This window comes from Papio anubis, chromosome 4 (genome assembly GCF_008728515.1).
Source record: "Papio anubis isolate 15944 chromosome 4, Panubis1.0, whole genome shotgun sequence".
NCBI lineage: Eukaryota > Metazoa > Chordata > Mammalia > Primates > Cercopithecidae > Papio > Papio anubis.
Window position 1 is genome coordinate 172,773,637 of NC_044979.1, and position 284,988 is coordinate 173,058,624.

A 284,988-nucleotide genomic window follows, 5' to 3' on the forward strand; every position below is an offset into this window, starting at 1 on the left:
AAATCACAGTCTAGTCTATTAGAATTCAAGAAGTGGATCCCTTTCCGCTAGACTCGCCCATCATTTCCAAATGGTAAAAAATCAATCTCAGTAGACACTGCAGAGAAACAGAAAAAGAAACACATGTATCCACATTGTATACTTGTTTTTTGTTTTGTTTTGTTTTTGAGACGGAGTCTCGCTCTGTCGCCCAGGCTGGAGTGCAGTGGCACTATCTCAGCTCACTGCAACCTCCGCCTCCCGGGTTCAAGCGATTCTCCTGTCTCAGCCTCCCGAGCAGCTGGGACTACAGGCACGCGCCACCATTCCCAGCTTATTTGTGTATTAGTAGGGATGGGGTTTCACCATGTTGGCCAGGCTGGTCTCGAACTCCTGACCTCGTGATCTGCCTGTCTCGGCCTCCTAAAGTGCTGGGATTACAGGGGTGAGCCACCGCGCCCAGCCTCCAGTTGCTATCCTTTTAAATCTTTTCCATCCCTCACACTTTAGATGATACCTTAACTTTCTGGTCCATTTGAGTTACCAAAAATCAGACCTTGTTAAAGTGTCGATTTCATGTCTCAAGTGGGACCCTAAATCCCTTAGTGTGAGTGGGAAGGTGCAAAGCGTGGTTTTGGCACGCCGACACTTCTGAGCGTCTCTCTTCAAGGCCTGGCTTCTGTGTTGAGACAAGGAAGAGGAGAGAAAATGAGACAAATATGTCTTAACTGGCCACTGCTGAATTTTCTTAGTTGATTCCTGCTTCTCTGGGTAACTGTCTCGTTTAAAATTCCTTTCGCGGGGTACACATGGGGAGTTCGGGTGGAGCCTTCTCCCTGCCACACAGTTCCATGGGAGATCTGTCCCCAACTTGATCTTTTCCATCACCCCCCTGTCAGCACCCAGCAGTACACTCAGACTCTCAGGCAAGATCGCTCAGGACCATTTATCTTCGGCACAGGAAGGATTTGACCCAGGAGAAATACACATCTTTGCCACAAAAAAGGGCTGGACTGAAGACCACCCCATGGCTGCTCCTCTCTCCCCAGCTATCCCTCTTCAATTTTCTTGTTCCCTCTTGCAATACAGACAGAGATAAATCAGCAAGAGTGCTGGAGGAACAGATCTGCAGGCAAATAGAATACCAGACTCCCCTTCCAGTAGGCCCCCTGATACCTAGGAGAGATTGTCCTGTGTCCTTCCCAGCTACATCACTTCACACCAGAAACATTGTCCTCCACAATACTGTCTCCTTTCATTCCTTCCCCCGCCTTCCTGTATAGATTGAGGAGAGGACTGGGGAAGTATTTGGTGGAAGAGGGGGCCAGATCTGCAGCTTTTTCTTAAGCCCTGGGGGAAGTGGCCCTAATTATAGGCATCTTTCATTAGGAGATGGAGTGCCATGCCTGTAGTTTTCCATTGTGAGCCTAGTGCCAATTCTAGGACAACAGCAGAGGTCCCACTAAACATCCTTAAGTGGGTGCTAAGATTCTCTGCCCAGACCCTTCCTTCAGGACTGAAGGACATGTTCCCTGAGCTGCTAGGAGAATTGATCTCAACAGCGTTCAGCTAAGTCTCTCTTCAAAGCTTTCCTTTAATGAAGAAAACTGCCTTGCCTAAGGTCATTCCCCCTTCTTGGGGGCAGTCCACACCTGACGATTAATCCATTTAGGATATACAGGCCTCTCCCTTGTCCCAGTTTAGGACAACTCTGAAGGACCATTCCATATCCAAAACTCCTAGTATTAGTTAAATACTGATGTGTAGCAAATTAGCCCAATCTGTAGTAGTTTTAAGTAACAAACGTCTCATGTCTGCGAGTTGGGAACTCAGGAGCTAAGCTTCCCTGGGTGTTTCTGGCTCAAGGTGTCAGGTTCTTGCAGTCCTCTGAAGACCTGTTGTGGGCTGGAATATCCACTTCCAAGATGGCTCCCTCACGTGACTGAGGTTGGGAGCACTCACTTCCACTCCACAGGTTGCTTGAGAAGCCTCACAATATGGCAGATAGCTTCTCCCAGACCAGTCAATCAAGAGAGAGTGCAATTAGGGAGCTGCAATGCCCTATGTGGCCAAGTATCTGAAGCACATCTACTGTTCTTCTCTCCATTAGAAGACAGTCACTAAATCCAACCTACACTTGGGAAGGGGAATTTAGCTCTACCTTTGGAAGGCAGGGTCAAAGAATTTGAGGACGTATTTTAAACCACTACACTCCGCATTGAATCCAGCTTCCTACGCCCAAACCCTGTGCACCTCTTGATCCTGAGAGCACCTCCCCAGTAAACTTCCTGCACATTAAATCTCCATCTCGTAGTCTGCTTTCTGGCAACCTAACCTCAACAATCCAGTTACGCTAGTTTCTTAATAACCCTCAAGACAATCTTATGATACAGGAATAATTACTATTTCCTCACCTTACAGAAGGGAAGACAGGCACAGAAAGATTAATATACTTGCCCAAGGTCATATAGCAACTAAGTGGAGCCACCAATTCTGACTCCAGAGTTCATATAGGCAATTGCTGATCAATGCGCCACATACATGCATACAACAAACGCCTGGGTGCATAACAATGGGGGGCTCATGATCATAATCAAAAGACTGGACAAAAGACTGCCAATCAAATGGGAAAATCCAGCAGAGGTGCAATGTCATAGTTAAAGGCAATCTTAAAGAAAGGAATTGGGGGTCACTGTATCAACTGATAGTGAAGACAGAGTATTAAAACTACTGCAGAATAGTATAATGCTTTTTTGCTAGGGCTGCCACAATGAAGTACCACAAACTGGTGGCTTCAAACAACAGAAATTTATTCTTTTACACTTCTGGAGCCTGCAAGTTCAAAATCAAGATGTCAGCAGGGTTGTTCTGAGGACGGTGAGGAAAGAATCTGTTCCAGTTCTCTCTCCTTGGCTTTTAGGTGGCCCTCTTATGTCTCCTCACTCTATCTTTAAAAAATATGTCTTCATGGCCGGGCACAGTGGCTCACACCTATAATCCCAGCACTTTGGAAGGTCAAGGCAGGAAGATACCTTGAGCCCAGGAGTCCGAGACCAGCCTGGGCAACATGGCAAAACCCCCCGTCTCTACAAAAATATAAAAATTAGCTGGACATGGTGACACATGCCAGTAGTCCCAGCTACTTGGGAAGCTGAGGTGGGAGGATCGCTTGAGCCTGGGAGGCAGAGGTTGCAGTGAGCCAAGATCATGTTACTGCACTCTGGCCTGGGCGACAGAGCAAGACCCTGTCTCAAAAAATGAAATAAAATAAAATGTGTCTTCACGTTCAGTGATGTTCTTTCTGTATGAGTGTCTGACTCCAAACTTGCCCTTTTTCTAAATACACCAGTCATCTTGTATTAAGGTCCTTTTAACTTGATTACTTCTGTCAAGACCCTACTTCCAAATACAGTCACATTCTGAAATACCAAGGGTGAGGACCTTAATTTGGCAGGGATGCAATTCAACCCAGAACACATTGCAACAAAATATGTACAACAAAAACATGAGACACACAGTGATAAATGGACAGAGACAGCGAGTAGGAGATTTAAACACAACGTGGTCTATCAGAGACTAAGTGGAGACAAGATAAGGACGAGAATTTTTTTTTTTTTTTTTTTTTTTGAGACAATCTTGCTCTGTCACCCAGGCTGGAGTGCAGCTACATAATCTCGACTCACTTCAACCTCCACCTTCCAGGTTCAAGTGATTCTCCTGCCTCAGCCTCCCAAGTAGCTGGGACTACAGGCGCCCACCACCACACTGGGCTAATTTTTATGTTTTTAGTAGAGACAGGGTTTCACCATATTGGCCAGGCTTGTCTTGAATTCCTGACCTAGGACAAGGATTTTTAACAAAATAAGAAGTACAATTTATAAATAAGACAGAATCATGGGGAATTCACATTTCAAGTGCTTGTGGTGCATGTGTAAGCACTATTGCTTATCAATTATACCCATCCTCATAAATGGGATTAGTGCCTTATAAAAGGAATCGAAGGGAGCTAGCTAGTCCTTTTGCCCTTCTGTCCCTTTTGCCAAGAGAGCACTTGCCGTTTGTCCCTTCTGGAGGACTCAGCATTCAAGGCGCCATCTTGGAAGCAGAGTGGAACCAGACACAGAACACACTGGTACCTTGTTCTTAAACTTCCCAGCCCTCGGAACTGTGAGAAATGAACTTCCATTGTTTAGAAATTACCCACTCTGTGGTATTTTGTTATAACAGCATGAATGGACTGAGACAGTTGCATGTATGGCCACTAAGAACATCTCAATTTTGATTATGTACAAGTTTGATTAAGGATGTCCCGGATACCTTAACTACCACAACTTACACCACTTGGCAGTTAAGACACGCTTTCTCAAATAACAAAATGTGAAGCATTCTTTGTAAACAAACAAAAATACAATATTTGTTTTTTATAAACAAATAATATATATGAAATTTATGTATAAATAAACATAAAAATAAAATTTTAAAATAAAATAAAATTTAAATTAAAGATAAATTAGCCAGGTGTGGTGGCTCATGCCTGTAATCCCAGAACTTTGGGAGGCCAAGGAGGGTGGATCACCTGAGGTCAGGAGTTCGAGACCAGCCTAGCCAAAATGGTGAAATCTCATCGCTACTAAAAATACAAAAATTAGCCAGGCATAGTGGTGCAGGCCTGTAATCCCAGCTCCTCAGGAGGCTGAGGCTAGAGGTTCAGTTGAACCTGGGAGGCAGAGGTTGTAGTGAGCCAAGATTACGTCACTACACTCCAGCCTGGGTGACAGAGTGAGATTCCATCTCAAAAAAAAAAAATAATTAGTTAAAATAAAATAAAATTGTAAAATAAAATAGAATTTTCAATACAAATATACATAAAAATTTATATAAAAATTTTTATTTATAAATTTTATCTTATAAAATTAATGTTAATTTTATATTTTATATAAATTTTTATTAAAATATGAGTAAAATACAATATTTGTTTCTTATTTGTCATGAAACAAATAAAAATATAACAGACTAAATATAACAAAGTATGAATGCTTCACACCAAAACCTACGGGATACAGCTAAAAAAAGAATCCTCTGAAAAATTATTGGAAAAAATTTGGAAATTTGGCCAGAGTGAAATGATACACTATCTGGTATTTGCTTCTAAATAACTGTAGGAGGAGGAAGAGGGAGAAGGAGGGGAAGGGGGAGGGGAGAAAGAGGAAGATGAGGAGGGGTGGAGAAGGAGGAGTGGGGAGGGGAGAAAGAGTAGGATGGGGAGGGGCGGAGAAGGAGGGGAGGAAATGGAGGAAGAGGGAATGGGTACGGGAGGAGGAGGAGGAAAGGTTTTATTCACTCGTTCACTCTGCCTTTGTATACGCTTGAGTTCCATAACAGAAGAGAAGATAAATTTACACAGTAGGATAATATTTTTGAAATATTAAGCTGAAGTATTTTCAAAATTCCTTGTCATTCCCAGCAGGTGCCTCTCAACTCTCTCTCCATCAAGTTTATACCCTGAAGCAAAAAATGTGTGTTGAAGAGCACTTTGCCAAAGATCTGAAACATGTTTGGTCTAGAGGAAGGGGAATAGAATGAGAAGAGCAGAAGTAGCTCCTGGGGTGGGGTCCAACCGTATGTCATGCTTGGAGTCAGTGTCCCAGTTGGGGTTAGAGATGCGCAGGTCCATAGAAAACATGATAGGAAATTCAGAGCTCAAGAGAGAGAAGAATCAAAGGATTAAAATAACAAAAATTTAGAGGTATGGGCTGAGTCAGCCAGGGGGGAGTCCCGGCTCTTTCTAGCGGTGCCTCTAGTGTCCTATGGCCTGTGCAGAGATGGGATTTCGAGATACTCCAGCTGGGATATTGGCAGACACCCAAGGGACGTGGCATTTTTGAACCACATGCCTCTCTCCATCCCAAGTAGAATACTTTTGGGGAAAGGTAAGCAGGAGACTGAGGATATGAAAAGAGAATTCTAAAACACTGGCTATCAGCTGGCTTCCAACTGAATAATGAGACTGATTTTCTTTTCCCCTGTCCTCAGCAGAAATGGTTACTGGGGAGCTTAACTGGGTTAATTTATAGAGAAATGAAGACTGGTACTTTTTTGGTCATCTATGTGTTATGCCTGTAAATTTTGAAACAGCTACATATACAAAAATCAATAGGCATTTCGATTTAACAGCAACAACCAGTTAGAAAATAAAATGAAGATAGAGATTGTATTCTCAACAGCAATCAAAATATAAAATATTTGGAGTAATTTGAATGCGATCTATGTTTGAGTTATATGAGAAAAACTATAAGGCTGAATTAAGAAATGTGAAATATGGCAAAATAGAGAGATTTACAGTATTTCTGAATAGAAAATCTATTTTAAAATATCCAGTTGTATACAATTAGTTTTTAGAGCTAATTTATTACTCTCAATATCCTAATATAATTTTTCATGAGGAAATTTAATGAAATGATGTTAAAGTTCTTCTGAAAAAATAAAGAAGTATTTTGAAATGACATCTCTTTAAAGAGCTAATTGTAGGAGAAAGGTTTTTACTAGGCATAAAATATAGTAAAACTGTAAGAATTAAAACAGCATCATCCTGACATAAGAGCAATTGGATAGGCCAGATCGTTCAGAGCAGATCCCAACATATTATGTGTAGGATTGATTGTTTATTTATTTATTTATTTTTTTTTTTGAGATGGAGTCTGGCTCTGTCGCCCAGGCTGGAGTGCAGTGGCCGGATCTCAGCTCACTGCAAGCTCCGCCTTCCGGGTTCACGCCATTCTCCTGCCTCAGCCTCCTGAGTAGCTGGGACTACAGGCACAGCCACCACACCTGGCTAATTTTTTGTATTTTTAGTAGAGATGGGGTTTCACCATGTTAGCCAGGATGGTCTCCATCTCCTGACCTCATGATCCACCCTCCTCGTCCTCCCAAAGTGCTGGGATTACAGGCGTGAGCCACTGTGCCCGGCCTATTTATTTTTTATTGTATATATTCAAATTGTATATAAAATTTCAATATATGATAAAAGAGGCATTGCAAATCTATAAAGAACAGAAGATTACTCAGTAAATGATATTACACTAAATGACTAAATTTATTTATATTACACTAAATGATATTACACTAAATGATATTTAGAAGAAAATTTCATTTAGATTTTACTATCACAGCATATATCAAAAAAAAAAAAAAAGGAAGAGAGAGAGAGAGAAGAAAAGACCTAGTTGGATTAAAGAGTTCGGGAAATAAACAAGTTAAGGCATAGACTTAATGAAAAGTGTGAAAAACTTACAGGAAAGAAGTGTTGCCTGAGACATCACAGTAGATTTGAACAGAAGGCAAACACACCATACTCTTGGATAGGAAAGTGTAACATCATAAAAATGTTAAGTCTCTTCTGCTTAGTTTATACATTTAAATTAACACTAATAAAAATATTAATTTACTTATGGAGCAAGGCAGGTTGATTATAAAATTTATTTGGAATAATAAATAAGGAAGGATAGCCAGAACAAGTCTCAAAAGAGATGAACAGGTCGGGGGCAAGGGGAGGAGGAGGAGCCTACGCTGTGTTGTACAGAGAATGGCACCTGGGACTCATTTTAGCCAGTGGAAGGCGGTGAGAGTTCCGCACCTAAATGTGTTTTTTTTTTTTTTAAACGGAGTTTCACTCTTGTCTCCCAGGCTGGAGTGCAAAGGCGCGATCTCAGCTCACCGCAACCTCCACCTCCTGGGTTCAAGTGATTCTCCTGCCTCAGCCTCCCGAGTAGCTAGGATTATAGGCATGCACCACCATGCTCTGCTAATTTTGTATTTTTAATAGAGATGGGGTTTCTCCATGTTGGCCAGGCTGGTCTCGAACTCCTGACCTCAGGTTATCCCCCTGCCTCAGCCTCCCAAAGTGTTGGGATTATAGGCATGAGCCACTGCACCCCCCAGCCTCTGCACCTAAATCTTAAAAAGGCCTGGCAACAGCCTTGGCACAGTGGCTCATGCCTGTAGTCCCAGCACTATGAGCCAAGGTGGGAGGATCGCTTGCGGTCAGGATTTTGAGACCAGCGTGGGCAACCCAGCGAGACCCTATCTCTACAAAAAAAAATTGTTTTTTTTTTTTAACTAGCTGGTCACAGTGGCATGCACCTGTAATCCCAGCTACTCAGGAGGCTGAGGTGGGAGGATTGCTTGAGCCCAGGAGTTTGAGGCTGCAGTGACCTATAATTACACCACTACATTCCAACCTGGATAACAGAGCAAGACTCCATCTCGAAAGAAAAAAAAAAAAAGGCCTGGCCTGGCAACTTCTGCTTTCACATGCTAGGAGGGCTGAGTATGATGTAAGGAGCCCAGTGACCCTGATGGAAAGACTGTTGAAGGACCACAAAGAGGAGAGGCCCTGAACAATATGGAGAAAGAACGGGTGGGAGAGAGAAAGAGAAAACCTCAGCTCCTCCAGCGTAGCTGGGCGTGGTGGTGCATGCCTGTAATCCTAGCTACTTGGGAGGCTAAGGCAGGAGAATTGCTTGAACCTGAGAGGTGGAGGTTGCGGTGAGTTGAGATCACGCCATCGCATTCAAGGCTGGGTAACGAGAGCGAAACTCTGTCTCCAAAAAAAAAAACAAAAAAAAAAAAACAAAAGGAAAGAACATTTTGGGAGATATATACAACAAATATGACAAGAAAAGTTCACATTTTGACCATAGAGCACGTGTTAGTTTTCTATAGCCATGTAATAAATAACTGTAAATGTAGAGAGGTGAAACAACACCCACTGATTAGCTCACAGCTCTGTGAGTTCAACTGGATTCTCTGCTTAGGGTCAAACAGGGTTGAAATCAAGGTGTCTACCAGGCTGGGCTATTACCTGGAGGCTCTGGGAAGCACCCAGTTGAAAGCTCATTGAGGTGACTGGCAGAATTCAGTTCCTTGTGGTTGTAGGACTCCAGTCATGTGCCCTCCCTGACTGTCAGCAGGGACCACTCTCAGCTTTTAAAGACCTCTCTGATCAGTAGGCAGGGCCTCTCCACCATCAAATCCAGCCATGGTGCGTCAAATCCTTCTCGTGCTTTGAATCTCTTTGACTTCCCTTTCTGCCGTCCTTTCTGCTGCCAGGCAGAGAACATTTTCTGCTTTTAAAAGGCTAATGATGTTAGATTAGGCCCATCTAGAAAATTTCCCTATTTTAAGATTAACCATACCAGGTAACATAATCTTGGGAGTTATACTTCATCATCTCCACAGCTTCCACCCTCACTCAAAGGGAGGGGATTATAGAAAGAAGAAGGCCATTGGGGGTCATTCTTAGAATTTTGACTACCAGAGGGGATACCATTCACATCTATAATAAGAACTAAGACACAGGACATGAATAATAGTTTGCAAAAGACGAAATCAAGTAGTTAGCAGACATATGGGAAAATGTTTCACTTCAGTTGAAATAAAAGAAATTCTAGTAGGAATCTTCTACTTCACAGATTAAATTAGCAAAAAATACTAAATATTGGCAGCTATGTGGTGAAACAGGCATTTCATTCATTGATGATAGCAATGTGAATAGTACAACACATGTAGAAAGAAATTTGGCAATATATACCAAAGCCTTTAAAATGTTCATATTCTTTGGCCCAGTAATTTGACTGCTGGGAATCTATATAAAGATTAATTCTAAATTTGGAAAAAAAAATTTCCCAGCAATCAAATAATCCTAAATTTGAGGGAAAAAAACATTTTTTGAACACTGATATGGTTTGGCTCTGTGTCCCCACCCAAATCTCACCTTGACTTGTAATAATCCCCACGTGTCATGGGAGGGACCTGGTGGGAGGTAACTGAATCATGAGGACAGGTTTTTCCCGTGCTGTTCTCATGATAGTGAATAAGTCTCACAAGATCTGATGCCTTTATAAAGGGGAGGTCCCCTACACAAGATCTCTTGCCTGCCGCCATGTAAGATATGACTTTGTTCTTCATTTGTCTTCTGCCATGATTGTGAGGCCTCCCCAGCCATGCAGAACTGTGAGTCTGCTAAACCTCTTTCCTTTATAAATTACCCAGTCTCGGGTATGTCTTTATTATCAGTGTGAGAACAGACTAATACAAACACCATGGTATTCACGGCAAATTATTAATGATGAAAAAGTGGAAACAATCTAATTGGCAAAATGGACATGGTTGGATACATTACGCTTTCAAATCAACGAGATATTAGGCAGTCACTGAAAACATGGTTAAGCTGAAAGAAAATACAAGGTCTAATAAATGGAGAAACATTCTATGTTTATGGAGTACAAGACTCAAGATGTCATCTCCCCCTCAATGCAATTCCTTTCGACAATCCCAGTTTTTAGTTGAAAAATTTAAACACTTGTATGATAATGCAAAGATCCTATAACAGCCAACACATTTTGAAAAAATAGAGCACAGCGGGAGAATTTACACTGCCTGACTTTAAGACCTAGTATAAAACAACAAGGATCAATGCTTAAAGATAGATAAGCAGATCAATGGAACAGATTAGGGAGTCTAGAAATAAAACCATACACATGTGGTCAACAAAAATCATATATGACTTTCAACAAAGGTGCCAAGGTAATTTCATGGGGACAAGGAAGCCTTTTCAACAACTGGTGCTGGAACAACTGGATATCCATATGGGAAAAAATGAACCTTGCCTGTTACTTGACACCATATACAAACATTAACTAGAAATGGATCATAGACCTAAAAGCTAATACTATAAAGTTTCTTTTTTGTCTTTTTCTTTTTTTTTTTTTTTTTGAGATGGAGTCTCACTCTGTCACCCAGGCTTGGAGTGCAGTGGCACGATCTCGGCTCATTGCAACCTCTGCCTCCTGGGTTCAAGCAATTCTCCTGCCTCAGTCTCCCAAGTTTAATTGGGACTACAGGTGCCTGCCATCATGCCTAGCTAATTTTTATATTTTTAGTAGAGACGGGGCTTTCACCATCTTGGCCAGACTGGTGTTGAACTCCTGACCTCGTGATCCACTCGCCTCGGCCTCCCAAAATGCTGGAATTACGGGCATGCCTGGGCCTGGCCTCTTTTTTTTGAGATGGAATCTCACTCTGTCGTCCAGGCTGTGGGGTGCAGTGGCACGATCTCAGCTCACTGCAACCTCCGCCTCCCAGGTTCAAGCAATTCTCATGCCTCAACCTCCTGAGCAGCTGGGATTACAGACGTGCGCCACCACTAATTTTTTTATTTTTAGTAGAGACAGGGGTTCATCATGTTGGCCAGGCTGGTCTTGAACTTCTGACCTCAAGTGATCCACCCATCTCGGCCTCCCAAAGTGCTGGCATTACAGGCGTGAGCCACTGCGCCCAGCTTAAAAGTTAATACTATAAAGTTTCTGAAAGAATACACATTGGGGCCGGGCACAGTGACTCATGCCTATAATCCTAGTATTTTGCCAGACTGAGGCAGGAACTTTGCTTGAGGCCAGGAGTTCGAGACCAGCCTGGGGAACATAGGGAGACCCCTCCCATCTCTACAAAAACAAAAACAAACAAACAAAAAAATTTGCCAGGTGTAGTGATGCATGCTTGTAGTCCTAGCTACTTGAGAGACTGAGGTAGGAGAATGGCTTGAGCTATGATCATGGTCACGCCCCTACCCTCCTGCCTGGGCAACAGAGTAAGACCCTGTCTCAAAAAACCAAACCAAACCAAAACAAAACAAAAGACTATAGAGACAATTTTTCTAACATTGGGGTAAACAAAAATTCTTAAACATAGACATAAAAATCATAAATTGGAAGAAAAAAGTAGGTAAATGATACATCTGTTCCTCAAAATACACCCCAAGACAAGGAAAAGGCAAGTGATGAACTGGGAGGAAATTGAACAGTGGACAAATCTAACCAAGGGTTTGCACTCAGAATATATCAATCATAAGACACACAGGTCAATCATAAGACAACAATCTAATTAACAAACGGTTAAAAGATTTGAGTAGACACTTCGCAAAAGAAGAAATATGAGTGTAACAACATAAATAGAACAGAAATAGAAATAAGCACAGTTAAAGATGATTGGCATCAGGGGCCTTCAGGGAAATGCAAGTTAAAGTCATACTGAGATAAAGTTTGACAATTCCAGGGTAGGTGAGGACACGGAGCAACTGGGACTCTCATATTTTGTTGGTGGGAATGCAAAATGAAACAACCATTTTGGAAGATAATCTGGCAGTTTCTTATAAAGTTAAACATACACTTACCATAAGGCTCAGCATGCTCACCCCTAAATATTTATCCAAGAAAATAAAAACATATGCCCACACAAAAACTTGGACCTGAATACTCATAAAAGAAACTATTCTATTATTCATAACAGAAACTAGAGAAACCTAAATGTTCATCAAATGATGAGTGGACAGACAAATTGTAATATACCCACACAATAGAACACTGCTGAACAATACCAGTGAACAAAACCACTTCTATACTTCAAAAGAAACAAAAAACCTACTGATACACACAACATAGCTGAATCCCAAAAACATGCTGTACAAAAAGCCAGCCATGGAAGACTACATACCTAAATATTCCATGTATATTAAGTTCCAAGCAGCCAAAACTAAGCAACAGTGACATAAAAACAATCAATGGGCCAGGCACGGTGGTTCATGCCTGTAATCCCAGCACTTTAGGAGGCCGAGGTGGGTGGATCACCTGAGGTCAGGAGTTCGAGACCAGTCTGGTCAACATGATGAAACCCCATCTCTACTAAAAATACAAAAAATTAGCTGGACGTGGTGGCAGACACCTGTAATTCCAGCTACTTGGGAGGCTGAGGCAGGAGAATCGCTTGAACCTGGGGGGCAGAGGTTGCAGTGAGCCGAACTGCACCTGAGGTGAATAGTTCAAGACCAGCCTGACCAACATAGTGAAACCCCATCTCTACTAAAAATACAAAATTAGGCGGGTGTGGTGGCGCATGCCTGTAATCCCAGCCACTTGGAAGGCTGAGGCGACAGAATCACTTGAACCTGGGAGGTGGAGGTCACAGTGAGTCGAGATCATTCCATTGCACTCCAGCCTGGGCAATAAGAGTGAAACTCGATCTCAAAAATAATAAATAAATAAATAAATAAATAAATAAATAAATAAAAATATAAAAATTAGCCAGGCATGGTGGCAGGTGCCAGTAGTCCCAGCTACTCAGGAGGCTGAGGTAGGAGAATCACTTGAATCTGGGAGACGGAGGTTGCAGTGAGCAGAGATCTCGCCACTGCACTCCAGCCTGGGTGACAGAGCAAGACTGCATCTCAAAAACAAACAAACATACAAACAAACAAACAAGAAACCAGAATTATATCTACAATATGAATACAGATGTGAAAAACAGGAAGCAAACAACACACATGCAACATAAGCCTATGTATACATACAGCTCTCTCACACAAGGCCTAGCAGAAAACGAAATGGCCTGGAAGGATTAATAGCATCTAAACTGGAATGATTAGGACTATTAGCTACCTTTTGTCCTGTTTTGTTTTGTTTTGTTTGAGACGGAGTCTTCTCTGTCACTCAGGCTGGAATACAATGGCACAATCTTGGCTCACTACAACCTCCGCCTCCTGGGTTCAAGCGATTCTCCTGCCTCAGCCTCCCAAGTAGCTGGGATTACAGGCGTGTGCCACCACGCCCAACTAATTTTGTATTTTTAGTAGAGATGGGATTTTGCCATGTTGGCCAGGCTGGTCTTGAACTCCTGACCTCAGATGATCCACCTGCCTCAGCCTCCCAAAGTGCTGGGATTACAGACATGAGCCACCGTGCCTGGCCCTTTTGTTCTGTTTTTGCTCTTCTCACAGATATGCATTATTTCAAAAATATTTGCCAGTAAATGAAAGTATTTACTATTCAAGTTAAAAATATTTTCTATTGAATTAAAAAAGAGTGAAAGGAAATTGAATTGACAAGAGCAGTATTAGCATTATTTCAACTGCAAGAGCCAGAAACCAATTTATTTTTCTTTTATTTCGTTATTACTATTTTTTTTTTGAGACAAGGTCTCACTCTGTCACCAGGCTGGAGTGCATTGGCATGAACAGGGCTTAATGCAGCCTCAGCCTCCTGGGCTCAAGTGATCCTCCTGCCTCAGCCTCCCAAGTAGCTGGGACTATAGGAGTACACAATCATGGTTGTCTGATTTTTTGATTATTTGTAGAAACAGGGTCTGCTATGTTGCCCAGGCTATTTTTTTTTTTTTTTTTTTTTTGTGAGGGGGTCTTGCTCTGTCACCCAGGCTGGAGTGCAGTGGCACAATCTTGCCTCACAGGCTCCACCTCCCGGGTTCATGCCATTCTCCTGCCTCAGCCTCCCAAGTAGCTGGAACCACAGGTGCCTGCTACCACGCCCGACTAATTTTTTGTATTTTTAGTAGAGATGGGGTTTCACCGTGTTAGCCAGGATGGTCTTGATCTCCTGACCTTGTGATGTGCCTGCCTCGGCCTCCCAAAGTGCTGGGATTACCGGTATGAGCCACAGCACCCAGTCTGCCCAGGCTAGTCTTTAACTTCTGAGCTCAGGAATTTTCCCACTTCAGCCTCCCAAAGTGCTGGGATAACAAGCATGAGCCACCATGCCCAGCCTAGAAACCAATGTAAATAACCTTAAGCCAAACACAGATGAATTGACTTTCCTAACTCAACCCAGGATGGAGTTGTTTTCAGTTGAGTTATATATACAAGGTCAATTTACCAGTTTCTGGATAGTCTTCTTACCATTTATAGGGGAGACATCTAAGTTGTGTCAATAGGCAAATCAATGAATACTACATCAGTTTCAATATTTAAGAGGCAATAAGAGAAGGAAAGCGTGTTGAAACCACACGTTTTATGTATTACCTTCATTTCATTCTCACAGCCTAGCAATAATTCAACGCCAACGTGTGGCGACACGCGTCCAGTTCCCTGGTTTGTGTGTTTGCTTTCTCCTTGCCTGCCACGGTGTGGAGTGTCGTTTGCGATGGGGTCCTGCCCTGTGCTGACTGTAAACCTCTTGAAGCACGTCAGCAATGCGCCAGCACGTCCTAAGCGTTTGTGGACTGAAGTTATTCCAAATTCTAAAATGTAAATCCACTAAAAGAAAATATAAGAACTGTAGCCTGAACTTGCCAAAAACAAGTCCCCCAAATGTGTGTAATGGCAGGGGTCTCCATCCCTCCTGCCCCCCTTTTTATTTCCCCTACAGATGCGGACTGGTTAGGAACTCGTGATACAGCAGGAGGTGAGCAGCAGGTGGGCCAGCAAAGCTTCATCTGTACTTACAGCCACTCCCCATCGCTGGCGTTACCGCCTGATCTCTGCCTCCTGTCAGATCAGCGGCGGCCGCAGTGTCTCATAAGAATATGAATCCTATTGTAAACCGTACATGTGAGGGATCTGGGTTGCACGCTCCTTATAAGAATCTAATGCCTGATGATCTGTCTCTGCCTCCATCAACCCCAGATGGGACCGTCTAGTTGCAGGAAGACAAGATCAGGCTCCCACTGATTCGACATTATAGTGAGTTGTATAATTATGTCATTATATATTATTACAATGTAATAATAATAGAAATAAAGTGCCCAATAAATGCAATACACTTGAATCATTCCAAACCCATTCCCCTGCCCCGTCCATGGAAAAAAAAAAATGTGTTCCATGAAACCAGTTCCTTGTGCCAAAAAAGGTTGGGGACCACTGTGATGGGGTAAAGCTAATAACTCTGCAAAGAATAGGGCAAGCCTTTGTAAAATACATCAACATTTACTTGATTTCCTGCCACTGCAGGAACGCCTAAGAAGATTTCAGGGAGTGGGGCTAACCGTGGTTGAACCATGACAGTGGCCAGGTCCCTACTCTGGCTCCCGTATCAGCTGCAGGAGCCGCTGTATGTAGCATGTGTGCTGGCCCTGCAGGAAGAAGAGGCAGGCCCATCCAGGCAGCAGACACCATGCTGGAGCACAGTGGACTCCTCAGCAACCAGCTCTTGGTGGCTGCCAGGGACTCATCAGTTTTGGCTGCACCAAATCTCTTTCTTCCACCACTCCCAACTGCCCATTATCCTGGGCTTCTGTTTATTGGGATTTCCTGGAACTCCAGGAGTCCCATGTGGCAAGAAGATGTCAAGTGATGCCACAGGCCCTTAGGGAAGGTCCACATCTTCGCTCCAGATCCAGCCAGGCTCACTCCCTGATCCTGAGTGGGTCAAGATGCGGGCCCTAGGGACGGGTCCTCCAGGTGAGGTATCCTTAGTTCCTGTCAGTTATTGTCCCATTGATTTCTTTTCTTTTCTTTTCTTTTCTTTTCTTTTTTTTTTTTTTGAGATGGAGTCTCACTCTGTCACCCAGGCTGGAGTGTAGTGGTGCAATCTCGGCTCACTGAAGCCTCCGCCTCCTGGATTCAAGCAATCTGCTTCTCCTCTGTGTGTCTTCTCCCTTTTCCTCCTCTTTATTTTATTTTATTTTTATTTTTTTGAGGTGATTTTCACATCTGCTTTTCCTCTGCATGTCTTCTCCCTTTTCCTCCTCTTTCTTTTTTTTGGAGACAGAGTCTTGCACTGTCGCCTGAGTTGGAGTGCAATGGTGCCATCTCGGATCACTGCAACCTCCACCTCCTGGGTTCAAGCGATTCCTGAGTAGCTGGGATTACAGGCGCCCACCAACATGTCCGGCTAATTTTTTTGATTTTTGATAGAGATGGGGTTTTACTATGTTGGCCAGGCTGGTCTCGAACTCCTGACCTCGTGATCCACCCACCTCGGCCTCCCAAAGTGCTAGGATTACAGGTGTGAGCCACTGCACCTGGCCCCCTTTTTTTTCCTCTTATGAGAACACCTGCCATTGGATTTCGGATCCACCCAGATAATCTAGGATGATCTCATCTCAAAATCCTTAATTACACCTGCAGAGAAGTTTTTTCAGATGAGGTCACAAGTACAGGTTCTAAGAGGACATCTCTTTTCGGGAGGCCAACATTCAGCCCGCTATGAGTACATATATCTCATAACTAAGAGGCTCATAGAGCACACGGTCTGTCTCCTCTTTTTAACACATCATCATGGTCTTATTTTGTCATAGGATATTTTCCTCTGCCTTGGGTCTGATTTCTTCACTCATTATCTAGTGATAATTATCTAGTGATAATGAGCGAAGAAATGTCTGAACCAGGATGAATGAATTCTGAATGAGTTGTCGCCATTCTCCAAAGTTTTCCTCCTATGCCCAAATTCCTCCTCTGGATAGCAGTTCATTCCTCTACATACAGAGAGCTATGGAGGTACCCTGAAGGTGCTATGGTTTGAATGTGGCCTCTCCAACATTCAGATGTTGGAAACTTAATCCCCAGTGCAACAGTGTTGGGGAGTGGGGCTTGATGGGCCTGATGCTGCTATAACAAGGGCTTTGGGGCATGGGTCTGCTTGCCTCTGCTCTTCTGCCATGTGAGGAAGTGACTCTTCTCCACTCCAGAGGATGCAGCATTCGAGACCATCTCAGAAGCGGAGACCAGGCCCTAACCTGCCAGTGCCAGGATCTGGGACTTCCCAGCCTCTAGAACTGTGAGAAATTAATTTCTAATATTTATTTATTTATTTATTTATTTATTTATTCACCCAGACTGGAGTACAGTGGCATGATCACAGCTCACTGCAGCCTCGAACTCCTGGGTTCAAGCAATCCTCCTGCCTCAGCCTCCTAAAAAGCTGCGACCACAGGCATGAGCCACCACACCCAGCTAATTTTTGTATTTTCGTAGGTGGGGTTTTGCCACATTGCCCGGGCTGGTCTCAAACTCCTGAGCTGAATCTATCCTTCTGCCTCGGCCTCCCGAAGTGCTAGGATTACAGGCACGAGCCACCGTGCCTGGCCCCAACATGTGTTTTTTAAGGGAACACGATGCAACACAAAGGTGATCATTGAAATGATCACCTTTGCATTTCAAAAGACCCTGCATGTTGCCTGCAGCATGCAGCGTGTGTTAGAGGGTAGCACCTCACCGCACATTCCACTTGGCAAAGGTTTGTAGTAATCTCAGCAATAGACCATGGTGAGCGGGCAATGCCCATGGTGGCAAAGTAGGATGAAAAGATGTGAGACAGTAGAGAACAACGTAGCAGCTAGCCCCAGTGTGACTCGGTCACTGAATGGACCTGTGCTGGGAGACCGAGAGAGGCTCCACTTGTAGATGAGGGGTCAGGGTTCTATGTCCCACCCAAATCCCAATTCCCGTCAGATACACGCACAGAGCCTTCATGAAAAGTATGGTCGGTGCAGGAAAGAGTCCCCGCTTCCTGGTTCCCTGCGCCCTGGAGCCTCACTCCACTCTGGGATACACCCCGGCCATCACGCCCAAATTATCCATTCACTGATCAGCAGTAGATACTTGGTATATTCTGAGCTTCAGGAGGCAAAACCCCTCTATTTACTTTTGGAATTAGTAAACTTCCATTTCATGTTTTTCCCTGAGGGGTGTTTAATGTGAGGTCCTTTTTTCTCTCTCTCCCTACTTTTTTAAGGGAAGAGCATTAGTCTGCGTGCTACACAAAGGATACTTGTTGAATTACGTCAAAGATCTTCATAAGATGAGTAGCAGTTAGGTAAACTGTCTGCTTTCCGGAATTTCACGTTTGCATTGAATCCTCACCTGAAAATTTACATATAATTTTAGGGATCAGGGCAGGGACTCTAGACATTCTGTTAGATGTCTCCCCCTGTATGTCCTCCCCTTCCTCTGTGATAGCAGAAACCTCAACTTTTTTTTTGAGACAGAGTTTCGTTCTGTCTGGAGTGCAGTGGTGCCATCTTGGCTCTCTGCAACCTCTGCCTCCCAGGTTCCAGCGATTCTCCTGTCTCAGCCTCCCGAGCAGCTAGGTTACGGTGCCCGCCACTATGCCCAGCTAATTTTTATATTTCTAATATTTTTAGTAGAGACAGGGTTTCACCATGTTGGCCAGGCTGGTCTTGAGCTTCTGACCTCAGGCGATCCATCCACCTCAGCCTCCCAAAGTGCTGGGATTATAGGCATGAGCCACCGCACCTGAGTCTCTTGAGCGACTGTTATTTTGTAATTTCTGACACTTGCAGCTACCTCCAGTCCCAACTAGGACAAAATCTGGTATCTGGAAGTGGGAAAATGTACATTGCAGAACCTAGGTTGTGGCACTGACTTAGCAATGACATGGCTGGGACTCATATATTGCAGGTAGGAAAAATGATGGTCATTAGGACATGGCAATGGGACATTTGGAGGCATGTTCCCAGGGTTACTTTAGAAGGCATACTACATGCTGACCAAGGCTGAGAGTCAGGACGAAATGGTTGGAAGATCAGAATTTGGGGCACAGCTTCCTCCTGCCACTTCCTGCAAAATCCAAGAGAAAGGTGAACTTGGGGAAAGCCAGCCAGTCTGTCAACCAAATGAAAAACATCGTTTCGGCAAAGGAGCCCTCTCTGCCTGCCATTTGCAAGCAAATTTGACTGATAAGCTGGTAATCTGGGGCCTCGCTGGACTGAAAAACCCAATGGCTTCTGGATCCCAAGTAAAGGTTTTACTGAGGTCTCAATGTTTCACACAGGGCTCTACATTTCCAATTCTCCGCTGGACACAGAGCCAGTCCAGAGGCAAGCATGTCGGGGAAGGTAACTTTTCTTTCAGTTCGTGGATTTCCAGCCCACAAAGAGCCCCTCTAGATTTACGGAGAGCTCTGAACACCACCCCGGGGTGCAGGACTTTGAGCTGGAGGAAGTGCCTGGGGGGGACTCTGAAGTTGTTGCCCTTGGTAAGGGTATGAATATGTACCATGTGTGGGAGGAGAGATGTGTATGGATATCAGGTGGCTACGAGGGCAGGCTGTGGCAGTTTGCTTTTCTCTTCCAACATTCTCCTCCCCTTCTATAGCAGAATCCTGGCATGTCATGAATAAGCTACATGTGTATTCAGATACTGAGGTCCTCAATTTCCAGGGAAGACCAGTAAGCCCTGGAACAGCGTCGAGCCTCTGGCCACAATCAGCTTTGTCTTTTCGCTCCAGTGTACTGTTATAAGAAAATGGTTGGGGCATTGTGAAGTTAAAGCGAGCATTGTCTACACACGATCACCCTCACTCCTAAGACCAGCGAAAAGTACGGGGGATTCCCAAAACCATTCTCAGTTTCTATAATTCACTAGAAAGACTCACAGAACTCTCTGAAAGCTGGTGTACTCATGGTTACTGTTTGTTACAGCGAAAGGATACAGATTAAAATCAGCTGAGGGGGCCGGGCGCGGTGGCTCATGCCTGTAATCCCAGCACGTTAGGAGGCCGAGGCTGGTGGATCACAAGGCCAGGAATTCGAGATCAGCCTGACCAATATGGTGAAACCCCGTCTCTACTAAAAATACAAAATTAGCCAGGCGCGGTGGTGCGCGCCTGTAATCCCAGCTACTCAGGTGGCTGAGGCAGGAGAATCGTTTGAACCCGGGAGGTGGAGGTTGCAGTGAGCTGAGATCGCACCACTGCACTCCAGTCTAGGTGACAGAGCAAGACTCTGCCTCAAAAAAAAAAGAGAGGAAGAACACAGGGCAGAGTCCAGGAAAGAACCCATCGCAGAGCTTGCGTTGTTGTTATCTCCCTGGGAAGCCACGGATAGTGCCACTTTCCTGGCATTAACATGGACAACACATGTGGAGTTTGCCCGCCAGGGAAGCCCACCCAAGCCTAGAGTTTTTATTGGGGTTCCATTGTGTAGTAATGATTGATTTCCCATGTGGTTGATCTCAGCCTCCAGCCCCTCTGGATGTTGAGCTAATATGACGTGACCCCAACCCCCTCCCTAAATCACACTGTTAGACTTCCTGGTGTGGCCAGCACCCAATCTAAACAAAGATACTCCCATCGAGCGTGATTTTCCAAGGGCTGAGAGATTACCTACCAGAAGCTGAAGGCAAAGGCTGGACCTCTCTTTGGGCAAGGTCAAATTCTTTATTAAACAGACACACTGTTCTACAATAATGGAACCTCCCTTTCTAACTAGCACAAAGCAGCCAGAATCAAGAATCCCAACCTCTGCCAGAATCCCAGCCTTTTGTGCATCTGCTTACATCCCATTGTGACCACGTGACTAAATTCTAGTCAATGGGATGTAAGTGGAGGTTGTATTTGCCACTTCTAGGAAGTGTCCTTAAATAGAGGGGCCTTGTTTTCCTCTGCTTTCTATCTTTTTGCTTCCTATATGGGGCTTGAGGAGCCATCTTGGCCCATAGGTGATGCCTGGGGGAGCAACAAGGTGGAAAGAGCCTGGGTTCCTGTTGATTGAGGTACCCTTGATACCTGTACCAGGTTGCCTGGAGAAACTACTTCTATCATGTTTAAGCTGCTGTCATTTTAGGTTTGATATAATCTCAACACTTCGCTCGAAACTTACATTTATATTGGTTACATCCAGATTTGCAAAACTCTGCTCATCAAATTGACGATCTCATCTTTAATCCAGCTCACACTCATGCTGCCAAATTTGGCCTGTCACTGGAACACTAGACGGGGTCCTGGGCGGTTGCTTCTCTGGAACACTGGCCTTTATTCCCAAGCCTTCATCACATTCAGAAGGGACTATTTTTTTCTTTTTCTTAAGAAACTCACAGTCTACATGTTCTAAGTAAATAATCATCACACTTTCTGTGCCTCACCAGTTGGAGATTGGACTGAACGTCTAAACTTTACTAATGTTATATCTAAACTTTCAAGTCAATTTTTGCTGCACCTTTAAAAAAACTGACTAAAAGATATTTTTTAAATCAAAACAAACATTTACAGATCTTTCCAAGACCTGATATTTGAATTTTGTTCACACTTTATCGAAGTGGGCCAGAATTTCCTATGTGCAATGGCTTGGCATCGTGCCTATAGAAAGCAGGATAAGCACTGAATCTCTGCCTTTTATTTTTTGTTTTTAGTGTTTTGCCGTCCTTTGTTCTTCATAAAGACCTTACGGCAGCTTTTACAAATGTCTCTAAAAAATTAATCTTTAAAATATAAAAGATGGACAAAAAACCCTTTGTACACTGTGAAGACAGGGATTCTATCCTTCCTTCATCGAAGAGCAGCAAAATATTGCGACGTGGATATGGTCCAACCTCTGTCATCATCTTTCCTGTTTGTAGTCTTGGGATTGGAGTTTGAAAGAGGATGGAAGAAATGGCACTAGAAACCAAAAGTTGCGTTTCTTTTTTTTTTTTTTTACACAGAATCTTGCTCTGTTACCCAGGCTGGAGTGCAGTGTGCAATCTTGGCTCACTGTAACCTCCACCTCTCAGGTTCCAGCGATTCTCCTGCCTCAGCCTCCCAAGTAGCTGGGACTACAGGCGTGCACCACCACACCTGGCTAATTTTTTGTATTTTTAGTGCACAAGGGGTGTCACTGTGTTAACCAGGAAGGTCTTGATCTCCTGACCTCGTGATCCGCCCTCCTCGGCCTACCAAAGTGCTGGGATTACAGGCGTGAGCCACGGCTCCTGGCCCAAAAGTTCCATTTCTAATTTGTCTATCTTAATGACTTGATTTTCTTATTTTCATAGTAAATAGGAATGTGTCTGCGTGTTGAAGAAATATGAACATTAATTTTCTCTAAACTGCACAGTCAAAAACAATGTTTACAACTTTAATAAATATCAATGACTTGTTTCTTACTTTTCTCCATTAAAACAAAGGAAAGAAAAGATGTACAACACCTGAAGAACAGAAATATCATCAAACCTCAACAGGGTCACCTAACAGTAATTATGAAGCAAGGGACTCTTGCCAGAGATTTGTGTCCTCAGTGAAAAAGGCCTCATGGAATTTTCTTGCTAAAAGGAACCTGAGATTTATTGACACAGGTATCCTCCTTTTCCAGATGAAACACTCAAGGCTTAGGGAAGTCATAGTGTACAGAAGGTCACCCGCTAATTAGCAGCAAAGGCAGACTCAGCACCCAGGTTGTTCTCGCTCCTGGATCAGGGTTCTTTGTGAACATCCCATGTCCTCTTTATGATGGTTACAGATGTTTCATATCATCAAGGTTAAGATGAAAGATCTCAGAAGCTGCAGAAGTGCTTACACAGAAAATCACCAGATCCAGCTAACGCACTCTTTTGTGATTGGAAAGAAACGTAGTCTGGTGAAGCAAAAGATTTCTATCTCCAGAATAATGCAGAAAGCATTTTTACCTACCAAGCCACAACAAACCAGTGAAAGAACATTTAGATTTCCGAAGTCCGTCGTCAGCAATACAAAAGTCACCTAAGGAATAATGCCAGAGGCATATCTTCTCTTGTAGATTGTAAATTCCTTGAAAACAAGAACTGCTCAACTTCCTATCTCCTATGACACCCAGCACACAGTTGATGCTGGAATTTCTTTTTAATGAACGAAACACATAAATCATTGCTTTAAATCCTGGAATTATGCCCTTTTCAAAAGAAGCACTTAATAGACATGTGTCTAATTTCCTGTGCTGTCAGAAATATTATTTAATCACACTGTTAAAAATAAAGAACTCTGGGGCCCATTGAACTACATTCTCCAGGCCATTAGCTGCTCTTTCCACTTTGGGCCTCTCAGCTGTGCGGCCGGAAATGGATGGTGGGGAGAGGAGCTTACACTCTTCTGCAAATATCCTGGAATCTTGGCTATGTCAGGAAGTGTTTGGAGAATGCCTCGGAAGCTGAGAAAGTATTTCCAAAGCAGCATACACACAAAGATATTTGAAACAGAGAACATCCACTCTGAAATAGATGCATGGAGTACATTCACAGAATATCATGTTTTCCTCAGGTTTAAAAGCCACAGCCCAGTACTCTGAACCCAAGAATTAAGGTAACTGTAAAAAATGAGTGCCTCAGATAGTTGTGATGTTTGCAACAGGTCACTTGGTTTTACATCAATCTCATGGTAAAATACGTATAAAGTTGTGATGAAGCTCATAAGCATATTATAATAGTTCCCTGGTAAATGACACCAGCATGTTGCATAAACAACTATATCTTTTAGGCTGGGTGCGGTGGCTCATACCTGCAATCCCAGCACTTTGGGAGGCCGAGGCTGGTGGATAACCTGAGGTAAGGAGTTCAAGACCAGCTTGGCCAACATGGTGAAATCCCGTCTTTACTAAAAATAGAAAAATTAGCCGCGTGTGGTGGTGCGTACCTGTACTCTCAGCTACTCGGGAGGCTGGGGCAGGAGAATCGCTTGGACCCAGGAGGCAGAGGTTGCAGTGAGCCAAGATCACGCCATTGCACTCCAGGCTTGGCAAGAAGAGAGAAACTCCATCTCAAAAACAAGCAAACAAACAAAAAACCCCAACAAAACAAACAGAAAAAACTGTATCTTTTAAAAAAGATAGCCAACGGTTTTCCACTGAAAAATAGGTATTATTAATTAAAATCTAAGAATACAAACCAGCCACGGTAAGAAAACTGTCCTCTCCTCTTTGCCGCCTGTCTATACAATTGAGATGCTGTGCAGTTTTCCCCTCAGCTCGTAACACTGAAACAGCAAGAAACTGTCTAAGGTCAGAATTTCTAGTCATAGGAAACTTCCAGCAATGCCAATGTGGAAACATTTTGTTTCATTTCAGAGAGTTAAGAGAGCAAATCAAGACACGAAATGATCCCCCGTGGAATACGCCCCTGCTACTGAGAGAATAAACTACTGATCTACGCAACGGCATGGATGAATCTCAGAGACGTTTTGCTGACTGAGAGAAGTTCGACACAGAAGACATAGTCAATGACTCCATGTGTATGAAATTTCTAGAAAAGGCAAAACTATAGAGACAGAATGGTTGATCAATGTTGTGGCTGATCAAATCGAGGCACAGAATGATCAATGGTCGCCTGAAGCTGCAGGTAGGAGCAGGAGTGACCTCAAAGGAGCAAGGGGAACTTTTGGAGGTGGATGGAAGTATTGGGAAACTGGACTGTGATGGTTCCTAAGTGCATCTGTTCATGAAAACCTATCACACTGTACCCTCACAACATTTACGGTATGTAAGTTAGACCTCAATAAAACTGTTTGTATTTATTTGATGTATTCTATTATTATTATTATTATTTTGAGACAAAGTCTCACTCCATCACCCAGGCTGGAATGCAACGGTGTGATCTCAGCTCACTGTAACCTCCGCCTCCAGGGTTCAAGCGATTCTCATGCCTCAACCTCCCGAGTAGCTGAGATTTCAGGTATGCACCACCACACTCGGCTAATTTTTTTCTATTTTTCGTAGAGACGGGGTTTCACCATGTTGGTCAGGCTGGTCTTGAACTCCTGACCTCAGGTGATCCGCCCCCCCCTTGGCCTTCCAAAGAGCTGGGATTACAGGTGTGAGCCACTGCGCCCAGTCAATAAAGCCGTTTTTTAAAGAAAGCAATTAAAAGAGGCCGGGCACAGTGGCTTGCGCCTGTAATCCCAGCACTTTGGGAGGCTAAGGCGGGCAGATCACCTGAGGTCAGGAGTTCAAGACCAGCCTGGCCAACATGGTGCGATCCCGTCTCTACGAAAAATACAAAAGTTAGCCGGGCGTGGGTGGTGGCAGGCACCTGTAATCCCAGCTGCTCAGGAGGCTAAGGCTGGAGAATCTCTTGAACCCAGGAGGCGAAGATTGCAGTGAGTGGAGATCGTACCATTGCACTACAGCCTGGGTGACAAGAGCGAAACTCCATCTCAAAAAATAAAACAAACAAACAAACAAAATACAATTAAAAGAAAGGATCCTTTCAAGGCCAGTGCAAAACTGCTTTGCAGAAACAGGTGACCTCCTTTGCAATAGTCATTGTAGCCATCACACTTCCCAAGTGTGGGACACTTTGTCCTGAGTAGGGGTTCTCTGAGGTGCACACCCAGATACTGTTACACCAAACCCGGCTTGGTGGTGTTTCAAACGCTAGAATTTACAATTTCTAAACATAATGATTATGATATTAGTCAACTCATAGTACCAATGTTGAGTCCAAGAACATGAATACACGGAATTGAGCAAAACGAAGCATTTCCCTAATTTCGGGGGATGGCAGGATGACTGGGAGCCAAAGACAGCCTTGTGGGCTTTCGCTGGACTACGCAGCTGTTTGGGGCAGCTCCTGGAACGAGGAAAGGTATTTCGGGTGTAGACTGAAACGCCTTCACTAACAACTGCGGAATGCTGGCTATACACATCACCATCACCGCAGAAATGTGGGGAAATTATTTTAGGAAAATCCATCTTGCTCAGAGGCAAAAGAATAAATCGAACATTCTGTAGTCCACCTCACCAGCGTTTCTATCCACAACAAGGGGTTCTCAAACTTGGGTGTGCCTCAAAATCTCCTGACCTGCTGAGAAGGCAGATTCCCAGGCAGGGCCCCAAGGCCGTAGAATTGAATGCCTGGGACCAGGTGCCGGAGTCTGAATCTTTAACCAGCCCTCAAAGTGATGAGGGTCCTCAAAACACGGTGTAAGGAACACTGACCTCCAGCAATGAAGAAAGTGAAGACACCCAGTTAGTCTGTGCTGTTTGGGCACCTCTGCTGAATTTAGTTCTGCTTCTTTCCACACCTCTCTATCTCATCTGCACATCTCATGTTGTGCCTTGGTCCTTACCTGCCTTAGAGTCTTGCTGTCAGGGACAGGAGTCCCCCCAGCCGTGGTGAACTGGAGACAAACGCTTGTTAAAAGGTTTTCTCTTGCCTGCCCTCCTTCCCCTCCATGGGACAAGACTATAACCAGAGGCTGATTAAGCCTGTGCCTATTGGCTTCTACACTGGTTCTCACTTGATCACTGGAGAGGAAGCTGCAGCAGATTCTTGGTTCTAACACCCTGCTGGGGTTTTAGGTTGATGGCTTATGCCTATAATCCTGAAGCTTTGGGAGGCCGAGGTGGGAGGATGGCTTGAGGCAGGAGCTGGAGACAATGTCTCTACAAAAAAGTTAAAAAAAAATTTAGCTAGGAGTGGTGGCACACGCCTGTAGTCTCAGCTACTCAGGAGGCTGAGATGGGAGGATGGCTTGAGCCCAGGAGTTAGAGGCTGCAGTGAGCCATGATCACATCACAGCACTTCAGCCTTGTCAATAGAGTGAGACCTGTCTCTAAAATCAATCCATCAGTCAAACCGTGTTGAGGGGGAGGGAAGCATAGACTTGGCTGAATTGGACAACCCAGCCTGGGACAGAGCCCTAGTGAGGCCACCTGTTCTGCTGTCCCATAGGAGGGGAGGGATGGCCCCTGCATGAGAGCACCTGCACATGGTGGTCCACTATGCTCTTGGTTCCTGGGCTTCAGGGAGTCTTCGACTTCCCACCCTCCTCTGCAGCAGCCCAGCCTGTGAGTGGTGACCCTTGGCTTTCTCTGGAAGATTCTCCCTACCCACCCAGACCCTTGGGGGAAGCCTTAGGCAGCCAGATCCATAACACGGGACCCCAACCCCTAATGCTCTGACCAGGAGTAGACTTAACCAAAACTGGCCATCAGAGCCCCTTTTCCTGGAAACCTACACTTCTAAGATAGTCCCATCTTGGTATGTGCTGGTTTCTCATACAGAGCAGACAAAACGCTGGGGCTGGAGCGTTGCTGAGTGACCGGCATAGAAAGCTCAGATGAAAGGGAAGCAGGTCGTGAGATGGAGAGGGTGTCCTGGGTGACTGCATTCAGCACCCCTCGGGAGTCAGTCCCCTCCTGAGGCCCAGCTGAGGTCCTGAGCTCAGTTCTGTGAGACGCCCCAGCGTTATTGGAATAAAAAGCCTTTTATTGTAGCGCCTCCCTAACGCAGGAACGATCACGTTTCCCTTGCCGTCTCTGTCCTTGTTTTAACCCATACCCTCTTTCTGTAGACAGGATGTCAAACCATGTTGTCTTCCTTATAGTGCAAAATGGGAATTTTCCCAAAAAACTGATTTGGTTTGAATGAACTGACTATCTTTGGTGACAGTATGAAATTATTATTTATAGGTGCAAAAATAAACCTGTGAACATGTTTTATCTTAAAAAGAGTTCTTGTCTACTAGAGTAACGTTGAAATGTTTACACCTGAAAGGATGTCAGGAATGGCTTCAAAACAATGCCAGAGCCGGGCATGGTGGCTCACGCCTGTAATCCCCGCACTTTGGGAGGCTGAGGCGGGTGGATCACGAGGTCAGGAGTTCGAGACTATCCTGGCCAACATGGTGAAACCCTGTCTCTACTAAAAATACAAAAATTAACTGGGCATGGTGGTGTGCACCTGTAGTCCCAGCTACTCAGGAGGCTGAGGCAGGAGAATGGCTTGAACCTGGGAGGTGGAGGTTGCAGTGAGCTGAGATCGCGCCACTGTACTCCAGCCTGGTGACAGAGCGAGACTCCATCTCAAAAAACAAAACAAAATAAAACAAAAACAAAAACAGAAAACAATGCCAGGGAGGCCGGGCATGGTGGCTCACATCTGTAATCCCAGCACTTTGGGAGGCCGAGGTGGGCAGATCACTTGACTTCAGGAATTCAAGACCAGCCTGACCAACATGGTGAAACCGCTGTCTACCAAAAACACAAAATTAGCCATGCGTGGTGGTGCACACCTGTAATCCCAGTTACTTGGGAGGCTGAGGCAACAGAATTGTTTGAACCTGGGAGGTGGAGGTTGCCGTGAGCTGAGATCACGCCATTGTACTCTAGCCTGGGCAACACAGTGAGACTCCATCTCGAAAACAAACAAACAAGAACAAACAAACAAACAAACAAAACCAATGCCAAAGGACAGGAAGTGGGTGAGGATGTAAATGAAACAAGGTTGACTTTGAGCTGATAATTATTGAATCTGGGTGACCACAGTTCATTGTACCAGTCTGTCTTCATCTGTGTATGTTTCAAATTGTCCATAGTGAGAAGTTTTAAAAAATGCTGATTTAGGGGTATACCTACGAAATAACACAAAACCACCAGCCTTCCAAAGTGAGAAGAAGCTTTTTAAGTGGGAGATCTAAGTGTGGCTCCAAAGGCAGCTACCCTTAGTGGGACTGGGTGTGGTGCTGTGTGTGCTGGTGTGTGAACAAAAGCATATGGGGAAATGTACCTCTTTCCCTTGGATGAAAATAGCAACTTGGGCTTCGTGTTCAATACATCTCTGATGATGCAATCCAAAAAGAAATATGCTAAGCTCTATGGCATTCTTTTAAATTAATAAAAGGCACATTTAACTATGTACTTTGTAGATTGTATTAAAAGTTATTTGGTAGACTTAAGGGTAAGAAGCATTGGCTCCAACTAGAACATTTTCCTAATAGGTTGAAAGCATATGTGTCAAAAGTAAAGCATTTTGGGAGTTCTCCAGCAGCTATAAAAAGCTCAATGTATCTATGCATACCTTCTAATTTAGAGGAGCGAGTGGGAGGTAGGAGGTGGCCGATGCTTGTTGGATATTCAAGAGCATCTGTATTCACTTTTTTATAAATTCATTATGGTTAAAGAGTGGTCTTCTGTAGCGGTGTGGATTTCAAAAGAAATAATAGAAGTTTTCCTTTGAAGTTGTGATTATCCATTGCACCCTTACGCCCGCCCTGTTTTTAAGGAGGCCAAGTTCTGTTTTGTGTATGAGGACCCAAGGGGGCCACTGCTGCTCGGATGCCCCATCACTGTCTAATTCTGTGGTTAATCTCACAGTGTGGACACACTTGGGGGCCCACCTCTGAACCAGGAGTCCCTGACCACTCTGTTCATGTCTGAATGTCCGCCCCTTTTCATTTCCCCCTTCTTTCCATTTACTCCACGATGTCTGCAGTGGAGGTGCTTGCACACTTCCCTTGTGCTTTGCAATACTGCTCTTTCTTTTTTATTATTGTTATATTTTTTTAGAGGGAATCTTCGCTCTGTTGCACAGGCTGGAGTGCAGTGGTGCGATCTTAGCTCACTGCAACCTTCGCCTTCTGGGTTCAAGTGATTCTCCTGCCTCAGCCTCCTGAGTAGCTGAGATTACAGGTGCCCACCACCACACGTGGCTAATTTTTACATTTTAGTATAGAGACGGGGTTTCACTATGTTGGTCAGGCTGGTCCCGAACTCCTGACCTCAAATGATCCACTTGCTTCGATCTCCCAAAGTGCTGGGATTACAGGTGTGAGCCACCGTGCCTGGCCATCTTTTAACTGATCTTTCTACGGTAGCCTTCTGCTTTTATAATATATGTGTATTCAGAGCAACACATCCAACTCTCTTAAGTTATGGGCCCTTTGGGTCCAACAATAAAAGACTAATTCTCTACTTCATGGAAACAAGAGTTCATTGTAAGAACATTTTTCATCAAGACACATTGAGACCAAAAATAAAACCGTATTTCTCCACTCAGGAACCAAGTGCCCCTTGTCATCACATCTCCACATATTCATGAGCTGAATGAGATTAAAGATTTTAAATTACAAGGGTGGTCTTTTAAAATGTTTCTGTTGGCCAGGCACAGTGGCTCACACCTGTAATCCCAACACTTTGGGAGGCTGAGGTAGGAGGATTGCTTGACCCCAAGAGTTCAAGACCAGCCTGGGAAATATAGTGAAACCCTGTCTCTACAAAAATTACACAGAAGTAGCTGGGTGTGGTGGCGCTCAGGTACCTGGGAGGCCGATGTGGGAGGATCCCTTGAGCTGGGGAGATCCAGGCTGCAGTGAGCCATGATGGTACCATTGTATTCCAGCCTGAGTAGTAGAGTAAGATCCTCCCTCAAGAAAACAAGTTTTTGTTAGAATAAAATATTTACACTACACAAAAAATAAAGCAAATAATATTATCGCTAAGTCATGGACCGATTAATAGTTGACATTTTTTTTCCGAGAGAATAATATTAACAAGAAGTAAAACCTAGAGCAGGCGTCTCATTGATACGTTCCAAACCCAAGCTAAATTTTAGTTAAATTGTACACTTCAGATTTTGAAATAATGCATCATTTAAAATATTTTAAAGAAAAATGCAAAGGCCTTTCAAACCACAATTTCTGCTATGGATTGTATCTCTGTAGATGTGCCTGACTTTGAAACAAAGTAGTATAATATCAATCATTAGGCCAGGTACTGTGGCTCATGCCTGTAATCGGAACACTATTTTTTTTTTTTTGAGATGGAGTCTTGTTCTATTGCCCAGGTTGGAGTGCAGTGGCATGATCTCAGCTTACAGCAACCTCCACCTCCCGGGCTCAAGCAATTCTCACGCCTTAGCCTACTGAGTAGCTGAGATTACAGGTGTGCACCACCATGTCCAGCTAATTTTTTGTATTTTTAGTAGAGATGGGCTTTTGCCATTTTGGCCAGGCTGGTCTCAAACTCCTCACCTCAAATGATCTGCCTACCTTGGCTTCCCAGAGTGCTAGGATTATAGGCATGAGCCACCATGGCTGGCCAATGCCAACATTTTGAAAGGCTGAGGCAGGAGCATCATTTGAGGCCAGGAGTTCAAAATTAGACTGGGCAGCAAAGTGAGACCCCATCTCTCAAAAAAAAAAAAAAAATTAGCCTGGTTTGGTGGTGGGCACCTGTAGTCCTAGCTACTCAGGAGGCTGACATGGGAGGATCACCTGAGCCCAGGTGTTGGAGACTGCAGTGAGGTAGGACTGTGTCACTGCACTCCAGCCTGGGAGACAGGGTAAGACCCTGTCTCCTGTTTTTTTTTTTTTTCTTCTCATAGCTTTATTCTATAGGACCCCAAAGAGGAAAAGGTCAAGTTCAATATCACTGTGTGCTTCCACTTGGAAAGGAACAGCACTTATACCAACTGGAAGCAAATTTGCTTTTTTTTTTTATACTTTAAGTTCTAGGGTACATGTGCACAATGTGCAGGTTTGTTACATATGTAACACGTGCCATGTTGGTGTGCTGCACCCATTAACTCGTCATTTACATTAAGTATATCTCCTAATGCTATCCTTCCCCCCTCCCCCCACCCCATGACAGGCCCCAGTGTGTGATGTTCCCCTTCCTGTGTCCAAGTGTTCTCATTGTTCAATTCCCACCTATGAGTGAGAATATGCGGTGTTTGGTTTTCTGTTCTTGCGATAGTTTGCTGAGAATGATGGTTTCCAGCTTCATCCATGTCCCTACAAAGGACATGAACTCATCCTTTTTTACAGCTGTATAGTATTCCATGGTGTATATGTACCACATTTTCTTAATCCAGTCTGTCATTGATGGACATTTGGGTTGGTTCCAAGTCTTTGCTATTGTGAATAGTGCCGCAGTAAACATACGTGTGCATGTGTCTTGATAGCAGCATGATTTATAATCCTTTGGGTATATACACAGTAATGGGATGGCTGGGTCAAATGGTATTTCTAGTTCTAGATCCTTGAGGAATCACCACACTGTCTTCTACAATGGTTGAACTAGTTTACAGTCCCACCAACAGGGTAACAGCATTCCTATTTCTCCACATCCTATCCAGCACCTGTTGTTTCCTGACTTTTTAATGATCACCATTCTAACTGGTGTGAGATGGTATCTCACTGTGGTTTTGATTTGCATTTCTCTGATGGCCAGTGATGATGAGTATTTTTTTTCACTTGTCTGTTGGCTGCACAAATGTCTTCTTTTGAGAGGTGTCTGTTCATATCCTTTGCTCACTTTTTGATGGGGTTGGTTTTTTCTTGTAAATTTGAGTTCTTCGTAGATTCTGGATATTAGCCCTTTGTCAGATGAGTAGATTGCAAAAATTTTCTCCCATTCTGTAGGTTGCCTGTTCACTCTGATGGTAGTTTCTTTTGCTGTGCAGAAGCTCTTTAGTTTAATTAGATCCCATTTGTCAATTCTGGCTTCTGTTGCCATTGCTTTTGGTGTTTTAGTAATGAAGTCCTTGCTCATGCCTATGTCCTAAATGGTATTGCCTAGGTTTTCTTCTAGGGTTTTTATGGTTTTAGGTCTAACGTTTAAGTCTTTAGTCCTTCTTGAATTAATTTTTGTATGAGGTGTAAGGAAGGGATCCAGTTTCAGCTTTCTACATATGGCTAGCCAGTTTTCCCAGCACCATTTATTAAATAGGGAATCCTTTCCCCATTTCTTGTTTTTGTCAGGTTTGTCAAAGATCAGATGGTTGTAGATGTGTGGTATTATTTCTGAGGGCTCTGTTCTGTTCCATTGGTCTATATCTCTGTTTTGGTACCAGTCCCATGCTGTTTTGGTTACTGTAGCCTTGTAGTATAGTTTGAAGTCAGGTAGCATATGCCTCCAGCTTTGTTCTTTTGGCTTAGGATTGTCTCAGCAATGCAGGCTCTTTTTTGGTTCCATATGAACTTTAAAGTAGTTTTTTCCAATTCTGTGAAGAATGTCATTGGTAGCTTGATGGGGATGGCATTGAATCTATAAATTACCTTGGGCAGTATGGCCATTTTCACAATATTGATTCTTCCTATCCATGAGCATGGAATGTTCTTCCATTTGTTTGTGTCCTCTTTTATTTCGTTGAGCAGTGGTTTGTAGTTCTCCTTGAAGAGGTCCTTCACATCCCTTGTAACTTGGATTCCTAGGTATTTTATTCTCTTTGAAGGTAGGACTTTTATTCCCTTTGAGGTAGGACTGTGTCACTGCACTCCAGCCTGCGTGACAGGGCAAGACCCTGTCTCTTAAAAAAAAAAAAAGGCCAGGCGCCGTGGCTCATGCCTATAATCCCAGCACTTTGTGGGGCCAAGGGGGGTGGATCATGAGATCAGGAGATCAAGACCATCCTGGCTAACATGGTGAAACCCATCTCTACTAAAAATACAAAAAAATTAGCCGGGCATGGCGGCGGGTGCCTGTAGTCTCAGCTACTTGGGAGGCTGAGGTGGGAGAATGGCATGAACCCGGGAGGCGGAGCTGGCAGTGAGCCGTGATTGCACCACTTTCGCCAGCCTGAGAAAGACTCTGTCTCAAAAAAAAAAAAAGATTTTACATACTTTTGCACACAACTCTTAGTAAGAAATATATTTTTTAGCAATATAATAAATTCTGAAGAAAAGTTTTACACAAGGAAATATTTAACGTTCTACAAAAATATTCTGATACTTTGTATTCTGTTCTCTTTTGCTTTTTAAACATTTTATCATGACCTACAAAACTGATCTCACAAACCACCCATGCAAAGTGATCTACAGTTTGAAAAACATTGCTTTCTTAACAAATAATGACATTTAATATTTAGTCATAACAAACACCCTTGTAGCCTGCTTAACTTTGAAAAATGCTAAAATTGTGCCATACTTGCCTTATTTTTAATTAATTAATTAATTAATTAATTTACTTAGACAGAGTTTTGCTCTTGTCACCCAGGCTGGAGTGCAGTGGTGCAATCTCGGCTTGCTACAACCTCCACCTCCTGGGTTCAAGCAATTCTCCTGCCTCAGCCTTCCGAGTAACTGGGATTACAGGAGCACGCCATCACGCCCAGCTAATTTTTTTCATTTTTAGTAGAGACAGGGTTTTACCATGTTGGCTAGGCTGGTCTCAAAGTCCTGGCCTCAAGTGATCCATCTGCCTGTGCCTCCCAAAGTGCTGGGATTACAGGTGTGAGCCACCAAGCCCAGCCCATACTTAATTCATTTTTTCGAGATCGTAGTGGAAGGCACCTGTGTACCCCTCTCATGTTAAATGCATCTTCCTATCTCCCAGAGGCAAGAACTATTCTGAATTTGATGATCATGATCCCCAAGTCTATTTTTATATAATTGCTATAAGTGTATGAACCCATAGGGGATATATAACATTGGTTTTAATGTTCACAAATTTAAACATGCTATATTACTCTGCAGCTTATTTTTTCCTGTGTATTATGATGTTTTTAAGATATATTCATATCGGGCTGGGCACGGTGGCTCACGCCTGTAATCCCAGCACTTTGGGAGGCAGGCGGATCACGAGGTCAAGAGATCGAGACCATCCTGACCAACATGGTGAAATCCTGTCTCTACTAAAAATACAAAAAATTAGCCAGGCTTGGTGGTGTGTGCCTGTAGTCCCAGCTATTCAGGAGGCTGGGGCAGGAGAATCACTTGAACCCCGGAGGCGGAGGTTGCAGTGAGCCAAGATCATGCCACTGCACTCCAGCCTGGCAAGATAGATCCATATTGACATGTTGTTCTTTTTATTTTGTTTTGTTTTGTTTGAGACAGGATCTTGCTCTGTAGATTATGCTGTAGTGAAGTAGTGCAATTATAGCTCACTGCAGCCTCGAACTCCTGGGCTCAATCCATCCTCTCACCTCAGCCTCCTGAATAGCTGGGACTATAGGCGTGAACCACTATGCCCGGCTAATTTTTTCTTTTTTCTTTTTTCTTGTAGGAACAGAGTCTCACTATGTTGCCCAGGCTGTTCTCAACCTCCTGGGCACAAACAATCCTCCTGCCTTGGCCTCCCAAAGTGCTAGGATTACAGGTGTGAGCCACCACATCCGGCTGATGTATTGTTCTAGTTCATACTTTTTTTTTTTTTTTTTTTTTTTGAGACAGAGTCTCACTCTGTTGCCCAAGCTGGAGTGCAGTGGCACGATCTCAGCTCACTGCAACCTCCGCTTCCCAGGTTCAAGCAATTCTCCTCCCTCAGCCTCCTGAGTAGCTGGGACTACAGGCAGGTGCCCCCACACCCAGTTAATTTTTGTATTTTTAGTAGAGATGGAGTTTAACCGTGTTGGCCAGGCTGGTCTCAAACTCCTGACTTCAGGTGATTCACCTGTCTCAGCCTCCCAAAGTGCTGGGATTACAGGTGTGAGCCACTGCGCATTTTAACCACTGTAGGGTATTCCACTGTATACATGTTCTGGGCTCTATGATCCATTCTCCTGTTAATGGGTTTTTAAGTTGTTTATCATATTTTATTATTGCCAATAATGTTACAAAAACATTCTTGTGCACCTCTCATTCTGTACTAAAGCTAACATTTCTGTTGAATATGTACAGGAGCTGAGAGGGCTGGATAGTGAGCTTTACCACCTATTGCCACAAATTGTTCTGTAATGGGGCTTCTGCTCCTACTGGCTGTGTATGAAATTTGCTGCTTGTCTACACCTTGAACAGTGACACAGAGGCTGTCCTTCCAGTCGTCGTATCAGCTGTGCCTTCGAGAAGCCGTTGCAATTTTCTGTCAAGCCGGCTGCATCTGCATGGGGTGGTATGTGGGTTCTATCATTGGACCCCAGCGTCACAGGCCCACTCTGTACCTTCTTGGCTCTGAAGTGGGTACCTGGTCACTTCTATGTCATATAGGATTCCTTGTCTGTGGATCAGGCATTCTGTGAACCCCCAGAGAGTGGTGTGTGCAGGAAAGATAAATCCAGAATAGACTCAGCGCATGTGCGGAAGGATCGTTTGGCATGGAAGGGGCTCGGTGTAGACAGGTGCTACCAAGGGATTGGTTGGGCTGGTTGAGGAACACTGTCTTATCGGGGGCTTGACATTGGTCTCTGTTGCTGGCAGTTGGACATTTAGAAGTGGCAGTAGCTCGATCGGCCTTGGTAAGTGGGAGTCCATGCTGTGGCTCCTCCTGTAGCCTCCACCTATGCCAAGGGGCAATCCAGTTCTCCTTGCTGTGGACTGAAAGCTTGCATCCTTAGATTCATGTGTGAACGCCTAATCTCCAATGTGATGGTATTAGGAGGTGAGGCCTTTGGGCAGTGCTTGACTCATGGTGGGGGAGCCCTCGTGAATGGGATTGGTGCCTTTGTAAGAGACAGGAGACAGCTTCCATCCCCTCTCTCTCCTTCTCCATGTGAGGAAACAATAAAACAACTGCATTCTGCAAACCAGGAAGAGAAGCAAATTGGCCAGCATCTTGACCTTGGCCTTCCCAGCTTCCATAACCGTGAGAAGTAAATTACTGTTGTTTAAGCCACCTGGTCCATATTAATTTGAAGACACCCTTCATGCCAGTTCTCTAGCAGTCAGTGAGGAAGGCTGGCTCATGTGAACTTGGCGGTTGAGTGTCCCTTCTATAAGGGATAGTTTCTCCTTCTCCCCGACTCCCCCAGCCCCCCATAGCTTTCTTGAGACACAATTGATATACAATAAGATGTAAATATTTAACGTTTAAAAAATGAGTTTTAACATAACTATATATCTATGAAGCCATCACCATAATCAAGAAGATGAACATCTCCATCACTCCTAAAAATGTCCCTTTGTCCTTTTGTAATCTCTCTCTCCCCAAAAACTTTTTAAGGGACACTTGGAATGTGCTTGTCTCAGTGGAAACTGACTTAGGTAAATAGTTCAGAGAAACCACCTGCTTTTCCATACCCCTGACTTCTATAAATAAGGATCACCATAAGAACAGAATTACCAGAAGGCATATTTTTCTTAAAAACATTTTTGTTGGGGCCAGGGTTGGTGGCTCATGCCTGTAACCCCAGCACTTTGGGAGATTGAGACAGGAGGATCACTTGAGTCCAGACATTTGAGCCCAGCCTGGGCAATGCAGTGAGACCCCATCTCTACAAAATAATTTAAAAATAAGCCGAGTGTGGTGGCATGCACCTATAGTTCCAGCTACTCAGGAGGCTCAGGCAGGAGGATCACTTGAGCCTGGGAGGTGGAGGCTGCAGCGAGCTATGATGGCACCACTGCATTCCAGCCTGTTTCAGAGAAAAAAAAAATTGTGTTTGCATTATAACTCATATACCATAAAATTCACCCCTTTAAAGCATAAATTCCATGTATAGTCACAAAGTTATGCAAGTCGTGCTACTATTTAATTCCAGCAACTTTTTATCATCCCCAGAGAGCAACTTTGTATTCCTTAGCAGTCAGTCCCCAGTCCCTTTTCTCCCCAGCCTCTGGCAACCACAGAGCAGCTTTCTGTCTGCTTGGATTTGCCAGTTCTGAGCATTTTATATAAATGGAATCATACATATGTGGCCTTTTTGACTGACAGGCTTCTTTCACTTAGCATAATGTTTTCAAGTTTCACCCATGTTGTGGCATGTATCAGTACTTCATTCCTTTTTTGTGGCCAAACAATATTCCATTGCATGGATATAGCCATATTTTGTTTATCCACTCATCGGTTGATGGACATTTGAGTGGTTTCCATCTTTTAGTTGTGATAAATAATACTGCTATAAACACTTGTATACAAGTTTTTTGTGTGGACATGTTTTCCACTCTCTTGGATATCAACCTCGGAGCAGAATTACTAACTCATGTTGTAAAATACATGTTTAACTTTTTGAGGAGCTGTCAGACTCAGACTGTTTTTCAAAGCAGTTACACTACTTTATATTCCCATGTTTCAATTTCTCCATGTCCTAGCCAACATTTATTACCTCATTTTTTTTTTTTTTTTTTTTTGTGGTGGAGCAGAAGAACAGGGTCTCACTCTATCGCCCCAGGCTGGAGTGTAATGGTGCCATCTTGGCTCACTGCAACCTTCATCTCCCGGGTTCAAGCAATCTTCCCTTCTCAGCCTCCCAAGTAGCTGGGACTACAGGCACACACTGCCATGCCCAGCTAACTGTTTTGTAATTACCTCACTTTTTAATGATGACCATCCAATGATGTCAAGTGGTATCTAATTGTGTTTTGATTTGCATTTCCCTAATAAGTAATGGTGTTGTATATGTTTTCATATGCTTAGTGACCTTTTGTGTATTTTCTTTGGAGAAATGTTTATCAAAGTCATTTGCCCATTAAAAATTGGGTTATTTACCTTTTTACTATTGAGTTATAAGAATTATTTATACATTGTATATACAGTCCTTCTATCAGATATGTAATTTGCATGTTTTCCCCCTCATTCTGTGGGTTATCTTCTGACTTTCTTGACAATGTATTTGGAAGCACAAAACATCTTAATTTTGATGAAGTTCAATTTATTTTTATTTTTTCTTTTGTTGCTCTTTCTTTTGGTAGCATATCTAACAATCATTATCAAATCCAAGGTCATAAAGTTTACTTCTATATTTTTTTCTAAAAGTTTTTTTTTTGTTTTTTGTTTTTTTTTTTTTTTTTTTTTTTGACGGGGTTTTTTTCTTTGCCCCAGCCGGGGGTGCAGTGGCGCGATCTCGGCTCACTGCAAGCTCTGCCCCCCCGGGTTCACGCCATTCTCCTGCCTCAGCCTCCCAAGTAGCTGGGACTACAGGCGCCCACCACCTCGCCCGGCTAATTTTCTTGTATTTTTAGTAGAGACGGGGTTTCACCGTGTTAGCCAGGATGGTCTCGATCTCCTGACCTCGTGATCCGCCCGTTTTTGAATCATTTTTAGTTAATTTATACATATAGTGTGAGGTAGGACTATAACTTCATTCTTCTGCATATGGATATCCAGAGTCCCAGCACTGTTTGTTGAAAAGACTATTCTTTGTTCTTCTGTGAGATTTTTTAGTTATTCATTCTGAGTCTCTTGCATTTCAATATGTATTTTAGGATCAGCTGATCAATTTCAACCAAAAAGAGAGAGGAAGCTAGAATTTGGATAGAGATTGCATTCAATCTTAGATCAACTTGGGGAGTATTGCTACCTCAATAATATTCAATCTCCCAATCAATGAAACTGGGAAGTATTTCCATTTATAGATGACTTCTTTAATTTCTTTCAATGATATTTTCTGGGTTTCAGTGTACAAGTATAATCCTTCTTTGGTTAAATTTTTTTTCTAGTGCTTTATTTCTTTTGATGCTATAGTAAATAAAACTTTTTTCTTAATTTTAATTCAGAAATTTAATTTTTAATTTAGATTGTTCTTTACTGGTATATAGAAACTCAATTGCTTTTTTGTATATTGATCTTCTATCGTGTAATTTTGCTGAATTCATTTATTAGTTTTGGTGAATTTCTTAGAATTTTGATATGTAAGAAATATTTGATATTTTTGCAAATAAAACTATTTATACTTCTTCCTTTCTGATGCCTTTTATTTCCGTTTGTTGCCCAATTGGTCTGACTACAACCTCCAATACAATGTTGAATAGAATGGCAAGAGGAGCAATTCTTGTGTTGTTCCTTATCTGGGGGAAAGTATTCCATTTTTCACCATTAGGTATGACATTGGCTGTGTTTTTCGTTGATACCCTTATCAGGTTGAGGAAGTTCCCCATTATTCTTAGTTTGCTGATTTTTTTTTTTATTATGAAAGTGTGTTGGATTTTGTCAAATGCTTTTGCTGCATCATTGAGATAATCTTGTGTTTTTTCCTCTTTCTACATTAATATGGTATATTGATTAATTAATTTTCAAGTATTAATTTAACCTTGCATTACTGGGATAAATCTCACTTGGTAATGCTGTATAGTCTTTTTGTACACTGGTAGATTTGGATTTTTAGTATTTTTTTTCTGAAGATTTTCATATCAACATTTATAAAGGAGGCTACATGTGGTGGCTCACACCTACAATCCCAACATTTTTGGAGGCCAAGGCTGGAGAATCACTTGAGCCTAGGAGTTCAAGACCGGTCTAGGCAACATAGTGAGATCCTGTCTCTAAAAATATATGTATAGAGACATATATTTATAAAATAAATCATTTCATAAGAAAATCACTGAAGAGCTAAAAAGTTAGTGGGGAATTTTGGCCAAATTCCTGAGAAAAACGTGAACCAGAGAGGTAAGAGGAGTATTAGTACACCGAAGATATTTTTTAACTCTGGATGTTTATGATGGTACAAATTCGAGCTTTGATTCTCCAGCTTCAAGTGGGAGACAGAAGTCAAGGATCAGGACTCCCTAGGATACCCACATTTGGCTGAAACCCTGAAGTACTCCACTGTCAGCACTTGAGCACAATACCATCACCACTTCCCCTGGCAAAGCATTTGAGATATGACATGAATTTTAGAAGAAGCAAGCTCAAATCTTTTTTCTTTCTTTTTTTTTTTTTGAGACGGAGTCTCACTCTGTCGCCCGGGCTGGAATGCAGTGGCCGGATCTCAGCTCACTGCAAGCTCCGCGTCCTGGGTTTATGCCATTCTCCTGCCTCAGCCTCCCGAGTAGCTGGGACTACCAGCGCCCGCCACCTCGCCCAGCTAGTTTTTTGTATTTTTTTAGCAGAGACGGGGTTTCACCGGGTTAGCCAGGATGGTCTCGATCTCCTGACCTCGTGATCAAATCTTTTCTAAATGAAAGCATTGTCATGCTCTGTATTACAGAAACTGCTCAAGTGATTTTTGAACAGCAATAATCAGCAAGCAGGAATACAAGAAAACACTAGCTAAATACAACAGAAAAAAAAGACTGTAAAAACAGACCTAAAAAACCTACAAATAATGGAATTATCCAACAGATTATTCAACCATGAGTACCATGTTGAAAGAAATAAAGGATAAACCTAAACAAACGTTCAGAGAATTAGAACCTATTAAAAACAACACAGTAAAACTAATTACAACATCTAAACTAAAAATAATATAAATATAATTAAAATTAAAAAGAGGTGCTTGGCAAAGTATCAGACAGTGAAGGAAGGAAGAACTGATGAACTGAAAGACAGATGAGAAGAAATTTGCATTGTGTAATACAAACTTTTTAAATATTTATTTATTTATTTATTTTATTTATTTTTTTTTTTTGAGACGGAGTCTCGCGCTGTGTCACCCAGGCTGGAGTGCAGTGGCGCGATCTCGGCTCACTGCAAGCTCCGCCTCCCAGGTTCACGCCATTCTCCTGCCTCAGCCTCCCAGTAGCTGGGGACTACAGGCGCCCGCCACCACGCCCGGCTAGTTTTTTGTATTTTTAGTAGAGACGGGGTTTCACCGTGTAGGCCAGGATGGTCTCGATCTCCTGACCTCGTGATCCACCCGCCTCGGCCTCCCAAAGTGCTGGGATTACAGGCTTGAGCCACCGCGCCCGGCCTATTTATTTATTTTTTGAGATGGAGTTTCGCTCTTGTTGCCCAGGCTGGAGTGCAGTGGCGTGATCTCGGCTTGCTGCAATCTCCACCTCCTGGTTTCAAGTGAGTCTCCTGCCTCAGCCTCCCAAGTAGCTGGGATTACAGGCGCCCGCCACCACGCCCGGCTAATTTTTTGTATTTTTAGTAGAAACGGGGTTTCAGTGTGTTCGCCAGGATGGTTTCGATCTCCTGACCTTGTGATCCGCCCGCCTCGGCCTCCCAAAGTGCTGGGATTACAGGCGTGAGCCACCGCGCCCGGCTGGCTAAAAGTTCTTTAAAAACCTAAGGGGTCTTGGGAAGGCTGCGTCCTTATGGTAGACAGTGCTAACTGACAACTGCGCCAACATGGGTATGAATATAACAATTTTGCAACATAAAAGCAACATGTAAGTATGCTCTAACCTAAAAAAAAGAAAAAAAATTCTTACTACATCTTAAAGAGTCATGTTAAAGCTTTTTCAAACAGAAAAATATATACCTAAGAAACCAGTAATTATTCGAACAGTTAACTACAAGTTAATTAACTTAGTGGGAAAAAAATGGGTTCAACTGTTGCTCATGTTTGCTTCAAAGAAATGCCATTCAACTAAGAACTTTGCGCATTCATCTTATAACTGAAAGTTCTGATGCCTGGGGGCTGTAACACACATGCTACAGGAAGTCATCAGCTCCAAGCATTGGTGGGATGTGACAGACACTGTACAGGCTATCTGACTCAACGTCCAATCCCAGTCTCTTCCCCTTACTCTGATTATCGTAGAGTGAAACTGAATAGTTCACTTTCCCAGCCTCGATTGCATTTACGGATGGGCATGACACACAGTTCTGGCCAGTGAATGGAAGTAGCAGGCTTCTGGGGGCCTGATTTCTGGAAAAAGTCGAAGAATCTTAAACTCCCATCTTCTCCCTTCCAATCCTCTCTGCAGTTAACGTTAGATATTTTACTGCCACATATGTAAGTAACTCTACAGTATGTTGTTATTATTATCATTTTTGTTAGCCCATGCATTCTAGCAGAAATGCTATTGCTCCCCTGTCACAAGGGGTCGGGGGAATTTGATTAAAATACCTTAAAAAGCTGCTTGGAAGGATGTTAATACAAAAGTGACAATCACTGCTCCAGAGAGTTAATTATCTCTTAAAGAAAAGTTAAATATGCAAGAAAACTACATTTAATTCATACCCACATATTTACCATTCCCAGTGCTTATTTACTTACTTCACATTTTATTTTATTTTTTTGAGACAGAGTCTCACTCTGTTGCCCTAACTGGAGTGCAGTGGCATGATCATGGCTCACCGCAGCCTCGAACTCTCAGGCTCAGGCCATCCTCCCACCTCAGCCTCTCGAGTAGCTGGGACTACTGGTATATGCCACCAGGCACTGCCAGCTAATTTTTTGTTTGTAGTTTTTGTAGAGACAAGTTTTCACTGTTGTCCAGTCTGGTCTTGAACTCCTGGGCTCAAGCAATCCTCCTGTCTTGGTCTCACAAAGAGATGGGATTACAGGCGTGAGCCACTATCCCCGGCTTTATTTTATTTTTTACAAAGAGATGGGGTCTCACTATGTTGTCCAAGCTGGTCTTAAACTCCTGGCCTCAAGCAATCCTCCTGCCTCACCCTCCCAAAAGTACTGAGACTACAGGCGTGAGCCACCACACCCGGCTTTATTTTATTTATTTATTTATTTTATTATTATTATTATTATTATTATTTTTTTGAGACAGAGTCTTGCACTGTTGCCAGACCGGAGAGCAGTGGCACAATCTCGGCTCACTGCAAGCTCCGTCTCCCGGGTTCAAGAGATTCCCCTGCCTCAGCCTCCTGAGTAGCTGGGATTGCAGGCGCCCGCCACTAATTTTTGTATTTTTAAGTAGAGACAGGTTTCACCATGCTGGCCAAGCTGGTCTTGAACTCCTGACCTCAAGTGATCCACCTGCTTCAGTCTCCCAAAGTGCTGGGATTACAGGAGTGAGCTGCCACTGCGCCTAGCCTTTTTTTTTTTTTTTGAGACGGGATCTCACTGTGTTGCTCAGGCTGGAGTACAGTGGCACTATCTCAGCTCATTGCAGCCTTGATCTCCCAGCTTAAGTGATCCTCCCATCTCAGTCTCCTGAGGACTACAGAGGTGCACCATCAGGCCTGGGTAATTTTTAAATATTTTTTGTAAATTCCAGGTCTCGCTATGTTGCACAGGCTGGTCTCCAACGCTTGGGCTTAAGTGATCCTCCCACCTTGGCCTCCCAAAGTGCTGGGATTACAGGCATGAGTCACCTCGCCTGGCTTATATTTTGTTTATCCACTTATTTGCTTCTACCTTTTGGCTCTTGTGAACAATGCTACAATGGACATAGGTATGTAAATATCCCTTCAAGACCTTGCTTGCAAATCTCTGGGGTATATATCCAGAAGTTGAGTTACTGGGTCTCATAGTAATTCTGTTTAATTTTTCCAGGGACTGCCATACTGTTTTCAATAGAGGCTTCACCATTTTACTTTCCTATCAGCTGTGCACAAGCATTCTAATTACTTCACATTCTGCCAACCCTTGTTATTTTTGTGGAGTTTTGGGTTTTATTTTTATTTTTTATAGTAGACATCTTAAGGGGTGTGAAAGTTTTCCTTTAACAGAGTTGAGGCTGAGTGTGGTGGCTCACGCCTGTAACCCCAGCACTTTGGGAGGCTGAGGTGCGTGGATGGCTTAAGACCAGGAGTTCAAGAGTAGCCTGGACAACATGGCGAAACCATGTCTCTACCAAAAATACAAAGATTAACTGGGCGTGGTGGCACATGCCTGTAGTCCCAGCTACTCAGGTGACAGGCGGGAGGGTCACCTGAGCTTGGGAGGTCGAGTCTGCAGTGAGCCATGATTGTGCCACTGCACTACAGTCTGGGTGACAGAGTGAGACTCTGTCACAAATAAATAGTGAGTTGAACCCATTCACATTTAATATAGTTACTGATTTCTGATATTTTATGTTTTGCGTTACATTGTTCTCTTTATTATTTCTTTTACTTTCTTATTTCCTAGTTATTTTTTTGATAGACTGAATTTTCTTTTTTAAAAAAAAAAACTCCCTTCTGATTGTTTGAAAAGTTATACTTATTATTTCTTATTTTTTCTTTTTATTTTTTTAGAGATGGGGTCTTGCTATGTTGCCCAGGTTGGCCTTGAACTCCTGGCCTCAAGAGATCCTACTCCCTTAGCCTCCAGAATAGCTGAGACTACAGGTGCACACCACGGAGCCAGGCTTTTTTCCTATTTGTCTATTGTCAGGTAAAAGCTCACGTTCCTTGAACACCTGCTATGTTCCAGTCCCTACACAGATCTTTTTATATTGATGATCTCATTTAATCCTTATAACAACACTATGGGGTTGCTCCTATTTTTTAAAATAAACTTTATATTTAGAATAATTAATTTTAAATTAGAATTAATTTAGAAATATTTAGAATAAATATTTTTATTTTAGAGTAATGTTTTTAGGACTTAGATTCTAAGAAAAATGAAAGTGCTGTCGGCAATAGAGAGTTTCTGTTTACTCCACACCCAGTTTCCTTTAGTATTCATAGCTTCCATGGATATGCTGCATTTGCCAAAATTAATGAACCAATAGTGACACATTTTATTAGCTAAAATCCATAGTTTATGCACATTTCCCAGGTTTTTGTCAAAATTTTACAATCTGTGTCAACCTACCACACGACATCAGCCTCTTGTCTCCTTAGGTTCTTGTTGGCTATGACGATAGTTTCTTTGTTTTGATGACCTTGGCAGTTTAGAGGAGATGCCCTTTAATTTAATAAGACCTTTTAAACATCTTTCTCCATAAGCATTTAGAATGAATCAGTATCCATAATTTTTCCCTCTGGAATAAGATAAGATCTTAAACATCTCATGCTTTGTAGGAATAATCTAAAATTTCAGTTCCAATTGAGCAATAAAATTCTTTCTACATTTCTCTTTCTCTTTAAAATAGTTGATTAAATGTCTTAATCTTAAGATCTCAGTATAAATTGTATCAGTTTATTTGTATTTCTTACCACTTTTTCATGTTTTGAATTTAATTATCTTTCTTGAATTACTTTTTTCCACCTCCCTCCCCCTGAAGAAAATATTTTCAGAAAGGGTGGATGCGTGATAAACCTTCTGAGTCCTCCATGGTCACCCTTTTCTCATCTGCAACATGGAGATCAAAATACCTATGCCACAGAATTGTTGAAGATTTACAAGTTCATACTTTCAAGCTTTTAGCAGAGTTCACTATACAAGCAATCAATAAATGTTAGCTCTTGTTACTATTACAATGAGCACATATTATTTTGTAATTATAAAGAAACTATGCACAGACACACGCAAGGAAGCAGGAATAGTGGTAAAGAAGGTGATAGTACGGAAAGTGATCTGACAGAATGGAAGAACAGGTGACATAACCACTATTTTCAGCTTGGTAAATGTGGAAAAGGCCTGAGCATCTTTGCCAACCAGCTTAACCTGGGCTATGCTGTCATCCGTGGTCCAGACAGCCACGTGGGTGTTAGAAGCCACACGGCCCATCTGTCTCCTTTGAGGTCACTGGAGTTTATCAGCTGTTGTGTACCCTTAGCATGAGTCAGGAGGGTTCTGGAAAAATGTCTTTCTAGTTGCAAGGACCGGCAATTCAGTTCAAAGATTAATACACACAAAATAACACTTGAGAAGCATATGTCATGTCAAAGGCAGAACGTGTGTTCCAGAGGGAGGAACAAAACAGGAGTGCTCTCTAAACAGACCAGAATTTCTTCAATTGATTCTTTGTTACTCACGAGCAAGGGAGAGAGAACAAATTGTTATGCCTGACACCAGATTTCAGGACTGGAATTTTGTAGTGTGATTCATGTAGCTATATTTAATATTTGCAGAGTCATCCAGTAACCCCTGTCAGAGCCCAGGGAAGCCTTCACCCTGGGGCAACTCCCTTCTCCACCATCCATGCACTGCTTAGGGACCCTTGTAGGACGGTCTTGGTATGACGTATCATTCCTCGCACTCTTGAATGGCAGTCGTGTCTCTATAAACACCAGTGCTGGCCAAACACAGCCAGGTCTTTCATGTCAATTTAGGAATGTGTTGCCCTCATAAAGATAAGGCATTTAGTGCGCTTGACCTTGTTAAAGGTCTGTGACCAGCTCAGAATTTTTAATACCCGGGGAGTAGGGCAGAGGCGCGGTAGGGGATGGACTCTAGTTCTTTCCTGTGCTCAGGGTAGAATCCCGGAATCTGAGTTGCCAAAAAAAAAAAAAAAAAAAGGAAAATAAAAATCGGATCATTAAGGTAGGATATTATGTTTAAATCTTATAATGTACTTGTAAAGGTTGATGGCCTAATATGTAAGTAACAAAAGACATGGCTTCATCAGTTTCTACTTTAAAAGCTTTCACAGGAAAGAGATAAAGAATAATGTGGCTAATAAATGACATGCTGATAAAGTATTAAAAGGAACAGAACGCTTCTGACGGCCTCACACTCTGGAAGGATGGGAAATAAGCAAATGCAAAATACAACAGCTGGGTAGACTCAAAGGAAATAAAAGAGGGGTTTCCCCCACCCCTGTACATTCCCTCAAGTAGGAGCTAAAAAGGAAAATAAAATTGCGCCAAACCATGAGAGGGGAACACTTAAGTATTCTAATATTGTAAATAGACATTCAGGCTGAGTTTTCCATCCAAAAGCTAGGACAGGAAATAAATCCTTAAGCATAAACTAAGAGACTAATAAGGAAATAATATTTTCAGGGCTTTAAACAAATAGTTTTTATTCAATGCAAAAACAACATAATCAAGACATTTTATCACACGTCATATATGACAGCAAATACACTTACCAGGCTTCTTCCAAGAGCAAATGAGATAAAAGTACTTTGAAACCGTAAAATGTTATGCAAATGTGCAGTGATATTAGTGTTATTTGGGAAAATAAAAGCACTGGGTTTCTCCCTTTTCCTGTTTTCCATTCCTTTTAATTTACCTTAAAATACAAGTTTATTTCTGCTCACTTTACCTGAGGAGTTGCCTAGTAGGAAATGCAACACACACGAAATCTGGTTTTTTCTTCCTGTCTTGTTCATTTGTGACAATATTTGTTTTTCCTGGTTGTTGTTTAAAAATTGTTATGGAAAATTTCAAACAGACATCAAGTTAGAGAGAATTTCATTATGAACTTCATGTCCTCATCCCTCAGAGTCTACATGTATTATTAACTTTTTGGCCAATCTTATTCCATCTGTAATCCCACCTACTTCCCAACTCAGATTATTTTGAAGTAAATGCCAGACATCCTGTCATTTCCGTTAGAATTCCTAAAAGATAAAAACTATTCAAAAACGAACACGGGACAGAGGCAGGCGGATTACCTGAGGACAGGAGTTGGAGACCAGTCTGGTCCAACATGGTGAAACCCCGTCTTTAGTAAAAATACAAAAATTAGCCGGGCATGGTGGTGGGCACCTATAATCCCAGCTACTTGGGAGCCTGAGGCAGGAGAATGGCTTGAACCTGGGAGGTGGAGGTTGCAGTGAGCTGAGATCGCTCCATTGTACTCCAGCCTGGGCAACAAGAGTGAAACTCTGTCCCAGGAGAAAAAAAAAAAAAACAACAAAACACAGGCTGGACATGGCGGCTCACACCCTTAATCTCAGCCCTTTGGGAGGCCCTGGAGGAAGGATCGCCTGAGTCCAGGAGTTTGAGACCAGCCTGGCAACATAGAAACACCCAGTCTCTACAAAAGATACAAAAATTAGCCTGACGTTGTGGCTGCGCCTGTAGTCCCAGCTACTGGAGAGACTGAGGCTGGAGGATGGCTTGAGCCCAGGAGATTGGGGCTGCAGTGAGCCATGATCGCAACACTGCTCTCCACCCTGAGTGACAAAGGGAGACCCTGTCAAAAAAAAGAAAAAAAAAAAAAAAGAAAGGATCTTACTATAACAATAATTCTTGAATATCACCAAAATCCAGTCAGTGCTCCATTTCCCCAATTGTCCTATAATTTTTTAAACAAGTTGTTTGAATCAGGATCCAAAAAAGTTCCCATTCATTGTGATTGAGGTGTCTCTTAAGATTTTTTAAGCCTGGAAGTACTGGCACAATCTCCTTCTCTCTCTGTCCCTCCTCCTCCTACTCTTTCTTTCCCACCCCCGCCACCCCCAAACCAGGCAGATCTGACCAGGCAGCAGTGATCATCTGATTGACGCACATTGCACCCTCTGCCTGAAAAGATGCTGTACTTCATTGAGTTCCTTCCTTTTCTGTTCTCTCCAAACGGTAATGGCTCTGAGGATTTGGCAAAGGTTTTAGAATCTAGGAATGAATGAGAAAACTCTTTTAAAGGGCCCCTCCACGCTACTGAGGTCATTTACTTTTTCTTACTCTTTACTAAAACCTGTATCGATCACTGATATAATAGATGTGAAAGATACTCTAGTGGAAAATGTCATGTAAATGTAAAGGACTGCTGATGGTTATGTTTTCATTCAAGAATGTTTTACGGGGGGAGATCTTTGCAAGGGGAAGTACAAGTAAAACTGAATCATGAGCGATTTATGTTATTACCTTCAGGGCAACCATAAATTAAGCCAGATAATTGTTCCTGGGCTCTGAAAACTCTGGGACAAGAAGCCATGGCTATAAGCCAAGAAAAAAAAAGTTGTGTTTTTAAAAATACCCATTTAAAAGAGGAAAAGCAATTACGGAGCAGATCCTGTAAGTAAAGGAAGATGGGGAAATGGCATTCAGTAGGTATCCAACTAGTTATTTGATATGACAGTGGCACAAATGATGCAAAAATATTCTCTTTCTTCCCTCAAAGTTACAGAAACTGGCTCACAGTTTTTTGAGCAGTAAAGAATTTTAGGGCCGGGCGCAGTGGCTCACGCCTGTAATCCCAACACTTTGGGAGGCTCAGGTGGGAGGATCACTTGAGCCCAGGAGCTCAGCCTAGGCAACATAGTGAGGCCCCATCTCTACAAAACATTTTGAAATTAGCTGGTGTGGTGGTGCACGCCTGTAGTCTTAGTGTATTAGTCTGTTCTCACACTGCTGTAAAGGACTGTCCGAGACTGGGTAATTTATAAAGGAAAGAGGTTTAATTGACTCATGGTTCCACATGGCTGGGGAGGCCTCAGGAAACTTACAATCATGGTGGAAGGGGAAGCAAACATGTGCTTCTCCACATGATGACAGGAAGGAGAAGTGCAGAGCAAAAGGGGAAAAACCCCTTATGAAACCATCAGATCTTGTAAGAACTCACTCACCACCATGAGAACAGCAGCATGGGGATAACCACCCCCATGATTCAATTACCTCTCACCAGGTCCCTCCTGTGACACATGGGGATTATGGGAACTACAATTCAAGATGAGATGTAGGTGGGGACACAGCCAAACCATATCACCCAGCTACTCGGGAGGTTGAGGTGGGGGGATCGCATGAGCTGGGGAGGTTGAGGCTGCGGTGGGTCATGATCGCACCACTGTACTCCAACCTAAGCAACAGAGTGAGACCCTGTCTCAAATAAATAAATAAACAAATAAAATACAAAAGTCAGGCCAGGCTCGGTGGCTCATGCCTGTAATCCCAGAACTTTGGGAGATCGGGGCAGGCAGATCACAAGGTCAGGAGATCAAGACCATCCTGGCTAATATGGTGAAACCCCATCTCTACTAAAAATACAAAAAATTAGCCGGTCGTGGTAGCAGGTGCCTGTAGTCCCAGCTACTCGGGAGGCTGAGGCAGGAGAATGGCGTGAACCCAGGAGGCAGAGCTTGTAGTGAGCCAAGATCGTGCCACTGCACTCCAGCCTGGGGACAGAGCGAGACTCTGTCTCAAAAAAAAGAAAAAGAAAAAACAAATTCAAAGAAAGAATTTCAGAGAGAACTCAATCTACCATTCTCCCATCCCCATCTTTTTCTTTCTTTCTCTCCCCTCCCTCCCTCCCTCCCTCCTTTCTCTTTCTTTCTTTCTTTCTCTTTCTTTCTTTTCTTTTCTTTCTTTCCTTCCTTCCTTCCTTCCTTCCTTCCTTCCTTCCTTCCTTCCTTCCTTCCTTCCTTCTTTCTTTCTTTGTTTCTTTCTCTTTTTTGACATTGTCTCTCACTCTGTTGCCTAGGCTGGAGTGCAGTGACCCGATCTCAGCTCATTGCAACCTCTGCCTCCCAGGTTCAAGTGATTCTTCTGCCACAGCCTCCAGAGTAGCTGGGATTACAGGTGCATGCCACCACACCCAGATACTTTTTGTATTTTTAGTAGAGATGGGGTTTCCCCATTATGGCCGGGCTAGTCTAGAATTCCTGGCCTCAGGTGATCCACTCTCCTCAGCCTCCCAAAGTGCTGGGATTACAGGTGTGAGCCACCGCACCCATCCCCCCATCTTTTTCACAGATGAGAAAATGGAGACCTAGAGGGGCTATGAGGCATGCCCAAAGTTGAACAGCCATTTAACTCTGTTGTGGGATTATAAGGTATAGGTCTCCTGATACCGAATCCAAGGTTCTTTCTCTCGCTTTCCTCTTTTTTTCTATCAGGCTTTGAGAGAATTTACAAAGTGTTTGCCATAATTTTATGGAAATAACGCTAGCAACAAAGGTAATTTGCTATCAGCAATAGTCATGAATCTGGAGTTTCAATTAAATTTATTAAACATGTGTTGGGTACCGACCACCAGGTTATAAGAATACTTTGAGGTTTCTTTTGCTTTTAACATTAGACTTTTTCTCAGGTTGTTTGTTTGTTTGTTTGTTTGAGACAGAGTCTCGCTCTGTCACCCAGGCTGAACTGCAGTGATACGATCTCCGCTCCCTGCAACCTCCGCCTCCCAGATTCAAGTGATTCTCCTGCCTCAGCCTCCTGAGTAGCTGGGATTACAGGCGCCCGCCACCACACCCAGGTAATTTTTGTATTTTTGGTAGAGACAGGGTTTCACCATGTTGGCCAAGCTTGTCTTGAACTCTTGACCTCAAGTGATCCACCCGCCTCAGCCTCCCAAAGTGCCGGCATGAGCCACTGCGCCTGGCCACTCAGGTTATTTTAGTGCCGCACAGTTTACTGTCACATATATTGGTATAGGAGGTAGAGATTCCTTTCATCAAACTTACCACTAGCATTGCCACCATTTATTTGCTTTTCTCCTCACCATCCTCCAGCCCATCTCTTCACCTCCCATTCACAGCCAAGGATTGACTGGTTTTGTACAGAAGGTGGCCGTGCCTGCTGGTAGGAAGGTCGAGAGGGACATTCACCAGTGGTGCATGTGGCCGTCTGCCTTTAAACTTAAACTTTCGTTTCTGCTGACTTCAAAATGATAGTTTGAAAGGGAGCTTTCATTAGCAGCTAGATCTAGCTGCCTCTTTTCACAGGTAAGACCACAGGACCCCAGAAGGGCAGAGGGCTTGCTCAAAGTAAATCGAGGTATCAATGGCAGATCCAGACACAGAGCACCGGTCTCTGCAGTGCTCTATCGTTGGATCTTATACACAAGAGAATCAAATCTACTCAGCTGCCTAGGGATTTGTGCAGAAACAACTTCCATTTGTGGTTGCGATAACTGATGCAAGAATTTTCAGTAACAGGATTTCTTGGGTAGAAGTGGGAAAAAAATCCCCACTGGGAACAAATTTAAAATGAAAAGCTGTGAATATGTATGCGTCTCTGAGAAAAGGTGTTTAAGCTGCTTCCTGGAGTGACTTGGGTTACAGAATGAGTTTGTAAGTGCGTGGTGACCCAGTTAATGTAGGAAGTATCAAACTCCAGTCACAAGTGACCTGAGAGAGAAGGAGTCCTCTTTTTAATAAATGTAAACAAATGCTATCTTCATTTTTCCATTTAATTTTTTTTTTTTTTTTTTTGAGACAGGGTCTTGCTCTCTTGCCCAGGCTGGAAGGCAGTAGCACGACTGTGGCTCACTGCAGCCTCGACCTGTTGGGCTCAAGTAGTCCTCTCACCTCAGCTTTTGAGTAGCTGAGACTAAAGGTGCACAACACTATGCCCAGCTAATTTTTGTATTGTTTTGTAGAGACAGAGTCTCACTATATTGCCCAAGTTGATCTTGAACTCCTGGGCTCCAGCATTCTGCTCACCTTGGCCTCCCAAAGTGCCAGATTACAGGCCGGAGCCATCACACCTGGCCTAATTTTATTTATTAAAGTAACATATGGCTGGGTGCAGTGGCTCATGCCTATAATCCCCGCACTTTGGGAAGCCAAGACAGGAGGATCGCTTGAGCCCAGGAGCTCAAGCTCAGCCCTGGCAACATAGCGATACCCCATCTCCATAAAAAATAAAAATTAAAAAATTACCCAAGTATGGTGGCATGCACCTGTAGTCCCAGCTACTTGGGAGGCTGAGGCAGGAGGATTGCTTGAGCCCAGAAGGCAGAGAATGCAGTGAGTAGAGATTGTGCCACTGCACTCTAGCCTGGGTGACAGAGTGAGACCTCAAAAAAAAAAAAAAAAAAAAGAAAGTAACATATGCACATAGGAACAGTTCCAATAGGAACCAGAATCTAATCATGAGGAAATATCTCAGCATGTGAGCCATTCTGAGACAACTAGACTGCTGTCTTCAAAAAACTCAGTGTCACGAAAAGCAAAAAGGCCTGATGGGACAGGGACTATTCTATATTTTAAAAGTCCAAAAAGACAAAACAACCAAATGCAAAGTGTGAAACTTAATTAGATCCTGGATGAAAACAAGATATATAAAAGATATTTTGGGGACTACTGAGGAAAGTCGATTGTGGATTGTATATCAAATGATCATGGGAGATTATTGTGAATTTCTTTAGATGTGATGACGATATTCTGGGCATGGAGGAAAATGTCCTTGTTCTCAAGAGACAGCAGCTAGAATATTTCCGAATGAAGCATTATGATGTTTTCAACTCACTTCAAATGGCCCAGAAAAAAAGGAGGCGAGGTAAATAAATCTTATGTGGAATCCAGGTTAAAGTATATTGGTATTTCTTGTACTATTTAACTGTTACATAGATGTGAACATTTTCAAGCTAATAGGAAAAAAAAGTCTAATGCAAAAAGGCTCTTTACAAAAAATATGGTCTCCTCCACCCCTATCCATTTGTGTTCCCTGGGATAGCTGCTTTTATTTTTTATTTTTATTTTATTTTATTTTTGAGACAGAGTCTCACTCTGTTGCCCAGGCTGGAGTGCAGTGGTACAATCTCAGCTCACTATAATGTCTGCCTCCCGGGTTCAAGCAATTCTCCTGTCTCAGCCTCCTGAGTAGCTGGGATTACAAGCACACACTACCACACTTCACTAATTTTTGTATTTTTTAAGAGATGGGGTTTCGCCATGTTGGCCAGGCTGGTCTTGAACTCCTGACCTCAGGGGATCCACCTGCCTCGCCTCCCAAAGTGCTGGGATTGTAGGCATGAGCCACTGTGCCTGGCCTACATTTAATGTATCTAGTTGCTTGTTCTAGTATTTAACTCCAAATTAAAAAATAAATACAGATATTGCTATTTCTTGAGTCTATAACTTGAGGTAGTTCTAATAGTTTTCTCTGATAGTAGGTGATGTTTTTAGCTCTTTCTACACCCCATGTCTTTTCACCCCATGGTCCCAGAATTCTTCTACCAAATTTTGTGTTGAGATCCATATTCAATATTTTCATTATTATTACTAAATGCTACAGGACCATATATTGATTAACAAAACAGCATATAATGATTACAGTTCCTTTATTGTGACACCTGCTATTTTTTTTTTACTGAACTTAATCATTGCCTTGTTTCTTCAGTTGCTTTGTTTTTATAATCCATTGTTAAGTATTTCCTCACCTGAAGAAAACAGCTTGGTTAAACTTCATCCAAGGTTATTTTTTCCCCTAAAATCTCTACTAGTTCCTTTTTTTTTTTCCTGAGAACAACTGGTGTGGAGCTCTCTAACCACCTGCTGTGGTCTGGACTACATGCTCACCAGGTTCGCTCCATAATTCCTAACTGGGACTTTCCTCCACCCCCACCCTGGGAATTCCCATTGCATGGTTCCTATCTTGGATCCCCTCTGGCTGTTGGGTTCCATGCTTCCTTGCTTCCCTATCTTATGGCTATCAGCGTTGTGTTGAGAAGTTGAATTCCATTTCAATTCCTGACTCTTGGCATCTCACCTACTTTTTCTCTCGAAAAATTCTTGGGATATTTTCTTCTATCTGATGTCCTGAAATCACCATAAAGTTCTTTGATGTTGGCCTTTTTCATTCAGTGAGCCAGTCATTGCTTGGAATTTTTCAGTTAGAGGGACATGTTCTTCAAGTCTGGGAAAATTTATGAAACTATTCAATAGTTTTCTTCTTTCCATCTTCTCTGGTCTATCTTTCTGCGACTCTTGTCAGCCAGATATTGAGTTTCTATATTGAACTTCTGTGTGTGTTACTTTTTTTCTCAATATGATCATATTCCTTTTGCTCTACATTCAGATTGATATATTAAATGTAATCTTTCAGTCCTTTTACTATTTTTAAATTTCTGCTATCATGTGTGTTTATTTGTATTTATAGTCACCATATTTTCAGTTTTCAAGAGTTCCTTCTTTTTCTCTAATCCATGCCATTTTAAGCATTCTATTTTCATTTTATGAATATAATATTTCTCTGGTTTTTCTCATGATTATTTTTTGTTTTTTATTGAAGTTTAATCTCTATATAATAAAGTACACAAAATTTAGGGGTAAGACTTAATGAATTTATATATAAACATATACTAGATCTATTACATGTTATTATATTTGTATATATTTGTTAAATATCATATATATCATATATTTATATAGTTGACATATTTATTTATAATGAATTTTAAATTTTATCAGTATATAAACATTATTTTATTGTATATAATAAATTACATATTACAATAAACTAAATCATATGATGTGACATATTTGTATATATGATTTATATCTTATACATGATTTATGTTTATATTATTTATAAGTTATATGTATTTATAACATACATAATTTAAATACACCTGCATAACCACCAGTCAGATCAAAATAGAAAACATTTCCAGCATATCATTAGACTGCCTTGTGCTCCCTTCTCGATCAATTCCCTTCACAAAATAACCACCATTGCCACTTCTATTGTATTATTCAATTTTTCCTATTAGCTTTATCTAATATCTAATATAAGATATTCTTACGTATTTTTTCAGTAAGAGAGATCACAATGTGACTTAGTAACTTATTTAGTCTACTTTGAATTGGTCCTTTTACCACTTACAAACAATGCAAGAACCTAACAACAGCTTAACTCTTTCACTCCTTCCTTAGCTTTGTGATACTGTTGTCACGTATTATACTCCTGCATGTGTTATAGAACACTTAGGACAGCGTTATTATTGCTAATTTACATGGAAATAGTCCTTTATATTTTCCCACATTACTCTTTTTGGGGTTGTCTGGTGCTTCTTTTAGTGACATACTTCTTTCAGTGGTCATTTTACTTCGATTTCCAGAAGTTCCTATGGTATTTCATTGAGTACACATCAGATGGCAACAAATTCTCCCAGTTTTTGTTTGTCTGAAAATGATTTAATTTCGTCTTCATTTTTGAAGGATATTTTCACTAGGTATCAAATTCTATGTTGTCAGTTTCTTTTTCTTTTAGCACTCTAAAGATGCTCTTCCATGATTTTATGGCTTCCATAGTTTTGTTGAAAAATCAGCTGTCAGTCTAATTGTAGCTTCTTACAGATGTGGTTTTTTCTCTAACAGCTTTTAAGATTTTCTCTTTGTCTTTGGTTTTCAGTAGTCTGGATATAACATTAGTGAATTTTTTTTTTTTTTTAAATTTTGCCTAGATTTTGTGAAGCCTCTTGAATCTGTAGTTTAACATCCTTCATTCTCAGACATCGTCTCTTCAAACACTGCTTCTGCCCCATTTTCTTTCTCCTTTCCATACAGGACTCCAATTTTACATTTGTGAGACCTTTTGCTGTAACTCGTAAGTCTCTTATAGCAAGTTTTCTTGCTTTTTTCTCACTGTCAGTTTGAATAATTTTCTATTGACCTTTCCTCACATTTGCCATTTCTGTCTTTAGCTGTGTCTAGTCTTCTGTTAAATTCTTCCCATAAATTCCTAATTTTTATCATTGTATTTTTCAGTCTATGTTTCTTTTATAGATTTAGATTTATAAGTTGAAGTTTTTATTTAAATTTTCCATTTTTTCAGCCATTTTGTCCACCTTTTCCTCCACTTACTTTCACATAGTATTTAGTTATTTTAAAGTCCTAGTCTGCTTATTCCAATATCTGGATTGTCTGTTGGTCTGCTTCTATTGTCTGTTTATATTTTTATTTATTATTGGCTATATGGTCTTGTATCATTGAAAAGTTAGTTGTCTTTTATTATATATTAGGCATTGTACATAAAAGAACTGTAGAGTCTCCAGATGATATTATTTTCCACCAGAGAGGGCTTCATTTTTTCCCATGTGAAGTATATAGGGTGAAGCACTAATCACTTCAATCTAGTTAGAAATTAAAGTGGATCAGAGCTAGGCTGCATTTTTTTTTTTTTTTTTTTTTTTTAACAGAGTCTCGCTCTGTCACCCAGGCTGGAGTGCAGTGGCGCAATCTCGACTCACTGCAAGCTCCGCCTCCCAGGTTCATGCCATTCTCCTGCCTCAGTCTCCCAAATAGCTGGGACTACACTACAGGTGCCTGCCACCATGCCCGGCTAATTTTTTGTATTTTTAGTAGAGCCTCGGCCTCCCAAAGTGCTGGGATTACAGGCATGAGCCACCACGCCTGGCCCTAGGCTGCAGTTTTAAGAAGGTTCAATTCACCTCTGATTCATCTCTGTATCTCGGGTAATCTTCAGCCTGACTTATAGGATTTCATTGGTCTCTCTCAAATGAAAGCATTAAATTAAATTTTTGTTTTGTGTGTTGGGGACTTGGAGTTGGCACTCAATGAATGTCCTTTCTTCCACACCAAAGTATATAGTTTGAAGAGAAATTATGGAGGACAAAATATTATACTTATTAGTGATAGAAGCCCTGCTGGATAGCAAGGCATTAAGCTTGCTGAATAAGTTAGCTTGTCTGTATTAAATCTGAAATTAGGCAAACTTTCTTACCTAGAACCAGATAATGCTGGATGCGATCAAGTCTCCTTATACCGGAGTACTGTGTAGGCATGAGGGTTCAGCAGAGAATGTTTGGTTCTACAAGCAACCTCCCCCCAAGAAGAAGTAGAGCAGGGTTGAGTTGAGGATGCTCAGTTATCTTCTTAAATTTATCAATCAAATTAGTGGTTGCACCTCCCTCATACTATGGGGAAATTTTAACTGTAGAAAATAGGATTGGGAAAAGATATTCCTCCTCTAACAACATGCACTGGACTGTGTTCTTGATAGGGCCACAAGGCTGAGGCGGAATCACCATCCTCATTTGAGTACATGGTCCCCTTAAGGCATCCCATTCCCTAGTTAGGAATTAAAGAATGCCTAACAATGAGTCATCCAAAGGTTTTCTTATTGCCAGTTCTCCTCACGTTCTCTTACACCACGGGCTGATAAACTGTGACCCATAAGCCACATCTGGCCTGCTCCCTCTTTCTGGAAATAGTTTTATTTGGAATGTAGCCACATCTGCTTGTTTACATATTGTTTATGACTGCTTTCACACTTCAATGGCAGAGTTGAGTACTTAGGACAAGGATTGTACGGCCCTCAAAGCCTAAAATATTTACTGTCTAGTACTTTACAGATAAAGTTTATCAACACTTATATTAGGCCACAGTTGGTTCTGTACCAACCTTTTTCTCTCTCTTTCTGAGGTTTATTTAAAGAAAGAAGGGATAACTGGATAAAAGGCCAGCTACGCTCCTCTCTAGCTCTAACACACCTAACATGTGAGGATCTCTGAATATTTCTCATAGTTGTTTCATTCTGCCTTTTAAACCATAAAGGTTCCAGTCAGAAAAACCAAGGCATGGTGTGGATCTGGGAGTTAGAAGGAAACAAGGCTTCCATGATCGATACCAGCTCTGGTTTCCTGCAAAGGACAAAGTCAAGCAAGGTTACCTGTCAGTTCTCCATGGCAGGTAGTGGCCAACAGGTCTCAGACAATACGATGACCTTGAGTTCATTATTTCTAAGGCTTGGCAGTCTCACTTTGGACAAGTGGGATAAGTGCTTATACACACCTTAAGAATATCTCTAGCCGGGCGCAGTGGCTCATACCTGTAATCCCAGCACTTTAGGAGGCCGAGGCAGGTGGATCACGAGGTCAGGAGATCGAGACCATCCTGGCTAACACAGTGAAACCCCGTCTCTACTAAAAATACAAAAAATTAGCCGGGTGTGGTGGCAGGTGCCTGTAGTCCCAGCTACTTGGGAGGCTGAGGCAGGAGAATGGTGTGAACCTGGGAGGTGGAGCTTGCAGTGAGCTGAGATCGCGCCACTGCACTCTAGCCTGGTGACAGAGCGAGAATCCATCTCAAAATAAATAAATAAATAAAAGTCTCTAGCAGGCATGGTGACTTATGCCTGTAATCCCAGCACTTTGGGAAACTGAGGCGGAAGAATAGCTTCAGTCCCAGGAGTTCAAGTCCAGCCTCAGCAACACAGCAAGACCTTGTCTCTACAAAAAATAAAAAATTAGCTGGGTGTGGTGGCCTGCACCTGAGTTCCCAGCTACTCAGGAGGCTGAGGTGGGAAGATCGACTGGGCCCAGGAAGTAGAGGCTGCAGTGAGCTGTGATCATACTACTGCACTCCAGTCTAGGCAACAGAACAAGACCCTATCTCAATCAATCAATTAATCAAAGAATACCTCTGAAGCTAGGTATGGTGGTGTGCAACTGTAATTCCAGCGACTCAGGAGGCTGAGACGGAAGAATCTCTTGAGCCCAGGAGTTCAAGACCAGCCTGGGCAACATAGTGAGACACATAGTGTTTTGTTTGTTTTCTCAAACAAAACAGCAACAAAATAAGAATAATAAAAAATAAAAAGAATACCTCTGCAATGTGACCAGGGATACCTTCTAGACTGTTGAGCTCACTGGCTTTGATTTATTCAGCTTATTTATTCCTGAACCCATAACCAGGCAACCCTTAGCAGCAAGAACTATGCTGGTTCCATCATGCTACTTCTCCCTCTGTGAAGACCCATTCCTGGTGTTTGTGGATTTGGCTGTATATTGACCTTCTCAAAAGTCTGCTTACTCAAGATCTGAATGCCAGTATGAAAATGAGAATGCTAAGAAAATGAGCTAATGTTGTTACATGTTGCATCCACATTTTATTTGAAAATGATCTGTTCTTATGGAAGTCAGAGATGTCAGCATGAATGAAGTGGTCCCACAGACTTTAGGATAGGAAGAGGGGCGAATTCTCACTAGATCCTGGCTCCAGCAGTTCCCTTGAGTGGGCGTGGTGATAAGGATGATGTTGCCTGAGGTAGACTGAATTATCATTCAATATATTCATTGCCTCTCCCACGGGGCTCAGCCCCGTGAGGCTACTCCCTACAGGAGGATTTTTTGCCCCTTTGATATCAGACTTGCTACAGTGCTAGGAATGTGTGTCACAGACAAGCAGAAGTTGAAAGAGCTATTACAAGCTCTTTTCCCTCCACCTGGAGATTGGCCTGTCTCCAGTGGAGACATTTGCTTCTAGTGAGGTCTTGCAATAAAGAACATGCAAGGCAGAGCCTTAGCTGGCCCATATTATGAGGCAGAGAACAGCCTTCGTTGTGGGAAGCCACTGAGATTTGGGGGTGTTTTTTTACTACTGCATAAGTCAGTGAAAGTCAACTAATACAATGGTAATTTAAATTTCTGCTGATTTGTCTGTGGTGCTCAGAGTACTAGAGATATTACATTTCCCTGGCCAAAAATAAGCAATGTGGTGAAGAAAGTGAGTTAGAGATTGTAACTTGCTTGCCTAGTGTTACCTAATCAATCAGTAGTTAGAATAAGATCTACAGACAATCTGTCCTCAAAACTTACTAACATTTCCTAAGATAAACGTTAAAGACCATATTAGTAATATTCTTAACTCCCTCGTGAGGTCATTAAAGTAAAAACCATTGATTATGTTCCAAAATATGTCCAAATTTTGCTTTTCATAATTTATATAGGTGAGCTATTTGACCAGTTGCTACTACTTGGGGGTAAAAAGAGAAATTTTAAACCCACAAGTACAATACATCTAAATGTATAAAATTTAGCTAAATGTTGCAAATGCAAAGGAAATCCTAAAACACTTATTAAATAAATATAAATGCACGTTATCATCTGTTGTAGGAAAATATACACAGTAATAAAGTAAATGTGACTTGCAGTAATGATAAAACAGCAAACTACTGAAAGATACAACAGAGATATAGTGTAGGAAAAAGTCAGACACAAAAAAGTCAGACACTTAAAAACATGGGTGCAGAGTGTAAATGTCAGGTGAATAATTGGGAGCTCTCTCATGTTTGCAGGCTTCAGTGGACAGAGAGGACCTTGAAATGCAGAGAGGCCAAGCAGGAAGCGTTGCGGCGTCAGGAACAGAAGGCCCTGACAGTGACAGTGACACCCCGAGGAGGCAGGGATGAGCGTGAGCAGCTTCCTGGAGACACCAGTGGCAGAGCCCAGTGGCTGATGGGAATGAGGAAACCGAGTAAAAAGTGAGACAGGTGGCTTGGTGTCATCTGTCTTCTTGTGTGCCGGTCTGACTAGCTGGTGGTGGCCTCTTGGAGAGGTGTATGGAGCAGGACTGGGAGACCACATCCAAGATCTCCAGGGAAGACAACAGCTACGATCTCCACTTTGGGCACAGCCCTACCTACCAGCAGCTCACTTTAGGACAGGTGTCTCCAACCCTGAGGCCACAGATGGGTATCAGATGGTGGCCTGTTAGGAACCCAGCTGCTCAGCAGGAAGTGAGAAGCAGGCAGGAGAGAGAAGCTTCATCTGTATTTACAGCCACTCCCCATCGCTTGCATTACCTTCTGAGCTCTGCCTCCTGTCTGATCAGCGAAGGCATTAGAGTTTCACAGACACGCAAACCTTACTGTGAACTGCACATGTGAGGGATCTAGGTTGTGTGTTCCTTGTGAAAATCTAATGCCTGAGAATCTGTCTGTCTCTCACAGCCCCAGACAGGACCATCTAGTTGCAGGAAAACAAACTTAGGGCTCCCACTGATTCTACCTCATGGAGAGCTGTATAATTATTTCATTATATATTACAATGTAATAATAATAGAAATAAAGTGCACAGTAAATGGAATGTGCTTGAATCATCCTGAAACAATCCCCCACCAACCAACATCTGTGGAAAAATTGTCTTCCACAAAACCGGTCCCCCATGCCAAAAAGGTTGGGGACTGCTAGTTTAGGAAATATCACTTAGCCTCTGGTTAATGTCTTCTTCAGTGAATCCAGCAATTCAATTCAGTTCAAGTAGTACATGTCCGAAATATTTAAGAGTTGACTTAACAAAAAGTAATCTGTTCTTCAGGCTTCCATCTTGCCACCCACATTTGGTCCTCTCTGTCTAAGGCCACATCTCAGGATCCTTGGGCATGTCTCCTCCCCAACCTCCTTGGACCTTTAAATATGGGGATTCCTTAGGATTTATCCTGGGCTCTCTCTCTTCACACCTCTCTTATCCATGGCTCCAAAAGTCATTTCACAGAAAGAAAGGCAGAAATCTATGTCTAATCTTTCTGATGAGCTCATTCAGGCACACACCAGTGTCTACTCAACATGTCTGTTTGGATCAAACTCAGAAGATTCAAAACTGAACTCAAAACAATTCCCTCACTCATTCTACTGCTTTTAGTATTTCTTGGCTCAGGAAATGGCTCTCCTCTACCTGGAAGTCACCCTTGACAATTTCTCCTTTACCCTCCTTCTCCTAATCCCTCTCCCCCTCACACACTGCAGTGCCATCAATCACTAAGTCCTGTGGAAACATAACCCCGGTACTTTGGGAAGTTGAGGCGGGAGGATCACTTGAGCCCAGGAGTTCAAGACCAGCCTGGACAACATAGTGAGACCCTGGGTCTACAAAAACTACAAAAGTTAGCCAGGCACAGTGGCGTGGGCCCCAGTTACTTGGGCGGCTGTGGCAGGAGGATCCCTTCAGTGGAGACAGAGGCTGTAGTGAGCCAAGAGCATGCCACTGCACTCCAGCCTGGTGACAGAGTGAGACCATCTCAAAAAGAAGAAAACAAAAGAAAACACAGAATCTGTCATTATATATTATATTATATTATTTTTTATTTATTTCTCCAATCCATCCAATTCTCTCCCTACTGCCAACACTCCAAGTCAAGTTGTCATTTTTTTTTTACTTCAACTACTATTGTTATTTCCACCTTTTAAAAAGTACTTTTTTTGGGTTGCTATGTTTTGGATATTCGTGCCCCTCACTAATTTGTATGCTGAACCCTAATCACCAACACAGTGGTGCCTAATCACCAATGTGATGAGGCTTTTAGGAGGCGATCCGTCCAGGAGGGTGGAGGCCTCATGAATGGGATGAGTGCTCTTGTGAAAAGCTGGGAAAGAGTGGCCGGGCACGGTGGCTCATGCCTGTAATCCCAGCACTTTGGGAGGCTGAGGCAGGTGGATCACGAGGTCAGGAGATCGAGACCTTCCTGGCTAACACAGTGAAACCCTGTCTCTACTAAAAATACAAAAAATTAGCCAGGCGTGGTGGCAGGTGCCTATAGTCCCAGCTACTTGGGAGGCTGAGGCAGAAGAATGGTGTGAACCTGGGAGACGGAGCTTGCAGGGAGCCGAGATGGCGCCACTGCACTCCAGCCTGGGCGATAGAGTGAGACTCTGTCTCACAAAAAAAAAAAAAAAAAAAAAGAAACGAAGAGCTGGGAGAGAGCTTGCTTTCTCCCTCTCTGCTCTCCACCATGTGAACATACAGGCTGAAGGCAACTTCCTTGCCCTTTCTCCATGTGATGACACAGCAAGAGATGCCATCTATAAACCAGGAAGTGGCCCTCAGCAGATACTGAATCTGCCAGCACTTTGATGTTGAAATTCGCAGCCTCCAGAACTGGGAGAAATGAATTTCTTCTGTTTATAAGCCAGCCAATCTATGGTGTTTCATTATATTAGCACACATGGAGTAAGACAGGAGCCATATTGACATACAAACCCATGACACAAAATTTGGAATGTTCTACAGATAAAAAGTAAGTTAAATCTTTCTCTCATTCTTGTACCTCAACTAATCAGCTCCCCTCCCCAGGAATAGCCACTCTTGCTGAATTCTTACACAGCTTTCATAAAAGCATTTACACATATGTTCCTTTTTATTTTATCATGCAAATGTAGCATGCTCCATGGATTTTTCTTCCATTGCTTTTCAATTCATATAGCTTGGAGTTGTTCCCAGATTCGTATATCAGGTGTACTAGCCTGCCTTATTACAGTTAATGTGTGACATTGTATTTTATGAGTGTACCAAAATTTATTTCATCAGACTTAGGTTGTTTCCAGTCTTCTGCAATTATAAACAGTGCTGTAATGAATATAGCTATACATAAGACTTTACACACATGTGTGACTATGTTTCTGGTGTTTTAGACCTTACAGACATTTTACAGTTTTATGTGGAACATTTTGTCAGCCTTTCTTGCATGGTTTCAAGGGTTTTGTGACATACTTAGAAAAACTTTCTCTACTCAAAACCTATCTAAAAGTTCTTCCATGCTGGGTGTGGTGGCTCATGCCCATAATCCCAGCACTTTGGAAGGCTGGGGCAGCAAGATTGCTTGAGACTAGGAGTTCGAGGCTGCAGAGAGCTATGACTGTGCCACTGCACTCTAGCCTGTGTGACCGAGTGAGATCTTGTTTAAAAAAAAAAGTTCTATAATTTCTCTAATACTTGTAAGATTTAATTTTTCACTTAAATTTTTTTTTTTTTTTTTTTTTTTTTTTTTTGAGACAGAGTCTTGCTGTGTCACCCAGGCTGGAGTGCAGTGGTGCAATCTTGGCTCACTGCAACCTCCATCTCCCGGGTTCAAGCGATTCTCCTGCCTCAGCCTCCCAAGTAGCTAGGATTGCAGGCGCCACCACCACGCCCAGCTAATTTTTGTATTTTTAATAGAGACAGGGTTTTCCCACATTGGCCAGGCTGGTTTCGAACTCCTGACCTCAGGTGATTCACCTGCCTCGGTCTCCCAAAGTGCTGGGGTTACAGGTGTGAGCCACTGAGCCCAGGTGAATTTTTTTATTTGTCAGCAAATTATTTGATAATGATATTGGTATAACAGAATAGCCACCTGGATAAAAATAATGTTGGATTTTACACCAAAATTAATTGCTGACAAATTTTTTTATTTGTCAAATATTTTTATTTGCTAGCAATTAATTTTGGTGTAAAATCCAACATTATTTTTATCCAGGTGGCTATTCTATTGTACCAATATCATTACCACATAACGCATCTTCTTCCCACTATTTGAAATGTCCTCTTGTTAGATACAAATAGTTCCTATGTTTACAATTCTGGACTCAGTCTATTTCATTACATCTGTCTTTTCATGAACAAATATCACAATTATTGTAGCTTTCTAATACGGTTCTTTTTTTTGAAACAAGGTCTTGCTCTGTCACCCAGGCTGGAGTGCAGTGGTACAATCATGACTCTTTGCAGCCTGGATCTCCCAGGCTCAGCAATTCTCATGCCTCAGCCTCCCAAGTAGCGGGGACTACAGGTGCATGCTACCACGCCTGGCTAATTCTTGTATTTTTTATAGAGACGAGGTCTCACTATATTGCTTAGGTTGGTCTTGAACTTCTGGGTTCAAGTGATTTGCCCACCTTGACTTCCCAAAGTGCTGGAGCTACAATTGTGAGTCACTGTGCCCAGTCCTGGCCATTCATATCTATATTTTCCATGAAAATTATCTGTTTTGGCCGGGCGCAGTGGCTCACGCCTGTAATCCCAGCACTTTGGGAACACGAGGTCAGGAGATCGAGACCATCCTGGCTAACATGGTGAAACCCTGTCTCTACTAAAAATACAAAAAAAAATTAGCTGGGCGTGGTGGCAGGTGCCTGTAGTCCCAGCTACTCGGGAGGCTGAGGCAGGAGGACCACTTAAACCCAGGAGGTGGAGGTTGCAGTGAGCCAAAATCACACCACTGCACTCCAGCCTGGCAACAGAGTGAGACTCTGTCTCAAAAAAAACAAAAACAAATAACCCCAAAAAACAAACAAAAAAATAATGCCCACTTTTACCACCAGTGTCCCAATTTGGACAGCAAATTATATGGTCATTCTACTTACAGGTAACTTGATATTTTTAGAGGATGCATAAGGATTCTTTATATTTGAAGATCAGGAACTTTTGTGTGTGAGTTCTTTTTTTTTTTTTGAGATGGAGTCTCGCTCTGTCGCCCAGGCTGGAGTGCAGTGGCTGGATCTCAGCTCACTGCAAGCTCCGCCTCCTGGGCTTACGCCATTCTCCTGCCTCAGCCTCCCGAGTAGCTGGAACTACAGGCACCCGCCACCTCGCCTGGCTAGTTTTTTGTATTTTTTAGTAGAGACGGGGTTTCACCGTATTAGCCAGGATGGTCTCGATCTCCTGACCTCGTGATCTGCCCGCCTCGGCCTCCCAAAGTGCTGGGATTACAGGCTTGAGCCACCGTGCCCAGCGTGTGTGAGTTCTTTTCTGAAAAAGGTACTTCTTTAAAACAGTTTTCTTTAGTTATATCTTTAAATAAATTTTCCTACACTCTCCTCCTCTTATTTCTAGTGAGATGAAGGCTATGTGTGTTGAATCTTCTTTATCTTCCATATTTAAAATATATTCTCTTTAATTTCTTAAAATATTTATTCTCATTTATTTATTTTTGCTTTTCTCCTCCAGATCCTCCGTATGCCTTATTATGTTTTTCACAGTGTTTATTCTCCTTTGTGTTACTTCCTAATTGAACTTTATTTCTAGGATTATTTTCTCAGTTTCTCTCCTGGGCTTTCATTTCTTCGGTTGTCTGGGCATCTTTCCCGAGCACTTGATCTCTATGTGTGCTTTTTTATTGTGGAGAAAATAGTTTTGTTTGGCTTTTGTAATTCAGTTTTATCTGTTCAGAATCAATTTTCATCTACTGTATCACAATTTCCATCTGTTCCATGATAATATTTTTCTATTCAATGTCCATTATTTGTCATTTTTCTTTTTATCATTTATTTCTGCCAATATAATTGTATAGATTATTTTAATTCATTTTTAAAATTATGAGTTTTGCTTAAATAAACTAAATTTATTAGGGATAAGCTCATTTCAGGAGGTTCAGTTGGAGAAGTGAGGATTATGTTCCTGAGTTATTAGACAATATGTGATGTGCCGTAGTGAGCTTTTTCAGCCTGTATTTCTCCCAGTTATCAAAGCTCAGCCCTGCATTGCTGTTCATAATGCAGAGTTGCTCTGTCCACACTCCTCCCCTACAAGATGTCTCCTATAAATACGACTTTTCTGTGTGAGGCTTTATTTGGTAACATATTCCTTGTTCATCAAGAATCTATGCTTACGCTGGGCATGGTGGCTCACGCCTGTAATCCCGGCACTTTTGGAGGCCAAGACGGGCAGATTGCTTGAGCCCAGGAGTTCGAGACCAGCCTTGGCAACATGGTGAAACTCTCTACAAAAATGCAACAATGGCCGGGTGTGGTGACTCACACTTGAAGTCCCAGCATTTTGGGAGGCAGAGGCGGGCAGATAACCTGAGGTCAGGAGTTCGAGATCAGCCTGACCAACATGGAGAAATCCCATCTCTACTAAATTTATAAAATTAGCTGGGTGTGGTGGCACATGACTGTAATCCCAGCTACTCGGGAGAGGCTGAGGCAGGAGGATCACTTGAACTCAGGAGGCAGAGGTTGCGGTGAGCTGAGATGGCACCATTGCACTCCACCCTGGGCAACAAGAGTGAAACTTGGCAGAAAAAAAAAAAAATAGCCAGGCATTGTGGCACATGCCTTTAGTCCCAGCTACTTGGGAGGCTGAGGCAGGAGAATCACTTGAACCCGGGAGGCGGAGGTTGCAGTGAGCCGAGATCGTGCCACTGCACTCTAGCCTGGGCAACAGAGCAAGACAGTGTCTCAAAAAAAAAAAAAAAAAAAAAAAAGAGAGAGAGAGAAAAGAAATACATATTTTACATTGAAATAATAATTTTAAAATAGTTTAAATACAACCTATCAAAATGTGTAGGACAGAGCCAGAATAGTGCTTAGATGGAATTTACTGTCTTAATGAATAAACTAGAAGAAAAGTTCAAAGCTATATCTATTTCCATCTGAAAATGCTAGAAAAATGAGACCAAATTTAACCCAAAGAGCAACAATCTTTATACAAACTCTTTCTTCCTCCTGACTCTCTATCAGGCATTCCAGATCTATCACAAACTGGGAGGGTAAGTGACAGAAAAACTTCAGGCCGTTGATCTGGGATTCCCCTAGATGGGGTTCAGGGACCCCTTCCTTCTTACTCCAGAATTTATCACGTTATAGTTTCTTTGACCTATTTGGTCTTCCCTACTGGTCTTGTATGTTTTCAGGACTGGGGTCCAATCTCAACCATCTTTGTATCCCCAGCACCGATCAGAGTAACTGACACAGTGCAGACACTCAACAGTGCATGTGGTATGAATGAACAGCTATACACTTCACTGCAGGTAACCTGTGACTCAATTGTAGAAAGATTTTACAGGTTGTGGGGTTTGAGGGAATGGTGACTGCATCCATGAAGGCACCATCTAAGACAGCCGGTTTTGGGAAAAGGTGATCTCTGGTGTGACAAGTTGAGACCTCTGGCTTTTTGTTCCATTTGTTTTGTTTCTCACTGTCTTGACACCCTTCTTGGAAAAACCTTTAATGTGCACGAGTGGCACATAATACTTGCTTTTCTCTCTCCAAGGCAAATAATGTCAGTCCCTGGTGATCCAGGGATCAGAAACGAGGCTATGCTCTAATAAGGACATCACCCATATGATGGAAGGATTAACTCCTGGCCATCCTATTTCAACATACCCTGGGATTTTACTGGCTTAAGAATACTGCAAAATGGTGAAGCTGGTGTTCCTTCTATACTTATGTCCCTTTTAAAGAGATGTGTCTTTTTCTTGCTGTTGGAGCTGGTAACTATTAGGGACTCCTGATTAATAGCCCAGACGAGCCAGATGTGGTGGGGCACGCCTGTTATCCCAGCACTTTGGGAGGTAGAAGCAGGTGGATCATCTGAAGCCTGGAGTTCAAGACCAGCCCTGCCAATGTGGTGAAACCCTGTCTCCACAAAAAAATACAAAATGTAACTGGACGTGGTGGTGAGCACCTGTGGTCCCAGCTACTTGGCAGGGTGAGATGGGAGGACAGATTGAGCCCAGGAGGTTGAGGCTGCAGCGAGCCATGATCGTGCCACTGCATTCCAGCCTGGGGGACAAAGCTAAATCCTGTCTGAAATAGTAATAATAATAATTTTAAAAAGCCCAGACAAAGTGAGACATACAGCAAATGTCCTTTGTAATACAGAGTAGAAATCAAACCATAGGAAGCAGCTGAGAGAAGGTTTAATGAGATGGAAGCATGCGAGAGTGCTTTTCAAGTACATAGGGAAGTAAAGAAGAAAACAAATATTTGTTGAGTGCCCACTGGGCTCCTGGTACTCTGAGGCTATTTGCTACACATGTTAATTTCTGAAATGAGAAGGAGGAAGAAGCCTATTTTATGATATTCTAAAAATTAAAGTCTCAGGTCATTAGGTAAAAATTACAGGGACACGGGGTCTATTTTTTCTCCTGATTACCAGTAGTTGATTACAGAAAATTTGAAAAACAAGCACAAAGAAGACAAATTATCACCTGTGATTGTACCCTCCAGAGATAAATGTTACAAACATTTATTTTATTATACGCATTTTTTATTATAAAGTTGAAGTCATGCAAAATATACTAACTTATAACTTTCTTTTTGCCATCTAACCGCTGTAATCGTTTTTCTCATGTTGTGAAATATTCTTCATTTTGTGTTCTATTTCCACAAGTCGATGTGCTACATTTTAAAATTGAGGCTCCACCGCTGGACACTTAGGTTGTTTCCAAGGTTTCACTTAGTGATGTTATTGACAGGAGTCATATGACGGTGGAGGCTGGTCTGGGGAAACATACTGGATGAGCAAGTGAGAGAAGAAAACGTGTTTAGCCTGGGAAAGTCACAGCTTTCTTCAAATGTTTGAAGGCTGTCATTTGAAAGAACAGTGAGACTTGGTCTGTGTGGTCTCAAATGGGAAGATTTAGAAACTGGGTGGAAAGCATGGGAAGAAGATCCATTCACAGAATGCAAAGGCAAATTTCCTATAGTGGAGGTAACCAAAGAAGGTCTCTGCAGCTTTAGGAGGCAGTGAGTTACCGGTTAGTGAAGACACTCAAATATAGGCAAAGAAAAATAATAACTTACAGGAATGTAATGGGTTAAAGGTGTTTACAGCAGAACGACCTGAGTGTTTTGAGAACATGAAAGAAGTTATTTATTTATGTATTTATTTGAGATGGAGTCTTGCTCTGTCGCCCAGACTGGAGTGCAGTGGTGTGATCTCGACTCACCGCAACCTCTGCCTCCCAGGTTCAAGTGATTCTCCTGCCTTAGCCTCCTGAGTCGCTGGAATTACAGGTGCCCACCACCACGTCTGGCTAATTTTTGTATTTTTAGTAGAGACAGGTTTCACCATGTTGGCTAGGCTGGTCTCGAATTCCTGGCCTTAAGTGATACACCCGCCTCGGCCTCCCAAAGTGCTGAGATTACCGGCATGAGCCACTGTACCTGGCCTTTTATTTATTTTTGAAAGGGGAAAGGGTCTTGGGAAAGGCTTCAAAAGTTAAAATTTGAATCGAATCAAATCCTCTTATTATTTACATCGGGGCCCAATATTTACACAATGACTTATAGTTCACAAAGGATTAAAGACTTCCCTTAAAGGATGAGGAAACAAATTCAGAGAGGGTAAGTACACTACCCCAGTTCCTATGGTAAGGAGGCAGTTGAGAATTCCCCACGTTCTGTGTCCCAACAACCACTCTTTTTTCCAGTTGCTATTATTGTTATTATCAAGCTCACCAATCCCTTCTAAAACATCCAGACTTGCAAGACATTGTCTGTGCCCTGCTTCATTACAAGAAAATGAAAATGTCTCAAATGACTAATGTGAACAAAATGTCATTGTTGTCAGGTAAGTTTTCCTGCATGGAAATTCCATGCCCTTTCTTTCCCACAGCAGCCATTGGATGATTAGGGTTTATGATATGTAAGCATTGGGCTCCCCCCAACTCTAGCATCTATGTGTGAGTCTATGATGCCTCTGCTTGCCTTCTGCTCAGGGCGGGCCTCCTTCCCTGGAGGTCTGAGAGCCCTGAATGAATGTGCTTCCCACATTAGCCCTATGTCTCAAGATGCCATCCATTCTGTCAACTCAGGACCCCGGCAAGCTGGGCTTCCACCCTCCACTCTACCTGTGCAGCTGCAAAGTTCATAGTCCATGAATGTGTTCCTGTTTCCAGTGTCTCCCCTGAACCCTGCCCTCCACCCCAGTTCTTCTGGGCTAGACAAGCTAGAAGAAAATGTGGAGGTCCCTTTTTGGCTACAGGAGGGGGCTGTCACCACCCTCAGGAAACCAGCTCCCTTCTGCCCCTGCTGGGATGTCTCTTCCCATCCAACCTTTCTAGCAAAAGCGAATCAGGTTTCTGTGACACGACCCATCCATCCAAAAGGCACCCTCATCCAGCACTCCGCTAATGCCACCGCAGCCATCTGTGGGACTGACAGCCCTCCCACCGAACAGCCCTCCCTATCTTCAGGAAGCCGGTGTCCTTGCTGGGAGCGAGAGGAAGGCCGGATACAGATGGCCACCTCTTTCAACTCCAGAGTGAAGTGTACTCCTCTTGCTTTTAACCATTTCCTGGATTTAATTGCTTGCCTACTCCATCCTGCCCTTGCTGTTTTGCAATTCCCTGGTGACTCTGTTCTTGCAAAAACATTCATTTGGTGATCGGTAGATACCAGGCACTGGGCGAAGCACTGAGAATAAAAATTCCCTGGGGGCTAGGTTTGTACTCCTGGAGGGTTTCCATTTCTCCTAGTGCATGGAAGAAGAAACCTACTGTGAAAATACAGAGATAAGTGCCTTGACAAGCAAATGAGGCTTTCCTGGAGATAGCAGAGGAGATAAGAATGGGTTGTGTTCTGGGAGCATAAAGCGGTGGACCCTGAGCAGAGAAGGCCTGAGAGGTCAGATCATGAAGGGATTCAGCACCAAACTAACATGTAAGAATGTTATCCCCAAAACAAAAACTTAAAGTCTTTTAAGCTTTTCAGTGGGCAGTGATGTGATACCCAACTGTAGAGTCCCATGAAGCCTTGAGGAACAGGGTGAAGGACAAAGGAGTCAGGGAGGCTGGTGGGAGGCTTGGACTGTTCATTTTACTCGTTTCTGTTCTGTTTGGATGTTTCAACCATATACTTGATTTTCTTGTCTTGAAAATAAACAGGCCAGGCACAGTGACTCACACCTGTAATCCCAACACTTTGGGAAGCCGAGGTGGGTGGATCACTTGAGGTCAGGAGTTCAAGACCAGTCTGGCCAACATGGTGAAACCTCATCTCTATTAATAATACAAAACTTAGCTGGAGGTAGTGGTGCATGCCTGTAATCCCAGCTACTTGGGAGGCTGAGGCAGAAGAATTGCTGGAACCTGGGAGACGGAGGTTGCAGTGAGCCGAGATCATGCCACTGTTCCAGCCTGGGAGACAGAGCGAGACTCCATCTCAATCAATCAATCAATCAATAAGAAAACAAATGGTCATGGCCAGGTGTGGTGCCTCATGCCTGTAATTTCAACACTTTGGGAGGCTGAGGTGGGAGGACAGCTTGAGCCTAGGAGTTTGAGACCAGCCTGGGCAACATGGGGAGACCCCCATCTCTACCAAAAATTTAAAAAATTAGCTGGGGGTCATGCATGCCTGTGCTCCCAGCTACCTGAGAGGCTGAAGTGGGAGGATTGCTTAAACCCAGGAGTTAGAGGCTGCAGTGAGTTATGATCATACTACTGCACTCCAGCCTGGGTGACAGAGCAAAACCTTGTCTCAATAAAAAAGAAAGAAAAAGAAAATAAACAGTCATTATACGAAAAATAGGATTAGTGGATCCTTTGGTTTTATTCTTTTTTTTTTTTTCAAGTTCACAGAAGCACTTTTTGAGGCAAAGAGAAGTCTTGCCAAAAGGATTACCAGCTCCAAGAAGTTAAAACTCAACTGTTGATGACACTATTTAGACCGTGTAGATTTTGCTTCTCCTTGGTCAGAAAAGGTTATTCAGGTTGAGAAGGGCAAAGCAAACTGGAAGAGACTTCTACTCTACTGATGCTGCTCTTCAGATCCAGCCTAAGCTAGACAAAGCTTCACTGGTCCATCTACAGGTTGCTGTCCTACTGCTGAGGGACCCAGGCCATGTTACATTTGCAAGAAAAATGAGGCAAGAAAAACAGGTGTAGGTCGCTTGGGGATGAGCAGGCACCCACAGCTTCAACACTTTTCATGGAAGGGGTGATCCTCGTGGGAGGCACAGCTCAAGGCGCACACCCTTCCAGTTCCTGTTGTAGCCATTCAAGGTGGTCATATCCTGGATGCTCATTCAAAGTCAAAGACCTCAAAGTTCTCAGCAATGTGTTCCAGTGTCACAGACTTGGGGATCACCACCAAGTTCCTCTGCATGGAGAACCGGATCAGAACCTGGGCTGCAGTTTTATTGTGCTTGGCTGTGATTGCCTCGATCCTGGGATCCTCAGCAGGGAAGGGTCCTCAGGCTTGGCCCAGGGCCTGCTAGGAGAGCCAAGGGGGCTATGGGCAGTCGCCATGCTGCCTCTGGATTGGCAGTACTGGGTTAACTTCTCCTGAGTTAGGTACGGGTGACCCGCTGGCTTACACTTGAAGCCAGGTTTGTTTAAGATCCTTTTGACCTGGAGATGGTTGAAGTTGGAGATGCCAATAGCTTTAATCAGCTCTTTATCCACTAGCTCTTCCATGGCCGCCCCTGTGTCCACAACGTTGGTGTCACTGGGACCATGTTGCCTGACTCATCCAACAGGAAAAATCCCTTCCCGGGCTTAAAGCCGGTGGGACAGTGAACGAGGTGGAGGTCCAGGCAGTCCAGCTTCCGGGCGCTGAGTGTCTTCTGGCAGGTTTCTCTCCCCAGGCCCTTCCCACGGGTCGTGCACCACAGCTTGCGAATGACGCAGAGCTCCTCAAGTTTACCACCTGCTCCCTGAGCTGCTCCTGCATGCCCACCCCCACCAACGCATTCTCGTTCTGGTACACGGGGGTGCAGTCAATGCAGTGATACCCAATGTCGATCGTCACCCTTACAGCCTCGGTCACCTGGCCTGGAGGGGGCTTCCAGGTGTCTAGCCCCAGGATGGGCATCTTGGCGCCGTCGTTGCCCAGGTTGGCTGACCATGGCCACTGCGCTTCCCAGACCCCCTCCCGAAACCATCTGTCTTCTTCTTTATGCTTTTTATGTTATCTATTTAAAAAGGAAATATAAAAATGGATTTTTGCTTTTAAAAGTTTGGAAGCAAATCAGGAGATGGGAGTGAACAGGTATGTTTGCTGTCCTTCATAAATGGATGTTTTGCTATCTGTCCCTAACCTTATGCTGCAAAGACTGCATTTGGGACATAGAAGTTAATAGACTCAGCCACGCGGAGGTCCTGTCTAGACCTCTGCTAAATGAGAATGGCCAAATCTGTAGTTTCTCAAACTGGGTGTTACCTGAGTGAGCTGGCAACTGTGCAAGGACACTTTGGTTTGAGAAATACTGCTGTAATAGCGTTAGCTAGCTACATGGTAATCACTAACATTAATGTATCTCTTCAGTGGAACTTTCTTTTTCTAGCTTAGCTGACTACAACAATCTTTCCTTTGGTACCGGGGAAATTCCATCCACCTTACGTTGAGGGAAAAAAAAAAAAAAAAACAAACATTTCCCACTTCTATACAAATCACTGAACTGTGTCCCCTAAAGTTCTGTGGTAGGTGGAATAGAATGCAGGAAAATAGAGAAAAAAAAAATAGCAGAAGCTCATCATTCATTTATAAATACAAAACAGGTGAGACGCAGTGGCTCACACCTGTAATCCCAGCACTTCAGGGGGCTAAGATGGGGGCATCACTTAAGGCCAGGAGTTTGAGATCACCCTGGGCAACATATCCAGATCCTGTCTCTACAAAAAAATTTTTTTTAATAAAAAAAATCAGCTGGACATGGTGAGGCATACCTGTAGTCCTAGGTACTTGGGAGCCTGAGGTGGAAGGATTGCTTGAGCCCAGGACGTCGAGGCTTCAGTAAGCCATGATTGTGCTACAGTATTCCAGCTTGGGCAACAGAGTTAAGATCTTGTCTCAAAAAAGTCAAAAACCAAAAACCAACCAAACAACAACAACAAAAAATCACCTCCAATCCTAACCAAACCAAACCAAATCAAACAGTATTTATAATATGCCAGATATGGTGCTTGTGATACAAAGATGAAAATACAGGAGCCTTGCCCTAAAAGCACTTCTAGTTTAGAAACAGACATGGAAATACAATATAACAAAATAGTACTAATGCTATAATAGTTATAAACATATTTTGCATTGAATTGAAACAAAAATAGGAAAAATGTTGAAAATGGTAGCAGTAAGTGTGCAGATCAATAAATACTATAGAAATATTAAAAGATGTTCACTACATACTTAGATTAAAAAGCCAAGAAAATAAGCCAAAACTCTCAAGAACTGTTGAGCTAATGAGCCAATGCGGAAGCTATTATATACATATGAATCAATACATAAAAGTGGATTTCTTTTCAAGTCTTGCCAAAATGTTGCAAAATACGATTTTTTTTTTTTTTTTTTTTTTTTTTTTGAGACGGAGTCTCACTTTGTTGCCCAGGCTGGAGTGCAGTGGCACCATCCATGTTGGTTCACTGCAACTTCTGCCTCCTGGGTTCAAGCAATTCTCTTGCCTCAGCCTCTAGAGTAGCTGGGACTACAGGCACCTACCACGACACCTGGCTAATTTTTGTATTTTTAGTAGAGACAGGGTTTCATCATGTTGGCCAGGCTGGTCTCAAACTCCTGACCTCAAGCAATCAGGCCACCTCGGCCTCCGAAAGTGCTGGGATTACAGGCGTGAACCACGCCCAGCCGCAAAATAAGATTTCAAGATTTTCTGAAACTGTGGAATACACACTTTAATAACTACATATTTACTATTTAAGCTTTATCTTAATGTCACAAGGAAAGAAAATGTTAATGGCAATTCATAAAGTAATATTGGTAAACATGCTTACATGATAAGGAAGGCAATGAATATTGTCTTCTCTCTCTCTCTCTTTTTTAATGGCACCATGAGAACCACATCTTGACATAAACAACTTTGTAACCTTAAGATTCTGGGAGAGAGTCCCTGGTTGCAGGTGCCTGGTTAAGAGAAGGAAGGAGTCCAGGCACCGTGGCTCATGCCTGTAATACCCGCACTTTGGGAGGCCGAGGTGGGTGGATCACCTGAGGTCAGGAGTTTCAGACCAGCCTTGCCAACATGGTGAAACCCCGTTTTTATAAAAATGCAAAACTAGCCAGGCGTAGTGGCACATGCTTGTAACCGCAGCTACTTGGGAGGCTGAGGCAGGAGAATCACTTGAACCTAGGAGGTGGAGGTTGCAATGAGCCTAGATCGCACCACTGCAGTCCAGCCTGGGCAAAAAGAGCAAAACTCTGTCTCAAAAAAAAAAAAAAAAAAGAAGGGGAAGGACAGTGACAGCAAGAAAGGAGTCGGGCTAGCCCTACTTGGGAGATGGCTAGGAGAATGAAGATGGCCACAGATACACTGACTGGGGTGACATACATGTATCAATCTAACAGCAGCCCATGGCCTTCCATTTTTCTTTTTTTTTTCTTCCTGTTTCTTTTTGCAGTACAATCTCAAAAAAGAAAAAATTGAAAAAAAAAAAAAAGGCTGGGCGCGATGGCACATGCCTGTAATCCCAGCAGTTTGGGAGACTGAGGCAGGCAGATCTTGAGGTCAAGAGATCGAGACCATCCTGGCCAACATGGTGAAACCCCATCTCTACTAAAAATACAACAATTAGCCGGGCATGGTGGTGTGCGCCTGTAATCCCAGCTACTCGGGAGGCTGAGGCGGGAGAATCGCTTGAACCTGGGAGGCCGAGGTTGCAGAGAGCCGAGATCGCGCCACTGCACTCCAGCCTGGGCCACAGAGTCAAGAAAAAAAAAAAAAATTAAAATTAAAAAAACTTCACAAACCAAAAACCAAAACCTCCAAACACTTCTCTCTGCCTTCCCAAACAGGCATCAGATAGATATACATAGGCAGGGCACAAATACACAACAAACATATTTTTTAAAAGTCACAAAATGTCCAAATAAATGCAAATAAAAATAAGAAGGTGTGGCAGGGTGTAGGAGAAAGCCATTGTCTCATATTACTTTTAGGAGTGCAAATTGTTGGAATTACTTCTGAGGAATATTTTGGTAACACGAATCAAAAGCTTTTTAAGGACGCATACTTTTATCTGAAGGAAATAACTGGACAGGTGTGTAAAATGGATGTAGGCCATGTTTATGCAACTTTATCTGTAGCAACAACAACAAAAAGGAAAAACTTCCTTAAAAAACAGAGGAGCAGTTAAACAAATTATGGCCTATTCAACTGATGGAATACTAGTAGCTGTTAAAATGATTATCTAAATTTCAGTTGATTAACACTAAAATGTGCTCATAGCATAATCGTAAGTAAAAACGGCACAAAACGTATCTGCAGTGTTGTATGTAGGTGAGTGTGCTCATGTCTCCCTAAGAAAGTCTGGAAGGACATATGCTAATATGAAAATACCAATACTTTTTTTTTTTTCTTTCTGGGTGATATCTATGAGTAATCATTACCTCTTCATTGTTTTCCATATTGTAAAATAGTCTGTAATGACTGTACGTGACTGCTACATTTTGCTTTTGGACCTTAGGTGCAAATAATTAAGAATTAACTCCTTGGCCAAGCGTGGTGGCTCATACCCGTTATGCCAGCACTTTGGGAGGCTGAGGTGGGAGGATGGCTTGAGTCTAGGAATTTGAAACCAGCCTGGGCAACATAGCAAAACCTCATCTCTACAAAAAAATACGAAAAGTTACCCAGGTGTGGTGGCATGTGCTTATAGTCCTGGCTACTCGGGAGGCTGAGGTGGGGAGGATTGCTTGAGCCTGGGAGGTGGAGGCTGCAGTGAACTGTAATCATGCCACTGCACTCCAGCCTGGGCAATGGAGTGAGACCCTATCTCCAAAAACAACAACAACAACAACAACAAAAAAACAAAGAACAAACAATAAAGTTTGTACAAGGGCAGCAAGTGAAGACCTTTACCCAGAAGTCTGTAAGAACAGTAGGGGGATGTCAGATGCCAGGCCATGCCGCTGTCCAGGAACCAAATGCAAATTGTTCACCTTCTCACTTGGCATGAGGGGCAGTGATAGGAATATTGGTTAGTTTGTTTGTCCTTGGAATATTTATTTGGGTTATAACTCTCAGCAAGATTCCAACTACTGGACTTACAGGCTTCGAATAGTGCATCACCAAGAGTGGTCACTAACGAATGTGAAACCAACCAAAAGAAATCACCATCTTGGCATGCATCTGTGTGTTAGTTTCCTTTAGTGCCACTATAAAGTACCAACAACTAGGTGGCTTAAACAACAGAAATGTATTGTCTTGTAGTTCTGGAGGTCAGAAATCCAAAATCAAGGTGTTGGCAGGGTTGGTTTCCTCTCATGGCCGTAAGACAGAATCTGTTCCATGCTTCTTTGTCAGCTTCTGGTAGCCTCAGGTGCGCGGTGGTTTGTAGATGGCCACCTTCTCCTGGTGTCTTCACGTTGTCTTCGTATGTGTTTGTCTCCGTCCAAATTTCTCCTTTTTTTTTGGAGACGGAGTCTTGCTCTGTCGCCCGGGCTGGAGTGCAGTGGCCGGATCTCAGCTCACTGCAAGCTCCGCCTCCCAGGTTCATGCCATTCTCCTGCCTCAGCCTCCAAGTAGCTGGGACTACAGGCGCCCGCCACCTCACCCGGCTAGTTTTTTGTATTTTTTTAGTAGAGACGGAGTTTCACCATGTTAGCCCGGATGGTCTCGATCTCCTGACCTTGTGATCCGCCCATCTCGGCCTCCCAAAGTGCTGGGATTACAGGCTTGAGCCACTGCACCCGGCCCAAATTTCTCCTTTTCATAAGGACAGCAGTCATTTTGGATTAGGGTTCACTCTAGAGACCCAAATCGACATCCTCTGTGAAGACTCTACCTCCACGTAATCTTGAATCATCTTGGTGTGTTGGAAAGAACATGGGCTTTGTAATTATACCTGTGTTTGAATCCTGGCTTCACCACTTACTGGTGAGTGGTGACTGCCTTGAGAAAAGTCATGTAATTATTCAGGACTTGTTTTCTCATCCCTATAGTGGGGATGCAATGTTGCTGTGAGGATTAGAGATACTCTAGAACGTGCTGGATAAGTGGAGGCTGTTACCACCTATAAGCTGAGGGCCTTTGCTTTTCAAGGTGAAAAGTCTATGAATAAATACACCTGTAAGAGAATCTAATGGGGAGATTCTTGGATGACAGGGATTTCATCTGTGAACCAGGTCAGCTGGCATCTGTACCAGAGTCCTTCCGGCCTACATGTGGTCACTTATTTGGAGTCAGCTGTAATTTACAGTTTACGTTTTTAGGCGAAGCCTGTGTAAAACCATTTTATAGCATTCCAACCTGGATATGACATTCACTGACCAATGTTGTCCAAGGCTGTCACACTGGGGAAAAAGGGGGTGCAGATTTCTAGATACGAAGACCAGCGATGCCTTCTATTCCCACACGTTTATAATCTCAAGATTCTGCCCTACTCCGATGATCTTCTGGGTTGATTTGAACTGAAGACAAGGACACATATCTTGAGACACTGTCATATTCTGTTCCGGTTACCTAAGAAGATTAACTACGCAAGTTTCTTCCATTACCAGGAATAAAACTTTGAGTCAAATTTAATTTAGTACTAAAGGTTGCAAATGCTGACGTGCTCTGATAGAAGCGAAAGCTTGGTCAACGGGGTGGGATGGGGTGGGGGCAGGAAGGAGAGACCCGGGAGCAGAGAGGAAGGAGTTGGTTGTATAGGTGGAAGTTTGAGCTTGGGAGGAACCAGGTAGCGACCTCTCCTCTGAATAAGGGGCGCTCTGGGCCACTTCCTCTTTCTTCAAAACAATTAAGTTGACCGTGGACTTTAATCACATTAGCAGGGCAATTTTGAAACAATAATCCGAAAGAACTTTTGCCCGTTACGGCAACTTTTTTTTTATATTATGGAGATCAGTCTGAAAGCAAGCTATTTGCCCGATTACTTTTTGACCAATTTATTTTCGGTTTAGTCAGGTTTCTTTCCAAGTCTGTGCTAATCTGAATGGCTACCTTAGTAATTACTTTTTGACCAATTTATTTTCGGTTTAGTCGGATTTCTTTCAAAGTCTGTGCTAATCTGAATGGTTACCTTAGTATATCAATGTCCTAGTAACTGTAGCAAGGACATTTTTGCTGGAAATCATTTAAAGCAGGTGTCTTTGAGTCATGTAGCATACACAGCGGTATTTACTGCTAGTTTTTTACACCTAATATTGTTTATAAAATTTTATCTGTTGCTACTATATTTGTGAGGTTTATGAAAAAAATTGGTTATGAACACTATCACAAGGAGGCAAAATCAAGCTTAGAAATCAATTAGTGACTCTGCTGTAAAATAGTACACACACACACTTTTTTGAGCTATACATTTATTAAATGCCATTAGAGCTGGTACAAAATACAATTTTTAGCTGGTGGCTCTATGCCGGTTACAACGCAGCCAGCATGGCATACTTGGGTTTTCAAGCCTCAGGAGCTCACCCAGCAATACATAGGCAGGCAGAAAGGGTAGACAGAATAAAAATCAGCGAAAGCCAGGATATTAATAAAGAGTTTTGATGGTTAAGGACAAGTAGGCAAATTAAGACGCTGGAAACCGAGGAGCTGCACAGAAAAGAAAACCAGGGAGCTGGACGACAAGGACACAGTAACAGCACAAGGGGATTTATCTAAGGGGCATTCCGATGGAGCAGGCAGGCTGCGCCCAGAAAGGTGGGGAGGGGTTGGAAGCAGATGGGCAGGGACGGGCGAGCGTGCACAGCCTGAAAAAGTTTTCATGATGGCTCCAGCCTAATTTCCCAACGCTGGTCTCGGGCGCCACAAAACCCGAGCGGCCCGACCGGAGCCGGGTGCCAGCCTCAGGGCCGCCGGGGCCCGGCGCAGCGTCCGGAATTCCTGCGATGTCTGGGGCCCGGCGGCGGCTCCTCCCCGCCCCCACCGCGGCCTCCGCCGGCATTTTCCGGCGAGGAGGCCCGCGAGCCCTTCGAAGAACCGGCTCCACGCGCGGCCGGCCGCGGCCGGCGCGCTTCCCGGGGAGAAAGGCGAGCGCGGCGTCCGGACCGCGGTGAGAGCCCTCCAGGCCCGGGCAAGTGCGGGTGGGCTCCGGCCCCTGCCCGAAGGCCGCGGCGCCCCGACCTCTGCCTCGGCCTCCGCCCCCGCCCGGGGCAGCTCCTCCTCCTCCCTCCCCGGCGCGGGCGTGGGCCGCGGGCGCCAACGGAAGCGCGGGGCGCTGGGCTGCGGGGCGGCGGCGCGCGGGAGGCCGCGCGCGCCCCCGGGCCGCACGGCGCGGGCGGGCGCGGGCGCGGGCGGGCGGGGCGAGGCGGCCGGGAGGCGGCGGGCGCTCGCGCACAGGCCTGGCCGCCGCCTCGCCCCCCCTTCCCCAGTCCCTACCCTCTCTCGGCCTAGCCGTCCCCCTCCTCTCCCCTCCCCCGGGCGAATCACGCGCCCTCCTCTGACACTCGTAGCGGGCCCGAGCTCCGAATTTATCCTTCACGTGACCTGAGGGGGTTGGGTGGTTGGCTGGGGACGGAGGGGGAGACGGAAAGGAGGGAACGGAATCTGCCGTTACCTGAGCAACAGGCCCCGCCCGCCGGATCGGGGCCGGGGGGCGGGAGGAGGACGTCAGCACGTCAGCCGGGGTTTTGCGTTTTGATTGACAGTTGCTATAGCGACCGGGTCGGTCCGTCGCCATTTTGTTGGTTGGTTTTTTTTTAAACCCTTTCGCTTCCCGCCCGAATAATAATAAAAAGCCCCATTGGAGTGAGGCGGGGGTGGCGGCGGCAACCGCGGCGGGGGTATCCGGGGAGACTGCTGCCGTCGCTGCTGCTGATCGCGGCCCAGGTCGGGCTCAGGGAGCGGACACCCCGAGCGGGGGGTGCGGGCGCCGCCGCCGCCGCTTCTGCTGCTGCTGTTCCTGCTGCTGCTGTTGGTGCCGCTGCCGCCGCCGGCGAGCGGGCGGGACCGGTGTGAGTGCGAGTGTGTGCGAGGGAGCGTGTGCGAGGGCGAGTGTGCGCGCGAGTGTGCGGGTGTGTGCGAGTGTCTGTCTGTCTGTCTGTGCGGGGACTCGGGGGCGGGCGGTTCGGGCTCTCCTGGCGGAGGAGCCGCCGCCGCCGCCGCCCGGGCCCCGGCGCTTCTCGCTGCGCAGGTTCGGAGCGCGCGCCATTTTGTGAGATTTACAAAATCCTCCTCGGGAAGAAGCCGCCGGCAGCAGCCGCCGCTCGGCGCCCGGCCTCGCCGCCGCCGCCCTCTGTGCCGGGCCGGGCCGCGCGGCCCCGCCGCCGGGAATCGGGGCCCGGGGACTGCGGTATTTGCCGGGGAGGGGGCTGTCGCCTCCCCGGCCCCGGGCGCCGCTGGAACCGCGAGCCGAGGAGAGACTGAGCAGGCTGCGGCGCGGCCAGGAGCCGGAGCGCCAGGGGCGGAGAGAGGCGGCCGGGGCGGCGCTGGCTGCGGAGGCCGCGGCGGGAGCGGGAGCGCGGCGCGGGAGCCCGAGGCTGAGACTCACCGGAGGAAGCGGCGCGAGCGCCCCGCCATCGTCCCGGTGAGTGTCCCGCCCGGCCGCGGCCCCGCCCGGCCCGGCGCTCGGCTACCCCGGCGGCCCGCAGCCGGGCCCGAGCCGAGGCCGGCCGGGCGGAGGGAGGGACCTGCCATTTTAGGAGGAGGCGCCGCGGGCCCTGGGCCGGCCGCCGGGGGAGGGAGCCTCAGGCCCGGTCCCAAAGGAGCGGCGGGCGCGAGCGGAGGGAAAGTTGCGGAGGGTGGGAGCGGGGGCCGCGGCCTCCCGGGAGCCGGGGCCTGGGGGGCCGTAGACAGCGCCAGACCTTCACTGGCCGCCCGAGCGAAGGGGTGGAGGTTGTCTTCCTCCTCCTCTTCCTCCTCATCTTCTTCCCCCAGCTCCTCCCTCGTCCCTCCTCTCGGTCCCCACCAGTGTGGGATCCGCCGGGGTGCCTCGCAAGGACAATGCACGGGTTAAGAAAATGGGGCCGGCTGGGCGAGGACGGCGGGGCCGGGCCGGGCGCCGGGGAAGGTCGGGAGCCGCTGCCTCGGCGGCCCTGGGGGTCCGCGCCTGAGCGAGGGGCACTCACTGGTCTCCGATGTCGGGCGGGGAGCGCGAGTGTCCCCGGCGGCTCGGGGTGGAGGGATGACCTGCCCGGCAGCCGGGGGAGTTGGTGGCTGAGGAGAGGTGAATTAGAATGGATACCTGTGTATCGCCACAAAACTTCACGAGTCTATTTATAGGCACAAACCCACTCTCGCTTCGGAGCCACTGAAGCTGCTGAGCAGTTCAGCTCTTGGCGAAAGGCTCCTCCCTAATCTGAAATAGTTAAAAATGGTAAAATTAGTGAGTCAGTGACTTCGGTTCCTTGCCTGTGCCTTTAGCCCAACCCTAGGTGACACGAATCCCGTAATCTAGGCGCAGCGCAGGAATGCCAGCACCATTTGGTTCTTGAATTCCGCCCAAATTGTCAGAAAATACGCCTTAGAATATGGTTTTCACAAGTGCCAGGCGCTGATCTCAGGGTTTTCCGTGGAGCGACCAGCTTGCCCAGCCGGTAGGAACTGTTCCCATTTTACAGATGAGGAGACTGAGCCTGGAGAAGGGGCACTGACTGGTCTGAGGTAATACAGCTGGGACTCCAGGAGCCGGGAAGCTGTAGCCAGTCTGGACTTGTGAATCACTAGGGTGTAACTTATTATTATAAATACTGGCAAATTTTGGAGTGATTCGTGTGTAATGACTCAGGGTTCTAACCTAGAGATTGTGTCCCCGTATGGTTTTTAGCATGGAATTAATAACCTTTGTGGCTTGCCGAGGCCGAAAGGTAAGGTAATGGTAATGAGCCCTCTTAATGAAACTTTTCCGTCCTTTTTTTCCCCCCAAGAAAACTATGTAGTCAATTTTTGAGTGAAAGGAATTAAAAAATACTCCTTGGTGTGTTTTGTACTTCAAACTTAATTTTGATTAAAATCATCTTCTGAGTATTGATGAGTCATAAGAAAGTTTTGTGTGAAGTTATTTTTAGTTATTTTATTTTTTGCTTAAGAGCCTCTGTGACCCCTTTATACTTTGTGTCCAAAGTTAATATATTTAGCATTTTGATTTTGAGGTGTTTTAATAATTCAGTGGAATTACCTTTAGTTTTTGTTTTCTTAAATTTCTCATATCTTGATCAGTTACTTTAGGAGAATATGGTTTTCAAGTAGACTTTTAAAAATGTGAGACTAGAACTAAAGTTTCATGTGCCAAGGTTTTAAACTGCAGAAGATCATTTCAAAGCAACTGGTTATGAAAAAAGCTTACTTGATTGTAGTTAAGATTTTTTACGTATACTTCAAGTATCCCAGTACTTTTGGAGGATTTTCCCTGGTATAGCAGTGGTGTTTATGGTAGCTGTCCAAATTTATTTAAGACTTCAAACCATGCTAGAAAGTTAAGGACTCCTGTCAATGTCTACACCTAGTTCTCTTGTAAGACTAGTTGTAAACATTTCATTTTTACCTCAAGACCTCAGAGATCATTAAAGGAGGAAGGATCACCCCTTGTGTTTGCACCACGAAGGCACACTCCTTTTTACCTGGTGGGTGTTGAAGAAAGGTTTGAAGGAATAGACTTGAATGAATGGTAATTATTGGTAGGGATGAGAAATGGACCAGATGACCTAGTGAGATCTTTTGTTATTGTCAGGAATTTGAGATCTAAGTGTAGGATCATCTGTTAAACCTTTTAACGATATTTTGGTGGAACCTATTAGAAACTTAACGCATTGTTGTGTACAAGAGATTTAAAAATAAGTCCAGTTTTTTAGAGGCACTAACATTTAAGATAATGTAAAACATTCCATATTAGTGCAATATCTTGTTAGGGAATGTGGACAGTAAAAACGGCCATTTGTTAAAAGTTTTTTTCCCCTCTAAAATATTGTCTGATGTTTGCTCCTCGGTGTTATTTATGGAGAGTTACTATTATGGAGAGTTACTGTTTATGACTTAAAGATATGGAGGTGGAGAGGCCTAGGTAACTGCAACAAAGTATTTAAGTAATTTACTTTAGGTTTTTAGAGTGCTATGAATGTTTATCTGCAAAAGGAAAATTCAAGATACCTTGTTATAAACATGGTATACAGTGACGTTTGGCATGCATTTTGTTTTGTAACTACACAAAGTGTTAATTTGGATTGAATCTTGGTTTTCACTTGAAAACCTTTTTTTTTTTAAAGAAATAGCTTAGAAATTTAGACTGCCTGGGGTGTTTTCGTGTGTCTGTTTATGGTTGACAGGTATCTAGTTACCAGAAGAAAATGTGGATAGAATTAACTGTACTATAGGCGAGAAGGGAATTGCCTTATATATGCCACTAAACACAAGATTAGAATAAGAGTGGACTTCACTTGTGACTTTCTTGGTATTTGTGATTAGGTGTGTGCCAGTTTGTCTTTGCTTTGGCATTAACTTTCCTCGTATTTCAGAGGGCTTTCACATTTCCTATACACATACAGGAAACAGTTTCACCCCTCTCCAAGAAAAAACTTACCTAAACCCAGCAAAACCCAAAAACTTCCAGAAAGTCTTTATCAAGAACTTAGTTCCTCATCTGCAAAATTGTATTAATCTTATTTTGTAGTAATCATAAGCAGTTATTTAACTGAACTAAGAATCTTTACTTTCTGTTGAGTGTTTTGGTGATTTTACTTCCATATATGTTCGTCTATTTTCTATTTTAAGTAAAGATGTTACTTGAAACTATTAGTTATGTTTCCTGAAACTTGATACTAACAGTTTGCCCTGTGAAAGTGAATTACATGACCAGTATAATAGCATCTTATGTATATATAGTGGTTTCGCCTTTTAAAATACTTTTTACCAGATGGTATCTTGACTGTTGGGCAATTTTCTGATGGCTAGAGAAGTGGTAATTTATAACCCAAAGCTTGTTCAACTTTGGATTAAAAAGTTTGGAGAGTTAAAATTTGTGTTTAATTACTTCGAAAAATCAGCAAATTATGCTCCCAAATGAAGATAGCTTTTTGAAATCTTGCTTTATGTCAGTGCTACAGTGTTAAGCTAGAGTTGTAAAGTTTACCATAGAGTGAAAGTGAAATGTAGACCTCATGTGACTAAAATAATAATTGAAGGTTCATACTGGGTAATTGAAGACAGATTTTATTTCTTAATGTTCTGGCTACAAGCAGCCTTAGTTTGATTTTTTTTTTTTTTGTATATGAAAACAAAATGATTTGGAAATATTGCATTGTATAAGCCAGCTAGGTGTTTAAAAAGTTAAGCTTTTGCTTTGGAATCCTACTACCAGAGTACTAAAACGAGTGAGAATTGTTTATTGGAGATAATACCCTCTATTGAACACCTGAAGTGGTGTGGTTTCTCCTGGGCATATGTTTTGCTAATGCAGAACCATTTTGGTGTCTTGGCAATTGTTTTTTCTAACAGAGCTATGTATCTTTCCTTCTCTTCTAGAAAGAGATATTTAAAAGTTTGTATTACTGTTAAAACTTAAGTTTTGACAAGTTACATACTTTTTTTTTTGGTTTGGGGCAGATGCTCATATCTGATATACAGTGAGTAATAGCTTAAAATGTGTCTTTGTTGTCAGTGAATATCCTTGTTTTATCTCCCCATGTTAGAAAAGTTTGTTTTAATTGATTTTTTGGGGGTGGGGGGAGCCCAGTGAACTGGCTTATCATGGAGTGAAACTGGCTTTCAGCATCAGCTCTATTTTAAATAACATCCCTGTTCATTAAATAACTCCCTAATTTTTCTGAGTGTATAAAATTTCCAATGACAAGATTTGATTTTTTAATTTTTAAAAAAGCGTTCACAAAAAGCTTTTCTGTATTATCTGTATTATTTGATACTATAGAGCCATTTTGGCATCTTGGCAGTTGGTTCTTCTACCAGAGCTATGCGTCTTTTGGGTTTTTCACAAAAGCTTTTGCATGTGCATAAAGTGTTACGGACATGTGTGGTTAAGGCTTGCATCTTGGCATCCATGTATTTGGGTAAAAAGATGCTGGAGGCCAGTCATGGTGGCTCATGCCTGTAATCTCAGCACTTTGGGAGGCCGGGGTGGGCGGATCACTTGAGGCCAGGAGTTCGAGACCAGCCTGGGCAACGTGGTGAAACCCTGTCTCAAAAAAAAAGCCAGGCGTGTTAGTGCGGCCTGTAGTCCAGGAGGCTGAGGTGGGAGGATCACTTGAGCCTGGGAGGTGGGGGTTGCCGTAAGCTGAGATTGTGCCACTGCACTCCAGCCTAGGTGACAGAGCGGGCACTGTCTCAAAAAACAAAACAAAACAAAAAAAACTTGTGACATCTATCTGTCTGCTCGCTATCCAGTTACAGACAGCAGTTGAGGCAGCTTGATACTGTGGAAAGATCCCCTGCCCATGAAACCGTGAACAGAGGCTCCAGAGTCTGGCTGATCTGATTCTCAATAGGTTCTGTTGACTGTGTGACTTTAGGCACAGTGATTTCACCAAACATCAGTTTCCTCATCTGTAAAATGAGGTTGATAGTAATTAGCATAGGAATCTTGTGAAAATTGAGAATTGAGATAATGCATGTACATTTCTTCATGGATTTCTCTCTCCTCCTTTTCGTCTCATCTTTTCATACTCATTCTGTGATTCTGGTATAAATATTTTCTTCTGAGAGGCCTTCCCTAAACCCCAGTCCAGGTAAGCTTCCTTAGCCATGCATTCTTTTTGTGGCCAAGCAGGACCATTTGTTTTTCTTTTGCAACCGTTACTGCAAGTATAATTATTTATATATGTCCTTATATATAATTGTTCATTTAATTTCAGCTTCTCCCTCTCCATTACATTTTAAAGTTCATTTGGACAGGAATAAGTCTTTCCTGATCATGGCTGTAACTCCAGTGCCTGGCACTTAGGGAGTTTAGATTCGTGGAGTGACAGAACGTGGAGCCTGTATGCTGAATACTTTCTGACGACCACTCCTTAGCCCTGTCATCTTGGGCAAAACAGCTTCTCCTCGCTTCAGTATCCTGTATGCCAGATATAGACAGCACTGGCTGCCCTGCCCAGGATTTTGAGAATGTGAAATGAGATACTGTAATGAAGTGCTAAAGTGTAAAATGCCATATAAATATAAAATGGCACAGTAGTAATAATCTCAGTAGTGGGGTTATTCAGTAGGAAGCTCTATTGTGACTTAAAGTATAGAATTTTAGCTTTGCTGAGTTGGTTGGTAGCTAATATTTAATAGTTACGATAAATTTAAGCTTTCTTAAATGTACTAGTTAGAATGTAGATGGGCCTGTTTCTGATTAAATACAGGGGCTTAAACGAGAAGTTTATTTTTCCTTCATAAAACAACAGTATAAATTATCTAAGGCTGATATGGTGACACCATGATATGAGGGAGCTTGGTTCCTTCTGTCTTGTTGCTTTCCTGTGCTTAAGGAGATACCATTTTCTTCATAGTGCAAGGCAGCTTTCCACTACATCCAGAGTCCAGGAATAGGATTTTGGGAAGGCACATTCCATCCCTTTAAAGACAAACCTGGTAGTTGCATACATGACTTTTGTTCATACCCTGTTGGTCATAACTTAGTCATGTGGCCATGTTTAAACACAAAGGAGTGTGGGATATTGGTCTTTGATAGGTGGCTATTTGGCTGAAAATTTGTGTCTCCTGAAGAAGGGGAGAATGGGGGATGATTAAACATTGCCTGTCACACTTTCAGATGTTTTGGGAGAAACTTCCAGAAGTAGACTTTGAAAATACAATGGATTGCACTAGTTAATACGTTTCTGTATTAATCAATTAATCATTAATCATTAATCTTTTAAACTATGTTATGTGAATTCAAATAGGCCATTACGCAAAATATACATAAGTGATCAGATTAGAAAAATGTAGCTATACTTTTAGTAGTGAAGGGATTTTGCGTCTAATAACAATTATTTTACCGATGCTTTATTTTCTGATGGAAACATGGTTCTTGATTGTTGTGCTTGTATCATGTAAACAATATTTGGAATCCGAGCTTTTGTATTTAGTGTTAATAGTCTATTGGACCAACTGTATGTCTTCCTGCTCATACCCTCAGCAAACAGTGCTACAGTAACACTTGTGTGTTGTCAGGATGTCATAAAGTTTTGAGTCACTGAACACTGCAAGAAGGATGATAGCAGAGATACTTAAACATACACTTACTGTCTGTTATCTTCCTCTTTAATTCCTGTGGGTTTGAAAAAGAGAAATATCTAAGATTCCTTTAAACTATACAGTATTATTAGCTCTAGTACAGACTTGGGAAAACTAATAGTTCCCAAACAGTCTTCTGGAGAACTTGTCAAAGTTAAGAGATTTCCAAGCTCAGATGCCTCTCTTTCTGTACGTTTGGAGTGATGCTCTGGAATCTGCTGTTTTCTTTTTTTATTTTTTTTTATTTTTTTATTTTTTGAGACAGAGTGTTGCTCTGTCACCCAGGCTGGAGTGCAGTGGTGCAATCTCCGCTCACTGCTAGCTCCACCTCCTGGGTTCACGCCATTCTCCTGCCTCAGCCTCCAGAGGAGCTGGGACTACAGGTACCCGCCACCAGGCCCGGCTAATTTTTTTGTATTTTTAGTAGAGACGGGGTTTCACCATGTTAGCCAGGATGGTCTCAATTTCCTGACCTCGTGATCCGCCCGCCTTGGCCTCCCAAAGTGCTGGGATTACAGGCGTGAGCCTCTGGGCCCTGCCGAAATCTGCTTTCTTACGGACTCCAGGTGATCCTGATGCAGTAGGAACATTTTGAGAAACACCACTACAGTTCATCTCTCACATATTAGAGAAGGAGATGGGTGCAGAGAAGCTCAGTGCCTCAGAATAAGCAGGCCTGGGACTAGCGTTGTTTTTCCTGACTCTTGGTTCTTTGCTCTTTCTACAGAAGAGGGAATAAAGGACAAGGTGTACAGAGTGCAGTGGGATTTTATAGGGATAGTTATCATCTTAAGTATGTGGCTTTTAATGTGGGAACACATGTCTAGTGAATGGTTGGCCCAGTTGTCCTTTTTGCCCTATAGAAAAATAATGAATATTTTAAGGTGAAGTGAATATTTAAAGGTGAGAAGCTGAGGTTTTAAATAAGGTTTTGTTAGTATCAGCACTATTGTGGGCAGTGCATATACAGCATTAGAATAGATGTATAGGAAGCTACTTACTTGACATGATTAGAAGGAACAAAGGTAGTTCTTGTCCTCAAATTACTACTTTCCTTTTAGGTTGCTTGTAATTTTCACTGTTGGAATTCATTTCATTAGATTAAGGTAAAATCTGGATTCCTTAATTTAAAACTTTAAAATTAGAATATTCCTAGAGGAATTTTTTTTTTTTTTTTTTTTGAGATGGAGTTTCACTCTTGTCACCCAGGCTGGAGTGCAATGGCGCGATTTTGGCTCACTGCAACCTCCGCCTTCCAGGTTCCAGCAATTCTCCTGCCTCAGCCTCCTGAGTAGCTGGAATTACAGGTGCCTGCCCATCATGCCCAACTAATTTTTTGTATTTTTAGTAGAGATGGGGTTTCACTATATTGGCCTGGCTGGTCTCCAACTCCTGATGTTGACCTCCTGAAGTGTTGAGATTGTAGGTGTGAGCCACCATGCCCACTCCCTGGAGGAATATTCTTTACCTCGTATGAGGTTAACACTTTATTTTTATCAGTTATTATTATTAGATCTAGCCTGAAAACCTATAGTCCTAATTTGGAACAGGCATGCCTGTTTTTGCACCCAAAAGTTGCCTATTGGCCTGCCAAGCCTCCCTATTCCTGTACGCCTATAAACCTGAAATTACAGGCCCCACAAGCAGACGAGGAGATGAACTGAAGAACGACAGAACGGTGTGGCGGAGAGAAGGAGTCTGAGTGCTGGGGGGAGTTCCACTGGGTGTGGTCAAAGAGGAGATAAGCCGCTTAGTGCAGGTGTCAGTCCAGAAACCAGAATGATGCCTGCCTGCACTAAGAATGTTTTGGAAAGGAGGCAAGAACACGGTACGTGTGCCTTTTACTGAGAAAAATGAAGGGGATGTTTAGGCCAGGTGCAGTGGCTCATGCCTGTAATCCCAGCACTTTGGGAGTCCGAGGCGGGTGAATCACGAGGTCAGGAGTTCGAGACCAACCTGGCTAACATGGTGAAACCCTATCTCTACTACAGATACAAAAATTAGCCAGGTGCAGTGGTGGGCGCCTGTAGTCCCAGCTACTCGGGAGGCGGAGGCAGGATAATTGTTTGAACCCTGGAGGTGGAGCTTGCAGTGAGCTGAGATCGTGCCATTGCACTCCAGCCTGGGCGACAGAGCGAGACTCCATCTCAAAAAAAAAAAAAAAAAAAGAGTATGTTTAAGAAATGTCTCCTTGTGGTATGGTCATGGGAAGGTTCATGTGAGGATTCTCTGGTGGCCAGAGGTTGGTAGTGTTAGCTGACTTCGATGGCTTCCTATCACTGAGAGTGTTGGTAATGGCACCGTGGGTAAATCTGCCTAGGACCTACTGCGCTTGATTAACTGTTGGACTAGAGGAAGTGTCCCTGTTTTCTTACTGTCTTATTTGTTAGGGCCCCTATTTTAGCAATCTTATCAAACATATAAGGTACAGTTCTGATCATCTGGGATATTCTAGTTTTTAAAGAGATCTACAAGTAGTATATAGTTTAAAAAAACAAGCTCTGTGGAATGATAGCAGATCATTTCCCCCTTCTCATGTTCTGTAATAATAACTGTTCAGTTTTTCCTATCAGAAATGTATGCATGTGTATACACACAATTATATATGTTATACTTGTAATACGTATTGTGTTAGAAAACTATGATCCCATTATTTTTAAGTGTGTAGACATTAGGGGTGTGTGTATGTGTATGTGTATGTGTGTAGGTACACAGTGTCTGTGTACTTAAAACCCAAACCAAATGGGATCATACATACTAAACACACAGTTTTGCACCTTAAGCTTGCTATTTATTTATTTATTTAGTTTTTGAGATAGAGTCTCGCTCTGTCGCTCAGGCTGGAATGCAGTGGCATGATCTTGGCTCATTGCAGGCTCCGCCTCCTGGGTTCACACCATTCTCCTGCCTCAGCCTCCCAAGTAGCTGGGACTACAGGCGCCTGCCACCACGCCTGGCTAATTTTTCATATTTTTAGTAGAGATGGGGTTTCACCATGTTAGGATGGTCTCGATCTCCTGACCTCGTGATCCACCCACCTCAGCCTCCCAAATTGCTGGGATTACAGGTGTGAGCCTCCGCGCCCAGGCAGCAATTTTTTTTTTTTTTACTAGACCTGTCTTAGAAATCTTTCCTTGTTAGCTCACAGAGCTCCCATTTTTTAAATTTGGGACGGGGTCTCACTGTTGCTGAGGCTGAAGTGCAGTGGCATGATCATAGTTCACTGCAGCCTTGACCTCCTGGGTTCAAGCAATCCTCTCACCTTAGCCTCCTGAGTAGCTGAGATTATAGGTATGCACCACCACGCCTAGCTAATTTTTAAATTTTTTGTGGAGACATAGTCTTGCTATGTTGCCTGGGCTGGTCTTGAACTCCTGGCCTCAGTGAACCTCCCGTCTTGTCCTCTCACAGTGCAGGTGTGAGCCACTGTGCCCAACCCCTTTTGTTTTTAATGGTCGGAAAGTATTCTGTTTTATGGATGTCCCTCTGTTTAGTCAGACTGCATTAAAGGACATTTTAGTTCATATTTTTGCTCTTTTAAACAATGCTGGTATGTACTTCCTTGCATATACAGTTGTGTTCTGTGAGTATTGGCCATAGGATGTCTATTTATAAGGAAAGTGGCTGGTTCACCAGGTATATGCATACTTGAATATGTATTGTCATATTATCTTCCAGAAAGTAACAGTAGTTTATGCTTTCACCAGCAGTGTCTGAGACTGTATAGTTTCTAAAATCTCACCAACACTGTTGTTATCTTAGATTTTTGTGAATGTAATAGGTGAATAATGATGTCTAGTTGTTTGGATTTGCATTTCTTTAATTATGACTGAGTTTGAACACCTTAAGTTGTACTATAAGATTTTTATTTTAAATAACAAAATAATTCACTTTTCATCAGATATATGCTATAGTTAAAATATTTTCTGGGGCCAGGTGCGGTGGCTCACGCCTGTAATCCCAGCACTTTGGGAGGCCGGGGGGACGGATCACCTGAGGTCGGGAGTTCGAGACCGCTGTGACCGACATGGAGAAACCCTGTCTCTACTAAAAATACAGAATCAGCCGGGTGTGGTGGCATATGCCTGTAATCCTAGCTACTCGGGAGGCTGAGGCAGGAGAATCACTTGAACCCGGGCGGTGGAAGTGGCGTTAAGCCAGAGATCACGCCATTGCACTCCAGCCTGGGCAACAAGAGCGAAACTCCATCTAAAAAAAAAAAAAAAAGTATTTTCTGGATTCCCTTTATTTCTTTACTCTGTTGATTGAATAACCAATGTTTTGATAAATTGTAAATGCCTATAGAAAAGGGGGCTTTTGTTCTTCAATTGAGTAAATATTTGCACGTCCTCTCTATGAGATATGAGTCGTGGTAGAAACTTTTGATTACAAAAGTGAATAAGATTTGGTTACATCTGCTTTTAATGTTGAGATAGGTGTGTGAATACAGGAAAACTTGAACACAGATAGTAAGACCATGGCTGTTAACAGTTAGAGGGGTTGACATGTGGAGAACTAGAAGAGTACAGGAAGTAAGACAATTATGGGGATTCGAGCGTGCATTGTAGAGGAGATGGGACTGAGTCTTCATCTTGAAGAGTGGATAGGCTTTCTATGGTGGAACCTGGGGACTTGACAGTCTACTGGAGGAAGTCATGTGGGCAACCAGTGGTGGTGGAAAATGATGGTGACTTTGAAGAATGACAGAGTCATATGCCTCGGACATCAGATGAGGGAGAGAGGGAGGGAGAGTGAGTTTGGTATGCTCAGGAAGTGAAGGGGACACTTGTGGACATGAGAGTGGTGTTGAGTCTTAAATATTATGAATAATTTGAATTTGGGACAATTGAAGGTTTTTCAGCAGGGATTAGGACAGATCTGTGGGTTAGGGGGAGGTGACACTGTAAGAAGGAGGCTTTGAAATCACGACCATTCTAGATGTATAGGCATGAGGGAATACGAAGAGGTGAAAAGTAGAAGACAGATGGGAAAACCTTAAAAATATTCTTAATTATACTTTAATTTCCATCAGACCAAAGTGAGTAATTCTGGATTCAAACAGCAGTATGGCCAAGTTTTTGGAGATAGGAAAAAGAGTGTTAAGCTTTGTTGGCAGTATAGTAAAAGGTTCTAGGAATGCAGTGATTGGTTTAGGGGGACATGGAGAATATGGCCTACTGAGGACTTGAAGGAGCTGTTGAGGAACTGAAGATAGAATTATTACTGTAGTTCAGACCTTACATTAGGAACAGGTGGAAATAATTTGCAGCACCATTAAATATGATCTAAAAATTGGGGCAGTGGGAGAAGGCAATGTTTGAAGCCTTGAATCTGTAAGGAAAAAGTTGTATCATAATTCATGGTTTGGAAAAGTAGAAGTACTGAGCATGTGAGCAATTTCATTTTTTCTGAGCGACTTAGTATTTGCCTGAAAAAAATCTCATTATTCTGTTTATTTTTACATGTGTCCTAATTGGAAGATGGTTATTTAAAAAGCATTTATCTTGTAGAGTGATTTAACTATTTCTTGAGCACCTGCTGGTGCCAAATATAGAACCTGGGACCTGGGAATCAGTGCTGAAACAAAGGCCACTCCTGTCCTCGCTGTCACTGATGTTATGTTCTGGCTGGGAGAATCTTTTAAGAGTTCTTGAGTAGGCCTAAGGACTTAGTCTAGAATAGACATCAGTTAAATTTTCCATAAAGCGAACATAGAGTCTATAAAATGGAATAATTTTTGGTGTTGCTTTTTGAAGGTCAAAAAACTTTTGTTTCATTTTAGAGTCCTTTGGACAGTTAATTTTGACTTAAAAGTTTGGATAGAAATAGAACTCTATTTAAGACAAATACTGTCTTTAAGACAAATACTGTCTGTTGAAAAATTTATTCTGATTTGGTTATTTTCCCTTGAAAAGAACAACTGTTATCACAGTGGCGTTTTTTAGTTTATCTTTATTACATCAGATGTTCGTTGTTAAGAGACATTGCTTCTGTGGTATAAAAGATTGTTTTGTAAAAGTTTGTCAAAACAACAATGGTAAGAAAACTAATAGGATCTCATTGAGTATTTTACAGTTTAATTTTTTTTTTTTGTATTTCCTTATTGTTCTGTAGTACAATTTAAAACATCGGTAAAGGCAGGTAAATTTTCCTAGGAATTGGCCTGAAGGCCCACAGTTACTCAGCAATATTAGAGACAGCTATGCAAAGGGAGAAGCCAGGCGTTTTAAGATTCATGGGAGACAGTTTATAGGAAGGCTGTTTGCTGAATAAGACAAAGATACAGACATGCAAAGTAAAGGATGTGGGCCTATAGGGAAGGTCAAAGAATAAGGAAGGTTCACTTGAGTGAGCAGAAATGGAAGAGGGATTTAAGCAAATAGATGAACAAGAATTCTCTCTAAAAAAAAAAAAAAAAAAACCTACAAAATTCTTTAATGGTTTATTATGACTTTTGGGGTAAAGACTACACTAGTCATAGAACCTGTAAGCCCTGCCACCTGAACAATCTGGCTCCGGCTTACTTACTGCCTCTTCTCACCAGTCTCTGGATCATGTGACTGTACTGGCTCCTGGGTTTTGCATGTGCTGCTTCCTTGGCTTGGGATCATCACTTCTATCAGCTCTTCTATCCCTTCTGTCAGCTCTTCGTTTTTAAAATCTCATGTCTCCTTGTAGTCTTCCTTCAAAACTCTTATTACAGCTGATAATTTTTTAGTGCTTGTTTGATTAATGCCCTCCAGAGATCAGGGACAGTAGTGTTTTGCTCTCTCTTGCAATCTCAGGGGTTGGCAGGGTGCTTGGCACATAGTAAACACTATATAAACAGTTGTTGAATGAATCAGTGAACTACATGTTTTGGTCTTTACTAGTTGGTCTCAAGGACCAAAAACCTACAGTAGGAAGATGTTTGTGCACTTGGAGTAAGAGATGAGCAGGAAAGATGGGAGCTTTGAGGACAAAGGAAAAGGTGAAGTTTTTTAAAGATAGGATTAGAAAGCTCTGTGTAGTCAGGAGAAAGAGAATTATTCATGGAATAACTCAACAAATGCGTATGAAATGCCTACTGTGTATTGAGAACTAGATACTGGAAATGTGGAGTGGAAACATTCTGCCTTCTATATTAAAGGAGTGTACAATTGTAGTAGTTTACTGAAATGGGGACAGTCCTTAGTGGTCGTTTGGAGCAGGTGTAAGTTGTGGAGAGGAATCAGCCTGGATCAGGATATTCTTCACTGTTCTAGCCGACACAGTGAAGTTCATTCAGCAGTTATATCTGGAATTGGAATGTAGCTGTGGCATTTGTAGTAGCTTTCAGGTGCATGTTGAATATAAGTGCTATAGCCAGGTGTGGTGGTGCACAGTCCAGCTACTGAGGAGCCTGAGGCAGGAGGATCGCTTGATTCTGGGAGGTTGAGGCTGCAGTGAGCTGAGTTTGTGCCACTGTACTCCAGCCTGAGTGAGTACACCCAGAGTGAGACCCTGACTCAAAAACAAAAACAACAACAAAAATCACTGTAGCCTTGATTTTTTTGTTTAAAGACAGAATAGTTAAGAAAGTTCATTTGGATTCTTTTTGGCTTTAACTTCTACTTCAAGTTTGGACAACAGAACAAGAATGAGGAAAAGTTTGTAGTATGTACAGATTTTCAAAAGAATGAGTTGTTTAGTTAGAAAATTGAAGCTGTTGATCTTGTCAGGTGAATGAGCTTTCTTAAAGCTTATAAGGCATATGTTTGAATATAGTTTTGTAAACTGTATTCAAGTTTTGTAGTCACTTTTTCAGTGACTAGTTTCTGTAGTAAATATTCGGAAAATCTAATCATCACATAATTCTTGCAGGTTTGTGTCTGGCTCCATGCTAGGCTCTCGGGACGTAATAGTGAATCAGATGGATATTCGGGGTTCCTGCCATCATGAAGCTTTCTTTTTCTTTTCTTTTTTTTTCTTTTAATAATTACTTTTTTTTTTTTTTTTTAAAGTAGTGATGGGGATCTCACTTTGTTGCCCAGGCTGGTCCAAATTCCTGGGCTCAAGTGTTCCTCCTGCCTCAGCCTCATGAAGTGTAAGCTACTGTGCCTAGCAGTTGAAGCTTTCAGTTAGTCAGAACTCCCTGGAGTTGAGTGTAAAGGAAATCCTGGCTTGTGGATTGGATGAGCAGTTTTATTGATTTACTTATTTATTTATAACTTCTTGAACTTAGTTTTGGGGGCACCATTTTAGACTACTTTAAACTACTTGTTGCTTTATTTCTGGTAACATAGGGAGTGTGGGATCACACTTATTTTACCAGGGTAAAATAAAAACTTGGATTCAACCTTTTGGCAGATTATTTTTTAAAAAAGGTATTCTTGTAAATCTGAGTTTCTTCTCTTAAAAAGTAAGCTACTATTTAGTGATGGTAACAATAGCTACTATTAATCAGTTACCTGCCGCAGACCAGCCACTGGCCTACTGAATGAATAACTTTATTATTAGTTATTTTAATATACGTAGAAAGTGATTGGTATTATCCCTGTTATATAAGTTGCAAGGAAGTAAACCATAGTAGGTATTATATGCCACCTCCAGATAATAAAAAGCCTGAACAGTTAAGTGCCCGATAGTTGAACATTTAGAGAAAAAGAAGAGTTTCTGTAACCCATTAACTGAAGAAATAGATAAAAGTTCTGGCATGCTGGGATTGATACCTTGTGCTATTGGTTCATTAGTTTTTTTTGGATTATAAACAAAATAATCTAACACCTTTCTGTGTTTGGGAAATTCTTTATCTTAGGAGTCTTTGTGGGAGGGAGAGGGATCTCCACCATTAAGAAAGCTAATTGTTCACTTTCCCTACCACTTTTGCAGTTAGGATGCAATCCTGTGGCCTCCATGACTGACTGTGCTTGACTACCTCAGAGGCCAGTGATTTGCAGAAGCGGGCAGTATGTAGACTCTGTATTCTCTATTCGAGGATGGATGAGGATGGGATAGCAGCTTTATCTTTTCCATAGCCAGCAGTGACTGAGATTGCTGTTGCAACGCTTAATGCCTGGTGTTGGTGTTAGTATAAGTTGCAGTGCCTGAGCCTCGTTTGGTCTTCACTGGACCATATCTGTGGGTTTGAATTTTGGATGTTCTTGACTATGTAGCTTTCCAGCCTGGTCCCCATGGGGTTTTCTGTGAGTTGCCTAATACGCTTTAATAACTTCTTTCAGCTTAAACAAAGCCAGAGCCAGTTTCTTTGTTTGCAACTAAGAATCTTTACTTGGAAGATGCTAATTAAGACAATAGACAATTCCAGGGAACTCTCCTGGGTCAGGTTTACCTGCATGTAGATTAGAATTTACTAATGAGAAGAGTTCACAGCATATATTAAGTGAAATACTTAGAAACCTGTTTATTGATTTAATTATTTGGTTGAATTTGAGTGCGTCTTCTTGGCCGGGATATGTTTTAGGTGTTAAGGATACAAGAGTAACAAGATTGAAAAGGTCCCTGCACTCACAGAGCTTATGTTCCATTTTAAGATGTGGAATAAACAAGCAAATAACATAATTACAAAAAGTGATAAATGCCGTGAAAAAAATAAAGATGGGGTGATGTGATAGGTATGGGGGGGTGTGTGTGTGTAGGAGTTGTATCTTAGTGTAAAACATTTAGTTTAAACTTCAGTGTCAGGAATCATGACCTCTGCTTTTGACTATTCTGAATTTGCCTTCCTACTGTAAACATCTAGAAAACTGGACAAAACACAGGGAACAACTGTTTTCAGATGGCAGATAATAGGCAGCACAGAACTGTGATCCCTGACAGATGGGAACCAAGTGAGATGGGCCCTGTGATAGCCGGTTTTCTGCTTGAAGGCACTTTTCACACCTCAGTGCAGGAAGGGGATCCCAGATAAAGCCATGTGGCTCCACTGAGTTGAGAAAACAAGGATTGGAGTTAGGGGTAACCAAGGGTGGTTGTCATTTGAGGAGCAGAGTTCCAGAGAGGAGGGAGCTATGCTGAGAGAGAGTTCCAGAAAGGAGGGGGCTATGCTGAGAGAGAGAGTTCCAGAAAGGAGGGGGCTACGCTGAGAGAGAGAGTTCCAGGGAGGAGGGGGCTACGCTGAGAGAGAGAGTTCCAGAGAGGAGGGGCTACGCTGAGAGTTCTTACACATCTACTTAGTGGTCCCCTGAAGTGTTTGATTGTACATGTATAAGGTGAAGTTTCACAAAAGAACAATTTCTGGGGGAGCTGTAAGCAGAAGAAATCTCAGAATTTACAGAGGGCTGAGAATTATTTGAGTACCTTATAACCAGAGTGGTTATATTCAATTCATTGAGACCCCGGAAGAGTTATGTCTTAATAGTGGGGCTAACCTAGTCCTAAAGTAGAGACTCCTAACTTTGCCTGAAAAAAGCTTAAAAGCAAGCCTTGAAAGAAGCAAACTAATCTGAAACTAATGTAATTGCCTGTTACGCTCTGTCGCCCAGGCTGGAGTGCAGTGGCGCGGTCTGCAAGCTCTGCCCCCCGAGTTCACGCCATTCTCCTGCCTCAGCTTCCCGAGTAGTTGGGACTACAAGTGCCTGCCACCACGCCAGGCTAATTTTTTGTATTTTTAGTAAAGACGGGGTTTCACCATGTTAGCCAGGATGGTCTCGATCTCCTGATCTTGTGATCCACCCGCCTTGGCCTCCCAAAGTGCTGGGATTACAGGCGTTAGCCACCGTGCCTGGCCTACGTTGCCCAACATTCTTTAAAGGAATATAACAGATCCCAATATTAACCATGTTAAATGTCCAGCATGCAATCAGAGATTACTAAATGTGTAAAGAAGCAGGTTAACGTGACTCATAGGAGATCAAGCAGTTGAAACCTAGAGCTCACATAGATGTTAGGGTTGATAGACAAGGATATTAAAACAGTTATTGTAACTGTATTTCATATGTTCTGAAAGTTTGGCAGAAACGTGGAAGGTATACAAAAGATGCAGATCAAACTTTTAGCAGCAAAAATTATGTGATATGAAAAATATACTGGAGTGCACTAATGGTATTTTAGACATTTAGAAGAAAAGATTAGTGAACTTGAAGACATAGAAGAGAAAATTTAGTCAATAGAAATATTAATGACAGGTAATGGAATTAGCAGACAAGGTTGTTAAAATGGCTGTCATAAAATGCAGGATCAGATTGTGGTTAATGTTGACATCTTGGATGTGAGGTTTGCTTAAGAATAATTGTGACAAGCAGAAGTTGGCTTCATGCATACATCTACATGAAGTTAGAGTAGTTGAAAATCAGCATTTGAGCAGAGCAGGGTAGAAGAACTTTATTATGCAGCAGTATATCTCTTGCTAAATGACAATATCACCACAGAGTTAGTAGCTTAAAACATATACTTCCATTTATTATCTCAGTTTCTGTGGGTCAGATGTCTGAGCACAGTTCAGCTGAGTCCACTGCTTTAGGGTCTTAGAAGGCTGTAAAGATGTTGGCTGAGCCTGTGGTCTCATTTGAGACTTAACCGCAAAAAGATCTCGTCTAAGCTCATATGGTTGTTGGCAGGATTCTGTTCTTTGTACACTGTCAGACTGAGGGCCTCAGTTTCTTGCTGTCAGTCAGCAAACATCTGCCATCAGTTTATTGCCATGTGGTCCTTTCTGACACGCCCACTTAATTTGCAAAGCCAGTGAAGGAGAGTCACCTTGCAAGAGGTGTACATCTTATGTGTCATAACCGTGGATGTGACATCCCATTACCTTTGTTGTATTCTCTTGCTTAAAAACAAGTCACAGGTACTGCCCACACTCAGAGGGAATGGTCTGCACAGGATGTGAACACTAGGAGGTGGGATCATGGGAGCCACCTTAGAGTCTGTCCATCAAAGTTCTCTGAACTTTGCTTTCTCATCGCTTCATGACTTGTTTCACTGGAATTTTAGAGCTATTAGGCTTTATTGCTTTAAGAAAGCACTTTTAGTGTTACCATACCATGTTCTTCTAGTTAATGGAGAAATTAGTCTGAAAGATTTTCCCTCTGTTTCTGCTCTTCTTCTCTAATATTTGCTCTGCAGACCACTCCTCCTTGAGATGGTATGAAGGAAATAAGCCTGGGGAAAATTACCTTCTTGGAGATTGACAGCTCACATTAGCATATTGTAGGAAACCTTTGTACCCGTTAACATAGTTAGGGCAATCTTTATTAAGCTTTCCCTGAGCACTTTATAAAAATACGCATACCACTAGCCAGTAAGGTATTGTTTTCATTTAACCTATGATGAAACAAGCTTAGAGGTGAACTAATTTTCCCATTTTAAATGGGAAGTGGTTGATAGGGTAGGATTCAAATCAGGCCTTAGTTTCCACTCTTAGTTTTTATTCTGTATTGCTCTGTGTTATTATGGTGAGTTGTATAGTTATTTCACTATATATTAATGTTGCAATGTTATACTAATAGAAATAAAGTGCACAATAAATGTAGTGCGCTTGAATCATCCCAAAACCATCTCTCCACTCCCAACCCCCACCCTGCCCTTTGAAAAATTGTCTTCCACGAAACTGGTCCCTGGTGCCAAAAAGGTCAGAGATCTCTGCTGTAGAGCAATACTTGTCAAACTTTCTCATGTTGGGGCCTTCATGGATGAAATTGAAGACACGGTTTTGGGTATCCTGAGGGTTTTAGGGGATCTTGGCACATCTGAAACATCTGTGGTGCTGTGTGCCACACACACCAGTTGGCAAGCTCTGCCCTATAGGTAATCATTTTTTCCTCAATTCTTTTTAGCTGCTGCTTCAATTTACCTTTCTGTTCTGAACAGTGTGCTTATTGTATCAGGATGCTTTTGGATGCAGCTATTGAACCTGACCCATACTGGCTTAAAATAAGAGGACTTAACTCACAATTAGAAGTCCAGGAGATAGGCTCAGGGGCTAATTGATTTGGTAGCACAGTGATGTCTTCAGGGCCCCAGGTTTTCTCATTTCCCTCTTTAGTCACTGGCAGGCGCTATCCTCAGATTATCAGATGGCAGTGTCAGGAGTTGGATTCAGATGCAACAATGTCCATGGGAAGAAGGGAAAATTATTTTTCTTGTAGCTGGATAAGAATGTGGAACCTTGGCCTAGGAACACGCCCTGGATTCAAGAAACACTAGAAAGGGAAATGGGATTACACTTAAACCAGTTAGGCTCACTCCTGGCACTGGGCACACTCTCCTTGAGCTCATGCCTAAATGGAGGTGGATGTGCAAGTGAATTCTGAGCAAAATTAGCTTCTGTTACAAAGAAGGGGAATTTGGAGGCTGGGTAGGCAACCCTGGCCCTGTTTTTGTATTTAACTTAAGATTTAAGACATTATTTGTTGATTTTATTTAAGGTCGATGACTATTTAACTTTAAGCCACCTATCACACTTTTTTCTTCCAGCTACTGATTATAGTTATATAATCTTTTTTGGTAAAATCAATATTCCATGCTTAATTATAACTAGGTTTTGTTCGCCATAAACCAGATTCTGTGCTGTGACTACATTTTCCACCTTGTATAATCTTGTTTTTCTAAGAGTTAACAATTGTATTTTCATTCACTTTGTTTTCTAGTACTTGTAAGTTTTCTTTTTAGTAGACACTCAATGTAGTTTTTGGTACAATCAAAAATATCCTACAGTTGTTTTTTGTTCCCTCTTAAGAACCATCTCATAGAGCCTCAGTCACATTGCTTCTTTATGAAATTCTTGTTCTCTGGACCTAATAGGATCCATTTTGCATATTTTCCAGCATAGTTGGATCTCCTGTTTCCTGACTCTCTGGCCATTATCGTTTCTGTTTTTATCCTTCATTTTGCTGGAGAACATCTTTCAGTAGTTCCTGAGAAAAGGGTACATGGGAGGCTAATTTTTTGAGATATTGTCAGAAAATATCTTTAATCTGCTTTCATTTTTAAAAGTTATGACTGGGTATAGAATTGCAGTTTGAAAGCAATTTTTACTGAGAATTCTGTGTGTGTGGCTTCTTATTCTTCATGTATAGAATTGCAGTTTAAATGTAATTTTTACTGAGAATTCTGTGTGTGTGTCTTCTTATTCTTCATGTATAGAATTGCAGTTTAAATGTAATTTTTACTGAGAATTCTGTGTGTGTGGCTTCTTATTCTTCATGTATAGAATTGCAGTTTAAATGTAATTTTTACTGAGAATTCTGTGTGTGTGGCTTCATGGTATTCTAGCTTCATATAGCAGGTGTAGTTTGTAGTTTGGATTTCATTAAAAAGAAAACACAACACTATGGAAAAGGCAGAAAATATAATGAGCTCCTTGTATCCATCATTCAAATTCATCATGTATTAACTCATGACCTCCTTATCAATGTCTGTGTTTTTATCTCTCCCTCTTCCCTCTGTGACCTCCTCATAAATATCTATGTTTTTATCTGTCCCTCTTCCCTTTGATTTAAAAAAAATTTTTTTTTTTATTTTTGGACTCTTGCCCAGGAGTGCAGTGGTCATGGCATACAGCAGTTTTGACCTCCCTGGGCTCAGGTGATCCTGCCACCTCAGCCTCGCAAATAGCCTCCCTATAGGCACACACCACCTTGCCCGACTAATTTTTCTGTATTTTGTAGACGCGGGAGTCTTGCCATGTTGCCCAGGCTGGTCTCAAAACTCTGGGCTCAATCAGTCCACCCACCTTGGCTTCTCAGAGTGTTGAGATTACAGGCATGAGCCACCAGCCTGACCCTGCCTCTTTTGCATTTTTAAAAGCAAGCCTAGGCGTATAATTTCACTTTTGAGAATTTTAGTGTGTAATCTGTAAAGGATAAGGATGCTGTAGCTAACCAATACCTTTGTCATATCTTTAAAAGGTTAACAGTGCTTCTTCCAATATCCAGTAAGAATTCAGATTGCCTTATTTGCCTCATCAGTATATTTTTTTTTAACAGTTTATTTAAATCAGGATCTAAGCAAGGACCAGAAATTGCCTTGTTTGACAAATCTTTTGAGTTTTGTTTTCTCCTTTTTTTTTTTTTGAGACGGAGTCTTGCTCTGTCGCCCAGGCTGGAGTCCAGTGGCGCGGTCTTGGCTCACTGCAAGCTCCGCCTCCCGAGTTCACGCCATTCTCCTGCCTCAGCCTCCCAAGTAGCTGGGACTATAGGCGCCCGCCACCACGCCTGGCTAATTTTTTTGTATTTTTAGTAGAGACAGGGTTTCACCGTGTTAGCCAGGATGGTCTCGATCTCCTGACCTTGTGATCCACCTGCCTTGGCCTCCCAAAGTGCAGGGATTACAGGCGTGAGTCACCGCGCCTGGCCAAAAAAGTTTGTATTTTATTATTTTTTTGAGATGGAATCTCGTTCACTGTGTTGCCCAGGCTGGAGTACAGTGGCCAAAAAAGAACTTTTAAATTAAAAACAACATTTTTTTAAAAAGAGATTGAGTCTTACTGTGTTGTCCAGGCTGGTCTTGAACTCCTGGGCTCAAGTGGTCCTTCTCCCTCAGCCTCCCAAAGCGTTGAGATTACAGGCATGAGCCACCACTACCTGACCTTACTTTTCTTTCTCTCTCTCTCTCTTTTTTTTTTAAAGTATATACGTATATATATTCTTTAAACAAATATATACTGCATTCTTGATCTCCTGGGGGTTAGGTGATTTTCCCACCTCGGCCTCCTGAGTAGCCGAGACTATAGGTGTACACCACCGTGCCTGACTAATTGTTTAGTATTTTTGGTAGAGGCAGGGTCTCACTATGTTGCCCAGGCTGGTCTTGACCTTCTGGGCTCAAGCAGTCTGCCCACCTCGGCCTCTCAGAGTGCTTGGAATACAGGTGTGCGCTACCGTGCTGGCTTAAAAGAATATTTTTGATTCGAGGTTGGTTGAACTTAAACGGATATATGGAGGACTGTTTTTTGTTTTTCATCATAGAGTTGTCTCAGTTTCCTCTGGATTCCTGTTTTTCTGCTTGTTTTGATTTCTTTCCTTGATGTCGGCAGCTTTCCTCAAATATTTGGCCATCCTCGGGCACGTGGCTTGTATTTAGGAGTAAGGCATGAAGCTGATGGGAGCTCTTTGCGAGGGTGAGGCCTGTTCACTGGAGGCTTAGTAGGCGGAGTGGTAGACCCATGAATATGAGTATTCCTAGGGTTTTACGGCAGTGCTCTTGGCTTTCAGGTTGGGGTTGTGAATCCCATGCTGGTGTTCTGCAGGCAGAACTGTGGACGAAGGAGGGCTGGCACGCACGGTTCTGTCTAAACACTCTTGCTCACTTCTGTGGTATTTACTTATTTATTTTTACTTTTTATTTTATTTTTTATTTTTTTTTTAGAGACAGGATTTTGCTCACTTGCCCAGGATGGAATGCAATGGCACAATCACAGCTCACTGCAGCCTTGAACTCCTGGGGGCTCAAGTGATCCTCCTGCCTCAGCCTCTTTAAGTGCTGGTCTTGAAGGTGTGAGCCACTGTGCTCAGCCTTCACTTTTGTTTTCAGTCCTGTGCCTTGAACCTATTTTCTGTTGTGCTTGATACCTGTCAGTACCAAGTCTTCATATTCACTGGTCCCCAGAGAATATGCCTGTGATGTCTTTGGAGCTAGCATAGTTGCCATCCTGGATGGGGTTTGGGCCGCAGTTTTGGGGTCTTACTACCCTATTTTTATATATTTTTATTGAAAATAACTGAGAAAACTTGCAGATATAGTACAAATAACTTGTTTTCTACACCATTTAAATGTTGTTGGCATGAAGTCCATTATTTGAATACTGTAGTGCATTTTTCCTACAAACAAGGGCATTCTCTTACATAACAGCAATACAGCCATCAAAGCAGCAGTTTAACATGGAGACATTACTGCTGTCTCATCCATATGACTCCATTCTGTTTTTGGCAGTTGCCGCCATAGTGTAGTGTTCTTTATGGGGAAAGAACGCTGCCTAGGATCACTTACACATTTTGTTGTTACTGTTTTTCTTTTTTTTGAGACAGTCTCACTCTGTCATTCAGGCTGGAGTACAGTGGCATGATCTTGGCTCACTGCAGCCTCCACTTCGCATGTTCAAGTGATTCTCCTGCCTCAGCCTCCCAAGGAACTGGGATTAAAGGTACCTGCCACCACACCCGGCTAATTTTTTGTATTTTTAGTAGAGACGGGGTTTCACTGTGTTGCCCAGGCTGGTTTCGAACTCCTGAGCTCAGGCAGTCCACCTGCCTCAGCCTCCCAAAGTGCTGGGATTACAGGCGTGAGCCACCGCGGCTGGCCTGTTGTTACTGTTTTTCAACTGTCCTGATTCAGAACAGTTTCTTACCTGTTCTTTCTTTTGTGATGTTGACATTTTTGAGGAATACGGGCCAGTGATTTTTAGAGTGTTACCCTCAGTGTGCGCCTGGTGTTTCCTCATATTAGATACAGGTTAGATGTCTTACGCAGGAATGATGCTGTTTTGAATTTTGATGAAGTCTAATTATTAAAAGTTTCTTTTATGGAATGTGCTTTTGTTATCAAATTTCAGAACTCTTCATAGTGCCCTGGTTCTTTTGAATGGAGAATGGCATTTGGAAACCTAGGTCTAAATATTAGGTGTGCTTGGTACTGTTAGTGTGTGGACGCTCCTCGGCTCTCAACGGACAGAACCAGAGAATATGTGCATGTCCTGAGCCTCCCATTCCTCAGCTTTCTAGGTTTAGGGGATACATTAGCTGGTTTCCTTGGCATCTCCAACTGTAGACGCTTTTCTGTGGCTTCCTTTAGTCTCCTAAGCCTGCCACTACCGTGCCATCTTCTGTCCATTGTCTAAAAACTTCTTTGTCCATCACTGTCTTGTGTCTTGTTTTATTATTTTTTAACTACTGATTTTAGGTGAGTTTTATCTTCAGTGCACTTTTGTGAGAGAATTGAGGTAAATGTATGGATTATTCAATATGTTGAGTGTTTACTTGCTGAAGCTTTAATGCTCTTTCAAACCAATTTTTGCCTTTTATTATTTTTTGCAGTCATCCTTAACCCCTTGTTTACCTGCTCTGTTCCTGATTGGGCTGTTCTACAGCCTATAATCTTCCACAACTCTCCCTTATATGGAATGAAGACAAATTTATTACAGTTTTCAGATTCTTTTGATAATCTAGCCCTAGTTTATCTTTCCGTTTCCTTTTCTGCAGTTCTGCTCCAGAGCTTACATTTTGCCACTCATGTTAGGCTCCTCTTCAGCTTTCCTAGCAGCCTGCCTTTGGAGCACATTGTGCTTCTCTGATAATGTTTTCTATATGGCACAGAGCCTGTGCCAGGGCATGTAGTAGGTGTTCAGTGCATTAAACAAACATACAGATCCTCTAAACTAATAAAGCCACCCAAACTTGTTTATTGCCTGTTACCATTTTCCAAATACTGTCATTTAACCCTCAGAGCAACTCTGTAAGCCGTTATCGGATACATCTTTCATAAATGATGTTGACTAAATTGCCCAAGTTGAGTAAATTGCCCAAGGTTATATAGTTACAGTTGTTAACACTGAATTTAACAAATGTTTGTGTGCCTGTATGTGACAGGCCGTTTTAGGTTGTAGAGACAGTTGGGGAATAAAGCTGACAAACATATCCCTAATGGAAGCAGTGTTAAAATGCGCAATCCCAGTGAGGTTGGTTTTGGGGCAAGTCTTCTGTAACCTGACATACTCATCTCAGATGTCATCTTCTGTAGTCTTTCCTGACTTCCCTAGAAGGAGGCAGGGGAGAAGTGGAAAGAATAGCTCCATCTTTTGTTCTCATTAGTTCCTTCCTTTCTTACTGCATTATCATATATAGCATTTATAAAATAATTATTTGTATTCGGAGCGTGTCTTGGTCTGTTTGTACTGCTCTAACAAAATACTTTGGACTGTATAATTTATAAAAAATAGAATTTTATTTTTCATAGTTCTGGAGGCTGAGAAGTCTAGCATCAAGGCACCAGCAGATTCAGTGTTTGCCAAAGTCCTGCTTTCTGCTTCATAAATGATGCCTCTTGCCGTGTCCTCACATGATGGAAGGGCAGGGCAGCTTCCTTCAACCTCTTTTACAAGAACACGAATCCTACACTTCCCCAAAGGCCCCACCTCTTAATACTGTTAGGGCCCAATGTAGGAATTTTGTGGGGAACACCAATATTCAGAATGGTCATAGTCTGTGCTGCTGTAACAAAACACCGCAGGTTAGGTAATTTACAAAAAACAAAATAATTTCTCACAGTGCTGGAGGATGGGAAGTCCAAGATCAAAGTGTTGGCAGGATTGGTGTCTGGGGAGGATCCAGTCTCTCTGCTTCCAAGATAGCATTTTGAAAGCTGCACCCTCTTTAGGGGAGAAATGCTGTGTCCTCACAAGGCAGAATGTGAAAGGGCAAAAGAGACCAAACTTTCTCTGTCAAGCCCTTTTATAATGGCATTAACCAATTTGTGAGGGCAAAGCCCATATGACCTAAACATCTTCCAAAATCCTCATCTCCCAGCACTGTTATATTGGGAATGAAGTTTTCAACAATGAATTTTGGGGGACACATTCAGACCATAGCAGGGCCTTTGATAGATTGAGCTGCTTTGGTGGGGAACTGTCTCTTTCTGGTATCCAGGATGCCTGCCACATAATGTGTAATCTCAGTGAGTGCATTGGTAAGGAAGTATCCACAGTGTGCTTTACCGGCAGCAGGTAGCAGTACTCTCTACTACTCAAGACTGCCTCTTTATAAGGGTACAAGCAGTTTCAGAAACTCCACTCTCTATTTAGTTGGGAGGGTGTGCTCTCAGAGTACCTACAGGCAAATTTTTACCGAAATTTCATAAACTGTCTTTTTTCTGGGTGTGTATAGGTCTCTGGTCTGGAAGATGGAGTCTTGACTCCTCCACCACCAATGGTAACCATCTGGTAGGAGTTTTGAAATATTTGTTAAATAAGTATGCTGATATGAGACGTCAGAATTTACAAGCCTCTTTTCAAATCAGGAGATAAATTATTTCAGAAGAGGTAGAATGTTTATTTTGAAACATTTTGCAAACAGGTTTGTTGTAATTCTTTCCTCGTATTTGTTGGCATATAACATGTTGAGGTTATCTGTTGCTGCTTAACAAACCATGGCAAAATTCAGTGGCTTAAAACAATATTCATTTCTTTGCTCACTGTGTTCCAATTTGGGCAGGGCCTGTCTCCATCCCACATGGCATCTGCTGGGACTCGGCAGTCCAAGGTGATGGATTCCCTCCCATGCCTGGTGCCCTGGGTGTCTTCCTCCACGTGGCCTTTCCACCTGGCACACTTGGACTTTCTCACAGCTGTGACTGGTTTCCAGAGGTGCCCAAAGTTGAGGCTGCCAGGCCTTCTTAAGACTTACACCTTGAACTGGCAGTGCCATTTCCGCTTGATTCTGTAGGCCAGAAGCAAGCCACAGGCCAGCCCCGATTCAAGGGGTTGTGAGACGGGGTGGGGATTGTATAAGGTGTGAACACTGGCAAGAGTGGTTTATTGGGCCACCAAGGAACACTACCACATGAACCAAGTAAAGGAAGAAAGATGACTTTTTTATTCTGTTTGTTTTTTATTGTCTAATCTTACTGACCTATTTTGTAATGCAGTGGTGTATTTCTAACTTTTGCTTTAACTCCATTCAAATAGCAGTATAAAAATAATTTAATTTTTCTTTTTTTTTTTTTTTTGAGACGGAGTCTGGCTCTGTTGCCCAGGCTGGAGTGCAGTGGCCGGATCTCAGCTCACTGCAAGCCCCGCCTCCCGGGTTCACGCCATTCTCCTGCCTCAGCCTCCCGAGTAGCTGGGAGTACAGGCGCCCGCCACCTCGCCCGGCTAATTTTTTTTGTATTTTTTAGTAGAGACGGGGTTTCACCGTGTTAGCCAGGATGATCTCGATCTCCTGAACTCGTGATCCGCCCGTCTTGGCCTCCCAAAGTGCTGGGATTACAGGCTTGAGCCACTGCGCCCAGCCTAATTTAATTTTTCAAATTCAGTTGAACTGTATTCATCTTGATATGTATCATAAATACAGATTTGGGAGTGAAGAAAGTAGAACAATGAATACTTTATGGCAGAGGTCTCCAGCCACTGAGCTGTGGACCGGTACTGGTCCATGGCCTGTTAGGAATTGGGCTGCACTCCACGAGGTGAGCTTTGGGCAAGCGATCGTTACTGCCTGAGCTCTGCCTCCTGTCAGATCAGTGGCGGCATTCGATTCTCATTGGAGCGCGAACCCTGTTGTGAACTGCACGTGCGAAGGATCTATATTGCATGCTTTATATGAGAATCTAACTGGTGATCTGAGGTGGAACAGTTTCATTCTGAAACCATTCCTCACCTCCTCCCGTCCGTGGAAAAATTGTCTTCCACAATGCTAGTCCCTGGTGCCAAAAAGATTATGGGATACTCAGCTCCACGTTGCACCTAACGTAGCAAAAGACTAGATAAAAACCCTGAATATATACTTCGTGAAATCAGTGACATAAACCTTCTCCTGGGTTACACGTTACAGTCCACGAACGCTCTCAAGTATTCAAGTATCTCAAGATTTCAGGTATCTCAGTTCGCCTGTGGTTGTCCTTTGTACAGGTGGAAGAAAAGAGGGATCTCAGATTCCCGGTAGTTGCATCCCCACCCCCAAACAGATCTCTCCCTTCTTCATGCCCTGGATGTGATAGTGTTTCAACATTTAAATAGTTCTCTTCTTGATTCTGACTTGAGGGATGGGCATCCTGTGATTAGGTTTGGGTGTGACAGTGGAATTTTGTCAGAAACATTTTGGCTCGTGGGCCAAATACATTGGAGTCCGTCCGAAAGCTCACTAGGAAATGTAGATTCTCAGGTTTAACCCTAGGCTACCTGTATCTGAGTATCTTAGAAGAGGTTTGGATGTTACAGAGTTTGAAGATCGCATTTTTAGGCCCTATATTGTTTATTCTCTGTGAGGATGATGTCGCTGTCCAAGGGTGTAAGGATTATTATTGGGGAGTATATATTCAGGGCAGCTTGAATCTGTGCTCCTGCTCCTCACCTCACTTTTCTTTGGAGGGAGATGGAAAATCTTAGATGTTAATCATGGTTTGTGGCCCTCCAAAAGTTAACCTTACATGACAAAACCTTGTTCCTTAATGTTTAATTTCCCTTGTTAAGGAGAAATTTAATTTCTTGAATTAAATTTAAATTAAATTTCTCTCCTGGGAATGGGATACTCAAAAAAAGGTTGAGAAACATAATCCTATAAGAATTACTCTGGCATAGTAACTGCCCTGCAGTATCTGTGTCCTCTCTGCTGTCCTAGGAAACCTTAGGATGTGATTTTGGCTATATTATTTTAATACTAAGATTTTACTTACATTTAATGGATTAAAAAGAAAAACATTCTAGATGGGTGGAAGCATTTACTCTGTAAAATTTTGCATCCAAGTCAATTGATTTTTATCCTTGTGAATAAAGCCCTGTTAGGATAGACTCTGTTCTGGGATTTGGAAACCTTTTGTCTTCATAATGGCATTATATACTGAAAACTCTTCATGTTTTCCACCTTGTTAACATACGACAAGCCAGGGCTTTTATATGCCACAGAAAACACAGGAGGTGTTCTCTCAGGGACATGTTCTTAAGTCATTCCTGTCTTTCCTCCTGGGAGTGACTCCTGGTCCCATGTATCTGTTTTCTGTGTAGTGCAGGCCAGTAGGTGAAGTGGGTGGACCCCAGGGCCCCTGTGCCCTTGTCCTCTAGGAAGGAGAAGGGGTATGGGAGGCATATTGTTATCTGGGTTTTTTCGTTTGTGGCTTTGGGCTGGGTATAAATGAAAATGCCTCTTTTTTTCTTTTTTTAGGTTGGGGATGGAGGACAGTAGTGGGAGAAATAGGAGTTTCTAATATATTACCTTCTTTAAAGAAAATTTTCAAATTTTGAGTTAGTTTTCTGTCCTTAAAGGTAATGTTAACTTCTTTGTATTTGTCCGTTTTCTGTGTAATTTGTCGAGGCTTAGGAGAGCTAAAGGCATAGTCTAGCCAGAAAACCGAAGTCCTCTGGATATCTCCATTCACTTGAAAATACATTGCTTGGCAATTGACAGATGCTGGGGTAGATTATTTTTTGAGTCAGTGAATGAAATTAATCCAAAGGTTTTTTTTTTTTTTTAATGTAATTCTCTGTTCTATGATTTTATAATCTAGTCTGAAGCGTAATATTGAGGAAAAAGTGAACTGGGAAGTTAAGAGACCTGGCGTCCACTATTCTTACTACCTACCATGTTTTAAAATTTCCGTAGACTTAACTTTCGTTGTTTATAAACTTGAAGAATTGGTAGACGACCCTTTGAGAGCCCTTCAGGGTCCAGAATTTTGTCATCAAGTATGGTGAACACATTAGAATGTCCTCAACTGATGTAGTTGTGAGAAGGAATTAGTTCCAGTTATCATGTAGAGAGTAATGAATTAGGGTAAACAGTTGAGCCACTGTAACAGTTCCAGCAATTTGATGGCTCTGAGAACATGGAATTGTCTTGGGGTGAGTGCCCAGGTTGGTGGCACTGACTGCCTCACATGGTCATTTGGAGTCACACATTTTTTTCCGTCTTGTTCCTCCGCTGTACCCTAGGGCATAGTCCTTGTGTGTTGTCTCTGCACTAGCTCAGAAGGTGCAGAGTAGAAGGTGCAGAGACAGAGTAGAAATGCTCACTCAGTGTCCTAAGGCCCTGAAGTGGCACTTATTTTCACATTCTTTCCCTGCGAACTTAGCCACATGGCCATACGCAGCCACAGGGAAGCCTGGGAGGTGTAAGCTAGTCGAGTCATCATGTGTGGGGCTACTGTTACCATGGAAGATGATGACTGGAGTCTCTGCCACAACTAGTATATATGAAGCTATTTCCTAGTATATTTCTGGGGACCCTTTTTCCTTATTTTTGTTTAGCAAAGAGGTAGGTAATTAATACAAAAAGTAAATTATTTTGGCAAGTTATGCTAAGGGTAGTATATTGAAAGGCAAGTTTTGAAATGAATTAGAAACCTAAAACTAACCAGCCCTGATTGCACCTTTGTCCCCTCTAATGAAAAGTCTGGTGAAGAGTAGTTAGAACTTTGCTACACGCTGGTTTCTTAGGAGCACTTAAGTACACATTTAGTCCCAAGTGACATCTCTTTTCCATAGCAGAAATCTATAGTTCTCTTCAGTAAACTAGTCCAGTAAAAGGAAGCTGCTGCTTGAATATCAGCAGGCTTCTTGGGCTTCAAATTCTTACTCTAAATACCCAAAGTTGGCCATGTTTCAGAATTGCCTGGGGTCCTTGTTCAAAATATAGATTCAGGCCTTATCCTCTGGAGATTCTGATGGTTGTGTTTCTGAATCTGAATTTTTTTTTTTTTTTGAGACAGAGTCTTGCTCTGTCACCCAGGTTGGAGTGCAGTGACCAGATCTCAGCTCACTGCAAACTCCGCCTCCTGGGTTTACGCCATTCTCCTGCCTCAGCCTCCCAAGTACCTGGGACTACAGGCGCCCGCCACCTCGCCCGGCTAGTTTTTTGTATTTTTTAGTAGAGATGGGGTTTCACCATGTAGGCCAGGATGGTCTCGATCTCCTGACCTCGTGATCTGCCCGTCTCGGCCTCCCAAAGTGCTGGGATTACAGGCTTGAGCCACCGCGCCCGACCCTAAATCTGAATTTTTAACAAGCCCCTCAGGGCGACTGTGATGCAGCTATCAGTGGTATGGGATGCAGTACTTTAGCTACCTGTGCCTCAATCACCTTATATGTGAAAGTGCGTAATTAATACCTTCCTGGCTCCTGTACCTCACAGGATTCGGAGAGCATGAGATGAGTTGTATTTTAAATTATTTCATAAATTTAAAATTACCGTAAAATACTGGGCACAGTGGCTCACGCCTGTAATCCCAGCAAACTTTGGGAGGCTGAGGCAGGAAGATTGCTTGAAGTTTGAGAGCAGCCTGGGAACATAGCAAGACCTCATCTCTTTAAAAAAAAAAAAAAAAAATTTTTTATATATATATATATAATATTTATTTATATAATTATATATATATATTTTTAGCCTGCAGTGTACACACACACACACACACACACACAACATAATTAGCCTGGCACCGTGGCAGGCACCTGTAATCCCAGCTACTCTGGAGATGGGAGGATTGCTTGAGTCCAGTCTTGAGTCCAAGACTGCAGTATGGTAGGATTTGCACCTTTGCCTTCCATCCTGGGTAACAGAGTGAGATCCTGTCTCTTAAAAAAAAAATAAAAGTACCGTAAAAATTTTTAGGTGGTATTACAAGTTGTTTGGCAAGATTTTGTGTACAACAGCCCTGAAAGGTAAGTGCTATTGTCTCCATTTAGAAATAAACTGGGAAATAATAGGTAAATCCCTAGGCTTCTTGATTTTGCATAATTGAACAGAGACTCAGAAAAAGTTATCTGCCCAGTGTAACTGCCAATAGCAGAAGAAACAATAATTTATAGATATTTTTGTTTTTACAAAGCTTATAAAATACCACATGACAACTTGATGCCTTGGTTGTCCTGTGTGGAAGACTCTGCTTTGTACTTTGGCGATGTCAAGCTGAATGAGACACATTGTCTGCACATATGGAAGTTACAGTCTAGTAGAGGAGAGAAAACTTAAAAACGAATCATTATAATGTCCTTAAGAATCATTTTCTTTTTATGAATGAATCCTACAACCATAACAGGACAGGTTGTGAATATATTGTAGTTCAGAGGAACGGAGAGGACATGTGAGGCGATCCTTTTGTGAAGAGCACAGCTTGAGACAGGAGGAGAAACTTATTTTTTATTTTTTTACTGCAGAGGGAACAGTGTCAGTTGCTCAGAGGACTCTTCTTTCTCCCCTGGTGCATTTGCTAGGACCTTGTAGCAAGTAAAATGATAGAGAAACATGCCTAGATGAAGGATGTGTCCCGTTCCCTGAAATCAAGGGAAGCAGAGCTAAGATTGGTTATGCAGACCATGGGCTGGGCACTCCCTACAAAGTCACTTTAATCAATCCCAACACTCTTGTGAGTAGAGAGAGGCAGAGCCCTTTAGTGGAAAGAGCATGAGATTTTTTTTTTTTTTTTTTGAGACGGAGTCTCGCTCTGCTGCCCAGGCTGGAGTGCAGTGGCCGGATCTCAGCTCACTGCAAGCTCCGCCTCCCGGGTTCACGCCATTCTCCTGTCTCAGCCTCCCGAGTAGTTGGGACTACAGGCGCCCGCCACCGCGCCCGGCTAGTTTTTTGTATTTTTAGTAGAGACGGGGTTTCACCGTGTTAGCCAGGATGGTCTCGATCTCCTGACCTCGTGATCCGCCCGTCTCGGCCTCCCAAAGTGCTGGGATTACAGGCTTGAGCCACCGCGCCCGGCCGAGATTTTTAAAACTTAGAAATGGTTGGCAGTGGTGGGGCCAAATCTGGATTGTGTGTGGATATTCAAATAAGTGGATTTTCCTTTTTTATAAGACCCGTAAGACTCTTCCTCCTTTTTCAGCGCATTTGGTTTGCCTTGATTTTGACAAGAGTGTGATTGCTGCTACCCCATTATGAAATTGAGGATAGAGATCTGTGGGTTCATTGTCAAGCTGGAGGATGCAGGCAGGAAAAGAGTGCGGGAACCCTGCAGAGTTTGTGGTAGGGGATCTTTACAGGAAATGTAAAGGTTGATTTATTTGGCAAAGATTGTATTAGATGTTAGGGATAAATTAGTGAAAAAAAGACAAATACAGTTTGGACTTTCATGTCATTGACAGTCTTTGTGTGGCATTTTAACATTTACTGTTCTTAATAGAATATGTGACAACTGTCTTGACAAGTACTGTTCAGGATTGGGTAGCTCAGTGTTAGGTTTCACTGAGCATGAGAGGCGTGGAGATTTTACGTTACATGTCTTCTAGTGGTTCTGTCTTTCTAAAGCTTGAAGGTACTCGTGAGAAAGCAGTGAGACTGTCCATGATTCCAAATGAGATGTTGATGTAGATTAAGCACAGTGTTTCATCCAAGTATGCAAATTAAGAATACAAACACAGGTTGGAGCATTTTTCATAGGTGACATTTGTAGAACCTATTTTAAGAACATTTGGAACTTTTTTTTTAACCTCCTTGTATTAGTTCCCTGTGGCTCCTGTAACAAATCACAAATTTAGTGACTTAGAACAGTAAAAATTTATTCTCTTAACAATTCTGGAGGCTAGAAGTCCAAAATCAGAATCATTGAGCCTAAATCAAGGTGTTGGCAGGGCCAGGGCTGTGGTGCTTTAGGAGGCTCAGAGCCACTTGCTAGTGGCTGCCAGTACTTCTTGACTTGTGGATGCCAGCATTACTTGACTTGTGGCCACATCACCTCAGTCTCTCCTGTGATGGTTGTGTTGTCTTCTTTCTGTGTCAGTTTGCCCCTCTCCCTCTCTCTCACAACACTTGTGATGGCATTTAGGGCACACCTTGATAATGAAGGATAGTCCCCTCATCTCAAGATTCTCAACTTAATCACACCTGCAAAGACCTTTTTTCCCCCAAATACAACATTTATAGGTTTCAGGGTGTAGGATGTAGATATCTTTTGGTGGACCATTTTCCAGCTTATCTATAAATTATTTGTAAAAGTAGGAAGGTTGCTTTTGAAGTAGCAACTTTTAGATATATCATAAGTATACTTCCAGCTGTAATAAGAATTAGTGATAGTTTTATAACTTTTAGGGTTAACTTGATGATCCAAATTTGAGATCCAAATTGGGAGACAGCTCCCAAAATTTTACCACCTAATCTGTTTTTTATAACAATGGTTTTGAGCTACTTTTCTCTAAATAATGGAAGTTATTGTTCTTTTAGGGTCAGTGTAAGCTGACAATGGTAACTTTTATCAAGTATTAAAAATGAGTCTGAGTTTAGGGAAATGATATGAATGATTGGAATTTATTTTAGCAATCTAGGAATTTTATTGACTGAGAAGGTGCAGATCGCAGAGAAGTAGCCAGAAATATACTATGATTGTACCCTTTCTAAAGTTGCTTGGTTGAATCAAAGTTGAAAACAGGGGCCAGGCACTGTGGCTCACGCCTGTAATACCAGCACTTTGGGAGGCTAAGGTGGGTGGATCACCTGAGGTCAGAAGTTCATGACCAACCTGGCCAACATGATGAGACCCTGTCTCTACTAAAAATAAAAAATTATCCAGGTGTGGTGCACGCCTGTAGTCCCAGCTGCTTGGGAGGCTGAGGCGGGAGAATTGCTTGAACCTGAGAGGTGGAGGTTGCAGTGAGCTGAGATCGTGCCACTGCACTCCAGCTTGGGCGACAGAACAAGATTCTGTCAAAAAAAAAAAAAAAAAGAGAAGAAAATAGGTTATAATTGGACTATATTTTTCTTATTATGCTATATTAGGTAATTTTGGACTGGTCTAATATAGCTCACTGTGAATAAAATATAAGCATATGTGGTGTTTAAAAAAAATATGTTCACACTTAGGTGCCAGTGGAAGGTTTCATAGTCATGAGCCAATCGTGAACATAAACGTGTGTGTGTATTAATTTTAATACTTGGTTTTTTTCTTGAACTTGCCTGTTTTGTGTTACCTTTTACAAAGTACTTTTTATTTCTCTACACCTTGAGATACATATTTTGAAGCTTTTCAGGTAGTCTTGTTATTTCTAGTTCTTTGTTTGTTTGTTTGTTTGTTTTTTGAGACAGAGTTTGGCTCTTGTTGCCCAGGCTGGAGTGCAATGGCACCATCTCCGCTCACTGCAACCTCCGCCTCCTGGGTTCAAGCAGTTCTCCTTTCTCAGCCTCTCGTGTAGCTGGGATTACAGGTGTGCCCCATCACACCTGGCTAATTTTGTGTTATTAGTAGAGACAGGGTTTCACCATGTTGGCCTGGCTCGGACTCCTGACCTCAGGTGATCCACCCGCCTCAGCCTCCCAAAGTGCTGGGATTACAGATGTGAGTCACCGCGCCCGGCCAATTGTAGTTCTTTTGGTGTGAAATTTGGTTTCTCTTTTGTAATGAAAGATTCTTTGTATCTTTGGTAATTACTGTGTATAAGCTCTTCTTCACATGAACTTTGGAAGGTGTTCTACATTTTGAGGGATATACACATTTACCTATTTTCAGATATTTAGAGTCAATATTGTTCCAACTCCTACTTCACACTGACAATTTCCACTTCCCACTTCCCATTCCCCAGTTGCCAAATGTAATAGCCATAAAGAGCATCAGATTGATTTATCCGCTATCCCTTTGTGCAATTGCTGCCATGTTTTTCTCCTACTTATACAATTTTATTATTTTTGCTTTAAGCTGTATTTTAAACAACTGAAATTTATTTTTGTTTAAAACTCAGTTTTTAAATGTAAGTATCCAAAGGAAAAAATATTTATGAAAACTTGGTTTCCATTTGGTATCGGTTTTCTGTCCTAACACTCTCCAGCTTTTCTTGTGCAGGTCTGCTGGCAAGGACTTCTTTTTTTTTCCTTCTTAAAATTTTTAATCTCTAAATGTCTGTATTCAGTCTTGAGTTTGAAGGTTTTTTCACTGAATATAGAATTCTAGATTGATACTTTTTGTCTTTTAGCACTTTAATGGTGTTCCATTGTCTTCTGGCTTCCATTATTTGTGATGAGATGTAAGTGGTAATTACTCTCTTTATTCCCTTGATACACCAGTCTTTTCTTCTCTGGCTGCTTTCAAGATTTTCTCTTTCTCTGGTTTAAGCTGTTTTACTCTGCTGTGCCTGGGTATGGTTATCATTTGAAAGATTTTAAGCTGTGGTTTCTTCAGATATTTGTCCCTTTTTTTTTTTCTGTAACTTTATTTACATGCATTATACAACTTGATATTGTTCCACAGGGTCTATTCAGTTTTCTTTAGTCTTTTTTCTCTCTCTTCTTTAGATTAGACAATTTTCTTCGCCTTTCCCTTTCCTTTTTTTTGAGACAGAGTCTCACTGTGTTGCCCAGGCTGGAGTGCAGTGGTGCCATCTTGGCTCACTGCAACCTCCACCTCCCAGGTTCAAGCGGATTCTCATGCCTCAGCCTCCCAAGTAGCTGGGATTACAGGTATGCACCACCATGCCTGGCTAATTTTTGTATTTTTAGTAGAGATGGGTTTTCACCATGTTGGCCAGGCTAGTCTCGGACTCTCAACCCTCAGGTGATCCTCCCCCCTCAGCCTCCCAAAATGCTGGGATTACAAGCATGAGCCACTGTGCCTGGCCTAGGTTAGATAAGTTTCTATTGATCTGTCTTCCAAGTTTGCTGATTTTTTTTTTCTACCATCTTCAATATGCTATTAATTTCATCTAGTAAATTTTGCTCTTTGGTTATTATGTTATTCATTTTTAGAGTTTTCTTTTTGTTCTTTTTTTGTAGTTTCTATTTTTCTGCTGAGATCCCCTGTCTGTTCACACATTAAAGACCATGTGTTCCTTTAAGGTTTTGAAAATAATTCTAATTCTTTGAATGTATAAAATAGCTGCTTTAAAATATTTGTTGCTAAATTTAACATCTGTTCTAACATGGGGTTGGTGTTTTACTGACTCCTTTTTCCCCCTTAAATTTGATCACATTTTTCTGTTTCTTTGCTTGCCTTCTAATTATTTTTGTATTAAACAACAACAGCAGAGACAAGGTCTTGTTCTGTCACCCAGGCTGGAGTGCAGTGGCGTAGTCATAGATCACTGCTACCTCACACTGCTGAGCTCAGGTGGTCCTCCCGCCTCAGCCTCCTGAATAACTGGGACTATAGGTGTGCACCACTATGCTCGGCTAATTAAAAAAACAAAAAACATATAAATATAACTGTAAATATATATATATATGTTTTTGTATAAATGGGGTCTCACTATGTTCACCAGGCTGTTGTTGAACTCCTTGCCTCAAGCCATCCTGCCTTAGCCTCCCAAACCATGCCTGGCATGCTTGCCTCCTGACTTTTGATGAATACTGTTTTTTTTCCTCCTAAGAAAGTTGATTTTTGTTCTAAAGTCTGGTTGGTCACCTTGAACTTGTGTAGGCTTGGTTTTATACTTTATTAAGGCAAAATTTATTTACCTTAGGTAACTTCAGGATGGTTCCTTACCCTCTCTAATATGGTGGGCCATGGCTTTCAAACTGGGTTTTCTTGTGACTCTTGTCTGGATTTGGTTTTAGACATTATTGGTACTGATCTGGAGTAGGTTGTATGCTAGAGTGTGGTTCTTAGTCTTGAAGGAGGAAGGGAATGTTGAGGTGTGTATTAGGGTTCTCCAGAGACACAGAACCAATCAGGCGCGTGCGCGCGCGCACACACACACACACACACACAGTATATATATGTATATATCCATAAGTAAATAAATATAAATTGATATAAGGAATTGGCTCACGTGACAATGGAGGCGGAGCAGTCATAAGACTCACATACGCAGAGTAACACTTGGCCAAATGTGTGGGCACCCTGTGGCCTAGGCAGGTTGGCACAAAAAGTTAACTATCACAGGGTGTTAATGAGATTTCTTCTCTGTGGTTGGGCAGGGACCCCAGATACCCCAGACCTGCTCATTGTCTGTCATTTTGTTTCTGGTCTCAGCCTTTAAGTAATCATTCTGTGGCTCAGGTTGTTTCACCTGGACCATGTGCATTCTGGTCCTCATGGCTCTCCTACATCCAGACTTCTGGAGATCCCCTTCTGTGCACCTCCCTTCTCTCTGGCACACAGCTTCAGACACCTGAACTCTAAGCTTTACCTTCACATCTCAGCATGCCCGTCATGCTTTACTGAGCCTCCAGTTCCTTTCTCCATGTTGGGAAATTGTTACGAGACAACCAGGAGACTCATGACCCTTCAGGGGTCACAGTGTTGGGCTACGATTTGTTGATTGTCAGAAAACAGTTGGCTCAAATATTTTCTTCAGTTTTGTGATTGTTTAAAGTGGATATATCAGTACTAGTTATTTTCTTGTACAGAAGCAAGATATGTGAGGATTACTGTTTAATACCCGTTAGGCGTACAGGTTCTTTGCAGGTGCTTGGAGGAATATAAGGATTAATACAGTTAGTTTCCTATTGAGCATGGCTGGGGTGGGATTGTGAAGTGGAATGTATGGATTTAGAATGGTTCAATATAAGCAAGTATCCAGCTTCATGTTTGCAGAATACGGTTTTGCTCTCATGGCATGAACATTCTCAGAAAGTACAGAACCTAAGGATGAAAAAAAAAGCTGAGTGGTGGAGACAGTTTTCTTTTAAATTTTAGCTGCTGTTCTGATTATATTTCATGGAGTAGGTAGATATTTAAATGATTGTTTAGTGATGTCGGCCTTTGGGTAAAGATGAGGCCCACTGAGAGGACTCTAGAGCAGTTGAATCCCGCTTCCCATCTAGGGTTGGAATCATGGCCCAGGCAAACGCTGTGGGTCCCAAGCTCTTCAGGAATGACTGGGGACTGCCATTCATAAAGCAGCTGTCCCACTATTGGATGTCTTTGTTCATTTATCTATTTTCTGCATAGTCTCCTGCATCCTTTTCCTAATTCTTGGCTTTAGTTCTGTTTTCTTGAACTACAGGGAGCGAGTCAAGTCATCCCACCTCTGTGAGACTTGCTTGATTATTTGAAGGCATCTATCCGTGACTCCTTCTTCAGTTTTTCATTGTCTTGGCTGCACAGCCTTAGTACCTCCAGATCCCCACCCACCTATTACTTTCTCGGGAGTTTTGAACTTTCTCACTAACCTTTTTTATGTGGATCTAGGATTGAAAAGAATCGTGAGCTTAGGAAGCCTTATGGATACAAAGACTACATATTCAGGTCTTCCTTGTCAAATATCAGAAAGGTTATTTCTGACAGTCCTCCTTCCCCAAATCTAAATGTTTCCCTCTTTTAGCAATCTTTCCCTCCCTTGTAACTTTAGCATGGTGTATGGTGTGTGTGTAGTCATACATTAGTGTGATTTTTGTCTGTTTCGTACACTGTACTGTGAGGTCCATGAGGTGGAGGCACAGTGGCAGCAAGCCTCACCCTACATCTCCAGTGCTGGGCATCATCCAGTGTCATGGCATCATGTGATTTTTAGAGTACTATTGGTGTGTGTTCAGTTATGTAAACTTGTTTCTCAGTTGTGTCAATAGGCATAAATAAGTTTTCACTGTTGATGTTATTGAAGTGTATCCATATGTATGTATGGTCATTCCTTTTTTTTTCTAAAGGATAATATATGTATTTATTTCTTACAAATTCCAGGGGATGTACCAATGTTAGCCATTTCTTGTCTCTTGTATGGCTACATCCAGTTGTAATTGCTCAGTAAAACACATGAGGTATTTGAAATGCTTCAAATATCAAGAAACACTAACTTATCTCTGGCATACCATACTTTTTAAAGCAGAAGCGTTTTCTGTAATGGTTACTACAGAGTGTTTACTGGTTAACTTTTAGTTAACCAGAAGCATACATTCCATAGCTATTCCAGTTAACTGAGGTTTATATCCATAAGGACATTACCAGACATAGAAAAATTTCTCTCTTCTTCATCTAGAGACCCCATCCACCAACACACCCTTACTACCTTCTAGAAAACATAAAGTGATGGGACAGGGTGCGGTGGCTCAAGCCTGTAATCCCAGTGCTTTGGGAGGCTGAGGCAGGCGGATCACTTGAGACCAGGAGTTCGAGACCAGCATGGTGAACATGGTGAAACCCTGTCTCTAGTAAAAATACAAAAACTAGCCAGGTGTGGTGGCATATGCCTATAATCTCAGCTACTTGGGTGGCTGAGGCGTGAGAATTGCTTGAACCCGGGAGGCAGATGTTATAGTGAGCTGAGATCATGCCACAGCACTCCAGCCTGGACTCCAGAGTGAGACTCTGTCTCCAAAAAAGAAAAAAAAATATTTTGTGTATATATATATCTTTAATAGTGACTTTTACTAGTGAAAATTTTAATGTCCTAATTACTGTTATTTAGAAAAAATTCTTTTTGAGTTGTTTAAAATAATTTTGATTTTTTTTTTTTTTTTTTTTTTAAAATGATGTTTTACAACTCCTGCCTACTGCTACCCCCTTAGCTCTCCAGGCCCTTTGGCCTGACTAGTAAAAGTTTGCTGTTTTTTCTTCCGGACATTTTCCTTTGTATCTTCATTTATATATAAGTGCTCATATTCTTGTTATACACAGGTATATTTACACACATAGGTTGGGTATCCCTGATTCGAAGTGCTTGGGAGTAAAACTGTTTCAGATTTTGAAATATTTGCATATATGTAGTGAGGTATGTTGGGGATGGGACCTCAGACTAAACATGAAATTCATTTATGTTTTATATACCGTAGACGGTGTGAAGGTAATTTTATACAATATTTTCAGTAATTTTGTGCACACAGTAAAGTTTTGACTGAGCTGTGGCTGTAACCCATCATATGAGGTCAGGTGTGGAATTTTTCACTGGTAGCATCATGTCTGTGCTCAGTAGATTTAAAATTTTGTAGCGTTTTGGATTACAGATGCTCAACCTGTACTTCTGTAACAGAGTAGTTTGAATGCTTAATTAAAATGGCAAATCAGTTTGGTTTTATGATTAAACCTTTTCAAAGTTTTTGTTACTTTCAGATACTCGTAAGTAAGGCATATAACCTTTCTAGACCTCACTTTCCACATTTGGTAAAGGATTGATTTGAATTAAATGAAACTGAAAACCTCTTAGCTCTCAATATAACAAATTCTGGGTTAAACTGTATAACTCATCTCTTAGATATCATGAAGAATGTGTTGTTTTTAATATGAAAAAGTATGAAGATAAAAATCACATATGACTTTGGGTAGCAAGAAGAGAGTTTGGGGGAAGTTGCTGAAGCGTACAGTTTTTCCCCCTAAGAGCAGCGAGAGAAGGGCAGCTAATCAGACTGGTGGTGGAATCCGTCTCTATTGCCCAGGCTGGCACTAGGAAGTTTGAGCTGTATCGATCCCTCAAAACTGATGACATCTGAAAGGCAGTTTTACCCCGGCTCCCTGAAGTTTCCCATTACAGCTGTACATTTGTGTTAACGCAGTGAATGCTTCAAAAAAAAAAAAAAGTTATAGAAATCAAAGCTTACATAGGCAAATCTTTGTTAGTGACTTAGTTAAAAAACAGCATTTCATGAATAATAGTTTCCCAAGCTATTTTAACCCTTTTCCCTTTCCTAGAAGAGAAACAAGAAAATCCCACACATTTTGCTCAGTCATGGTATATTTGTAAGCTCTCTTGTCACAAAGTGTCGTGGATTCTTTAAATTTCTTTTAGTTAGCTTCTTTTGTCCAGTAGCTCACTTATTTTGTAGTTTGAAGATGACTGTACTTCTGACACTTTTCTCACATACTCCTGCCTTAATTTTTCGAAAAACTTTCAATTGCAAGAAACTTCAAACATACACAGAAGTGGAGAGAATACTATAATGAGCTCTCATGTCCCTAGTCTCTTGGCTTCAGCAGTTCTCAGTGTTTTGCCCATCAGATTTTCTAACGCTTTTAGTGTAAGTAATGCCACATTTAAAAATACTCTTTTTAGAAAAGAGGCTTAGTATTTAAAGGGAAATAAACCAGAGTAATTCCCAAGATTTATCTGATTAAACTATAGAGTTGATAATTATATAAATTTTTTTTAGCATATAGAACAATCATTGTCTATAGCAGAAGTACTAGCTTTTGTGCCCTTTGCATTGGATTGAGTTATAGAGCTAAACCACAGCAAACTTATTTGTTCACTATTAGGTTGCAAGTATCACTTAACTCTGCTTACTTATCTCATCTTCAATATTTATAAATTTTAACTCACATTTGTTTCAGTAAAGCAACCCAAAGTAGATGTTTTAGGAGATGAATTGGTGTGATGGTTATGATTTTCTTTTACTCCTGTATTGATAGTCAGCTGTAGTTGAGACTGTTAGCCTTCTGGAGGGTGAGGTGAACAGGGCTTTTTCCACTCTCCGGGCTAGAGGCTGACATGCATGCAGTTATCTGCAGTTCAAGGCAGAATGGGGTTAGGGTGGTAATGGTGGCATAAATACTACTGTGCCAGGGTCATGTCTGTAAGTGTGTGGTGGGAAACTTTCTGGGGGAGACAGCACTGGCATTGGGTTTGGACGTGGCATGTACAGGTAGAGGTGGATAAAGAAGACCCATGGAGTAGCCTTAGCAAAAGAGTGGTATTTGGATAGTGGGACTTTGTTGATTGTGGCTGGAGTGTAGATGGGTACTAGGAGACAGAATGAAAAGGTGGAGGTAATAGTAATTTAAAATATAACGGTAAAAAGAAGCAGCTGTGTACTGATCACTTACTGTGTGCAGTGTTTTAAATGGTTTACAGGTAACACATCTTTGATAATACAGCAATTCTGTGGGTGCAGTAAGTCATGGAGCCAGGAGTTCAGCTGGGGCAGGCTGGCTCTGGAGCATCACTGGTGCCTTGAGGCCTCGAATACCAGATTAAGCAGCGCCAAGCACTTTTTTGGGTCTTATTTTTGGATGGTGATGGCTAGCAGGATATTAACTGATTTAAAAAACAAATATATTTGTCCATTGTCGTGAACTTTTTACCTTTGTTGGAGTTTAAAAAATTGAAAGTACTTAGTGGTTACTTATTGTGGCCCCTAGTTAGAGTTCATGATGAAGGGACTTTTTAATGTTAAGATGGAAGCTGAATTTCTTGGACCATTTTTTTCCTCATAAAAGATGTATATATTTATAAAAATTGCAATACACTGAGAAGTGTAAAAAATTAGTGATTAGAATTTTATTAGCCAAAGACATTCATTATGAATAATCTTAAATGCTTTCTTTGAGTGTTTTCTATGTATTTATTTTACTTTTCTAAAACTGCTTTGGGAAAGGCTTTGAGTCTGTTCTAATATAATGGTATAACTTCCCCCTCATGTAGTGAAGCTTTCAGAAGAATTCAAGTGATCAAGAAAAAACAGCAACATCGTATCTGTGTTACCTTTGTGTTGAACATTTTTTATTTATAACATTCAGTTTTCAATGATAAACTTTTGTATATATATTTTGTATTTTCTGTTATGAGGTGGATTTCTTAAAGTAGAGATTGAACATGAAGCAAAATGGCTTACAAAAGGAATGTGAATCTGTGCTACAGACATAAAGACTATTTTGAAGGCTATAGGGACAACCACATTTGCCAGGACTCATGCTTAGACTGTGTACAGCTGTGGAGATCATAAATGGAGAAAGCATGAGATTCGAGCAAGAAAAACGTACTGAGGTTTGTTAATAAGATTTGAGAAGAGAGATGGAAAGTCTTGCTGTTCGGTTGGAGAAGCAGCTGAGGAATAAGTCTTTGTGCATATGAAGAGTGTTTTGTAGGTTGTGTGTAGGTATTTCTGTTTCTTCATAATGTAGCAAAAACAGTGTGAACTTAAGTTGGTGTAAAGGAATTTAGGAGATAATTTATGACTAGGGATTGGAAGCTATTGAAATGGTTTATCATGACAATTCTTTGAAATGGGTAAATTTTCACTATATTTAGGATTTTATTCTACTTATGGAGAGGAGGGGTTAAAATGGTGTTTTACAGGTCTTTCTAGAACTTTATTCCCAAGATTTATTTATTTACTTAGAGACAGTTTCACTTTGTCACCTAGGCTGAAGTGCAGTGGCACGATCATAGGTGGTCACTACAGCCTCAGATTCCTGGGCTTAAGCAGTCTTCCCACCTCAGCCTCCCCAGTAGCCGGGATTACAGGTGAGTGCCACCATGCTCGGCTTATTTTGATGTTAATTCCAGTTTTCTCACCTATTGCATATCTCCTGGACTTACACAGAAAATAGAAGACAGTTGGCTGGGCACTGTGGCTCAAGCCTGTAATCTCAGCACTCTGGGAGGCCGTGGTGGGCAGATCACTTGAGGACAAGAGTTCGGAACCAACCTGACTATCACAGTGAAACTCGGTCTCTACTAAAAATAGAAAAAATTATCTGGGTGTGGTGGCACTCACTTGTAATCCCAGCTACTAGGGGTGCCGAGGCATGAGAATTGCTTGAGCCTGGGAGGAGGAGGTTTTAGCAAGCTGAGATTGTGCGACTGCACTCTAGCCTGGGCGACAGAATGAGATTCTGTCTTTAAATAAATAAAAAAAAAAAGGCCAGGCGTGGTGGCTCACACCTGTAATCCCAGCATTTTGGGAGGCCAAGGTGGGTGGATCACAAGGTCAGGAGTTTGAGACCAGCTGGCCAACATGGTGAAACGCTGTCTCTACTAAAAACCCAAAAAATTAGCCGGGCGTGGTGGTGTGTACGTATAATCCCAGCTATTCAGGAGGTTGAGGCAGGAGAATCACTTGAACCTGGGAGGCGGAGGTTGCAGTGAGCTGAGATCACACCATTGCACTCCAGCCTGAGTGACATAGTGAGACTCTGTCTCCCCTCCCACCCCCCCCAAAGAGAAAAAAAAATGACAGTTATACTACATGTACTACATGAAGGTTTGTAGTTTTGACTGAAAGGACAAACCAAAACAAGAAAACAAATAAAAACCCCACCTATCATACAGGTAGAGTGATAGCATACTCATGTAGAATTGATTTGGCAAGTCTGTGAATGAGGTCCCAGAAATTGTATATTCAGTTTAGTGAGGCCAATGGAATTTGAAGTATAGGTGTAGAAATGTTGACATTAACAAATGTCATATGTATTAGGATTGTGACAATGTGACTGCTGACATGGTAGTGTGCCAGTCATTTTTATAGAATGTCTCTTGGTTGAGAAAATTCCAGGGTAACAGTTTTAAGGTTTAAGATTCTAGGTTTAAGATTTTAATTTCATCCCAAAATACACATTCATTTTAGAAAATTTAGAGAATACAGATAAGAATGACAATTCCTTGCAGTTTTTCTCTTCTGAGATAACTACTATTTACATTTTGTGTATAATCCACCAGTTTTTTCCTGCAGATAACTACTTTTCTCTTTTTGAAAAACAATTACAATCATGTTATCTGCGTATTGCTTTACAGCCCACTTTTTCTACATGAAGCAATATTTTCATTGTTGTATTCTGCTATGCCAGTTTGTTTATTGAACATGTACTGCGATACAGAAATACGAGATCTAGTGGCGCTTTCCACCAAGTCGTAGATAATACCACTGGAGTGAGTATATAACATAAATAATTAACAGAATATAGCAGGAGATAAATGGAAGTTAAGAGGAGAGGCTGGAGTGACTTTAAACTGGATGAAGGCAAATTGAGGTGATCTTGAAGATGGATAGGCAAGAAGGGGCAAATTTTAGGTTAAAGAAATAAACACTAATGCAGAAGGGGCTTAAATGCATTTTATGGAATGTCACATTGAACTGTGAGTTCAGAGGAATAAGATCATATGTTTCTGAATTATAGAGGGGTTAAATCCAGGTTGAAAGTTCTGTGTCTCAGAAAAGTATGTGTAGTAGTTTTATGCAAAATAAATTAGGGCAGGGGATAGGGGTTTTTAAGCACAGTGGTTCCCAAACTTGGCTGGATCCAGGATTCATCTGTAACATCTTGTTAAAACAAAACATATATTCTTAGGTCCTTGTCCAGGCTTCCTGAATCAGGATTTTTGGAAGTAGAATCTGATGTAGTTTAGGGAACTTGCCCTAGAGTTTCTGATATAACGGTCAGGCCTAGGAGGTACTTAATTCTAGGAGGCATTTGTAATACTTAAGGTGAATTAAGGACTTGGTTCAAGTGACTAAAGTGAGCATGGAGAGGAATGGAAAGGCATGAGGCACTTTGAAAATGGATAGGATTTAGTAGGACCATTTAGAGTAGATAAAATCAGCAGCTTCTAATGAAATTACTGAAAGAATGGTGGTGCAGGAATAGAGATGGAAGTTGAAGCGGGTAACCCGTGGTGCAGGAAGGTGATGAGGACTTGTAGGCACAGAGAATGGAGGCAGGGATGTGGCACTGTAGACAGCCACCCAGCAGCTTGTTAGACTGGATATTGAGTAAGAAGTTTGAGCAGAGAAGAGAGTTTGAAGTATTAGTTTGGAGTAAACCTTTGGAAATACTTGTTTTGCAGGGTACGATGTATAAAGAAATGAGTGAAGGGGCCTGGGAATAGAACCAGAGGTCACATCTGAGGTTAAGGCTAAAGGTGAAAGAGACATGGATTATTTGGAGGATGGCTAGTGTTGTGAAATACAAGAACATACATTTAATTTTTTTTTTTTTTGGAGACGGAGTCTCGCTCTGTCGCCCAGGCTGGAGTGCAGTGGCGTGATCTCGGCTCACTGCAAGCTCTGCCTTCCGGGTTCACACCATTCTCCTGCCTCAGTCTCCCGAGGAGCTGGGATTACAGGCGCCCGCCACCACACCTGGCTTATTTTTTGTATTTTTTAGTAGAGACGGGGTTTCACTGTGTTAGCCAGGATGGTCTCAGTCTCCTGACCTCGTGATCCACCCACCTCGGCCTCCCAAAGTGCTGGGATTACAGGTATGAGCCACCGTGCCCGGCCTTAAAAATTTTTAAAGGGGTAGCATTTCTCTGTAAACTCCACAAAAGTGTGGGAGGGAAAGTAAGTAAAACTGAACTCACTTTACTACTTTTAGTAATAGACTCATTGTAAGAAAATGTAAGCTATTCATGACAGTGTGTGTTTTTGATTATGTCTGGGCCTTGTTATTTTTCTGTGTTTCTGGGATGCAAGGATAATTTAAAAGCAATGGTTTGTAAAATGATATATAATTACATACGTATAAAAGTACATATAACCAACTAAGTATATGTATGCATGCACTCATGCAAATCAATTATGTATTAACATTTTATGTGTAAATTGTATATGTGTGTGTATATTGTATTATAGAACATCCTGTATAGAAAAGTTGGTGCTGTCGGAAAGGAGAGAGCAAGGCAGTTTTCTAGTGCATTTCTTGTAAGCTAGTTATGAGAAGGGCTTGCCGGCTGCTGATTCATTCAGCATATTTTTTTCTAAATGTCTTCTGTCTGATAGATACTGCTTTGTTAGGGAATACATAAATGAGATTACCCTAGATGTTCGGGTTAGTGAGGGAAACGTTACAATAGATAGCACTAAGCGCTGTATCTCAGCTTTGATTCCCAGAGCACCTTGAGGGTCATTGGGCCACCTCTTTTAAGTCCCTCTTAAGATCTAGAATTGATTGGAATAATAATAATAGAAAGTTTGAGTACATTTTGTGTAGGTGACATAAAAGAACATCCTTAGGCAAGCGTATCAGTTAAAGGACTTGTCTTCATGGCTCTTGGTGTTTTCTTCATACCACTTTGCTCTTAGTTCCTGTTAGCAGAGGGGAAGAAGCAGACTCCAGTATTAAAATCCATGCTAGTGAAAATTAGAAACAAGCCACATACCCTCAATAGGTGTTTGCTTAAAATGGATTTACATCTTTGCAATGGAGTACTGTGCACCGGGTAAAATGATGATGCAAATATAAATTGTTGATAAAGAGATATATATATATATGTGTGTGTATATATATATATATTTTTTTTTAAAGAGCAGAGATTCCAACACCAAATTTTGGGTGGTGGAATTTTATTAGGTTGGTGCAAAGGTAATATGGTTTTTGCCCTTGGGAGATTGGGCTGATGGAGACACTCATTAACCAAGATTGATAATACAGAAAGGAGAAGTGGATTTTTTCCCTGTTTTCCCTGCTCTTTCCTCCCTTTTTGAGTAGGGGAAATGGTAGATTCAGTTTGATGTGGCCAAAAGCAGTGGCTTAGTAGTCAGTTTGCTTGGATTTGAATATGTCTCTACCATTAGTCGTGTGTGGCTTGAGATGGTTTCACTTTGCCTCTCTGTGCCTTAGTTTTCTCACTTGGACAATGGGAATGATAGTGGTACTTACTTTTTGTAATTATGGAGTTTAGTGGTTTGAAGTAGAATATTTATACCAGTGCCCATTAAAGATAAGTCATCTCATGCAGTGAGACATAACTGGGACTTTCGAGCTCAGTTCCTTGAGGTCTTCTGGGCCTGGAACAAGTCCGCCTTATAAAAATTGGCTTAACTCTACGTGCTACATACTAAAGTAGTTCTTAATGTAGACTTTTAACCAACTGTCTTAGAAATGGGCCTTTGGAACTTAGGTCTACATGTGATAGGGGTACTTTCTAGTGTCTACTTGATGGAGCAGTCACTTTCTAGTAGGGGGAGTTAGGTTCCCGAAAACTTCTGTGGTCTGAGAATTCATTTTTGAGGAACTCAAAACACAAGAGAATAAACAGTTGATAGACTTGAAGGTCATACAAACCTGTGCAGATCATTGTAAATGTTTTCACATTCTAAAGGAAGACAGAGGACAGCAAGCAAAACATAGTATCAGTGGTAGTTTACATATTTTGAATTAGTAACAGGGTACCTGTACTGTTTACTCTTACTGGTGATAACTTACCCCCAGAAACTTTTGTTTCTCCCCTTCAGTTTTAAAAATGATGTGTCAATGCATTATGTATTGTTGCAGGTAATGTGCATATGATGCATTTCCTTTCTGTTTTATTCTATTTGTTGGTATGTCCAAATACTCAGTGCTTGATTTTGTCTTTCAGGCCCAGGTGTGGTCCCAGAGATACCGAGTTGGTAGTTGAGATAGCCAGAATCTGGGGCAAAACTCATTTGATCTGCTCAGTTTTTAGTTCTTAAACCTTCTCCCTAGTTCTTTTCACATAATTGCATGAGAAAGCACATGCTTCTAGCCTGTTTAACACAAATTTCAGCTATTCCACTTCCAAAATGCCATTGGAGTAGTAGTATCCAGCACCCATGTTTATAATCCCACATGTTCTTTGACCTTGACCAAGGTTTTAATGCAAAACTGAATCATCTGCTATTGGTTTTTACCTTTTCAGTTTCTCTCTCTCTCTCTCTCTCTCTCTATATATATATATATATACACATATATTTCTCTCTCTCTCTCTCTGTATATATATATATATTTCTTTTTGAGATAGAATATATATATTCTATTTTGAGAAATATATATATTTCTGTTGCCCAGGCTGGAGTGCAGTGGCATGATCAGGGCTCCCTGCAGCCTTGACTTCCTGGAATCACGTTAGCTTCCCTATTAGCTGGGACTGTAGGCTGCACCACGACACCCAACTAGGTTTTTTATTTTTGGGGGTAGAGATGGGGTTTTGCCATGTTGCCAGGCTGGTCCTGAACTCCTGGGCTCAAGCGATCTACCTGCCTTTGCCTCCCAAAGTTCTGGGATTACAGGCATAAGCTGCTGTGCCTGGCCTAAGTTTTTTTCGATAAAGGGAAAATACAGCAATCTGTTATATGCTGGAATCAAAATTTTTCTACTAGATGAACTTTTGGGGAAATTTAGTATTCTGTTCTAAATTAAATGCCTTTTTCAAGTAATTACTGCTAATGAACTCTCTTGTTTTTTCATGTTTAGGGTGGTCGATGCAGAGTAGTGCATATAAGGGGCTAAAATCAGACTTTGACACATGTGGGTTCTTGCATCTCTGTATTTTCTCACAACTATTTCAGTGATCCTTAATGAGTGGCATCTTGGCATAGTGAACTTTAATGTGGGACCAGAGTTCACAAACTGTTACCTTAGGCCAGTTAATCTTTCTGACCTTTACTTTCCCTGTTGGTGAAATGGAAGTAACACTACCTACTTATAGGGCTGTTAGGAGGTCAAATGTGTCAACGTCTATAAAATGCCTCAGCTGAGTGATTGGCGCATAGATAGTAAGTGTTCCACAAATGTGCATTTCCCTATAGTTTTACTGATCATTTTGGTGCAATATTATATTCTTTATAAAGTCTTGTGTATTTTGGCCTTTTTTTTTTTTTTAAGACTGTGTTTTCTAGGGTTTTGAGGGGAGTGATAAATGTTCTGGGTTTTTAGGATTTCACTTGAAATCCTCCTATATAATTGCTTTTTCTCTGTAATGCCACTTGATCATCTTATTGGAAATAAGAGATTTTTTTTGCTTGTGTGTTAGGCATCAAAACCATGATACTTTTATTTTCCCTTTGGCTCCTTTGGCTATTATAATTCTAGAAAATTATTTCTAAAATTACTATATGGGAAACGTACTTTCTTTTGTCACGTCTTTAATTAGTTAGTGTAAATGAGCAAAAGTTTATAAGGGAATGTTAGTTAACAGTGTATAAATTTTAGATAATGACGTAAGTTTAATTTATGGAATCTAATTTTAGATCTAGTTTTTCTTGATTTCTATTTTGTAGCTTTTTTGTGGTTGCTTATTTTTAATGGGCACCTTCTGAGCTATCTTTTTAGATCCCAGTGTGCACTGTATTTTATCTTCTCGTATGGGCTAAATTTTTTAAATTGTGAAATATGTGAGAATTTGTGTAACATATGTAAAATGAAGTAATAAAAAACAACTTGGTATTTTCTCCCAGCTTAAGAAGTGAGATAGTACTTAACTAGTACTTTTGAAGCTCCTTGTATCATACTGATTTTTTTTTTTTCATTTGCTACTTGTAATACTTCCTACTACTTTAGTTATTTTGAAATTAGATATAATTTTTAGTTTGGTGTCATTACAAAACATTGTCACATTGGAGAACATATTGCACCTGCCATTTAGTTTGTTAGCTCCTGGGTTAATCTGAACTTGCCTCTCATGCTGATGCATTCATTTCAGTCCCAGTCTTACATTCTGGATCTCTGTTGATTAGTGTTTTTTGTTTTTTTGTTTTCTGTTTTTGAGACAGATTTCCCTCTTGTTGCCCAGGCTGGAGTTCTATGGCGCAATCTCCGTTCACTGCAACCTCTGCCTCCTGAGTTCAAGCGATTCTCCTGCCTCAGCCCCCCCGAGTAGCTGGGATTACAGGGTGCCCAGCTAATTTTTTTTTGTATTTTTAGTAGAGATAGGATTTCTCCATGTTGATCAGGCTGGTCTCCAACTCCCGACCTTAGTTGATACGCCCACCTCGGCCTCCCAAAGTGCTGGGATTACAGGCGTTAGCCACTGCACTCGACCTTGTATTTTTTATTTTATTTTTTACAAATCTTAGTGTATCAGTACTTTTAATTAGGTGGCTTGATTCCCCCCCCACCCCTGCCTTAGGAATACAAACACCAAGAGACTAAGCTTAGTACCTACCTGAGTATACCACGTGTTTAACAGCCTGTGGAAATTGTCCTGTCCCTGAAGATACGCTGTAGATTAATTTTATGCAGTGATTTTAAGACAACTAAAAAAGTGCTTTGTGAGTTTAACTTCTAAAATCCGTGTAAGCTCATTTTCTGGATTGTTCATAGACCATCACATTGTCTTTGGCAAACTGAGCTGGAACATACTGTAGAAGATTTGAGAATCATGAGAGGTTCCTGTGGTAAAGACAGATGTTTGTCACTAGCATTTGATTGTTACTCCATAGTTTGAATGGCTCCATTTGTGGGGGAAATGATGAAAAATATACTCTGTATTTTTCTCAAAAAAAAAAAAAAAAAAAAAAAAAAAGAAAATATGGCTGTCGAGATTTTTAAGCTTCTTTAGGAAGAAAATCATATCTGTAGCTTATCTGCAAAGCACATTTGGTGTGTGGAATTATAAAAACTCTGACCTCAAATTAACATTTTTGTTTTTGAAAAGTGACTAGCCTGAAGGAAGGATATATGGAATAATCACTAAAGTCCTTATTTAAAGTAATCCAAGGTCAAGATTTCTGGAGTTTATTGTTACTTAGCATATGATGGTTTGGTTACTATATAAGTCAGCAGCAAATTATGTAACTCAGAGAGATACTTTACGTGGCCTTTCAAATGAGTAAAGATTAATGGATAACGTTTCAAAAAGGTGTCAGAAATTTTGACGTGTATTTCTTACCTTTAGATTTTTAAAATGGTAATGAAATAATCTAATCTCTAACAATTTTTAACAAAGAATACTGATACCTTAATTGATTCTACTTTCTTATAAATAACTTTTGTACCGGTGATACCTACTTCTATTGAAATTGGCGAGGTGTAAGTAGCGTTGTAACATTTTCTAGGTGAAGAATATGATGTTGAGCCTAAAGGATTTGGTTATATAGTTCATAACTAGAGACTGAATTTATATTTTCTTTCCCCATAGTTCAAGTCTTAATTTTAAAGACTGATCATTTTAGGGGAAAAATTATTAGAAAATGATGTCCTTTGAGTAAAGATAATCTTGATTCAATTATTGTTTTTACAAATAAAACTATTCTGATGCAGCAGTCTAGTGTTCATTCGTCCATCTAGTCATACACCCCCACAGTATGCTATCAGCTGGTTGTAGGTCTAGTGTTTAATGTAATACCATAACAGGCATTTGAATTGGAATGGTAGTTCTTCAGGAATAGAATCTGGAATACAGGTAAAGATTTCAGACACAATTCCTAATTTAAAAATAACTCACAGTGTCTCTGAGGTTATTTTCCAGTGAAGTGTTTAGTATTGCTGCTATTTGGAGTACAAAGTTGGAGCTTTTAAAGAACCTGGGAGTTCAAAAGTATAAGAAGAAATAAATGAAAAGCAGAAATATTTTGAGGCAATAAGTATAGACTCAAATCTATATTATGACCACTTGGAATTCTACCAATAAGAGATTTATTTGGGCAAACTATAATGGTTGTTGGAAATTGCAAATCTTAGTGTGAATTATTTTAGTCCAGTTGGTTTCTTTTACTTACCTGAAATGAACTATACTGAGGCAACAGGAGCTTTGTATAGTAATTTAGGAGTGTAAAACAACTTAGGAAAAAGGATTATTAAGCAGGATGATTTGGATGACATCATGTGAAATTTAGGAATTGGAGGCATTGGAATTGAGAGAGTACTAACAAAGGAAAACCGCTTATTTTAGAATTTGTCTGGAGGATGTAGAGTTGAAGAAAGTTTTGGTATTTCTTCTGCAGTGGCCCCAGTGCTCTTGACCAGGAACATCTCTTGGAGTCAGTAGTTTTCATGAGGCTGGCATAGGAGCTTGGCCAATGTATGCAACATTGTTCTATTTAGAATATTCCCTGAATTAATTCCATAGTGTCAAAACATAAATTTTTCACTCAACTCCTTTGTAAGTTAGATTTTAACCTGTACTTGTCTTTACCTCTTCCGCTGATATCAGTTGACAACACTGAGTTTACTTTCATTTTCCTGTAAGTCGTCATGAATTTTTCTGGTCAACCATGAGTTATCAGCAGAAGCAATAAGTAGGATGTACTGTAAAAGAATTACAATAAAATAAGAGAAACCACTTGGAGAGCAAGAGGGCTTGTGGACTTAGGGGAACAGTTATGAGAAATGTCTCAGAATTTAATTTACAAATAACGTTGATAGATTGACATGTTGTCTTTCCCATGAAGTAACTTTCATTACCTCGGCCTTAATAGTAAACTACTATGAAAGTGAATTCACGTCTATCTTGATTTGTGAGCTGATGAAAATTACAAAATGTAGGGTTTTTTCCCCAGATAAATAGTGGAATGTTCAGGTTTGATGCCTGGAAAATAGCTGAAATTTTCGATGGTAGTAGGCACATTTTGAAACTGTTTTTCTTTTCTCTGACAATTGAATATATTTTATATATAGTTGATTTTGATTATTGAAGACTAAGGAAAATTGATTTTAAGTAAGTTTAAATGTTAGAAAATGAATTTTGAAAATTTGAAGTAATTTTATATGTTTTGGGATTGTAGTTATGTTAGATATTCCTCAATTAGGGGTAATTGTCTTGCATCATTATCTCTTATCATAATCTGTTTTTCTTCACACAGTGTTATAGTTTTGCCGCTGGACTCTTCCCTCCCTTCCCCCACCCCATCAGGATGATATGAAACTTGAAAGAAGACGATGCATACAGGTGACTCAAGTTTTGAAATACAGTAAAACTGTGGCTAAGAGAATGTGGGAATCGATGGTGTATTTTGAATGGGAGAGCGTTCTGATAAATAGTGGGGGGAATTGTAGATCAGTAAATGCAAAGGTAGTTGGGCTATTTGTTAAACTTTTGAACTCAGATTGATAATCAGTGATTTACAATGGTGTTATTACAAATACAGCATAGTAATTGCTAGCACTTAGGCTTTTCAAGAACTAATATTTTGGTGGGAATTGGAATAATTCTGTTAATAATGTAAATAACACAGTTACCTTTATGGTTGAATGCATGTCTCCCCCAGAACTCTATTAGAATATGGCAAATCTTTTATGGGAGTAGATGTTAGTAGGATATCATTAAAAAGACTGACAGTTAAATTAAGGATATTATATTCATACGTATGGTTTCTTAAAAAGATATGCTCTGAGATTTTGTTCATTTTTTCCTTGTTCCTGATATCCCTGCCTCCCATTTCCTTCCCTCCCTTCCCCTCTTATCCTTTTGTCATTTGTATTTTTATACAGAAGAAGCAGTGTGAAGGCATTTTTGAAAGAATATTTTTTGATTGCTCTGTAATTAATTGAGGAGATCTTATACATGGGAAGTTGGAGGCTATTCCATGTGTGGCTATGTTCAAATTCCTGAAAATGTAGTGCAGCTAATGTATAAAGTGTTACTAACTTTTGAACTTAAATGTTCTTAAATCAGGCATATTGTAAGGCATTTTGTTGAACTAAGTGTCTTACATTTGAAACTCTGTCAGAGATAGTCTTGTTTGATTATATTTATAAACTAATGTTTGAAAATGTGATTGCTAACTGGAAAAGATAATTATATAAATTTTGAATTGATATCTAACAGATAGTAATTATATCATTGGTGTAGTTTTTGTGATTGGTTTTTATTTTTGGTGATCTGGGTTTTGTCTAGGGGAAAAATCATTTTATGATTTTAAGATTTTTAAAAAAATGTTTCGATGTACGATTTTATATGAAGAAATGTGCTTGAATATATTTATAAATTAAATTAGATTATATAATACTTTACGTTCATGTGGAAGTCACCATTTTAAGACTGATGTTAATTCTTGTTTACGTCAGAGGTGATTGAGCAATCACCTCCATTATGCATCTATCATGCATGCACACAGGCTTGCACATGTTATGTGTGCCTGTACACATTAGAGGTATGCCGGGTACACATTCTGGCCGAGTTGCTCGCTGATTGTTGAAACAACGTGATGCTGAAGCTGAATATCACCATCATAGAACAACAAATAGGCATATTTACAGAAACATTTTTAGAATTTTATGCACATTTTTTTGTTGTCAGATTTTATAAGTTTGACCTTTTGGTGCAGGAACTATTTCTCAGCATTGTCAGCTCCTGGATTGCTCCTTGGGCGCTATACTGCACATTGGCTATACCAAGTAGATGCTCACTTTCGACTGAGGTCAGTAGAGGAACAAAGTATTTTTGGGGTATCTCATAGATTTATCTATGAATATTACTGATTTTGGAGATTTTCTCTCATGAAATTTTGGAGTTGCAAAGTTTCTGTTTATCCTCACAAGACATGGAGGGTTTCCAAATAGCTCTTTTTCTTGAAAGGCTTATGGCCTCAATGGAATGAAATAACTAATGAGTAAATACAGTTTATAGTTATCTAATTAATTTTATGAATGCTAGAACACAAGAAAATTCTACAGATTAGATTTATGATAAAATCCAATCTTTTGTTCAGCCTTGTATTCTTTAAAAATTACCAGCATTTATTGGCTTACAAAGGAAAAAACCCAGGAAAGAAGATCTAGCTGTTAAATAAATATATTAGCTGTTGGTGTATTCCCTTTCTAACAATTTGAAAGTTAATAATTATTTTTGAACATAAAATTAACAGCTTTCAGAATCATCATTAATATAGCAGTTTGGTCTTGTATTACTATGCACACATTTATTCGACTGATAGAATTTCATCACATTAAAACTCATGAGTAGATGTTCACCGAAAGTTGTTTCTAGAGAATGCTTACACACATTTGAAAGCAAGTGGTCTGCTTTCTGCAGGCCTTGTTTTTACCTTTTGGCATTGTTCATGGTACTGGCTTTGTTATGTTGGTTAGATGTGGTGACTTATTCTCACCTTTTCCTTGATGAGGCACAGGTTCAGGGATGCTGGAAAGGACATTGAAGTAGGCATTGGCTGATGGGCCTTTCAGAAGTGAACACTTAAGAGTAGGTTTTCAGAGTAACTGTGAGGTGATGAGTATGTTAATTGACTTGATTGTGGTGATCATTTCATTTTGTATATATGTATCAAAACATCATGTACACCTTAAATATGTAAAATTCTTATTTTCCAGTTATAACTCAGTAAAACTGGTGGGGGAGAGAACAAATAGTTTTACTGAACACTAGGCCAAAGTCAGACTTTGATGTATTTTGTCCATGTGTCTATAGGTGTTCCTGTACTTACTTAATTTGAGGATCTTTTTGCATGTTCTAAAATACAGTTAGAACATGAATGAGGTAAATTTGGATTTTCTTTTGATTTTTGGAAGAACAAATGATTTGTTAACAAACATTTATTTTGTCAGCATTTGCTTTGTACCAGGTACAATTATAGGTGCTCTGCCTACAAAGATCCCTGAGCTTATGGATAACAAATAAATGAGGCAGTGGAGGTTTCTGATAAAGTGTTAAGACTCACCTATTGAATTCAAGGCATGCAGAGAGAAAATAGAGAGCACTGTCTGGGTAATGACATTGACAGTAATGGCTTTACCTGTATGCAGAGGTTACCAAAATCTCTGCATCCTATTCTTCTCTTCTGAGCTCCACACTCTGCTTCCTGGATGCTTCCTGGATGCTTCTCCTGCATATTCCCTCCTCCTCCCCCATTCAGTTCTCTTAGTAATGAGTGACACCGTTCTACCCTAACACAACATCATTTGGGGATCCTAGGAACCACTCTTTGCCCTTTTGAATCACAAGTAACCAAATTCAGTTTATTTAAGGTATAGAATCACTTCTGAGATGAGATTTGAAAAAAGTACTGCCTCAGAGATTACCATGTATATAAATATAAAGACTTTGATATAAAGAAACCTGTGTAAACCAGCATTTCTTCAGTTTATTTGATTAAGGGACCTCCCTTTCCTTTTATTTTTGATTTATACCTATTAACATCTTGTGGAACATGATTTGGGAAAATGTATTGGGAATAGAAGTTGCTACCATTCTTTGTTTTGTTGAAATGAACTTCTTTAACACCTAAAAAATTTTTAAACAATAGTGATATACTAGTCACTTTAAAATGTGGAATAGTTCCAAAGCATACAGAACTATCACTTTTTGAGGATGAATAAACATGGAAATTTATTTTTAAATGTGCTGATTTGTTCATATTGTCTTTGTCATAATTCTTATGCATACACTATATATATATATACACTCATATATATATGAATTTAAGTACTTAAAACCATTTGTGGCAGAGTTTTAATTTTAGATTCTTTTAACTCATTTTAAAATGTGAATTTTGTAGGACAAAATTTTCATATTTCCAGTGATCACAGAAATGTGGTGTATTCATTACAGAACAATTAGATTCCAGTGATCACAGAAATGGGGTGTATCATTATACAAGAGTTAGAAATCAGATCTGTAAATCACAAAACCCCAGCTTTTAAAATCCCATCATATGCAGGATACACTGGGAGAATGAAAGGGCATGTACATTGTAATACTTAGGTAGCTGTTGCCAGTTTGCCTCCCCTTGGAATTGTTCTTCTCGTGGTCGTGTGTGTCTGATCTTTTTCTTTGTCTGTGTCTCCTTCTCTAGCTCATGTGTCAACTCAAGCAGTTTGATTTTTTTCTTACTGGTTCAATAAATTTTTTTTTTAGTAAGTTAAAAAGATAGTGGATTTGCTTTTGCGCTCATGGTTTTACTTCTTGTTTGTTAGATAATACAAAATCACTGAAAACATCACTGAAAGAATTCTGAAATGTATAAATATATATGGATAAGTATAAGGAAACACCCCGTTTTAGTGTCCTCTACAGTGTGACACATTCCCTTCCAGTTTTTTTTCCATGCCATTTTTAAATTAATTGAGATCATTTTGAATATTCAGAATGATGTGGTTGGGTAAGATCCATTTTATACTCGAATCGACTAACATATCATAAATGTTTCTCTACGTCATCAAAAGCTTACGGTAGTGATCTGCTGTTACTTTGAACTTGGAGCAAATCCAGGGTACTCAGAATGCTTTTGAAGATCAATTACTTTAGATATTTATTTTACAGTTTGCTTATTTCCTAGTTAAGTTAGGTATCTCTTATTTTTAGGCATTAAATTGTTTTCTAAAGCACTAATATCTGTGCATAATATTTGGCTGTAAAATTATTTTCTTATAATTGTTTCCTAGGAGTCATAGTGTTTGAAAAACTTTCAGGCTCTTGATACAACTTTTCAGAAAGCTGTTTGGTAATATGTACCACTCTGTACATTACAAGAATGTCTCTTAATTTATTTTTCTCAGCATTGAGTATTACAGTTAAAATAAATCTTCAACAGGCAAAAAGAAGTATCTCTTTATTTTTGAACAAATAAAGTAGTATTTTATACTTGGTGGAGGAGATATAAGTGCTGTAGAAATGAATAAAGTAAAAAGAGACAGCCACTCCCCTTTTCCTAATACTTCAGATTCTTTCTTTCTAGCAAGTGGTTTTTGTTTAATACTTTTATGGCATGTGCACATATTGTTTACCGGTTTTATGTCCAGCTAGTCTGATAGTTCCTGAAGTTCAGGGGGTTAAGGCTTATCCTCTTTGTGTGCCCTGTGACTGTCTGGCAGGATTTCTGGGACACAGGAAGTGCTCAGCAAATGCAAAAAGAATAATTTTTGCCATCCTAATGGCATTTTTAATGCCTAAAAATAAGTATATTCTCGCTTTAATACATTTCTTCAATTGGTTTTAAGAGTTCCTTATTTTCCATTTCTTTTTATGTTTCATAGTTTTATTTATGTTTTTAAGTGGAAGAAATTAATAATGATTATATTATGTATGTGTCATATGAAAGAACATTTGATATTTATAGAAAAAATGGTGGGAAACCTGAGGTAAGCCAACATTGTAAAATTGAATTTTTTACCTTAGTATCTCTATTTAAGACCCAGGTAAAAGCAAATACATTTATATTCACGATTTTGGATTTTCGGTATACTTACTAAGTGTACCTTCAAAGAATGTCTAAGTTCTAGGAAGATGACAACAGAACATAGTTTAAAAATTTTCCCATTTTCCTTTAGATAGAGACAGAGTAACTAGGTCAGCAACACCAAAACGTCACATTCAGCATCTGCAAGACTAGGTGAACAGTATCCCCCTGACTCACATACAAGTAAGTAGGTGAGAGTGAATGTCTGATAACAAGACCTGTGTGGTATCAGCATTTGTGCAGAAGGAGGCATGAGGGTGTCTAATGGGCCTGAGAATAGGAGAACCCCAAGGTAACCAACAGAGGAGACTCACTTTAGTGAGAGACTTGCGGAAAGTATGTTTGAGAACAGCAGCTGTAACTTGAGATAGTTTTGAGTTCCCTGGAGGACACAGTAAGTTCTGAAGTGGGGTTAGAGTCATCTGGTCCCTGTGAACTCTCAAAACTAACCAGTTTAAGCTTCCTTCCCAGTCAAAGCCCTACACCAAGGAAACACTGCTGGGAATAGAATCCACATTAAACAAGATGGAGACAATGAGGGCAAAGGAAAAAATGTCAGATGAAAGTGGGAGAAGATAAAAGTACAGGAGATCTTATTCATGAGTCTATATTTTGGTATCCTTCATGAAGACGGAAGATAACTCTTATTGAAGTCAGAAAAGCTACTCCAGTTTCCCCAAAGTTTTTTATTTTACATAAAAATGAGCAATGGACAGGGATCATAGTCAAATTCCCCAGAGTTTTTATAAGAGAGAAGCATAAGGAGCAGAATATTATTACTGCAGACAATGAAAGCATGCCAGAAAGAAATGTCCACAAAATAAATGAAACTATAACCTGTTTTAAAATAAACCCAGAGAAATTTAGAAAATGATACAAATATTAAAGCACAATGTAAATCTGAATAAGAAAAATTAGAAAAGTGGTGATAACTCAGGAAAGAGAAGTAAAAGATAATTTAAAAAATGAAGCCTAAACAGAGTGAAAAACACAATATGAAATTTCTCAGAAAACTGTTTAACATGAATAACCAGCCAGGTACGGTGGCTCACACCTGTAATCCCAGCACTTTGGAGGCCGAGGTGGGCGGATCACAAGGTCAGGAGATCGAGACCATCCTGGCTAACACGGTGAAACCCCGTCTCTACTTAAACAAAAAACCAGGAGTGGTGGTGGCGGTTGCCCGTAGTCCCAGCCACTCGGGAGACTGAGGCAGGATAATGGCGTGAACCCGGGACTGGAGCTTGCAATGAGCTGAGATAATGCCACTGCACTCTCGCTCTGGGGACAGAGCGAGACTCCATCTCAAACGAAGATGAATAACCAAGGAGAAACGAAGAAAAATGAAGCATTCCAGAGAAAGCAACGGTTATTAAAGACAGGCAAAGAAGTTTCAACATGCAAATAACAGGAGGCTCTGAAGAAGAACTAAAGCAATGAAACTTAACAGATACTAACAATATAACTCATGAAAATGTGTTGAAATTTGCTTTGCAGATTTTTTTTTTTAAGAGATGGGGTCTTGTTGTGTTCCCTAAGCTTGGAATGCAATGTGGCGTAAGCATGGCTCACTGCAGCCTTGAACTCCTGGACTAAAGCTGTCCTCCCACCTTAGCCTCCCAAGTAGCTAGGACTATAGGCACGTGCCACCACGCCTGGCTAACTTATTTATTTTTATTTTTGTAGAGATGTGGTCTTGCTATGTTCCCTAGGCTGATCTTGAACTGCTGAAGACCAGCCTCAAGTGATTCTTCCACCTTAACCTCCCCAAATGCTGGGATTACAGGTGTGAGTCACCATCTCGGCCTTTACTCACTTTTTAGTCTGCTTTTAAATTTTAAACATTCTCCAGCATCAATATTCTTCTATAGTACTGTTTTAAATGACAAATTAGTATTCTATGAATGAGTTAATGTTTAATGGTTCCCCATTTTTGCTAATTAGTTCATGAACAATGTTTAAGTGAATACTATTATGGGATTTTTTTGTTTGTTTTTTATTTATTGCCTTAGGTTCAATTCCTAGAAGTTGGAATTGTTAAGGTGAAGCATATGTACATTTTAAAGCCTTTTGATATGTTATTTTTAAATATCTTTTTAAAGTACAGTTTATGCTTCTACCAGCTACACATCAGAATTTTTCTACACCCTAGGATCCTAGGTATTTTAAAATGTTTGCCAATTCGATAGACAAAACATAACTCAATATTTAAATTTACATTTGCTTGAATATTAGACCAAGTATGTTTTTGGGGGGTTTGTTACTGATGTTTTTTGTGAGTTTCCTTTTACCATTCTTTGTTGATACTACTTTTGGGTTTTAATTTTTTTTTCTTAATTTACCAAAGTTTCTCATTGAACCCTTACTAGATGCCAATAGCTATTCTAAATTATTTACAGGTATTAACTTATTTACTCCTAATGATAACTCTGATACAGGTACTGTGATTGACCCAGACAGAGGTTCGGTAGCCTGCCCCAGGTCACACAGCTAGTAAGGGATGGAGCTGGGGAGCAAATCCAGACCTGTGAGTCCCTACTGTTAATGATCATGCTTTTGATTCTAGGGATACTTATTGTTACTTATGGTGGTACATTTTGCAGTTTGCATTTGCCTTTTGTTCTTGATGTCATTTTATACAAGAGCTTTAATTTTTTGGTATTGGAGAACTAAGTTTTATTTATTAGTGTAATGCCTCAAACGTAACAGATTCTCAAATCTATGTGTTGAACAAATGAGAATGAACCCATCAGCAGTCTGTTGATGGTGATGACCTTTTATGTAGTGTAATATATATATCCTTTTAAAGGGTTTCCCAGGGCTTCATAAATGATGTACTCTTTGGTTTTTATTAGGCACAGTAAGCTTATCTGTATTGGCTCTTCTGGAAAGTTTTTTAGACCTAATCACTGCTTTTAAAAGGAACATGTGTTCTTAAGCAAATAGGAGTTGTGAAGAATGTATTTATTGACAGTGATTTGAATTGTAGATTCAAAGTGAAATGAAATAATTTCACTCTAGGAATAATTTGATGGGGTTTTTTTTTGTAGTTTTAGAAAATTACAGATTTGGCCATTGTTTTAAAAGTTTTGAATAAATTTTGGCTTAGTGTAAGAAGTAAGATTCTTTGACAGGAAAACTAAAACTACAAAACTTGATATGAAAAATTATCATTGCGTAAGATTTGGATAGTGTAGATCAACTCCTCAAAAGGTGAAATCTAAGATTTTACTTTTCTCGAACTCCTGACCTCAGGTTATCCTCCTGCCTCGGGCTCCCAAAGTGCTGGAATTGCAGGTATGGGCCACCATGCCCAGCCAAGATTTTACTTTTCTTTAAGCACTCTTTCTCCCTTTTTCTCTGGTGGTTAATAACAGGCTACTTAACGGTGCCTTCTTAGTTCGGCCTCTGTATTCCTTACTTCATTCTTTTAAAAAAAGTGTAGTGATCCATATTGCTAATGGATATACATTAGAGAGAAACACAAATAAGTTCATTTTAATTTTTACAAACCATGCACAAAATGTACTGCATGGAATCAGGTACTCAAAAAGATACTCAAGATGTAAAGATTTATCTTGTTAACACAAATCCAGGTCTGCTTTGTATAAAGTTACCAAAGCTTAAAAAACATTGTTGAGTGCTTGCTGTTTTTGTAACCTACTGGTTACACCCTGTTCTTTCCTCTTCTACTGCTGGTAGTAGTATTCTTCAGGCCATTTGTATTAGTCTGTTCTTGCACTGCTATAAAGGTATACCTAAGACTGGGTCATTTATGAAGAAAAGAGGTTTAATTGGTACACGGTTCCACAGACTATACGTGAAGCATGGCTAGGGAGGCCTCAGGAAACTTAAGAGTCATGGTAGAGAGTGAAGGGGAGCAGGCGTGTCTTCCAGCAGAGGAAAAGAGAGAAGGGGGAGGTGCTGCACACTTTTAAACAGCCAGATCCCACGAGAACGAACTCACCTAACTCATCATCCTGAGAACAGCACGGGGGAAGTCTGCCCCTATGATCCAGTCACCCCTTAAGAGGCCTCTCCTCCGACATTGAGGATTACAATTTGACATGGGGTTTGGGTGGGGACACATATCTAAAACAATCACCGTGCTTAGCTGATATTGTTAAATTCAGACTTGTTCTTTTATATTAAGCATTAATCAGTCTAGTTTACATGCTTATGTTAATAAAATTTAATCCATTCTGGAAGTAAAAGAGTGAAATGTTAGTTTTCCTTTTCCTCGTTCCCACTTATAGGGGTAACCCCTTTTAATCTTTTCCATTTTAAGATTCTTCTCTTGGTTGCCTCCATGACTGTTAATACATTAATATGTTTGTAGCGGTGTTTTACTATGAAACCAGGTATCTCTCAGTTCTATCTCTTTGCCAGCCAGTTTCTCCCGATTTTCTTTTAAAGTTTTTCTGTTGATTATTATTAAAATTTTTAAAACTAATTTAAACCTCGTTCTTGGCCATCAGTTTTAGACAGTTTCTCTTGATTTCTCAAGATTTGAAATGAGAGCTTTGGAGCCCTTTACATTTCTTTTTACTTCATAGCTGTTAACCCACCAGACAGTTATTTCCAGCTTGTGTATAGGTATATTCACTTACACATCTTGCTGTCACTTAATTGAATTCTTTATTTTTGTGTTAGAATCTTCTGAATATTGAAAACAGAAAACTATACTGAAGATCATAGTGTATTAAGACTGATGGAGAGGGAGATGTGATACTGTGTCACTAAGGTCGTTCCAGTCATAGGAGAAATGTTACCACTGGATTGAGGTCTGGTACATTTTAAAAGATGATTTAATTCTATGATATGTGTTCAACTTGCACTAGGAAAGTTTTTACTTTCACCTTTGTTATTTTCACCAAAGGTTACTTTCACCTTTGTTCATGCACGGCACAAATACCTGTGAACCCTTACCGCCCCACTCAAGAGCCAGAGTCCTCTGTCATCCTTTTGCTTCTCTTCTAAGTGAGAGGACTGAGTGCAGACTTGGTGTTTGTGGGTGAGGCATGTGGACTGACAGGCTTCAGTTTATTTAGCGAGTGTAAGTCCTGGCAGGAAGGTTCTCTTTCTTTCCTTGCTAGGTTGAGGAGACCTCATTAAACAGTATGAACTTGTGGTTTTGGCGTGTCTAGTTCTGATGCAGATGGCTTGGTATCCTCACAGGCATTTCTTTGGCCTTGCCCTTGGGGTGACTGTTCACTTGTGTTTGAGCAGCTGGGACTCAGTAGGTTCCCTGGAGTAGGTATTTCTTTAGAGCCCCTGGGGGAGGCTGATCATGCAGCAGATAGTTGTTTAGTGTCAAGCCAATCTCTCCCCTTCTTTCTACTCTAGTTTTTCTTTACCACCCAGAGTGGCATCTGCCACTTCTGCTCTGGTTCCTGGTCCCAGCTTTCAGCTCTAGATCTTTTTGACATTCCTTAAATTATTGGTATGATCCCAGGTGCCTTTTTCTTGCAGAAAACTGACAAAATCTTTGGTTCACTGATATGTCTCCATCCCATGCTTTATTTTATTTTGTGATCTTTTACTGCTTGTTTCGGTGTTTGATATGGAGGATAAGAACAGTGTGTTTACTCTATCCAGTACTCTAGATTTTCTTGTTAGAAGCACCCTCCTTCCCAGCTTGGGAAAACTGAGCTGCTGGGGTGGCTGTTGGCTCCTTTGCTTGCTGTTAGTTTTAAAGGATTGTTTTCAGTCACACTTGAATTGTAGCTATCCTTGGTTCTCTTTTTACCAATGAATTCTGGTAGTATGTTTTAAGAACTGGGTGGCCTTCCTGGCCTTTATAAACATTTTCTGTAATGCCTAGCTTTAGTGAGCTACGAAGTTGCCCATTGGAGATGAGGCTTTATTGAAAGTCAGCACCTGTACTTCACTCCCTGCCTTTGTGACTTCAGGTTTCAATTGGGTGTTTGGAAGCACTGTTTCTTCTGTCCTTGACCTTGTTCCACATGTTTTACGCATTACCTCCTGTGAGCAGGCACAGAGCCTTTCCTTGTCAGCTGGGCTTCAGCTGCTTTGAGGATGACTACTTATCCCTTGCAGGTGCTTCCCACCAAGGCTCTTGAAAGGGAAGTTTTCATAATGTTCATTTTTTAAAAAGTTAGACCAAATATACCCCCTAAACTTGTTAAGTCTGCTTGTTTTCATATGACATAGAAATTGATACAAAAATACTTTATGTAGTTTGTATAGATGAAGTTGATTAAGAAAGATGACACTTACTCTGCTATTTTGTCTTGGTAAGTACAGTACAAAAAACAGTTTTTAAGCCCTAAAGTTAACTTGCAAGAATCTTTTTGTTTTGACAATATGCTATCTATTGAATAAAATCTTAACAAGTCAACTTTTATATTTTCATGATACCTAAATGAGGGAGCAAAAGTATTTTAGTATATGACAATATACTGTGAGTTAGTTGATTCAGAAGAGTAAACAATAGTCCAGTATTTAAAAATTTATGTCTGTAATCCAGATTTAAATAACAGGTTACCTTCTAGCTTTATAAACAGTCTTAATGAGAAGTGGGGGACAAAAAAGAAGCAGGATTGCCCTTAAGTTGGAGAATAGAAATATCTACTTGGCTTAACGTTTTTATAAAAGATGTCCAGCAAAACTATGGTGGCAGCCTTACTTTAGAGAATGAGGTATTACAAACTTGACCAAGGTAGTCATGCCAGACTTTTGAATATTTTTCTAAATTAGATGGCTTCAAATTAAAAAAAGATTTTATCCACTTGATGTTTTTGCAAAACTAGAAAGCTGTGTTCTATTTCTACCTAAAATATAAAATTGTTAGTATGGTATGATTTGTCATTTGAGATTATCTTGGCTAATACATTACTGGGAATAATAATGGCTATTACACATTGAGAGGATAGAGGCTGTTTCTGTGTCTCAAGCATCATTAACTGCAGATTTAAAAAAGTTAACAGTTACTCTAAATATATGTCTTATAGGGGAGAAAATGTAATCAGCATATTGTACTTTTTTAGCCTGGCCTGCTGGCGCATGCTTGTAATCCCAGCTACTCGGGAGGCTGAGGCAGGAGAATTGCTTGAACCTGGGAGGCTGTGGTTGCAGTGAGCCGAGATCGCGCCCTTGCACTCCAGCCTGGGCAACAAGAGCACAACTCCGTCTCCACCAAAAAAAAAAAAAAAAAGTTAATGTTTAATTGTATACTTAGAAAACTTTCTTTACTAGGAATTCTGAATATATATATTTATGTAATGAAGATTTTAGTTTAGTAAGTTAACTATTTTAAAACATGTTTAATGTTTAATTTCTGATTCTAAAAGTAGTACTTTTTGATACTTTCCTAAACTCCGTAATTTAAGTAACTTTAAAAAGAATTGATGCTAAGCTAAACATTTAAATTGAGGATTATCCCAGAGCATCTGTCACTAGGCAGATGATGTTTCCTTGTGTCTCTAGTCCCCAAAGGAAAGTCAGAGTGCCAAGTTTTTAATATTTGTCCCCTTAAGAAGGGGGAAAGTTTTGTGATATGAAAAATGTTTAAGAGGTGGTCCGGGAAACAGTCCCTCTTGACATGAAAAATGCCCAGTTTGTTGCTGTAGAGTGCAAGACAGGCTGAGTTAGGCTTGCTTTATCACTATGGAGGGAATAAGAACCTAGGAGAACAAACCAAAATATTAAAGATTCCTGGGTAAGAGTATGAATGAAATTGGCTTTAAAATCTTTCCCTTTTACCTCTCTCTTACCTTTATCCTTCGGAATTAAAGGAGGCTAATACGGGTTCCAAGTAGTTCAAAAACGTACCGAAAGTTGTCAAAAGTTTAAAGGGCTGAGATTGAGTCTTTCAGGGAATGGATTAAATACTTTGGGTTAGAGAGTGATTTTCAAATGTCTTAAGCCTTGGCTCGTAGTGTATTGATGGTAGTATGGTGTGAATGATCCTGAGCTAATCTCATGAAAGCTTACATTTAAGTAAATTTTCATATGGACAAGAAACCAAGAGACACTGATGTGTGACTAAAATACTGATTATTCATGGATACTGCGAGAGCTTTGCTTTTTATCTGTGGGATCTTTATCTTACGCATTATGTTTCTAAAAATGTAGTTTCTTTGTTTATAGGATGGGGGGCATTAATATTAGATGATTTTTAAGTTTCCTTCTAGCTTTAGAGTTATTGATCCTTTTCCTGACTTTTAGAACCTGACTTTTCCAGTCTTGGTTTCATTGAACTTTAACAGGTTCCAGAATTCCTGTGTAGAGAGAACATGGGAAAAAATTAAGGGACTGGTGTGGGTAATGGGTGCTTAGAGATGATGGAAAAGTGGCTTCAGGAGAAGAGAAATTGTAGTGTTAGGGATAGGACCAGCGTGCTCTTCTCTTGGAATCTGATGCTTGAAATCTACTCTGTCTTAATGAACTGTACTTTACAAATGCTAGAAGTCTTTCTGGAGACGTTTATAGATACTCTATGGAAAAATATTTAAAAATCACAAACTTTTTCATGATGTAGAATGAATCTGTACTCAATTTAGGAGGAGATAATTGCTAGGCTAGGTGGGACAAGTTGATCTATTTTAAAATAAAATTGTATCTTTTATAAGGCACAAATGGGAACTGTGTCTCCTTGACATGTTTCAAAGCATTTCTCTGAATATGTGAGATTAAAGAAACTCTCAACCACCCAGAATTGTCAGAACACTGATGTTCTTTAAACCTATCTTTGTAGCTGTTAGTATGTACTGACACAGTTGAAGTTTTTAATGTTTTATTCATTATTAGACATTTTGCATGTGAATATAATGTATTTTATTTATGGTTACATCTTAACTGAACTTGGTTCCCAGATATGAGTATTATTTACTTGGTCTCAGTCTTCATATTTTAAGCTCTATAGGTTAATACTTAATTTTTATTTTAAAATTATTTTTGAAGCTATATATTAAAGTTTGTCATAATAAACGGAAGTGTTTTCCTCCACCTGGGAATACTTGAGACTTCAGTGAGCCACGCTTTCTCTTATGCCCACCTCTTTAGTCTTTCCATTATAGAATAAAAATGCTTTGTGGGATTTCTCTAAAATGTAATGTTTGAGAATCTATTTTAATGTATAGAAATATATTTACATAATGCTTTTGAGTAGGTGGGGAAAAAAGTTGAAATGTTGATGGCAGCATCTGTTAGAAAAACTCATATGTCTATATAGTAAAAAGTTAAAATTACAACAAATGCACTACTTTAACGGTGTTCTGCATGTTATTCCATGGGATCGCCTTTGGAGTAAAGTAGAATATGTTTCTAGTCCTTTATAGTTGCTGTTAATTTTGTTCTAAACCTGAAAGTGTTAACAGCAAGTTGAAAATGTGACAAAGCTCAATTTCATTTCTTGTTTATTGCTTGTTTTCCTATTGGACAATTGGAAGTAGCTTTGCCCTGGCAACTAAAATAGGCTATTTGCATAACCTAGTTTGATTGGCTAGCATCCTTACTAACAGTTCCAATCATATGGTGTCGGTTTAGTGGTAGGCTATGCTAATTAGCCGCTGTTGCTGGGGTTCAGGGTTGGTTTCTGTGTGCTGTTCTGCTGCATTGTGTTGCCTGGTGAGAGACATTGATAAATGAGTGTTTAATGATCTGCAGCAGTTCCCACTCACTGCGGGCAGGCGGATTTTAGAACAGAAGTGGAAATAAGGCTTTAATTGCTCTGTTAAATACCTGTAACCAAAATATGTGTATTACATTTTAGAAATTAAGTTGTATGAAATCTCTATCTAATATACTTTATAACACAAAAGGAAAATACTTTAGCTTTGTCTCTTAAAATATAACTCAGGTAGCAGCACAATGCATAGGCTTCCTAAAACTGTAAAATTGATCGTTTTTTTTCAGATCAGAAATAGTGCCATTGTAGTAAGTAGCATGCTTGATTTTTCTTATGACTTTGACCTTTCATAAAGATACATATTTGTGTTTAATAAAATGGTGCAAGCTTTTGGGCAGAATTTATCTTGTACTGCCTGTGTAGTCTAGCAAAAAAGAGCATAAACTTGAATTCCTTGTTCTTGTTCTTCTGTTGAATTTGAAGATCAGGTTGTTATTCACTACCTCCTGCTATTATTACTTTTCTAATTGAAGTCAGATGTTTTAACTGTTGCTTATACCGTTATTGTTGGTTTATGTGAAGTCTTTATTGGTACTGTCAGGTGGTAGGTTCTGTAGGAAAAAAAATCAGTTCTTTGTTCAAGGAACATGAGGTGAAGAATAAACACATGTGATGTTAGATTAACAATGCAAGATGACCATATGGAAAAGTGCTGTAAGGATTTATCTGGAAGGGTATAGGGGAAAAAATTCTCTAGGCCTTTTTATGATAGGGACATGGGAAATGGATTGAGAATCTGGGAAAGGGTTAAAGAGGAAGCCCATAGAATTTGTGTTAAGATTTTAAATATCACTTAGGATTCAAACAGCTGGAGAGTAATAAGAAGGAAGAACATTTTAGGGTGAGTAATAGATGAGCAAAAGTAATGTTTCTGGTATTCAGTTGTTAAATGTAAGTGGTCACAGTGATCAAGGACTCTGGGGCCTTAGATTTGTCAGTGCCCCAGCTTCCAGGCAAGGTTGTGTCATTCCCTTGAAATAAGACCTGGTGTCTTACTGTTGCAGCTAGCATCATTTTTGGCTTTTTATCACTTGGTTTTGTTGGAAGCAGGGCTCTCCACTTTTTGTGTCTAGTGGTTAAAGCATAGGACTCTTTTGCCTTCTTTTATCCCTCCCATTGGCCCTAAAGCATTGAAATATAGATGCCAAAAATAATCCATGTGAATTTAGATGTTTGTATTAAATTTTCTATAAAGTTTATCCCTTTAATTGTTTTGGCCTTTATTTAAGAGCATAGTAGAATTAGACAAGCTAACTGGACAGTCTTACAGACTAGTAAAGAATGAAAACCAACATTAAACCGTAACATTTGATTCTTAGTCACACGTTCCCAGGCATATATACTGAACATATATTCTAAAATAAATTTACAGAAGTGCTTTATTCAACCAGAGTCAAAGGGGACCTAGATTCAGAATTTATAATTTAACAGAGTTGGAAATGTCTTTACATAACTATATGACATGGTGGAGTGTCCATGCTGTAAGAGAGGTATAAATTCAGAAGAGGGAGCAATTTTTGGATTGGGACTAGGGAAAGATTCTTGGTGAAAGTGGTGTTTCATATGGTCTTGAGGAATGGGCAGTATTTTAACAGGTGATGTTTGAAGGCTACAGGGTGTGGAAGATGCTATACTAGTTGAAGATGGGGGCCTGTTTTGAAAATTGCATTTACTAAGGTAGATGGTAGAGGAGACTATGTTGTTGAGGGCCCTAACTGGTGGATAATATAGACTTTGAAGTTTTTCTTGTAAAAAATGGGGGATTTTTGAATTTCTTAACAGCAGTGGTTCACAATGTATTTTTTTTTAAACACATGCCCTCCATGAGTGTTCGCAAGTTTCAAAATAGACATATCTTTGATTTTTAAAATGTGAAAATGTGGTATTGAGTAATTTCAAGGGGTTTTTGAGTTGCCATCGTCTGAAATGAGGTATGTTGTAGGAGAAGCACATTTTTTTGTGGGGTGGAGGGAAGGGATTGATTGTACTTAGAGTCAGGTTTTGAATGGGTTAAACGTTTTTAAAACAGCTTTATTGTGTTACAGTTGGCATACAATAAACTTCACATAATTGAAAGTAAACAATCTGATGGATTTTGACAAGTATTATTTGTGAAACTTTTACCACAAGTCAGATAATGAAGATTTATTACTTTGGAATTTCCAGAATTTTATATAAACAGGATTATATATGTTCTTTTTGCCTGGTTTTAGTTCTTTTGAGAGTCATCCGTGTTAACTATCAATAGTTCACTCTTTTTTATTGCTGAGTAGTATTTCATTGTGTGTATATACCTTGGTTTATCCATTTACCTGTTGAAGGACATTTGAGTTGTTTCTAGTTTTTGTTTATTACAAATAAAGATGCTCTGAATATTGTCATACAGCTTTTTGTATGGACATATGTTTTTATTTCTCTTTATTTCCTAACATTGAAGTGACTCAACCATGTGGTGGGTATATGCCTAACTTTTAAAGAAACTGCTAAATGGCTTTACAAGGTAGTCACACCATTTTATATTTTCACCAGCAGTTCAGGAGAGTTTCAGTTTCTTCATATTTTGCCATATTTGGTGGTCAGTCTTTAATTTTAGCCATTCTAGTACTTGGGTAGTGATATCTCATTATGTTTCCCTGTGATTAATGTTGTTGAGCATCTTTGTACTTTTTTGCCCCCTGTATGTCATGTTTGGTGAAGTATTTGTTCAAATCTTTTGTCATTCTTTTTTCGGTTATTGAGCTTTTAGAGTTTCTTATATGTTTGATACAAATCCTTTATCAAATATATGATTTGCTAAGCTTTTCTCCTAGTCCATGGTTTGTCTTTTTATTCTCTTAAAAGTGTCTTGAAGATCTGATGTTTTAAATTTTTATGAAGCCTAATTTATCCATTTGTTCTTTTATGAAACCTGCTTTTGGTTTTTGCGTAATTGTCACATGTTCAAAAACATTTTTGCCTATGTTTTTTTTTTTTCTTTCCCCCACTAGATTTTACAGTTTTAGGTTTTATATTTAAGTCTGTGGTCCATTTGGAGTTAATATTTGTTAATAGTATGTTGCAAAGTATAGATCAAAGATCACCTTTTTTTTTTTGTAAATGGATATTCATTTATTGTAGAACCATTTGTCAAAAGGACTATCCTTTCTCCACTGAATTGCCTTTGCACCTTTGTCAAAAATCAGTCTTCCATATATGTGTGGGTCTGTTTGTGGACTTTCCATTCTGTGCCATTAATCTGTTTGTCCTGATACCAATACCATATTGTGTTGACCTACTGTGGCCTTAATAATAAGTAATGCAATCAGATAGTTTTAATTCTACAACTTTCTTCTTATTCAGAGTTTTTATAAGTACTCTAGGTCTTTTGCATTTTCATATGAATTTTCAAATCAGTTTGCTAATTTCTTCAAAAAAGTCTGCTAGGATGTTGATTGGGGTTGTGTTGAATATATTGACAATTTCGGAAGAATTGATACTTTAACAATATTGATTCTTTGGACCCATGCACATATATCTGTTTAGCCCTTTCTCTAATTTTTCTAATTTTCAGTATGCAGTTTTTTCATGTATTTTGTCAGGTTTATGCATGTTTCATATTTTTGTCACTATTTTAAATGGCTTTTATGTTTCAGTTTCTGATGTATAGTTGTAGTACTAGCACATAGAAATTCAATTGATTTAAATATATCCTTGTATTCTGCAACCTTGCTAAAATCACTTATTAATGCAGCTTTTTGGTAGGTTCCATCACATTTTCTATCTAGATAATCACATTGCCTATGATGAGAGAGAATTTTGCTGCTTTCTAGTTTGGCTACTTTGTATGTATTTCTTTTTCTTGCCATACTACATTGGCTCCAGCCTCTATGGAATATAGAATATATATGGAACATAGACTACAATGTTGAATAGAAGTAGTGAAAGAGGACATTCTGTTTTGCTCTTTTATGTTAGAGGAACAAACAGTATGTTAGCTGTAGAGTTTGTTTTTGTCAGTGTCCTTTATCACAGGGGTCCCCAACCCCGGGTACTGTCTGGGGCTGCACAGCAGGAGGTGCAGAGCACTACCACCTGAGCTCCGCCTGCTATCACATCACCTGAGGCATTAGACTCGTATAGACGTGCACATGCAAGGGATGCAGGTTGCGTGCTTCTTATGAGACTCTAATGCCTGATAATCTGAGGTAGAACAGTTTTTCATTGTGAAACCATATCTCCCCCATGAAAGAACTGTCCTCCATGAAACCAGTCCCTGGTGCCAAAAAGTTTGGGGGACTACTGCTTTATCAGATTGAGAAAGATGCTTTCTATTTCTAGTTTAATGAAAGTTTGTTTTAGGTCACATATGGATGTTGGATTTGTCAGATGTTTTTTTTGCATCTCCCGAGATTACCACATGGTTTTTATTTTTTAGTTAATTTGATGAATTGTACTGATTGATTTCTTAATGTTAAACTGATAATAGCGTTTGCTGAAATAAAGGTCATTTTGTTATGATGGTCTTTATTTTGATTGATTCAAATAGTTACAATTTTGTTTAGAATTTTTATATCTTATCTTCATGAAGGATATTGGGGTTTTATTGATATTGGGGTTTTATTGATTTCTGTTTTTCTGTTTTGTGGATTTCTACTCTGGATCCTTATTTTTGTTATTTCGTTAACTTTGATTTCATTTGCTTTTTTTTTTTTTTTTTTTGAGACGAAGTTTCACTCTGTTGCCCAGGCTGAAGTGCAAAGGTGTGATCTTGGTTCACTGCATCCTCCGCCCCTGGGTTCAAGCGATTTTCCTGCCTCAGCCTCCTGAATAGCTGGGACTACAGTTGTGTGCCACTACGTCTGGCTAATTATTTGTATTTTTAGTAGAGACAAGGTTTCACCATGTTGATCAGGCTGGTCTCAAACTCCTGACCTCAAGTGATCCGCCTGCCTCAGCCTTCCAAAGTGTTGGGATTACAGGCGTGAGCCCCTGTACCCAGCTTCATTTGCTCTTTTTCTAGTGTATTAAGGTAAAAAGCAGAAGCCATTGATTTAAGAACTCTTTTCCTTTCTAATAGAGATGATTAATGCTGTAATATTCTCCCTGAGTATTGCTTTAGCTGTATCAAAAATTTTGATATATTTTATTTTCATTCTTTTCCGAATGCTTTATGATTTGCTGTTTGATTTCTTCTTTGAGTTGTAGTTATTTAAGACTATTTTGTTTTTGAGTGGGGACTTTACTTATATAGTACTGTTATTTTATTCTGATTTACTTTGTCACCAGAAAACATATTTTGAATAACTCGATTTCCTTTAATTTATTGGGGTTTGTTTTGTACCCCATAATGTTGTCTATCTTGGTAAAGGTGCTTTGTCCCTAGAAAAGAATGTATATTCTGCTGTTCTTTGGTAGAATATTCTCTAAATGTTAATTAGATCAAGTTGGTGGATAGTGTTGATCAGATCTTGTATATCCTTACTGATTTTCTGTCCACTTGTTCTGTCAAATATTGAGAGAAGGATATTGAAATATCTTAATAAAATTGTGTCTGTTGTAGTTTTATCATTTTTTTTTGGTCCATGTGTTTTAAAGCTCTGTTAATAGGTTCGTAGATGTTCAGGATTAGTATGTTCTTTTGATGATTTGACACTTTTATCATTAGAAAATGACCTTCATCTCTTGTGATATTCTTCAGACTGCAGCATACTTTCTTTGATAATACAATCATTCTGTCTTAATTTTCATAGCATGATATATCTTTTCCCAAATGTTTACTTTTAATCTTTTAATATCTTTATATTAGAAATTTATTTCTTACAGACAGCATGTAGTTGGATCTTGCTTTTTTTGTTTCTTCTTGTTGTTCCCAGTCTGAAATCTCTGCCTCTCATATGAGGTATTTAGATCATTTGCGTTTAACGTGATTATTGGTATGTTTTGGTTTAAATCTGTCATCCTGCTATTTATTTCTTATTTGTTTTGTCTGTTCTTCCCCCTTTCCTCTTTCTCTCCTACCCTCTTTTATTCTGCCTTTGGATTAATTGAAATTTTTAAATGATTTGATTTTCTTGCTTTTATTGGTTTATTCATTTTAACTTTGTTTTTTAAATTTAGTGGTTTCTCTTTATCTTATCACAGTCTACTTTCAAAGGATATTAGATCACTTCATGTATAGTATATTGACCATACCACAGTATTCTTTTATTTCTCTACTACTATCCTTTTTACTGCTTTTAAAATAGATTTTGTTTGTGCATATGTTGTTAACCTTACACTACATTACTATTGTTGTTTAACTACTCAGACGAGGTTTAAATAAGAATTCCTGTGCTCTTATCCATGTAGTTACCTTTTCTGGTCTTCATTTCTTTGTATAAGTCCATATTTCCATCTAGTTTCATTTTCATTCATCTTGTATACTTGTGTTCACATTTTTTATAGTGCATATTTACTAATGATGTATTCTTTCACCTTTTATGTATCTGAAAATGCCTTTATTTTGCGTTTTTTTTTTTTTTTTTGACAGATATTTTCGGTGGGTATGGAACTCTAAATGACACTTTTTTCTTTTAGTAATTTAAAGATGTTGCTGCACCATCTACTCTTGCGTTGTTTCTTACAGAAAATCTTCTTTATCTTTACTCATTTTTATATAATATGTCTCTTTTTCTGGCTGTTTTTGAGATTTTCTGTTTATCATTGGTTTTTAGCAGTTTGATAATTATGTACCTTGGTTTAGTTTTCTTTGTTTCCTGTGCTTGGAGTTTGTTGAACTTTTAGATCTATGGGTTTGTAGTTTTTATCAGATTTGGAAGATTTTTGACAATTAGTTTTCCAAATTTTTTTGTGTTCTTCTCTCTGTCAGGAACTTCAGTTACATGTATATTATTAGAGTGCTTGAGATTGTCCCAGAACTCAGTGAATGTCTGTTAACTTTTTAAAATCTCTTTTTTCTGTTTTGACACCCAGTTTCCATTGTTGAGTAGTCGTTTGGAATTCTGAGGTAGTTTTTATTGCTGTGTCTTCAAGGTCACTAGTCCTTTCTTCTGTGGTATCTAACCTTTTTATTAGTTTTACCCCCACCCCTTTTTTATCATTCACAGTGTTTTTATTTCCATTTCTATTTCATCATCTCCTCCTCCTCCTCCTCCTTTTTTAAAATAGAGACAGGGTCTTCCTATGTCTCTGTTTGTCGTGACGGGCTGGATTTGAACTCCTCACCTCAAATGATATTCCTGTCCCAGCCTCCCAAAGTGCTGGGATTATAGGTGTGAGCCACCTTGTCTGAACTGTAACTTTTCGTTTCTAGAATTTCAATTTGGGTGTCTTAAAAAATATTTTCCATGACATCCCTTAAATATTTGATTACATGGAGTATAGCTATAGTACCTGTTTCTGTGTTTTGTTTTGAGTCAGGGTCTCCCTCTGTCACCCAGTCTGGAGTGCAGTGGTGCTTTTATAGCTCACTGCGGCCTCATACTCCAGGGCTCGAGGGATCTTCTCCTGCCTCAGCCTTCTGAGTAGCTGGAATCTACAGTCATGCACTACCAAGCCCAGCTAATTTTTCAGTTTGTAGTAGAAACAAAGTCTCTCTGTGTTGCCCGGGCTGGTCTCAAGGGAGCCTCTGGCCTTGGCCTCTCAAAGTGCTGAGATTACAGGTGTGAGCCACTGTCCGCAACTGTAGACCAGGGTGGGAGATGTCTTTTTTTTTTGCCCCCTTTCTTTTAGAGACAGGGTCTTGCTCTGGGCCCCAGGCTGAAGTGCATTGGTGCGATCATAACTCAATGCAGCCTTGAACTCCTCAAGAGATCTTCCTGCTTCAGCCTCCCAAACCGCTGGGATTACAGACTGAGCCACCGCTCCTGGCCAGTACCTGTTTCCGTGTCCATTTCTGTTAATTCTAACAGCTGTGTCAATTCTGGATTGGTTTCCATTGATTGATTTCCCCCATCCTTATGGGTTGTGTCTTTCTGCTTTTGTGTATACCTGGACATTTTTTATTGTGTGCCGGACATTGTGAATTGTCACTTTGCTGGGTGCCGAGTATTTTTGTATTTCTTGTGTAAGTTTTCTTGGCTTTTGTTCTAGAGCAGTTGGGTTACTTAGAAATAGTTTGATCTTTGAGTCTTACTTCTGAGATTTTTTTAGATGGGACCATTGCAGTGTTTAATGATAATTATTCTTCACTGCTGGGAGCAGTATCCTGTGTAGTTTATGTAATGCTCAATGAGTATCGATGCTTCCCATTCTGGTTGGTGTGGGAAGCTTCTGGTGGTTTGCTGGCAATCTTGGGCATTCCTTGGCTTCTGCTGCATTACGCTCATCTCTGCCTTCTTTCTCACACAGCGTTCTTCCTGTGTGCGTGTCTATCTCTGTCTAAATTTCTCCGTTTTATAATAACACCAGTCATATTGCATTAGTGCCTACCCTGATGACCTCATCTTAACTGATTACATGGGCAACAAAACTTGCACCCTGATGACCTCATCTTAACTAATTACATTGGCAACAAAACTTTTTCCAAAGATGGCCACATTCTGAGGTACTGGGGTTAGGATTTGAGCATAGAATTTTGAGGGGACACAAGTTGACCTGTAACATTGCCCCTGGAATGTTTCCTGAATATACTTCTGTGCTCTTAGGCTGTTACACACCTTCTTCTCTCAGCTTGGTATGCCCCCGTTCCTTTCCTCTGCTTCTCTTTCTTAAAAGCCACCTGCTGATGAAAACCTCTGTTTAGAAGGTTTATCAAATTGTACCTTTTATTATAAATATTTACATGGCACATTTCTGACATAAAACATTTTTGAAGACCTGGAGAGGATTTGTCCCACTTCTTTCACTGTCCCCCAGTACCACCTGTAGTACTTTATAACCAGTGATTACCTGAATGGAATACGTTAATGAGTATGTCTGAACAGACAAGTTGCAGAATGGACATTTTAAGAAAGATCAATAACTGTAGGAAGGATTGGAGGCTGAGGCATCTGGAGTCAGGGAATTCATTTTGGAGATGATTATAGTAAATCAGGCACACATTAATTTATTAATTGAGCCTACTAAGTACGGAAGCCTTCACTGGGTATCAGGATTTGAAAATCAGCAATTTCAGAATTTGCCCCTGTCCTCATGGACCTTACTGTGTGTGGAGAGTCATGAGGTAAGAACAGAAAAGATGGACAAGAAGGGTTTTCCTGAGGAACCCTGGACAGACCTTGAGAATGATTAGTCATGCAGGTGAGGATGAAGCGTTCAAAAACATGATGCCAAGCCTGGATGAGTGGGAGAGGACTGTTAGTAGAAATGAGAAGTCAGGCAGAGGCCTTTGGTGGGTAGGGGATGATAAATTAGTTTGCTTCTAGAAAAGATGAGTAGAACATCTAAGTAGAAAATCCAGATTGCAGAAAACTCACAGATGAGTGGTGGATTGGTAGATGTTCTTGCTTGGGTATAAAGGGCGAGAGAGCCCCAGTAGCTAGTTGGTGAAGGGACTGACGAGAGCAGAGATTTTTCTGGGTAGGTGCTACACCAAACATGTTTGTAGGAAGAGGGGAAGTGACTGGGGCACTGGGAGGTGACATGCAATTAGTTCCATTTTACAAATGAGAAAACTGAGACACCTAAAAGTTTAGAAAGGTGCCCCAAGGACACAGTTAGTAAGTGGTGGAGCCGGAATTGAAATCTGGGTAGGATGGTTGCAGAATCTGTGCTCCTAGGTACTGGATGGTGCGTCTGATAATTTTCTTTAAATCTATTAACTTTTTAATATGTTTCTTTGCTTTCATAGGGAATTAATACTATAAAGTTAGAACACCAGCCCTACTTGTCACTTATAGAAAGAAGGCAAGAGTAAACATGAATATAGGGAAATCAGAATAATTCAACAAATTTCTACAACATACAGAATGCACACCGGAAAATAATGGAACTATTTGTGATCAGTTAGTAACTAAGGAGTGTTTTCTGTTAGATGCCAGGAGGTTTAAGATGATGAGGAATGTTGCGGACATTAAGCAACAAGTATTTGAGCACTTACTGTGCCAAGCATTTTATGTTGGTGCAGGGGATGTAGTAGTGAATAAGACAGAGTCCCTGCTTTTGTGGAGCAAAATGGAGAGAGATACACAATAACTGAACAAGTGGAGTTGGGGAAGATGCAGTTGCTAGGAAGATCAGGGATAGTCTTTCCAAGGGAGTGCTTTTTTTCAGTTTCATTTGATTTGTTTCAAATGAACAAATGTATCTGCGGGGTAGTCTGGTTTATAGAAGTACCCATCAGTCATGCAAATCTCTTGTATCATGAACAATGTGACATGTTTTCCCCATTGGAGTACAGTAGTAACAGTATTTCCATATCAAAGCCTAGCACCCTCCATATAAAAGAGTAGTCATTTGTAATTAGATGCCAAGAAAAAGTTGAAAATTTTAGCACCCTGTCCTTACCAATATTAGCAGTCTTAACATTCTTACTGGCAGGGCACAGTGGCTTATACCTGTAATCCCAGCACTTTGGGAGGTTGAGACCACCCTGGGCAACCTAGTGAGACCCTCATCTCTATTTTAAAATAAAGGAAGAACATTCTTACTGTAATTGATGTGGGAGGAAGGGCATCCCTGGTTTTAAACAGTAAATCAGGCTTGCTACCAGAGTATCTTAGGCATTAAGAAAGGAACGTAGTGATGTGCAGGAAAATTTAAATTCTTGTTAGTGACCTATACCTACTATCCTTGTTTCTCTGTGGAAGAACATGCTACAGCTGCAAGTTTGAAAACGTTTTCCTGAGCGTTGGGCCTCTCAGCTCTCTCATTTTGCATGTAATGGATTACACTGCTTTCTTATTTTAGCCATCTCACAAGAAGTATTAGCTCTGAAAACATATTTACTTTTTTTCTAGAATGCATTGAACTAAATGCATTACTATTAAGATAAATACTGCAATGGAGGCAACTCTTAAAAAAGCTAACAAGTTGCATTTTTAAGAAATTCAAAGTGAAAATGGCCTACTAAGGTCTGTGGGGAAAACTTTTAGAAAATCATTTAAATTGATTTTCCCTATTTAATAAAGTAGTTAATGGGAAAATTCACACGGCTTTCCAGCTATTAAAATGTGCCTATCCTGACATTTGAGAATCTACAACATATAGGCAGATTTGAAATTCTTTTTTTTTTTTTTTTTTAATTTGAGTGGCGCTTTAGAGTTTATATGTGTGCTCACACGTGTTCACCTCGCGTGACCCTCACAGCAGTGTCAGAATGGCTTATCATCCCCATTTTACAGTAATGGCAAATGAGCCTTGGAAAAGGTCAGTGTCACACAGTGAGTGACTAGATCTGAGGCTAAAATGGACTTTTCTGTTTATCATATTGTTTACTGAATGCCTGTAATATGCCTTAGGTACACAAGAGATCTTGTTCTGTGCCCCTCCTTGGGGCGGTGGGAGCACACAGAACAGGCCAGAGGAGGAGCTCTGCTCCCTTTGTGCTCCCTCTGTGATTTGGGAGCATGCAGTTCTTAATAAGAATCCCCACTCTTCTGATTGTTACTAGTCTTGCCACCATTCCTCATTGCTAGCATTTGTCCCCTGTGTGAGAGGGATGGGTTGGGAGGGGAAGAGAGGGCACTTAACATCTGATTACAGAGGCAGAGTGTGTAATACATGCTCTACTCTCCTAACAGGGCAACTTGCTTCTTTTATATCCCTTTCCTCCCTGTCAGTCTGTGATTGGATCTCAGGAGGTGAGTTGAGTCAGACATTGTTTTCTGAGGGCCTGTTTCCTGCTCATTCACTAAAGATTTGTGAATGAAGCAGCACTTCCACCCTCAGGATCTTACGTTATAGTTCGGGGGGAAGTGACAGTGACACACCCCATGTAACATATTAGTAAATATATTTTATGATACTAATATGTAAGTATATGTATACACACATTTTTATATATGAACATACATTAAAAAAAGATAATTTCAGAATGCCTCACACAAATCTTGCTGGCACTCAAGCCTTTAAGACCTAAAGTCTGCCTGCCTCTTTTTGTAAATAAAGTTTTATTGGAATATAGCCATACTCATTGGTTTATGTATTATATCTGTGGCTGCTTTTGTGCTACATGGGAAGAGTTTTGATTAATTGCAGCAGAAGCTTCATCTTCTTCAAAGCCTAAAACATTCACACTCGGGCCCCTTAAGAGAAAGCTTGCTGACCCCTGCTCAGGATGTCGCAAGCATTGTACTCACGGCATTGTACTCAGGGCCATGGTGCAGCTCCAGACTTAGAAAATAAGGCTTGAGTTGGCTAGCTGATGGACATGGCAGGTGGGTGGAACTTAGCAGTGGAGTGGGTAGTTTCTGTCCTGTAGGTGTGGGATCACTGTGCTAAGTCAGGAAGTGTGGCTAAACTTTGATTAGAGGTGGGGAACTTGTGCTTTTAGAAAAGCACTTGTTGGTGTTTTCTAGTAAATGTGAATTGTGGTGATTTAAAAAATTGTATGTTAAAATTCAGAATTAACAAGTGTATATAAATTAGAAAGTGAGAGTTGCTGCTGTCCCCTCAATTCCCACTCTTCAAGGTGTTAAGAGCTGTTAAGAGATGGAGTTTTTTCCCCTCTGAGTATTATCTTCTACTTAGTAATTTAAAAATCTGCTATATTTCAGACCATCTTTTTTTACATTGTGACCCTGAGGTTCACTTTGTTCCCAAATTGTAGTCGGGGTTGTTCAGTTGAATGTTTGTTACATAGAAGATTAACGTGTGAAATATTTCAGAAGAGATTTTAATAGACACTTTCCTGTCAGTTGATGAGTTGACATTGTTTTTCTAAATAGTTTTAGAATTAGGCTTTTTATGACAAATATTAAAGGACTTTGTACTATATTACTGGTATTTTAAATGTTTACAAATTTTCTTAAAAATTCTTGTTCTGGTGGAGGGGGTCTCAGAATCACCTGAGAAACTTCAGAAAAATGCTCATGTTTGGTCCCCATTTCAGGCCTAGCAAGTCCAAAACTCTAGAGGTCAGGAGATCATCTACTTTTTAAAAGCTCTGCAAGTGAGCTATGGAGTCGATAACACTTTTTATAACATAACTTTGTTTTTATAGTAAAAATTTGTGGGAAATAGGAAGGTTTAACCTGAAATATTATAGGTTTGAATTATATTTCTAGTACAGGTGATGATTTATGCTGAAAAAACTTGTATATTTTGTTTAAACTCAAATATTGAGCAAAGGAGGGAAATACATGTAAAACAAAGCATTTAATTTTTTTTTTTTTTTTTTTTTTTTGAGGCAGAGTCCTACTCTGTTGCTAGGCTGCTAGACTGGAGTGCAGTGGCACAATTATGGAGCACTGCAGTCTCAACCTCCTGGGCCTAAGTGATCCTCCCATCTCAGCCTCCTAAGTACCTGGGACTATAGGCATGTGCCACCATGCCTGGCTGATTTTTAAATTTTTTGTGGAGATGAGGTTTTGCTATGTTGCCCAGGCTGGTCTTGAACTCGTGAGCCCAAGCAGTCTGCCTGCTTTAGCCTCCCAAAATGTGGGATTACAGGCGTGAGCCACCATGCGTGGACCTAGGAATTATTTAATTTGATTTGAAGAGTTATATCATTTTTCCCCTGCTTTACTTTTGTACCTCTTCTCCAAGAAAAAAGTCTACCCTCTCAAAAACCAAAAACACATTTCTTAACTTCTGGGAGGTAGTTTTGTTTGTATTAGTTCAAGTCCATACTGGAATACATTTGACCAGTGTTTTCAAGCTGAGAAATGATATTTAAGTATTTATTATCATTTACAGGTAGATACTAATTTCTGTATTTACTAAGGTAAGCTAACTGGTTTAATGAACACACCTAATATTTCAGTGGTTTAAATCAGTAGAATTTCTTGTCATATAATAGTCCAATGACTGTTAGTACAGTGGGATAACAGCTCTGCTCTACAGTTATTCAGGCTCTGAACTGTGGGCATTTTTCCTATTTTAAATTTAATAGCGTCCAAAGGTCATCCTGGGTTTTGGCATTCATTGAATGGGGGAAGAACATGGAGGTTTTCACACGTAATTCTTATGGGTCAGGCGTGGTAGTGGCACACATCACTTCTGTTGACATTTCATTAGCTTGGTCTTAGTCACGTGGCCATGCTAACTGCAAGGGAGGCTGGAAATGTAGTCTAGTTGACTCGGGAAAAAAATGCCTTTGGTTATCAGTCTCTCATGTGGTCAAGGTAAACAACATCAGCAAGACATTGACTTCTCTCTGGGCTATCTAATTATTTCTTTTTTGCTTTTCCTTTTCTCATTTTCCCATATTTTTGCAATTATTCTCCACTTTACCCCATAAATACCCTCTTTTTGAGGTGATGCCCCTCATTCTTCACTTACTTGTGATAGTCAAGTCTCTCGGATGCAGACAACAGAAAGCCATTCCTGGTGGGAGTTGGGCAGAAAACAAATGTAATGGAAGGCTATATGTTAACCCATAGAATTGATCGAAAGCTAGAAACTATGCTAGAAAAATAAGTAGGGGCCAAAGCAGGTGGCAGCAGAGGACACAGGGTCGCAGCAGCAGACCAGTCTGCTGCGGATCCCACACCTGGCACTTGTGCAGTGCATTGCTGTGTAAGCCTCAACTTTCCTGCTTCCACTTTGAATATTCTCTTACTGTCCCTGCATCTTGGCAGCAGTGACCCCTCTCCAAAGTCTGAACAGGAGCGTGTGATTGTCTAAACTTTGGTCACTAATAAAGCCCTGGTTACCAGGGGGGTAAGGTAGGAGATTTGTTAGTTTGGCTTTTGTACTTGGTGGCATGGCTTTTTTTGCCTTGCATGATTCTCATGAACTGGGAAGAGTGTTCAGATACCAAATGGTCAAAAAATGACAAATACCTATGTGGGAACCTTTTTCATCAGGAGAAATAAGTTGTGGTATAAGATGGGAGACTGTGTTCCAATCTTGATTTTTATCACCAACCTTTTGGGACAGGTTGTTAAACCTCTGGGTTGCAAGTGCCTCCTCTATAAAGTGAGGTGGGGGAACTAGATGTCTGACGATGTCTGTTCATTTACTCACACATTGAATAAATATTTATTGACTGCCATTTATGTGCCGACACAAAATAATTGAGTATCACACCCTTGCCTTCCTGTATTTGGGTGAGTCAGCAGAGAAGTCATTCTGATACTGTTAGGGTGAAGTGCTCAGATATTCCAGCCTTGGGCAGGGGGTGTAGGAGCTTGTGAGAGTTCCCAGTCCAGCCTGGGCGGAGAGTGTTGGAGTAGGGGATTCAGGGACCACTCTCTGCTTCTTTCACTCATTCGTTTAGTGTTTCCTTTAAGCCTTTGCATTATTGTTGTTATGAGAATACAAAAATAAACCAGTCCTTCCCTCCACAGCACTAATTGTGAGAGCGTGCTGATGGCTTTAGCAGGCAGTACGCTTGCTATGTTGAGATAAGAGCAGAATACAGTCATGCACCAAATAACATTTCAGTCAGTGTTGGACTGCATGTATGACAGTAGTCCCCTAAGACTGTAATGAAGCTAAAAAATTCCTATCACCTAGTGATGTCTTGGGATCCTTACCCAAGGAGGCCTAGGCTTATATGTGTATGTGTATCTTAATTTTTGAGAAAAATGTTTAAAAAGTTAAAAAAATGAAAGCTTACAGAGTAAGAATGTAAAGAAAAAACATTTTTGTACAGTTGTGCAATGTGTTTTAAGCTGTTACTACAAAAGTTAAAAAAATTAAAAAGTATATAAAGTAGGCTAAAGTTAATTACTGAAGAAAACAAGCTTTAAAATAAATTTTGTGTAGCTGAAGTGTACAATGTCTATAAAGTCTACCGTAGTAGACAGTATCATGTCCTAGGCCTTTGCATTCATTCACCCGTCTCTCCCCCATTCCGTCCCTCCATCCTTCTCCCACCCATTGCAACTTCCAGTCCTGCAAGCTCCATTCCTGTAAGCACCCGAACAAGTTATCTTTCATATCATATTTTTATTGTACCTTATATCACAAATAATGAGGGTTACAGTTGCCCTCATTATTTAGCACAACTGAACAGGTTTGCAGCCTAGGAGCAGTAGGCTCTACCATCCAGCATGAATGTGCAGTAGGCTCTGCCATCCAGCGTGAGCGTGCAGTAGGCTCTGCCATCCAGCGTGAGCGTGCAGTAGGCTCTGCCATCCAGCGTGAGCGTGCAGTAGGCTCTACCATCTAGGTTTATGTCAGTGTACTCAGTGATGTTCTCACAGCCGTGGAATCGCATAACAATGAATTTCTTTAAACATATCCTCGTGGCTAAGTGACAGGTAAGTGTTCTAAGGGAAGAATGGAGTGGGGGACCAGTTCCCTGTAAGATTCTGAGGTTTCTTAGAATGACGTTTGATCCTGGGTCTTGAAGTTTGAGTTGAAGATTTCTAGGAGCAGAAAAGAGGAGGGTGGGGATAGCATGCTAGTTGGAGAGAAGATAATGCTGAAGAGCACCGTTAAAGAATGGTGAGAAGGTTGGTACAGTTAAGGGAAAGGATGCCATGGAGGGGACAGGATGGAGAGAAAAGGTGGGAAATAAGACTAGAGGTATAAACACTTAACCTGGGTGCTCTGGGTATTTAAAGTATTATAAAGTATTGATGATTTTGAGCTTTTTTTTTTTTTTTTTAGGGACATGAACTTTGACAGCAGTATGGGGAATACACTGAGGGAGGGCATGGAGCCTGGATGAGGAGCAGTTACTGTAGGGGATTCCCCCGGCCCCTTTTTAGATTAAGATCTTGACAGAGTATGGAAATAAGCAGCTGGATTCTTGAGACATTCCAGAGGCCAAAGTCACAGAACGTAGTTAGATTGATGGGGGTTGAGGTAAAGGGGGTGGGGAGGTGGAAGTAAGAGAGCGAATTAAGATTGAGGTTTCTAGCTTGAGTGGATGGATGGGTGGCGATGCCATTTATAGAACTGGGTCAAACTTGGCGCTACTGCCTGCTCCCCAGCCTGTGCAGACACGGTTAAATATAGCATGTGGTGCTTTCCAGCTGAGGCTTGAGTTAGCTTTGGAATCTTTTCTATAACAGTGAGTGTTCCAGACAGCCATTGCCAATCTATTTGAGTTTGTACTGGAGGGGAAACCTGTTTGCCTTCCCTGTCATAGGAGATGGGGAGGGGAAGAGGAAGGGGAGCAGGGAGCAGGGAGAGGAATCCCACCTACACTAGTCCTTCTTTTCCCTGTGCTGTTTTCTTCAGAACACATCATTTTTTGATCTCACATTCCTTTGTTTTTTTTTGCCTGAGGATTCTGCTGTGCCCAGTAAAATACAAACTCCAGGAGGCCTGAGATTTGGCCCATAATTTTTGCATTTATGCCTTTAATGTTAAGAGCGTTGTCTAGAACAGCACTACCAATAGAAATATAAGCTGCTTGTATAATTTAAAATTTTCTAGGAGCCACATTTTTAAAAAAGTAAAAAGAGGCCTGAAGTTGTGGCTTACGTCTATAATCCCGGCATTTTGGGAGGGCAAGGCAGGTGGACTGCTTGAGGCCGGGAGTTCCAAGGCTGCAGTGAGCTGTGCTTGCACCATTGCACTTCAGCCTGGGCGATGGAGGGAGAGACCCTGTCTCTTTAAAAAGAAAAAAGTACAAAGCAACAGTAAAATTAAATTTAAAATACATTTTATTTTACCTGGTGTTTCCAAAACTTATTTCAATTTATAATAAAAAAAATTATTGAAATATTTTACATTTTTTGTTGCTAAGTCCTTAATCTTCTTTTTTCCATTTATAGTACATCTTAATTCTGTGTACCTACATTTCAAGTATTCAGTAGCCACATATGACTGTTGGTGACTGCATCAGACAGTGAAAGTCTAGAGTATAGTAGGGGCTCAGTAGATGTTTGTTGAATGAATGAAGGAGAGGAAGATGAGTTGGTTGTTAAAGGTTGTGTGTAGAATCGAGGAAGGGTTTTGTTCTCACAGTGAGGCAGGAGCATATTTTTATGTTTAAGACAGAACTAGGAGAAAGAGAGGAGGAGGTAATAGGAGTCAGCACTGACTGATGGTGGAAAGCCTGAGCAGGTGATTGGTCCAGGGGTCTGTAGCCAGGTAGATGGGAGGAGAGACGCCTTGCTAGTTACTGCCCTGAAGGATAATCCCTGAAGGGTAATCTTCAGTTACATTTTAAGATACTCAACTCCAGTTTGTTTGGCATAAACTTCTAATTGAAATGTATTGTAACTCTTCCTTCCCCACATTTTAGGTGCTGGTTAATTGAGGGTCATTTTTAAAGTCTTGAGGTGTTTCCCTAGAGACTTAACAAACGAAAGGAAAAGAAAAGTCTCTTTTTTTACGTAAAAATTAGGAAAAGTCTTATTGGTGTATCTTAACATCTTTACTTTGGTGTATCACTCAGCTAGAAAAATAAGTACTTTCTATAGTAAAAATTAACTTATTGAATCTGATTTTTAACATTATCATTATATTTGGAGTTGTATACAGTATATATTTTGCAGTCAATATAAAATAAGGTTATTTCCCCGCAGTCGTCCCTCAGTGTTTACATACTTGACTCCTTAATCTCCTACATAGTCTTTCATATTGAGATATAGTCTCCTTTTTTTTTTTTTTGAGACAAGGTCTCACTCTGTTGCCCAGGCTGTAGTGCAGTAGTGTGATCACAGCTCACTGCAGCCTCAACCTCCTGGTCTCAAACGATTCTCCCACCTCAGCCTCCCAAATAGCTGGGACTATAGGCATGTGCTACCATGCCCGGCTGATTTTTAATGTTTTTGTAGAGATGGGATCTCCCTGTGTTGCTCAGGTTGGTCTTTTAACTCCTGGGCTCCTGAGCCATCCTTCTGCCTCGACCTCCCAAAGTGCGGGATTGTACATGTGAGCCACCGCACCTGATCTCCGTTACTTTGAGTAACAAAGCCCTATTTGAGGTTGACACATAGACATGGAGCACCCTCTGTGTCAATAGTAGTTTTGGATGCTTATGGAGGTCACTTGATGGAATGAGTCTAAAAAGTGAAGCAATAAAATGTAACAGATATTTTAGGTTATGACCTCACATTTTCAGGTAATGGTATTCTAAATCTTTGGAAAGATCATTTTAAAAAGTATTGTTGTAAGTGAAAATAATTAACATACCTATTGGGTTAGTGGAAAACACCACCTTTCTCATGTTAAAAAATTTTATCTCATTGTTACTTGACATAAAATATCCAGTTATAGTATTTTACAGGAATTCAATAAGTGTTGTATCTAAAACAACTTAGAACTTAAGATTATGTGCTGCAGAAAACCAGATGACTTAAACAGGATTTAATGACGACAAAGACGCTGATGTTAAAGATGGAGTACGCTTTCTACTATATTGAGAGGGGCACGTCATACAGACAGAGATTTTGATAAGTGAGATTGATCTTATCTCTTTGCTTTTGGGACAGCTTTGTATTCCTGAGTGTGGTATGCTCAGCCAGATGTGATAATGTCAAAGCCGGAAGTGACTGGAGAGATGGTTATAAGGGGTGATCACCTTTTGTTTTTCTGCCCCAGCATACTTGAGCAGGTTAGGTTACATTCTGGCAAAAATCAGGCTCCCAGGACAATTCTTGGGAGATGGGGGAGGGAGAGAGTGGTGTATATATTTTGAAGAGACCTTAACTACACAGTGATTCTACCCGTGTGTGTGAGGGGCAGGACTGTTTGAACAGACGGCATGTCTTTTTCCAGTGTCATGGAGTTAACCTTAGAGCTGGGACCGGAACCCTGGACTTGCTTCTTGTGCCAGTTTTAATTTTCTCAGTCACACCCTTTTCTTTCCTTTTATTGTTTTTGTACCCTTTTTTTCTATTTTCAATAGAATTTTAAATGTCATACGCTTAATAAATGAAAACTGCTGATATAAATCAAGAAGCAGTCTTTAAATTTTAAATGATGGTACATTTATGGGGACATTATCAACTAATTTAGTTCCTTTTTCTGACTTTTTAAGTCACCTCTTTTTTCCAAATCACCGTGGCTTGGAACCGCTGAGTCATTCTTGAATCCAGCTGTCTCTTATCTGTTGTTCATATTGAAATAGATTTTAAAGTCCTGTCAGTCTGCTCTCAAATTGTCTCTTCATGCATCTCCTTCCTTTCCTTTTATGACATTTCCCTCAAAGGCTCTCACCGTCCCATGCTTGGACTGGTGCAGTAAGCAACTGATAGATCTCTATTTGTGGTTCCTCCTGCTTCCAGTCCACTTTACACATTCGTTCTGTCATTTAGCATTTGCCATTTGCCAGGTACCATTTTAGACATTAACTCTTTACTGTTCTTAATACCTTGAGGTTTAAGTACTGTTATAAACCCATTCTGCAGATGGAAAGGGAGCCATGGATTTAATTGATTTACCCAAAGTGACACAGAAGTTGGTAGCTAGCTAGTAAATGGCAAAATTGAATCCAGACTCCTTATGTTGTTAATTGCTATAGCTAAACATGAAACTGGAGTTGTGCCACTCCTTGCACACTTTTATCTGGCACTCTCTTAGGCTGTTTTACAAAATCCCATGTTTTAGCTTGCCATTCTTTTGGCCCAGCCTGCCTTTCTAGCCTTAACTTACCCCTCTGTCTATATTCTACTTTCTAGCCAAATATGAGGTGACGTTTAAGCTGCTACTTGAAAGAGAAGTGGGAGTTAGGCAGAGCAGTAAGGGAATGTTTGGGGAAGAGTGAAGGGTATACTTGAGAGAGTGTGGAGGTCCCTTGGAGGAGCTGGAGCCTAGAGGTGCCCCATGAGAACAACATAGGAGGCTGCAGGTGGAGGTGGGTGCCCCGTTGTAGAACACTTTCTGGTTGTCTTCCACAGGACATTTTTGGGAGCTATGCACAAGATTCATGGCTACCATGTTGCAGACTTTAAGTTCATTTTTCCTGGACCTCCTTATTTAATTCCCCTCTCTCTTGGTCCAGTCACCCCTTTGCCAGTGTTCACGGATGGTGAGAGCAGGCTGTTTGGAAAGAACGTCCTCAAGCAGGGTGCTGTTTCCTAACCCTGTGTCTCTTTCCCCTCTGAGATGAGTTTCATTCACTCACAGGTGTTCAACAATCTTGTCTTTTATGGGGAGTTTCTAATGTGTTTTGAGCACTTTCCCACCCCTCCTATCTTGGAGGCATGGTTCGAGTGGAAAAGGGCAAGGGCCCACCTGCCTCTGGCTTTCCCACCTCAGCCACCATGCTTAGGGCTGCGGTGGAGTGCTTGACCTCTTTCTGTGTACAATGCAATACATGTTGGAATAATGCCACTTAATGCATAGGGCTTTTGTGGGGGTAAGGGCATACTGGAACAGGTTGGCATAGATTAAGAGTTCAGTGAATGTTGTCACTACTTCTTATTACTTTTTAATTGTGAAAAACTGACAATTTCTCTAATAAAGGGTCATAGAAACCTGCTTTATCCATACTGTTGTTATTGAGAATACTTTCTGGTTTGGAAAAATTTGCTTGAGAGGTAAAAAGAAAGTTAATTGATTAATTAATTATTTATTAGAGACAGAATCTCGCTCTGCTGCTCAGGCTGGAATGCAGTAGCACAATCCTGGCTCACTGCAAACTAACTCACAGGTTCAGGTGACTCTCTTGTCTCAGACTCCAGAGTAGCTGGGACTACAGATGCATGCCACCACACCTGGCTAATATTTGTATCCCCCCCCAAGACGGAGTCTCTGTTGCCCAGGCTGGAGTGCAGTGGCGCGATCTCGGCTCACTGCAACCTCCGCCTCCCGGGTTCAAGCTATTCTCCTGCCTCAGCCTCCCTAGCTGAGACCACAGGCATGTACCACCACTGTCGGCTAATTTTATGTGCGTGTGTTTTTAGTAGAGGTGGGGTTTCGCCATATTGGCCAGACTAGTCTGGAACTCCTCGCCCCAAGTGATCCGCCTGCCTCAGCCTTCCAAAGTGCTGGGATTACAGGCATGAGCCACTGTGCCTGGCCTTTTGTGTTTAACTTTTTAAGTGTCTCTGGTCAGATGAATATTTTGCCTTTTGGGTATTTTTAAATGGAAAATTTCTGTAAATATTCAGTGTTTTAATTAGAATCACAAAGCCAAATGATTGCCTCATTGGATCATTTTAAGTATTATGCTGCAGTTCAATATAGGTACCAAGTACTTAACTAGACTTAAAAATATCTTGTATGTTTAACAGCTGTTTAGCTAGAACTAAAAAAGAGTGAGTCCTCTATGTGTATGCTTCTCCCCTCTTCTCCCTGGGATGGGAGAAGGAAAAAGTTAATTGTTTTTCCCCCTTGACTGCTGTTGCTGTGCCTGCTTTAGAAGAAGACAGAAGATCAGGGAAGGCAATTTTCTTTCCAAAGAAACCTTATGTGCCTGAAACTTAGTAACATCTTCAGACACTTCTTAAAATAGCCTGAGTATGGCATAGCTGAAGGTCTGAGGCGGTGGTAGGTAACCTTCTGCCTGTGTTGTATTCCTGGCCGCCTCTGTGTGTTCTGACCCTGCTCCTCTAGAGAGGAAAGCAGCTAAGCAGGCACTTTTCAACTTTTGAATGGCTTCATAGTATTTCAGCATTTACATGTGTTGTACCGTTCCCCCTCTTTTTGTACTTAGGGGTTTCTTGGAAGACAGCTGTAATATGCCTGTAAACCCGCCAGACAAAGTTATGGTCAAGGGGGTGGTAGGGGAGGGCATCTTTGGGTAATTTACAGTGTGTGTGTGCTTACATACACATGTGTGTTTTTAAAAATTTACATAACTAGTATTTCACTATCTTTTTGATTTTGAAAAAAAATGAACTAAGTCGAACTCTAACCACCATTTATTGAAATATTTCTTTGAATATCTAAACAGAGGCTCCAGATCGTCTTCGAGGCACAGCGTTTCCTGTCCTCTGGCAACTCTGTGTGTAATGTTTCAAACCCAAGGCATTGTACAAGGGAGAGGAGTACTTTGGGTTTACATGGTTGAGGGTGATGATGAATCCTCTCATTTCATGTATAAGAAGACCAGCTTATTTGTTGCAGTGCCCCACTGATGCTGGGGCCGAGGCAAGCAAAACAGGATGCTTAAGTCCTAGCCTAATGCTTGTCTTATGTAGAGCAAACTGAACTTTCAAAAGTATTTCTCTTTTTACCTGTTTTTAAATGAATATGCTAAATTTGCACGGTGCAGAGGAATGTGAGATATAGAGAGCAGGCTGAGGACCATCGGGCTTCATAAAGGGCATTTTGAGCAGCTGGAGACTTGTGGTTACCATGTCCAGGCTCTTCCCCTGCTGTCCTTAACTGTCCCACAGATGCCTCTGACCTGGGAAGAAGGGAGAAAAGACCTCATCTCCTCACTGAGAGTGGGAAGTAGCAGTCACTGAATGTGCTTGCCATGGGACATTACTGCCCATCAGGCTGGCAGTTCACTGTTTTGTGTGTGGAGGACTGTTTCTAATGCTCTCTGCTATTTGCTAAAGGATACACCGTCTGACAACTACTATAATAGTATGAAGGACAGCTTTAAAATCAAGACCGTCTGATAGCCTTAAGCTGTGGTCACTGTCATTTTTCTCCTCTTGAAGGACACTGGACTCTCAGGATCTGGCTTACCATCTTTGATGGACAATCATTTTATTAGCTTGCTTGAAAGAATTAGTTCCTCTGTTATAATCACTGTAGTGTCATTTGGGACGACTTGAACCATTTTTGTAAAACTTGTGAAATCTTTATGTATTTATGAAAGTTAAACTTACTGAAGGCTGAATGACTGCAGTGAAAGTATGAATCCTTTAATTAAATAAGTGGTTAGCATTTATATAAGCAGTCTAATCAGAACCCCAAATATTTGCTCATTTTCTTTAGGACTAACCTGTCTGCTGGAGTGATCATCACTGTCCTATGTAGATCTTGTAGAGTTTTGAAAGTAACTTTCTAGCTCACAATGGCGGTAGATTTTGTTTGTTTGTTTAATTATTTAGGGGGCATGTTCTCAGTTTAGCCTGATTAGTTACCTGCCGAATAAATAATGCTATTCTAATACCCTGCTAGGAAGAAATTTATGTAATTGAAATTCTGATTTCTATGTAACATTCTGTTTTCGTATTGAGACATGATACTGCCTGACAGGGCTGCTTCAGCAGCTGTCATCTGGTTTGTTGTTTCTTGTGGTGTTGTCTGGATTCTGCTGGCCTAAAAGGCAATCTTCTCGGTGCCTCTGCAGGGCTGTCCAGTGAGTCATCTGAAATTAAACTTCGATCAGAAATAAGTTTGCTTTTTGTTCCCACAGAGGACTGGAGTGAGTGGGCTTGAGAATACCTGTATGCAGATTGAAACTGTATATATCCATAGATATTTGGGAGCATTAGGTCAAGTGCCAATTAAATCAGGAAGGATCCTGCAGCCATAGTCCTGAAGATAAACTTTTTAAACTGCATTTGCTCAAACTTAAAACACTTCTGTGAGTATTGTGTAAACAACCATTATTTCAGTTGCTGTGTTAGATATGTTGCTTTCTTTAGCATGGATTTTTTTTCCAGTAAAGTATTAGTTTTTAATGTTTCAAAAGATTTTTTTGCAGTCATTTAAAATCAATTGTCAGTTAATCATACCTAAAATTCGGCAGATTGCATGTTTTATTTATTGCAACATGTTAAGAATCGTTCGTTTCCTGTTGACATTAAAAAATCTCCTAATGGCAGATTGATTTGTCTGTGCTCTTTTTGTATTATTAAGTCAGGCAGTAGGTACTTAGAGAGCTTCTGCTGTTTTAAGCCATGGGGAGGCAGTAGTGAACAAAAGGGGTGGGGAAGTCTTGTGGCGTTCACATCTCAGAAATGTTACTGTGCTAGGAGGGAGACTTCGGCTTCTAATCCATTGTCAGCCGTTAGCCTCCAGGCAAAGTTAGAGAACCACTGGTCTTCATTCTTTTCATTAAGTGGTTGAACTTGTCTAAAAAGGCTTAATTTCACCTCCAAACTTTGTCTTGAGACATTGTGTGTCTTTGTTTACCTGTCTTTTGTTTCCAAACTTCCCTACACCCATTCCTAGATTTAATTAAGGGCTCAAAGACTTCTCAATACCTTGTTTTGTACTAAGTAGGGAAGAATTTTATTTAGATAGGTTTCATTACTGATTATTAATTTAAAATTTATGGGGACTGTAAGAAAAACTGTTTCTCTGGAATTTTCATGACTGCCAATAACTTAGTACTAGGTGGTATCTGCTTTATTTATTTGTACTATTTAAAATATTTTATAACTTTAGGATATTAGGGAAAATATAAATTTACCCATATTATGTGTTATCCTGTGTACAATATGATAATTCATGGAATCCAGCAGCTATATGTTGGATTACTATTTTAATCTTTTCTGTCTTCCAGATGGTATTACCAAAAATAAATCCTTGGCTTCCTATTTCAGCTGTAAGAATTTGGCCTACTGTTTGAGGTGGAGAGGGTTAAGGGGCCTTTTGCTGTAGGGTTAGGAAAGATTTTCTGTGATCTGGTTGTTGAGGGTAGTACAGTTCTTAAAAAATGATATGTGCTTGTTAAATACAGAATGAATGAAAAGCACACATCTGCATATTAGTCTCAAAGTTTCAAGATGATTATTTTTGGTTTTCAAATATAGTTAGTATTTCATTTTATTTAAGTTATTTAAGTTATAATAAAATGGCAAAACCACAACTACTTTTACACCAACCGAATGCTTACTTTTATTTCTCCTGTCCTTTGTGCTGTGATTGTTTTATTTATATGTAATAAACTCCACAATGTTATTTTTACTTTGAACTGTCAGTTGGCTTTCAAAAATATTAAGAAAAAGTGTTTTTTATATTTATCTACATACATATTTACATTTCTGGTGCTCTTTTTTCCTTTGTGTGAATCTCAGTTTCTATCTGGAATCATTTTCCTTCTGTGAACTTGTGTGAACATTTTTTGAGGGTGGATCTACTCTTGACAAATTCTTTCATTTTCATTGGTCTGAAAAAGTATTTTGCCTTCAGTTTTGAAGGATGTTCTCAGCGGATATAGATTTGTGGGTTAAAGGGTTGTTTTTTGTTTTTTGTTTTTGTTTTTGTTTTTGTTTTTTTTCATCATTTAAAGATGTTTTATTTTCTTCTGGCAGTGTACGTGGTTTCTGGTGAGAAAACGGTGGCTCCCCTGTATGGAAACAGGTGTTTTTGTCTCTGGCTGCTTTTACAATTTTTTTCTTCATCATTGTTTTCAGCAGTTTGGTTGAGTTGCCTCAGTGTGATTTTTGTGTGGCTTTTTCCAGTTTTTTTTTTTTAACTTGTTTTCGATTTGGTTAATTTATATTGCTTTGTTTTTCCATTCACTTACCTTTTCTTCTGCAGTGTATGAACTGCTGTTAGGTCCATTCAGTGAATTTTTCATTTCAGTTATTTTCTCATTTTTAGAATTTCCATTTAGTTCCTTTTTATAGATTCTATTTCTCTATTAAGATTCACTATTCCCTTATTTTGTCCGTGTTTTCCTTTATATTTTAAAACATTCATAATAGTGGTTTTGGTCTGCTAACTTCACTCTTTCTGTCGTTTCTGAGTCTTAAATGAATTTTTCCTCCTGAATACAGACCACATTTTCTTGCTTCTTGCTGTGCTAGTGAATTGGACTGGCTATGGGCATGAGGAATGCTGGCCTGTGAGTGTTTGGATTTTGTTCTCTTTAAAGAGCATTGAATGTCATCCTGGCAGGCTGTTAATTCACCTGCAGACCATCTTGATCCTTAGGTTTGTTTCAGTCTCTGTTAGAACAGGGTCCAGCCTTTACTGTAAGACCAGATTAGCCCTAGTCCTAACTGGATTTTCTGGGGTCTCTGTTGAACGTCTGTGGTGTGTATTGGGGTTTCTCCACTGTAACTGGTTTGAACACTTAATGTCTTACAGTCTTGTGTGAATGCTAGAAGTTATTCAGTTCACAGTTCCCTGGTAGTTGTTCTGTGCCTGGCTTCATGGTCCTTCTCCCAGTGCTTGTGCAGCTTAGCATTTGGCCAAAGAGTCAAGGAGAACCCTATGTATAGATTGATGGAGCGCCTTCTGTTTTTGTTACCTGCTGCACAAATTCCAGCCAATTCAGTGGCCTTGAACTCTTCCTTCTGTCTCTGCAGCACAGCGAGATTGCTGTGTTCTGTTTGGGCTCCCCCTTCCTATACTGTACCCTGGAAAGTGCCTCTAGATAGGAAACCAAGGTGATTGTAGGGCTCACCAAGATTGATTTCTTTTTTCAGTCATGACAGTTCTGCACTGCCTGTAGTCCAATGTTTGAAAACAGTTATTTCATATGTTTTGACTAGTTCTTTAGTTGTTTATGATGAGCGAGGGAGTCTGGTACCAGGTACTCTACAAAGGTCAGAAGTGGAAATCTGATAATACAAATTTCTAAAGGTAACATGTTTTTATCCATAACCCATTGTTATTAACAGTTTTAATATATAGATTCAGTTAATCTTCCATGCTGAAAAACCTGAGCTTTTATTTATGTCTTATATGAGCAATTTCGTTGCGTTTCTAGACAATCGAGTATGCTGTTTTGGCTAGTAAGTTGAAAAGCTTGTGTGCGTGTGTGTGTGTTTATGCATCCTGTAGTAACATTGGCATGTGTCTGTTTATGCATCCTGTAGTAACATATATTGGCCACTAGAGGGTAATAAGAAATCAGTTCATTTGTTCTTTTTGGATCACTGTTACTAAATAGTCCTTATCATTAGACTTTTTGTATAGTTACAGTCATTGCTTACTTTCACTTTAATATATATTTATTACTATTTAATATATAAATAGTAATAAATATAGATTATATATTTATATATTATTAATATTTATATATTATTATAAATAATATATAAATGGCTCCTTCTGTGGAGCCAGGCACTGCACTGTGTACTTGGGTTATAAAAATGAGTAAGAGCAGTTGACTGAGCAGTAGCTGTAGCCTGTGCTATAAGACTTCTCCGCTTTTGATTCAGGAACCCCTCATTTAAAAAATACCACATTCATCATTCCTCCCGTGCAGCCCCCTCTCTCCCTCTCTCAATGATTTCTTCACAGTCTAAATATTCCTGATGGATTCAGTCCATTCCTTTATTGCACAAATATTTATTGAATGCAGGCCACATGCCAGGCACTGTTCTTGGTGCTGATGATGAAATGGTGAACAAAACTTACTCACGGACTTTCGCTCACTTGCCCTCTTAATGTGCCTTTATTTCCGGCCATCATTAGAGGTGCAATTCCTTTAACATTTTGTCTTCATTTTGCATGTGTCTTGTTGCTAGGGACCTCGTGGGTTTTTGGCCACATAAGCTTGGTTGCCCTCCTCATTTCTTAGTGGATTCTGTCTCAGAACCTCAGCCTCATAAGTTTCCACATTTAGATGCTATAGTTTTAATTAAATTATTTTCATTTACTTTTTGTTCTTTAATACTGTTCTTTGCTTTAACTGTTTCTCTTTAAAATCTACTGTCAATTAATACTGTCACAGGAATGGTCCCCTGTTAGAATGTCTTACTAACAAAGACATTCAGGTTAGGTAAGAATAACATTCAGACCTAAAAGTAGGGCTATGTGTAGAGATAATGGCTTTTGATACGTGTTATTTTTACCTTTTTTTTTTTTTTTAAACTTAGGGTCTTTTCTCATGCTTTTTGTATTTGCTGTTTCCTCTTTGTTTACCACTATCTTTTTGAATCTTATGTCCCTGTCTTTGAGATGTGTTGTTTATGAAATATTTCTCCGTAGAAACAATGCTGATCCATACTGGTAATATGGTCTCTAGTTATTATAGATCCTTGCTAGAGCATAGTAACTTGACTGAAGTAAGAAAACTGCTTCATTTTTCTTTTAGTAAAATACTGAATTTTTACCAAGTTTAGCAAAGTTACAGAAACATGCTTATGGTTAAAATGATCCATACAGTTCAGAAGCACGTAAAGACAGAACTCCACATGCATAATTTTCTCCAATGTGCTTTTCGTGCTGTTTGACAGCAGTTGAAAATATTTTGGAGTTGCACTCCAAATGATGATTTTAAAGATAGCTTTGAATTATTTGTTTTCATCATTAAATTATAACATTATCTGATGTTAAAACATGTATTGTGATACATTCTTAAGCTAAGATATTATTATACTGAGTTGAATAAAGATTATATAATATGGTAGGTAGTAGGTTGAACCATATGAAATTGCTGTTTTGTAAGCCAAAGGTGGTCAAAAATCTATCAGCAGTTTCATATGGTTCTGCATAATACTTTATGTGATCATCCGTGTTACATGATGAACTGTCATTTTTTTCATTAACATTTGCATTAAAATGGAAGATAGAAACTTTAGAGTAAAAACATGGTAATTTGCTTAATTATAAAATCAGATTAACTAGAAATACCCATATTATTTTGTCCCCTTGGAATCTTATCATAGGAAAGGAATGAATGAACGGATAACTTAAATACTTTTTGGTGTTGCAGGAGGAAATTAAACTTAGGTTTATTCTGAATTTCATACACAGCAATCGAGTTAAGAAAGGAGACAGTGAGCATGTGGCAAGCACACCTCGTTTATATGCCATGTTTACCAGCAGTCCCCCAGTACTGGTGGCTTAATCTTTCTTTCCTTTCACTAAATAACTGATAATGTCACTAACTAGTTATGTTAGGTGTTATAATACATAGCTACAAAGGTACCAGAAGTGAAAAACAAAGTTTTTTCTTGCTAATTCACATTCAGATCATCCACAACAAATTCCAAAAAGAAAATCAGATTCTTTGTCACCTAGCATATCACCCTTATGCATGGAAATGTGTATTATTCTCTCTCAAAAAAAGTTTCAACTCTATAACTAGAAAAGTAAATCTGTTGGGGAAAAAAAGCCCTCTGTGTATTGTTTAGATAGACTATAACTTATTTTTGGATTATCCACTACTTGAATTAGTTGGAGAACAGCTTTCTTTTATTAAGGTGACCAGTGCTTTTCAAAATAGTATTGACATCATCTGATGACTTGTTAGAAATGTTGACCCATCATCATCTGATGACTTGTTAGAAATGTTAGAAATGTAATCCTGGCACTTTGGGAGGCCAAGGTGAGTGGATCACCTGAGGTCAGGAGTTCAAGACCAGCCTGGCCAACATGGTGAAACTCCGTCTCTACTAAAAATACAAAAATTAGCCAGGGGTGGTAGCGGGTGCCTGTAATTCCAGCTACTTGGGAGGCTGAGGCAGGAGAATTGCTTGACCCCGGGAGACAAAGTTTGCAGTGAGCCAAGATTGCGCCACTGCCCTGCAGCCTGGGTAACAGAGCACAACTCTGTTTCAGAAAAAAAAGAAAAAAAAAAAAAAAAGAAATGTTGACTCTCAAGCTCTGCTGAATCAGAACTCTCATTTTTAACAAGATTCAAAAACAATTTGCAAGCACATTAAAGTCTGAAAAGTGCTGTTACAGATTATGAATGACATTGTCACCTCCACAAGACAGTGCTGATGTAGCCCCGTCAGTAAGTGCTTGTTGAATTTACTCAATCTAGATTCAAACAATGAAAAGTATTTCAGGAGGGTAGTGGTAACAGTAATAATCAAGGAACTACCTGTTTCTTTGTAGTTCTTTCATAGCTATCTGGATGTCACAGAATTACCCATCTTTCTTTCCAGATGCGTCTTTCAGTCTGATTCTGTCCATGCTGGGTGGTCATTTGGATGTCTTGTGAATACAGTAGATATACACACAAATATGTGTATGGATGAGAGAGCAACAGAATTAAAATACAAATCAACATAGTATATGAGTTTAGGGAGTTAAATATTAGATTTTGATTAGTCAAGGATGCGTAATATTTTGTAATATTGCAACATATAAGGTAACTAACAAATAAAAATACGGGGAGATGACATAAAAAATTCCAGCAAAAGGTAAGAAAGGAAAAGGAACATAAAACAGTTGAAACAACAGTGTTCATTTATAAATACAGCTCAACCACATACTCTTTACAAGAGATAAACCTAAAATATAAGGAAACAGAAGACGGTAAAGGTAAAAAGATGGACAAAAGACATACCATACAAAAATTGATGCAGAGAAGGCTTGGTGTAGTCAGACTGGTAAGAGATAAGCAAAAAGCTTTACTGGAAATAAAGAGGGCAGTTTATGATGATAAAAGGTATTATTCATCAGGAAGGCATAACAACTCTGAATTTGTATTATCCAATATAACACTTTAAGTAGGAGATTTTGAATACATTGTTCTTGGTAACTGATAGAACAAGATGAGACCAAAATTTTTTTTAAATACTTATATAAGACAGCATACTTAATGCAATTAAACCTTTAATGAGGCCGACCACGAAGAGAAGACCTCATTAACCAATGTTGAGGTGAAGAGGATATCACAAAAGCTTATGAGAAGATACTATAAAAACTTGATGTCAGTGCATTTGAAATTTAGATGAAGTTAGACATACTATTAGAAATCTACAACTTAACAGACACAGCGGGAAATGGAAAATCTGAATAGTCCTATTAAACATGATCCTTAATGGGAAGAGCCACCCACTAGTTTTGAAGTCTGGAATTTACAAAAGAAAAGAAAACAAAACAAAACAGAAACTACCCACAAGCAAAACTCCTGGTCCAGAAGGTTTCACCAGTGAATCTACCACACACGCACATAAAATTGTGACCAAATTGTACTCCAGAAATGGAAAAGTTTTTTTGTTTGTTTTCACAGGGTCTTGCCCTGGGCTGGAGTGCAAGTGGTACCATCATGGCTCACTGCACCCTCCTCCTCCTGGGCCCAAGTGATCCTCCCACCTCAGCCTCCTGAGTGACTGGGACCATAAGCATGTGCCACCACACCCTACTAATGTGTTAATTTTTTTGTAGAGATGGGGTCTCACTAGGTTGTCTAGGCTGATCTCGAACTCCTGGGCTCAGGTGATTTTCCTACCTTGGCCTCCCAGAGTGCTGGGATTACTGGTGGGAACCACCATGCTTGGCCCGAGGAAAGTCGTTTAGCATTTCAAAAATCATATCAGTGTCATCCACCACATTAACAGAGTAAATCAGAAAAGTCATCTCATTTCAATAGATACAGAAAAAGCATTTAATAAAAGTCAGCATCCATTCATGAGAAAAAGGTCTTAGAAAACTAGCAATAGAAGGAAACTTTGTTAATCTGGGAATAGTATTTGTTAAAAACCTGCAGCAACCATAATACTGGAGAAATGTTGAAAGCTTTCTTTCCAAGAAAGCTGAATTTCCAAGATTGAGAATATATGAGAGTAGCGTCTGTTACCTCCTTTCTAAATCATCACTGTACGAAAGATCCCAGCTATGTTACTGATGCAGGTAAATCCATCGTTGCATAAAATTCTGTTGAGCACCCCCATTCTGTAGAGATCAGTGCAGTTTCAACATCCCAACATAAGTTTGTTTTGGTGGATTTGATGGGCCTGAATCAGAAACTTACATGGAGTAGCAAAACTAACTAACTTTTTTTTTTTTTTTAAAGAGGTGAGGTCTCTGTCATCCAGGCTGGAGCACATACAGTGGCACAGTCATGGCTCACTGCAGCTGTGAAATGTTGGGCTCAGGTGATCCTCCCACCCCAGCCTCCTGAGTAACTGAAACTACAGGTGTGTGTCACCATGCCTGGCTTTTTTTTTTTTTTTTCCCTTGTAGAGATGGGGTGGTGGTGTGTTGCCCAGGCTGGTCTCAGACTCCTGGGCTCAAGTGGTTTCCCACCTCGGCCTCCCAAAACCCTGGGATTACAGGCATCAGCCCCTGGGCCCGGCCTGCCAAAATGTTCTTGAAGAAGAACAATTTCCTGTTGGATGTTTAAATTTTTAAAGCTGTTGTAATTTAGTTAATGTCCAGTTCTTGAACAGAGATCTAAGTAGGTAAGTCTGTATCCAGTAGAACAGAATAGGGAGTCCAAAACTAGATCCACGCATAAAGGAGAATGTGATTTATGATAAAGATGGGGTTACAGAGCAGCGGAGAATGTTAGTTTTTTAAATAATTGGTTAAGGATCAACTGGATGTTAATTTGGGGGGGGGGAATGAAACTAGATTCCTATTTTACACAGAAGTCAAATGCAAATGCATTGTGCATTTAGATGTGAGAGAGAGCCCAGTGTTTCGAAGGTAGTAGATTTTTTTCGAAAAATTTCTTAGACTCCAAAAGTACAGTACTAATTGTAAAGCAAAAGTTGATAAAATTAAGAACTTTTATTCATCAAAGTATACGATTAAGAGAGTAACAAGGCAAGCTGCCTGTAACCAGTAGGGGCTTACTCATATTCAGAATATGTATTTTTTAAAATCCTAGAAATTTGTAAGAAATGAGCTTACAATTCAGTAGAAAAAACAGAAAAGCAACCTGAATGTACATTTCACGAAGTGATGTGTAAGTGGCCAGTACACATCAAAAAATGCTCATAGTCACTAATTTTGCATAGGAAAATGCAAATTAAAACCACACTGTAGTACCACAGCACAAATAACACTTAGCATAATGGTTGAAATTAGACTGATGATTGCATGCTGTAGTGAAGGAGTGGAGCATGGGAATTTTTCATAAACTGCTAGTGGAAAAATTGATTGGAACAAAAAAAGACTGGAAAAACAACAGGACAGCATCTCTGTATATACCAAACGATGCGTAACAAGAATCTTGCAAGTGGCAGTGTTCATAGCCCCAAACTGGAAATAATCCAGGTGTCAGTCAGTAGTGGAATGGATAAATTATCATTAGTTCATGTATTGGGGTATTGTAAAGCAATGGTAATGGACAAACTACGGTTTATAGGATAAGATGAAGTAAACAGTTCCACTGTATTACATTAGTCTCTACTTGCCCTGCTATAAATAAATACCCAAGACTGGGTAATTTATAAAGAAAAGAGGTTTAGTTGGCTCATGGTTCTTTCTTCAGGCTGTACGGGAAACATGAAAGCCTCTGGGGAGGCCTCAGGAAAACGTTCGATCATGGCAGAAGGTGTTGGAGAAGCAGGCATGTCTTACATGGCCTGCAAAGTCAGGCAAAACGGGGAGGTGCCACGCAGTTTTAAACAGCCATTTTTTGTGAGAACTCTATCACGAGAATAGCACTAAGAGGGACGATGCTAAACCATTAGAAACCACCGTCATAATCCAATAACCTCCTCCCAGGGCCCTCCTCCAATATGGGGGATTACAATTCGACATGAGATTCAGGCAGGGACACAGATCCAAACGGTATCACCTGCTCATATGAAAACATCACGCCTGTGATCCTGGCACTTTGGGAGGCCGAGACGGGTGGATCATGAGGTCAGGAGACTGAGACCATCCTGGCTAACACGGTAAAACCCCATCTCTACTAAAAATACAAAAAATCAGCCCAGCATGGTGGCGGGTGCCTGTAGTCCCAGCTACTCTGGAGGCTGAGGCAGGAGAATGGCGTGAACCCGGGAGGCAGAGCTTGCAGTGAGCCGAGATTGCGCCACCGCACTCCAGCCTGGGCGACAGAGACTCTGTCTCAAAAATAAATAAATAAATAAATAAAACCAAATCTGGTTTTGGAGGTCAGGATAGTAGTAATTTTTAAGGAAGAGGAAGGTGGTGTTGGTTAGAAAGGGTCATAGAGTGGTATGGTGGGTTTCTGGGATGCTGGCCATTTTTCCCCCATTTTGTGACACAGATTGATTTCATGATAGTAATTTAAGCTTTGTGCTAATGGTTTTTATGCTTTCTACAATATTACACTAAATAAGTTTAAACATAGTATATAACAGTGACATGGATAATAAAAACAGAAGTTAACATTTTTATAAAAAGTGTTTGCTGTGTGTTACAGGTTTCATTCTGTGTGCCTGTTGGTGGTACCTCATTTAAACTTTGTAACAAGGAATAGGGTCAGTATAGTAATACCTCTGCTTCATAGATAGGGAAACGAAGGCTTTGAATAGTTAAGAAATTTCCCAGTCACAGCCTTAGTCTTTTACTGTTTATAAGAACTTTTTATATATTAAGGACCTCAATTCTTTTTATTTATATTCCTTCCCACCTTTTTCTTTTTAATGTGCAGATTTAAAAGCCCTCATTTCCCCCATTATTTGAATTTAGATTTTCAATTTTTTGCTTTTACAAATATCAGGATAAACATGGTTGACATCTTTATCCACATCATGGATTATTGCCTTAGTATAAGTTTCTAGAAGTTCTTTTTAAAAGTGAACAAGGTTGTTCTACAGAATTGAATTGAATGAATGTGTTTTTGACTATGAATGATAAAATGTTTAGAAAAGTTAGCCATCTTTCACCAGTTATACTATCCTTTTACTTATTTAAGAAATACTAATCATGTGGATTGGGAAAGTTAAGGACCTCACTGTAATGGACAGAGAAGAGAATCTAAAGTCTGAAAGCAATGCTAGGGGCAGTAGACTTTCCAGCTTCCGCAGGGGTGGAGGACTTGACATTTGTATTTTGGAAAGGTCACTTTGGCCATGTTATTGAGGAGATCCAGAATTGCAAATAGAATAAAGACAGAGCTATTAGGAATCTTTTTGGTAATCTTAAGTGAGATATGTTGTGTGCAGATGAAAAGGTTGTGTTTGAGTGTTCTGTTGGGAGAGGGAATGAGCAAGATTGGGCAGCTGTTGGGGAAGAACTCTTAACATGACTCCCGAAGTGTTGATTCTGGTTGACTGGGTAGGAAATGGTGTCATTCCCTGTGGTGGAAAGTAGAGGTGGAACTTAACGTTTGGGGAGCTTTGTTCTCTTCGTTTTCAGAGTCTGTGCCACATTCAGTTAGAGATGGTATTCTCCACAAGATGGGCACTGGCCCCATGAGCCTTTACTGCACATTGATTGTGCGTTACTCTACAGTACTTGCAGATAACATTGGGCCATTTATTAATTGGCAGAGCTGTTCTGAGTACGTCGTATGTATTAAAGCACTAAACCTTCATAACAACCTTTTCAGGTAGGTATTATTATCATTATAAGGTATTAGGTATGCATGGTCACCAGTAGCACTGGGATCTCCAACCCCAGCAGCCTGGCTTGAGAGTCTGTGTCCTTCACTGTTGGACTACCATTATTGTGTGTCTTGAAAATGGTGGAAGTCCAAAGTATTTTGCCACTGAACTACATGGTCGGTTGTGTTGTGGCTGTTAACTGGTTCATTCAGGAGGACAGGCACAAGTATTTTGAATCTAGTCATTCTTGTTGACCAAGGTTTTAGGCTTTAGTCTGTGATTACAAATAGGTTGAATTTAAGAAAAATCTTTTTTTAAATCATTTTCTTAAAAATTGCCTTTTATTAGATACCAATACTTTTATGGACCAGAGTGTTAATTTTTCATTTCTGCCGCGGATATCATGATCATGGTTCATCCTACCCGTGGGATAATTATTGGCTCTTCTTTCTTTGTGGTGAGCTTGCCAGGTCTAGATTCTCTTAGGACTATTTGAAAGGTGCAGAGGAATCCAACAACCTTGGGTTGAGAAGTGTAGTTCTGTGTTTTATGTTTGTTTTCCTGTTTCTATACCCAACCTTTGATTACCTGTGTCAGTGGAGAGCACCATAAGGTTTCACCTGGTTTGAGATGCTGGCGATGTTGTTTTCCATAAACCTGGCAGCAGGTGCAAAATAGCATCTCAGAAATATTCCTTTGAGTTGGTTTGTGAGGAGCTGGTCCATTGGAGAAGTCCCTCAATAATTAAAAGATTACTTATTTAACTTGTATTATGGTTCTTAATTGATGAAAATCTCATAGGTGAAAATGAGTCTTAAAGGTTGTTGCTGTTGCTTTACAAAAAGGTTTTCTGAAGATTTTCTCAATACAGGTTTATATTCATGTTAATCACTATTGATCTTTTATACCATTTACTACATAACTGTTGTGTTGAGTGACATATACCTGTTTATAGTGAGAAAAGTTTTTTAATATTGAATATCCTAAAGTTCTTATTTAAAGAGCTATTAGATATATCAAATGATACAAACATTAGGATATGAATATTTCCTTTAAACTTCACTTATCTTCTTGTAGGAGGAGAGACTTCAGCATGCAAACCTTCATCTGTTCGGCTTGCACCGTCATTTTCATTCCATGCTGCTGGCCTTCAGATGGCTGGACAGATGCCCCATTCACACCCTTACAGTGACCGTCGCCAGCCAAGCATAAGTGACCAGCAGGTTTCTGCCTTAGCGTATTCTGACCAGATTCAGCAACCTCTAACCAACCAGGTAAGTTCATGGAGTATCAGAAATGATGGTTGGAATGGCAGTTTATTCCTTCAAAATGTTGGAATACTAAATAGGCAAAATGCTTTAATGGTTTTCAATTTTACAAGTTTTACATGCAACATGGGATTATGGATTGAGAAAACGTGGTATTAAGAAGTTTGCATTAAAATGTGTATGGTTTTTTTTTTTTTTTTTTTTTTTTTTTTTTTTTTTTTGCATTTTTACTTGTATTTCACTTAAACAGTCATAAACATGCCCACAGTCTCTCATTCTGTAATAGAGAGGGGGAAAGTTATTTCTGAAGAATATTAAAGGAACTTAAAGAAAAGGCTTATTTTTATGGAAAGGTGGCTAAGTTAAAGATGTTACAGGAAAGCAAGTCAGAGTCCATTACAGCAAACTTGCAGAACCGAATTTGTGTTATTTTAAACTACCTTTCTACACATTTGTAAAAATAAATACAAAACTCCTTAAAATTCAAAAGAGATGTATGCAAATTAGCTGTGCTATTTATTCAATATTCAGACAGGCTATTCACCATTTTTCTGTGAAGTGAATGGTGTAAATAGAATAAATGCTGAACTCTTTTGGTACACACACACGCACATATACACATGCATATGTATGTATGTGTGTGTATTTTTAATATCATTCAAAATTTTTTTTTTTTTTTTTTTTTTTTGAGACGGAGTCTCGCTCTGTCACCCAGGCTGGAGTGCAGTGGCCGGATCTCAGCTCACTGCAAGCTCCGCCTCCCGGGTTCACGCCATTCTCCTACCTCAGCCTCCCGAGTAGCTGGGACTACAGGCGCCTGCCACCTCGCCCGGCTAAGTTTTTTTGTATTTTTAGTAGAGACGGGGTTTCACCGTGTTAGCCAGGATGGTCTCGATCTCCTGACCTTGTGATCCGCCCGTCTCGGCCTCCCAAAGTGCTGGGATTACAGGCTTGAGCCACCGCGCCCGGCCAATATCATTCTAAATTAACTGCACCGTCTACATTGATTTTGGTTTGGGGAGACTTATTAGCTGTAGTTGTGAGATAAAGTTTCTTGCCCCGCTGATATTTGATGTGTGATGAGCAGTGAAAATGGCTGCTTTTCCATGGACTTAGAAATTTGGTTTGCCATTCTTTTGTTTAGTTCTTTTAATATATCGTGTGAGGATAAAAGAGTTGGGAGATTTAAAAGTATTTCTTTTCCTGGATTATTTGAAGGAATTGTATTTTCTCTAATTCAGTTATATATATGGTTTTAATGAAAAATTGGTTACAGCGACACATCATCTTTATTAAGGGGTGTCTTGTTTGTATTAAAATGTGTTTGTAATAAAATTTTGCTAGTAGTTAGGCTGGCATAGTGTTTATACGATATATAACACGTTAATAACATTCACAGTTAAATAGTTACAATAAGATGAATTTTGGCAGGACTTAAGATTTTCTTTTATGCAGTGAATTGATTGAGTTTAGTTGTGTGTTTGAGAATTGGGACAGTTGTTCAGGATGTCCAAGTTTAGGAAGTGTTTAATGGTGTACCAGAAGAAAACTTCCTGGAAATCTAATAATAATAACATGATGATCCATTTGCACTTTGAGGAAGGCAAGTTGATTCAGGTTAATTTTCCTGCTTGTTCCAAAGCAGCCTGTCAGGCAGAGTGCTGTTTTTAATGTGTTCCACAGCTGAAAGGACTGCGCTGCTATTTGTGACTTTTCCATGTGTGTGAGCAGGCTTCCTTCTTCTTAGATACAGTGCTATTTCAGGTCTAACCTCTGGTGTCTGCAGAGGGCTAGGAAACTTCCAGTCCTTTAAAGTCATTTTTATCATTATATTATTTTAGTAAATAATTTAATTAGCAAAGCACCTATTTTTATATCCAACTAACATCTTATGTGTATTTGGATCATATAAAATAAGAGATATTTTACTTACTATTTCTGTTTTAAGCTGTGAAATACTTTTAAAGATTTATGTGATGTAAAAAGACTATATTTAAAGTAATAATACTCAGCCAAATATTTCTGCCAAAATCCAAAAATTTCTGGGCCTAATAAGGGAGTCATAGTAGAGAATACCTTTCCTGTAACTGAAGTGTAGGCTGTGTATTAAGCCTATTCATAGAACCTGGCTTCAAGGTCTTGGTCGGCTCATGGTTGACTTGGTCGGTTGTAGGATTTGAGTCAGGTCATATCTGTTCCTGGGGTGTAAAACTGGCACCTCCGACTAGAACTCCTCCACACATACAAAGTACCTTTTAGCTATAAACTTACTGTAATTTCATTATGTAATTTCCATTGTTTCTTGTTAATCATCCTACCAGATGTCTTTTAAAAGAGAAATAGAGCAAAAAGTAGGTGTAGAACAGGATGACTGATGTTTGGAATGCTGAGTTTCTGGGCTATTCTAGTTTTCACAATACCTTTCATAGTCCCTCATTTCTCCTAGTACCCTGGATATGTGTTACGGATGCTACTCAGCTTTATTAATGCTCTCAAAATAATAAAGGCAGAATACAGTGTTTCTGATTCTTCATTATATATGAAAACAGGAGGTAAATATAAATAAAATGAAATAAGTATTATAATGGAAAACAGTTTTTGAAAGGAGTCCTAGAGCTTATACTAAAGAATCTTTTCAGGAAAAAAGTTAATTATTGTTTTAGCTCTTATAACTGATCTAAGCAGGAGTTTTGTAATCTGGGTGAAGTAAAAGGAGCCAGAGATGTGAGCGTTGAGGGCATGCTGTTTCTAGCTTCCAGAGCCAGATAGCTGAGGCAGCAGGAGGAGGTCACATCAACTTCCCTTTTATTAGGTTACTCCCCTTGCTAAAGGGGTCATTCCTGCAGCTTGGTGAGTTCCTGGGTCCTCTGGACACCATGGGCTTACTTTTTGGTTTAGAAGGTAGAAGGGAGCTTGCTCTATTACTGTACATTGTCTTGACTTTGACTAGCCGAAGCAGGAAGTAGAGAAAGTGTCAGATGCTTAGTTCTGGCCTTGAGTCTTAGTATAGATGTAAAAGTAGGTATTTGGAAAAGCTACTTTCTAGTTCTGGATATGTGCTGATGGCATCACAATGTTCCAAAACAAAAATTTGGTTAACATGAAATCACAATGAAAGCACAGGCGTATTACTTGCTTTGTAGACATTTATTTGTTCTTTCCATATATTTTGAGCATCTCAATACAGGGTGTTGTTTGAAGCATGAAATACAAACAACTTGGCCTTGTAGGCAGAGTTTGACCGGTTGTAGAAAAGGTTAGCAATGTTTTGTGAAATGCTAAGCACACAGCACACACTCATATGGAGTGCAGAAATTTGATCATGTAACTCATGTTTATATTCTGTTTTGTATATGTACTATATGTTTAAAATTGTTTTTTTAATTGTGTGTGATTTTGGTGTTTTTAAGTGAGCATCATTACTCCTGGATGTAGTCACTGATTCTTTTTTCAGATGTTTGAAATACCAGTGGAATTGTAAATTGGCAAGTTAAAAACTTAAAAGACATTCACAGTTTTTTTATGTAACTAATTTTAATAAATGTATGTGTTTATTTTAGGCATACCTCAATTACTTTGCCCAACAAATAGCCTAAAAATGATTGCTAAGAGGGTAGACTAGAGCCGTAACATTGATAGGGAGCTCCTGGCAAGAGTGTCCTTGTTAAGACTCTGGAGTTAGGCCTGGACATCTTCAGCTATAATATTACGGGAACTGCACTATGATAATATTTCAGACCACACGGATGGTGATTTTCCTGTTCTTTAACTGGCTCTGGGACCTTGGTCAAGTTCTTTAATATTGGAGACTCTGGTTTCTCTTGTGTAAAATGGTCACAGGAATGCTATTTAACTCCCTTGAGATTGTTGAGGGGATTACATGGGAGACTTGTAAAAATATGCATGCTAAAAACATGTTCAGTAAACACCTGCTAGTGTTACTGTTACTTTATTGTTAAGTTATTCGGTTGACCCTACCAATGGCTTATACTTCCTATCAAGTTTTATTATAGCTGTAATATGAAGCATTGCACTGATTCAGATTTTGTGAAACCTCACATTTAGGCTGTACTCCACCAGCCCAAGAAAGGGGATTACTGAATAAACTACCTGCATGAAAACAATGCTGGGAACTTAAAAAAGGAAACACATTTAAGGGAAACCTTTCATCACCCTAAATGCTTACAGCATTCATTCACAAAAAAACTAACATGTTTATTACCCATATTAATTTATGCATTAAGTCCTTAAGGAATAGTATAAAAATATTCTGTGAACTTAGCATTACCTACTGTTTAGAAAAGTAAGACTATATATTTGAAAAATTAAATAAGTTACATCATCTTAATTCTGATGATTTTTGTCAGACAAATAGTTATAATCACCAAGGGTTCCCCCCCGCCCCAGCCTTATTTGGAATTTTAAGAAGCAGAGGTCCTTGAGAAGAGGCTCTGTTATTTCAGTAAATGGGTGAATCTGCCCTCTGGGTAACAACTGTTTAGAGTTTGAGTATACATGCAGAAGAAACCAGTGTTAATGTTGGTTCATGATAAAGCGCACGTAGGTAAATGCCATAACAGTTTTATCTTTTCAGACCACATGGATGGTGATGCTTCCTGTTCTGCCCACTGGTACAACCCTCCCCTCTTCCCTTTTTTGGTGTGGGTTAGGTTAACAGTTATACCATGACTCCACACATTTTTGTGAGGTCTTAGTATGATGTGTTTACTGTCACTCTGCCCCTCAGATTGACCCGAGTGTCCTTGGAGAGATGTTGTGTCAGGGTCTTCTGGCTAATTTCCCAGCACAAATGTCCAGAAGAGTTGGGCAGGAACACAAGGATGGGCCAGGGGGAATGGCTGTGACCACCTTGATGGAAATAATTGGTTTTGAGGATCTGTTGATTTCAAGAACCCCCATTGGGAACCCTTTGACTGAGGCATGACACTTGCTGGAGCAGTGGCACTGGGACAGCAATCCAGGATCATTGACACTAGCTGCAGCACTCCTGGGTGTGTGTATAGAGGGGGTGCATGCCCCTGCTCTGTCCTCTGTTGTAGTGGCTGTGGAAACAGTCTAGCAGGATGCTCATGGTGCAACCCCTCATTGCCTGTCATAAGTGTTGAGAGCCATGAGTTGGGATCAGGGAACGGGAGGACTGTGAGGGCAAGCCTTGGTTAGGGGCAGATGTTTGTCAGAGGGCAGCTGGGTCTGGTGGCATTAGGAGCTGAATTTCTTGTTAGGAACAGTTGGAGGGAATGGGGCTCTGCTGCCAGCCTCCTTTTTTGGTGCCAGCTGGGTCCTGAAATTCTATGTTAAGGAAGCTGAAAGTTGCCTCTGAGGGCTGGGTTTATCTTTGTTGGCTAGTTGTGAACCTGGTCAGGTTTTAGGAATAATTCAGAAAAAAATTTTCTTTGGGCTAATTGTGTGGTAGAGAAGCCCTCATGGGCAGCATCCTGTGTGTCTCCTAGATTGGGGTATGTCTGCAATTCCACCACTTTAAATTTGGCGGAATAGGATCAAAGCCTCAGGCAGCTGGGCATATTATCATCTAATTTCATTTGTTCGTTCTAGTGGTTGTCTTTATTGGAATCCACATAAAAGGGAACTTGGAGAGAGAATGTATAATCATCTAATGTAGATGTCTTTTAAAAAGTAGATACATGCAGGTTACAGAAGAGGGAATTTGTATCAGTGCAGTATAGTTAAAGTGCTAGTCTTTTCTGTCTATTTAAGGTGATGCCTGATATTGTCATGTTACAGAGGCGGATGCCCCAAACCTTCCGTGACCCAGCAACTGCTCCCCTGAGAAAACTTTCTGTTGACTTGATCAAAACATACAAGCATATTAATGAGGTAAGACTTGATTTGTTATAATAACATCTATCTTGCAATACGTCAGTGAGAAAAAAAGCGATTTTGTGACCTATTTACCCTAAACTTTTTTCATTCCTAGTAATTGTCATATTGATGATTATTATGAAGACTAATGATTTAGAAATAATATAATTACAACTATGTAAAATATATATTAACAAGGACTGCAAAGTATAAAGATAATTGTGGATAACTTGATTTTTTAAGGTTGTATTTAATATATTTTTTAAAATTTTTATTTGTTTCTCTTTTTTATTTCATTTGAGTTACTTCTATAATAACTCTTATTCAAAACAAGGGGAATAAGGACTCTAAAAGTATATATGTGTTAGAATTTTTGCTTGAATTTTTATATATTTGTTTCTACTTTTGCCATGGGTGTCAGAAAGCTCTGAAATATGTTTAATACCTAGTTACAGGCATTTGGCGTAGTGTATTTGATCTATCTATATTTCTGTGATTTTATTGTCTTTTAAATTTTTATGTGTGTTCTTTTATCTATGTCTTTTTATGATAAGATGTCCAGAAGCCTTTTTGTTGTAAGTAAATAAGATAAAAAACAGACACAGCACTTTAAATTGCTTGCCTTACAACTGGGTGTTTTGCCACCAAATTTTTTTCTGGTGTCTTGGACCATTGGCTTGATTGCCATTTGCTTGTGGCTTCAGCTCTGTCTCCAAAGTTATTATTAAAGGAACATTTCTGGAGAAGAACCCATGCTTTCTTTCTTCTTCCAGTGGGAGCCCTGCACCCTTTCGTGTTGAAGGCTTGTCCTTTGCCAGCTTTAGAGCTGCTTAGCTGAAAAGTGAAAAGATGTTCTTAGGTACATGCAAATTTTATAGCAACTTAATGTTATTTAATGCCAGTATTACTACATTACAGTGGCAGTGCGGCAACATAAAATTAGAATGAACTCTGTGAGAAACATTTCTGAGTTAGATTTTGTACACATTTATGTATTATAAACATGTTCCAGACTAGCTTGTGATTATCTGAATATATCTGATAAATTGTTGATAATAGTATATTAATTTAAATTTGTTATTTTCTGATAAATTGTTAAAGCTACAGTTAAACTGTTGTTAACAGTAGCTTTGTTGGAGCTTGTTTTAATATGTCTTACCACCTTATAAAGTAGACTTTTTCAGATGTTACTCCATGCAGTGTAATTTATAATTTTGCCAAAGTTAGTTTACCAGTTACCTGGACTATTTCCTAGTTCATCTGTTATTTTTTTTACTAGTCTTAGAAACAGTGTTAAAGAAAATAACTCAGCCTGTGATTAACCATAGGCTTATGGTCTTTGGGAGTGGGGGCAAAGGGGCCATAGCTGTTTTTCATTAATCATTATATTTTTATAGGTTTAAAAACTGGGCATGTCTCAGAGGGCCTATTTATTTTAGTAAAACATCAGTTTGCTTACATTTAAAATTATTCTAAAAATACGTGGCCATAAAATCAAATACAAATAAATACATGCAAGTTACGGAAGAGGGAATTTATATCCCAAATGTTAAGTTGGGATTGACTGGAAGAGGGCATGAGAGAACTTGAACTTGAGGTAGATGAAAGTGTTACTTGGCTGTTTGGCATTTGGTAACTTTTGTCAAAATTCCTCATGTTGAACTCTTAAGATCCGTGCCACCTCACTGTATATAAATTATACTTTAACAAATAAATATAAACTAGGTCCTTTTACTTTTCTTGAATGGCATACTTTGGACAAGTCACGTAACATTTTTTGTTTACAAAGTCTATAAACAGTGTAACTACAATGAATTTCACTGTAGACATTTTTTTGTTGGTTATATCAGTGTTATTTTCTAACTCAAATGTCAACTGTAGAAAATAGATGTGTCTCAATATATACTGATAATTCCCTTCCCCTCACAGTGATTTAAATTTTACAGTTAACACTATGTATTCTCATTTCAGGTTTACTATGCAAAAAAGAAGCGAAGACACCAACAGGGCCAGGGAGACGATTCTAGTCATAAGAAGGAACGGAAGGTTTACAATGATGGTTATGATGATGATAACTATGATTATATTGTAAAAAACGGAGAAAAGTGGATGGATCGTTACGAAATCGACTCCTTGATAGGCAAAGGTTCCTTTGGACAGGTAATTTAATGGAAAATTCTGAATTTCGTTAATTAGAAAGAACTTCTTAGTGAATCTTGTTGTTACAGCCCTTCCTCGAGTATACTTTTAATATTTGCAAATAGAGCTCAGCAGTGGATATGCAAGTATTTGGATGACCATAATTCTTTAAAGGTAGTGATACTGCATCAGTAATAAAAACTCCTTAGACTTCTAAAAACTTCTATGGCTACCAAGTACTCATTTTACTAATGACTGGTAAATTTAAATCACTAATAGATAGTATTGCCTTTTTGTTAGGGGTCTTGTATAGTCTGTAGATGATTGTTAATTACCTGTGCTAGAGATATTTACCTCCTTCTCTGATAGACCACTTCAAAGAGAAAAGACTTACCATGTTCAGGTGGCACAGTGGGAGTCCACTCACTTTTCAGGAGGCTTTGGAAAGCTGGGGGTTGTTCTCTTGCTTTTTCTCCCACCTCATGTTGTAACTATACCAGACCTCTAAGCAGGCAGGCAGTTTTAGTCTCTTGTATCAGTCTCACCAATACCAAGAGTTTTTGGTCTTTCTCCTTATACTTTATTTATTTATTTAGAGACAGACTCTCTTATCACCCAGGCTGGAGTGCAGTGGTGCACTCTTGACTCAGTGCAACTTCGGTTTCCCAGGTTCAAATGATTCTCCTGCATCAGCCTCCTAAGTAGCTGGGACTACAGGTGTGTGCCACCGTGCCTGGCTAATTTTTGTATTTTTAGTAGAGGCAGGGTTTCACCATGTTGACCAGGCTGGTCTCGAACTCCTGACCTCAGGTAATCCACTTGCCTTGGCCTCCCAAAGTGCTGGGATATCAGGCGTGTGCCACATGCCTAGCCTTCTTGTACTTTTAAAAAGATTTTTTCGGGTCAGGTGTGGTGACTCACACCTATAATTCCAGTACTTTGGGAAGCTGAAGCAGAAGGATCACCTGAGCCTAGGAGTTCCAGACCAGCCTGGGCAATATAGCGAGACCTTGTCTCTATTTATTTAAAAAAAAAAAAAAAAATGTTGGGGGATCTCTGGCTGTGATCCCCCAGCTGTTCCCAGTTGTAAGTCCTTCTATCACATTGAGTCACAGAACTCTGTTTTGTTTAAGGTGTGATTTGCCGATAGTCCCAGTCTCTTCTGCCTTGCAACCCTTGTGGAACGAGATGGTTATTAACCTGCAGTCCAAATACATCTTCTGATTTTTCAGTGATGAGGATAGAATGGGAATCAAAATGACTTTTCCTGAATTGCCTTTTGTTGTTTTTTTTGTTTTGTTTTCTTAAACTATGGAACCTGCATGTGCTTACTTCTCTGTTCCTGCCCTGAGAGAAAGCAAAATATATGCTCCTTTTTAACCTGTGAGGAAAAAGTCATCATGGTTAAAACAGAAAATATACTGTATGTCATTAGCAGCCACAGGTCTAAATCCAGAAAAATAAACGTGTAAGCAAATATGAACATTTTTGTTAGACCTGTGTCACTCCAATATGGCCCTATCAGTCCCTGATATCACGTGTATATGTCTTCTTCCCATGATTTGAAAGAATTTTGGTAACTACACATAATCCAGGGACTTTTTCCTTGAATTATAACCTCTTTTTCTTCTGAGGGGTTTTTCAGTGGTTTGGGAGTGCTCTTTTTTTTTTTTTTTTTTTGAGACAGGGTCTCACTATATCACCTTGGCAGAAGCACAGTGGAGTAGTGATCATGGTTCACTGCCTCGACCTCCTGGGCTCAAGTGATCCTCCTACTTCAGCCTCTAGAGTAGCTGGGACTACAGGCACGTGCCACCATGCCTGGTTAATTTGTTGTTTTTTGTGGAGGCGGGATCTCACTGTGTTGCCCAGGCTGGTCTTGAACTCGTGGGCTCAAGCAGTCCTCCCATCTCAGCTTCCCACAGTGCTGGGATTATAGGCCTGAGCCACCACACGTGGCCTGGGAGTCCCTCTTGATTAAGGTATTCCTGTTTGTCAGTACGAAGCAGCTTCTCTGTCAGTCTCTTAAGGAAAGGCATTTGTCAGGCCCGGTCCTTAACTAATGGTGTGAACACCCTCTACTGGTTCCCAACCCAGCTACACAGCAGGAGGGAAGCAGTGGGCCAGCAAACATTACCGCCTGAGCTCCACCCTGTCAGATCAGCAGCGTTAGATTCTCAATGGAGCTCAAACCCTATTGTGAACTGTGCATGCGAGCGATCTAGATTGCATACTGCTTATGAAAATCTAATGCCTAATGATCTGAGGTGGAACAGTTTGATCACCAGACCATCCACCTCACCCCTACCCTGGCCATGAAAAAATTGTTTTTCACAAAACTGGTCCCTGATGCCCATAAGGTTGTGGACTGCTACTCTAGACCTAGACATTACTACCTCCGCCATGACAACTTCACTAACATTTGGGCAGTTGCACTTAAGAGGTCACTTTTTTTTTTTATTTTTTATTTTTTGAGATGGAGTTTTCCTTTTGTCGCCCAGGCTGGAGTGTAATGGTGCGATCTTGGCTCACTGCAACCTCCGCCTTCTGGGTTCAAGTGATTCTCCTGCCTCAGCCTCTTGTGTAGCTGGAATTGCAGGTGCCCCCTACCACGCCTGGCTAATTTTTGTATTTTTAGTAGAGATGGGATTTCACCAGTGTTGGCCAGGCCGGTCTCGAACTCCTGACCTCAGGTGATCCATCCGCCTTGGCCTCCCAAAGTGTTGGGATTACAGGCATGAGCCATTGCACTGGGCCTAATAGGTTACTTTCTAACTTTCCTGACATCTACCATGCAAATTGTGGCCATACAGGCTGCTCTCTAAGCTGATTTGCCCCTGATGATTCAGTCTTTGTGCTCATAGTTACGTTTTTCTTCTCCCCTTCACCTTAGTTTTTCTCACACTCAGATTCCACAGAAGAAGTGAGCACAGAACTCTGTGATGACAGAGGCCCGTTTGACATTGAACTCCTTTTTCCCAGGGCAGACTGATACTGCCCAAACTCTTGGGCTGAGGAGTTGTGCAGTGTCCACGTTGAAGTTCAGGTCCTGTCCCTCAGCAGAGTAATATCTTCTGTATAGACTTGGTCAGACTTTCTCCACGTTCTGTGTCAGGTTATTGTCAAATAAGGGATATCTCCATTTCTGTAGCCAATACTTATCAATCCTGATTGCGTATTTAAATTTCTTGGGGAGCTTACCTGAAAAATTACTGATGTCTGGGCTCTAGACCAGTTAAATTCTCTAGTCATTGATGTAAAAGAAAAAAAACAAGAACGCCTTATTGAATTTGTAATTCATGGTCAAAAACTGTTAGTTAACCCGTTAACTGTTTGGCAAGTCAGTAGATCCTCAGGCCCCCATGAGTGTCCTTTGTCGTGCAGCTCATCAGGATCTGGGCACTGAACAGCAACTCTTAGTGCAGTCAGAACATCCAGTGAAACAGAAGCATATCAGAACCACTTAGCCACATGTTTACAAGGGTAGCCTCTGTTATAAAAGACCACAGATAGTGTCTTTTAGAATTAAGTGAAACCGGATATTAGTGCATTTTTTATTCCAAGTTTGATTTTGGTTGAGCCACTCAGAATCTGTCACAGTAGATTTAGCCTTGACTGATGAAGATCTGAGAACATACGTTCCATCCTCTGCCTGACCTTATGATTTCATCCTACACCTTGGAATCATTTGGAGTTTCTTCCCCATCCCCAGACTTTTTGAATGTGCTAGAAAATGTATCTAAAAGAATTACTTTTCCAGACAATGTATAATATAAATGTAACTTCTATTTTATTAGTTGTAATGATTGTCACTGGTTAATAAGAGGTAATGTTTTCTTTTACTTATATATTGATTTTGTAATGTTTATGTAAATCTTTTATAGTAGTATGTACCTCATTTTAGATGAGTCACATTTCAGGTGAGAGGCACGCATGATGATGTGTGCTCATGAACTCTGTGGTTTCCTTAGCAGTGATTCTCATTTTAAAACTATCATAATCCCCCAATTACAGCATTTGTTGCATTGTGGAACTTTACTGGTAATTTGTGTTTGATTTTTTTTTTTTTAAGTCGAAACTGATTTTTCTTTTATATACTTATGTTTTTATGTATGAAAATCTAATTGAAAGTTAGAAAGTTATCTGAAGCCTTCTGCAGATAAACTTTAAAATATTTCATACGTATTCTTAGGGTTCAGGTTTCTCTCATTAAAAGAATAGTTTGGTGAGTTAAACACTATACAACTATAGTGTTATTTAGTAAGAAAGATAAAACCTAAGCAGTTGTCAAGATTCATAATTTATTTCTGAAGGAGGAAAATAGTTAATCTAATTTTATTAAGAAAATTATCTGTTTTGTGGATATTTAGAAATACTGTACAAATGCAAAAAAATTCAATTTAAAGGATTGATTTAAAGTTACTGTGTGATAAATGGATGTATATCGAATAGAAATAGACAGGATCTCTTCTACTTAGGGAGGTCAGAAAAATGATAATTATAAAAATGTATAATTGAGAATTAGGTAAATGTTATAATTAAGGTGAATTATAAATATTGTGAAATTGTTGCAATTAATGAAATAGAGAATCATCTTCTCTTTTAGGTTGTAAAGGCATATGATCGTGTGGAGCAAGAATGGGTTGCCATTAAAATAATAAAGAACAAGAAGGCTTTTCTGAATCAAGCACAGATAGAAGTGCGACTTCTTGAGCTCATGAACAAACATGACACTGAAATGAAATACTACATAGGTAAACAAACAGGCAAACAGTGCAGTGTGCCCCAACCCAGACCAAAACATTGAGTTAATGGTTCTTTTTTATCAAAATATTTTGATTTTATTTTAAAGTGGTTGATTAAAAATTTGTTTTTTTCTGTTGGACAGGAAGATTTATATAAGTGACTTGATCTGGTAGTAATAGTCTAAGTCTTGGGGAATGTGCCTTCCAGGTAGCGTACCATGTAGAAGAAAATGAGAGTAGTGTGTGTTTTTTTATTTGCAACTTACTGGTACCATTTGTTTGCTAATGATGCATATTTATCCATAGGGTCATCTTTCCAGTAACTTTAACCATTTCTAATCTAGCTCCGAAGCTAGTTGTGAGCTAGTATGTTGTTAGTGGTTGCGGAACCATTTTTGGGGCATCTGCAGCAAGATCTCAGGCTCCTCTCCAGTCTCCTCATCAGCTTGGCGGCATTAGAAGCTATTAGACTTACGACTACAGAGAAGAGATAATAGCCACTGCTTATTGAATTTCCACCACATTCCTTATGCTTTCCTTCCATCATCTGTAATAATTTATAGCAGTATTTTAAGGAAGATGGTAGACTCCTTAAATTACAGGTGGTTTGTATAAGAAACTGCATACCCAGGGTCATAGGGCTCTGCAGCTAGGATCGGAAACTACAGTACTTCTGCCTCACTCCAAAGTCTGTTTGTTTCATTCTCGCATAGTCTTCCTTCTGAAAACAGAAACAGGAGACAGAAGAATTATGAAAATACTGAAGTCTAGGGCCAGTTGATACATGGACAAGACATCTTCTAATACACTTTCTTTCATAGTATTTTTAATCAAATCTAGTATGTCAGTGATTGTAAGACACCATCATTTCATGTACCATCAAGGAAAAACCTGTTAGGTATTCATATAAGATGCCATCAATCAAAGATACAGACCTTAAGATCAGCACAGATCCATAGTCACTTGTGTTCAGAAATGCTGACCTTACTTGATACACGTAAGGCTGAGTTTTATTTAACAGATTCTTTTAAGAAAACATTATGGTTCTTTGGTCCCCCCTTAAAAAGGTAGAAACAAATAATGGATGTTTAAAAAGGGAAAGCTTCAGATTGTTTAGATTAGATTTTGTTTGTGAAATACCTCTCATTCCTCATTGTTAAAATATAAAATGAGTTTGTATTAATTTTTCTTAGTTTATGGATACTGATATAATTCATAATAATACCATTCTTACCTTAAAATCTTTCTTGTCACACTCAATGAAACTTTGCTGTTCACTGTCAGTTACAACTTACATGAGGTGACCCATTTTCATTCAAAGGTTTTAGAAGCACATCAAGGACATTCTAAGGATGATTGACTTACACAGTGATTTCTAAACATGCCTCCTGCCTTCTCCTCATGCTTGAGTATTTGCTTATGGAGCAGAAAAAATATTGATAGCATTACTGTAACATTTTAATTCTGCTTTATTTAAAAAAGACATAGCTGGCATATAGTTAAATACTCAAAAAAATTAGCTACTCAGTTACGTATAATGCTAGTATTTTGTTTTGAATAAAGTGACATTAATGATCATTTTATTACTTGTATTAGTTATTACAGATACTCTTTGGATGAGTTTTTAAATTCTTATTTTAGAAGATGGCGAATGCATAATGTCTCAAGAAACTGAGATTCTGTTTGGAAAACAAAAGCACTTTAGACGAGTTCATGTCAATTGAATTGATACCTTAAACTTAAGGTATCTGAAAGTCATATTTTGTGATGTAAATTAATTTAAAAAGATTGATGAGTGTGATTTATTCTGATGAGTTTTATCATCTTGTCTTTGAACTTTCAAAAACATCTACTACTTTACCATGTAGCCAAATTTCTTATCTGGATTATTTGGTACCTGCCATGGTCTAGTTAAAATTCAGTTTAAGTCTACAACAAAGACTTGCCAAGCCCTCCATTCTCCCCAAAATTCGGTTAAAAAGACTGAGCAGATATGCTTGTTTGATTTTTCTTTGACAATGTCAGCACATTGTAGATACTAAGTAAATGAATAAAGAATTGTGAGGTCAGGTGAAACTGAGTAGGTTGATCTTTCATTGGACGAACATTCTAATCACAGAGCTTCTTAAAGGAATTTTTATAATCACATTAGAATTCTGACGCAGTTACTTTTTGCATTCATTTTGTGGCTCCTGCTTAACCAGGAGATTAAAAGCTACACATGGACCGTGATTGTGAGCATGTATCATGGAACTACATTTTTAGTTTTAAACCTATAAACTGAAGTGACTAAGAACAGATATTTTACATTCTTAGGTAACGTTTAAGGATTCCTTTGTTGTTTTTAGTATCGAGTTGTGCTGTAGACTCCTCTATAGCCATGTAGTTATTTTTATTGTGTTACTTATTCTAACTTTAGATCACTTATATCATGAAAGATCTAAAAGCAGTATTGATGGCCACTGCTTTGAGGCAGGCAGCCCAGGACTACTCCCAGGAAAACACAATGTATCCACAGTTCTTAGTGATCAGACATTGATTACTCTCCAGTTTATTCCAGATAGATCTGTAGAGAAACCTCTCATTTTGTAATAGTGTAAAAGAAAATGAAAGTAACCTTGACAGATGGGTAGTTTATGTCATTGCAGTTGTGTCACAGGTGCTCAGTTTGGTGTATGTAAGACTGTTAACAGGGAGGGACAGCACTTTATCGAATAACCTCATCTGATGTGAAGTCAGTGTTAATACTTAAAGCACAATCTTTGAAGCAATTTAGTGAGTATTCAGCCTTTTTAGAGGGACAACAGTGATAGCGACCTATGTGTTCTATGCTGTTGCCCCATTTACAAGCCTCCTCATCATCTCTTCTTGGACCTGAGCTTTATTTTGAAGTTTTCCAAACCTTCAGTCTCACACACGAGCTGTCATTTACTAATTTGATAAACACAGTTAAGTCCTCCAATACTTTTACCAAAGCATGATTTTCAAACATTTGTTGTATTTGCCTAAAGGGTAAAAAAAAAAAAAAGCCATCAATGAAAATTGTGACAGAAAATTACCAGTGACATGTGAAGTTCTGCAGCGCAGATAAATTTCAAAGCCTACACAGAGGGCTGCCAAGTACAGCATTGTCACAAACTAGAGATCCCAGTAGGTGGAGCTTAGACATAGGAAGTTGTGAGGTAGGGCTCTCAGGAAGTAAAAAGGGCTTTCATTTATAAATGAAGATAAAAATTGCTGAAATATTCTTACTACTGTTTGTCCATTTGCTGCTTGTGTTTTCAGATCTGACTTTTAAAGAAACAAGACATTTTGGTAGTACTGCTTACCTTATATCACTTATTGACAAACGCTCTACCTGTTTAATTCAGCAGAAGAGCAATTTAGATATTCTTAACTGATTAAAAACTGCTGTTACTACAAAATGCTGATCTCCAAACTTTAACTGAACTCTGCATTTGATGTTGTAATAATGTTATAGATCATTTGAGAGTGCGTGTGTTTGTTACTCTCATTTATTGGTATATGTAATTTAAAATGAAACTTTTCTCTTTCAGTGCATTTGAAACGTCACTTTATGTTTCGAAACCATCTCTGTTTAGTTTTTGAAATGCTCTCCTACAACCTCTATGACTTGCTGAGAAACACCAATTTCCGAGGGGTCTCTTTGAACCTCACACGAAAGTTTGCACAACAGATGTGCACTGCACTGCTTTTCCTTGCGACTCCAGAACTTAGTATCATTCACTGTGATCTAAAACCTGAAAATATCCTTCTTTGTAACCCCAAACGCAGTGCAATCAAGATTGTTGACTTTGGCAGTTCTTGTCAGTTGGGGCAGAGGGTAAGTATTATTTCAGAACTTGTGAATTAAATAGGAATTAAATAGAAGTAGGACAGCGTAGGTGTTAGGTTGGCACAAAAGTAATTGCGGTTTTTGCCATTGCAGTTGCCATTTTTGCAATGGCAAAATCACAATTTCTTTTGCGCCAACCTAATATTCGAAATGTTACTAAGGTGTATACCATTTAGAGGCAATTACTGGATGATTATTTAGCTTTAAAATGTAGCACTTAACGTGTGGATATCTGTTTGGGGAAATACCTTTTAAAATGCAAATAGCAATACTTTGAGTCAAAAGACATTAATTTTTTGAAATGGGTATATTTAAAATTGTATGTATGCTAAAAGATTAAGGGAGAGAATAGGAGATGGAATGATTAAATATTAGGGGATTTGTAACTGTATTTCTCAAGTAAAGGTTTTAGTATAAATTTTGGGACTTTTCAGTACTAGAACATTGAATCTTTGCTGTAAAATTCTTCTCTGAAGATGGATCAAGATAAATCATTTTTCTAAAAAACTGATGGTTCAGAAAAATGCAGGTAATTTTGCCTTAGTCATGGTACTAAAGTATAGAAAATTCAGTTGATAGACGCACTTGTTTTGATAGATAAGTTTATCTTCTTTTCCCCACTCTTACTTAAAATTTACTTAAGTTCTGACACATACCCAAGCTGGTTTTTTTGAGACTGCTAAAAACAGATGTGTTCGTAGTGCTGAAAAGTTTAGCTGATTTAGGAAAGCAATTTTTCCCTGTCATTCTTCCGGCATTATGAAAACTACTCTAACGACATTGTTTTATATGTAAAATAGAAGTTATAGGGGTCTCCTCTTGAAAGGAATTAGTGTCACCATTTGATAATATTTTACTCATTTTTAACACCATTCTTTTTGCTTTTAAGTATTGAAACTATATTTCTTCTATTTTAAAGAAACCCAACTAACATACAGATGTTAATTTTTCATACTGACTTTTCTGTTTCTTATTTTTCCAAATTAGTGAAATTTTCTGTCCTGTCCACTTTTGTCCAGGCTTTAACTATAACAGATTAATCATAAGGATTTATAGCCAGTTAATAGGACTGTCTTTTTGTTATTTTCTGCAACTTCTCTTATGGAAGTGATGCTATCGAGTGTTGAAGTAATTTTTAAAAATTGGAGTAGGGACCAAAGTTTGCAGTTTTAGATGCCTTCAAAAAATCAAGAGATGCTCATAGTTTATATGGGATAGAGTGTATTGTGAATGAAAAATACATGCCCATCTTGAAGAGTAATTTGAATAGATTATAGAGTTGGGAAGTTTTTCCCCTATTTAAGCCAAATTATATATTTTGTCCTAATATTAAACATTATTATTTCTGTCTAGCCAAAATAAGCCAATTATCCCTATAATAAGTTTTTAATTATTCAAGTTCATTGGCATCACACGGGAAGTTATTTCTAAAATAGACCTGCCATGTCCCTGCCCCTAGATCTACTGGATTAGAATCAGAAGGTGGTAGGGCAAGTGTGTTTTGGGGAAAGCAACTGCGTTAAACAAATTAGATAGGGAGGTGACAAAGTTCCTGACATAAGCTGTGAAATAAAAGTCTCAGGAGTGGTGTTTGGGCCTAGGGAATTAACAGTAGTATTGGCTTATAAAAACCTTGGAAATGCAGTACTTCTTCCCAGTTCTTTTAAATTAGACTTTCTTCTCATAGTTCCTTAAGGTTGGTTGACCTGTCTATGGAGGCCTGAGATTGTTCTTGAAGACTTGGCTAGAGGTTTCAGTGGGAATCACAGAAAATTTCATGAGCTTTCTGGCTGCATGGTTTGGGTGTTAAGTTAGGAAATTTAATTAGGAGGATTTTCTTTCTTTCCCCCTTTTAATAAGTGAAACAAATTGGTCTTTGAAGAGATCCTCACATTACTTCATTGAAAATAGTCCATGTCAGGATTGTGTTTCTGTAAGAAGTCTTGGATGGAGGTAGAGAGAGAAGAGAGAAGAAGCTATTGATCAGAGACAGCTCTCAATTGAATCTTTATGTGGTAGTGTTTCTGGGATTTATCTGCAAGAGTACAAGTGTCTGAATTTTAAATTACATTATATTGAAGTTACTTGACTTTTAACACTGAGAAATACATTGTTTAGGTTAATTTAAATACAATTTAGTTGTTAAGATAGTGGTAAACTAAGTGCCAGCCATAGTAGGAAGAAATAATTATTAGGGAAATAAATTACTTTCAATAGTGTTTTTTTTTTTTTTTCTAGTGAGGCATAATTGTTTTAAGAAATATCATGATGACTAGGTAGGATTAGACTAAATGAAAGGGCTTGAATCTTTACGTATGACGCATTTCACAGTCAGATTAACCAGTCCCTAGAAATGTTTAGTTCTTTAAGCCATATTCATAGTCTAATGTTGAAATTAGTCAGTGGAACCCTAATTCAGGAGTTAGCCAATTCTTTTCTGTTAATATCACATCAGTGTTTTTAATCCAATGCTGACTGCAGTTTTGAGCAGTTGAAGTAATACTATTTTGAAATATATTTCAGATATACCAGTATATTCAGAGTCGCTTTTATCGGTCTCCGGAGGTGCTACTGGGAATGCCTTATGACCTTGCCATTGATATGTGGTCCCTCGGGTGTATTTTGGTTGAAATGCACACTGGAGAACCTCTGTTCAGTGGTGCCAATGAGGTAAATGATGTATTGCTGTACAAATTCTGTTTTCATAATTTCTTTTTGTCTTTCATCTGTGACAGTGTAATTTAAAAGTTGTGTTTAGGCAAAGATGTCTATTTAATCATTCAAATGTGAGGTCAGTTTGAATATACCTATTTTTTCATATTTGTCAGTTGTCATATAATGTAAAGTTTAGAATTATGAGATAGTGGGATATTTTAATCTACTCATGAAGGAGAACAGTTAATTAGATTAGAAAGTGTTAAGTATTTTGGCATACATTTTACAGGTTTTAAATACAGTAACAGAAAGCTTAAAAGATGATAAGGAATGACGGCCTTCCTGCAGAGATACAAACATCACTCTAAATTTTGAGATTATGATTTGGAGTTGGAGAGGTAATGATCAGTAGGACTGATGGATACTCAGTCTGAATAATGTAGAGTAAACTAGATTATAGAATTGTCGGGCTACAGAGACTGTGTGCAATTCTGTATTCCACGGGTTTTCAGTCTGTGTTCTGGAATATTTTTGAAGGTCAGAGGCAGTGAATGGGAGGGCGGGGACAGGCCACACCTCCCTGCAGTCAGAGAAATCGGGCTTTCATTGTTTTAAAAACTATTCACCTGTGGGGTTTTGTTTGTTTGTTTTTTAAAAGAAAAATGGACCATTGCAGATCTTGATAAGTCTATTTCTAAGTGAGAAGAGAAAGGCCAAAGGCATTAATGACTTGTACCGGATTATGCAGCTAATAGGTGGTGTCAGAAACTTGTCTCTTCCATCCTTCCTTTTAAATTTTTTTTTTTTTTTGAGATGGAGTCTTGCTCTGTTGCCCAGGCTGGAGTATAGTGGCACAATCTTGTCTCCTGAGTAACTGGAATTAACAGGCAGCGCCACCATGCCTGGCTAATTTTTGTATTTTTACTAGAAATGATGTTTCACCATGAGCGCAGCTCCTGCCCTGACCTGAAGTGGTCTGCCCGCTTCATCCTCCCAAAGTGCTGAGATTACAGGCGTAAGCCACTGTGCCCAGCCCCTTTTAATTCATTTTCAGCTTGAACTGGTGAGCTACTCTTTGATAGTAACTGCCATAGTTTGTTTTTGTTTTAGTGTAAATCTTACTTTGTAAATTAGTATCTTTCTTGGGCTTAAACAATATTTGAAAAATTTTGCTATGTTACTCATTTTAAAGGCCGAGGTCCTTTGAGTAGCCCACAGATTCCTGCTCCCTCTGATGCCAGTTCTCTCACCACTACCTGGTCTCTCCTTCTTCCCTCACTCTGTGGTCCATACACAGCTTTCTCTGTGGTCCGTTGAAAATGCCACCCACAGGCCCATACTCAGCCCTTTGCATTTCTTCCTTCCTGTGCCTAAAATTCTCTTTCTGAGCTAGTCCCTTGCTGATGTTAGTGTTTGCTCTGATGTCACATTCTCGGTGAAACCATATACCCCACTTATGGTTGCAGTACCCCTTCTCATCCCATAGTTCTTAGCCAGCGTCTGACATCATGTATTTAATTATTTATTGATACGGCTGGGCGCAGTGGCTTACGCCTGTAGTCACAGCACTTTGGGAGGCTGAGGTGGGCAGATCACTTGTCAGGAATTCGAGACCAGCCCGGCCAACATGGTGAAACCCCGTCTCTACTAAAAATACAAAAATTAGCCTAGCTTGGTGTCGCATGCCTGAAATCCCAGTTACTTGGGAGGCTGAGGCAGGGGAATTGCGTGAACCTGGGAGGTGGAGGTTGCTGTGAGCTGAGATTGCGCCACTGCGCTTCAGCTTGGGTGATAGAGTGAGACTCCATCTAAAGAGAAAATTAGCCAGTCATGGTGGTGCATGTCTGTAGTCCCAGCTACTCAGGAGGCTGAGGTGGGAAGATCACTTGAGCCCGGGAGGAGGTCAAGGCTGCAGTGAGCTGTGATTGCACCACTGCACTCCAGCCTGGGTGACAGAACGAGACCTTGTCTCAAAAATAAGTAAATTTAAAAAAAATTTAAATAAAATTCTCCAAGAACGGAAACTTTAAAACTTCCTCTCATGTTTCCTTGCTATTCAACATTGTATCCATGGCTACCTGACATAATATGTTTGTTAATTGACTATCTTCCCTTCTGTGGGGTATTCCCTTCTGTGGGGTATCAAAGAAGGTAGGGCTTTTCTTGTGTTTGTTCATTGCTGTATGCTGGATATCTAGAGGAGTGCCTGACACATAGGAGGTGTGCAGTTTATTTATGAATGAATGACTTGATGAGCAGGAGTAGATGTACAGTAGAAATGACAGGTTTTATTGTTTTTATTTTTAATACAGGTGGATCAGATGAATAAAATAGTGGAAGTTCTGGGTATTCCACCTGCTCATATTCTTGACCAAGCACCAAAAGCAAGAAAGTTCTTTGAGAAGTTGCCAGATGGCACTTGGAACTTAAAGAAGACCAAAGATGGAAAACGGGTAAAATAAGGATATATCTGTTTTGAGCCTTTATTAAGTTTATCATACCTGTCTTTTTATAGCTCATTTTGCATTTACTTGAAATCAGTGTTTCAGTCAATGATTTTATTGATACCTTACATAGATATTTTGTTCAGAAGTTGAGTATAGTTTGACCTAACTATCAGGTATGGACCAGTGTTTGATTAATGGTCAGAGTTATCTTTAAAACTTCCTATTAAAAACTGTATGCCTGCATTTTGAGGCAGCTGATCACATCACCATACTTTGTTTCAACAGAAGAATTAGGAAGTTTGACCTTTGTTTCTCACAGCTTGGGCATGTAGTGAGTTAATACTGCAGCTGTGAACAGAAGTCACAATTGGTATAAATGATTTTTTTTTAAGTTCAGTTGGTAAATTATGTCAGAAGATGATTTTTGGCTTAAGTAGTATGTGATTTTTTTTCTAAGGATATTAACTAACTAGATAGTCCTTTGATAGACTTCAGATTCCTAGCTCAATGACTTGGATAGCAAAAATTTCACATCTCCAAAATCTTTGAAAGTGAGGTTTTTAAAACATTAGGTTTGTTTTGGTAATTTTCTTTTATCTGAGGACTTTTTAAAAGATACCTAAATTATGTCAATTTAATAGAGTAAATGATGCCAATTTTGCATCTTGATTTTTTACTTTTGTTTTTATAGATCTGTAAATAATCATATGTTTTGTAATTTGGTCATAGTATTGAATGAATGTAATTTATAAATACGTGATTGAATATGACCCCACCCCCCACACACACATATGTACATACAGAAGTCACCTTGTGATTGAAGTTTTGCATTTATAACATTTAAGAGTTTATTTTTGTTTCAGTTATTATTTGCATTGTATTTTAGCGACACTGCCACCAGGTGTCATTTTCAGCAAACTGAAGGTGATGGTGGTTGATTGCCTTAATTCACTTCCACATAGCTGCGGAGTCATAACTTTTAATATCAGATTATTTTCTTTAGAATATTTAGAAGCACATATGTAATTGTATCTTTCAGAACTGATGTGTAAGTTATTGTGTTCTGCCATATTCACTAAAGCTGTAGGCAGTGCAGTTTCCAACTGCTAAATTATGCCTATTCCCCATGAGGAAAGGATGGAAAATGCTATTGAGACCTCCTGGGCCCTTGTTTTTTCTTTATCCACATAGCTCATTAATCATGGCCCATTTTCCATATAACCAAAACTTAGCCTGGGAATCCTTACTAGCTTCACCAGCATTTAAAGGAATTCCTACCAGTTTGAATTAGCATGGAGAGGAAATTAAATCTTTTTTATGTTGTCTCTGTGATACAGACTGCTGCTTTCTCCATTTCAGATTTATTTATTTATATTTTGCTTCTGCTATTTTTTCCTCAATAAAACATCCCATTCCATCTCTTAAATCTCTGCCTTACAGAAACCACAGTGACCTATCATTTCTTTCAAATTGATCTATAGGTATTATTTTTAGTTATTTGGGGTGGGGGCATTTCAGAAATGAGTAGATTATTTTTTCCCTTTTAAAATTGGAAGTAGATAACATACGTTTAATACATGTAAATTAAGTAGATTTTTATGAGATTTGTTTTAGTCATACTTAGCAATTAACTTAAGCAGCTTAATTTTTAAAAACATGAAATAATTATTTTGCTTTTAAGAGATAAATTTTGCAACAAAAAAATCAAATTCATTATCAAATTATTACATTACAAATGGTACACTAAGAATTTTGACCAGAGATACAAATAGATGTGCATGTACTTTCATTGGCTGTCTCTTTGTGGTTTGTTTACTGATTTTATTTTTACTTTTACTTTCTCATTTTACATTTCAGAAGCCCCATATTAGGGTTTTCCAATAATGAAATAAATACTATATATTTTTTTCTTGATGGAGGTGGAGAGTGAAGAAGACAATAAATGATGCTGTTTTTTGAAGTACAGTTTATATATTGTAAGATACACAGATTTTAAGTATTGAGTTTGTTTTCACCTTTATGTACAGCAATGCCCCCCATCTACACCAATATGAAAGACTTCTATCACCCCAAATCCTCTTGTGACCCTTTTCTGTTACCTCACTGCTTTCTGATTTCTGTCATCAAAGACTAGCTTTGCTTTTTCATTGGCAAACTTAGTATAAATGGAGCCTTATAGTATTTATTGTTTAGTTTTGGGTTTTCTTCACTCAATAAATGTATTGCTTTTGGAAATTCATCAATATTGTATGTCTTAGGACTTTTTTTTTATTGCTTCAAGATATTTCATTGAATGAACGTGCCATAATTTATATTCACCTGTCAGTGGTCATTTGGTTTGTTCCCAGTTTGGGACTGTTATAAATAAGGCTACTGAGAACATTCTTTCATACGTATGTTTTCATTTCCCTCACAGCACAATCTAAGAGAAGAATTGCCAGGTCATAGGGTATGTGTTTACCTTCACAAGAAAACACCAGTTCTCCAAAGTTGTTTTATTTTATATTCCCATGATATATGAGTGTTCCAGTTGCATGACATCCTCACTATTTTATATAGTTTGTCTGTTGGATTTTAGCCATTCTGTAGTGGATATGTAATGGTTTGCATTTGCATTTCTTCATGGCTAATGATACCACCTTGTCGTATGCTTATTAGCCTTTCATATATCTTCTTTGTCACAGGTCTTTCCCATCTTTTGCTTGTGTTACTGAGTTGTTTAATGACTGAGTAGTCCTTTGTCATTAAGTTTTTTTGTCACATATATGTCAGTGTATTTCCCTAGACTGTGGCTTGCCTGTTCCTTTCTTAATATGGTATCTTTTGATGAATAGGAAGTTTTAATATTGATGAAGTTGTATTTGTCAACTTTTTTTTTTTTTTTTGGTTCTTTTTTTATCCTGAGAAATCTTCGCCATCTCCAAGTTTGTGAAGATACTCTTCTATGTTTTCTTCTAAAAGGTTTTTTCTTTTTTTTAATCTGCCTTTTACAGTTAAGATTCTGTGGTCCATCTTGAATTAATTTTTGAGTGTGGAACAGGGTGAAGGAGTTGAAATTCATTTTCTTCCATATGCTTACGTCATAGTTACAGTAGCATTTGATGAAAGCAATTATTTTACCCTATTGATACGTTTTCAATTCTAGGTCCTTTCTATTCACACATGAATTTTAGAATAAGCTTGTAAATTTCTACCAAAAAATCATGCTAGCATTTTGATTTGGGTTGCAATTGGGGTTTCTGTCAGGAAAATGGACATCTTAACAATATTAAGTCTTCCACTCTATAAAGATGGGTTATCTCTCCATTTATTTAGGGCTTGAAATCTCTCAGCAGTGTTTTATAGTTTTTAATGCAGAAGTCTTACATACTTTGTTCACTTTATTCCTAAGTTTTTAATTTTTTAGATGCTATTTTAAATGACATTTAAAATGTATAATTTCATAATTTTTCATTTTTGGTATATAGAAATGCAACTGATTTTTGTATCCTAAGACCTTGCTAAATTCACCTATTCTAGTACAGATAACCCTTGAACAATACAGGTGTGAACCACACAGGTCCACTTGTATGCAGATTTTTTTCCAACAAATACAGTCAGTCCTCTATATCTGAGGGTTCCACATCTGCAGTCAAATGTGGATCAAAAACACAGTATTCCCTGGATGTGAAACCTGTGTATGAGGGCGAACTTTTCACATAGTGGGTTCCACACAGCCTCCTTGTGGAGCTTGAGTATATGTGAATTTTAGTATATTTAGTGGGGGGATCCTGGAACCAACCCCCTGCATATACTGCATATACTGAGGGATGAATATATTTTCGTTGTTGAAATTTGATAGGGCTTTCTACTTAAACAATCTTATGCTCCATGAATGAAGACAGTTTTATTTTTTCAATTGTATATCTTTTTTGCTTTTTTAATATCATGAGTGGGTTTTGAATATTGTCATGTTTTTTCTGCATCTATAGGGATCATCATACGATTTTTCTCCTGTTTTGTGGTAAAATGCATTAATTTTTTGAATGTTAAGCCCCACCCTATGAGAAACTACACTTGGCCTTGATATGCTATTCTCAGTTCAGTTTGCTAGTCTCTTGGTAAGGAATTTTGTTTCTATGTCGTTAATGGATATTTGTCTAAAGTTTTATTAATAATACCATCATTAGGGTTTGATTTTAGGGTTATGCTGGACTTGTGAAACTATTAGGAAATATTTTTTCTTGATTTTTCTGAGAAAATTTGCATATGATTGGTTGACATTATTTCTTTTGTAATATTTAGTAGAGGTCATTGATGAAACCATCAGAACCTGGGGCATTTTTTGTTAGAAGGTTATTTCATTATAATTTATGTTTTTTGTTAAAAAATATGGTTATCCAAATTTTTTAAGTTGGTTTTGGTAAGTTGTATCTTTCAAGAATCTTTTCTTTCTCACCTAAATTGTTGAATTTGTTGGCATAAAATTATCAATAATATTTTACTTTTTTTTTAAATATCTGGAGAATCTATAGTGATAGTTTTTTGTTTTTTGTTTTATTGCTAAGTCTCTCTTTTATTCCTGATATTGGCCGTTTGTACTTTCTGTTTTTTCCCCAAGTAGTCTTGCTCAGGGTTGATCAAGTTTATTAATCCTTTCAGACACCCAGCTTTTGACTTTGTTGATTTCTTTTTTTTTTTTTTGAGATGGAGTCTCCCTTTCTCTCCCAGTCTGGAGTGCAGTGGCGCGCAATCTCAGATCACTGCAAGTTCTGCCTCCCGGGTTCGCGCCATTCTCCTGCCTCAGCCTCCCGAGTAGCTGGGACTACAGGCACCCGCCACCACACCTGGCTAATTTTGTGTATTTTTAGTAGAGATGGGATTTCACCGTGTTAGCCAGGATGGTCTTGATCTCCTGACGTTGTGATCTGCCTGCCTCGGCCTCCCAAAGTGCTGGGATTACAGGTGTGAGCCACCGCACCCAGCCTCTTTTTCTATTCTTGATCTAGTTTCTGGTTTTTTTTGCTCTTCATTATGTCCATTTACTTGGGTTGAATTTACTCCTTTTCTTGCTTCTTAAAGGTGGAAACTAGATCATTGATTTTTAAGCCTTTTGCTACTGTAGAATTTAATCGTATGAATTTCCCTCTGAGCACTGCTTTAGCTGCATTCTGCAGCTTTTTGTATGTTTTTGTTGTTGGTTTTTCTTTTTTGTTTTCTTTTTCTTTTTTCTTTTTCTTTTTTTTTTTTTGGAGACGGAGTCTCGCTCTGTTGCCAGGCTGGAGTGCAGTGGTGCAATCTTGGCTCACTTCAACCTCAGCCTCCCAGGTTCAAGCGACTCTTCTGTCTCAGCCTCCCAAGTAGCTGGGACTACACACTTTAGTAGAGGCAGAGTTTCACCATATGACCAGGATGGTCTCGATCTCTTAACCTCATGATCCACCCGCCTTGTCCTCCCAAAGTGCTGGGATTACAGGCATGAGCCACCACACCTGGCCACTTTTTATATGTTTTAAACAGTCATTCTGAAATGTTTCTAACTTGTGATTTCTTCTTTAACCTGTCATTATTTAGAATTTTGTTACATAATTTCAAAATATTTGAGGATTTTCTAGATATCTTACTGATTTCTAGTTTAGTAGCAGTTTGGTCACAGAACATGATTTCAGTCCTTTAAAACTGAGACTTGTTTTATGGCCTAGCATCTAATGTGTCTTTGTGAATGTTTTACGTGTGCTTGATAAGAATTGTATTTTGTGTTTGTTTGGTGTAGTGGTCTCCAACTATCAATGTAGATGAAATTGTTTTATATTTTTCTTCATATCTTTTATATCTTTGTGTATGTGTACATTCTGTCAGTAATTGAGAGAGGAGTCTTTATTGATAAGTTTGGATTTGTCTTAGACTCCTTTGTAACATTGCTTTATGGTTTTTGAAGCTTTGTTAATAGGTGTATGCATGTTTGATATTGTTATGACTTACTGATAAATTGACCCTTTTATCATCCTGAAATGCCCCTCTTTGTCTCTAGTAATGTTTGTCTTTAAGTTTGCTTTGTCTGATACTACTGTAGTCTTAACCAGTATTCTTATTCTTGGTATTTTCATGGGGTATGTGTGTGTGTAGATAAAAAAGATATGAAGAAAAGTATGCAACATGTGTATACACACACACACACACTTTTACCCTTTTACTGTAAACCTGTGCATACCTTTATATTTACAGAATTATTTTTGTGTTGTGTGCAATATATGGTCAGGTCGTTTTTTAATCTAGTCTGATAGTAGTTAACCCGTTATTCAGAGTTTTGGTTTAATTGCGTTCTGTTTGTCTTTCCTGTTCGTTGTTTCCTGTTCCTTCTTTCCTGCCTTTTGTGGGGAGGTTTGTTGAATACTTTTGGCATTTTATTTTATCTCCCATATTGATTTTTTACTTATTCCTCTATGTGTCATGTTTAGTGTTCCTTTTATAATATGCACCATTAACATTAGTTTACCTTCAAATAATAATATATTGCTTGTTAAACAGTGTGATAACTATGTGATTCTATCTACCTCTTGTGCACTTGTTGTATTACTTTTGCATGTTACATCTCACAACACATTATTGGCTGTTTAAATAAAAAATAGATTTAAACACACAAAAGAAATTTAAAAGCAGATAAAATAAGGATAATAGATCTTTTATATTTATCCTTATATTTGCTCTTTTCTGGTGTTCTTCATTACTTTTTGCAATTCCTAGCTTCCATCTGGTATTATTTCTTTAGCCTCAAGACCTTCCTTTAACTTTTATTTTATAATGAGTAAGTTATCCTAATGAATTCTGTCAACAGGTGTTGATCTGAAAATATTTGTTTACCTTTATTTTTTGGAAGATATTTTCAGTGAATATAGAATTATAGATTAACTTCTTTCTTTCAGCAAAAGAAAAAGATGTTACGATATTGCTTCCAGGTATATTGACTTTTTTTCTGGATTACACTGTTTCTGTAGAGAAGTCAGTGGTTATTCTTAGCATTATTCCCCTGCATATAATATTTCCCCCTCTTCCCTCTGGCTGATTTTAATGTTTTCTCTTTGTTTGATTTCTACAGTTTGACTATTTACCTACGTATGATTTTCTTTGTATTTATTCTCCTGGGAGTTCACTGAGTTTCTTGAATCTGTGGGTTGACCTCTATCATCAGTTTTTGAAAATCCTCAGACATAGTCTTTCCAAATATTTGTTGTGCTTTCATCTTTCTTCCAGTTCTTAGTGATATGTATGTTACAGTGCTGAATATTATCCCAGTGGTCTCTGATTTATTCATTCTGTTTTCTGTTTGTGTTTTTAATTTGGATAATTTCTTTTTCTATCTTCTGGTTTACTCATTTTGTTTTTCCTTGTGCTGAGTCCAGTCTGCTGTTGAATCTATTAAATGGATTCATGTGATGTTATTGTTATTTTTGAGACAGGTTCTCACTCTGTCGCCCAGGCTAAAGTGCAATGGTGTGATCATGGCTCATTGCAGCCTTGACTTCCTTGGCTCAAGGAGTTCCTCTGCCTCAGCCTCCCAGGTAGCTCAGACTACAGGAGTGGTACAGGCACCATACCCAGCTATTAAAATTTTTTGTAGGGACGGGGTCTGGCTATGTTGCCTAGGCTGGTCTTGAACTCCTGGACTCAAGCAGTCCTCCCTCCTCAACCTGGGTATAGAGACATGAGCCCAGCCTATATTTTTTAGTTCTGGCATTTCTATTTTGTTTTAAATATAGTTTTTCTCTTCTGAAATTCTACATCTGTTCATATGTTGTCCACCTTTTGAACTAAATTGTTTAATTATCATAATTTATTAGAAGTAATTTATCGTAATTATTTTAAAGTTCCAGTCTGCTACTTTCAACATCTGTACCATTTATTTATGTGTATCTTCTATTGGGTTTTTTTCCTTTCATGTGATTGTGGACGTCATTTTTTAAAAATGTCTGTAATTTTAAAATGTGTGACAAACTTTCATTGCTTAAGAACAGTTAAAGATGAATCATATTTTCCCTCAGAAAGAGGCCTCTTACTCTGTCAGGCCCCTCATGTGGGGCTGATGTGTTTTCTTTTGTAGCTTAGCTGACTGTAGGCTTTGCTTGTTTGACTTAGATTCTATTCCCCATTGTCTTCAGATGTTTTGAGCTGGGATCACGACATTCGCTTCAGCAGTGTTTGTGTCTTTAGAACCAGGGAAAATCTAGTGGTCTCTATACATTACTGCCCAGCCAGCAGCCCCACTCCTAACCCTCCGTGCCTGGGAGATCGCCTTCCTCCTGCTGTACTGCCCCATCCTTCTGTCTGTCCACACCTGGCCGTCAGAAGTTGGTTCAGACTTGGGCTGGAGTCTTCTCGCTCACCTGTGGCGTGCTTCTCTTTCTCCCACGCAGATCCCTTCCAGGAGAGACTTTTCATTTTGTAGAATTCAGGGGATTTTTGTTCCAACTTTGGATCCTCAGGCAGCTCTCTGATGGGTCTTTAAAAGTCAGTGATTTTATGACTTACTAGAGAAGGAACAATCATCTCACACATTTCTGCATTGTAACTAGAAGTCAAAGCCTGGTTATGCTATTCTTAATAAATTCCATATTTATAGAGGTTTTAAGGGTTATACTGTTATCTATCAAAAAATGGGTTTTCAGGGAATCTGAACACACGTTAATTTATTATTACATAGATTTTCTAAAGGGAAGCATACATAATTTTCTCTTTTTCTACTCTGAGCAGGTAGGGTTAGGCGAGTGCCTTTTTATGTAGAACATCCTTGGTGTGATTGCCATAGCTTTCTTGGGCTGCTGTTGGTGAAGGAAGTGTAGCAGGTGCCGAGGGTGCACAGTTAGGCAGGAAAGAGGCTACCAGCCAGGGTGGGCAGGGGCACGCGTGCTCTCTGTAAAAGACGAGAGAAAATGCTTTCAGCCTTGTGGGCCTCTGTTACATGTTTTTTGGTTTTGGTTGCTTGTTTTTACAACCTTTGAAAACAGAAAAAATGTTTGTAGCTGGTGCTGTAGAAAACCAGGCTCTGGATCAGGCCATAGTTTACTGACCCCTGGGCCATTTATAGCCATTTTTGGTCTCAGAATTATGTTGAACTGTAACTGCCATGCATTTGGGATACTAATGTGTGAAAAGGCAGAGGATTTAATTATGAAGTGTCCTTTTTAATAAAGGCCTCAACATATATTTAAACATATTTGAAGTTAAATTATGTGAGTGTTTACGTATTCCACCAAATTTAGAGAAAGCCTTTCATCTTCTCTCTTACAGGAGTACAAACCACCAGGAACCCGTAAACTTCATAACATTCTTGGAGTAGAAACAGGAGGACCTGGTGGGCGACGTGCTGGGGAGTCAGGTCATACGGTCGCTGACTACTTGAAGTTCAAAGACCTCATTTTAAGGATGCTTGATTATGACCCCAAAACTCGAATTCAACCTTATTATGCTCTGCAGCACAGTTTCTTCAAGAAAACAGCTGATGAAGGTACAAATACAAGTAATAGTGTGTCTACAAGCCCCGCCATGGAGCAGTCTCAGTCTTCGGGCACCACCTCCAGTACATCATCAAGCTCAGGTCTGTGTTGCTGCGGTTAGATTAGGCTTGGGAATGTTTTGTGTTTTCTTTATGAAGTGGGATTACTTTAAAGTGTTGATTAAATTTGTTAATTTAATGGGGAGCATTTACTTTACTTAAATCTGTTCTTTATAGTTAGCAATAAATTCATCTCCCCAAAGCTCCAATATTTAGTTACGCATGTAATAAATTCTGTTTGGCAGTTGGAAATCTATTTACTAACCAGCAGTTTAAACTACTTCTTAAATGGAATTTTTGTCCACATTGCTTGAGTTTTCCCGCAAGGGGAAACCAGACTTCATTGTGTTTTAGTTCAGTGGTGGACGAGAGAGAACCTGGTTTTAGTCAGAGAGTATGAAGACTTTGTGATATACTTTCAAGTTAATATTAGAGATTTTGTGGTGTGTGTGTGAATACTTCCAATTTTAATGGTATAGTTTCAGAGTATAAATTTGAACAAATTGAATTTTAAACTCACAATTGTATTGTTTTGTGTTGTGATATTTCAGGTGGCTCATCGGGGACAAGCAACAGTGGGAGAGCCCGGTCGGATCCGACGCACCAGCATCGGCACAGTGGCGGGCACTTCACAGCTGCCGTGCAGGCCATGGACTGCGAGACACACAGTCCCCAGGTGAGCTCGCACATAGTTCATTTGCTTGTGTCACCTGCCGTGCTCAGGTAGAGCAGCACTGGATGCCAGGTGCCTTTAGAATGACCGTATCATTTACCCTAGAAGTTCATGATGTTCTGCTGTCTAAGAAAATATCAGTATTTATCATAGAGAAGCACATTCTTGCAGTTGTCCTCCTCCTTGTCTAGAAGTGGCTAACACTTACTGGGGGCATAGCAGTTGTTTTGAACGGTTTTTTCCCTGTGTTTATCTCATTTACCAAAGCAGCATTTTGATCCTCATGCTTTTTTGATTCCCATTTTACAGTGGAAACTGAGACTTCATGGGCTGAGTAAATTTCCCTGGGTCATGATCTTAATGACTCGACTCTGCTTCCTCCCATGATTTTTTAGCACTTGTAGTCCTGGATTATGAATCAGTTTCTGGTTTGATTTTAACCTTTTTGTTGTTGTTGTTTTATTTGTTTTCTGTTTTTAAACCTGTTGAAGAAGAGGATCTAATTAAGTACTTTTTCAAAATTGGAGTGAAGCAGATGGTGATGGTGAAAATATTTAAATCATCTGATAAAGTTGTAAGTTGGTTCATACAGAATTTTGCATGGTGGTGTTTGAAGGTGAGAGGCCAGTGTAGTATTTGATGGATGAGTAAACTGCTGTTGAAGAGCGCTCTCCATTCTTGTGACTAGGGCAGCTGAATGAATGGTGCTGGAGAAAATCCCACATGCAGCTGTTTGTCAGCACTGTTAATACTCACCAACCACTGCTGGGCAGTCTTACGTGTTTCCCGAGTTGTCCCATCCTCTGCTTTCTCTTTAATAATAGTTTCAAACTTTCTGCTCTTAGAGACCTTTGCCCTCCCCTTCTCTGTTCTCACCCAGTCTTTGCATTGTAAGGAAAAGAGACTTCAGACAGGAACTCTTTCCGCTTTGTAGCATTGAATACATGATCCTGCCTCTGTGTGCACTCTTCACTTCTCTACCCCTTTTTTGTTAGAAGCAATGTATTTTCTTTTTGCCTAAGGCCAAGCCTACTCATTGCCCCGATCCCCTCTCTCCTGCCGTCATGGGGACTTTGCCCTTTGGTCTCCCTCGGCTCTGGTGTCTTCGTTCTCTCTTCTTGTGGCTTTTTCTGTTGATCAGCATTTCCTCATCCTCAGGCCTCTCCCATCTTAAGCAGCACCTTTGCGTGTCCCCCTTTCTTTCCCTGTACTACTGCTACCTGTAGTCTTTGTCTCTTTACTCTGAAGACTTCCTTGCCTGTTCCGCTTAGGTCCTGCCCTCCAGCTCTCCTGCCGGTGTCAGCGGTGACCTTCATTGATGGGTCCAGTGGACACCCTAATGCTATCTTTCTGCATTCTACAACTTCATTTGGAAGTGTTGACTTTTACCCACTCTTTGAAACACTCACTGCTGGTTTCCTTGGGAGGATGATTCTCTGTCCCCCCATTTCTCTGCCCCTTCCTTCACTGTCTCTTTGTTTGTTTTTTTTTCTTCTACCCACCCCTGAAACCTGAGTGTTCCTCGAGGCGTGACACGTGTCCCTGCCCTACTCCCCTTAATGTTTCCTCGATGATTTCAGCCACACGTGCCGGGGCCTGCAGTCACCATCTTCATGCCAGTTGCTCTTAAGTCTTGACTTCTGACTTAGACTTCACTTCTGAACCCCTAGGGCCTTTCTAATTGTTTACTATGAATGTCACCTTGAAAGTCTCAACAATATGTGCACACACAGCACATAAACTGGTGTCATCATTTCACTTCCTTCCCAACTCTTCTACTTTTGCCATTCTTTGTAAAAATGGCCCTAAATTTACCCATTTGCCCAAGTCATAAATCTGGGGGCACTTCTCTCTCCGTCTTTCCCCACACTGAATCAGACAGTAAATTATCTGGATTCACCACATCTTAATACGTTTTTATTCTCCACCTTTCACTTTGCCTGGTTGTTATGACCTGTCTTACTAGAAAGAGTTTTGGAGTGTCTAAAACGGTTGTGGAGTGTCTAATTCCATTCACCTGTCAGCACCATTCTCTTCCCTGCAGCCAAGTGAGCTTTCTCTAAAGCGGTCTGTTCTTGCTATTTTCCCTACTCTTTTTTTTTTTTTTTTTGTCGGAGGTGGAGTCTCACTCTATCTCCCAGGCTGGAGTGCAATGGCATGATCTCTGCTTATTGCAACCTCCGCCTCCTTGGTTCAAGCAAGTCTCCTACCTCAGCCTCCTGAGTAGCTGGGATTACAGACACATGTCACCATGCCGGCTAATTTTTCTATTTTTAGTAGAGACGGGGTTTTGCCATGTTGGCCAGACTGGTCGTGAACTCCCGACCTCAGGTGATCTGCCCATCTCGGCCTCCCAAAGTGCAGGGATTACAGGCATGAGCCACCGCACCCGGCCTATTTTCCCTACTTTAAACCAGTTTTGACTTGCCCTTCTACCTGAAATGAAATGTAGACTTCTTACCAAGGCATTGGTGCTTTGTGGGTTCTGGTCCCCACCGAGGCCATTCTTTCTCCTCTTCACTCACCCTAGTCACACTGATTTATTTTTCACTTTGTGTAATATGCCACATTCTCTCTCTCTTCTCTCACATTTCCTGTGCTCTCAGCCTGGAATACTCCTTTCCTCCTCCTTTTGCTTTGGTAACTACTATTTATGCTTCAGGTCTTAAGTATCACTGCTCCCATGGGCTCTCTCTAAATCTTTAGACTATCCGCCTGTCTCGTCTTCTTCCCTTTCTTTCTTCCAGATCTATTCCATACTGCAAACACATACAAGAGTAGCATAAGACACCGCGTTCCTCCCACCTGGATTTCACAGAGGTCAAGATTTTGCTTCAAATCCTTTTTTATTACTTAATTTTTGAGTGGTTGCTATAGTCACATGGTTTTAAAAATAAGTAAATATAAAAGGGAATTCAGTGAAAGGTTTTCCTTCCTTCCATGCTTTCTAGCCCCTCAATTTCTAAACCAGTGTTACTAGTTTATTAGTTTTTTGTATACTTTTGGAGATATTTTATACATATTCAAGCAAATACAAATACATACTCTTCATCCACCCTTTGTACACAAATAGTACCATACCAGGCAAACTGTTTCAAAACAACTTGGTTTTTCTAGTCTTGACATATATTTTGGAGCACTGTCTATATCAATACATAGAGAGCTTTTTCATTCTTTTATTTATTTGCACAGTATCCTGTTAGATATTCCATAAGTCTTTTCACCATTCCCCTATTGTTTGTTTATTCATGTATTTATTTATTTTTAGAGCTAAGGTCTTGCTCTGTTACCCAGGCTGGAGTGCAGTGGCGCAATCACAGCTCACTGCAGCCTTGAGCACCTGGACTCCAGTGATCCTCCCACCCCAGCCTCCTAAGTAAATGGGCCTACAGTTGTGTCCCAGCACACCCTGCAGTGAGGTCTCACTATGTTTCCCAGGCTGGTCTTGAACTCCTGGGCTGAACTGATCCTCCCACCTCAGCCTTCCAAAGTGCTGGGATTATAGGCGTGTGCCGCTTTGGCCACCAGTCCCCTATTTATTAATGGGCGTTTAGTTCATTTCCAACCTTTTTTACTATTTACAAATGGTACTTTAATAAATAATCCTGTACAGTAGTGTCCCTTCTTATCCACGGTTTCAGTTATTCAGTCAATCATGATCCAAAAATATTAAGTGGAAAATTTCAGAAATAATTCATAAGTTTTAAATTCTGTTACGAGTACCACGATGAAATCTCATGCTGTCCCACCCTAGGCGTGACTCATCCCTTTGTCTAGCGTGTCCACACAGTAGATAAGTTACTTTGTAGCCATCCAGATTATCAGATCAAAAAACATAGTATATAGAGGGTTTGGTCCTCTGCAGTTTCAGGCATCCGGTGGGGATCGTGGACTGTATCTCTTGCGGATAAGGAGGCACCACTGTATGTGTCTCATTCACATATACACATTTTATCTGTGATACAAATTCCTGCAAGCAGAATGACTGTTTCAAAGGGTAACGTGATTTATAATTTTGATAACTATTGCCAGATTGCCCCCCATGTGATTTTCTAATCCAGTAACTTGATTAACTTCATATATAAACAGTTAGTATTTTCTTTTCTGAGAACTCACTGCCAACTTTTCTACTGATTGTTTTCAGTAGTATCTCTTAAAAGTTTGGTTCTCAGACCACCTTCGTTGAATAAACACTTAATTTGTGCCAGCCACTGGTGATAGAGACTGAGCCTTTTGCCTTCCTAGAGCTTACAGTGACACAAGTAAATAAAATGAACATGAATAAAAGTGGCAAGTAGCGTTAGCTCTTAAAAAGAAAATAAGGATGATTTGGTAGAGAATGACTGTTGGATAGGATGTATTAGAGTAGGCCAAACTCTGATATGACAGATAGACCCCCAAAATATGGTAGCTTAAGGAGTACCAAGTTTCCTTCATTTTTGTCTAACAGTCCAGAATAGGTGTTCAGGTTAGTGGCTAGGCTGTCTTCCAGGTCCTGTTTCCTACCATCTTGTGGTTCCACCATGCCCTAGGGCCTAATTGTCTACTGTGTCCAGCAGGCAGAAGGACTTGGGAGGTACTGTTTTGTGTGCCAGGCTAGCAGTGACATACAAAGTTTCATTCACATTCCGTTGACAGCTTAGACATATGGCCATCAGTGAGTACAAGGGAGGTTGGGAAGTGTTGTGTAGCCATGTGCTCAGGAACGAGAAGAATACTGTGCACAACCTGTAGCTTCTACCACAGTGGTTGAGGCAGTATCAGTCAGAGTGGTCAGGGAAGGCTCTGGAACTGAAGTGATGAAAAAGAGACATCCAAGCAATAAGAAAATCCGAGAAATAAGAACATTTCTAGGCAGAGGGGAGCAGCGTGTTATTAGTACACTGAGGCATTTGAGAGATAGTGACCCAGGGGAGGAATGGAAGGCAAGCCTTCTTTGGTTGGAACCCAGGTAGCCAGGGATAGGATGGGTGGAAAAAGAGGTTGGAGAAGTGGGCATTGGCCAGGTGATGCAGACCGTTGTATCCGTTTGGGATTGTTTTGTTTTTCTAAGTGCAGTGAGAAGTCATTAAAGGATTTTAAATAAGGAAGTGATTGGATTTGTGTTACGAAAAGATTGTTCCTGCTACCCTTTGGAGAAGGGCAAGGATGGAAGCAAGGAGTTCATTTAGGGGGCTGTTATGTTAGCCTAGGCAAGAAGAGATGGTGGGGATGAAGAGAAGAGGCCAAATTTGGCATCTGTTTCATAGGTGGACGCGTAAGTTCTTGCTCATGGGTTGGACAGAGGCATTGTTAAGCAGCTGGGTAGATAGTAGTCCTTTATTGGAAGAAGAAAGATGGAGAGAGGAAGGACATGAGGGATAAGTAAAGACTTCCTTTTGGACCTGCCTAGAATACTATCTGGCCTTTTTCGGGGAATATTTGCAGACCCCTAGCATAAACAGTGCTCCCAAGGGAAGACAGTGGCTAGTGAAATAAATGAACCTATTTAAGGATGTAACTTTCTACAAATTGCAGCTTTCATGATGAAATTTTTTTGCCCTTGAATGTATTTGGGATGTTGTGTTATAAAACCGTCTAACACATTAAAAGTTTCAAAAACACTTAACCCGTGATTAATGTAATGCTAGTTTGTGTCATCGCTTTTGATGGAAGATTAAAGCTTGGAAACAGTCCTCTGAAAAATCCTTTAAAAAATCTGTTCTTTCAGGTGCGTCAGCAATTTCCTGCTCCTCTTGGTTGGTCAGGCACTGAAGCTCCTACACAGGTCACTGTTGAAACTCATCCTGTTCAAGAAACAACCTTTCATGTAGCCCCTCAACAGAATGCATTGCATCATCACCATGGTAACAGTTCCCATCACCATCACCACCACCACCACCATCACCACCACCATGGACAACAAGCCTTGGGTAACCGGACCAGGCCAAGGGTCTACAATTCTCCAACGAATAGCTCCTCTACCCAAGATTCTATGGAGGTTGGCCACAGTCACCACTCCATGACATCCCTGTCTTCCTCAACGACTTCTTCCTCGACATCTTCCTCCTCTACTGGTAATCAAGGCAATCAGGCCTACCAGAATCGCCCAGTGGCTGCTAATACCTTGGACTTTGGACAGAATGGAGCTATGGACGTTAATTTGACCGTCTACTCCAATCCCCGCCAAGAGACTGGCATAGCTGGACATCCAACTTACCAATTTTCTGCTAATACAGGTCCTGCACATTACATGACTGAAGGACATCTGACAATGAGGCAAGGGGCTGATAGAGAAGAGTCCCCCATGACAGGAGTTTGTGTGCAACAGAGTCCTGTAGCTAGCTCGTGACTACATTGAAACTTGAGTTTGTTTCTTGTGTGTTTTTATAGAAGTGGTGTTTTTTTTCCAAAAACAAAGTGCAAAGCTGCTTGAATCAGAAGGAGATTAACACACTGAACCGCTACAAGAGGGCAAAGCTGACTTTTTTTTTTTTTAACTTGAAAAGATTGCAAAGGGACATTGAAGTGTTTAAAAGAGCCATGTCCAAACCCATCTTCATGGATAGCTCAGAGGTATCCTCTTTTTGCTCCCCCATTTTAACTTGCCACATCCCAGTCATAGTGGGTTTTTTTGGTCTTTCTATTCAGCAAAAATATTCAGATGTTGGTCTTGGTCATTTGCCAACTAATTTTAAAATAAAAGGCACTGCACATAATTTGCATAAAGGGCCCATGAGGGTGTTTTTTTTTCTTTTTGTCCCCCCCACTATTTTTTTGTTCTGTTTTGTTTTGGGTGGGAGGGTGGGAAATTTGGGTTTTTAAGTCCTCTAAACACACTTGGGCACGGAAATGCAGTACTGTAAGGAAGAGGGACCTCCAGCTTCCACAAACACCATCTTCAGCTGTATGAAAGGGACGGTTGTGTTGAAGTTTGTCAGGCACAGTAAGCATGCTGAGTGGCGGGGATCAGAACTCTCCTATCTGAACCTACTGAGGATCAAAGCAGCAATTACATGGGATCCTGTGGCTCTCCTGTTGTAGAGGCCGCAGGAAGATAGGATGGAACGTGACTGGTCTCCTAACCAAGGTGCACTGAGAAGCAATCAACGGGTCAGTCGTGGCCAGTCCTGGGGAGGTCTGAGTGGTGGTCTTTGGGATAACCTTTGGCCTTATGGATTTGGACTCGAAATTAGAAGAGCCTACCATTTCAGATGCAATCACTTTTGGACATGCTTTTGCAGACAGTCCTTAATGCTGAAAACACAGAGAATGGGTAATTCAAGAGGCCTTTCTTTTAAAATAGACTTTTGTGACCCACTAATTGTAAGGTATTGCAAGGTCACTTTGCGTGTGTCATAAAGTTGACTTCCTTATTGGTTGAAGGTCACAGAAGTAGTGGTTTGCTTTGATGGAAATAGCTACAGCTGTGTCCCTTCCTGCTTTTTACTTTTTCTTTTGCTTTTTCTCGGCACGTGGTATCTCCACCATTTCTTCTGCACAAAGATGTCTTCTGTTCATCCTGAACATTTTTAAAAAATGCAGAATTTTATGTGACTGCTTTTTTGCCTCACAATTATGCTGTGAATTTTACAAAAATTTATTTTCTTTTTTGATAATTTATTGTACCAAAGCTGTTTTTATAGCACATAGATGTCTGTAACCAATAATGTAGCAGTTCTGCACTTTGACACAAGGTGTAACTAGACCATTTTTAAATGTCAGTTGAAAATTATGGCTGTACTATTGCTTAAACAAAACTGGAACTGTTGTTGAATCCATAGCCAATACATTTACAGCAATCTGTGTACTGAACATAATAGATTGACATCTAATTCAAGATTACAACATCTGTTACATTCTAAGTGTGTTCAGGCTTCTGAAGGTAAAGGGACACTGGATCCAGAAGCTATGGAACCAGCAGTTGATTCTTGTATTCCTGATTAACCTACTTGTAAACTTGAAAGCAAGACCTTGATTGCACCAACAGGTCCAGAGTATGAGCGCAAGTAAAGCAGAACTCTCATGCGTGACCTGAGCAGACAGGCTCGTATTATTAACAGGTGCCTCGTGTTGAGATTACGCTGCCTTAATGTAACACAGTCTGGCAGTTGCTAAATTTGTGTTCCCATTTTAAATTGACCAATTTTGGGGTGTGACACTTTTGAGCGGTTGAATTGGGAGAATGAAGTAATTTACCTGTCCAGGATCAAAAGAAGCCTAGAAAAGAAGCAGTAATCTACCTCTGCCGCTAACCTGTTTAAGACGACTCAGCAGAACACCGCCTTTCATTCTATTGGGCAATTCCATGTGGCTGACTAGGTCAATTTTTTTTCTGAACAAAAGCAGGTTTTTATATGTAAACAGTGACAAAAGAAAGGCTAAACACTATGTAAATGTGAATGGAAACTTGGAAATACTCGTTTTTATAAACTACAGAAATTTTTTGTTGTTTATCAGGAAATCCATATTTATTTTGTAATTAACTGTCAAGCCTGTGGATGATTTTTTTGAACTTGGTAGTTCTTAAAGGTTTACAGTGAATAAAAGGATATCATCTTGAGTATAGCAATATCAAAAGGAATTCAGTAGTTACTGCTGTTTAGGAATATAAGGTTAAGATATCATATGGGTCAGGTCATTTTTTTTCTGTGCTGGTTGCCACATCTTAGCAAGCACCAAAAAACTAAAGCAGTTTTTAAACCAATATTTACATAAAGAAAATCATAAAATCCAATGCTTCTGCATACTGTGTTATGTTACAGTCCAGTTTTGTGTGCTTTACTACACAGTTTGGTTACAGGACTTCTGTGCATTGTAAACATAAACAGCATGGAAAAGGTTAAATACCTGTGTTCAGATTGTAAGATCTAGTCCGGACTTGCTGTGTATATTGTAACGTTAAATGAAAAAAGAACCCCCCTTTGTATTATAGTCATGCGGTCTTATGTATGATAAACAGTTGAATAATTTGTCCTCAGACTCTTTACTATGCTTTTTTAAAATTAATTTAAGAAAAATGTAAACATAGTAAAAATCTTCCTATGCAATTAACCTGGTCCAGGTCTGGTAGGTATACTATCAAAGTTGAGTTAAATGTGTAAAAAGGAAACTATTTGAGATACATCGACATAGGCATCAGCAATCTCTGAAAGTAAAAATTGGAGGTTTAACAGATCATTTTGATTTTTCACATTGATTTTTTTATTTGAATGCTTACATAATATTTTTGTGGTTCAAAATGCTAGTGTTTTAGTTGGTAGCATTTAGAATGGATGGTGAAGGTCTGGTGGTTTTCTCTGATACGCTTTGACGTGCTTGGATGAAAGAGGGAATACGAATACTCATTATTCCTTCCCCAAATCTTCATATGGGGACATACCAGAATTCTAGAATTCTTGCCACTGTGATTTAGTTGGTAACCTAAAGTCTTCTCTTCTTACAAATTAACCTGTTTCAGTATATATTAAGGTGGCTTTCAAAAGGTAAGATACTTACTTAAAAGTTAAGTGTGAGTCTGTAAAATTAAGGTTGGTTGCGTAAAGTTGAAGTTAACCACATGTAAGAAAGGAAAACTTACATTAGTTTTATTTCTTAGGGTGTGAGAATTTTACCTTGGTAAAGGGCACATTTTATGATATTGGGCTGAAAAAAAAAAAACACGACTTATTTTTATTTAAAACTACATGTAGAAAATCATGAAAGATTCAGTAATTGTGTTAGGCCCACAAGTGACCATTGAGCTTGCCCCTGTACTGCTTCCCAGCTTTTGTGGTGGTGAACTTAACTGTTCTGTTCTTCCAACAGGGAGATACATAATCAAAATACACGTGAAGACGAGATAGCAGGCACTCAGTTCTAGGCCAGTTTCTCAGTTTCCTTTGGGCCTGCCTTTATTTTGATAGCCCTCAGAATACAAGTTCAGACGTGGTCCGGCGCATTCCAGGTGGTATCTCCATAGACACAAGTTCAAGACTCATTTTTATGTTCCTTTTTATAGTGGTAGACTGTATGTAATCAACCGGATGGTTCATTCCAAATACGTGACTTGGTCTTAGTGCCATATATGAAGGAAGTTTGAAAATGTAATGGGGACAAAAGCTGTGTGTGACTTCGGTATACCCAGACTTTATTCAGATTTCTTAAAAATCTGCTAGAGATGTCTGTTGACCAGACATTGGAAAACCTTTGGTGTCAGGGACAGTAGAGCAGAAGTTCTGATTTTCTAACCCTGGCTCCTTATCTAGGCCTGTTTCCTTGGATGAAAACATACATCATCAAGTAATTTGTGGTACAAAGAACAAGAGAAGAAACCCTAAGAAGACAGCTTATTTGTTATCCTCCCTTTTTATGACTAACCTTAATCCCAGTGAATCCACTGAGAACCAGCCTGTGGATGCCTGCTGGGCTTTCACACTGGGCCAGGAATGTTTGACGTATATCTGTGTTGAAAGCACTGGATGCTTGTTTGGTGGAAGACGTGTTCACTGAGGTAAGTGGCTCATCGCTTGCTGTGTTTGGCTCTCTCTCCGGCATTATACATAGCCAAGGTCCCAGATTTTGACTGCTCTCAGTGGGTGTTCTTGCATCAGAACTTTTAAAAAATAACACTACCTTAACACTGAGACTGTCAGGTGTTTGTCAGTATTTACTTCTAATTTCCTACTTTAAACCTTAAGAGACAAGGTATTTCTCCAACTGGACACTGATTTGAAAGACAACTAGAATGCTACAGGTCTCTCTTCCAGTATGCGGCTGCTTTACCTGAAAACTTTTCCCCATAATTTCTCATCTTTAGGGTATGTCCCTGTTATTAAAAAACAAAACAAAACAAATGTGGAATTAATGTGGGTAAATTTCCATTTCAGTTGAATTTCCTGCCATCTGCAGCAAAACCTGTGAATGCTTCTTCAAAGCATTGAGGAGGCAGAGACAAGCCTTAACCCAGCTTCCTTCTGCTCTTACCAGGTACCCTGGTTCAGTCCCAGCTGGGTCCTGAAGGAGCACAGTACTAGAGTCTGAGTCATGTTGATGAATAAAGTGCATTAAGTTTGGGTCAGGCAAAATGGTGGCAAAAGTTCATGATGCAGGACAGAGGAAACAAGTGGAGCCCAACTGTGTTCCAAAGGGAGGCCGGGCAATGCTGTCATGGGCATGGTCGGCCGAGTTCTCATAGCTAGAGAAAGGCCGTGTAGGTATTAGAGCTTAACGTGTCATCTGTTCGAAAGACCAGCTATTTTATAATCTTTCCGATTAAATTTCTGAAATTGCTACCTTGGGGATTTTTTTCTTTATTCCTATGAAGTTTTACTTCCGTTATATACTCATTCATTAGTCAGTGTACTTGCCCCTGAATTCCGTATCTGAAACTGCAGTCCAGGCAGAGATTCAGAGCCAAGGGCAAAATGAAGTGGCAGGCGCTGGGTATGTGTGGTAGTTCTGCACTAGGGTGGCCAGGAAGCAACCAAGCAGGTGTGCCGGGTGGGGGATTGTTAACGAACACCCAGGCAAGAAGACGGGCCTGAGCCTGAGTGTGGTCAGCAGAAAGTGTTTTGCTTAAAAGAGACCCTGGGATGATGACTTGGGAATCATCCTCCACTCACTGTTATACAGAAAGACTGCAGAGAAGGGCACTGCTGGGGTGGGGTTTGTTCACTCCCTCTGAAATGAAAGAAAATACCTCTAGTGGCATGAAACGGTTAAGTTTTTTTAATGTTATTTCTTTTTTAGAGACGGTGTCTGGCTTTGTCACACAAGCTGGAGTTTAGTGGTGTGCTCGCAGTTCACTGCAGCCTTAAACAACTGGGCTCAAGTGATCCTCCCATCTCAGCCTCCCAAGTAGCTGGGACTACCGGTGCATAACCATCATGCCTGGCTAATGTTTTTAATATGGGGTTTTGCTGAGTTGCTCAGGCGGTACTCAAACTCCTGGCCTCAAGTGATCCTCCGGCCTGGGCCTCTCAAACATAAATAGGCTGGGCATGGTGGCTCACGTCTGTAAAGATTTAAAGCAGAATGCAGTGAAATAGCATGAGAAAGAGCGTTTTAATGGACATCACAGACAAGCCTTGTTCTGCTGAAGAGGGGATGCTGCGAGGTGGGCTGGAGCTCACTTCAGGCACCACTCCCACTTCCATTGCCCGCAAATCCAAGAAAGAAATGACTAATGAACTGTAGTGATCTCAAACTGCTAAATCAGTTTAAAATCATCAATTTAAAATGACTTTCCAACCTTGCTGCACTTTAAACTCATCTGTAGAACTTTATAAAACCACAGATGCCCATCACACTGGCAGAATTTTAGATTCAGAGTTGGGGTGGGGCCTGGAGCTGTTTCCTGAAACTTTGCGGGCGATTCTGAACCTGCAGCCAGGCAGGACTCTGGCAAGAAGAGGCATGTGGCTAATCTGACGGAAGTCTGAATCCAAGAACTTTTTTTTTTTTTTTTTTTGAGACAGTCTTGCTCTTGTCTCCCAGGTTGGTGTGCAGGGGTGCGATCTCAGTTCACTGCAACCTCCGTTTCCCAGATTCAAGCGATTCTCATGCCTCAGCCTCCCAAGTAGCTGGGATTACAGGTGCACACCATACCAGGCTAATTTTTAGATTTTTGGTAGAGATGGGGGTTTCGCCATGTTGGCCAGGCTGGTCTTGAGCTCCTGACTTCAAGCTATCCACCCACCTCGGCCTCCCAAAGTGCTGGGATTACAGGCATGAGCTACCACTCCCAGCCCCAAGAACATCTTGAAATGGAGTTTGATTACCAAAGTTTACATAGAGTAATGGAGAATTAAAATTTACAATTTATGGTGCATTACGAAATGTTATAAACAAGCCTTCGAGAAAGGCAGAAATTGCCAGATGTAAGTATGTAAAACTTACACAATTTGTTCCTTTTTGTCTTCTTCCTTGTGGAGATGGGTCAGTGTGACATCCTATTCATTAATAGCTCTCAGATGTCCCACAAGAATGGTACACGTTATTTCCCAACAGTGGGAATGGAATTGGTTCCTTTATGTCTCAGTCTCATTTGGTCTTGTAAGCCCATGAAGGGTTTCCTAGGGGACCAGCCACAAGCTCTGTATAGTAGTTAGAGTTTCCCTCTCTAGAATCCCAAAGAGGTTCAGATCCCACTGCTCCTCTTGGCTTCGTGACCCTGAGCACGCTGCTTTACTTGCCCAAGGATCACTCTACTCTTTGTACAATGAAGATATCCATAATGTCCACTTAGGAGATACTGTGCGTGCCTCAGTGAGGTAATGTCCACAGAAAGCACAATGCCTAGTATATAAGAAGTGTCCAATAAATACAATACGTGGCTATACAGAGTGGAGTCCACAGCCTAAATGGAACTTCCTATTTATTCGTAAATACAACAAACGGTGCAGGAAAATGGGGTGGGCAGTGTTCTCCGTGGAGGGCTGAACAGCATTGCTTTCCAGCTGACTCTTATATTTGGAGTCTGGGACTAGGTGTTAACATTACTAGTTGGTTTTGCGTCCTGCACAGTCCCTGTATCTATTTCAGAATTTTGAGGTTTGTTGTGGGGAGTTTTTGTGTAGTTTGCTTTGCTTGATAAAATATATGATATTTAAATGTTGTACAAGGATGGGTTTTCAGTAGAATTTTTCTATGCAACCTCAGGGAGACTGCCTGGAGGAGTAACTATGGTAAGGGTCTATTTTTGAACAAGCATTGTCATTAGACCCTTGTGATCACTTGTCCAGGGGCCGGTCCCCACCCTTTGCTCCCACTCCAAGGAAAGTCTGTTCCATGTTTAGCCTTCAGAGGTTTGATGCAGATCAGGGAGAGAAGAGGGTGACAAAAATCAGCTCTAAGTTTATAAATGAAAGAGGGATATTACCGGGGAAGCTTTTGGAATGTAATAGGTTGTAACCCACATTTTGAAAGCAGTAAGGAACTAATTGCTGCCTTTTTCTTCTCCTTTTTTATTCTGTTGACTTTGTTGATAATATTAGGTGACTACATGGAGCCTGGGTTCTCTCATTGTTAGCCTGTTATTCCTAAAGTATCCTCTCCTCCTTATATCAAATATAAGGACAAAAATGTCTCAGGATAAAAGTCTGTTTGCATTAGACTACACATGATTACAATGTAATCATGTATATTATTACAACAGGCCATGGATTTGGATGGATGATGAAGCGGAAACAAGGGATCTAATCATGGGACGTAACTGCTCACCTCAGGTAGATAAAAGTACTTCTGGGACAAGTAAATTAGACAAGCTTTTGTGCTTCCCAGCACCTCTGGGTCTTGTGCCTGGCCAGTCTGGGCAGCTCTGCGCTCAGAGGCCTTCGGCACGATGGGTCCTCCCAGCACGGGCTTCAGCGCTCACCGCTGGATGAGATCTACAGGGCTCAGTGTGCTTGGAGTCCTGGATTCCTCCATGGCCCTGGATTGTGACTGCTACTGTATTCCAATTGAGTGGTTTTTGCTGTTCACAGAGCGCTTACACAGGATTCTTACCTTCTGACTGGAGTGTCACCCTCACGCAAGAATGTGGAGATGATGGGCTGGGACGGGCTGCCTCCTTCTGTAGGTGGATGTTTCTGAAGGCATCTCCCACTGATCATGTAATGCAGCTACTTAACATCTTCTGTAGTCTTGAAGAATTCAGATTAGGAGCTTGTCCAGGGAGGGCTCCCACGTGCGTATTCACTAATTGTGGTCTTTCTTGCCAGCTCAGTTTTGTCTGCGGATTAGAGTTCTGACCATCTTCACTAGAAGTGGGGGCAGCTAGCAATGACTAGATGCAAGAAGCAAAAGAGTAAACTTCATTTTACTGGCAAAATTAAAACAGTGAACTTGAAATATCTCCCCTACTTCCTGCAGAGACACTGAATCGAAGAAAGCAATCAGTACTAACCCCGGAAACAATTGAGAAATGAACAAAAAGTCCTACCCTGAAGAAGAAGAATGTCTTATCAGCAAAGGGTCTCGGGGCAGCTGGTGTGAGGACTGTATAAGAGAAATCAACAAATATTAATTGAACACCAGTCATTTGCAAAGAACTTAGCTAGGTCTTAAGAATGAGGACAAAAAGCATGTCACATTTTGTTCTTACAAGTGGGAAAGATAAGTAATTACAAGTAAGCCAAGTGTTTAAAAGAGTGTGAACAGAGACGTTATTCTAACCCAGAGAGGCTGTAAAGTGCTGTTTTCCCAAGGAACTGAAGTTCTAGCTGAGACCTAATGGAGGAATGGGTGTTAACCAGGTGGGAATGCTCTAGAACCTAGGAGAAGACAACAGGCCATTCGAAGGTGAGGAGACTTGCCAGCATCAGTTTATAAGTTAATAGAGTCAAGAGCTATTTAGCAAGGAGAGCTGACAGACCTCAGGGACTGAATGGATTCTGGGAGCAGGGGTGAAAAGGAGAGGAGTCAGGTTTCCTCTCAGTTCTAGGACTTTGAGTGCTAAGGGCTTGTAGGAGAACTACGTGGAGATGTCTGGTAGGCATCTAGAATGGGTGGAGGAGGGGAAAGTCAGGCCTGAGAATGGCTGGTTTTTGGTCATTCTCATATAGGCAACTAATGGTGAATGGGATGATCTAAAGGGAGATGGGAGGAGAGCCTAGGACACTTAAATAAGACAAATTTGTATGTTCTAAGAATGAGCATCATTGCAGCTTTCTCAACCCTAGGATGGTTTTCAGATGTATCAAGGGATAGAAGATTGTCCAGCCCCTTGCTGCCCAGTGTGGTCAGTGGACTGGCAACATTAGCATCACCTGGGTGCTTGCTAGCAATGCAGAATCTCAGGCTCCAGCGCAGACCACTAGATGAGAATCTGCATTTAAACAAGGTACCCAGGTCATTCATGCACGTTAGAAGTCTGAGAGACACTGCCCCAACACCCGACTTTAGAGTGAGAAAACAATGGGTTTAAGCAACTTGCAGAAAATGACACAACTGACCAGCGGCAAGCTGTCTTCTAGTCAGGCCTCTTTCCAGTTCTCCATGCTGACCTTGACTTTCGAGATCACATACCAAGACCTTCAGCTGGATGGTCCCTGTAGCTGCTGTGACCACTAGAAGGAGAGTTAGGGGTGAGACTAGTTTAATATCAATTTAGGCTTAGGGTTAGGGAAAATGTAGTGAAGGATGACTATATTGTCCTAATGAACCACAATGGTGCCTACAACATTTTTATTTTGGCAAACCTTCCATGAATTTGGAGATGTTGATCAGGTTTCTCTCCAACAATCTTGTTTAATTGTGAAACTAGAATCACTTCCAGGAAGCTCTGAAGAATCAGGTCTGAGTGATGCAAGCTGCTTCCTCCTTCCTTCTTAAAAGACTGCTCTTTGCCCATTTCCCTGTTCCCAAGGTCATTTTCTCCCCTTCTTGTTTCCAGGATCCACAGTTCCTGCTCTGCTTCCACTTTCTCAAGTAGTGGTTCAAGCTGTCTGCAGCAGCAGCTCCGGGGTGCTGGGACACTGCTGGGTGATGCACCACAGTGTGTGCTTCCCCATGCTGCTTCTACAGTCCCCTCTTGCTTCTCCCACATGTTAGTCTTCATAGATCATTCTTCATCAATTCTTAATTTTATTTTTTAGAGATAGGGTCTTGCTGTGTTGCCCAGGCTGCAGTGCAGTGGCACAATCTCTGCTCACTGCAGCCTCCACCTCTGGGACTCAGGCAACCCACCCGCCTCAGCCTCCCAAGTAGCTGGGACCACAGGTGCGTGCCACTGTGCCTGGCTAAATTTTATTTTTTGTAGAGTTGAGGTCTCACATTTTTGCTCATGCTGGTCTTAAACCCCTGGGCTCAAGTGATCCTTCTGCCTCAGCCTCCCATTACAGACAGGAGCCACTGCATGCAGCTGATGAATTTTAATTTAGGCCCCTTTCTTTGTGAGAGGGGGCCCCAGGATTATGCTGCTGGATTAAAAAAAGCTGGGAGGCTCTCCAGGACCTTGAACAAAGGTGGAAATAGGGTTGTAAATGGAAGAAAAAATAAGAGAGATTCATTACATTCTAATTACTATCAGGGAAGCTTTAGTTTTTGTCTCCCTGAAGCAGCAACCTGCTTTCCTGCTGCTGTTACCACATCCTTCCAGGGCTATGGGCTGTTCAGGAACAGGAGAGCTCTGGAAGAGCAGCGACGACTTTGTTTCCTGCCCTTTGCAGATTAGGCATTAGCAAGGTACCTACTGTTTTTGTATGACTCAACAAACTAACGATGATTTTCACATTTTACATGGCTGAAAAACATCAAATGATATTCAGGACATAGGGAAATTATATGATGTTTAAATTTCAGTGTCCATAAACGAAGATTTATTGGAACATAACCACATTCATTTGCAAGTTGTCCATGACCACTTTGGTGCTATTGTGGCACTGCACTCCAGCCTGAATGACAGAGTGAGACTGCATCTCAAAACAAAAAGTTGAGAAAATGAATTCAGTACAGCCTGAAGTGGAATCTGCTAAGATGTGTTATGACTGTTCATACTAGAAACATATGTGTGTGTTAGTCCATTTTCATACTGCTATAAAGAAATGCCTGAGCTGGGTAATTTATAAAGAAAAAGAGGTTTAATGGACTCACAGTCCCACATGGCTGGGGAGGCCTCACAATTGTGGTGGCGAAGGAGAAGCAAAGGCATGTCTTACATGGCGGCAAGCAAGAGAGTGTGTGCAGGGGAACAGCCCTTCATAAATAAACCATCAGATCTCATGAGACTTACTCACTGTTATAACAACAGCATGATAAAATCCTGCCTCCATGATTCAGTTACCTCAAACTGGGTCGCACCCATGACACGTGGGGATTATGGGGGCTACAATTCAAGATGAGATTTGGGTGGGAACACAGCTAAATCATATCAGTGTGGAATAGAAAAAGGCTCAGTTGGACAACTTATAAAGCTTGTAATAATATAAGGTGTTAAAGCCTATAGATTATTCATTGTATTATTTAAGTCAACAGATACTTTGTGGGAAATACTTGAATTTATCATGCATTATTGAACCAGTATTGTCAATAGCAAACTTCCTTTAGCTCTTGTGGACTTCACTATCAACAGCTCTCATGAATTTTTGTCAGAACTATTAGCTGAATATCCCAACATGGCTTATAATACAGCAGTTCAATGGTTTAGTAGTGGTGAAGTTTCATTTAAGTTTTGAGCTCAGGACAAAGATTGAAATTTTTCTGAATGAGAACTGCCCTGAACCACCATTACTAAACACTGAATAGTTTTGGAAATTCACTATTGCTGCAGACTTGATAGTGTTTCTTAAGGAATTCAGCCTAAAACCACAAGACAAAAACAGTGTTTATGTGAAACTCCTACTGTGTTAAGTGATTTCAAGAAGAACTATTGTTTGAATCACAACTAATTTACTGCTTTAAGCTCTTCCCATGTTGTTAAAAATTTAAAAAAAGAAGAGCTCCATTCCCACACACATTTGCCACAGATACATTATCTGAGCCCAAACTACGGTTTGAGCTGTGTGTTAGGGACCTCAATGCAAACTCAAAAGAAATGTTTATATTTCAGAATCCATTGATCCACAATTGAGAAGTGATTATTGAAAGGCAACTATCTAAATAAAATTTTACTAGAGTCAAATAGAATCTTATAAAAACATATAAATGTGTTTTATGTGATAAATATACTAAGCTAAACATCTTATGAGCTGGGTGCAGTGGCTCACACTTTTAATCCCAGTGCTTTGGGAGGCTGAAATGGGAGGATCAGTTCAGCCCAGGAGTTCAAGATCAGCCTGGGCAACATAGTGAAACCCTGTCTCTACAAAAAAAAAAAGATACAAAAGTTAGCCTTGCGTGGTGGCACATGCCTGTGGTCCCGGCTACTTGGGAGACCGAGGTGGGAGGATCATCTGAGCCTGGGAGGCAGAGGTTGCAGTGAGCCGAGATCACACCACTGCTCTCCATCCTGGATGACAGAGCAAGACCCTGTCTGAAAAAAAAAAAAATTATGCTCATAGACCTAGTGGTGTTGGGAAGGTACCTATCTGTGTGAAGACATGTTCAAAGATGAACTATGTCACATCTCATTCCAAATCAGCATTAACAGATGAATATGCAAATATGCAGTTGGTTTTGACGATTCACAATACTAGCTCTGAATATCAATTAGGGAAATGTTACCCAAAAGATTTCCAATGGGTAGGCCGGCATTACCCAAAAATTGTACTCTTATCGTTATCCTTGAATTTCATCGTTAAGATTTTTTTGGAGAATATTTTTGCAAATATTTATTCTCTTCTTATAGAAAACACCTATTCAATATTTTAGATTTGTGCGTTTTGACCTAGAAAACCTAAAGTATTTGTTATTTTTAAAGAAAACATCTCTAAGAGACGGAGTAAATAAGTAGGTGGGTTTGGGCTTACAGATTGGTATCCCCAAAATTGGGGCAGGAATCTGGGACCTTCTGCTCCCTCTCCCCAGCACAGCCTCTGCTGCTTAAACTCTTGGGGCCTGTAGGAGGAAGGCACCTTGGTGAGAACCACCAAGAGGACAGCTACATGCCCAGCAGCAGGAGATGGCAGCCCAGAGATGAGTTTGCAGGCCTACAGCTTGTCTGCTGAGCACGTCTGCCCTCATGCTGATCTCCACTCACCAGTCTGCCTGCTTAGAGGCAGTCCTGTTGTGTGGATCATCTCTCTTAATTCACACAGTAGCCTTGTGAAGCAGATGGACCCTGTTCCTGTCCTCATATCCCTGATGGAGAAAATTGAGGCCCCAAGAGAATGGTCACTTGTAGCATCCATTGGCTGCAGTGTTGAGACCAGCTTTTGACACCAGGCAGAAAGAATCCAGAGACTGCTCTGAACTGCTCTGCAAAGCACACTGGTGAGGAATGCTCAGAATTACTGCCCCTCCCTGAGAGGCATTTCTTTATTCCTAGTACCAAAAGAATGCTTAGCAAATAGGCTTTGGAGTCAGAGTCAGGCAGAGCCTCCCCGCCCCCTTTTTTTTTTTTTTTTTAAATAGGAGACAGGTTCTCGCCCTGTCGCCCTGACTGGAGTACAGTGGCATGTTCGTAGCTCACTATATCCCTGAACTCCTGGGCTCAAGCAGTCCTCCTGCCTCAGCCTCCCGAGTAGCTTGGACTATAGGTGCATGCCACCATCAAGCCTGGCTAATTTTTTTAAATTGTTTCTGTAGAGACAGAGTCTTGCTATGTTGGCCAGGCTGATCTTGAACTCCTGGGCTGAAACACTTCTCCCAACTTGGCCTCCCAAAGTGCTGTGATTACAGGTGTGAGCCTCTGCCCTGTGATTACAGGCCTGAGCCTCTGCCTGGCCCAGACCCCATTTTGAATCACAGATCTGTCATATATTAGCTGTGTGTCATTAGGCAAATTGCTTAGCCTCTCTGATCCTTTATTTTCCTCAGCTCTCAAATGGGGATAATAATATTTGCCCTACAACGTTGTTAGGGTTGGATACAAGTTTGGAAGGCCCAGGTGTGATGGTTGGCACACAAAGGCTAATACTGGGATTCCAAGGAGTCCCATGTGTTGGGCCCATCCTGGCCCTCAGCTTGTATATCTTAGCACTCATTCAGCCCCATCCTGCCTCTCCCTGTAAAAGTGGCCGGAGGAGGGCCCCCAAACAGTCAAATTCACCAGTGGTCTTGCCCGTTTAGGGTGTTTCTGGGATCAGAGGGAAGAGGAGGATTAATGATTCCAGAACTATAAAAAGTCCTCAATCTCCACCTTTCTGGTCTTACTCTTGGAATCCAGGGTCGCCATTAGCATTAGGGAATATGGAGGAACCCCCTTTTCGGGCTTGTAGAAACCCACAGATGCATTTCTTAGGGGCTGGGCCATGTGTGCATTCTTCCCCAGTCTCCTTCCCACTCCCACTGGTGGTGGCCTGGCCTTATCTTTGGCTGGACTCATTGTTATAATGCATGCCACTGATGAAGTGCTCACTATGTTGAGTCTCTGTGCTGAAGAGTCCACTTCTTCCTTGCTCTGGGACTTTGTGTAAGGTACTTAAACTGTCTGGGTCTCTGTTTCCTCATCTGTAAAATGGGGATGAGAGTGTCACCTTCCCTATAGGTTACTATGGGATCAAATGCGTTAATACACTTGACACTCTCAGAACAGTGCCTGCTGCATAGTAGGGCTTCGTATTCGTGGTTCTAATATCCTGGGACATAAGGATTGTTACCTGAGATTCTGTAATACACCCAAGGCCACAGAGCTGTTGATTTGAGAGTGAGGGTTCCAACCCAGGTTTGCAGACTAAAGCCAGGTCACTCAACCATTACCCCAAACTGCTTCCAAGCCATGCCCACCCCCTCCCCAGCTGTCTCCCCATGCCCCTGTGCCCCGGCTCCATCCATTGCCTGATGAGCAATGCAGACATTTCCCTCTTCTATTGAAAATCCTATCCCTGTCATTGCCATAGAACCTAAGAGTCTGGAAAAGTCATTCCCTAACTACCCTCAGCCCCCTGCTCTCCAGCCTCGTGGGCCTCTCAAATGTGCCTCCTCTGGCGCTTACTTCTGGCTTGGGCTTCTGTGATGCTTTCCTGGTCCTCACCAGCATCTCATCCCTTCATGGCCCGTGGTCCCATCTGTGTTGCACGGCACTTAGTTTGTGCCCCGAGTCACCACACCCCATAGCTGGTGTCAGAGTCAACAATGTCTGTCCCCTTTTCCTCCCGAAGGCAGGAGCTGTTTCTCCTTCCTCTCCTACCTCCAGCGCGTGGTGCGTATTGGATGGATGGATGGATGGATGGACGGACGGACAGACGGACTTGCTTCTTAGGAAGGAAGACAATTGGCTGGACCAGTTAGGTCTCTTTCCTACAGCTTTTTGAAGTTGCTTTTTAAAGTTACAATTAGAGCTGGAAGGGACTCCTTCAAGCAGGAAGTTGCTGAGGGAGCCAGGGACTAAGAAACACCATTTCACTCTTGTACCTGAAAGAGCTTTCCCGGCTTGGAGTGGGAAGTCGCAGGCTGCTGTCCCCAACTCTGCTGGTTTTAGAGAAACATAGGCGGTGCAGCTCCCCCATTCACCGACACTACTTTAGGGCAGATTCTTTTAGTTTTCTTTGGGCAGAGAGGAAGCTCGGGGCTGCGGACTGTCATGGGTGGCCATGTGTGCAGCTCCAGCACCCCGGATTGGCCAGGATTGAGGGAGCTGACTGTGGTGGAGCTGCACCCATGGTAAAGGGCAAGGGCCCAGGGTTGGCTCAGGTGGGTGGGCTTGGGCTGGCCTGAAGGGAGCCAGAGTGGGCATTTGGCCACCAGGAGAGAGGGTGAAGGCAAATCAAAAAATAAGAGTTGCATCAGGGGATTTTGGCTTTTGAACCTAAAGCCAATTTTTAAAAAATGTTCACGTTTCTTTGGCTCTTTGAATATTTAACAAATAGTTATATGTGATGTAAGCCTAAATTGTGAAAAATCTATGATTATGAAGAGTTAGGGCTTGAGTAGCACGCCCCATCTGGCTCCCAGATGTCATCCAGAAGGTCACCAGGATGGGCCGGACGCAGTGGCTCATGCCTGTAGTCCCAGAGATTCAGGAGGCCAAGATGGGAGGATTGTTGGAGGTCAGGAGTTCAAGACCAGCCTGGGCAACAGAGTAAGACCCAACGTAAAATTATTAGCTGGACCTGTCGGCACACGCCTGCAGTCCCAGCTACTCGGGAGGCTGAGGTGGGAGGATCGCTTGAGCCCAGGAGTTCGAGGCCGCAGTGAGCTATGATGGCACCACTGCACTCCAGCCTGGGTGACAAAGCGAGACTCTGTCTCTAAATAAATAAACAAACAAACCCAGGATGGCTAAATAGTAGCAAGCAGAGCCTTACTGGCAGGACCAGTCTGTGGCGTGTACCGAAGGTGACATCCAGGGAGAGGGGAAGGACAGGTCAGGTTTTATGCCTCATGGGGCCTGTATCACACAATGGAGTCACAGATTCAGCAGGTCTGGGGGGAAAGCTATAAATATTTCCAAGGGGGATTGAACGCATGGGCAGTAGGCAAACATGTAACGTGCATCCCATGTCCACTTGGGGGTGAGGTTCTAGCATTGGCTTTTGACATCAGAAAGTGAGCCACAGGGCACAAAGTTTGTGCACAGCCTGTCGGTGCTGAAGCCGGCCCGGGGTCTGCAGTGTTACGAGAGCCGGTAGGGCCGGCCCTCTGTCCCAGCAGAGCTGTGATGGTCTGGGTTGTAAATCAGAGTTAGGAGGGGTCTGACAACTTGCCTGTTAGTGCAGAGTTTAGCCCCAGTGTGATTTGTCCTGCAGCCCAGGAATCTAGGGGCTTGCCTGCTCACTGAGCTTAGACCCTGGAGCCCAGGGAGCTCTTAGTTGACAGAAGCTCTTAGTTGAGTCCTTTTGGTCTCAGATCACACTGGTAACGCTCCTGCCAAGCAGCCCCAGTCAGAGGCCCAGCCTACTGCCAGAAGCTGCCTGTCAAACCGCAGCTTAGGGGCTTTAAAAGGAAATTAAACCCCTCTTCAAGACCACATAGATTAACCTCTGGTTGGGAGGTGACCACAAATCTTATCAAGGGAAATTGTCTAGACGTTTCGAGGCGCTCTAGGATGGGGACCTGCTCAATCTTTCTAGAAAGGCCCACGGCTGCAGGGGCCCGGCTAAGGGGCCACCTCTGCCCCAGAAGAGGAAAGCTGTGTCCTTCCCCTGTGCCCACTGGGACTGACTTGGAGCCCCGAGGAAGGATTTGTTCCTGCGGGAATCAAGTTCCCTCAGGCCACACCAGCCTGGGAATCAAAACTGGATTGCAGTGACAAAATAGAGCGTCTCTGGCTCTGCGCCTACCCTGTTCTCGCTGTGCCCCCAGTGCTCTCAAAGCTGCGTCCTTCCCTGCCTGCCTCCCTCCGGCCCAGCAGCGGCGCTGGGACCCCTCTCCAGTCACCCTGGCCTGCCCTCCTTCCCTCCATGCCTGGGCCTCACGGCTGCAGAGGCCAGAAAGTGGAGTGGCCCCTGTGTCACAAGTCCCGCAGGGCCGGGGAGAGGAGGGAGGGGTGCAGGAAGCCTGGGAGCACCCACCCTTCAGGGCTGAGGACAACCCCACTCCTGGGCAGTCCCCAGCCCTGGCAGCGACAATCCTGGGCCCTGCCCAGCACCGCACGGCACTGCCAAGGCGGAGCTGGACACATGCCCACGGGGTAGAGTTTGATTTGGGGGCCATTTTTGCCACTTTCTAGAATGATGTTTTCTCAAAATTCAGACTGTCATTCAAATAATAGTTTCTGACTGTGATGAAAAGAAAAAGACAACGTGCTTCCCAAACTAAGAGTATTCAAAGACTTTTTGAGTTCCTGTAATAATACACCAATTTCCCTTAGATTTAGTTCTGTTTCTTATATCTCCTTAGATCTAGAACAGTTTGCTCTCTGTATTTTGGGTGAAAGAAAAGTGTTCCCCAGCACTTGGGGAGGCCAAGGCAGTGGAGGTCAGGAGTTCGAGACCATCCTGGCCAACATAGTGAAACCCCATGTAGTAGGGTCTTTAGTGGAGACATCTCTACTAAAAGTACAAAATTTAGCCAGGTGTGGTGGCGGGCGCCTGTAATCCCAGCTGCTCAGGAGGCTGAGGCAGGAGAATCACTTGAACCCGGGAGGTGGAGGTTGTAGTGAGCTGAGGTCAAGACACTGCTGGGTAACAAGAGCAAAACTCCATCTCAAAAAAAAAAAAAAAAAAGAAAAGAAAGGAAAAGTGTTCCCCACTCTAATGTTTTGAATGGTTTCATATTTTCCATGTAAATCTTTGATCCATTTGGAATTTATCCTATTATTATATGTTGTGAGGCGTGGATTCAATTTTATATTTTCCCAAATGGCTGGCTGGTTGTTCCAACACCACTTATTAAAAGGTTCATCTTTCCCACATCTTAGTTAAAGGTTCACATTGATTACTTATCATATGATAACTGTCATGATTACTTGGGTCTTCTTCTGGACGTTCTAATGTGCTGTGTTGGTTTGTAAACCTCTGCACACGCCACTCCTACCCGGCTTCAGTTACAGAAGCTGCCGAGCCGTTTCAGTGCTTAGCAGGCACACGCACCGCATTTCACCACGTTTCTCTTCAGGGTTTTCCTGCTTACCCTTGCTTTAATTCCCCCCATATGAATTTTAGAATAAATATACTTAATTTCAGGAAAAAAGTCTGTAAATTATGAATTCACTTGGGAGAAATGACTTCTTCTGATGTTGTTGATTGATCTTATCCAAGAAGAGGATATGTCTTTTTATGTATTAAATCTACTTTTGTGTCTTTCAGAAGCGTTTTGAAGTTTTTCTTATAAAAGTTTTACACAATTCTTGTTGAGTTTGTGCTGAGAGACTTTTTCGTTTCTACTGGAAGTGGGATTTTCTCTTCCATTATATCTTTTAGCAGGCTATTACAGGACTATGTGAAGGCTGGTGATTTTTATGTTCATTTTACATCTTGCTATCTTACTAAATTCTCTCCTTGTTTTTTAGGTGTTTGTCTATTGAATCTTTTGTATTTTCCTAGTATGCAATGATATTATCTGCCAATAGGGATATTTTCTGTTTTCTTTCCAATGCTTGTCTTTTTGTTGCTCTCTCTTGTCTAATTATATTGGCTAATAATTCCAGGGCAATATTCAGTGGTAGAGGCATAGTGAGGATCCTTAATTTATTCCTGATGTTAAATGGAAATGTGTTATTTTATTTATTTATTTATTTAGACACAGGGTTTCACTCTGTCACCCAAGCTATGGTACAGTGGCACAATCTTGGCTCCCTGCAACCTCTGCCTCCCGGGTTCAAGCGATTCTCCCACCTCAGCCTCCTGAGTAGCTGGGACTACAGGTGCGTGCCACCACGCCTGGCTAGTTTTTTTGTATTTTTAGTAGAGATGAGGTTTTTCCATGTTGGCCAGGCTAGTCTCGAACTCCTGGTCTCAAGTGATCCACCTGCCTCGGCCTCCCAAAGTGCTGGGATTACAGGCATGAGCCACTATGCCCAGCCTGATTTTATTTTAAAATAGAGACAGGGTCTCACTCTGTCACCCAGGGTGAAGTACAGTGGCATGATAATGGCTCACTGCAGCTTTGAACTCCTGAGCTTAAGCAATCCTCCTGTCTTAGCCTCCTAAGTAGCTGGGACTACAGGTGTGTACCTGTGCACCATGCCTGGCTCATTTAAAACAATTTTTTTTTATAGAGACAGAGTCTCTCTATGTTGCCTAGGCTGGTCTGGAACTTCTGAGCTCAAATGATTCTCCTGCCTCCGTCTCACAAAGTGCTGAGATTACAGGTGTGAACCACCAGCTGTGTGATACTGTGGTATAACAAAAAATTTTTTTTGGTCTTCATCCCCAGTTCCTGGCCCAGAGCTCCTAAAACCCTTAGAGTTTCGGAGTGACTGGGGAAGGAGAATTGTGTTCTGTAATTCATTATAAGGTCCTTTCAGCCATACCCAAGTGTATGCTGATAAGGATAGGGGCTGGTTGCCAGAGGAACCAACAGTGTGACAAGAAGGTTTGGGAGGGGAGAGGGCTAGAGACTGAGTTAATCATCAGTGGCCAATGATTTAGTCAGTGCATCTTTCTACACCAACAACCAGTTCTTCAATTCTTCAGACACCAACTGGATGTCCTATGATTCAATTCAATTCTGAAACTAACTACCTGCAGTTGGCATCAGACATTGCAGGTGAAGGGCTCGGCCCTGCAAGCCTGCCTCAGCTGCCCCCACTTCAGACATCAATCATAGATCATAGAGATTGCAGTGAGCTGAGATCGCACCACTGCACTCCAGCCTGGACAACAGAGTGAGACTCCGTCTCAAAAAAAAAAAAAAAAAAACAAAAACTAAGTGAATAGAAGATCCAGTTAAAAACAAAAAGACTTTCAGACTGGGTAAAAAATGGAGCAAAAGAGCAAAACTCCATCTCAAAATAACAATAATAATAACAATAATATCTAATAAAGACAAGAATATTTTGTAATGGAATGGAACCTTCACAGAAACCTTAATTGATGAGATTTAGAGAACTTGCAGGTTGGTGAATGCATCCCCGTGCCAGGAGAGTAGCATACCCCAAAACTCTGCAAGAACAGAAGCTCCTGAGCTGGGGACCCTCCCAAACCTCACCCTATGTACATCTTTATCTGACTATTTATTTTCATTCTTTTTTTTTTTTTTTAGATGGAGTCTTGCTCTGTCACCCTGGCTGGAATGCAGTGACGTAATCTCAGCTCACTGCACCTCTGCCTCCTGGGTTCAAGCAGTTCCCTGCCTCAGTCTCCTGAGTAGCTGGGATTATAGTCGCCCGCCACTACGCCTGGCTACTTTTTGTATTTTTAATAGAGATGGTGTTTCACCAGTTCAAGATGGCTGGTCTTGAACTCCTGACCTCATGATCAACCCGCCTTGGCCTCCCAAAGTGCTGGGATTACAGGTGTGAACCACCACACCTGGCCTTTTTTCATTCTTGATAATATATTTTGTAATAAACCAGTAAATGTAAGTAAATTGTTTTTCTGAGTTCTGTGAGCCATTATAGCAAATTATTACACCTGAGGAAGGTATCACAGGAACCCCCCCACAGTGTTTAGCCAAGTTAGTCAGAAGTGTTGGAGGGCCTAGGACCTATGATTGGTGTCTGAAGTGGGGGCAGCTGAGGCAGGCCTGCAGGCCTGAGCCCTTAACCTTCAACGTCTGATGCCACCTCCAGGTAGTTAGTTTCAGAATTGAATTGAATCATATGACACCGAGTTGGTGTCTGAAGAATTGAAAAACTGGTTGTTGGTGTAGAAAGATGCACATATCTGGTGTCAGAAGTGTGAGTAGGGAAACAGTTTTCCTTTAGAATCCCTCCAGCATTTCCCTGCTAAGTAAATGTCCCGTCTCATACCTAGTACCTCTTTCACCTTAAACTTTACTTTGATTGTAATTAGTGCAGTTATACTAGTCACCTCTTGGTTGGTGCTTGCATGATCTTTTACCATCCTTTTGCTTTTAGCCTTTCTGTATCCTTATGCTTTAGAGATGTCTTTTGTCAATACAGTATATATGGGCTTTGCATTTTTTACATAGTCTGAAAGCCTTTTTGTTTTTAATTGGACCTTCTATTCACTTAGATTTTTTTTTTTTTTTTTTTGACACAGAGTCTTACTCTGTTGCCTAGGCTAGAGTGCAATGGCACGATCTCAGCTCACTGCAACCTCCAGCTCCCAGGTTCAAATGATTCTCCTGTTTCAGCCTCCCAAGTAGCTGGGACTACAGGCATGCACCACCACACCCACCTAATTTTGTATTTTTAGTAGAGACAGGGTTTCTCCATGTTGGTCAGGCTGGTCTCAAACTCCCAACCTCAAGTGATCTGCCCGCCTCAGCCTCCCAAAGTGCTGGGATTACAGGTGTGAACCACCATGCCCAGCCTGGTTTTTCTTGATTGTAGTTGGCTGGTAGTGAATTATTCTGCTTTTGATATTTGAAAATATTATTTGTCTTTATTCTTGAATATTATTATTATTATTATTTTGAGATGGAGTTTTGCTCTTGCTGCCCAAGCTGGAATGCAGTGGTGCGATCTCGGCTCACTGCAACCTCCACCTCCTGGGTTCAAGTGATTCTCCTGCCTCAGCCTCCCAAATAGCTGGGATTACAGGCGTGTCCCACCATGCCCAGCTAATTTTTTTGTATTTTTGGCCATGCTGGCCAGGCTGGTCCCGAATTCCTGACCTCAGGTGATCCACCCGCCTTGGCCTCTCAAAGTGCTGGGATTACAGACTTGAGCCACCATGCCCAGCAAATGATATTATTTTTTAACTTTGAATTTTTAAATAACTTCAGAATGACGAAAAGTGACAAAAGTAGTACTGAGAGTTCCTATATACTCTTCATGCAGTTTCCTGTCATATAAATACGTGATAGAACCATAGCGCAATTATGAGAATCAGTGTTCATTATGAAGATTAACACTGATGCTGTATTGGTAACTAATTCAACCTATTTAAATTTCATCCATTGTCCTGCTAATATTTTCCTGGACCAGGATACAACCCAGGATCATGCCTTGTGTTTTGCCATCCTGCCTCTTTAGTCTTCTTTAATCTGGGACAGCTCCTCGGTCTTTGTTATTCATGACTTTGACACTTTTGAAGAGTTCTAGCTAGTTATTTTGTATAATTCCCCTCAGTTTTCTTTTTTCTGATGCTTTTTTGTGATGAAATTCAGGTTCTACATTTTTGGCAAGAATACCACGAAGGGCTGTTGTGCCATTCTCAGTGCATCATGTCAGAAGGCACAGGCTTCATTACTGGTGATGTTCACTTTGCTCACTTAACTGGTTAACTGGTTAGAGTGGCATGTTTTAGTTTTCTTCACTATAAGGAGACTAGTTTCCCTTTATAAGTAATAAGTATTTTGTGGGAGAAACTTTGAGACCATGTGTGTTTGTCATCTATTGCTGTGTAACAAATTACCCCCAAATTTGCCCTTCTTATGCTTTTAATTTCAGGCTTTCTACAGTTTCACCTTACCTCCCCTTTTTATAGTCTGGCTTGACTTGGTGCCCTGAAGTAGAAGAACCACAAGTAGCATCTGGGTGCCATAAGAAAGAGCCATGCAGGACAGGAGGAATTGGGCGGAGGGTGGCAGTGGGGGCAGGAGAGGCTTGCACAGAGGGCAGACCACTTGCTGCATCCGGGGCCCCTTGGCACAGCATCTGTGACAGTCGTGGCCCATCTTGATCCAGACTCAAGCTGGAAAGGCTGTGCCTGGTTCCTCTCAATACTCGGGACTGTTCACGTGACTGTCACCTCCACTGTCACCTCAGGGTTGAAGTAACCCAGGGAGTCTCTTCCTCATCACAAAAAGAGCCAAAACCATTCTTATTATTCATTTTTATTATTATCATAGTTATTACCTGGAAGTCTCTCATCTAAAGTTCATCATCTGACCCAATTTAATTAATGTCAGGGCTCAGGCAGGTCAACCCATGATTATTTTCGTGTTTATTCAAGTAGAATTTTTGTTTGTTTGTTTCTGAGGCAGGATCTTGCTCTGTTACCCAGACTGGAGTTCAGTGGCACAATCTCGGCTCACTGCAGCCTCCACCTCCCAGGCTCAAATGATCCTCCCACCTCAACCTCCTGAGTAGCTGGGACTGCAGGAGTGTGCCACCACACCTAGCTAATTTTTTCCTATGTTTTGTAGAGACGGGGTCTCGCTATGTTGCCTAGGCTTGCTCAGGGAGATTTTTGTTGTAGACAGTAAGCAACACGAGTATTTGCTATTCAGTGACACATTAAGCTCAGTTAAAGGCCCTCTCTATCTCCTTCAGTTCTGCTCTGATCTTAGTTATTTCTTGTCTTCTGCTAGCTTTTGAATTTGTTTGCTCTTGCTTCTCCAGTTCTTTTAATTGTGATGTTAGGGTGTTGATTTTAGATCTTTCCCACTTTCTCCTGTGGACATTGTATGCTATAAATTTCCCTCTAAACACTGCTTTAGCTGTGTCCTAGAGATTCTGGTACGTTGTGTGTTTGCTCTTATTGGTTTCAAATAACTTATTTATTTCTGCCTTAGTTTCATTATTGTTAGAAGTAAGGCTCGGAGTCATAAGGAAAAATAAACATTAAGACAAAGGATTTCTCAGCAAAGCAAATTTACTTCTGTGCAGAAGGGTACCTCCCATATGGCGGGTTGCCACAAGGGCACTTAGAACAAAGGAGAGTAGAAGTTTTTATTCCTGACACGACTCCTGCCCCTGTGTCCTTCCCCCATTGCCTGGGGTCAGGCTGCACAATTTAAATTAGACCCAACTGGCTAAACATTTAAACTTTCTTGGATAAGGTGGATGCATAATGGGAGAGAGGGGAGAGGAGGAAGGAGTCCTCTGCGGGGAACTAGAGAGCCAGTATTTTCCTAAATAAGGAAAGGAATGTGAGCTGTTGTTGATAATGCCACTGGTGCTGTGGCAAGCCTGAGCATGTAGTAAAGTCAGAAAGAAGAAAAGGAGAAGCAAGGTGGGGGGCAGTACTTGGAATTAAAGAATAAAAGGTTGAGCAGGCTGTCTGAAGAGAAACTTGGCCATATCTCACAGTTATTGACCCAGTAGTCATTCAGGAGCAGGTTGTTCAGTTTCCATGTAGTTGTGTGGTTTTGAATGAGTTTCTTAATCCTGAGTTCTAAACCTGCGTGTTCTGCACCTGTGTCCCAGAACTTAAAGTACAAAACAAAAAACAAAAGGAAAAAAAAAAGAAAAGAAAAGAAAAGAAAAAAGTCCTGTCTATTCTAGGGGTTACTGTTTCACACAAGTGCTGATCTCAAAATCACGGCAGGCCTTGAACTGTGGCGTGGTACTAGTAAGAGGCTACTGCTTTTAAGTTCAGCAGATTCTCACTGGGCTCCATGCGGAGCAGGGCCCCCAGCCTCCTGCTCACTCCAGGGAACCCTGGGCAGCCGCCATGTGCTGACATAGGTGGGCAGTGGGGCTGAGGTGGATCCTGAGGCAGGTGGCAGGGGACATGGAGCAAACATGCCCAGGTCTTCAGGTCCTGCTGTACAAAATGTCGTTGGTGTTGTCTTTATTTTATTTTAACTTTTTTAGAGATGGAGTCTTGCTCTGTTGCCCAGGCTGGAGTGCAGTGATGCAATCATGGCTCCCTGCAGCTTCAGCTTCCTGGGCTCAAGCACCTCCCACCTCAGCCTCCCAAGTAGCTGTGACCACAGGCATGCACCACCACACCCAGCTTTTTTTTTTTTTTTTGGTAGAGATGGGGTCTCACTATGTTGCCCAGGCTGGTCTCAAACTCCTGGGTTCAAGTGATCCCCCTGCCTCAGCCTCCCAAAGTACTGGGATTACAGGTGTGAACTACTGCGCCTGGCCTGGCATTGTCTTTAGTGTTTTTTGAATGTAGAAATGTTGATAAAGGTCTTGCCCTCAGGCTTTGTAACCCAGAGTTTCCTACAAAGCCGGCTGTCACTCCCTGCCTTCCATCCTGCACTCAAGGTTTTGGGGGAACCTAGAACATTCTAGAACCGATCAACTCTTTGCCTTTAGTTCAACACAGATTAGGCTCACTTTTGAGGGAATGTTCTTAAAATGCTGCTCCCTGGTTTGGTCCCTGGCAACAAAACTGAAATCTGTTTTATTTTGATTTTTGAGATGGAGTCTCACTCTTTCGCCCAGGCTAGAGTGCAGTGGCACGATCTTGGCTCACTGCAACCTCTGCCTCCCAGGTTTAAGCAATTTCTCTGCCTCAGCTGCCTGAGTAGCTGGGATTACAAGTGTGTGCCACCACGCTCGGCTAATTTTTGTATATATATATATATTTTTTTAGTAGAGATGGGATTTCACCATATTGGCCAGGGTGGTCTCGAACTCCTGACCTCAAGTGATACACCCACCTTGGACTCCCAAAGTGCTGGGATTACAGGCATGAGCCACTGTGCCCAGCCCTGAAAGCTGTTAGAAGGAGATGCCTGTGAGGAGTTGAGCTCATCAGAACTGGATTTTTTATTTGCTTTCTTACTCAAAAGTCGTAGCTGTTTATGCTTTGGGGGTAATAGTTCTGCTTAGTACAGTAAACAATTATTTAATGCCTACTGTCATGTTACCCTGAGTCTAAGATAATTATCAATGGTAAGATGGACCATGAATTTATTATAACAGCTTTACAGGAAAAATTAAAAGAAACACCGTGGCATAAATAGACCCATTGATTGTAAGACTGGTTCTAATATTAGAATCATTGTATTGTGAAAAAGGTGTGCTTTTGAGAGTTGAGGGAAGAAGATATGTGTGGTGAGGGAAAAGAGCAAGAGTAGCAATAAAAATATGAATTCTCAGTGTTAAAACCCATTTACGCCTAGTGTTCCATTATTGGAATGCTAAGCATGTGGGAGTTATTTATATCCTACTGCTCAAGGTCATCGCCAAGGTCTGATTGCCTCAGGCATAAATGGGTTAAGAACTCTTGCTTTGTTTGATGGCATTTGATATGTAGACTCCTTCATGCTCTTACCACCCTTTCCCATGAGTCCCCAAAGTCTATTGTGTCATTCTTATGCCTTTGCACCCTCATAGTTTAGCTCCCACTTTTGAGTGAGGACATACAATGTTTGGTTTTCCATTTCTGAGTTACTTCACTTAGAATAATAGTCTCCAGTCTCGTCCACGTTGCTGCAAATGTCATTAATCCATTCCTTGTTATGGCTGAGTAGTATTCCATCGTATATATATGCCACAGGTTCTTTATCCACTCATTGATTGATGGGCATTTGGGTTGGTTCCACTTATCTAGTTATTTTTGTAGAATAAATTCCTATAGGTAGAATTACTAAAAAGTGTATGCATGTTTGCACTATAATGCGTATTTCAAAGAGCCCTCCTGACAGGGTTGTACCTTTCTCTAGATAGTATATCAGAATGTCCATTTCTATTTCAGCATGTACATTTCCCTCCCTCTTGTCATTTTTGCTTGAATGTACATACACTGCTTGTGATAGGAGCCTCTATTTACATGTTTGTCATTTTTCCTATTAGGTTGTTCCTCTTTTTCATTGATTTTTTTCATTATCTTAAAATTATGAAATATCTAGTACATATAAAAAGGTATGAACACTCTACACGTAGACTTATTTACTCATCAAACACTTAAAGATAACATTACGCATGCAGCCGAAGCCGCTTCTTACTGATTTTTCAGGCGCCTTTTACTTATTAATCACCCTTTGGCTGTTTTGTATATTACAGATATGTTTCCTAGTTTGCCCTTTGTCTTTTCATTTGTCTATGATGTCTTTGACATATGAACATTATATGTTTTTATGTAATTATAAAGAATATGGTTTCCTTTATAGTTTGTGATTTTTCTGTCAGACTAAGAAGAACCTCTTTGCTCCAGGATAGTATAAACACTCTCCAATATTTTTCTCGACGTTTAAAACCTTGTTTGCATTTAAATGTTCTATCTATTTGGAATAGACAGTATGTGTGTATGTGTGTTGAGATAAAAATGTAACTTTATATTACCAAGAAAATTGAGCATTGAGGTTAGAATAAACTTACCAAGTTGGTAATTTGAAAATATATTGCCTTAATGAATGCATTTCTGGTACAGGTTGAACCTTCCTCATCCAAAAACTTGAAATATGTAATGCTCCCAAATCCAAAACTTTTTGAGTTCCAATATGATGCCACAGAGGAAAAATTCACACCTGACCTCATGTAACCTCATGTAAGTGCAGTCAAAATTTCTTCATGCACATAATTATTTAAAATATTGTATAAGATTATCCTCAGGCTATGGGTAATAGGTGTATATGAAACATAGATGAATTTTCTGTTTAGGCTTGTGTGGGTCTCATCCGCAGGATATCTCATTATGCATTTGCAAATATTCCAAAATCAGAAAAAATCAGAAATCTGAGACACTTCTGTTTCCAAGCATTTTGGAAGAGGGATACTCAATTTGTATTACTGGAGAGGTTGAACCTCTTCATTCTGTTTTTCTTGAGTTCTCTCTTTGGAATGTTTTATTATACAAAAGTAGAGTAATGTAATGAATTTATCTGTATTCATGACTTAGCTTCAACAATTGTCAACTTAATAATTCATCTCTATCTCTACCACTCCCCACTCTGTATTATGTTGAAGCAAATCTCAACATGTTATTTTATCTGTAAGTATTTCAATATGTGTCTCTAAAATATAAGCAAGGGCTTTAAAGAAATATAATCATAATACCATTATCATACCTTAAGATATAATTGTTTTATTTTTTATTTTTATTTTAAGCTCTGAGGTACATGTGCAGTATGTGCAGGTGTGTTACACAGGTAAACGTGTGCCATGGTGGTTTGCTGCACCTGTCAACCCATCACCTAGGTATTAAGCCCAGCATGCATTAGCAATTTGTCCTGATGCTCTCCCTCCTTTCACCCACCACCCCCAACAGGCCCCAGTGTGTGTTGTTCCCCTCCCAGTGTCCATGTATTCTCATTGTTCAGTTCCCACTTATAAGTGAGAACATGTGGTGTTTGGTTTTCTGATCCTGCGATAGTTTGCTGAGGATAATGGCTTCCAGCTACATTCATGTCCCTGCAAAGGACATGATCTTGTCCCTTTTTATGGCTGCATAGTATTCCATGGTGTAAATGTACCACATTTTCTTTATCTAGTCTATCACCGATGGACATTTGGGTTGATTCCATGTCTTTGCTATTGTGAATAGTGCTGCAATGAACACATGCATGCATGTATCTTTATAATCAAATTATTTATATTTCTCTGGGTATATACCCAGTAATGGGATTGCTGGGTCAAATGGTACTTCTGATTCTAAATCTTTGAGGAATCACCACACCATCTTCCACAATGGTTGAACTAATTCACATTCCCACCAACAGTGTAAAAGCCTTCCTATTTCTCTTCAACTTTGCCAGCATCTCTTGTTTCCTGACTTATTAATAATCGCCATTCTGACTGGCGTGAGATGCTATCTCACTGTGAGTTTGATAGATACAATTGTTTAATATGATCACATATTAGATCAGTGTTCAAATTTCTCATTGTCTTATAAATGTCCAAATAAGTTTCATATGTTGGAATTGGTTAATATAGCTCTAAATCTCTTTAATTTCATAGATGCCTTTCTATCTCTTCTTTTTCCTGCAATTTATTTTGAATACATTATTTTTAATTTATTCTTTATTCTGTAGAATATCCTGGAGTCTGGATTTTGCTGATTGCATCTTCATGGTGGTGTTTCACATGTTTCTTTTTCTTCTGGTTTTTTAGAAGATTGGTAGTTGGATCCAAAGCATTGTTCATATTCATATGTGACTTTTTGGGGTCAGTTCTATAGGGAATAGTGATCTCACTCCCTTTCCCCCAATATTTTATTATAAAAAATTTCAAACATACAAAAAAATGGAAAGATCTGTATAGTGAACACTAATATACTTACCATCTTGATCACAGAATTAGCATTTTTCTATATTTACTTTATCACATTCTATTCATCTCTCATCTCTTTATCCATCCCTCAACCTTCTTATTCTTTTATGTTTCAAGTAAGTTTAAGATATCAGTAGAGTTCACCTATAAACACCTCAGCGTGCATATCATTAATTAGAGTTCACATTTATTTATGGTTTTTGTTTTTTAGGTAAAATATATAGAGAGTGAAATGCACAAATATTAAGTGTACATTTAATGTGCATTGACCTTTGTAACCAACACCTGTCAAGATACATAAATTGTCATTACCCTAGAAAGATTCCTCACCCTCCTACTGAGTCCCTGCCTACAACACTCAGAGGCAACCACTATTCTGATATTTTCACCACAGATTAATTTTGCTTCTTCTGAAACTTCATATACTGGAAAACAAGTAGCATGAGAACAGGTTTAAAACCAACCATTTTACTAACTACACTAAATGTAACTGAAATAAAAACTCCATTTAAAAGGTAGAGATTATCAGACTAGATAGAAGAGCCAGATTAAACGTATGCTGTTTACAAGAGACATGCTTTTGGCATAAAGACAGAGTAATGAATTAAATGAAGGAAAAGAATATAATATCACGCAAATACTAACTATAGGAAAGCCAATCCGGCTTTCCTATAGTTATATCAGATTACCGGATATAAAGGAATATTAACAGAAACAATGAAGGAGCATTTTATAATGATAAAGAGCAATATGACAAGGAGATGTAACAATCTTAAATGTATATGTACCTAATAATAGCTTCAGAAAACATGAAGCAAAACCCAACAGAACTATAGGGAGAAATTTCCACACCCACAGTTAGAGTTGGAGATTTTAGAAATCCTCTTTCCATAATTGATACAGCTAGTACTCAGAAAATTAGTAAAGACAACAAAGGTTTGAACAATCCTATGACCAGTTTAACCTGTTTATCATTTATAAAACACTACACCTGGCCGGGCGTGGTGGCTCACGCCTGTAATCCCAGCACTTTGGGAGGCTGACACAGGTGGATCACGAGGTCAGGAGATCGTGACCATCCTGGCTAACATGGTGAAACCCTGTCTCTACTAAAAATACAAAAAATTAGCCAGGTGTGGTGGCAGGCACCTGTAGTCCCAGCTACTCGGGAGGCTGAGGCAGGAGAATGGCATGAACCTGGGAGGCGGAGCTTGCAGTGAGCTGAGATCCGGCCACTGCACTCCAGCCTGGGCGACAGAGTGAGACTCCGTCTCAAAAAAAAAAAAAAAAAAGAAAAACAGTACACCTAAAGGATATCAAATGCTTTGAAAAGGATTTTAAAATTTGTGAAATACAGCTATAACAGTGCATAGAGGGAAACAGCTTTGAATACATATGTGAAATAAGAAGAAAAGTTTAACATCAAAGGTCCATAAAGCTAAAAATGAAGAGCAAATTAAAGCCAAAATAAGTAGAAGGAAGATAATAGTAATATGAGCAGAAATTAGTAAAATAAAAAAAAATGGGCTCAAACTCTTGGCCTCAAGCCACTCTCCCACCTCAGTCTCCCAGAGTACTGGGATTACAGGTGTGAGCCACAGCATCCAGCCTATACAATGGCCACAGAAGAAATAGGAAGTCTGAATTGCCCTGTATCTGTTGAGAAATTGAATCTGTAATTAAAAACCTTCCCACAAGAAAACACAAGGCTCAGATTGCTCACTGGTCAATTCTACCAAACACTTAAGAAATAAATAGTAACCATATTATGCAGATTCGTTTGGAAAATGAACAAGAAGGAAGTACTTCCCAATTAATTTTATGAGGCCAGCATATCCCTATTTTAGATAGTTTAATGCTTTAAATTTCATAACATTTTGAAATATTTAAAAAATTTAAGAAAATATGTGCAAAAATGTAAGACAATATCTACCTATACATTGAAAACTAAAACATTTTCATGAGAAAAATTATGGAAAACCTAAACTAATGGAAAGATATAGCATGTTTATGGGTTGGAAGATTCACAATTGTTAAGATATCTTTTCTCCCCACATTGATCTATAGATTCCACACAATCCCAATGAAAATTCCAGGAGGCTTTTCTGTTGGATTTGACAAGGTGATTCTAAAATTTTTATAGAAATGCAAATTTTTATAGAAATGTTATGGAATATCCAAAACAATTTTGAAAAAGAACAAAGTTGGAGAAATTATACTACCTGATTTCAAGATTTACTACAAATATATAGCAATTGAGACTGCATGTAATGGTACAGAGACAGCAACTAGGTCATTGCCATGGAAGAGTGACTCCAGAAATAAATCTGTTTTTAGGTGGTCAATTGATTTTCAACAAATGTGCCATGGTAATTCAATGGGGGAAAGGATAGTCTTTTCAACAAATGGTGCTGAAACAACTGAAAATCCATAGGAAAGAATAAACTTCAACCATTATTTCACATCATGTATGAAAGCTAACTTGAAATGGATCCTTGGCCTAAATATAAGTGCTAAAACTATAAAATTTATAGAAAAGAACACAAAAGGCTGGGCACAGTGTTGACCCAAACAACATGAAAACAGGCTTACAAAAAGATTTATCCTAGCCAGGTGTAGTGGCGCACACCTGGGCCTACAGTCCCAGCTACTTGGGAGGTTGAAGCAGGAGAATCGCTTGAGCCCAGGAGTTTGAGGCTGCAGTGAGCTATGATTGCACCACCACACAGCCTCAGCAGCAGAGCAAGACCCTCTCTCTAAATAAAAGAAGAAAACATGGAAGAAAATACTTTTAGAAGAACTTTTACAACTTAGTAAGAAAAAGACAATCCAATTAAAAAGGAGGCAAGATACTTGAACATACGTTTCACAGCAAAAACAATATTAATGGTCAGTAAATTCTTTTTTTTTTTTTTTTTTTTTTTTTTGAGGCGGAGTCTCGCTGTCACCCAGGCTGGAGTGCAGTGGGGCGATCTCGGCTCACTGCAAGCTCCGCCTCCAGGTTCAGGCCATTCTCCTGCCTCCCGCCCTCCAGTAGCTAAGGACCTGGCACTCCCGCTCCTGCACCCTTCCCGGCTAGTTTTTTTGTATTTTTACTAGTAGAGACAGGGGTTTCACCATGTTAGCCAGGATGGTCTCGATCTCCTGACCTCGTGATCCGCCCGCCTCGGCCTCCCAAAGTGCTGGGATTACAGGCTTGAGCCACCGCGCCCGGCCCAGTAAATTCTTAAGAAAGTGTTCAATATTATTTTGCATCAGTGATATGTATAAGAAATTAAAACCATAGTAGAACTGTACTTTTTATGGTTTTAATATGCATTATAGCAGCATAGAGCCTATTATAGTCCGGGAGAACGGCTAAAATTAAACCCTGACAACAACAGGCTTTAAGGATGTAGAATCACACAATGCCATTGCATCGTCATGGGACCATATCAAGGTCCAACTGCCATGGGAAAACGCTTGGCAGTTTCCTATCATGGTCAACATTCACCTACCCTACAACCATCAACTCTACTTCTAGATGTTTATGCAGACATACAAAGTAAAAAATATGGCTGGGTGTGGTGACTCATGCCTGTAATCCCAGCACTTTGGGAGGTTGAGGTGGGCAGATCACCTGAGGTTAGGAGTTCAAGACCAGCCTGTCCAGCATGTATTTTTGTACTAAAAATACAAAAAAATTAACTGGGCGTTGGAGCACAGACCTGTAATCTCAGCTACTCGGGATGCTGAGGTGGGAGAATTGAACACGGCGGGTGGAGGTTGCAGTGAGCTGAGATTGCACCACTGTACTCCAGCCTGGGCAACAGAGTGAGATCGTGTCTCTAAATAAATAAAGGAATAAAGTAATAAATATGTACGAAAGTAGTCTTTTCAAATTACTTATATTTATTATAGATTTAACACAACAAATGCAAAATTAACTAAGCTAAACCTGTTTTTACTACACATGTGACATACTGTGTGCATGCGTGTGACACAGGGTTTTGCTCTGTTGCTCAGGCTGGAGTGCAGTGGCTTGATCATGGCTCACTACATTCTCGACCTCCTGGGCACAAGTGATCCTCCCACCTCAGCCTCCCGAGTAGCTGGGACTATAGGCATGCACCACCACACCTGGCTAATTTTTGTAATTTTAGTAGCAATGGGGTCTAGTTGTGTTGCCCAGGCTGGTGCTCGAACTCCTGGGCTCAAGCGATCCCCCTGCCTCGGCCTCCCAAAGTGCTGGGATTGCAGGCGTGAGCCACCGTGCCTGGCCCCCAGCATACACTTTTCTTTAAGGTAGGGGAGGGGTACGGGGAACCTTAGCGGCCTTGTGGGTACCACCTTTTAGTTGTGGATGCTCCTCCTCCAGGATGACCACGTAGGTCCCGAGGTGGATGGGGTCCCGTCCGGTCCTGCAGGAGGTACCCCAGGACACCAGGACGCTGCCTCTCTTGTCGGGGTTTGCAGTTTTCATGGTCCTGTGTGGTGTGTCCTGCCTGGTTTGCATTTCAGAGAGAAAGAAGGAGAATGAAATAGGTTTAGTTCACAGCCAATTTCAGGCCCACCATGTCTTCAGACATTATGAGGCTGAGGTTCCAGGTTCCAGCTGCACTTTGGATTACAAAGAAAGGGCGTTGTGGGGGTGGACAGGAAGGGAGTGGGTCTCCTCCAGTGAAGTTACAGCAAAGATCGGGAGGCTTTGGGGGCAGGCACGTGCTTCGGTTCCAGGATGCACTATTGTTATTACCTACTGTCTTAAATATCACCTTCTAGTTCACACGATCTCATTAACCTTCAGAACGGTCCAGGGAGGTAAGTTGGACTATTCCCGTTTTATAGATGAGGACCCCAGATTGGTCAAGTGGCTTGTCCTCTATCACACAGCCACAAAGTGGGAGGGCTGAGGCTCAAAACAGGTGTCCGTGAGCTTCACGGGTGGTAAGGCTGTGTCTACACTGCCGGCGCGTGCATCCCGGGGCTGCCCCTGCCACGCTCCCCGAGTGCACGGGGGATGCGGACCTGACAAGGCCATTGATCTTGCGGGAGCTTCCTGAACTACTCCAGCGTGAAAATCTTCCAGAAGGATTCTCCACAGGGCAATGAGGCAAGAAATTTACAGCTTAGCCTGACTAATGGACCAGGCAGTTAAGAGTTCTTTGCCAAGCTATGAGCATAATTTAAAGTCACCATGGCAGGAGGAAAGGCCCCATAACTCACATCCTTAAAGGGCTCTCAGAACAAGAGACACCCCGGATCATTGAAAACGTCCCCACTCCTCGCGCCAAAAGAGATCGGCACGTTTCTGGGTATTCTGGTCAAAGAACAGGGAGCCTCGATTAATATACACGGCAGAAAAAAGCGAAGAAAAGGCACACAGGTCATATATTTCTGACTGACATTCCGTTTGTCATTTTCAGAGGGACTTGATATTTATTTAACCACATTCTCACTCGACATGCCCCCTCCCTACACCTTGTAAATGCCATCCTCTTTGGCCGAGTCATTTTTCATCACATAGAATTGAAACGTTGCCAGGAAGGCGATTTACGAGATTGTAGAAATGGTGCTAGAGAAAGCAGTGTGAAAAGAGGCCTAGAACGTAAAAGTAGAAGATGTAGTTTGATTCCTGGCCCTTTTGCCATGGGCTGTGTGATTTGAGGAACTTCCTCTGATCTCTCTGGACCTGTTTCCTCCTTTGTAAAAGAAAGAGTTTGGACACATTGTCCTCTCTGGTTTGAAAGTTCTGTGAATTCCTTGCAGTCGTGACAACCACAATCTTATCATTACTAAGCATCTGGAAGTAATACTCCCCTCTGAAACCCCCAGAGCATTTTATCTACATGTTAAAAAATGGTATTTATCACTTCGTATCTCAAGTTCTAGTTATTTACGAGCATTTCTTTTTTTCTTATTCCTCCCCAACTGGACTATGAGTGCTTTTGGCAGGCTGTCTTTTTCATCCTTGAATTCCCCAAGCCCCAGCACAGTATCTGGCCTGTGGGTGTCACCTAATAAAACTCTGAGTGTAAAGGAAAAGCAAATGAATGAGTGGAGATGGTCTCTGCTCACTCTGTCCTTAGGTGCGATGGCTTGATTTAGAGTTTTTCTTATGAAACATACATTCTTTCTGTTTGATATAATTTATGTGTTTCAACATGAGGAGTTAGAAATAGATTTCATTTTTGCAAGAGACTATTATTTTCGGAGAATCGTATCAAAATCTTCCCCTGTGGTGTCTCTTTTCTCCACCAGACTTTAAATCAAAGCAACATGGTCTTCAAGGATTCTGCAAGATACAGCTCCACAAATTCCATCTCGGTGGCTTTCTTCTCCCTGCTCCAGGTTGGTGGTTATTGTTCAAAAACAATCCTCCCTCTTACCGTGGACAGAATATGCCCACTGATGTTGGGCCCAAATACGTGGACTGGCTTAGGCCCATGCAATGGTAGCAAACGGCACGCAAGCGGAGGCCTTAGATGTGCTTGTGTGGTTTTCCTTGCCTCTTGTGTGTCTGCTTTTTATCCTGAAAAGAACTTAGAGAAGAGACAAGAACCTAAAATGCAGCCTAGATCAGCCCAGCACAGTCGACCTGCAACACAGTGATAAAACTGTCAGGGGATACTGGGTGTTGGGACTGTCTGTCACACAGCATTGTTGCAGCAAGAATTAACCAATACCATTGCCAGCAGCAGCTGGTCCCAGGGTCTGCAGCAACCTCAATACTGGCTTCCACCGAAGAAAGAGTTCCACTGAGGGGCATAAGACAGAGGGAGAGCCCGAGGCAGGTTTTGGAGCAGGAGTGAAAGTTTATTAAAAAGTGTAGAGCAGGAATGAAAGGAAGGAAAGTATACTCGGAAGAGGGCCAAGCGGGAGACTTGGGAGATGAACTGCCCTGTTTAATCACTGACTTGGGGTTTTATACGCTGCATGCTTCTGGGGTCTTGCGTCTCTTCTCCCCGATTCTTCCCTTGGGGTAGGCCGTCCGCCTGCACGGTGGCCTGCCAGCAGCTGGGAGGGGCCCGCAGCTGGGAGGGGCCCGCAGCTGGGAGGGGCCGCACGTGCACTGTGTTTACTGGAGTTGCACGCATGCTCACTTGAGGCATTCTTCTCTTACTAGTTGGGTGTTCCTAGAAGGTCATCTACCAGTTAAACTCTGCCATTTTGCCTCTTAGCACACATGCTTGAGCCCACTTACCCAACTCCAGATCACCAGTTCCAGGTTTTTTCTGTAGACTGCCTTTCCTTGCCCTGGCTGTGACCAATTGTTATTTTAGAGAGGCGGTTAACAACCGCCTGACCATCACCTAAGGGTCGCCTGACATTTCTGCTGGGGAGGGGGCCCCCTCCTGCCCCGCTCATGTCTGACTAGCTAACAACTGCAACGATACTTCTGATTTCATTTCATCTTTGCATGTGTTTACTTTCCCCACCAATTCTTTATCCCGTTTTCTTTGTGCCTTTTGGGATAGAGACAGATGCACTGCTTGGCTTGGACATCTATTTTTTGTTTTGTTTTGTTGTATTTTATTATACTTTAAGTTCTGGGATACATGTGCAAAACGTGCAGGTTAGTTACATAGGTATACACGTGCCATGGTGGTTTGCTGCACCCATCAACCCGTCATCTACATTAGGTATTTCTCCTAATGGTCTCCTTCCCCAGCCCCTCACCCCACAACAGCCCCCCACGTGTGATGTTCCCCTCCCAGTGTCCATGTGTTCTCATTGTTCAACTCCCATTCATGAGTGAGAACTTGTGGTGTTTGGTTTTCTGTTCCTGTGTTAGTTTGCTGAGAACGATGGTTTCCAGCTTCATCCATGTCCCTGCAAAGAACGTGAACTCATCCTTTTTTATGGCTGCATAGTATTCTATGGTTTATATGTGCCACACTTGCTTTATCCAGTCTATCATTAATGGGCATTTGGTTGGTTCCAAGTCTTTGCTATTGTGAACAGCACCTCCCTTCGTTGCCCAGGCTAGAATGCAATGGCACCATCTCAACTCACTGCAACCTCCGCCTCCCAGGTTCAAGTGATTCTCCTACCCCAGCCTCCTGAGTAGCTGGGATTAGAGACATGTGCCACCACTCCCAGCTAAGTTTTGTATTTTTGGTAGAGATGGGGTTTCGCCACGTTGGCCAGGCTGGTCTTAAACCCCTGACCTCAAATGATCCACCTGCCTTGGCCTCTCAAAATGCTGGGATTATAGGTGCGAGCCACCCTGCCGGGCCAGACGTGTTTTTTTTTATAGTGACAGGTTCATCAAGCAGCTTCTGCAGACACAAGCCCGCAGCTGGAGAACTGAGTTTGGCATCTCTCATTCTCTATGGTCATGTCTGTACTTAGTTCATTGTTCTTTATACTTTAAAATAGTTTGAAGCATAACCTCTGGAAACGTTACATGATTTACCAACATTTCTTTAAAAATCGACCCTTATATCATACATCCCATTTTATGGAATCAGAAGTTCCAGATGGCTCTTCCTTGCTGAGACAATGGCTAAAATAAACACTTTCATATAGGATTAAGAAATTTGAAAATTAAAGTAGATCTAAAGTAACGGCATTTACTTTTTAAAAATGAGATGAGATTCACATAACATAAAATTAACCCTTTGAAGGGCATTAGTAGTCTTTATCTGTTCTAGTAGGTAGTAAGCTACTTCTTTCATTTTAAATTTTATGACAAACCATAATTCCGGTAGGCCAGAGTCAGAGGAGGGAGGGAAAGGGGAAAAGAAGCCCAGAGCAGCTGGAGAAAAAGCAGAGAAAGTGGGAGGACTGAGAGGGGAGAAAGCTGGGAAGGAAAAGCACCCAAATGATGAGTCTGTGGCTGCCTTCTGCTCACCGCCCTGTGTATGTTGGGGGTGGGGCAGCTAAAGCGGACCCCATGCTCTGTGTGTTTTGGGGGTGCACTGATGCTCCCCCAAACCCATTAGTTAAAGCAGGAATCGGATATTCCCAGCTGCATATCATCTTGGAATAGCGGAGGAAAAATGGAACTAACGACGCGGTTTTTAAGGCAGGAGGTTAAGACGTTGAAAGTCCTTGGCTTGGACACAAGTCTAAAACTTATCTCTTTGCTCAGGCTTGAGGCAGGGTGGCTCCTCATCGCCCCCTTCCCACAGCACGCACACCCTCCGGAGATGCAATGGACCACCCTTGTCCATCCCCGCAGGCCAGTCCCCTGCTGTCCGCCGCTCAGATCGGACCCTGCATAAGTACACAAGCGTGTGTCCCTGGCCGTGGTCCGGGGATGCCTGGGGTGTCCCTGAGACTCTCCCAGGAGTCATGCAAGGTCAAAACCATTTTTCATAATAATCCTAACGCGGTATTAGCTGTTTTCACTCTCTTGCATGTAACGTGGAGTTTTCCAGTGGCCCCGTGACGTGCGAGGGGGAAACAGATTGAAGGCAGACGCAGACCTGGGATCCAGCTGGCTCCTGTTCAGCCAGACACTGACGAGTTTGCAAACATTTAAAACAATGCCATTCTTGCACATTTTTTTCTTTCAGAAAATATATTTATATTTCATAAAAGTGTTATTCATATGAACCTGTAATGGTCTTTATATTTTGAAAATGTCTCTGTTGTAACATGGTAAAGAGTGGTCACTATTCCCCACATTCACAAAAGCTCCCTGCAGTCTTTCCAGGAGTCTTAAGACCAAGAAACCTGAGGACTGTTCCGGAGCAGCCGGCAGTGTTTCTGACGTTTCCTGCTACACACCCGCGGCAAGCCTTGTGCAAACACAAAGATTGCAGGAGGGCCTCTGGGCGGTGTTCAGGCTCTGCTTGGGGTGAGGGTCCGACGGGCTTGCGCTGCCAGGTTGGCTCTCGGTGGGGAGCTCTGTGAGTGCCATAGCTTCCCAGTGCTGGGCCTCGCAGGCCACCTGCCCGGGACCATCCCCGACTCTCACAAGGCCTCATGCCTTCAGGCCGCCAGCCCCAGCAGCACCCTGAGGCCCACCAAGGGGGCATTTGCACTGGCAGGCTGAACATACAAATGGACAATGATGAGACCAGCTGCATAAAAATAAAATCTGACCACAACTTCTGCAGTGACCTGCTCGGTAGCCAGACCACAAGCTCTGCAGCCGTTGGCCCCAAACGGCCAGGACTTGGTCAACGCTGGCCAGCTTCCTAAGTTTTGCCCCTGCTTCCAACTCAGGAGCAACCAGTAAAAGGCAACGACCCCTGTAACCCATCTCAGAGGGTGCCCTGCTGCCGCCAGCTTCCCTGCAGGACAGCCACCTGTGGCCCCCCCTTGTGCTCACTCCACCTGTCCACGCCTGGCTTGGCTTTGAGTCTCTGCCACAGGCAGCTGTAATGGGTAGCACTGTGTCCCTCAGAAATTCATATGTTGAAGTCCTAACTAACCCCCAGTGACACAGAATGTGACCTTATTTGGAAGTAGCGTGGTTGCAGATGTAATTGGTTAAGATGAGGTCCAATATAACTAGTGTCCTTATAAAAATGGGAAATTTGGACCCAGGGACGCACACAGGGAAAACACCACGAGAGGATGAAGGCAGAGCGGGGGTGATGCTTCTACAAGTCAAGGGGGACAAAGACTGCCAGCATGCAGCAGAGCAGGGGACAGGCCGGGGGAGACGCTTCCCAGCGCCATCAGTGGCAGGTGGCAGACCTTAATCTTGAACTTCCAGCCTCCGGCACGTTTGCGCAGGCCACCCAGTCTGCAGTACTTCGTCACGACAGCCCCGGTCAGCGGTGGTGGCTGACACCCTGGCTGCAGCAGGCCTGTCCTCGTCTGGGTGGGCTTCGTCTGTCTCTGCAGCACCCACGCCCCTGCTGCGGGAAGAACAGGCCTCGAGGTGCAGTTCACAGGACCCCAGGCTTTGAGTCAGCTTCAGAGAGGGCAAAGCCTTTTTGTGGGCTGCAGGTGTTCAGTCTTAGAGACATGGTCTGAAGGATCTCCTGACACGGTCCAGGGCGGCCTCCGTGCTGTCTGCCCTCACCTCTGTGTCACCAAAAGCCCCTCCAGGCAGCCTGGGCCTGGGCTGCAAACCACTGAGCAGGTCTCAGCCTCAACCCCAGAAGCTCACAAGTGGGAGGGAGCCCTGGAAGCCCGTGTTAGCGTTTTGATTCCCGTGGTGTAAAGAGCCTGGAGTTGGCTCAGAGGTCTTTATTTGGCCTTGCGTGTGCATGGGGAACCAGCGCCTCACTCCTCCCATGGCAGGCCGAGGCCGACTGGAAAGGAGCTATTTTGAGATCAGCACAGCCTGTACAGATAACAGTAATAGTATTTCATTGCTAAGGCCGTGTGAGAAATGTTGGGTTGGGGGAGAAGAATGGAGATGAGTTTAAAAATAGAAGGCTGTAATTAGCCAAGCATGGATTTGTTCTAGAAGGCATCAATTACTACGGCAACCACATGGCCCAGATTTTCCAGGGCGGTCTCATTCCATGGGACCGGATTCTTTTCAGTAAATGTGATCGGTTCCACGTGGAAAGGTGATTTGCTGTTATGGAGGTGTCCGAAGTTACACATAAATTAATTCACAAATCCAAGCCAATGCTTTGTCCTATCAGGACTCTCTTTATTTTGTTACTAAAATGCAGTCATTTCGCCTGTGGTCTTTTCCTATAGGTTAAGAACTATTCATGTAGATAAGAATTCAGGAAGGTGTGCATTGAAAGTGGGGCTGCTGAAAGAGTGTAAGGGGGAGAGTCAGACACATTTTTTGGTTGCAGTGCTTTCCATTTTTCATTTTGGAGACAGGGTCTGCGCTCCCAGGCTGGAGTACAGTGGCGTGATCATAGCTCACTGAAGCCTCCAATTCCTGGGCTCAAGGGATCCTCCCTCTTCAGCCTCCCCAGAAACTGGGACTATGGGTATGTGCCATCACTTACAGCTAATTTTTTGATATTTTGTGGAGATGGGGGTCTCACCATGTTGCCCAGGCTGGTCTTGAACTTCTGAGCTCAAGAGATCTTCCCACCTTGGCCTCCCAAAGTGCTGGGATTACAGGCATGAGCCACCACTGTGTCTGGCCACTTAAATTTTTTTTTTTTTTTTAAATTTTAGAGACAAGGTCTTGCTCTGTCTCCTAGGCTGAAGTGCAGTAGCAGATCATAGCTCACTGCAGCCCCGAACTCCTGGCCTTAAGTGATCCTTCCACCTCTGCCAAATAGCTGGGACCACAGGTATGCACCACCATGCCCAGCTAACTTTTTTTTTTTGAGACAGAGTCTCGTTCTGTCGCCCAGGCTAGCGTGCAGTGGCGCGATCTCAGCTCGCTGCAAGCCCTGCCTCCCGGGTTCACACCATTCTCCTGCCTCAGCCTCCCCAGCAGCTGGGACTACAGGTGCCCGCCACCGTGCCCGGCTATTTTTTTGTATGTTCAGTAGAGACAGGTTTTCACTGTATTAGCCAGGATGGTCTCGATCTCCTAACCTTGTGATCCACCTGCCTCAGCTTCCCAAAGTGCTGGGATTACAGGCGTGAGCCACCGCACCTGGCCCCAGCTAACTTTTTATTTTATGTTTTGTAGAGATGGGCTCTTGCTATTTTGTCCAGGCTTGCTTTACATTTCTAACTGGCCATACACCCAAGGGGCTGGTTCACAAGTGTTTGCCACATTTGGTATAGTACATCTCACGGTATGCCAGAGACACTCTGCAGGTGACACTCACATGAGCTGTTCTGTGTATGGATTATTATGGCTTGTGTATGCTGCATGCCCATGAAGTGCCACATGAAGTGTGTACTGACAGGGATGTGTATGAATGCCTCAGAGGCCAGAGGCAGAGCTTGGAGCCAGAGAGATGGCAGTGCCTCAGGACCAGAGCTGGTGGAGTCATCCTAGCCGCATGGGATAGGATAGGAAACCGTATGTTCTGTTTTTTGCTTTGGTTCTCAGAGAAGACAATGGTTGTGTTCAGCCGTAGGCGGAGGGGGAATTAGGCCAGCAGAAGTCTAGGAGTCAAGGACTCTGCAGGTGGAGGTGAACTGAGGGACACTCACTCACTGCTGGTAGATGGGCATCTTAGCAGTAGAAACCTACATTTTGGAGACTTGGATATCCATTGCTATTTATATTTTCAATCATGATTTCCCTTCGTTTTCTCCATCTTTTGCTTTATTATTATTATTATTATTTTGCAAATATCAGCTAATTTTAGTTATACTCAGGGGATAAGAGGATTGGAATTTTGATGGGCATCGTAGAAATCAGAGTTAAAAACAACAACAACAACAGCAACAACAAGCAGAACTCCAAGGGGAAGGTGAAGCTTGGAGGTTAAATGCTGGGAGCCCTGAAGACGACTGAAGCCCCTGTTCCCGTTCCCAGCGTCTCCGAGCCCTCTTCCCTGCTTAACCTCTGGAGGGTCTTGCACTTTGGTTTTACGAGGAAGCTGTTCTGTGTTCTTTACAGCTGACTACTTGCTACCAAGGAGGTGGCATCTCCAAAAACCTGCCTTCAACCCTCGTTTGTGGCTGTAAAACCGTCAAACGGTTTCTCAAAGTGTGCTTTGTGGCCCGTCAGCACCTGAAGCCCCCAGAGGCCTGTCAATTGCAGAATTCCAGCTTCCTCTTCAGACTGACTGCATTAGTCTAAGTATCTGAGTGGCCGGACCTCCAGATCTTCATTTTCAGCACACACCTATTTAAGTCTTCAGCACACCAAAGTTTAAGAGCCACTGCTGCAAAATCTCAGCAAGTTGAGCTGAACTCCAAACTTCCTCTCGTCTCCACAGTCCCTAGATGGGGAGTATCCTTTTCCCAGCTCTAAGGCCACATGCCCGAATTCCTTCAGCTTGAGTGGCGTGAGCATGTGGGTGCCTTTAGAAGGCTAACGTGCTGCCAAAAGATAACCACAGGTGGACGTGGCCCTGGATGAGACTCAAAGACGTGGGCTGTTTCCAAAGATAGCAATGCCAAACCCGTGCTGATGACTCTGTGTGTCTGTAGGTGTGCGAGGCTGAACAGCCTTATATAGCGAGGTGAGGCCCCAGGAAGGATCTGTGGAGTACAGCGTGTTCCGCACGCTCTTGAACGTGCGTGTTCTCAGAACTCTGACACATGTGTCTCGCAGCAGGCAGCAGATCTGTAAGGAGGTCACCACGTGTCCGCATCTATCTTTGCAGACTGCCCCATCCAGCTTTAGGCAACAGCTAATAAATGCCTGTAGCAAGCAGAGCGAGGCAGCTGAACCAGAACTTTTACAAATGGGAGCAAACATCTGCCATGGTTGCTTGTGGTAGAGGCGCTGTCATTAGTGTTATTACAGATAGTGATGGATAAGCTGCAGAGCCTCAGCTGGTTCTGTGGAGATGGACCAACAATGGCACCACAGGTAAGAAGAGGAAAGGCACACCCAACAGCCACTCCCTCTTGTTCAAATGTTGTTCGCGGGGTTGTTGATTCTCCCATTGTATTAGTCCATTCTCATGCTGCTATAAGGACATACCTGAGACTGGGTGATTTATAAAGGAAAGAAGTTTGATTGACTCACAGTTCCACAGGGCTGAGGAGGCCTCAGGAAACTTGCAATCATGGTGGAAGGAGAAGCAAACACATCCTTCTTCACATGGCGGCAGCAAGGAGAAGTGCAGAGCAAAAGGGGGAAAGCTCCTTATAAAACCGTCAGATCTTGTGAGAACTTACTATCACGAGAACAGGATGGGGGAAACTGCCACCATGATTCAATTATCTCCAGCTGGTACCTCCCACAACACATGGGGATTATGGGAACTACAATTCAAGATGAGATATGGGGACAGGTGCGGTGGCTCACTCGTGTAATTCCAGCACTTTGGGAGGCAGAGACAGATGGATTACCTGAGGTCGGGAGTTTGAGACCAGCTTGGCCAACATGGCGAAACCCTATCTCTACTAAAAATACAAAATTAACCGGGTGTGGTGGCGGGGGCCTGTAGTCCCAGCTACTCGGGAGGCTGAAGCAGGAGATCACTTGAACCCAGGAGGTGGAGGTTGCAGTGAGCTGCGATTACGCCACCGCACTCCAGCCTGGGAGACAGAGTGAGACTCCTTCAAAAAAGAAAGAAAGAGAGAGAGAGACAGAGAAAGAGAGAAAGAGAGAAAGAGAGAAAGGAAAGAAAGAAAGAAAGAAAGAAAAGAAAGAAAAAGAAAGAAAGAAAAGAAAGAAGAAAGAAAGAGAAAGGAAGAAAGGAAGAAAGAAAGAGAAAGAAAGAAAGAGAAGAAAGAAAGAGAAGAAAGAGAAGAAAGAGAAGAAAGAAGAGAAGAAAGAGAAGAGAAGAAAGAGAAGAGAAGAAAGAGAAGAAAGAAAGAAAGAAAGAAAGGAAAGAAAGGAAAGAGAAAGAAAAGAAAGAAAGAAAAGAAAGAAAGAAAGAAAAGAAAGAAGAAAGAAAGAAAAGAAAAGAAAAGAAAGAAAAAGAAAGGAAAGAAAGAAAGGAAAGAAAGGAAAGAAAGGAAAGAAAGGAAAGAAAGAAAGAAAGAAAGATCTGGGTGGGAACACAGCCAAACCATATCACCCATCAAAGCACGCTCTCTTCCCTCACCTGCTTTACTTTTCCTCAAAGCACTCACCATCCCCTCTGGCATAAATGCCTGGATTTATCCCCAGTCTCCCTCCTGGAACATGAACCCTCGGGGAGGCTCCCATGCTGTCCTGCTCACACATGGGAGGAGCTCAAAGAGTGTTTGTTGATTGAATCAATGATAGACAAGCTATCTCAGAGGAAGATCTGATGTGACTGGGAGCTCCTCCTCGCCCCTCTCCTTGAGACCTGCTCACAGAGCATGGAGTCTAAATTCTGGCTCTGAATGAGTCTGAGCAATGCCTGAGTGCCCAGCAACCTCAGCTAGGTACAGCAGGTTTCAGTTTGTGGCTTCCACCCTGTGCCAGGCAGATCCCATCCTTGGGAAGTCCCCAGCTGGTCTCCACAGTGTCCAGACACTACCGTTCTCACGAGGCTTTACCCTCCCTGACTTCCACTCATTCAAGGACCTCCAGGTCTTCAAGGACAGCTCAGGCCCCAGCTCTCCAAGAAACAATTTCTTCTGATGACACCAACCCATCCTGATGTTTCCTGATTCCCAGTTCCTATGGACTCGAGGCCTGTTGCAGTCCAGGGCGCTGCTACTGAAGCTCTGGGTCTCACCAAGTAAGAGGTATGACTGTTCATGGGATCGATAGACCCCCGAGTCCAGGGGCCAGGGCTCTCAGATTAGACAGAATCTGGTAAGGTAGGAAGATACTGCCACATACTGGCCAAAGGTGATGGCTCACACCTGTAATCCCACCAATTTGGGAGGCCGAGGCAGGTGGATCACGAGGTCAAGAGATCGAGACTATCCTGGCCAACATGGTGAAACCCTGTCTCTCTAAAAATACAAAAAATTAGCTGGGTGTGGTGGTGCGTGCCCTGTAGTCCCAGCTACTTGGAAGGCTAAGGCAGGAGGGTCGCTTGAACCCGGGAGTCAGAGGTTGCAGTGAGCCGAGATCGTGCCACTGCACTCCAGGCTGGTGCTAGAGTGAGACTCTAGCTCAAAAAAACAAAAAACCAAAGATTCTACCAGATACTACCTACCGTGTACCCCACGCATATGCCTAGTACACAGTAGAGTACACGGTAGGTGCTCACAGATCCCTGTTGATTAACTATTCAGGCTCCATCTCCATAGGTACCACAATCAGTTTTTTTCGCACATTCCTCTCTTTAGGGTCACAGTATGTGAAAGATCCCCCGATGCATTTTTAAACATTTTACCAAAGTAAGAGATGCATATAGTTGAAGAACGGTATAGAACTGAAGGGCACGGTATGGTGGGAAGTGATGCCTCCATCCATTCCTTACCTCCCAGAAGATGATGCCTTCCTCTTCAATCTTTTAAGGACCCTGTGAGTACACTGGGCCCACCCAGATAATCCAGGACCATCTCCCCATCTCAAAGTCCTTAATCACATCTCCAAAGTCCCTTTTATCACAGAAGGTAAAAGTCACGGGTTCCAGGGATTAGGTTTGGGGACCGTTATTCGGTCGACCACCTCCGTGTGAGTGAATGCCATTATTTCCTGATAAACCCATCCTTCACGCATCACCTGCTGATTGTCTATTACAAGAAGGATTTCATTCTTACATCTTTACCCCACCTCCTCCCCCCGTCTTCTCACAATGTTATTAGGACCCTGCAACCATCCTTCCCAGCAGAGCCGGCTCATGTACTATCATTTCATGTCCTTTCTTGGAGGGGATTTTCTCCCACAGTGGAGATGCTTCAGTTTTCTGGCTGTCTTTATCTCTGTCCTGCAGTTGGCTCTTATCATGTTCCTGTCCTTCTCCTGGAACCCTCCCTCTGCAGTCCTCCAACTTTGTCCTCTGGGCACCTCACAGCATAGTGGTGGGGGTTTCAACCACTGAGAGAGACAGACAGAGAGACAGAGAGAGAGAACACAAACACGAGAATACTGAGTGGAGTCCTCTCACCTTTTTGACCCAGCCTTGGCAGTCACACAGTGTCACGCCGGCTGTACTCTTCTTCCAATTCTATTCACAGAGGCCCTGGTACTTTTAAAGGGATGGGGAAACAGACACTATCTCTTAAAGCGGGGGTAATGGTAACATCCTGGAAGAACATGTGAGACCAGAAATGTTACAGCGGGCAACTGTGGAAATTATCAATCCACCCTACAGCATAACGTTCTTCCCCCCGCGCCCCCCGAGATGGAGTCTCTTGCTCTGTCGCCCAGGCTGGAGTGCTGTGGCACAATCTTGGCTCACTGCAACCTCCACCTCCCAGGTTCAAGCGATTCTCCTGCCTCAGCCTCACCAGTAGCTGGGATTACAGGGATGCACCACCATGCCCAGCTAATTTTTGTATTTTGTTGTTAGTAGAGATGGGATTTCACTATGTAGGCTAGGCTGGTCTCAAACTCCTGACCTGAAGTGATCTGCCTGCCTTGGCCTCCCAAAGTGCTGCGATTACAGGTGTGACCCATCTCGTGCGCGGCCTGGCATTACAGTCTTTTTCTCAAACAAAAATCTGTTTTCTCAGAGAGAAACTGGTGCTAGCAGAATAAAACATTATTTTCAACTCCATCCCACTTGTTTTTCACTGTCTTCCCACGTACTGTATACAACTTTGTCATGAGGCTTTAAGACAACTTTTCTCTCTTGTTGTCTCCACCCCTCCCATTATTTTCATTTTATATGACCTTATCTCTTTTCTTTGCTTACTATTAGAAAAATAGCTTTTAAAATGAAGAATAGCATTTTTTCTTCAAAGTATGCATCCAGAAACAGTTGCATTTCCCGAAAGTCCTTTAATGTTTTGTTTTAACCACCTGAAAAAACATAAGGCGTTTGGGACAGATTTTTGTGTAACCAAAAGGCTGATGTTAGGATGATGGCCAAACTGTAACCATTCCCTGTCACCCCCTTGGCTTGTTGCTCTTGTTTTAAAAATCATTCTTTTGAAAACAAATACTTTTAGGCAATCTAATTACAATATGATATGTAATATTTGGACCAGTTGACGAAAATCAACATTAAATCCAAACCTCATATTATTCAGGCCAAAAGGAGACCTAATGCATTATACTACATGTAGATTTCAAAGTTCTTACACTATTAAAATGGTGAGAAGACAGCAAGGGTTGCCTGCAGGCCACACAGCGCTTCTGCGATGATACCTTACAAGTACCACTGAAGATGTCAAAAGAAGCTGTGAGCCTTCCTGGTGCAGGGGCTGCTTGGACATTGTGAGGCTTCACTGGCTTGTCTCAGCCCATGTTCACAGAGCTCACTGCTGTCTGGTGCTTGGGGAGCCTCAGCCCCATCAGTGGCCTGTGTGTTCCTCTGCCGTGGAGGTTGTACAAATGTGCTTTCCACTCTAGGCCACCAGGAACAGTAGTGCGTGCCACGCACTGAGCAGCTCCAGGAGCACCATTCTCATAGGGGTCATCCTAGGTCAGTTTCCTGACAAATAGTAGTATTTATCTCCAGCAATGGGGACCTTTTCTAGTTCATGCCAAGGTACTTGCTGCCTGGAGTGAAAAAAACACTGTTTCTGCAATCAGTTAATTGGGGTATAATCCTGCAACTTTCGTTTGACTACCCTGTGTGTATTAAGTTTGCGAGGGCTGCTGTAACATACAACAGCCTGGCAAACAACAGAAATTAATTTTCTCACAGTTCTGGAAGCTAGAAGTCTGAGATCAAGGTGTCAGCAGAGTTGGCTTTTCCCAAGGACTATCTCCTCGGTTTGTAGATGGCTATCTTTTCCCTGCCTCCTCACATGGTGTTCTCTGTGTGTGTCTGTGTCCTAATCTCTTCTTATGACACTAGTCACATTGGATTAGGACCCATCTTTATGACCTAATTTAACCTCATTTATTTCACTCTTATTTGTTAAGAGTCAGAGTCTTGCTCTGTCGCCCAGGCTGGAGTGCAGCGGCATGATCACAGCTCACCGCAGCCTTGAACTACGGGGCTCAAGTGATCCTCCTGCCTCAGCCTCCCAAGTAGCTGGGACTACAGGTGTGCACCACCACGGCCAGCTTCATGTTTCCTTTTAAAGACCCTTTATGCAAATATAGTCAGTCACATTATCAGGTACTGGGGGTTAGGACTTAAACATATGAAGTTTTGGAGAACATATTTCAGCCAATAACACTGTGCCTCAGGGCCCTAATCTTTAACCTAGGGAATATAATGATATTCTTAGAGAAAATCATATCAAAGTGCTTTGTAGACTGCAAAAGTGCTGCACAAATATTGTGGTTACTTCCTGTGTCCTGACAACTTGTGCCTGGATCCCTGATGTGATCGTTTAGATCTCGTAAAAATACCAGGTAGAGTCAGCCTCCTGAAGGTGGGAACAGTGGGTAACAGGTGTAGAAGCTGGGGCATGAGGTTGTGTAGAGGTTGTGGCATGCTCTCCTTGCATGAAGGCCCTCTCTCCCCTGCTGCCCCCGCTGTTGGTGCTGTGTTCAGACTCATGGACAGTGAGCCCTACAATGTATCACACCCCTGGGGCTGAGGGCAAGAGGGAAAGGGAACAATGGCTCACACCAAAATGTAAAAGGCCGTCCAGGAGTTCTGGGGTATAGGCCCTCCACGTAGCTGGAAATGATGGCCACGATTCCTCAGATGCCTGCCGACTCTTTCTTCCATGTCTTTAGTGGGGGATCGACAAGGTCACTTACTGTAGGGAGTGATTTACTCCGCCTTCCCTGGATCACATCAGGTGATTCTGATCAGGTATCTATGTACTGTTACTCCCTGAGCAAGCATTTGGCAGTACTGGTAGTGGTGGCGACCCAAGATGGATTTGATGTCCTTTGGCACATATGCTCCATTTTCATGACAACATTTCACAAAACTTAATGGAGAGGCTTTTGCTTTCTGAATCTGCCCTTTTTTCTAGAAGGGTGAGAAAGGAAGGTCAGATCTCATTTTCAGATGATTAGTGACCAGCGCCCTCCTGCAGTGTCCATGCTCCCACCCTGGGGCTTTCCTTTGAAATCAGCAAGAGTCTGCGTAGATTAAGAGATACGACTCAGGAGCAGGTCCAAGTAGAAGCGGCTTTCCCGTATTAATAATAATGTTTAACAATAGTGTCACTTTGGGTGCTTCCTCTATTCCTTGGAGCCATAGATAGTGGATTTATTGACTTGTTTTCCTTTGACTTATGGCTCTTTCTTGTTATTTTCTGAGTGCGGTTTTGCTTTGCTTCCTGGAAAAGGAAACAGAAGTGGTTCTGGTGAATCCTGGGAGAATAGAGCCTCGTTTTGAAATTTTACTCTGTTGATGACAGGCCCGCTCAGAGCGAAGCGTGGCCAGAAGAGCATGTTGGAGTTCCTTGCTCATATCCCTGTGAATGTGGTCACATGTGGCTGTAGGCATTCAGTGGGTTCACGCAGTCTTTGGAACAGAACCCCACAAGGGGCAGAAAATCAACCTTCTAAGGTTTGGGGAGTACTGAACTGGACAAACCAGATTTTAGAGCTTCCTCAGTGACATGCGCTGAGTGGATCCAGTGGCCCCTCTTAGAGTCTCTCCAGGATGAGGGCCCTTCTTTCCTTTCTTCCATCTCCACTTCCCTCTCCCTAGGGCCCAGTGCTTTCACTGACCTCCTCTCCCATTGGAAATTTAGAGGTTACGTGCATTTCATCTATCAGTGAATACAAAGAAGATGATTCTGAATCTCAGAGAACAGCTAAAGTGGAATTTCAGGCATTTCCAGGGAGAGTTTAAATGGTAGGAAGGGCTGGGTTTGCCATTAGTGGCCATTAGTTTGCCTATACTAAGACAGCTTTCTTTTTTGCTGTTGGGGCTGAGACAAACGTCATTCATTTGACATGAAAAGAGTTGGGACCATTTTGGTATCTCCTTAGCTGGCTCAGTTAAGTGCATGTGAGGGAGCCCGTTTTTCACGCCTGGCCAGCTCTGTGCTTAAGCGTCCTCGTCGTAGCCAGAGTAGCCTCATTACAGGTGAAGTTCCCCGTAGACCTCCTCCTTCCTCTGAGCCCAGGGCAGTGCCAAGGCCGGGGACTCTGTCTGGCACTGGTGACAGGCTGTCTTGTCCTGAAGACACGAGGTTAGGTTTGGCAGCTGGCTCCTGCACTGAACGTAGCTGAGCCGTTCCCCTCACACCCCAAGTGTGGCACCAGGCTGGTCACTCAGAAGCAGCGAGTGGGGTGTCCTGGTGGGAAAAGCCTGGCTCTGTGCAGCCTCGGGGAAGGTTTTCAGCGCCTTCTGAACCTGTTTCCTCATCTCTAAGGCGGGGACCAGGAAGCCCGCCCCGCAGAGTAGTTGCAGGAAGGAGACATGTATCTGGGAGCAGCTGGCGCGTTCCTGGCATGCGCTGCTCCCATCCGATTTCCCCAGACTTCCTGCTGGAACGTTTTCTCGGGCCTTAAGTTTTCCTGAGAGGACGACGTGGAGAGTGGAGACAAAGATGCTCAAAAGCCGGGAAATCGCAGGCTCGGAAGCCCCCACGCACGCCTCTGAACGCAGCCGCCTCTCGGGGCCGCGACGGGACTAAGCCTGCCGCTTGCAGGCTGCCAGCGGCAGGGGCCGCGAGCAGCCGGCTTAGGCCGCTCCCGCAAAAAGACCCAGCCGCTAGGGTTCCAGGGGTCCGCAGACGCTTCCGAAGGGCCCAAGGCGAGAGAGCCCGGCTGGCTCGACAGCCACGTGACCGTCCGTGTCCTCAGCGCCCACGTGACCGTGCGTCCGCGGCGTCGATTGACTGGGAGCTCCCTGGCCACGCCCCCGGGCTCCGGGGGGCGGTGCTGCTGCGGTTGCCATGGCGTCCTCCTAGCGCGCAGGCGTGGGCCCAGGGTCGCTTTTCCGGTATTTGCTACAGTCTCTCGGGATAGCTGGTCACCTTTGCTTGCTGAGCTTCGCGCCCTGCGTCCTCTGGTTTTCAGCAACTTGCAGTGCAGCCGTCCTGCATGAGGCCCTCCAGCGAATGCCCTAAAGCTCCGGAGTTGCTCCGGAGGAAAGCAGGCTTGCCCCGAGAGTCCACGTCCTTACTGCCCGTGCCGTCGTGGTACCTTGAGGGCACCCTTCTGGGAAGATCCTTGCAGAGGCCATGTCCCCTCTCCACGACATCTAAGCCCAGTCCCAACTTGCTTTTCACGCCTGTCCCCCCGGGAAACATCTACTGGACCTCAGGACAGCCCCTCACCCCCGTGCATTCCCGAGGTGAATCTGCAGCGAAGCCTCTGTGGTGACTCACAGTTGCTAGCATTGGTTATCTTCTTCCTGGCAGAAGGTGGCAGGCTGATGCTGGCCTCGTTCCTGTGTGTCTGACAGATCACAAATGTGAATTCAGATCGTCACAGCTGAGTCATGCTCAGGATTTCCATGAGCCCTGCTGGGGTGGCCAGCTGAGCTTCCTTCCCCACAGCCCCCTCCAGCTCTGCAGCACCAGGCACCAGTGTGACTCATGGGGGCCTGTGGAAGCCGGGGCTGCTCAGTGGGGCTGAGTCTAGGAGGGGGAGAGAGAAAGGGAGCCCAGCAACAATTACAGCGCAAACGCCGCAGCTGCCACCACCGAGTGCCTCCAGTTGGGAACTGGTTTGTGAAATTCATTACCCTATGAGATGAGTTTTATCTCTGTTTCACTCCAGAGGATTCTGAAGTTCAGGAGGTTGTGAATGACTCCGGGAAGCACAGCTGGTAGGTGGCAGAGTTGAAATTTGAATCCACGTCATTCTCACCCAGGAGTTCAGGCTTTTTCCCAGCCCAGCCTTTCCACTCGACCTCAATTAGCACAGTCAGATGCTGGGTGCCAAAGCTATTTACTTTGCTTGTGGGAGTCCAGGAGCTGGCTCCTAATGGCTCCGTTTGAAATGGTCTTTTAGGCAAAGGAGACTAGATAAATGTGGAGGAGAGGGAAAGTGTTTATGCACGAAGACGCTACGCAACAGGCTTATTCCAGTGCACTTCCAAACCCAGGTGTGGTGTTCTTCCTTCTTGCGCCTTACTTTTACATCCCCAGTCACTGCTTGGCATCACCTGGTTGTTCTTTGTTCACCTGAAGCTCAGCATTTCAGGCTGAATACTTGATTTTCTCTGCCACATCTGTCTGCCCTGAGTGAGTTAGTGTCAGTGGCCATGTGACCATGCGTGTCCGCAGCGTCCTCCCCCCATCCTGATATTCTTGCAGGCAGTCAGGCTTTGAAAACCAGGTTGTCTCTTGTTAACTTAAAAATCACACAATCTGGCAGGGCGCGGTGGCTCAAGCCTGTAATCCCAGCACTTTGGGAGGCCGAGACGGGTGGATCACGAGGTCAGGAGATCGACACTATCCTGTCTAACACGGTGAAACCCCGTCTCTACTAAAAAATACAAAAAACTAGCCGGGCGAGGTGGCGGGCGCCTGTAGTCCCAGCTACTCGGGAGGCTGAGGCAGGAGAATGGCGTGAACCTGGGAGGCGGAGCTTGCAGTGAGCTGAGATCCGGCCACTGCACTCCAGCCTGGGCGACAAAGCGAGACTCCCTCTCCAAAAAAAAAAAAATCACACAGTCTATAAATTTGGACGAGGAGACCTTCCTTCCTTCCTTCCTTCCCTTTTCTTTTCTTTTTTTCTTTTCTTTTCTTCTTTTCTTTTTGACAAAGTCTTGCTCTGTCAACCAGGCTGGAGTGCAGTGGCATGATCTCGGCCCACTGCAACCTCTGCCTCCTGGGTTCCAGCAATTCTCGTGCCTCAGCCTCCCAAGTAGCTAGGATTACAGGCACCTGCCACCATGCCTGGCTAATTTTTGTATTTTAGTAGAGACAGGGTTTCACGTTTTGTTTTGTTTTGTTTTTTTTTCCCAAATAGAGGCAGTGTTACCGGTGGAGGGTGTCCAGGTTCTTGGCATCTTGTACAAAGAATTGGGCAAAACCCACAAACACAGCAAGGAAAGAACGAAGCAACAAAAGCAGAGATTTATTGAAAACGAAAGTACACTCCACAAGATGGGATCAGACCTGAGCATAGGGACTCAAGAGCCTGGTTACACAATTTTCTGGGGTTTAAATGCCCTCTAGAGGTTTCCCATTGGCCACTTGCTCTACACCGCATGCAAATGAAGTAGTGGCCTGCAGTCTGTCTGATTGCAGAGGCTGAAGTGAAGTTGCAAAGGTTACACCCTATGCAAATGTCTGATTGGTTGTGGAAAGCAATCCAGAGGCTAAAGTGAAGTTACAAACTTACGCTTCTGTGCAAACAAAGACTTAGCCTGCAATCAGTCTGACTGGATGTAGAAAATGGGAAGGCAAGGAGGGTTTGCCTCTGGTCCTTTTGTTACTTAGTTGTGAAAAGTTGGGGTTTTCCTTTTGATTTAGTTCTAGAAGTCAACATGAATTGGCCTTAGGTTTCCTGCTTCTCGACCCCATTCTCCTGCCTCAACAGGGTCTTACTATGTTGACTAGGTTGGTCTTGAACTCTTGGCCTCAAGCAGTCCTCCTGTCTTGGCCTCCCAAAGTGCTAGGATTATAGGCATGAGCCCCCACACCTGCCGAGGAGACTTTATTTCTTATAAGGGGTTACGGCCTGCAGGGTGGCCATCCTGTAGGCTGGGAAGAGCCTCCATCAAAGGCCAGAGACAGGCTCTCTGGGGGAAAAGGGGTAAGTCAGGAATTTAAGTTGAACATGTTGACCAAATGTACATATTCAACAGGTTATCAGAGGAGATGTGAGTATTCATGAAGGGGGTCCTGACATGCATATTGAACAAACATGCATGTAACATACAACCCATGTTCACTTGGGGTGGAAAATAATATTTGAGTGTATTACAATTAGGCCCTATAGGTCAAAAGTTCTTTTTAGGACACAAAAGCACTCAAGTATGCAGCTTCTGTAAACTGGCTAGGACTAGTTCATGATTGGATTGGTGGTGTCTCATCTAGAGAAAGTTACTGACATCAGTATCTTGTACAATCAAAGCTGTAGTTATGGCTGGGCCCTCTGCCTTATCTGCATGAGCTGCAAATTGTTTTAATATTGCTTATCCTGAGACCAGTGCTTATTTAAATGGTAGAGAAAAAGAAAAACCCTGTGGCTGCTGAACAGCACTTATTCTTTAAGCATAGGGGTGAGTAACTCAACCGTTCCTTGGTGTAAGGAACATGGCTGTGATTTGATCAAGGATAGGCTGAGGTGGGATGTTTACATCCTGCGTGACTCAGCGAGTTTAGAGCGCAGGCGTATAACTCCCCTTGTTATCACATCCATGGAGCCATAACATGGGAAGGCCATCCCTTGGCATTAAGCCACTGTTGTCTGTGAAAGATATAATTGCCCTGCCGACACTGTACAGGCGCTGGCACCCTGAGAAAGAGAGTCACAGCTGTCCATCTTTGCAGATGGACAGAGGGGAGCCAGGACACAGCTTGGCTCACTGGTGCCCAGAGAGAGACAGAGTTAAGCTGCCAACCTTGAAGGCAAGGGAGAACTGGCTGCGCAGCTGTGTGTGTGGGAGCCACCAGACTAAGCAGCTGAGACAGGGTGGACAGCGTGAGAAAGCTGTTGATGAAAGCTGCTGCTGAATAAAACCATATTCACCTGCCTACGGCCCCATGACTGTTCTTTCTGCTCATCTATCCACTCCCTTTGAACCTCAGCATGGGCTGGAACCTGACCCCAAGCGTGACATTTGGCGTAGTCATGAACCTGACACCTGGCGTGGCCATAGGTCTTATTTATAGTTTGATATCTTATTGTCATAGAATCTGTTGTCAGTTTTATGAGCTCTATTTTAGCATTAATGCTCATCAGCTGTGTCTAAACCGCAACATGGAAGGCGTTAATGAGGCATGTCTGACTGCCCATCTTGTCATGGCTGGGAACTCAATTTTTAAGGTTTTTCAGGGTTCCCTTTGGCCCAGAGAGGGCTCGTTTAATTTGTGGGGGGCACTTAGGATTTTATTTTTAGTTTACACTCTGAAGCTCCTGTTCACATCCAATTGTATGAAAACAGGCTTTTCATGTATTTCGTCCCGTAATTTTTTTAAATTTTATATTTTTGCAGCAGAAGGGCTCCTCTGGTTCTCCATCAAGGCCAGAAGCATAATTTGATGACAGCATTTTTTTTTTTTTGAGACAGAGTCTTGCTCTGTCACCCAGGCTGGAGGGCAGTGGCATGATCTCGGCTTACGGCAACCTCCACCTCCCAGGTTCAAGTGATTCTCCTGCCTCAGCCTCCCGAGTAGCTGGGATTACAGGTGCACGCTGCCACTCTCAGCTAATTTTTTTGTATTTTAGTAGAGACGGGGTTTCACCATGTTCCCCAGGCTGGTCTTGAACTCCTGAGCTCAAGCAATCCACCCACTTCGGCTTCCCAAAGTACTAGGATCACAGGTGTGAGCCACCGTACTCAGCCGATGACAGCATTCTTTTCGATCATTTTCTTTTCTGCTGTTCAAACACTGCTAATGGCTTGTAGTTTCCTGTGATACTAATGAGATGGGCTAGTTTATTTGTGTTTTGTTCTCTTTTTTCTGTCTCCTCCCCGTGCCCATTCGGAGCAGATAGCTGTACTCTTCACATGTCCTTGCTTCAAGAAACTGGTTGAAGACCACCCTTCCTCCAGCCTTGCGTGAGTCTGAACTTGTTGAAGAGACTTTGCCACAAGTGTAGTGGTGGGGGAGGGGGAAAGGAGTGCTTTTGAGGTCTGAGAAGGAGAAGAAGATATTTTAGAACCGACTCTCACACCTCCTGCCTTGAGGGCCTTGAGGGTGTGGTGAGACACCAGGACCACACAGCCTTGGGATCAAAGCTGTGCCTGATGTGATACAGGTCTCCGTAAAGGTTTGCCAAACAAGCAAGTTAGTGCTTACAATTTCCCATGACTGTCACTCAGCTTACCTGTGCCTAAATAACTTGCCCATTGCTTAAGAGAGAAACCCCATAAATGTCCTTTGATCCATTTATGCCCCAAGACTGTTGTCATTGTCATTGTCGTTATTGTCATGTTCTCAAATATTTTTGCCTGAAGAGTTTTCCTGTCTGAGGACTTTTCACACGAAGAGGAATTGCTTCTCATTCTTCCTGTTGAAATTACTCTCAAATCTTTTCTGACAGAGTTGCAAACACACTGACAGCTCCCGAATGATCTGATACAGGATCCTTAATAGGCACGGAAGTGTTCGCCAGACAGAGAGGTCCTGCCCTTGCCGATCTGAGCTGGTTCTGTGTTAGAGACTCCGTGGGCGTCTGTTTGACAGGATCTGCCAGGAGTGGCAGAATAACGTTCCTGATCTGGAAGAGCAAATCTCAGATATTTTGCACATTTGCAGGTATTTTAAAACAGTTTCTGTAAGATGCCAACATTACCTTTTCAGTATTTTGAAGTTCCCCAATGTTTACTGAGAAGGGCTCAGTTGTGTTTATACTGAATTTCAGGTGG

At 41.3% G+C, this 284,988-nt stretch overlaps 1 protein-coding gene, 1 long non-coding RNA gene and 1 pseudogene across 8 annotated transcripts in view; 2 read left to right on the forward strand and 1 right to left on the reverse strand.

Moving 5' to 3' along the window:
• Positions 1-72,963: 72,963 nt before the first annotated feature.
• LOC101012674 lies at positions 72,964-73,874 on the reverse strand (annotated as a pseudogene).
• A 7,406-nt stretch (positions 73,875-81,280) lies between these two features.
• On the forward strand, positions 81,281-230,202 carry DYRK1A (dual specificity tyrosine phosphorylation regulated kinase 1A). Of its 6 annotated transcripts, none has more exons than XM_009202256.4 (12): positions 81,281-81,374; positions 137,161-137,246; positions 189,166-189,362; positions 195,093-195,212; positions 197,169-197,357; positions 201,943-202,090; positions 205,639-205,925; positions 208,461-208,607; positions 210,905-211,045; positions 220,304-220,610; positions 221,120-221,244; positions 226,952-230,202. In XM_009202256.4, the coding sequence occupies exons 2-12, from the start codon at positions 137,237-137,239 to the stop codon at positions 227,570-227,572; spliced, it is 2,292 nt and encodes a 763-aa protein (XP_009200520.1). In that variant the 5' UTR covers positions 81,281-81,374; positions 137,161-137,236; the 3' UTR covers positions 227,573-230,202. The 6 variants fall into 6 exon arrangements, with proteins under 6 accessions (XP_009200520.1, XP_031521602.1, XP_031521599.1 ...); XM_031665739.1 differs by lacking the exon at positions 81,281-81,374 and adding an exon at positions 82,584-82,847 and having other exon boundaries at positions 195,120-195,212; XM_031665738.1 differs by lacking the exon at positions 81,281-81,374 and adding an exon at positions 82,800-82,847.
• Positions 230,203-279,501: 49,299 nt separating this feature from the next.
• The window catches only part of LOC103882601, an 11,207-nt gene continuing 5,720 nt past the window's right edge, over positions 279,502-284,988 (forward strand). For both annotated transcript variants that reach the window (XR_004183385.1, XR_001900459.3), the window contains exons 1-3: positions 279,502-280,269; positions 284,111-284,178; positions 284,664-284,878. This is a non-coding gene — a long non-coding RNA (uncharacterized LOC103882601). The remainder of the gene's footprint in view (positions 280,270-284,110; positions 284,179-284,663; positions 284,879-284,988) is intronic.

Bases quoted from the DNA above. Each gene is read 5' to 3' on its own strand.
- DYRK1A (XM_009202256.4), top strand. The intron at 189,363-195,092 runs GTAAGTTCATGG...TGTCTATTTAAG, and splicing joins AGCAACCTCTAACCAACCAG to GTGATGCCTGATATTGTCAT. The intron at 208,608-210,904 runs GTAAATGATGTA...TTTTTAATACAG, and splicing joins TGTTCAGTGGTGCCAATGAG to GTGGATCAGATGAATAAAAT.